At 38.8% G+C, this 236,637-nt stretch overlaps 11 protein-coding genes, 1 non-coding gene and 5 pseudogenes across 13 annotated transcripts; 10 read left to right on the top strand and 7 right to left on the bottom strand.

Moving 5' to 3' along the window:
- Positions 1-12,673: 12,673 nt before the first annotated feature.
- LOC122661569 lies at positions 12,674-36,939 on the top strand (annotated as a pseudogene).
- On the top strand, positions 31,478-36,186 carry LOC122663257 (annotated as a pseudogene).
- Positions 33,425-34,300, top strand: LOC122661574 (annotated as a pseudogene).
- Positions 36,940-56,829: 19,890 nt separating the features above from the next.
- LOC122661571 (protein NRT1/ PTR FAMILY 5.10-like) lies at positions 56,830-63,191 on the top strand. Its single transcript, XM_043857009.1, has 4 exons — positions 56,830-56,969; positions 57,063-57,280; positions 59,381-59,958; positions 62,273-63,191. Exons 1-4 carry the CDS (start codon positions 56,861-56,863, stop codon positions 63,090-63,092), a joined length of 1,725 nt encoding a protein of 574 aa, XP_043712944.1. The 5' UTR covers positions 56,830-56,860; the 3' UTR covers positions 63,093-63,191.
- Positions 63,192-71,645: 8,454 nt separating this feature from the next.
- On the top strand, positions 71,646-77,605 carry LOC122661572 (protein NRT1/ PTR FAMILY 5.10-like). Its single transcript, XM_043857010.1, has 4 exons — positions 71,646-71,764; positions 71,904-72,121; positions 75,458-76,002; positions 76,691-77,605. Exons 1-4 carry the CDS (start codon positions 71,653-71,655, stop codon positions 77,514-77,516), a joined length of 1,701 nt encoding a protein of 566 aa, XP_043712945.1. The 5' UTR covers positions 71,646-71,652; the 3' UTR covers positions 77,517-77,605.
- A 5,315-nt stretch (positions 77,606-82,920) lies between these two features.
- On the top strand, positions 82,921-87,793 carry LOC122661576 (protein NRT1/ PTR FAMILY 5.10-like). Its single transcript, XM_043857012.1, has 4 exons — positions 82,921-83,038; positions 83,189-83,406; positions 85,714-86,238; positions 86,951-87,793. Exons 1-4 carry the CDS (start codon positions 82,930-82,932, stop codon positions 87,791-87,793), a joined length of 1,695 nt encoding a protein of 564 aa, XP_043712947.1. The 5' UTR covers positions 82,921-82,929.
- Positions 87,794-100,744: 12,951 nt separating this feature from the next.
- Positions 100,745-107,593, top strand: LOC122661573 (protein NRT1/ PTR FAMILY 5.10-like). The gene is made up of 4 exons (XM_043857011.1): positions 100,745-100,874; positions 101,028-101,245; positions 105,625-106,115; positions 106,682-107,593. Exons 1-4 carry the CDS (start codon positions 100,745-100,747, stop codon positions 107,505-107,507), a joined length of 1,665 nt encoding a protein of 554 aa, XP_043712946.1. The 3' UTR covers positions 107,508-107,593.
- Positions 107,594-111,458: 3,865 nt separating this feature from the next.
- On the top strand, positions 111,459-117,711 carry LOC122663256 (protein NRT1/ PTR FAMILY 5.10-like). The gene is made up of 3 exons (XM_043858943.1): positions 111,459-111,566; positions 115,400-115,950; positions 116,904-117,711. The coding sequence occupies exons 1-3, from the start codon at positions 111,459-111,461 to the stop codon at positions 117,709-117,711; spliced, it is 1,467 nt and encodes a 488-aa protein (XP_043714878.1).
- Positions 117,712-123,097: 5,386 nt separating this feature from the next.
- On the bottom strand, positions 123,098-123,170 carry TRNAR-ACG. The gene has a single exon. It is a non-coding gene; the product is annotated as a tRNA-Arg (tRNA).
- Positions 123,171-127,885: 4,715 nt separating this feature from the next.
- On the top strand, positions 127,886-151,584 carry LOC122661575 (annotated as a pseudogene).
- Positions 151,585-153,783: 2,199 nt separating this feature from the next.
- On the top strand, positions 153,784-155,651 carry LOC122662529 (serine/threonine-protein kinase SAPK7-like). The gene is made up of 7 exons (XM_043858186.1): positions 153,784-154,130; positions 154,207-154,260; positions 154,371-154,463; positions 154,568-154,660; positions 154,780-154,884; positions 154,976-155,074; positions 155,161-155,651. The coding sequence occupies exons 1-7, from the start codon at positions 154,062-154,064 to the stop codon at positions 155,629-155,631; spliced, it is 984 nt and encodes a 327-aa protein (XP_043714121.1). The 5' UTR covers positions 153,784-154,061; the 3' UTR covers positions 155,632-155,651.
- Positions 155,652-156,857: 1,206 nt separating this feature from the next.
- LOC122662528 (probable serine/threonine-protein kinase WNK6) lies at positions 156,858-157,832 on the bottom strand. The gene has a single exon (XM_043858185.1). It carries the CDS (start codon positions 157,820-157,822, stop codon positions 156,884-156,886), a length of 939 nt encoding a protein of 312 aa, XP_043714120.1. The 5' UTR covers positions 157,823-157,832; the 3' UTR covers positions 156,858-156,883.
- Positions 157,833-161,782: 3,950 nt separating this feature from the next.
- On the bottom strand, positions 161,783-167,493 carry LOC122663255 (serine/threonine-protein kinase WNK1-like). The gene is made up of 3 exons (XM_043858942.1): positions 167,395-167,493; positions 166,545-167,283; positions 161,783-162,775 (listed from the first exon to the last, which is right to left on the bottom strand). Exons 1-3 carry the CDS (start codon positions 167,443-167,445, stop codon positions 161,805-161,807), a joined length of 1,761 nt encoding a protein of 586 aa, XP_043714877.1. The 5' UTR covers positions 167,446-167,493; the 3' UTR covers positions 161,783-161,804.
- A 2,008-nt stretch (positions 167,494-169,501) lies between these two features.
- LOC122663254 lies at positions 169,502-176,979 on the bottom strand (annotated as a pseudogene).
- Positions 176,980-185,370: 8,391 nt separating this feature from the next.
- LOC122663253 (putative pentatricopeptide repeat-containing protein At5g37570) lies at positions 185,371-187,753 on the bottom strand. Its single transcript, XM_043858941.1, has one exon. The coding sequence runs from the start codon at positions 187,751-187,753 to the stop codon at positions 185,867-185,869; it is 1,887 nt and encodes a 628-aa protein (XP_043714876.1). The 3' UTR covers positions 185,371-185,866.
- A 1,884-nt stretch (positions 187,754-189,637) lies between these two features.
- On the bottom strand, positions 189,638-205,277 carry LOC122661542 (LIM domain-containing protein WLIM1-like). Of its 2 annotated transcripts, none has more exons than XM_043856967.1 (5): positions 205,081-205,277; positions 194,896-194,992; positions 194,748-194,779; positions 194,568-194,657; positions 189,638-190,360 (listed from the first exon to the last, which is right to left on the bottom strand). In XM_043856967.1, the coding sequence occupies exons 1-5, from the start codon at positions 205,216-205,218 to the stop codon at positions 190,148-190,150; spliced, it is 570 nt and encodes a 189-aa protein (XP_043712902.1). In that variant the 5' UTR covers positions 205,219-205,277; the 3' UTR covers positions 189,638-190,147. The 2 variants fall into 2 exon arrangements, with proteins under 2 accessions (XP_043712902.1, XP_043712903.1); XM_043856968.1 differs by having other exon boundaries at positions 194,896-194,950.
- Positions 205,278-207,362: 2,085 nt separating this feature from the next.
- Positions 207,363-230,046, bottom strand: LOC122661541 (thiamine biosynthetic bifunctional enzyme TH1, chloroplastic). Its single transcript, XM_043856966.1, has 10 exons — positions 230,007-230,046; positions 229,455-229,796; positions 229,255-229,329; positions 228,616-228,691; positions 228,451-228,526; positions 224,875-225,009; positions 212,241-212,305; positions 212,001-212,128; positions 209,666-209,919; positions 207,363-208,067 (listed from the first exon to the last, which is right to left on the bottom strand). Exons 2-10 carry the CDS (start codon positions 229,650-229,652, stop codon positions 207,539-207,541), a joined length of 1,536 nt encoding a protein of 511 aa, XP_043712901.1. The 5' UTR covers positions 229,653-229,796; positions 230,007-230,046; the 3' UTR covers positions 207,363-207,538.
- Positions 230,047-236,637: the final 6,591 nt, after the last annotated feature.

Here is a 236,637-nt window from a genome sequence, read left to right as displayed (position 1 = left end):
TTCCATAAAATCAAACACACACTCTCTCTCTTTTGTATTTTATTTTTAGATTATCCTTGCACGTAACAAGCCCTCACTCTGCATGGCTCTTACTAGTCTCTTTGAGAAGAGTCTTGAGATGGTTGTAGTCGATGTACGAGTCTTGCCATTCTAGCACCATTTGCGATGCAAACTCCTTCCCGAACTTCATCTTTTGTCTTTGGCTTTTGTATCTCTCAAACAGTCATACAACTCTTCAACTGCTAGAAGTAAATGCCGATAAGTTATTTGATGAAATGCTGAAAAGGGCTGTGAGCATTCTAAAATCAAGAATGCACTTTATCAATGAGGAGAGTTGAAAGTTAAACTTGTGTAAAGAAAGCTCGAACATTGTAGATACTACAACTGGTTCTATGTTTAGTTTGGAAAAGTTGTTTTAACACTTTCCCTAAGACCCTATTTGTTTAGCGGAATACTTTGCAAGGGGGTGGGAATGTTGTGGTAAAATGCTGACATGGTATTGCAACAATCCTACCCCATGCTGATTGTTTGCAAGAGGATGGGAATATTGAGATAATGGAAGGAAGATAATCATTACCATTGTCTGCTGATATGGCATTGCAAATTCATAATTTTTCCACCCCTTGGCTTTACAAAGTCCCAAGAAATACCTGGGTGCAACTTTCCCATGGAATGCTACATTAATCCATCAACTCTTTACTTTTCCAACACATGGGATCCACCCGTCAGTAATCCCACAACTCTCCCATCCCATAAACCCCTCTAAACAAAAAAGGCCTAAGAATTTTGTGCCTATGAATTTAGAGAAGAAGAACACTAACAAGTCATGTGGTTCCTACGCCCAGACACAGAATCGGGCGAAATTACCACTCAAGCCCTAGTGGACAAAATATCATTCAATCAAATGCTCCTGCACGTGCTCTTATTGATCCTTGTATTGGTGCAAACGCTACACAACCAGACAATCTCTTGCCCATGATTTTAATATATTAAAAGTACCATATATATTTATTTATTTACAAAATTTAATTCATGGTCTTGTCCTTAAGACTGTATTTGATTGGCGCAAAAGTGATATTAAAAAAAATAATGAGATAGATATTTTCTTACATTTGCTTATCCAAAGATTTCAATAAAGGAACGTAAAATTCAATAGTATTATTATTATAGGTCCCATCTACTTTTGTCTAATTGACAAATAAATTTCTATCACAATCATAATAAGATTGAAGAAGAACAAAAGAAAATAAATGTTCACATGTATTTTGGAGGCATATGAAAATTTTATGTCTGTTTACAAAAAACCAAAAAAAAAAAAATTTTTTTATGTCTCAATCCACTTAAACAGAAGAAAAATTAAGCATTAATTTTGATGAAAATTTCGACTATAAAGACCAAATATGTATCAATCTAGGTTGACTATGAATATCAAGTTGGGTTGATATTCTCTGTGCCGCAGTGTAGCTTGTGCCCAAACACATGGGTTACGTATTCCTACCATTCAGGGGTAGGGTGGTCATTTTGCCCACCCCCATGTGTCTGGATACAACTTGCGCCTTTGGCATAGAGAACATTTGACCTATCAAGTTATACAACAATTATTAAATATTACAATAAGCTGATCTGCTAACTATATAGAGCATTTAAGGTAAATTGCCTTCATACGGCTCTACATTAAGCTGGTTTGTTTTTTACACAGTCTACCATTTGAGTCACGTGGACAAATGATGTGGTAATTCCAACCATTAGATAAAGAGAACATTATCTGAATTAACCTAGTGTAAAATTTCATTAGTCATTACATGCCGATAGTACTTAGATTACTACTATACACTCTTCCATGGTTTTGGATTTTCAAAGGTCCATTTTGCCACTTGGTCTGATTGGGCTGAAACTCATGTAAGGAGTGAATCTTTGATCTATATATCCATAAAATTTGGAATCTGATCTACCACATAATAGATTTTAAGATTGTTCAACTACGACTTCCCTTGTGAGGATCATGAAACAAACTTTTACTTTATTATTTATTAGGGCAAGAGATCCCTACCTGATCACATGGTCCCTACACCAATGCGGGACCAATGAGAACATACGTAGGGGTTCAACATGGATGAAATTTTTATTTCAAGATGGTAGGATGATATTTTCGTGTGCTCTAGTGTCTAGGTGCAGGGGCCATGTGACTAGAGAGTGTTTATTTCCCCTTACTTATTACCACGGAAAAAAAAAATTCTCTTTGTGGGAGTATACCGTTCATGCACAGATACAATGGGGCAAAATGACCACCCCACCCCTATGAAAGGCGTAGATCCCACCCCCCAAAATGCTTCTACGAATGTTCTCATTGGCCCGTGCAAACAAGGGTCACACTCCCCCACAGAGAATGCTCCCTCTATTAACATTTATCATTTATTTTTTTTGTAGGTTGATGAGCCAGTCTCACCAAATATCTTGGTTTACTTTGACTCATGCATTAGTTTCTAATCTATGAGAGTCTTCATAATGAGGCCCAACTAGTGAAAACACTTTAGTTAGTGGTTGTAAAGATTATAAAGACTCAAAATATCTAGAGATAACATTGTAAAGTCAAAACCCATAACCTTTGAAACTATAATAGCTTAATTGAGACACATTTCCTTGTGTTACAAGCAAGATCTAATGCTCCACCCATAACGTGCATGACCCACCAAACCAAATCTAAGATATTAGGTAAAGTACATCAATTAACCATATTTAAATCCCCCAATTGAATTAGATCTAATCAAATGAATTGGAAAAGATCCAAATTAAAAAACAAAAATCATAAAATTTAATAAAAATAAACTTATGTATTTATTTGAAAATTAGGCAATACATACCAAACACAGCCTTAACTTTTGAACAAGAGATATTTGATTCTATCCATTTATAAAATTCCAATCGCATTAAACTTTTTTTTTTGTTGGATAGAACGATCTCATTAAACTTGCATTGTGAAGATGTGTGGGTCATCCAAGAAAACCTCTAATTAGAAAAAGGGCTCATGTTCTCTATGCCGCAACGTAGGTTGTGTTTAGACACATAGGTCTGCCACTCAGGGGGGTAGGGTGGTCATTGCACCCACCCCCCATGTGACACAGAGAACATTTTCCTTTAGAAAATATAAACCAAAAAAAAAAATTATTTGAAAAACCAAGCAGTTGAACAATCTAATAGTGAATAATTATACCTTACTTCCAAACTATGTAGGACTGGAGTGGATTTTTGACCATTCAAACTATGTCGGCATCACAGCCCAATTTGGATGGTCAGATCTCAAAGTCAAAGGTATCTCATAGATACGGTCGTGTCAAAGACGTAAGGTATATGTAATATGCTTCAACTTAAAGTTAAGCCCCTCCCTGTCTCTGAAAACGTAAATTACGTAGCTGATGTAACGTAAATTACGTAGAATCGGTCACGTGGGACCTTTCAATGGTGGCACCACCCACTCCCAGTCCCATGTGACATATGGGAGCCGTGACTCTTGCGACCACTGACTCTGTGTATGAGGTATGAGGTATGAGGTATGAGCTGAGCTTTACATATATTCCACAGTCCCCCTCCCTCTCTCACTCCGGTATTCGGATTTTTATCCGCTGTTATAATTGCAGCGCTGCTGTACTCATCGTGTGGTACTGCAGGTGCCATGTATGTCATGTGAGATTTGCTATGCACACATGGCACCTGTAGCACCGCGCGATGAGTATAGCAGCACTGCAGTTCTAGCAACAGATAATGATCCCCTGTATTCCTCACAGAGAACTTTTGAGTTTGGCTCAAGTCCTCATACGAGGACAGTCCTTGGGACCTAAGCACCACTGAATTCAATGTGGGTAGTGGTTAAATCCCAAGGACCGTCCTCGTATGAGAATCTTATCACATTCAGAACTTTTCTCCTATTTAGAGGAGGTGGATCATGTCCTTATACAAGTTTAGTCCAAGGCCCTCTAGGGGCAGTCACATGGAATCCACTGTGGAACCCATAGGAGGAGTGGATTCCATGTGACTGGCCCTAGAGATCCTTGGTCGATACTTATATAAGAACATGATTTGGTCTTGCATTCTCCATGGGAGGGTGCAGGAGGGATTCAAATCCTCTACTATCGAGTTGCCCGGTAGGACCGTGCTGCCCAGACATGATGAGACACGCAATGATCGCCTCACACCTACTCGGGCAAGACGCTTGGATAGGGGTAAAGAGGTCATTGCATGCCTCACTGTGTCTAGGCAGCACAGTCCTACCGGGTAGCTCGACAATAGAAGATCCAAATTGGTGTAGGAGCCATGTGTGCATGGCAATCAATGAGAGACAGCTGGCATCTCAGGGTGAGATTTCCAAAATTATTTGTAGGACAGGAAGATCATTTCACATCTTTCACTGTGTGGGGCCTGTGGGCATGGCCCGTATCCCCCCACGGTGAACTTTTCTCCTATTCGACATTTCCGATACGCTGGTGCAATCATTTTAGGTTCAGTATTGACTATTGACATTGTAGACGGTAACATGTGTCGTGGTGGGGCTCACTTGAGGATGATAAGTTGCACTCATCCGTCATTTTCGAATATCGGGAAAGATCAACTTTTTTTTAGCTTTTTGTCTTTCCTATTCTATCTTTTTGGTTTTTTCCATGTCGGCCGTGTAATAGTAATAGAAAACAGCAAACAGTGATTGGAAAGACGTGGTTTTCCATCACTTTTTGAAGTTTTTTCGAAAGGAACTTTTTTACCGTCGTATACGGCAAAATCTACATGCTGCACAACAGGAGAAAGAACATTGTCCAGCCTGTTTCTCCTCTTGTCCCTTGATTTGGGAGAATAAACTTCGTCGATATTGGTTGTAAATCGGTAAAAATTTAAAAAGAGAAAAGTTATTTGTGAGGGAGCGTAGTGTGTGCAAGGTCGATGGGAACACATGCAAAAGCATCAACAAGATGGTCCCTATCATCTTTCATGGGGGTCGTGGTTTGAGATATTGGTACCGAATCATCGATACAGAATTACAGACAATATTGCATGGTTTTGAAGGTGCTCGATATCGTATCGGTGAAACAATACAAACCAGGGATAAAATAGTCAAGAAAACCCATTTTTAAGGAAACCTAGGGGTAAACTTGCCTGATACAGCTGATCCATGTTGATACCGTATCGATATCATATTAGTTTTAAAGATGAACGATACCCAATCTGATACCGTGCACTAAAGCCAAGATGGGGCCAGGTTATGTTGCCCTCTCTTTGTCTAGGTGCAGGACGCACATTCTAAATCTTTCTTCCATTTAGGGTGAATTAAAGAGAAGGAAAGTGAAATTTACTAATCAAGCAAAAGGAACTTTTGTAATCATTACCCCATGTTACTATATAACTAAGTTCAAATTATTTCATATTTAGTTTGCATCTAATCCCTTTGGTTTAAAATGTAAAATAAAAAAATGGGAGAAAGTTCTCTGTCCGGGAGTGTGGCCTACACCAGCACTCCCATGAGTCTATCTCTCTCCTTCCCATATGAAAAGACACTTCTACCCTCTTGTTTTGAGGAGGAGAGAGATAGACACATAGGAGTGCTAGCGTCGGCCACACTCCCGGACAAAAAACTACTTCCCTAAAAAAATATATTTAAAATGTATCTTTAGTAAATATGGTAATAAATTTAAGTTTATACAATTACATGGGATAATGATTAAAAAAATTCTTTTTTCTAGGTTTGAAAATTTTCACTTCTTTTCCTTTTAATTTCCCTTGCAACCAACTGTAGCCCAAAAATTTTAGCAAAAACCTTCTTCCATACCTATACTAGGTCTTAGATTTTGGTATCTGCATTTTTATCGGCCTTGGTTGATATTGATATTGACACGGATCGATTGTATAGAGTTAGATTGGACTATTTTGTCCTTCAATATCGATGCCTTGATTTTTTGAAACATTGACCCTTTATGAATAATGGTGTGGCCATCATGTATGCTACACAACAGTTATTGAAGGTATGATGGAATCCAACTCCCTAAAATGTCTATGAAAAAAATGGGTCCTTCTAAGCATTCACTATGCCTAGTAAAGTATAAATATTCACAATTTATCACTTGGTAATTCTATCTATTAGATGACTAGGGTGCGGCATGGATTACCATTTCTCAAATATTAGAGCCTTTCTTGTATTAGAAATTTCACTTTGGAAAAAGTTTTCCTCCACTCATAGAGGATGGTTCACCCACCATCTTAGGGTTCATAAACCCCTCTTAGGGTTTTTGTATGTTCCAAAATACCCTCCTGATACCCATCCCCACCCTCTTGCCCCTTGGTGAATGGGATCCCATTCACCGTGGGTGGAGGAAAACTCGGTGCTTTCACTTTTATTTTCAAAAAGTTCATTTGTTCTCAATAATTTTTAGTCCCCTTAATGGGTTTTCGTAATTTTTTAAACTTTATATTAGAGGCTGTAAAAAAGACCTTTATATTTGAGCAGGGATTTGTGGGTTGTATATAGGGCTGCAACAGGGTCGGGTTGGGCCGGGCTTTATAGAACCCTACCCCAATCCGACCCGACCCTGACTCAGGGCCAGAAAAATCCAACCCTGACCCACCCTTAGGGTCGGGCTGGGCTGACTCTAATTGGCCCTGATCATGGGAAAAGGGAAAGAAAAGTATGGGCTGGAATGGGCCGGGGAAAACATTATCAATTTTACATAAAATAACATTATAATAAAAAGTATTATATCACTTATTGTCTTCATATATAATATATTATATAAAAAAATATGGGTGACATTTAAAGTTTATAATGTATATCAGGCCGGGCTGGGCCAAGCTTAGCTTGAGGCCTCAACCTTAACCCGACCCAACCTTGACTCAGGATTAGAAATTTTCAGCCCTGACTCGCCCTCAGGACCAAATATCTCAATCCAGGCCCTATTCAGGCTCAGGGCCGGCCAGGGCAAGTTCGGGCCGACAGGGCCAAACTTGCACCCCTAGTTGTATATATCCAAAGTAATGGGTCCTCTTGGATTTGTGATATGAAAGATGTTGAAGCTTAAAAAGAAGGGTGAGTGGTTGCGGTATGTACGTGAGAATTAGTTTGCAGAACGCCCTTCTCTGTTCACCATTGATTTCACAAAGCAGAATCTAAATCGTTGAACCACTTCACCCGAAATGGGCTGTCACCGGTCATTATTTGAAAACCCAATCCCAATCCAACGGATTAATCTCACAGAGCACTCTGTTTTTTCGGAATCAAAGAGAAAGTGGGAGAGTTGAGCATGACGAACCAGGTAAATCTCTCTCTCTTCGGGATCTCTTTCTTTCTCTCTGCATCTGGTATTCGAGGATCATGCATTTGAAGGTGATGATGGATGATAAGAGCCAGTGCCAATAGCCGTATTAACAAGTCTACAAATTCCATCAAAGAATATTGCAATCCGTACCATCTAAAAGAAGATGAGATTAACAAAAAAAATTCCAATGTTCACAAAATCGGATCAGAAATCCAAACCAATGACTGAGATGAATTAATGATAAGAGCAGGATTTTTTGTTTTTGGGATTAGTTAGGAGTGCAGGATTTCATTTGTTTTGATGAAATACATGCCACAGATTTTCAGAGAGGAGCAAGAAGAGAATATTCCGTTCTCCCCATGATTCTTTGTCACTTTTTCTTTCTTGTGTCAAAAGTGATTTGGGGTTTCTGCTAGTGCACAGAGAAGCTTGCTCCTCATTAGGGTTCCAATTGAGTTCACTAACCCCGCCCCGCCAAAAAAAAATCTTTATTTGAACCAATTAGGTTAGACAAGAGAAAAGAGAGAGATTGAAATGAGAAATCGTTGCAATGCCATCGCCAATCAAAGAGAGGGAGAGCAGGGAAGGGGATTGCACGAGGGAGATCTCCATGCTATGAAGTGGTAAGGTTGTTGATAACCATAGAAACCGACTGTCACGATGACAACCAGTCTCGTTTATACATTTTTACGGGTCAGATATTGTTTGGTGAAATCGACGGTAATAAGAGAAGAACGTTCCGCAAACTAATTCTTGAGTTTGTACCGCAACCTTTTTGCCTAAAAAGAAAACCTGCCTAAGTGCGCCATGAAAGAAACCATTAACTATATTTTTACTTCGCTTCAAATTTTTCCAGCATGATTTTCTTACCACCAAAAAAAAAAAAAAAAAAAAAAAAAAAAAAAACCAAACGGAAAAGGTGGATTACGCTATCATCCTCTCTTTCTATCTCTTTTTGTCCAATGAAATAATCTCACTACCGTCATTCCATCACACTTCATTGGTGGACTCTAAAAGCTGATGTGACTTAAATTAGCACATTAGTATTATTAACTGCCAAGTTGCAGATAGTGGGAGCTTTGGATATCACTGTAGAACATCTTGATGGGAAATGATTATGGTGGGAAGTATTAAGTTTAAGAGAGGGATTCCTAGTTCTGGCATTGCAACTAGAAACACCATCTTTATCTCTATATCTGAGAACGGCATAGATTAATCTGTAAGAGGATATTATCGAAATCCGATTCAAATCGTTTAAAAACAAAATCGTGAAACTATTTAATAAATGGTTCAATTATGCTTTCAGAATTGAGACCATTTAATTAAACAATTTAAAGCAAATCGGATCATATAACACCCTTAATTATAGTCACACAAGCGATTGTCAAAGAAGATCAAATACACATTTGACATATTTGTAGGATTGCAATCTGATTTTTGAGGAGGTAAATTTGGCTACCCTCCTTCGATAATAGTCTCTTGCAAACCAATAGGGAACATGCACTCTTTAAGTTGTATATTTCACTAAAAAAGCTCCGTTTGTTTTGGTGTAAAATTTTACCTAAAATGCTTCAAAAATTTTTATATTTATGAAATAAAATATTTCACATAAATTTTTTCAGGTAAAATTTTACGTCGAAACAAACAGAATCAAAATGTATTGGCCAAATAAAATGTACTAGTTTACACACATATGCCTAATCTCTAATGTGATGGGGTCATGTGATTCCTCCCTTTTATGCTGGAAAAATGTAATATTGGACACATACAGCCAATCTAGCTTTGAAGCCATGCATGTCAGTAGTGAAGTTTCCTTGTAAGCTTGAACCCATACCAACAACCAACCTTTTAGAACATGGTTCAAGTCCTTTACAGACTAATACCATATAAGACTAACCTAATACTATATATGGGTGGGTTGTCACACTTAGTTGCCTTTGAAGAAATCAAAAGCCATTGTTAATTAAAAGTAGTTAAACAGAGTCACCTTTAATTATGTAAAGCCAAATGGAATAAAGAATCCTCGAAAAAGAAATATGAAAAAGAGAAAAGTTGTTTCTTTTCAACTATCAGATTCCATAAACCAAAACTTTCCTCTCCAATACATGACTTCTCCTTATAAAGATAGTAAGTAATCATTGCTCAAGGAGTTCTGAATAAAGTTCTTATTACATAAATTTTTGAACACTCATAATCTAATGCTACCCAAGATTTGTAATCTCAATGAAAGAGATGCTAATTGCTAAATTAATGAATAAGAGTACAACAAAGTAAGCAAGCAAGATACACAAAATCTGCTTCTATTATGAGAATCTTTGGTTGTATAATGTAGGAAGTACTAATCCTGCAACCCAACTTAGAAAATTATAGATGGGTTTCTACCTAGGGATGCAAACCGAATCGGATTCGGATCGGATACGGATTGGATGTGATCGAAATCGGATATTCTCTGGCCGTATACAAATACCTTTAAACGGATTCGGATCGGATACGGATCGGATGTGATCGAAATCGGATATTCCCTGGTCGAATACAGATACCTTTAAACAGATTCGGATGCGGATCAGATTCGAATTTTCGACCATCTGTTTACATCTCTGCCTTGTGTAACCCAGACCTTCCTCCTCCTACTGGATACAATTCACTCTCAATCCATATGTCTTAGATCATGATTATCTTTTCAACATATTCTAGAACTTGTTGAATCTTCAAAAACCCTCAAAATCATTATTTACTTAATTTTTTATTATTAAATATTTAGATTTTTTTCGAACGGATTTTAATCGGAGTATTTGAATTATTTTCCAGATATCTCTAAACGAATACAGATGTCCCTAAATGGATACAGATGCGGATTTGGATTCGGATTTCGGTTATCCATTTACATCCCTATTTCTACCATAAATGGGCTCAAAAAATTCATAAGTGTTGCAGAATAAGGTAGAGGGTGTACACTAGCCTTTGGGCCCATATCTCAGATAATCAACCCAGAAAAAGGCCATTTATCAATTGGGCTAGCTTCTTTTAGGGGTTTAAGTGATAGATGGATCCATTGGGCCAGGTTGAAAGGTCAGATTTTTGGTGGGTTCAGTCTGGCTGAGTTGAGAATTCCCCAAGTACCAAAAGATAAATGGGCTTGTTTCTCCATGGCCATACAACTGTATTGAGTTGCATTTAGTTTTTCCTCAGAGGCTTGGGCTTCTGGAACGCTTCAACTCAGGCTATTTCCTTTACTTTTGTTATTGCGAAAAGTAGACTTCTCCTCTGGAAAGAACAGAAAAAGAGAGTCTCAATCAAGCTTTACAGTATCGAGTACAGTATCGGGTATGGTATCAGATAGGTAATTTTAAGAGACATGTCGTATTATGATATACATGAAAATGTTTATAATACAAGCGAAATACAATTTTGAAGCACAAAACCCTATAAATAAGTAGTATGTAAAACATATCATGTAAACAGAAGAGAACAAACTACGACGAGAGAAGTGCGTTAAATTTTTTTTTTATGGCAAGATAGGTGCATTCAATTGATTATGTATAAAAGATTAAGTTTCTAACTAGTAATAATAAATAAAAGACATTCAATTTGGGGTTTAGGGTTTAGCTATACACCTCATTACAAAAAAAAAAAAAAAAACTAGTTTGATTCAATCACTCATGTTGCTTTTCACTAACCTAGTGATCAATTGGAAAAAAATAATACTAAAAATAAATATTTGAGCAAAAAATCCAAGTTTTGATTAAAAAAAAAAAAAAAAAAACTGTTCTTGCGTAAACTAGTTTTGATCTTTGATATAGTTTATAAGAGATGTATCATTGCACTCCGCGACTTGAAAGGTTGGCTAACCCTTTTGAGCTGGCATGTGCACTTGATCGGAAAAACAAAAAAAAAGAGATGTATCAAATGTATTGATAAGTACCAACCACACGTATCAACTCTATGCAGTTGATACTTCTTTTAGGTATCGCATTTGTGTTGTATTAAATATATAATTTAGTTTCAAAATTTCTATTCTATTTTTTTTAAAAAATTTTGGTTTTCCCTCCCACAAGATGCTCATTTGTTTTCATGTGTTTTGCTTTGGGCATTGCATTTTTTGTATGGGTGAGAGACAAGAGAGGTATATATTACTTGGTTCACATTGGGCCGATTTTTGGGCTTGGTTACATATTAATTTTTTGGACTTATGTGGGCTTGGACTTGTGCCCATGTGGCCACTGCAAACAAACCCATATGTATATGGACATGTCTTTTTACAGAGACAGATTCATTTGTAAGGGTGCAATCTCAGATTGGGATCTTTTAATCCAATCCGTTGGAAGTAAAAGTCACACCCACACCATGACGTACCTTCAAGGGATATTGACATCCTAACACTTGGATTAGAATACTTTAATCTAATCCATACGAATCAATAGACATATTCATACCATGGGGTGCTTTGAAGAGTTGCATCCACCTCTATAAATAAAGGAAGAGAGAACCTTCAAAATGTATAGAAGAGATGCATCCACCTCGTTTTATATACACTCTCTAATGTTTTATAATAGATTTACATCTTATAACATAATTTAAACTGTTTTTATTTCTTAAAGTTTGGACTTTTTTTTTAATTTAAAAACTTCATATGGATCAATTTTTTTGTTTTGGTAAGAAGAAAATTTATTTGAAATCACGAGGAAAAGTACAAGTTATAGGATCATAAAATAAAGAAAGAAATACATGTAGGGGGATTTTAATAAATAAAAAAAAAAAAAAAAAAGAAGAAGAAGAAGAGAAAAGAAAAGAGAGAACCATCAGATTATCACTTTCCATGCACACCTTAGAAATTCCTTTTGCTTGAGCCATTGTTAACGCAAATCGAATAGGAGAAGAAGCTTCCAAGACTGAAGCAATTGAAGTCCCAATTTCTGCTGAAAACCCAAAGATGAATTTCCCAAGAGAGTCCCTGCATACACTAATTATGCCAGCATGTCCCGCATATTCCATGGAGGCATGGATCCCAAATCTTAGAGGCGGGTCTCATACCCCCATGGAGGGTTCAGATATGTTTCCACCCGTCCCTCAAGTGAGTAGCATATCTGAACTCGAAGACAAGAAAAGGAAATGAATTTAGAAAGGGAACGTGGAAGTGGAAGTATCATATCAAATCCCTGCAACGTACGATTTTCTTCTTTTCTTGACCTTTCTACATTTCACTTTTAATAAATAAACTAATCAGATCAATTGGGATTGGAACACGTGTATCAATAGACCCCATCGTAATTTCAATCCGTCGTCAGTCACCAAACATGATTGATTTCAAACCCTCGAATCCATCGATATCTCATAATAAAGTCTAAGTGGTGTTGAAGTGGGACTTGTAGCCTTGTAGGGGGCGAAGAAAAGAACGTGCTTCGTGTAAGGAGGTTGATTTGGGGGAAAAATGGCGGAATCTGCAACAGCATCGACAAGCGATGCGAGTGCGCCGCTGCTAAGAGAGACGGAGACGGTGGAAGGCGTCGTTGACTACAAAGCACGTCCAGTGAACAGATTCAATACCGGCGGATGGAGATATGCCGCCTTTATTATCGGTAAGATTTGAGGTTAAACTTTTTTAAGTTTTCAGGCAAGAGTTCCAGCCAAGAAGAAGAAGAAGAGAACTGGCTGGAAAAATTAATTGAGATTTTTATTTAACTTGGAAGGACAATGCATGATGACTGCAGGAGTGGAGATCACGGAGAGATTTGCATATTTTGGGATAAGTTCAAACCTGATAACCTACCTGACGGGGCCATTACGGGAATCGACGGTGACGGCGGCGGAGAACGTGAATGCTTGGTCTGGGGCTGCGTCGATGCTCCCTCTCTTTGGAGCTTTTGTCGCCGACGCATTTCTCGGTCGATACCGCACCATCCTTTTCGCTTCTCTCCTCTATATTCTTGTGAGTACCCTCTCTCTCTTTCTCTCTATTCGAATTAATTTCTGCAATTCCTACTCTTTCGGCATTAAATGGATCGGTTGGATCGGATTTCGGACATTATGTGCGGATCTGCATCCGAATTTACGTAGTACAACTAGCAACTAGCAACTAGCAACATGAAGGCTGGGATCTTGTCCGTGCAATAGGTCCCACAATCCATGGGTCCCAAAGCAACAGCTGATGTCAGCCATTTGTGATATTTTCTTGGATAAAATTAAGGCTTATCCAACTAAGGGTGATAAATGGTTCAGTTTCGGTGTAAACTGGTCGGTGCAAAAATTTTTTTTAAGTGAATTCAAAACCAAACCGTTTAATAAACGTTTTCACATGTTGAATCTGAAATCCGTTATAAACGGCCTCGATTTATACTGTTTTATAAGCCTCTTTTTTTTTTTTTTAAAATTCAAATAGATACTTCTCATTACATGTCTTTTAATTTTTTTTTTAATTGAAATGAAAATATAAATTTAATTCTTATATTTTTTTTAAGTAATTGTTTATTTGTACCGTTATATATTTACTAACTTATTGTTATCATTAATGCTTAATTATTGCCATTACATAGTATTAATATTTGTTTCGGTTTAAACGATTTTTTAAATGGTTTATGATCAGTTTAAATGGTTTGATTCGGTTTAAACCGTTTAAATAAACAGTTTCAATTTTAAAATCAAAATCGAACCATTTATTAAACAGTTTCACGGTTTTGATATTAACTACTTGATTTGGTTTCAATAAACGATTTTGATTTGATTTTGACACCCTTATATCCAACATTCAATAGTTTCCTTTAACTAAAGGTTAATTCTTGTTGTGTCAAGATTGGTGAAAAAAGTCATAATCAATCTTCCCTTTTTTTGCCTATTTAGTATTTTGTTAGGGGTTACAAGTTTGGCCCAACGAGTCTGCCCAAGCTCACCCTGAGCCCGAGAGGGCCTCGCCTAGGATAGGGTTGAAATTTGTAGGCCCAAGGTAGGGTCAAGGTCAGGCTTGGGTTGAGGCCTCGGGCTAAGGCTGGCTCCGCTTGGCCCTATATAATACACAAAAGTATACATAACAGCATCATATACACTATCAAAATACATGGCTACCTAGGCATTCTTGAAATTACAAAAATAGGGGTTGCTAGGGTCAATCAAGGCCCAACCCGGCCTCGCCTTGTCCAATTAGTGTCAATTAGGGCTAGGCTGGGTTGGATTGAGCCTGATGCACTCGGCCTGGGCTAAGATATCCCAGCTTGACCTAGGGCTAGGCTGAGCTTGGGTTGAGCTAAGGAGACCTAGGGTTGGGTTGGGGTTTTGAAAAATCCAGCCTACCTTGCTTGATTACACCCCTACATTTTGTTTTCGATGAGGGTAAATCCTGTCACTTTACATGCTTACTCGAAAAATGTGTAGTTTTTAGTTATGAGTTAATGACATAATAATAGTTCACTTTCAAATTATTTTAAGGGGGGAGAGAACAATTGTTGAGCGGGTGGCCCTTGCACCACCGTGGGGCCAATGGAGGCACGTACCCAAGTATCCAACATGGGGGAGGGGGTGGTCATTTCGACACCCTCGTGTCTGGGCGTAGGGGTGCGCGACCAAGCAGCATTCTTTTTCCCCTATTAGAAAAACCTTTTTTACTCCTATATTAAATAATTTTTGGGAACTAGATTAGATGCAATCGAAAGAAAGTTTTACTTCTTTTTTTTTTTCCGCAAATGTTACAACTTCTCACTCCACATTTTTTATGACAACACGATGCACCCTTAACTAGTTGGGACACTCTAAATGCCACCTCTATAGATGTGTTTAGAACTTGACACCTTCTTTTGATTTTTCCTTCTCTTATCCTCAAAGTTCTTTAAGTCTGGGTAAAATAAGATTTTCAAAAAATAATTGAAAGTGACTTATCTTTATGTCATCAAAATATGTCATTGTCTTACACATTTTTTTAGTCTATATGTGAAATGATAAGATTTACCCTAATTGGAAAAAAAAAATGTGTTATATTGAAAGGAAAAAAAGGTAAAATTTACAAATTATTTGACACTTATGTCAATAACAAAATCTCTTACTAAATTATCTAAAATTATTATAATATGGATATTGAATGGAAAAGGTTCTCTGAAATTGAGCTACATTTTGTGTCTTAGGCTAATGACAGAAATTGAGCAAAATTTTGGTAAGAGATCTAAACTCAAATTAGGTTTATAAACTAAGAATTTTATTTGATATTGTAATTCTTTTGATGATTTGGCCTCAAATAAATCATAATTATCTTGTAGTTGGAGTGACAGGGGCTAGTCTTGTTAACTCTGTCGGCGGTGCTTCCTTCTCTCAATCCACTCAACTGTCAAGATAACAACAGTAGCAGTTCTTGCCTTCCTAAATTACAGATCACTATTTTCTTCTGCTCTCTGTACCTGGTGGCCTTTGCACAAGGAGGGCACAAGCCATGCGTACAAGCTTTTGGAGCAGATCAGTTTGATGTAAGAGATCCGAAGGAATGCAAATCCAGAAGTTCTTTCTTCAACTGGTGGTATTGTGCATTCAATTTTGGTAGTCTGGTTGCGCTCACAATTTTGAATTACATTCAAGACAACATGAACTGGGGTCTTGGCTTCGGAATTCCATGTGTTTCCAACTTTCCATGGTGTTGGCTCTTGTTGTCTTCCTTCTTGGGACCAAAACTTATCGCTATAGTTTCCAGGATGACAAGGGTAGTAGCCCAATAATGAGAATCACCCGTGTGTTTTTCGTAGCTGCAAAGAATTGGCGAACCACCCCTTCAGCCTCCATTGTTGAAGAGGAAGCAGGAGAAACTCATCTTTCTCATGTTGCTTCCCAATACAGGTAAGAAAAAGATTGTTAACATTAAACAACACAAACCTACTCCATAAGTTGCCTTGTGGGTACAAAGAAAGTTGGGAAATACATGTGGACACAAAGTTCATCTTTGAAAAGACACATTCAATTCATGCTCTTTATGTTGGGATATCCACGCATAAGGCAAAAACAATAGTCCTACATCGGATATGAAAGGGGATATGAATGGGTTAATAGGTACCTGGGCACCCTCTCATTAACGGTTAGCTTTTGAGGAAGAGACCCAAATTCCTAACACTTAATGTATATATATTGAGCAAGTCCTATTTATTTGATGACTCTTCAATTTATATTGTGAAACTCACTGGGTTGTTTTTGGCCTTTCAAATGATACAGGTTTCTTGACAAAGCACTGATTACTGCTTCAGACAGTCCAGATGGCCTGAATAAAGACCTGAAGGTCTGTTGCATCAGTGAAGTGGAAGAAGCTAAGGCTGTACTGAGATTATTTCCCATATGGGCTACATGTTTAGTGTATGCAATTGTATCTGCACAGGCATCGACCTTTTTCATAAAGCAGGGTGCAACAATGGACAGATCAATAGGGTCAAGCTTCCAGATACCAGCTGCATCACTGCAAAGCTTCATCAGCATATCCATTATTCTTTTCGTTCCTATATTTGACCGTGTTATCATTCCAATTTCCAGAGTTTTTACGAGGAAACCATCTGGAATTACAATGCTTCAAAGAATTGGAACAGGAATGATTCTATCTTTGATCGCCATGGTGGTAGCAGCACTAATTGAGAAGGAAAGGCTTAAAATTGCCTTGGACTCTGGGCTTATAGATATACCAGAAGCAACAGTTCCAATGAGTGTGTGGTGGCTAGTTCCTCAATATGTCCTGTTTGGAGTTTCTGATGTTTTACTATGGTTGGTCTACAAGAATTTTTCTATGATCAGGTTCCAAATGGGCTGCAAAGTGTAGGTCTCTCCCTCTATCTTAGCATCTTTGGTGTAGGGAGCTTCCTTAGCAGCTTTCTTATCTCTGTTATTGAAAAGGTGACTAGTGGGAGTGGTGGAAACAGCTGGTTTTCAAACAATCTCAATAGAGCTCATCTTGATTACTTCTATTGGCTTCTTGGTGGGCTCAGTGCAGTAGGATTTATTGTCTACTTGTACTTTGCCAGAGGTTATGTCTATAAGAGGGAAAGAACAATGTAAGGGGCCTTTTCCTTGTGTATTTGTGATTCTTAAAAATCACATTTGGGTGTGTGTTAGTAACCATCGTCTTCCTGCTGTAATCCTTTGTATACATTCTGAAAGCACACTTCATAAGATAATCAAGTGACACAGATTTCACTCAATCTTTTGGGTAATGCCATTTTTTTCTCTTCTTTTGTTTCCTTTCCATCATTTGATGTTTCTGGTGACTTCTGAAACTACCATTGTAGCAATTAATTCCTCATTGTCTCAATGTACTGGAGCTATTCATTATAGAGATTCAATTTCATTGAGATATGAACTGGTAGGAATAAAATAAAAAACTAAGAAACTTGTAAGCCCATCTGCTACTATTAGGCTATGTTTGGTAAATGGTTTTTTGTTCTTTAAGAACAAAAAAATGTCATTTTTTGTTTGGTTTGACGGTTCGTTTTTTTGTTCTTTAAGAACAAACCGAAGAGAATCTTTGCCAAAAGAACGTTCTTTACAGACCTCCAGACGGTCTGCAAAGAACAAAGAATGATCGTTGTCGCGATTCACGATCAAAACCGGTGAAAACCCGTGAGCAACCATCGAAGACAACATAAAAAACCCAAAAACGAAGAGAAGGAAAAAGGCAGATCTGGGGAAGGAAGAGGAGGAGAAGGCGAACTTGCAGGTCGATCTCCTCTATCTCTATCCCTCTCTCTACCTTTCACTCTCCTTGTCTCGTTCTATCTCTTTCTCTCTCGGTCGTTTGTTGGGATGGAGATCTGACTCTGGATTTTTCTCCTTTGTCTCAGGATTTGGAGCAACAACCCTAACAATTGAAGATAAACTGTTTCTATGTCAGAGCTGCAGCAGTGACGGGAATTGCTGCTCAGGTTGTGGACATCGTCTTCAGACAATAAATTGTTACTCAGGATGTCCGTCTGCCGCAGAGCTCTAAAAAATATGGGCTTCTTTCCTCGATGCTTCATTCCCACCAGAAGATGTCATTGGACTCGAAACTAGCTGGGAACCACAAGAGATGCTGTCTATGGATGAGAATACCATGAAGAACTGTTGGGAAGCTAGACAACAGGGGTTAATGGTTAACACAAAGCAGAATGAGCTGGAACCTAGTCTTCCGTCTGAATCTTGGATAGGTTCATCCTCAGAGGAAGTTGGGACTGTGTGGAGGAGATAAACCACCATTACACCCTGATAACTCAGAGGTGGCAAAGGTAATTTGTTATATTTACTTTGTATTATTTGTTCTCAGCTTTTGAAATTATATAATCTGCTTAAAATGCTTTTTTTCAAATTCAGTTTCACTGGAAAGAGGAAAACCTTACAGACTTGTATCAAGGGCTCTGTTGAGTTTGGTTAGGACCACAATATGAATCCTTTTCTTATAAATATGGGTCCTATTAGCCAGAAAAGGAAAAGAGAGAGAAAGGGAGAGAATCTCATCTTACATTGTTGATTTATTCATTCTCATTTTACTGGCCAAGCTTTCTACTTAATTGATTGCCTGTTTGATGGTGAATCTTCTTCTCTGGTTTGGTTAATGCAAGGTTCCTCCCTTCCTTCACCCCCTCCATCTTCTCTTTTCCCAAGTGGGAAGCAAAAGAAAGAAATCCTTTCCTTGAGAATATTAAAAACACAATTTGTCAATTTCTTTAATTAAGTCAAGACCCTTCAATACTAGGGAAGCCAAATGCTCTGCTTCACATGCAATTTGTAGGGTCCATTTATCTTAAACTAAGCACTGGTTAAGACTGAGGGGAGGAAAGGTATGGTTTTCTGGTTTCTTAGTAGTTTAACACAAAAGTAGCTAATGCGTTGACCTTAGAATAGCATGTTAGGTTCCATTTGTAATTGTTTCTACTACAGTTATTTCTGGGATTTGTTAATCTGGCAGTACAGTGATAAATAGTGACTTGAAGGGTGATGAATCTAGATGTTTTGATAATTGGAAATGTTTATGGATAGTTTATGAAGTTTATATACTTACATTTTCTGTAAACTCTTCTAATGGATGAATAGGAGACAATTTATCACAAAGCTAAATTATATTAAAGCAATCTCAAGCTCTAGTCAAGTAAGATTGCAAGAGTGAGATTCTGATCTAGATTTTAAATGGGTTTTCTGATTTGTTTTTTAACCAAGTAAGGAATATATCATAGGTTGATATGGGCTATGATTTAAATCTATATCAGGAAAGACAATGCTGCTATAAGAGGGAAGGACAGAATGAGAGAGATTGAGGGAGACAGTGATATTTCATGGTTAAGCTCTCGAAGCTTGAGCTCTGTTGTGTCTGATCTTATGTGTAGTCCTTATTGCAGGGGTTAGGTCATGTTCTGTTGTTCTTCTCATTCATGATTGTCTCTTATTTTGAGGAAGATTCACAAACAAAGATTAAAATGAGTATTCTAATGATCAATAATTTAAGGATGATGGATTGATGTGAATCTTTCTTTCTTTCTTTACTATCTTCCAAGCAGCATGTGTGAGTACTAATTTTCAGTGAAGCTGAAGCATTATAGCACAGGCTTCAATGGTTAGCTAGGCTTATTATTTATTTAATTTCTCGCTCATTCCTGAGAATTGAAAGACCAAATCTAATTTCTCGCTCATTCCTGAGATTGTTACTGCTACTTATATATGAGAGTTACAAGATCCAAATTAATTCCTCTCAACTCTGTTTTTATTTTTTTGAGAGTGTGTGATGAACTGTGAAGGTTGAAGAGGGAATTTGTGATTAGGGTTTCAAATTTCCAGTGCATGCATGCTCATTGCTCAGCCCCATTATTGAACTGTTGACTTGATAAAGTAGCAAACATCACTATCCCCCCCCCTCTTTCTCTTTCCCTTCCTTCCATTACTGAACTGTTGATTTGTAGCCCATCTTTACTCTCTCTTTCTTTCTCTCTCACTAGGGTCTAATACTTGGATTAATTTGCTTCTTCTGTAGTATGAACTGTTGTTGGGTTCTTTAGCTACTTATCTTTTGATTTAGGAGAGATAGGAGAAGGATTTGAAAGAAATCTGAGTTAGTAGATCAACTGTTAGGATAATTAAGTTTTCTGGGTTTTGACATTTAAGTTAAGAGATACATTGAGCTATAGAGCATTGCTAGTATGGTAGGAAATTGCAGAGGAACTGATTTTTTTGAAGCCCTTGTGAGAAATTTTCGATGTGGAACCAACCCATCTGAGAATTGCTTTGTAATGGTTAACATATTACATTGTAGGTACATTTTTTTTTTGGTAAGACCATTGTAGGTAATTAGTATGTCTTGATTGGTAAGACCATTGTGGAACCAATATTCTCTCTACTTCTCCCTTTTATTACAATATTACATACTATGCCCTACCCTGCCCTCTCCATTCTTGACATCCATTAACAATTCTCACTGTGAAGTGTGAATCAAAGAGAGAGAGAGAGAGAGAGAGAGAGAGAGAATGAATGATGCAATGAATGTGTATCAACAGTGAGGGATATGATGAAGAAGATCTGTTATGAGTTTCGAACCAAGGGAGGAGGAATGATGTATTTCTGTTTTAGACCTTTGCTCATTGCATTCCTCATGTAGAGATTCGTGCTACTTTAATTTTTTTTGTTATATTTCTGTTTTGGATCTCTACTTGATGGGTCTTTAGCTCAAATTGGTAGAGCACTTGGCACATGAGCATGTTTCAAGGAGATGGTGGTTCGAATCCACCAAGGCCCTTTTTATTCAGATGTTCATAGCATAGTCAGTTATGACACTAATCCATACAAGAACCCAATTTTAATGGCATCTTTGAAATTTGAAATATTTTTGTACTTACTTTGGTTATGTTAATGAGATATTTTAATTTTATGCTAAAATTGGTAAGAGAATATGATTTTACAAGTATTTTTTTGGTATAATTGACAAAGAAATGGCATTATTGTAATTAATATCAAATAGGGAAAAACAGGTTTTATCAAACATTATTTTCGTTCTAAACGGCGTTCTTGAGACCGTTACCAAATAGTCATTTTCGGTCTCAGAACACCGTTCTAGACAAAGAACGCCAAAGAACGTTTCTAGTTAAGAACGGGCATTCTTTGTTCAGACATTTATCAAACGTAGCCTTAAAATATCTCCAGCTGATGTGATTTAATTGCACTTAATCAACATTTTACACAGAAAAACATTGTTGGAGAATAAGAAGATGTCGTGATGCATGTCACACCCCCATCCCTGAACCACGGGGAATGCAACTGGAGCGTACCAATACGCTCTCTAACCACCAGAATCACTGATGCAGTACCCAAGACTAACTCATTCACAACGACAAATAATAGGTAAAAGGAAAGGATTAATATTAATAACATCAGAGTTAGCAGAAGCTAGGTGATAGCATATAAAATATTGTCTATTCAAATTTACCCTTTCATATCAATGGGTTCTAATAAGGATCTATGTATTATCACTGTATAATAAATACACTTATCAAGAAAGGAATAAAAGAATACACCTTTGAATCAGAAAATAGTTTATCAAAGTGTAACAAAAGATGGCCACCAGCCAAGAATCACTGTTCCCTCGTGGAACACATCTCACAGTAGCACTCCGGTCCATGATCCTCATACTCGAACTCCACCACTCTTCATGACCTTCATCGAGAGTCTTGAACTCCGTGCCGTCATGCTCGAATGTACCTGCATCAACTAAAAAATATGTTTCCTCGAGGAGTGAGCTCCAACTGAGCCCAATGAGTGGCTAAGCCACACAAGCATACACAATAATAATAATGAATGGGGTTGACTGCAAACCATACATGATGGACGGATACCAAGGTGTCCCATACCACCAAGGTAGACCGTACATCACATACAATTTACAATCATGCTACATGAATGAATGATGATATATAGTTTTATTGTTATCCACCTAACACACAACTAAGTCAAGTATAGTACTATAGCAACACCTTAGGTAGCATCCCGACATCGGTACCATAAGCGGATGGTATCGGCGATGACAAACCGAGTCGCGCTGGAAGCCTGCTTGTACTGGTCTCCACCAAGAGATATCGCAAACCCCGAGTCAAATCCCGTCTGGCGTTCGGCCCAAAATACGGTTGGCGCCGAACTTCCGGGTGGGTATACCGAATAACGGTCGGAACCCACGGTTTGACCGACACCTAACCCCTGTCGGTAAGGGTCATAGTCTTGGGTAAACATTTATCCTAGCCACATTCACCTATTGTATGAGTGAGTGCGCATGTGCATAGGCCGAGGCCGAGTCCATAGATACCGAAATACGGTCGGCGCTATCCTCTCGCCCCTCTAGCCCATACGTGCGTATACAAGTACGAGATGTGAATACCGAGAAGATCGGTCGGTCACCATCCCGTTTCCACCTAATGCAATGGACAACTCTAATGCAATTTCAAGTACGGCAATCTCAAGCCCGGCACCACGGCACTTGGATCCGCTTCGAAGCCCTAGATCTACATGCCATGAGTGAGTCCATATTATGGAATCCTCGGGTCCAGCACCAACCGGCACCCGAGTCCCATAACTAAATCCAACACCATTCGCACCATAGTGCGATAAAATAAATAATATCGCAAGACAAGAATGTAAAGTCCTATCAACATCTAAACATTTATATCGTCCTATATCTTACTAATAATTATATATTATAGCACACATGCATGAATGACATTCGCAAGACACGACACACAAACATTCCATAAATTAAGATGTTTGCTTAACTCACTCACCTTGATTCTCGGTCAATCGTCGATGCAGAGCTCTTCAAATCGGCGTTCGATGCCAAGTACACTGTCCCACGTACTAATACGCCCCGAGCGGTCGGTCAACCTAAAGAGAGTGTACAACGTGGGAGAGATTAGTGCCTTAGGGTTAGAAGAGTTGGGCCCCATAAGTTATCAAACAAGGCTAAAATAGGGGACCGGCACATACGACAAGGCTATATCATGTGCTGTCCATGTGCTGTCCCTCTCGGACTTTCCCAGCGGAGATCTAGGTTCTCGGGGTGGCACTTGCATGTGCTGTCCATGTGCTGTCCCTCTCGGACCTCCCACGGAGATCTTTCTCGGGGCGGCACTTGCATGTGCTGTCCATGTGCCTATCCCTCTCGGACCTCCCACCGTGAGATCTTTCTCGGGCGGCACTTGCATGTGCTGTCCATGTGCTGTCCCTCTCGGACTTCCCACGCGAGATCTAGTTTCTCGGGGGGCACTTGCATGTGCTGTCCACGTGCGATCTTCTTGTTCATGCCATTCGAGAATGGTTTTGCAGCCCCAAAGTCTTGGGCTAAAATGGGGTATTCTTAGGGGTTTTTAGGGGTCTCTTTGGCCATGAGAACAACTCCAACCAAGGTGCCATAGCACACACCCAACATGGGTTTGTAAACCCCATGATCGATTAGGTTTTCTCCATTAAAATACATATGGAAAGAAAACTCATGGGTTTGGGTATTGGGGTTTTGAAAGGGGCTTTAATCAATGTTATTTAACAACCCACAAACCACACCTCTATGGTCTTCCATGAGGGTTGGTGAAACCCATAAATGGAGGTGAATCCCCAACTTAGGGTTCATAAATGGAGAAAGGGTGAAAGGGGGTTCAAGGTAGGATTAGGTGTCTTTATAACTAAGCTTCAAAGATTAGCCATTAATGGCCTTTCCATTAGGGTAGATGAAGCACTCATGGCTCATAAGTCCAAACCCTAGGTCTATAAATTAGGAAGTGAGAGAGAGAGAGAGAGAGAGAATGCTCACCAATGTAGGAGAGTAAGCTTGGGTTCCACCTCTCTTCCTTCTTCTTCTTCTTCTTTCGTTCCTTCTTCCTTCTTCTTCTTCTTCTTTTTCTTCTTCTTCTTTCTTTCCTTCTCTCCTTTCCTCTCCACGATTTAGGTTTTCTATTGTGAGGTGAATAGTAGATTGACCCCTATTTACCTCACTTTAGTCTTAAGTCATGTTTGGTTGTCTTAGGTCTTTAGGTCCATTTTAAGTTATTGGGCCCATTATACTACTAGGCCCATAATATAATTAGAAGGAACATCAGGTCCTAAGCCCATTCTAGTATTTATACTCATGAGTTATTAGGATATTAACTTACTCCCAATCATCTATAAATGGGAACGGGTACACCAGGCGAGGGCCGGGCGGATCCTCAAAATAAGGAAATGCTAGGAATGCACCCTCGAAGACAAACTTTCCCCTATCTCTGTCGATGTACCTATCCTCGACGACTTCTCTAGAGTCACGGTCAACAATCTTGTGGGATGGCTTGAGTATCATGGTCCACAGTTCACGAGCGTACTCCGCTCCCGGTTCTACATAAAAGGTTCAAACTAGACCGGTGGTCAGACCGAGTTTTAAACCGGGTTTTGGGCACGGATTTAACATCCTCCCCACCTTACAAGAATTTTGTCCTCAAAATTAAAACGTACCTGTCATGTTGAATAGATGGGGATGCGTTGCTCGAATCTCGCTCTCGCGCTCCCAAGATGCCTCCTCGTCAGAATGGTTCGAAATTAAAACGTACCTGTCATGTTGAATAGATGGGGATGCGTTGCTCGAATCTCGCTCTCGCGCTCCCCAAGATGCCTCCTCGTTAGAATGGTTTCTCCATCGTACCTTAACATAAGAGACGACACGATTTCAAGATTATGCTCATTCCTCTCAAGAATCTTCACGAGGCTCCTCGGCGTAAGTCGAGGTCCTCGGAGAGTTCGGGTAATTCTTGGGTCAACACGTGGGCCGGATCCGCAATGTACTTCCTCAACATAAGTTTGTAAAATACATCATGAACAGACTAAAGATGGGGCGATGCCGGCTGTATGCCTTGGTCCAATCCCTTGCCAGGATTTCATATGGTCCGATGTACCTAGGGCTCGGTTTCCCCTTCTTATCGAATCGTAGCACGCCTTTCGTTGGTGATACGAAGGAACACCTTATCACCTATAGTGAACTCAAGGTCCTTTCTCTTCAAGTCGGCATAGCTTTTCGCCTTGACTGCGCCGCCTTGATTCGATCTCTAATCAAATCTACCTTTTCACATGTGGCTTGTATCAATTCGGGCCCCAAAATTCTTCGCTCACCAACCTCGTCCTAGTACGGTGGTGTCCTACACCTTCGCCATCTTGTGCTTAATGTCGATGCCATACCAATGGTAGCTTGGTAGCTGTTGTTGTAAGTAAATTCAATAAGTGAGATATGTTCATCCCAACTACCCTTCAAATCAATGGCACAAGCCACGAGCATGTCTTCCGGTGTCCGTATGGTCCTCTCGTGCCCATCGATGCGTGGGTGGAAGGCCGTGCTAAAGTTCAACAGTGTGCCCATAGCCTTACGGAAACCATCCCAAAATCGGATGTGAACGGATCACGATCGGAGATGATGCTTCTGGAACCCCATGCGGGCGAACAATATTGTCCATGTACGACTTTGCTAGCTTTTCCATTGGGTAAGTTACCTTAATCGGAATGAAGTGTGAGGTCTTGGTGAGCCAATCCACAATCACCCATATGGCATCAACACCCCTAAGCGTGCGGGGTAACCTGTGACAAAGTCCATGGTGATGTGCTCCCACTTCCACTGCAGGATGGGAAGTGGCGTAGTAATCCGTAGGGTCGATGTCTCTCGGCCTTTACCTTCGACAGTGAGGCATTTCGATACAAATGTTGCCACATCGGCTTTCATGCCTATCCACCAAAAGTGTAACTTCAAATCCTTGTACATCTTGGTCTTTTAGGGATGTCTTGAGTATGGAGAACAATGGGCTTCACTCATAATTTCTTCCCTCAACTTCTCATCATTGAGTACATACAACCTACCCACGAATCGAAGGATGCCATTTTTGGATAAAGTAAAATCGATTCCTCCTGCGTCTCTTCTAGAATGCCATCCATCACTTTTTAAAATTACGCATCGATGGGTTGGGCTACTTTGATCTTCTCTATTAATGAGAGTTGTATTGTCGGGCGGCGAATAACATAGTAGCATCACCAACTAACACTTCCAACTCCATTCTTCTAGCCTCCTCTATGAGCTGCCCATTGGTATTAAGCTGCCAAGGAAGGGTTTGTGATTTCCTACTAAGTGCATCTGCCACCACATTGGCTTTGCTTAAATGGTATTGGATAGTGCGGATAGAGGGTTAAAGCGTGCTCACCGCTCAGGGATTGCTTAGTTATTTAGCTTAAACTAAGTTGTATTGATTTGTCCTCTAATAGTATCCACCTTACACAATGGTACAAATCAATTCGGTTTAGTTAATATAAAGTCCGGTGTATATAAGGACCGTGAAAATCAAACTACGAGCTTATACTTCTAGAAATAGAGAGACGCAACTATTTCCGTATACTTCGTCCATATTTGTACTCCTAAAATTTTGGGTTGAATGACACAAGGCTGTACTACTTTGCTTACGGCTTTTCCTATGAGGACTTTCACTTCGATCCTCCAATACCTAACTCGACTTTAGAATGAATTGGAATATTGATGGAATCCCTCTGTTCCTCCCAATAACGGAGGGGACATTCGAGGACCCATTACTCCACTTATATCTATTGTTGAGCAAAGTTTTGTCGAATCCTTGATTCGAGTTCCTTTTTGTTCTTGAGCGCACTTGGCTACACTAACACCGATATAATCTTGTTCATCAACTTAAATTGCTAGATCTATCATTCTCTTCCAACTACATGATATAATCCATACCTCCTAGCATTCGTCCTAAATTATCCTTTCTAGATATCCATCGGTTCGTGGGTGTATAGACATATCGAGATTCAACTACGTGCCTATATATATATATATATATATTTTCACCGTCCCTTGAGAATCTAGACACAAATCTAGGGTTTCCCTCTTGGACAAGGTCCACTGAGCGTACCAGGCCCATACACCAAGCCAATCCCGCATTCCGGTAGATTTACCAACAAGTCCAAAAAAATGGCTCTCTGAGAGACATGTGGGGCCATAGGCTTACCAAGGGTACTTAGGACCAATACTCAAAATTTCTAGGTGGTTCCCAAAGAAAGCCCGGGCCAGTCACTGAGGCTACGAGAAAAATGAAAGATAATTTCCCCCTAATCATTAGCCTACGTAACAAGTCCTGCGGAGAGTCTCTCACCGATAGCTAGCTTTTTATGGTTAGGCTAATCCCAATTATCATTATATTTTACATCATTGTTCATGACTTTACCCTCATAAACCTTAGTATATATCCTTTTTTTATTTTTATTTTTTTGTAACTCCTAGGGTTTAATGTGTAGTTTCTCATCTTTTCTTCATTCCTTCATTTCTAAACTGGTTTATGTTCTATGGAAGTCTCCTACCTTTATTTGTATTATCAAAGCATTGTTCTATCAGCAAAATTTATATATTCTCCCTTGTTGTACTGATTCTTGTTTGTGGTTAAGGCTTTTAATATTTAACCCTAATTTAGAGTAAATCGGGTCGTGTGAATACTGAGTTAGTCCATGAGGTAGAGCATCACGCTCTGATACCAAGCTGTCACACCCCCATCCCTGAACCACGGGGAATGCAACTGGAGCGTACCAATACGCTCTCTAACCACCAGAATCACTGATGCAGTACCCAAGACTAACTCATTCACAACGACAAATAATAGGTAAAAGGAAAGGATTAATATTAATAACATCAGAGTTAGCAGAAGCTAGGTGATAGCATATAAAATATTGTCTATTCAAATTTACCCTTTCATATCAATGGGTTCTAATAAGGATCTATGTATTATCACTGTATAATAAATACACTTATCAAGAAAGGAATAAAAGAATACACCTTTGAATCAGAAAATAGTTTATCAAAGTGTAACAAAAGATGGCCACCACCAAGAATCACTTTGTTCCCTCGTGGAACACATCTCCATGATAGCACTCCGGTCCATGATCCTCATACTCAGAACTCCACCACTCTTCATGACCTTCATCGAGTCTTGAACTCCGTGCCGTCATGCTCGAATGTACTGCATCAACTAAAAATATGTTTCCTCGAGGAGTGAGCTCCAAGCTGAGCCCAATGAGTGGCTAAGCCACACAAGCATACACAATAATAATAATGAATGGGGTTATTGCAAACCATACATGATGGACGGATACCAAGGTGTCCCATACCACCAAGGTAGACCGTACATCACATACAATTACAATCATGCTACATGAATGAATGATGATATATAGTTTTATTGTTATCCACCTAACACACAACTAAGTCAAGTATAGTACTATAGCAACACCTTAGGTAGCATCCCGACATCGGTACCATAAGCGGATGGTATACCGGCGATGACAAACCAGTCGCTCTGGAAGCTTCTGTCGGTCTCCACCAAGAGATATCGCAAACCCGAGTCAAATCCGTCGGCGTTCGGCCCAAAATACGGTTGGCGCCGAACTTCCGGGTGGGTATACCCGAATACGGTCGGAACCCACGGTTTGACCGACACCTAACCCCTGTCGGTAAGGGTCATAGTCTTGGGTAAACATTTATCCTAGCCGCATTCACCTATTGTATGAGTGAGTGCGCATGTGCATAGGCCGAGGCCGAGTCCATAGATACCGAAATACGGTCGGCCGGCTATCCTCTCGCCCCTCTAGCCCATACGTGCGTATACAAGTGCGAGATGTGAATACGAAGCGATCGGTCGGTCACCATCCGTTTCCACCTAATGCAATGGACAACTCTAATGCAATTTCAAGTACGGCAATCTCAAGCCCGGCACCACGGCACTTGGATCCCGCTTCGAAGCCCTAGATCTACATGCCATGAGTGAGTCCATATTATGGAATCCTCGGTCAGCCTGCTAGGCACCGAGTCCCATAACTAAATCCAACACCATTCGCACCATAGTGCGATGTAAAATAAATAATATCGCAAGACAAGAATGTAAAGTCCTATCAACATCTAAACATTTATATCGTCCTATATCTTACTAATAATTATATATTATAGCACACATGCATGAATGACATTCGCAAGACCACGACACACAAACATTCCATAAATTAAGATGTTTGCTTAACTCACTCACCTTGATTCTCGGTCAATCGTCGATGCGGAGCTCTTCAAATCGGCGTTCGATGCCAAGTACACTTGTCCCACGTGCTAATACGCCCCGAGCCAGGTCGGTCAACCTAAAGAGAGTGTACAACGTTGGGAGAGATTAGTGCCTTAGGGTTAGAAGAGTTGGGCCCCATAAGTTATCAAACAAGGCTAAAATAGGGGACCGGCACATACACAAGAGCTATATCATGTGCTGTCCATGTGCTGTCCCTCTCGGACTTTCCCACGGCAGATCTAGGTTCTCGGGTGCACTTGCATGTGCTGTCCATGTCTGTCCTCTCGGACCTCCACGAGATCTTTCTGGGGCGCACTTGCATGTGCTGTCCATGTGCTATCCCTCTCGGACCTCCACCGGAGATCTTTCTCGGGGCGCACTTGCATGTGCTGTCCATGTGCTGTCCCTCTCGGACTTCCACCGCGATCTAGTTTCTCGGGGGTGCACTTGCATGTGCTGTCCACGTGCCGATCTTCTTTTCATGCCATTCGAGAATGGTTTTGCACCCAAAGTCTTGGGCTAAAATGGGGTATTCTTAGGGGTTTTAGGGGTCTCTTTGGCCATGAGAACAACTCCAACCAAGGTGCCATAGCACACACCCAACATGGGTTTGTAAACCCCATGATCGATTAGGTTTTTCTCCATTAAAATACATATGGAAAGAAAACTCATGGGTTTGGGTATTGGGGTTTTGAAAGGGGCTTTAATCAATGTTATTTAACAACCCACAAACCACACCTCTATGGTCTTCCATGAGGGTTGGTGAAACCCATAAATGGAGGTGAATCCCCAACTTAGGGTTCATAAATGGAGAAAGGGTGAAAGGGGGTTCAAGGTAGGATTAGGTGTCTTTATAACTAAGCTTCAAAGATTAGCCATTAATGGCCTTTCCATTAGGGTAGATGAAGCACTCATGGCTCATAAGTCCAAACCCTAGGTCTATAAATTAGGAAGTGAGAGAGAGAGAGAGAGAGAATGCTCACCAATGTAGGAGAGTAAGCTTGGGTTCCACCTCTCTTCCTTCTTCTTCTTCTTCTTTCGTTCCTTCTTCCTTCTTCTTCTTCTTCTTTTTCTTCTTCTTCTTTCTTTCCTTCTCTCCTTTCCTCTCCACGATTTAGGTTTTCTATTGTGAGGTGAATAGTAGATTGACCCCTATTTACCTCACTTTAGTCTTAAGTCATGTTTGGTTGTCTTAGGTCTTTAGGTCCATTTTAAGTTATTGGGCCCATTATACTACTAGGCCCATAATATAATTAGAAGGAACATCAGGTCCTAAGCCCATTCTAGTATTTATACTCATGAGTTATTAGGATATTAACTTACTCCCAATCATCTATAAATGGGAACGGGTACACCAGGCGAGGGCCGGGCGGATCCTCAAAATAAGGAAATGCTAGGAATGCACCCTCGAAGACAAACTTTCCCCTATCTCTCGTCGATGTACCTATCCTCGACGACTTCTCTAGAGTCACGGTCAACAATCTTGTGGGATGGCTTGAGTATCATGGTCCACAGTTCACGAGCGTACTCCGCTCCCGGTTCTACATAAAAGGTTCAAACTAGACCGGTGGTCAGACCGAGTTTTAAACCGGGTTTTGGGCACGGATTTAACAATGCAAGTCCAGCAACATCATATTTCTTTATTGGGTTTCAAGAATAGGTTTCTTCCTAATTGGGTCTAGAACGGTTAACTTGAACCTATATTAAAACCATTAATTGAACCAGATAGCAAAACAAAAATCGAGCCAGTTTTGTTTTTCAAATCTGATTTTAGACTTGATACATTGAACCAAACCAAAACTGAACCGATTTAGTGTTAACCCGAATCGAATCAAAACTGAGTAACCTGGACTGGGATGGCCCAACTACCGGGTTTGTTTGACACTTAACTGTAATGTCAGACAGACGTTGCCATGTTTGAGGGTGACTATCTCACCGGGCTCTGCCAGTGATTTAAATATCGTGTGGATTGATTTCTGTGCGGAGTTGCTACAACGTGATTTCAAACCCTCTCTCCCAGTTTGAAGACCTCATCAAGCTATGAACGAGTTTTTCTTCTCTTATCGTGAAGAAAATTCTATTTTTATTACCATCTGATGCGACTGTAAGGGAATTATTGTGGAAGGCGAAATTGAGTTGGGGTAAAAATGGCGGAATCTGCAACAGCATCGACAAGAGATGCGAATGCGCCGCTGCTAAGAGTGACGGAGACGGTGGAAGGCGTCGTCGACTACAAAGGCTGTCCAGTGAACAGATTCAACACCGGCGGATGGAGATCTGCCGCCTTTATTATCGGTAAGCTTTAAGCTTAAATTTTAAGTTTTCAGTCTTCAATGTCAATTGAAGATCTATGAAGTCTATGGTTCGTGAAATTGGGAATATGTGTAACTTGGAAGAGCGATGATTGATGAGTCCAGGAGTGGAGATGGCGGAGAGGTTTGCGTATTGTGGGATAGGTTCAAACATGATAACCTACCTGACGGGGCCATTACGGCAATCGACGGTGACGGCGGCGGAGAATGTGAACGCTTGGTCAATGCTCCCTCTCTTTGGAGCTTTGGTCGCCGACGCTTTTGTCGGCCGATACCGTACCATCCTCTTCGCTTCTCTCCTCTATATTCTTGTGATTTCTTTCTCCCTCTCTCCCGTGCGTGTAAATTTCGGCACTTCCTGCAGCAATAAATAGAGCGGTCAGATCGGATTTCAGATAGCAATGTACGAATCCGTATCCGAATCTAGATAATAGCAACACGAAGGGCTGGGATCTTGTCCTTACAATGGGTACCACATCTTGAGATCGATGGGTCCCAAAGCAACAGCGGATCTCAGCCATTTGTGATGCGGGTGGGTTTTCTTGGATAAAAAAACATACCAGAATATAATAATAATATTATTATTTCAGGTGTGGGGCCTGCGCAAGAGTTGCGGAAAGGGGTGTGTTTCGGGGGAGAGAAGAAATAATCAAGTGACGTTTCTACCCTCACATGTTCATTAAAGTGTTTATTTGGGGAAAAATAAAGACCGATGAAGATAGGGGTGTCAATGGGTCGGGTTGGGCCGGGCCTGCCTAAACCCTGACCCGACCCTAGAGGCCTTAACCCTGACCCTGTGTCTCATTAGAACATGTTTTTGTAACATAGGATCTCAACCTATGGGACGCTAATAAATATGTTGAAAAAAATGGCGTGTGTATAAACTCTCTCTACAATTGTAACGATGTCCCTTAATAGGCTGGAAGCTTATAGGAATACAACTAAATAACAATCATGTCGTGACTCTTTTTATGGTCCTGATCAAAATAGTAGATGATCTACTCTTTTTATGGGTTCCCACTTCATGATGATGACAAAGCTAGTAGTTATCTATGTACAATTCTCTTCTTTTTTTTTTTTGTCAAGAAAATACTTATATTAAGTATATAATATATATATATATATATATATATATATATATATATATATGTAATATTATATACCTATAATTAATACGAGTCGGGTCGGGCCAGGCAGCTAGGCGAGGATCTAAACCACGACCCGACCCGACCACGCCAGGGTCGGACTATAACTAAACCCAAACCCGCCCTCGGGGTCAAAAAATCGAGGTCGGGCCCGGGCCGGGCTCAGGGCGGGTTCGGGCGGGTTCGGGCCAGCCGGGCTTTATTGACACCCCTAGATGAAGATGCTATCAATTTTAATAGGGAAAATATCGTCTCCTTCCCTCTAAGTTTTCTTAATATCAATCCATATTCAAGTTTTAAAAAATGATAATTCCCTCCCCTATTTTATAAAGATTTTATTAATCGAATCTTAATGATTAAAAAACACCATTAATTGATGACATGGATATGTTCAATTTTTTTAAAATTCCAGATTACCGTTAATTTAATTTTATTCCATTTTTACCCTCTGCAATCCCAAAATCTTCTTTTGCATCGTTTTTCCCCAAAAAAAACAAAGCCCTTTTTTTAAGGGTAATATCGTTTTTGTTTTTTCTTAAAACCATTATCTATTCATATCTGTTTAATTTGATCTTGTGCTATGTTTATGCCTCCTTGAGCTGTAGATGGAGGAAAGATAAACACGAGACCAGAATCAGTCTGTGCTCAATCTTCTCGTCGAAAACCATGGCGGCTCTGCAACAATGTGCAATCGCGTTTCAAACCAAATCCCCACCTGCAACGCGAGTCTCTGGTAAGGTTCTAGCCCCTAAGACCGTCCGATTATCGTTTTCCGGCAGCATCTCATCCCTCGGAATCCCAAAACTCGTTACGAAACTGACCGGCAAAACCAGAACTCGGGGAGGAGGTGGCCGGCATAAAGATGGTGGACTCCGCGTCTGCATGCTACGCCACTGACCTTGCGGATGTCGCGAAATCAAACCGAACCTTGGAGGCAACCAGCGCAGACCTCGATAAGATTGAGAAGATCTTCAGCGAACCTCTGGTGTACAACAACTTTGTTAACCCAACGGTCGGCGAGGAAAAGAAACGGGAGATTGTCGACGATATTGTGAAGACGTCGAGTCTGAAACCACACGTGGCGAATTTCTTGAACATTCTGGTGGACATGAAGAGGATTGAGCTGACCAAGGAAATAGTGAAGGAATTTGAGATAGTGTACAACAAGATTACTGATACGGAGCTGGCGGTGGTGACTTCGGTGGTGAAGTTGGAGTTGCAGCACTTGGCGTAGATTGCAAAGGGGGTGCAGAGGCTAACGGGAGCGAAGAACGTAAGGATCAAGACCGAGCTCAATCCCTCGCTCATTGCAGGGTTCACTATCGGATATGGAAGTTCAGGATCTAAGCTCATCGACATGAGTGTGAAGAAACAGCTCGCAGATATCACTACTCAGCTTGATTTCAGCGACATCGCCATCCCTGTTTAGAAATCTTTGTAGATAAGGTTTAGGGTGCGAAATTTGGACTAAGAAGAAGTGCTTTCTGCCATGATCGTAGCTTCTGGAGATTCAGAAACTCCGTAGATTTGAGTTTTACCTTAATGTTTTTGTGCCATGTACCAAATTCCCAATTATCGAAAGCCTTATTTGGTACCGCTGTTATCCTGCTAGTGACGCCCAAATGAATTGTTCTTTCAATAGAATCAACAAATTATTTTACCCCTGTTTCTTATAAATCTCTGCTTTTGTTCGTCCTTTTTTTTTAGTTGGAATCCTGCTTTCCGGACTGCTAAACCTGTTTTCATGGTCCAGAAACTGAAGTTTGACACCCACCCCGATCGTTATTTGATGATTGCAACCAGTGGAGGCGTAAATCAACAAAGGATTGGGGTAAGATTCCTGAGTTTTCAGGAAGGTTGCATATCGTCAATGGCGGAGGAGCTTGCAGGTCTTCTTTCTCCCCCTTCTTCTATCTCTCAATTTCGCGGTTGCAAGGGAGAAGAAAGGCTTCTGCCTTTTAACTCTAATTAAAAAAAGGTAATATCGTCTTTTTTTTATAAGCAAAGGAGAAAGAGTTCTACTTTCAATCTAATTAAAAAAAGGGTAATTTCATCTTTTCATATGTTTTTTTTCAACACATTCGTCACTTAGGGTACGGTGGATAGAATCTTTATAAAGTAAGAGAGAGAATTATCATTTTTCAAAACCCCTTGGGTACTGGTTTGATATTAAGGAAACTTAGAAAAAAGAGGGATGATATTTTCCCATTTTAAAATGATTGGAGCAACTCAGTCTTAATCCTGCTAATTGAGTTCTGGCTGCTAACTGGTTCTGATGGATCGTCTCCATTTTTTTTGGTAATTTCATCACCACCACGGCACAGTTCGTAATCTCGGATTGGTATCAGCCAAGACCGATCCCAATACCGATCCGATCCACTGTACGGACAAGGGTATAAAGGTAAAAAAAACTAGTTTGTTTATCCTTTCAAATGGTACAGGTTTCTTGACAAAGCACTGATTACTGCCTCAGACAGTCGAGATGGTCTGAAGAAAAGCCTGAAGGCCTGTGGCATCAGTGAAGTGGAAGAAGCAAAGGCTGTACTGAGATTGGTTCCCATATGAGCTACATGTTTTGTTTAGTGTATGCCATTGTCTTTGTACAGTCATCGACCTTTTTCGTAAAGCAGGGTGCGACAATGGACAGATCAGTAGGGTCGGGCTTCCAGATACCGGCTGCATCACTGCAAAGCTTCATCAGCCTATCCGTTATTCTTTTCATTTCTTTCTTTGACCTTGTTATCATTCCAATTTCCAGGGCTTTTACAAAGAAACCATCTGGAATAACAATGCTCCAAAGAATTGGAACAGGAATGATTCTGTCCATGATCTCCATGGTGGTAGCAGCACTAGTTGAGAAGGAAAGGCTTAAAATTGCCATGGACTCTGGAGTTGTAGATATACCAGAAGCAACGGTTCCAATGAGTGTGTGGTGGTTAATTCCTCAATTTGTCCTGTTTGGAGTTGCTGATGTCTTCACTATGATTGGTCTGCAACAATTTTTCTATGATCAGGTGCCAAATGGGCTGCAAAGTGTAGGTCTCTCCCTCTATCTTAGCATCTTTGGTGTAGGAAGCTTCCTTAGCAACTTTTTTCTCTCTGTTATTGAGAAGGTGACTAGTGGGAATGGCAGAAACAGCTGTCTGGTTTTCAAACAATCTCAATCGAGCACATCTTGATTACTTCTATTGGCTTCTTGCTGGGCTTAGTGCAGTAGAATTGATGGTCTACTAGTACTTTGCCAGAGGTTATGTGTATAAGAGGGAAAGAACAATGTAAGGAGCCTTTTTCCTTGTGTATTTGAGATCCTTACAATCATGTTTAGACATTTGTTACTAACCCTTGTCTTAATGCTGTAATCCTTTGTATTGCTTGTATAAATCGTCGGTGAGAACCATTATGCATTCTAGAAGCATACTCCATTAGATAATCAAGCGACAAGGATTTTAACTCAATCTTTTGGGTAATGTTGATTCTTTCTCTTCTTCTTTTGTTTCCTTTTCTTTTTGATAAAATGTTCTGTCATTTTATGTTCTCAATGATTTCTGAAACAGGTACTGTGATAATTAATTCCTCTTTGTCTCAATGCACTGGATCTATTCATTATAGAGATTTAACTTCATTGAGTAACATTTAACTTTTTTTACTTCCATTAAGTTATCAAATTTCCACTGGCTACTGGTTCTGGTGAAGATGTAACCAAAACACTGACCATATACCCTGCTTTTTAAGACTCATATCATCAAGGCCTGCTTCTACTGGTAGGATTATTTTGTTCCCTTAGGGAGTCTTAACTACTCATGTTGTAGTTCTTGCAAATATATGATGGAGAGGTGTTCTTTATTGCAAGTAGATGCTCCTTGCATGAGAAGAATGTTGAGTGAATGCATCTGTCCATTTTTTTTTGTTGCTCTGTATGGTTTTACTTCCTTGCGTGTTTACATTAAGACTTGGAGGTCCGACCGAAGTGAACAATCGATTTGTGAATTGGCTTAGGCTTTGCAGACTTAATAGTTGTGGCCAAGTCCTTGACAGAGTTTCACTCAGAAAGTATATGGTGTGAAAGAAACTGTGAGATCTTCATTGGCCAGAAGAACAGTATCAATTCAAGATACAAGAAGGTGAGTAGAACATGTAAAACTGACTAGGAACGCCTAAATCTCATGGCTGCCGTGAGGAGTTTTTAGTGTTTGTCCTGGAGATATATGATAGTTCTGTACAGAGATCTGTTAGTTTTTGTGATTTTGTTTTTTGGGTTATTACTTCCAATTATTTGGTAATTTTTTTGATTATTCCTTCTGAGGGTCCAAATGAGGAATCATTGTTTGTTCTCTCATTATTGTAGATGAGTATTTGTTCTAATTGGTTATTAGTATGATTATTTGTTTTATTAGATTTTCAATATCTGTCCTTGTAATTTGAAAATCTCAAAGGGAAGACTTGCTTCTACCATCTTGTTGGGGGGGGGGGGGGTACCTACAAAGGACATTGTGCTTGTTGTTCTATCCGTGGACCAGTGTATACTTTTTTATGATTTTTGTGAGGCAAAATTACATATTTTGTTATCTTGTAAGTTTTGTAGGACGATTTGATTTGTAGGACCCTTAAATAATAGAACAAAGAGGTTTGTTGTCACTTCTTTTTAGGGGTGTAAAAAAAAAACCCGGCCAGCCTGAGCCCACCCTAACCCGCCCTGAGCCTTAACAGAGCTGGGCTGGGCCTATATTCCTGCCAGGTTCGAGCTGGGTTTAGTATTTTTCTGGCCCTGGAAGGGTTGAGCCTGGCCTGGGTTGAGGCCTCGGCCCTGGCAGGGCCAACCTGACCCTATATTATGTATATATGTATGGGCTGTGATGGGCTTTATTAAGTAAGCTTAATAGTGTATCAAAGTGGTGGATATAATAAGTGGGCTTAATAGTCTATCAAAGTGGGTTCTGATGGGCTTTGTTAATTCCACTACTCAATGGGCCATCAACATGATATTCAAGGTTAATCAGGGTCGGGCTGGGCCGAGCGGGGAAAAACCCTGCCAGGGTCGAGCTGGGCTTAGGTTTAGGTTAAGGCTCCTAGTGGATTATGGTTTAACAGGATGTTTACACGAAGCACAAACAAGAGGTCTCTTGCAAGGTCTGCAGGGAGCTTTGGAACAGAGATTTGAAGAGCTAGACGTCTGGTCAGATTACGTAGTCGCGCAATTGGTTTTTTTTATAAAATTTAGGACTTTAGATGATTAGACATTTAATTTAGACCTGCAATACTTTATTTAAGATGAAAAATATAGAATATAAATTAAGACAGATAAGATGATAAATTATATTAATGAACTCTTTGACATAAATCATATTTCATTAACAATTGATGTGCAGTTTCTTTTAATGGATTGAGTTTCTATCAATGTCTTTCTCAAGTAAACCATTCTTACAGTTCTTGTCTGGTTCTCAAGCTTCAAATACGCGTTATCCACGTCACAGTTATAATACAAGTGGATTTTTCTTTTGTTTCTCTTTATTTGTTTTCCTTTTACTTGTGGAGAAGAAAAGAAACAAGAAAGAAAGAGTCCAATACATTGTTGGGTATGGCAATAGAGTTGGGGTCAGCTACCCACATGGAAAGTAGTGGGGATAGATCCCAACTTTCCATGGGGTGTGGGACCCATGCCCCATGGAGGGTTCAGATCTGTTCCCATCGTTTCCCACCGTCCCTACCATCCCCAAAATGGGGAGCAAATCCGGACTCATGGCTATACATTTAGAATGTCCCATTAATGTTGAACATGCATGTAAACAATCTCAAGAGTATATATATCCATCTAATGGAAATTTCCCTTGCTATAGGAGAAAAGGACACCAATTTGGTATTTTCATTGACTGAAAATAGAAAAATAAGACAAAGAAAGTTAAGCCCAAGTGTGTGATTCATGCCTTAGTGCAGTTACAATTAAGCCTTTTATTTTTATTTTTTTTTAATCATTTTTTATTGAGTAGTCTACAACCTTTTCCAAGAGAAATAATAAGAAAAATAGAAACGGACTTATTATGAACTTCTTTGATTGCATCAGTCGTTCTTCCATGGCAAATTAGCTCTCAAGTATGGTTGGGTTGTATTGGACGAAGCACTACAAATTTATTCTATGCTTGTCTACATATTTCCATAGATGTTTATGGGAGATTTCTATTTTGTATATTAATTATGGGAGTGTCCAAATGACAACTCTATCGGTGTATTTAAAATTTGATACCTTCTTTTAATTGTCACTTGTTTTATTCTAAAAAATTCTTTAAATTAAGACTATAAAGAATTCTAAATATAATGTGAAAATGACATATCATTATGTCATTATCAAAATTTGTCATTGTCATGTACATATTTCGAGTACATATGTGAAATGATAATATTTATCCTTAATAGAATTGTATGTAATACTAAAAGACAAAAAGGTAAGGTTACAAATTATTTGACACCATGAGGGATGTCAATAAGAAAATCTCATTATTAAAACAAGGAATATTAATCATAGATCATAACACCAACTTGATTCTCAAAATTTTAGATATAAGAGAACTTTTGGATATAAAATACAATAGCGTACCAATTGCATCAATGAAAATGATTAATGACTAAAGTAAAAAAACATGGGAAAATTACAGATCACCCCCTGAGTTTTGAAAAAACTCAAATCACCCCCTGATCCCCAAAATGACAAATTACTTTCTTACGTTAGTTTTATGCTGTTAAGTGATGATGTCAGTTAGTTAAATAAATTTAAATCCTTAAACTACCTTTGACCAATGTTGAAGATGAAGGAATGGTAGTATTGTAAATTTTATTCTAATGTTTTAGTACAAGGGTAAAATAGTTTTTTCACACCAATAACTAACAACAGACTAACACCGTTACTGTAGAGGGGGACATTTGAGTTTTTTCCAAAAACCAGGGGGTGATCTGAGTTTCGATTGAAAATCAGGGGTGATCTGTAATTTACCCAAAAAATTTTATATTCCCCCCCCTCTTTTTCATGTTTTAGAAATAAATTGATATTCATAAAAAAAAATAAAAAAACTTGACTCTGCTTCAAGTTTTTTTTCAATAAAAAAATTGGAGAAAAAAATCTCTACTTTGTGGTGTTTCCTACGCCCTCTCACAGGGCACTGTGAGATGACACCTCTGCCCCCTTGGTAGATACCCAGGCATGCTCCCCCATTGGTCGGTCCAGATGCTTGTGTAGAAACCATGCGATCAAGTAGAAATCTCTTGCCCTTTTAATTAACAAACCAATGTAGCACAGAATTAATTCATATATTTAAGTGTCTCTTCATACACTCAAAACACTGAGGAAATTAATTAAAATGGAAAAACTTCAATTTTCCTCTTTATTATACCATTTTGTATAAAAATTGGTTACAGAACAATCTCTCTGACAGTACTCCTTTACTTGATTTTGTCTCATTTTGTTTAATTTTAATCTTTCAAAATTTGGCATGCAAATTGCACTAAAGAAAGTATAATTGGCATGTAGCATGAGAAATAATTTAAAAAATGCAAATATTGTTGAGCATGTTCATAGAGTAGAAGTTCATTTTATATTGACAATGACACCTTTTGATAATATATTGATACGTAATTTTCAAATTATTTTTGAACATCCTTTTATACCCCTATCTTAAAGAGCCTTTTTTTTTTTTGTGAAAATCTTAAAGAGCTTTTGGGAATAAGACAAAGAGTGTTTAACATTAAAACACTTTCATAAAAAATATGGCAAAACTTCCATAACGGCCCGCCTTGATAGCTTATCAAGTGATCCAAATATCTGCCACGTGATAACATTTTTTTGGACAAATAAACCCTAATGTCACATGCTCATATGTGACAAAAGAATGTTTAAAATTCAGGATCAAGGGAGAGTGAACACTAGTGCTTGGATTATCATAGACATGCATGGTACATACATGGGGGTGCATGCCAACACACCTGGTGTATTTGATTAACTTACACTATGAAATTTGACACATGACTAATACAAGGATTGTATTGGTTGACCAACAGTGAGGATTGCTAGATTGCCATTCCACATGTTTCAATATGACGACAACCTTGATAAGCTTATCAAAGATAACCGTTCAAATAACTTTTTCCATTACAAAATATATATATATATGAAAAGCTTTTTTTCTTTTTTTTGGAAAAGTAAGATCCCTTATTGAGAAGAAGCCAAAACAAAATATACAGGTACGGGAGATCCAATTCCAGAAAATACTGGAGGACCCCCCCCCCCCAAGAAACAACTGCCCAAAGGCTTACACAAGAAAAGGACAAATGAACACTTAGAATAATAGCATCCACAACCCAACTCGAACAATCACAACTAACAATACGAATTTATATGAAAAACCTATTTTGTTGTTGATAGGGACCAAAAATGTGCATTATTTAAAGGCCCATCTCTAAACACTTAGTCCAAATGGAAGATTAGTACATATTCTAAGTGGAAGTCGTGAGAATCAAGCAATAGACCTTGACCATCTACTTCTACTTTGGATCTTTGAAATTATTGGGGCTTATAGAATATACTAATGTTTGCTTTTGTCCTGTAAGAATCTTTTTGCCCTAACTATATAGCATGTCACAATGTACAATCTGATGTGAAGCCTCAAGCATTTTGTCAAGGATGTGGATCCTGTACTTCTGCGCTGCTCCTACTTCCGTGTGCTCCACACACAATAAGGTGGAAAAGACCACGTTACCTTTACTCGGGCAAGGTGCTCAGGCAAGGATAAGGCGGTCTTTGCTGCCTTGTTGTGTCTAGGGCGCACGACGCAGTATGGGCAGCTCGGCAGTAGAGGGATCCGACCCTTTTGGTCAATAGAAGCTTTTGTACGTACTTAATATTACCTAGTCATTCTAATTTAAATAGATAAATAAGAAGGGTTAGGCTGTCTTAACACTCCTTGTTTATCTAGAGGGGTAAAAGATTCTTAGCCTAACTCTCCCAATTTTTAGGTTATAAAAGCGAAAATTTTGCCCTTATCCACGGGCATGGCAGATAAACTTGTGAATAAGTACTGGGGGAGGGTTTCCCACCCGATAAGTGTGGGAAGGAATTTGCATGCTATATCCAATTAATGTTATGGAAAAGGTATTATGCAGATAGAATCTATTTTTATAAAATAGATGATAACAGAAAAATAAAAAATATGTGTGAGACCTTCACTCTTGTGATGTACAAAAAAATTCACACAGACTGTACGAATCTTTTACCCATAAGTAACCCCATCCTATAACGTGTGCAATTGTGTTAAGAAATTGATAATGTTAGAGTCTTTCGTAATAGGAATCAATATGATTTCTTTCATCTAATTAAGGAGAGCAATAACTTCTGCATTTATTGTTGTTGTTGTTGTAACAATGAAACTGAGTGAAGAACCTTCCCTGTTTTTTTTCCTTTTCGCTTAGGGCTTTTTCTTTTTCGCTTTGTTTCATCTTCCGTCGTCGTGCGTCGACCACTCTCCACCATCGTGCTTGATTAACTCTCCGTCTTGTGCGTATGTAACTCTCTGCCTTAGTGTCACGCCCCCATCCCAACAAGGGATAAAATACATTATAAGGGGTGACTAGGACGACGCTTGTCATCCTACTAAGCTGCCAGGATCACTGACACAGTGTCCCAACGCACAGTCATAACTAATATTAAAACAATATCAACAATATAATATCAGAGTGCGGAAAGAAAAATATTACATTCCAAATGATCAATAGTTTTTTTTTTTGCGGAAGCGTATAAAATCAATAGTTACAAGATGATCAAAGCCTAGATGATAAATACTGTAGTTAATCCATTTTTCATTACCATCTAATAATGATTAACAAGGGTATAACATAAATGTTTTTACATGGGCCTACGCCTAAAATAAACAAAAGGGAACAAGTCCCTAGAATTCTCACGGCCGTAGGCGCAATCGTCACAAGGACACCGTTGCCATGTTCCTCTAACACGACTTCCGGCTCCTCCGTACTGCATCATAATCTAAAAATTGTGTACACGAGGGGGTTAGCTCTCCACCGAGCCGGTGAGGGGATGGGGATGCACAAACACACAATTCACATAGTCCAATGATGCATGCATATGTTAAGTAAATTTTTCACCTAACATCACAACTAAGTCAATGGCATATGCTCTTGTGACAACTCGGGAGACATTGTGGGTCACTTAACTTATCGCCACAATGAAACCTCAATTGTCACGTGGGACCTACGCCCGATCGAAGCCTCCAAGACCACTCGGTGGCGGACCCACGATAACCAATACTACCATGATGGCCTCTCCCACCTCCACAGAATCCGGTGTCTCGATTACCCAACACCTAAACCCCTGTTGGTAAGGGTCGTAGCATAAGGATGTAAAATCCTAGCCACGACTACATGCAAGTCCTATCGTCCCAAGAGGTAATCCGGCGCATCAACTTTTCATCCGGTTTAGTGCCGGTTACGGCCACGCACGGCGCATACTGATTCAACATGACATTCAACATAATTTCTTCATAATTATATATAGTATTCGGGGTTACCAAACCCCGACAAGACCCATCAAAGTAAAGCATCTCCAATTAACATCATAACATTCATATATAAAAATATGCAATATGCGCAAGCATGCTTAATAATTTATAATGATGACATAATATACAATGCAATAATAATATCAAGCCCAAACAACCAAACCCACTCACAACGTATACGCCAAGCACCAAGATTATCAGTTGTCGCCTCGATCAAGCAATAAGCCACAAGATGAATATATTAACCTAAACAAAGAGTGAAATAAGGTTAAACGAGCGAAAGGAAAGGATCCCCAAAAGGTCTTCCATAATCACTTAAGTATAAGGTTTCAGAAACAAGTGGTTGCAGGAGTGGTTTCATGCCCAAATTCTGCAACCACATGTAAATCCTAGGAAACCAGGGGGTTCGGGACGGTTTTAGTCAAGGTCGGTTGCGGATGTGGTTTCGAAAACGAAACCGAGTGTAAATCCTAGGAAACCAGGGGTTCGGGACGAGTTTTAGTCAAGGTCGGTTGCGGATGTGGTTTGAAAACTGAAACCGAGTGTAAATCCGAGCTTCACGGGGCCTTCTCGGGAAGGTAATTTCGGGGTGGTTTCTTGCGGTCTAAAATCACATATAAATCCTAGCTAACCAGGGGCTTAGGAAGGTCTCTGCCAAGGGTGGTTGCGGTGTGGTTTCTCGGTGCGAAACCACATGTAAAACCACATACTGCGAGAATCGAAAATTGAAGGGTTTCTTGCTAGGGATTCATTTTCCAAGGGGTTTAAAGGTAGGGAGGCTTCAAGAAAGCTTCCTCCTAGGTCCATTAGGGTTCTAAGACCTCATTAGGTCCATGTAATCCCATGGATTTAAGAGGAAAAACAAAGATAATCTAATTTATGACATAATAGGGTAGAAACCTTAAATTTCTTAAATAGAAAGAGATTACTTAGGCTTAGGGCTTGTAATGGAGTAAAATAACTCCACCTTAGTCTAGGTTTAGAGGTTCCATCTATTCCTTGGGTTCCAAGAGAACCCTAGGTCGAATCTCTCCCATTTCCCAAACCTCAAAACTCAAAATAGATGAAGAGATGTGGGTTTCAATGGCTTACCTTCCCCAATGTAGAAAAGCTCCATGTAGAGGGCTCCACAAGGTGAGGTTCCAAGCCTTCAACCAAGCTTTTCCATTCCTCCTTCTCCTTTTCTCCTTCCTTCTTTTTTCTTTCCTTCTTTCTTATTTCTTCTTTCTCCTTTCTCTCCTCTTTCTCTCCTCCACGATTTAGGTTAGATGGGAGAAGAAATGAAAATGAATGCTTCTCCCCCCCCTTTGTCTTATTTATAGAAAATGGGCTTGGGTCCTTTAAGTTAAATGGGTCAAATAGCTAAATGGGTACTTTAAGTTAAATGGGTCAAATAGCTAAATGGGTGGATCCAAGATAAATGGGTCATTAGGCCAAATGGATAGTTTAAGTTAAATGGGTCAAGAGGGCTTAATGGGTTGACCCATGGTCTTATTTAGGGTAAAGGAATGGGTTAACCCATCTTTGGGTCAAATAGAGTCAAATGGGCCTTCAAGTTGAATGGGCCTCTTAACTAAATGGGTTTGCCCACAGGTTTCAAATAGAAAAGAACCCACTTGGGGATGGGTCCATCCACCATGGGATTATAAGCCCATCACACGCTCCCTTAAATAAGTGGGACCCACAAATAGAATATTCCCAACTCAACTAAAATAGCCCGGGCGGTCTAAATCTTGACCCGCACTTTGAGGGCATCAAGGAAAAGGGTAAATAAATAAAATTAAGGGCTAGAACTTACTATTTCCTTGTTATGGTTTGTCCCCCATGACCCCGAATAGTTTCCTCCACAGGTAAACCCGCACTGTGGTCAATAATTTTGTAGCTGGTTTGACCACCGGTGAAAACGACTCACCGATACGTGGCGTGATAACCACACGTCACGGGGAAGAAATAATAATTAATTATGATCCGGGGTACGGGTATAACATCCTCCCCACCTTACAAGAAATTTTGTCCCCGAAATTTGAGGCAGCTAGGGTCTCAAGTGATAAGGACTGTTGGATAACAACATCCCAAGTCACCCACATCTTGAACTAAGTCAAAGGTCGAGTCAAGATGAGGCAGTGCCTACGTGGCACAGCAAGTCAGGTTCCACAATTCTCTTTTCCTTACAGGGTCACATTACCACAGGGGTGTGGTTCACAATAACCCTAGAAAAACAGGGTTCCAACTACTAAGTTAAGTTTCAAGGAACAAAGTTCCCTAAATCTTCCAGATCGGGTGATACCATTCTAGCCTTCACTACTCTGGTCATTCTTGGGTTAGAGGATTTAACTTGTCCATGTCCCAACATAGGGTTCACATTCAAGGCTTTCACATCTGGTTGTCTCATTACCTAACCCAACTTTAGAATGATTTGGAATATTGATGGAATCTCCTATTGTTCACTCCCAAGTCGGAGGGGACGCATTTGGTGATCCATTACCCCATTCATATCATCGTTGGAGAAGGTCTTGTTACATCCTTCAATCTCGGCTTTCACAACCTTTAAACCTACAACACGATTATCCCACAGGGAAGAGTCCACATCGATCCTCTTTCGAGAACCAATAACCTTTACTAGCTTTTGTCCAAGTCAACTCTTCAAGCAGTCTCCATAATTTAACCTATCCGGTCATTAAATTCATTCTTCATTACCCTAAGGTTTGGTCAACCAAGGTCAGGGCTCCAGCTAGTTTCACAGTAAGGTCGAGGTAAGTCATACTTGTAGTACCAGAGAATCACTCTAGTCACACAAGTCCATGGTTTTAAGGGATATCTATATATATTTATCACACCAATATGTAGGCATAGATTCAATAATTACATTCAAATCCCTATGGACATATCTGTCATCTAGGTCAATCCACAGGAATAAGAAGTTCTCAGGTATGGTTCACTAAGTCTTTTTTTTTTTTTGGAAAGTCAAATCACGGTGTAGGACTTTCTCTATGAGTCTAAACAAGGTTTGGATAAACCAAGTAAAGTTCAAATAGAGTCGTCACTAGCTTGAGGTGTTATGAATGACTTCCAAATACACGTGACTTTCATGGCTCAATCACATAGACCAGCCCAACCAGCTTATTACTTTCCTTTCTTAGTACCTACCCATAAGGTTTGGGCCCTTAAATTCACAGGGTCTAAGGTTTTCATCCTCAAAGATAACTCTTCTCCTTTTATGTAAGAGAGCAGTCACAGCGGTTACCAATGCCTGCTAGTTCTTATTAGCTGGCCTAGTCGGGTACAAGTCCTAACCTCTATTAATTCAAGGTATTGACTAGACTTAGGTGGTTCCCACAAATGGGTCACACAACGGGGTGTCCGATCTAGGGTATAGGCACATAATCATCACATATAAGTGTAGTCAAAGGTCTCCAAAACAAGCTAAAAATCCTAAAAGAAATCGGGTGGACTCACGAGCGGTGTCGATACTGCAGGGTCCGTTCGTGGCTCCTCCGCGAAAATAGGGAGAGCGGACTAACGGCGGATGTGGAATGCGAATCCGTTCGTTTGTTCGATCTCAAAAGTCTCAATGGCCGAGAGGGTTTAAGTCAAACGGATTTACGGACGGATGCATGAGTGTGGATCCGTTCGTTGATCCGCACAGATTTATAATGATAAATTCAAGTTTTATGCGGAGCGGATTCACGATAAGTGGATTCGCTCGTTCGTTCATTTGCAGAAATTTAACATAACAGAGCCGCGAGTTTTAAAACTCACTTTTGGCTCCAAAGAAAGGGACATAACCGCAGGGAGAAAATCTCTACAGGGACTTCCGTTCAGGCTTCCCTTGGGTGGTTTTCTTGTAATCTTAAGCCTCAAGGTTTAACTCTCACTTGTTCAAGATATGGTTTTCTTCCCATTTCTACTTTCTCTTTTCTTAGATTTGGGATGAATCATCTCAAGTTGTGATCATGTCTTGATTTTGCTTGTAATCCCATAGCCATGTACACCAAATCCATACCAAAATTGATTGGCCGAAACTAGGGTTTTTGGGTGTAATCAAGTCCTATTTGATCGATGGCACTAAGTTGTTGGATCCTTGTTTGATTATTGCATCTTTTATAAATTTCAAGTCTTTGCAAGCATTTTAGAGATTGTTGCTAGGTTTATCATATCTAGTTGAATTTTACTTGGATTATGTCCAGGTTTTGGTTGTGGTAAAGTCCTCAATTCACAATATTTTGGGAAAACTCTCCAAGTTCAAATCTAATTCTTTTACATGCCATAAAATCTCATAGAAAATTATCACATTGTCTGATCTTCAAGCATATTCTCTTGTATACATGATTGTTGATAAAAATCCTGAGAATCTTTCATCTTTTTCTCAAATAAATAATTCTTGTCTCTTGTTGGGGTATTTTCATCCAATAACTTGCTTGTTTGATATTGGTTGGGATGTAAAGTCGCCAAAAGTATATGTTGTTCACATTGATCTCATTATTCACATCCACGCATTAGGAATCTCACATGGATTTTACATGTGCATTGATCTTATTCATTTCTCTTCACTCCAAACATCTTCCTATGGTTATCATGTCTCATTTCCCTTATATGCTCTTGTCACAATACAATTTCCACATCTTGTAGACATTTCACTTCTATACTTTTATTTGTCAAGTATAAAGCTTAAATTATCGGGGTAAGATAGGTCACAAGGGGTGAGGGGAACAACATATGAAGGGAATAAAAGCCTAACATAGGTTGGTTCATCAAGACAGGGCAAGAAAACCCTTTCTGGCTTTGGCGATTTTAGGTGTGGTTTCAGTAAGTTGCAACCACAGGTAAATCCGGGCTTTTACAGAACCAAATTTTGTTCTCAGAAATTCGTGGATTCTCAATGGGTTTCACAAAATTGAATCCGCGGGTGAAACCGCATGGCCCAAAAATTAAAATTTTAAAACCCGTGACTTAAAGGTTTATTTTCCTCCTTCGAAAAACAATCCTAATACATTTGAAGAACCAAAAGCCGTGATCGTTCTTGCTCTCTCTTCCCTCCTCGGTGGATTTTAGTGCTCCAATTTACTCCTTAACTACATCCAATCGCATTCACATAAGATCTCTCTCTCTCTCCCATCGATTTCTCTCAAGGAGAAACCCCAAACTCGATTTCAGGTTTATAAAACTTGGGGTTTTTGTTTCCTTTTTGCTCGGTAGGCTACTCACAACTTAATCTTAACCATTTTCTCACCATAAGCAACCTATACAAGGGCTTGCACACAATCTTAGCATCTAACTCAAGGATTTAGGTTGGATTTTGGAAAAACCAAAACCTACTCAAATTTTCCTCTTCTCTTTTGCCATATTTGATTTGGTCTTACTTGATAGGGCTTAGTTTACATTCTCAGAGTTGTCACAAATCATATTTACTTGTTCCTTACGATTCAATCTCCCAACCACAAAATCTGAAAATTCTTTTTGAAGCCCAAGGCATGCTCCATGATCGAACAAGTCTACTTCTTGTTTGAACTTACTACTTTGTATAAAATATCATGTCCTAGGCATAATATGACCATGAATCTTCATTATTTATCATGCCCTTCACATAATGGCCATGCCTTTCCTTTTTTTCCCCAACTTCTTAGATCACAATTGGATAAAATCAAAATTTTCTAGCCTAAGAATCCTGCTGAAATTTAATTTGCTTTGGAAGGAAAATCAAGGGCTAGGTTTTGAACTTCACAACCTTACATTGATCATCTACTTAGGCCTTAGCATTCAAGGTACAGATTTGCTATCAATCTTGGCTTTTAGCTGCAGGTTAAAACAATCAATGGCTCCAAGCACATGGCGTACATGCATTGAACAAGTTGCACCAGCTGTGCTAGATCCACTATAGTTTCAAAAGATAGAGGACCAAGAGCTTTACCAAGACTACTTTCGCTTCAAAACTATAGTGGAAGGGCGGGATGTAGTGTTGGATGATCTCAAAGCTTACATGGTGGGGCAGAGATTCGAGGCATTGGGGTTGATCAACATTCTTAACCTTCCTGAACCATACTACCTGAAATTCATTCACCATTTCTATGCAAATCTAAACACCGGGAACCCGGACACACAAAACTATTGGGTTGTTTCATATGTCAAGGGGGTTCCTATAGCCTTCATTGCAGCACAGTTGGCCGGCGTTATCAACGTGTCCATTGGAGGAGCAAGGACCTATGATTCCTTACCTACTTAAGGCTCAACCATGCAATTTCAAAGTTGTAGCTTAACAGCCTATGGTTCAAGTCCTAAGTGCCATGTTGCCTATTATCTTCTAAGTTTTTGTTTCACCACAACCAGTCTTCTCCTATGTCTGCACACAATCATTTATGTTCTTGAAGATTTTTAGTTTAGAACCTAATTGTGGAGAGTAAATCAAGAGTCCGCGAGACTGTGGTCGGTGCAGAGCATCATTGCTCTGATACCACTCTGTCACGCCCCCATCCCAACAAGGGATAAAATACATTATAAAGGGTGACTAGGACGACGCTTGTCATCCTACTAAGCTGCCAGGATCACTGACACAGTGTCCCAACGCACAGTCATAACTAATATTAAAACAATATCAACAATATAATATCAGAGTGCGGAAAGAAAAATATTACATTCCAAATGATCAATAGTTTTTTTTTTTGCGGAAGCGTATAAAATCAATAGTTACAAGATGATCAAAGCCTAGATGATAAATACTGTAGTTAATCCATTTTTCATTACCATCTAATAATGATTAACAAGGGTATAACAGTAAATGTTTTTACATGGGCCTACGCCCTAAAATAAACAAAAGGGGAACAAGTCCCTAGAATTCTCACGGCCCGTAGGCGCAATCGTCACAAGGACACCCGTTGCCATGTTCCTCTAACACGACTTCGGCTCCTCCGCACTGCATCATAATCTAAAAATTGTGTACACGAGGGGTTAGCTCTCCACTGAGCCGAGTGAGGGGATGGGGATGCACAAACACACAATTCACATAGTCCAATGATGCATGCATATGTTAAGTAAATTTTTCACCTAACATCACAACTAAGTCAATGGCATATGCTACTGTGACAACTCGGGAGACATTGTGGGTCACTTAACTTATCGCCACAATGAAACCTCAATTGTCACGTGGGACCTATGCCGATCGAAGCCTCCAAGACCACTCAGTGGCAGACCCGATAACCAATACTACCATGATGGCCTCTCCCACCTCCACAGAATCCGGTTGTCGATTACCCAACACCTAAACCCCTCGTTGGTAAGGGTCGTAGCATAAGGATGTAAAATCCTAGCCACAGCTACATGCAAGTCCTATCGTCCCAAGAGGTAATCCGGGCGCATCAACTTTTCATCTGGTTTAGTGCCCGGTTACCAGCACGGCACGGCGCATACAGTTCAACATGACATTCAACATAATTTCTTCATAATTATATATAGTATTCGGGGTTACCGCACCCCGCAAGACCGAGACCCATCAAAGTAAAGCATCTCCAATTAACATCATAACATTCATATATAAAAATATGCAATATGCGCAAGCATGCTTAATAATTTATAATGATGACATAATATACAATGCAATAATAATATCAAGCCCAAACAACCAAACCCACTCACAACGTATACGCCAAGCACCAAGATTATCAGTTGTCGCCTCGATCAAGCAATAAGCCACAAGATGAATATATTAACCTAAACAAAGAGTGAAATAAGGTTAAACGAGCGAAGGGAAAGGATCCCCAAAAGGTCTTCCATAATCACTTAAGTATAAGGTTTGAAACAAGTGGTTGCGGGAGTGGTTTCATGCCCAAATCTGCAACCACATGTAAATCCTAGGAAACCAGGGGTTCGGACGGTTTTAGTCAAGGTCGGTTGCAGATGTGGTTTTAAAACTGAAACCGAGTATAAATCCTAGGAAACCAGGGGTTCGGGACAGTTTTAGTTAAGGTCGGTTGCGGATGTGGTTTCGAAACGAAACCGAGTGTAAATCCGAGCTTCACGGGGGCCTTCTCGGGAAGGTAATTTCGGGGTGGTTTCTTGCGGTCTAAAATCACATGTAAATCCTAGCTAACCAGGGGGCTTAGGAAGGTCTCGCCAAGGGTGGTTGCGGTGTGGTTTCTCGGTGCGAAACCACATGTAAAACCACATACTGCAGAATCGAAAATTGAAGGGTTTCTTGCTAGGGATTCATTTTCCAAGGGGTTTAAAGGTAGGGAGGCTTCAAGAAAGCTTCCTCCTAGGTCCATTAGGGTTCTAAGACCTCATTAGGTCCATGTAATCCCATGGATTTAAGAGGAAAAACAAAGATAATCTAATTTATGACATAATAGGGTAGAAACCTTAAATTTCTTAAATAGAAAGAGATTACTTAGGCTTAGGGCTTGTAATGGAGTGAAATAACTTCACCTTAGTCTAGGTTTAGAGGTTCCATCGATTCCTTGGGTTCCAAGAGAACCCTAGGTCGAATCTCTCCCATTTCCCAAACCTCAAAACTCAAAATAGATGAAGAGATGTGGGTTTCAATGGCTTACCTTCCCCAATGTAGAAAAGCTCCATGTAGAGGGCTCCACAAGGTGAGGTTCCAAGCCTTCAACCAAGCTTTTCCATTCCTCCTTCTCCTTTTCTCCTTCCTTTTTTCTTCTTTCCTTCTTTCTTATTTCTTCTTTCTCCTTTCTCTCCTCTTTCTCTCCTCCACGATTTAGGTTAGATGGGAGAAGAAATGAAAATGAATGCTTCTCCCCCCCCTTTGTCTTATTTATAGAAAATGGGCTTGGGTCCTTTAAGTTAAATGGGTCAAATAGCTAAATGGGTGGATCCAAGATAAATGGGTCATTAGGCCAAATGGATAGTTTAAGTTAAATGGGTCAAGAGGGCTTAATGGGTTGACCCATGGTCTTATTTAGGGTAAAGGAATGGGTTAACCCATCTTTGGGTCAAATAGAGTCAAATGGGCCCTCAAGTTGAATGGGCCTCTTAACTAAATGGGTTTGCCCACAGGTTTCAAATAGAAAAGAACCCACTTGGGGATGGGTCCATCCACCATGGGATTATAAGCCCATCACACGCTCCCTTAAATAAGTGGGACCCACAAATAGAATATTCCCAACTCAACTAAAATAGCCGGGCGGTCTAAATCTTGACCCGCCTGAGGGCATCAAGGAAAAGGGTAAATAAATAAAATTAAGGGCTAGAACTTACTATTTCCTTGTTATGGTTTGTCCCCCATGACCCCGAATAGTTTCCTCCACAGGTAAACCCGCACTGTGGTCAATAATTTTGTAGCTGGGTTTGACCACCAGTGAGAACAGCTCACCAGCATACGTGGCAGTGATAACCACACGTCACGGGGAAGAAATAATAATTAATTATGATCCGGGGTACGGGTATAACACTTAGTGCGTTCAAACCATGCTCACCGGATCCCCCAGCGACGACGGCGCCGAAGCCAACGACGATGCCGATGACGACTCCAATGGCAAGCTCAGGTCCAAACTCAACCTGTCTCGTCAGAAGACTGCCCTGCCGACCAACGTCGAGACCTCCCTCTGCATCTATTTCGTCTGGAACGATGCAGAGCTCATTGTCTCCGGTTGCGTTCAAACCATGCCAAACTCAACTTGTTTTAGTGCGTTCAAACCATGCCAGAAGACTACCCTGCCGACCAACGCCGAGACCTCCCTCTGCATCTATTTCGTCTGGAACGATACAGAGCTCATTGTCTCTGGTTGCGTTCTTGATTTGTGCAAAAAGGAGGAGACGGTGATGGTGATGGGGCTGAACCAGTCCCACGTGGCTGTGTTCATGGTCAGGGATGAGCCGGTTTCGAAGGGGGCCATGGCCTCTAAGGGCTCCATCGTGCTGGATATGCTTTGGATTTTCGTGCCGGGCTTTGAAGGGGTTGTGTGGAAAGTGCGTCATTCACTTGCGGATGCCGCTCTCAGTTATAGAGAGCCAAACGTGGTGACGTCTCAGATATTGATGCCGGACCCGATCGGAATGGGGGTTAGCATTTTGGCCGATTGGTCTAAATCTATGGGGCATTATGAGCCTTTCCGCAACGCTACCTCCATGGATGACACCTCCCTTACCCCTTCCTCTTCCCTGAAACTCCCCACTATTTGGTTGATTGGAGTTTTTTGCCTTTTTTGGCAATCAATCCCCGTCTTTGTGATCCATATGAATGTTTCAGTTCAGGGTTTCTTTGTGGACTGCACGGAGGGGTTCCCAATGAAGGGAGGCTTTGCTTTTCTCTTTCTTTATGTGTTTATAGGTGATTGTGATGATGCAGGTTTTACCGTCTACAGCGCTACCATCGCCGTCGCTGACGAAGGTGAAGATTTTCGCCCTGGAACCGCTGCAAGGCCCATCACGAACTTGCGGCATGCAAACAGTGACATGTACTGGCTTCCTACCCTTCTGTCAGCTGTCTGTTTGTCATGGGTAACCAAGATTCCAGTTTTTTGTCTAGCATGCGTCATTAAAGATGGGGTTTATGTATATGGCACTTTAGTGCATGCGCCTTATTTTGTATGCTATGTTAATAGCAAATTATCTAGGGAAGTGGTTGTTTCCCATCCCCTAGTCCGGATGACCCGATCAATAGCATGTGTGACCAGGTTGTTTTCCAGTCCTTAGTCCCAGGTACTGTGTACGGAGTCCTTGTGCTTGTCATGCTATCTATCCAGTTTATGTTTTGTGTTTTTCTAGCATTGGGCGCGCATGAATGAATAGCCCTTTTCTTACAAAAAAAAAAACAAAAAACTTCTGCATTTACCTTTATGGAAAGAACGTGTAAAAGGAGTACTAAGTGTACGAGTCTCCTGCCACTACGGGGTCTAAAAATGAGGGTCATAATGTATGCAATCTTACCCCTTTATGGAAAGAGTGTGTGCAACTCCTTTTATCTATGGATGAAGTTTTCTTTTACATTTAAAAAAGCATTAAGGTCATTGGATTCCAGTGTTATCATTAACTTCCACTTTTAGTCACCATTGTTAAGAGAAATTGATTCCTTTTTTTCTGAATCCGGATCAGCTATCCACATGGGGATGAGTGGGGACAGATCTGACCTCTCCATAGATAGTGGCCTCATATTCTAAAGGCGGGTGTCACATTCCCATGAAAGGTACAGATCTATCCCCACCCATCCCCATGTAAATAGCAGATCCGAATTCAGACCCCTTTTTTGTATAGTCTTTCTGTGAAACACTTACGAACTATTTGATCGTTGCTAAGAAAGAAGGGATCCACAAGAGGAGTGGGATCTATGTTCTTGTGGAGCCCATGTTGGGAGGGACTTGACAAAAGTGAATTAATTGTGTCAATCAGTGAGGTCAGAAAAATAACTAGTTACATGGTAATGTAAAGAAATTTCTACAATATTATATGGAGCTTTATTATCAATTTTTTTTTTTCTCTTTACTTCCTTTGAAAACCTTAATAATATTTCTTACGAAAAACATTGCTCACCCGAAAAGGAATAATACCTTCACACCCATCTAAGATTAAATAAAGCATGTGACGTTTTTTTTTTTAATTCTTTTTTGGGTATTAAGATGTATATTTTTCACCACCCTCACAACAACCGAATAAGAATCGGAACTGAACAGATCCGGTAGAAGTATCGATTTTCAGAACTAAGGTGTGACTCGGTCCAAGCAGGATTGGGAGCACTATTGGAAGAAAGTTCTTTGAGCAAGCACGATTGAAAGCACACCAATAGGTTGTGGTAAAATAGTATATATTATAGGAGGGCAGTAAAGTCATTTCATATGAGGAAGAGAGATATAGACATTTACGTGCTAGCATATCCTATCCTAACTGTTTAGAAAACCTTTCCCCATAAAAAATAATGGAAGAGAATTCTTTGAGGAAAGGATATAGAGGAGTGCACCAATGAGGTGTGACGAAAAGGTTTGGTAGATAAAAGGGCAACAGAATCATTTCACGTGAGAAGAAGAGAGATAGAGAGAGAATCTTAACATGCCCTCCCTTGGTAGCTCGAAAAAATAAAAAGCAGTTGAAGGGTTATCCACAATGGTCTCCTACACACTATAGGGGATTGCTTTGACAAGATACAAGTAGAGACTGATAATTTGGAACTTGCTAATCTTCTCAAGGACTCATCCAGGTCACTCATATCATCTAGGATATACACCACCATTTTACTTATTTTCTGGATTGTAATGTTTATCATATTTATAGAGAGAATAATAACATTGCTGATTCTCTAACTAGGAAAGCCATGTTGCTTACGTGTCTGACAATCTGACCTATTTCCATTCCTTGGCTCCAAGAATTGTGTAACCTCTGAAATGTAGGCTATGCTTTAATCTTCTCCAATTCCCTAAATTGTGCAGTGCGGCAGTTTGTGTGGAGATTTTGACACGTGGCAGCTTAGACATCCAACGGTCTTCATTGACTTCCATTTTTATTCTCTTTTTTTTTTTTCTGTTGAGCTCGGTACCGTTGGATTTTGAGATGCCACATGTTGATAGTTCTACCCCGAACTGTCACAGTGCACAATTTTAGGGAATTGGAGTGGATTATTTTCCGATGTGCCTATTGTAAATAAATTTTTATTTATCAAGAAAAAAAAAAAAAAATAGGGGTTACCACAAATCCAAGCGTAGTATCCCATGGAGGTGAGTTTCTTTTGATGACTACCGTAAACCTTTAAAAGATAGACCAGCTTGGAGTCTAGTGTTGAATGCCCGGATGTGAACAGTAATGCTCTATCAGTCTCACCATGCAACTGGGTGGACCTCATTTCAGATATATTATTACAATTATTTTTTTGCTTAGGCCTCAAAGGCCCACAGACCCAAAAGGATCCTGTATAGCACCCTGCCCAAGCTGCACATGCAATGTCAGACACAACAAGGTGTGAAAAGACCGCCTCACCCCTGCTCGGCCAAGGCGCTTGAGCAGTGGTAAGGCTGTCTCTTCACGCCTCGGTGTGTTTAGCACTGCACATGCAGCCCGGGCAGGATGTTGTACAGGAACCGGGTCCCCCACAGACAACTAATAATTAGCCATGATACATATTTTTTTTGGGAATAAGAAAAGAATTATATTAAGTTAGAAGATTATAATCTATAATAGATATTTTTTGTCTCAAGTCTCAACAAACCAACAATACCACTTGTGGGAGTCACACAAATAATTCTGTTAGCATCACAACAAACTTCATGGAAGAGTATTATAATAATAACTCGGTTGGTAAAGGAAGCAGTGCAATGTCATGAGGTCCCCAGATCGGGCCTCCACGATCTCCTGTTACACAAGTGTATGAGGGTGGATTCGTGTAACCGGGGTTAACCCTTGGCTTGAATCGTAAAATCAGACAAGTTAGAGGGTTCCACGTTAAAAAAAAATAAAATTAATACAATACCAATTCCAATATTTTTAATGCCAGTGGAAGTTCCTTAACTGAAAATATAAAGCCGAGGGATTTGAGGGTAAGTAGAAAGTTCTGCAGCAGCTTCATCAGCTATGGATGCTCCCTTATTGAGTGACACCGTTAAAGGTGCCGTCGATTACAAAGGCAGCCCGGCGATTCGATCCGAAACCGGAAAATGGAGATCTGCTATTTTCATCATTGGTAATTAGTATTACAAACCTTGGAGGTGTTTTTAATTTGGTTTTCTTGATCAATTCTTTCAATGATTTTGAAAAAACAAAAAAATGGTTGCAGGAGTGGAGATAGCAGAGAGGTTTTCTTATTATGGGATTGCTTCCAACCTGATAACCTACCTGACCGGGCCGCTGCAGCAGTCAACGGTGACTGCCGCCGTGAACGTGAACACTTGGTCAGGTGTGGCAGCCATGCTCCCTCTCTTGGGAGCTTTTGTTGCGGATGCTTATCTTGGGCGATATCGGACTATCCTCTTCGCTTCTCTTCTCTATGTTTTGGTTAGTTTCTCTCCCTCTCTGCTCTATGTTGGTAAATTTCTTACGACATCCGGTAGCACAGCATGGCGTTTACCAGGAGCATGTCGATCATTTCATGCACAACTGTGTCTGAGCGAAGGTACATGCCGCGCTATGTGACCGGATGGCATTCCTCTTCCCAAACTAAATTCTGAACACCATGCTCTCTCGGAGGATACATTCCCATCCATGACGTCATGGATGATGTGAAAAAACAAGGAGGTTATATATTTCGCAAATTTTAATCGCACCTAAACTGAAATTTGATGTATTCCTGATTTTGGACCTTCTCCTTAATATCCAATGGTCAGAATCATAATATTACTCTTTTATGTGGGAAAATAGATACATCCATCCAGTCAGGTTTACAGTCACCATACGTGAACGTATGAGAACGATTGATAGCTGTTTGATGGAATCCACCATGTGGGATTCATATGGAGTGGATTCTGTTGTGACCAATGAATGTACTCTCGTGAACATGAGCCTCGATCAAATTTATTTGTTAGTTTATCTCAAGGGGTCAGCTTAGTTGGTAAAAGATCAATTCCTCAAATAAAAGGTCATCAATTCAAACCACCTTGGGGGTCTATTTCCATTTCCTACCCACCCTCTATTAAAGTTCTTCAATTCCAAATAAATAAATAAAATAAAATAAAATAAAATATCTATTAGTTGCCTTGCCCACCACAAAAACTTTCATCTTTTTCCCTTGTATTTTTTGTGCCACTCTTTCCCATCTCTTTCGGTCTTATGTGATGTTTTTGGGCTTAAAAGAAGCCTTTTCCTTGAGGATGGCAACGTCAAACTAAGTGGTCCCTGTTTAGAAGCTTTTGTGTCAACGACAATGAGAGGCTATTAAATTTTCTTTTGTGCGTCTGTTTTTAGTATATGCTATCTGCTTTTTTGTTGGTCTTCACATTTTTAAAGACAAAAAGAAACCAAATATCTTCTATTACATTTAAAAAAAAAAATCTCTATTGGTAATCATAATTTCAGAGATTTTTGACCTTTTCTTGGGGTTAAGTGGTCATTTCTTGTAATCCTAAATGAGGGCATATAGATCTTGCGTCGCACACTATCAAGTAACGTTCTTTTTTAATAATAATAATAATAGAAAAAAAAAAACTATTTAATCACTTGGCTTTTATGCCTAGAGGCCTTAGACACAAGAGTGCAAAAATACAATCCTACCTCCTATTAAATCAATAATTATAAATATGTTTCGATGTCAATGGTAGTTTAAGGATTTAAATTTATTTAACTAGCTGATATCACTTAACATCATAAAACTAACGATAAAGACTAATTTGTTATATTGGGGTCTAATACAAGGGGTGATTTGAGTATTTTAAAAAACAGGGGGTGATTTGAGTTTCATTTGAAAATCAAGAGGTGACAGTGTAATTTATTTTCCTACACCAAAGGTGGATGAAAAGTACACCTATCAAGGTAGGACACCATCCCAACCCCTCAATTAATTATTGATGTGGAAAAGTCTATAGAATAAAAAGTGAAATTTATAAATCGTAATTAATTTTTACTTGGCTTTTATAAGCTCTATGTCTATCTCAACTATATGGCTATCGTATATTTTTCTCTTGTATTTTTAATTTACAAATCAATAAAAATCTCAATTTACAATTTTGACTATTAGGTAACTATTCTTATATACATCAGAATAAGTTGCTTTATCGAAGTTCTAATTCAATTTCAACCATATTGTCATGTATCGATACCGGTCATGATGAATACCGATAATGATCGATCCGATGCCAATTAATTCTTAAAACCATAGCTAGAACTCCTAAAAATATCATATTGTTCTTATTATGCGTCGGGGTCCTCTACTACCGAGCTGCCCCTACTACCGTGCGCTCCAGACATTGCAAGGCGGTAAAGACCGCCTTACTCCCACTTTCGCCACCTTGTTGTGTCTGGGGTGCACACGGCAGTAGGGGCAGCTCTGCAGTAGAGGATCCCGATGCATAATACATCCATATTAGTCATGTATCAATATCGATCACGATGTATATACCGATAATGACCGATTCAATGCCAATGAAATGTACTTTCTTGTAGGGATTGGGGTTGTTAACATTATCAGCAGTGCTTCCTCCTTTCAATCCAACTAATTGTCACCACAGCAGTAACACAACCTCTTGTCATCCACCTCAGTTTCAAATCATCTTCTTTTTCTGTTCTCTATATTTGGTTGCACTAGCACAAGGTGGTCACAAACCATGTGTACAAGCTTTTGGTGGAGATCAATTTGATGGAACAAATCAAGAAGAAAATAAGTCCAAGAGCTCTTTCTTTAACTGGTGGTATTTCGGAATGTGTAGTGGTATGGTGTGTACACATGTGATCTTAAACTACATTCAAGATAATATGAGTTGGGGTCTTGGATTTGGAATTCCATGTGTTTGTATGGTAGCTGCACTTGTTGTGTTCTTGCGTGGAACTAAGACTTATCGTTACAGTAGTTTCAGAGATGATAATGATAATCCATTTGGAAGAATTGGAAGAGTGTTTGTTGCAGCTGTGAGGAATTGGAGAGCCAGTCCTCCTCCTCCCCCAGTATGTGTAGCCAGTGCTGTTGATGATGAGGAACAGGGAAAGAGTATTGTTCTCCTACATGCTGGTACTAGCCAATTCAGGTAAGATTTGAAAGCTCTTAATTTACTTATCATTTCGTTAAGAGTCCTTTTAGGAAGGGCGGGCCTTGGTGCAACGGTAAGGTTCCTCCATTGTGATCAAGTGGTCACGGGTTCGAGTCTGAAAACAATCTCTTTGTGACTTTCCGCGGACTCCGCACTGAGTATGCCTTAAGGGTTCATTTAGGCAGGACCCCACATATCTCTCGGTGGCCAAATTTTACTCCAAAATAAGCAAGGAAAGTTGTTCAATCTCTCATTCAAAGTATTTCGTAAAAGGGAAAAAGATCTCTGTCCAGGAGTGTGGCCTACGCCAACACTCCCATGAGTCTATCTCTCTCCTCTTGAAGTAGTTTTCTGTATGGGAGTGTGGCCTACACCAGCACTCCCATGAGTCTGTCTCTCTCCTCCTCAAAACAAGGGGGCAGAGATGTCTTTTCATATGATGAAGAGAGAGACAGATTCATGGGAGTGCTGGCGTAAGCCACACTCCTTATCAAAGTTTTTTTCCCTTTTAGTTATTTGCTCTTTTTATTTTAAGCTGAAATTGCACCAATGAGATGTTTGTCTGGTTTTCTATTATTTGGACTAATCCATGCACTGCCGTTTGACAAATACTGACGCATTATACTTGACTAGGCATAGTGAAGGAAAAGAAAACCCTTTCACTAAATAAAGGGTGGGAAAAAGTTCTCTGTCCGGAAGTGTGGCCTACGCCAGCACTCCCATGAATTTATCTCTCTCCTCCCCATGTGAAAAGACATTTCTGCCCCTTTGTTTTAAGGATGAGAGAGATAGACACATGGAAGTGCTGGTGTAGACCACACTCCCGTACAGAAAACTGCTTCCCTACTATATATATCTAACCTACCCCCACCAACATCAATGCACCGCATGGTCCTGTCCCTTATTTCAGAGGTTCATTGTCAAGAAACTTTTTTATCCTACAGGGCGCAATCAAATTTGGATGTATTGGAAAAAAGACAAATGAATGCAATGAAATTATAAATGAGATTTTTTATTTATGAAAATATCTTGTTACAATCAACCTCTTTTTTTTTTTTGGCAATGATCTTATTATAATCAACCTTGGTTATAATAGGATTGTAATCTTACTTTTTTTGCTCGTTGTATGTTTAATAATTATTTAATTAGTATTTAATGTAGAAGTAAAAATGGGTTTTCAAATAGAATCTATAATAAATGACTATCAAATTTTTGAAAATTCTTTTTCACCTCTGTATTAAACAACTTTTGGAATAAGAAAAAGACAAAAAAGTACAGTTTTAACTTGTTGGTTCACCTATTTGGTGACAATTGACAAAATGCAATTTTTAATTATTGGGGTGATTGGATGGAAATAATTTTTTTGTAAAATTATATGTATAAGAGTCTAGAGTTGGAACCACAACATAGAGATGATAGTAGATTAAAAAAATCCATTATAGTTTTGATCGAAAAGTAAATTAAAACTTAGCATAATTGCATATCTAATTAGTCAAAATCATACTAAAAATTTATTAATTTTTTTAATGTTTCTAATTTTACTTCAATTCTTTTCTAACCAAACGTAGCCTTAGTGATTGCTAATTAAATGGGGACCTTCAATTTAATTCTATAATTTAGTGTTTGGAAACTGTTAAGGGGAACCGGGGTTAGCCATCTAGAGGACCTCCAAATTTGATTGGGCCGTATGATAAGCTTATGGAAACCACTCCTGCTGGAAAGGTTTGCTCTTAAAGTTTAAAATATCATGGAGAAGGTTCCCTAATAGGCTAATATTACAACAAGTACCTGGGTGCAGTTTCGGGCATTGAAGGGAGGTAATTATGAGAAACCTTAAAATAGGGGTTTGTCTTGGAGATTTCGAAGGGGGTGTGGGGTTGGGACATTGGCATCGTGGGGATCTTTTCTCCAAAATATTATTTTCCTTTTGACAAATTTTTTTTTCTACACCAACAAGTTTAGAGAACATTTATAAATTGACACTAAATTTTTCCTTGTGGAAGAGTGATGCAGCAAATTTGACAGTGTGGGTGTCTACGACATAAGATCTTTATCCCTTGCAATTCCTTGTCCAGTACAGTTCCTGTGGTTCCCTAACAAGTGGGGCAATGAGCATTCCACCCCTGACCGAACACTCTGCCTGGGTGGAGTCCACCTCGCTTTTGTTAGAGGCACTAGGGGAACTGTACCGATCAGGGCATCACATGAGATATTTTTCCCTAGGATATAGTCTAGATTGGTTTCATGTTAACTCTAGATCCAAATTTAATCAAATGCCCTGTGCCTATTATTTTCTTCTCTTATGTTACAGGTTTCTTGACAAGGCATTGGTTGCTACATCTGAAGATTGCAAGAAAGGTTGGCAAGTGTGCAGTGTTAATCAAGTGGAAGAAGCAAAGGCATTACTAAGATTGGTTCCAATATGGGCTACATGTTTGGTATATGCAATTTTGTATTCACAAACCTCTACTTTCTTCACCAAGCAAGGAGCTACCATGGACAGAAAAATAGGTTCAAATTTCCAAATACCACCTGGTTCTCTTCAAACCTTCATTAGCCTTTCAGTTGTTCTTTTCATACCCATCTATGTTCATGTCCTCATTCCAATCGTGCGATCTCTTACTCGAAAACATTCTGGCATTACATTGCTTCAAAGAATAGGAATTGGAATGGTTTTCTCTATAATCTCTATGGCGGTAGCAGCAATAGTTGAGAAGAAAAGACTTCAAACTGCTATTGATTACAAGATAGTGGATATACCAAAAGCAATAGTTCCTATGAGTATTTGGTGGTTGGTTCCTCAATATATCTTTTTTGGAATTGCTGACGCCTTCACCATGGTTGGTCTACAAGAATTTTTCTATGATGAGATGCCTGATGGGTTGAGGAGTGTTGGTCTTGCCCTTTATCTCAGCATTTTTGGTGTAGGAAGCTTTTTAAGTAGCTTCCTTGTCTCTGCAATTGAGAAGGTAACTGGTGGGGATGGTAAGGATAGTTGGTTTTCAAACAATCTTAATAGAGGTCACCTTGATTACTTTTATTGGCTTCTTGCTGGTCTATGTGGTGTAGGGTTGGTTGTTTATTTGTATTTTGCCAAATCTTATGTCTACAACAGGGCAAGCAGAATTTAAGCCTATGAGCCCTTTGAAGGGACATTTATCCTAGTATAGTTGTTCTTAATTAGTAGTATCAGATGTGTACATTTAATGTTAATATCACCATTTGAGAAAGTATAGGGGAGAGAAAAAAAAAGGAAAATCCATTAAATTCTGTGAATTGCAAGGCTTGCCCCTGTTCTGGTTGAGCTTTTAACAGTCATTCATAAGTGGGCTAGGTCTAGTCCTCACACTGTCTGAACTTTTTCTTTTCACTTCCAGTACAATTTTGTGTTTGGCTGATACATCAAGAACCCTAAAAATGAGTTGAAATGGAAAATCAATTTGCAAAAATTCCATTATGTGAGAACTCAACTTTGATTATTTTTGTTGGGAATCAGTTACCCAAATCTTTAGAAGTCTTCACATTTGATGTGGGATAGTTGCTTTTCTATGGAATCCATGTTGGGGGTACGATGTCTTGTATTTCGTCACTGGGAGTAGTGGGTTGATCCTTTCTCTATAATGTAATCTGAGAAAGGTGTGAGGACAGCATTAACCCAAGTTTGTCTTTACCAGAACCTTCGTTCTAACACCACTTGTTAGGGATTTGGGTAGGGCTGTAAATAGGTAATCAAAAATCCGAATTCGATCCGCATCTGTATTCGTTTAGAGATATCCGGACAAAAATCCGAATACTTCGATAAAAATCTGAATCCGAATACTTAATTAAGATTCAACAGGTTCTAGAATATGAGAAAAAGAGAATCATGATCTAAAACTATGGATTGAGAGTGACTTGAATCCACTGGGGGGAGGAAGGTTCGGGTTACACAAGGCAGAGGTGTAAACGGATGGCCGAAAATTCGAATTCGATCTGCATCCGAATCCGTTTAGAGGTATCCGTATTCGATCAAGAAATATCCGAATCTGATTGCATCCGAGCCAAATCCGATCCGTTTATAGGCCTAGATTTGAGTAGAACTCATTTTCAAAATTTAGACGTTAAGAAGGAGGTGTCTAAATACCTATAAATCCCTTACATTCTCATTTATATCCGATGTGAGACTATTTTTTCTGCCTTTAACGTATAATAACCCTAACAATACTCTTACAAAAATTCCTCAATCTTCACTAAATAAATATAAATATGACAATGGACAATTATTGGTTGCACTTGCAAAAGCCCTGAACTGTAGATGATTTGATATATGAGGGAGGCATCTCAAATTTCTTAATGGCGACATTGGCGAGTGGTTCCCACTATAGATTTATTATAAGGGATTCTTTGAAGGGAACATTTGACTATTTCAGCTAATTCTCCCACCATGGGAGAAAACTACGTCAGGGATGAGGGAATTGGATGGAAAACAATCCTATTGGGTTTATTTTTGAATTTTGTAGATTTGATTAAAACGTATAACCTAATTACATTATTTATAGACTCACGCAACCGTAAACTTCAATCCACTTATTGTCAATGGCACTTAGCGTGTTTTCATTTAAAAAGAAGCTATGTGACGCTACTGATGTATTAAGCGTACATGACTTTATTCATAAATCTTCCTCCATTGTTGGCACGACTTGTTCCTTTGTGCCCATTTCTTCTAATAAAATTTTGGGAAGTAGTTTTTTGTCAAGAGTGTGGTCGATATTAGTACAAATTCAGATCAGCTACCTACATGGGGACGGATGGGGATTGATTTGACCCGTCCATGAGATATGGGGTCCACACTATAGAGGTGGGTCTCACTCCCCAATGGAAGGTTCAGATCTATCCCCACCCGTCCCCATGAGGGTAGCAGATCTGAATTTCGCCAGTATTCCCATGTGTCTATATTTCTCTCCTCCTCAAAACAATGGGACAAATGTGTCTTTTTATATGGGGAGGAGAGAGATAGACTCATGGGAGTACTGGCGTAGGTCACACTCTCGGATAGAGAACTTTCTCCCTAAAATTTTGGGTAAAGTGTTTTTTTGAGTCTGAGGAATATCCTATGATAAATACATTATAATATGTTAAGTAATTTTCCAACACTCCCATGTGTTTTTCTCTCATCAAAACAAGGGAATAGAGATGCAGTTTAGACGATAAAAACAATTATTTTTATCAATCAAGAATGCAAAATTGACCTGAAATGCATCTCAAAAATGCATACCAAACACAGCCTTAGTTAATCGACAGTAATTTCTAGAATTCCACTAGAAAATAGCAAGTGATCGTGAACTCTACTGGTGCCTTGTTTTGATAAAGATGGAAAATGAATTTATCTTGTACAAACTGAATGCAAACAATTGCTAGCTCGGTTGGTTGGAGGCATCGCAAGTTGAGTGCATGTCCCCCAAGATGTCAAGGGATCGACTCTCTTGAATTGCATATTGTGCCAAAAAGGAACCCCTCTCTCCCCTCCGTCCCCCCCTAATTGTAGATTGCGGGCTTGCTTTAGCTTTCTCCCTTAGCAGTCCGTTAGTCTGAGACGTTAAACGTTAGTTTCATGGAATCTAATGATCAAAATGCCAAACATTGTAACACTTTAGTCTAGTCTGTTGGTTTGAGACGTTAGACATTAGTTTCAGGGAATCTAATGACCAAATGCCCTTAAGATAAAACCCCACCAAAATTAAAAGGTAAAGTGATCAAATTACCTTCATCTTCCAAAGAAAATCGCATAAATAAAACATAAAATCATCCAATAAAACAATTTTTCTTGCAAAAAATTTTCAACCAAACGTAACCAAAGGAGGAGAAGGGAAGTAAGAATGGATGAAGGAAAATAAAGGAGGTGAAGACCTAAATCGAGTTTTACTTTTCAGAATAGGATAGTGCAAAACACAGGTCCGAACAAACTATGAAGATCTGAGCTGTTTTGCAGTAGTGGAAGAAAAAAAATGATGAAAAAACAGACACTCTGAATTCGACAGAACTAAAAACAAAAAATTAAGAAGTAAATGAAGCAAAAGAAAAGTAATTTGACTACTTACTTTTACTTAATTGAGATCTAAAGTTGCTGAGTTAAAGGAAGGAGTAGTGATTTGTTCGGACAATGATGGATAAGTTCGATAAATAGTTGAATCGATAAACCTTCTTTTTCGTGATAACTAGGAAGCAATTAGAAATGTGTCGAATCAAAGCAGTTTAACTACCTAAGACTTACGAAACTGTACTATGGTGGGAAGATCAAAGATCTGGTTTATTTTTTACAAACACAGAGCAATGCACTGTGGCAACCAGATTCAAAGAGGAGAAAAAAAAAAAAAAAACGAAGAAGAAGGATTATAATTTCCTTCATGTTTTAGCTGGAGAAATTGTAAAGCAACAATATGCAAGAAATTAAAACATGAAAAAGGATTCTCCATGTTGGATTTTCAGAAGTTCAGAGTGAACAGAGAGGGGTTATTGATTTCCTTTCAGCCAAAGTGGCTGTGTAACTAGCAAAATCTGATTACATCCAATGTGCAGTGCTCCTGCATCCTTCATTTGTGGACGCAGGTGACTAAGAAAGAGTAAAGTGATCAAACCTAAATTTTTTCCAAATTGATTTTTAGTTTCAAACCCTAAATGATTTGGGAAAGATGAGGGCAATTTGGTTATTTTACTCTTTAATTTTGGTGGATTTTTATCATAAGGGTATTTTGATCATTAGATTCCTTGGAACTAACATTTAACGTCCCAGACCAACGGACTGGACTAAAGTGTTATAATGTTTTGAAAATAAGGGGCACATGTAAATTATAAAGTTGTAAAGGTGTATTTGGACAAATGGGCATTTTGAGAGAGGTATTTGATAAAAACCCAAAAAAAAACCTTTTTCGGTCATTCATAGTATGCTTACACCCTTACCAAAAAAATATATATATATATTATGCTTACACCAAAAATGCTAAACTCAAAGTTTTAAAATTTTTAAATTAGGTATGATATCCATCTCTATCGATTCTAATTTAATTCGATCGATTTATATCAGTTTCGAGGTAGACTGATACCGATTCATGGTTCATCACGTATTAGTGGATCAATATAGATAAGGGTAAAAAAACAAATTTTCTTCATCCCGCACTGAAGGTTCACCACATTATTCTAGGGTTTATAAACTCCTAGAAAACATGATTTTATTATGTTACTCAAAATACCCTCTCACGGACATCTAAAGCCTCACAGTGAATGGAAAACCTTGAATGGAAAACCTCAATATTCCATCCAATAGTATTAATATCACATTGTACACGACATAAATAGCAATCTTATGTAATATGATACAATTGTATATTTGGGGTCAATTGTATTTTAGGTTATGATCATTTTGCCGACCTTTTATCGGGACTTGTTTGGCCGTGTATATCAATCTCAAGTCAAATAAAGCCGAGTCAATCTGCAATCTTTCCATTCTTCTTAGTGATTAGTATCTAATTATATGTTGGTTTACCAAAAAAAGACTAATTATCTATTAAACAAAAATATTTACAATTATAAGATTGGACTAATTTTTGTAACCCAAAAAAAAGTCTAATAATCAATTGAGTATGAAACAAACCAATACACAAGTACATGCGTCTCATTTTTTTAGTGCATAGAATAATGTAAATGACAAAAATCAGGGTCAATCAAGACTAGGTTGCGCTGAGCCCGATAGGATTGAACCTAGACTGAGATATCTCAATCCAACCTAAGGACGGATTGGACTTAGATTGCGCTAGGAGGACTGAAGATTAGACTAGGGTTTTAAAAAACCCAACCGAACCATCCCTATTTCACCCCTAATTGTGACAAAAATGCACAGATATTAAAGAGTGTGATGGAACGCTCCTATCATTTTCTACAAGTCAATTCTATAAACCATTAAGACAAGTTTCGTTACTTCCAACACAACCCCCCCCCCCCCCCCCCTCTCTCTCTCTCTCTCTCTTGCTTTTCTAGAACAACTTGTTGTAGAACTGCCGTCAACATTACCTCCATAGAAGATAATTGTTCTTGCAAGTCCAACACAAAGGAAAAAAGCAGAGAAGATGGAGAAGTATTTTTAAATCTAAAGGAAAAAAGAACACTGTTTGGTCTAGCATGTTTCCTACAGCTACATACATCATACATGGGAGGGGTAAATGACTGCCCCACCCCTCCTGTTGGATGCCCCTATTATTGCCATTTGGATCCTCTGTTGTCACCTGTTCGTGCAGCCGGTGTGCAGCCTAAAACAGGTAGGGATGAAATAACCGTCATACCCACTACCCGGGTGGAGTCCATGTGGGGTCCACATCCTGCCTATGTAAGGCTGCACGCTGACCACACGAATAGGAAACAACAGATCGAGTTTCCCAATCCCCAGTTTTGACCCGTGATGATGCAAAGGCCATGTAACTGGGCAGCAAACCTTTCCCCCAAATCTAAATAGAAAAAAGGATGTATACGATTTTAGAGTCTACTTCACCAGAAAATTATCTTCTTAGGTTCTCTGCCTGATATAGTTCCCTAGTGCCTCTAATAAGAGTGGGGTCGACCCCACCCGGACATAGAGCTTAAGATCGTCATTTCTACCCCCATGAGAGAAATCAAACGAACTGTACCAGACAAGGAACATGAGAGGATAAAGATCCCTACCTTACCCTCGTACTCAACCCCATCTCTTCTTTCCCCTTTCTCATTAAATATGTGGATCCTTTCCTTCTCTTTTTTTACGTTTTTTTCTCTTTCACATAAAATATGTTGCTACTCAATTCATTATTGGTTTAATGCGCCAACCCAACATAAATGGGCAGTCTATAGTGCCCATTATTGGTTTAATGCCAACGATGTCAATATTGGTAACATGCAAAACCGATAAGATATTGATATAGTATCAAAATAGCTCGGTCAAATACTCATATCCCTGATTTCTCTTTAGAAATAGGATTTTTAATTGTTTTACCCCTTGTTCATACCATATCATTGATACGACATCGACACAGTATCAAAATATCGATTACTAACCAATTACCAGCCGGTACGAAAGCGATACCTCTAACCATGGTAGTTCCTCTCGTATCGAAAACAAAACTGTCTTTATGTCCAAGCCCAGAAAAGATTCCTAATCAATCAATGGTCATGAGTCACTCAAGATCTCTCCTTTAATTTTTATTTTTTGTTTTTGTTTTTGTTTGGTGTCTCTCTCCTTTAAAATTAAGATAAAGGAAATATTGTATACCGTTAATGAAGTTTTTTGACCAATAATTATTCTTATATGTAGTGCACCAATAACTTATGTGTGAAAGTATGAATCTCTAGAGAGGGAGGATTTTCCCAAGAAGCCATTAATTTTCATCCTGCAGTGAAGGTTCACTGTACTATTCTAGGGTTCGTAAACCCCTATAAGATTTTAGTATGTTCCTCAAAGCACTCTTTCAAGTGATATGGATATGGATCAGGATCAGTCTATATTGGGCATAAATTTCAGAAATAAATAATTTTTTAGTTAATTCAATTTATCTGTATCGGTACATCATTATTCAGTGATATTGATACGTATTGGCCAATCAGTCAATTCAATACAAAACTCTCTCTCTCTCTCTCTCTCTCTCTCTCTCTCTCTCTCACTTCCCATGAAATCTTTAACAACTTGCTATAGAACTGCCGTTCAACATTACTATTCTCAACAGCTAAACTGAGAAAACGTAAGAAATAATTGCTCTTGAAGTCCAACACAAAAAATGAAAAACATAGAAGATTGAGATAAGTATTTTTAAATCTAGAAGAAAATTAAAGAACACGGTTTGGTCACCTTCCCCTACGTCTACATACAAAGGAGGGAAACATGAGTGCCCCACTTCTCTTGTTGGATACCCCTTCACGTCCTTATTATTGGTCCCATGCTGATGCAGTTCAAGTAACTAGACCGCAAACCATTCCCCAAATTTTAGTGTGTACGTCCCTCTCTTACTCAACCCCACCTCTCCTCCCCCTCTCTCATTAAATATGCGTCCTTTCTTTCTCTTCATTTTAAATATGTTGTTACTGTATTCATTTTGAAAAACCTGGTCAAAAAATCAAGTAAATTGGTTAAAGTAAAAAAACGATGATACTCAATCATAAATTGTTCGAGTAAATAAGACTCAGTATTTTTACTTGCGTCATGATAGGTTTCGTGAGTTTAGTCGATTTTTAAAAAACTATAAAGTGGATTCACTTAAAAACTAAGGCAAATAAAATAGTACATTCTTATTTTAAAATAGTACGAAACCGTCAACTCCTTGTCTTCCTTCTCTTGTTCAATGGTTTAAATTCATAATACTTTAAATGTGATTCCTTGATTTTTTTTTTTCTCGTTTTTCATATTTTTTTGATTTATCATTAATTTATACATATTTATTGCATTTAAAAAATTTTGACTTATCTTGACTGACAGGGCCAAATCATGAGATATTCCTAAAAAAAAGAATCGAATCCAAAAACCTAATTTTCCAACTATGGTCTATAAATGATTAACATTTCTCCTCATCGCAGGTAAGGGTGTCAATTGGGTACGGAACCGGGTATTCGGTTCAGATCTAGTTTGATTCCAAATAGTGGCAGTGGGATCCAAATCCGGACCAAGTCCCGGAACGGTTCTAGAATTGAATACTCTATCCGTTCTTGGACGGTTCCGGTTCAAATTTGATTACAACCCTGTTCTTGTATTCGGTTCTTATCTGGTTATTACATCCGATTACTACATCCAATTCAAATTTGGTTATGCCATTCTGTTCTCTTTCGATTTTGATATTCAAAAGACAAATCAATGTTTGCATCTCCATAAGAAACTTGTAAGAAACCACTCAATTGATACCCTTAGTTTGCGGCAGATCCTTCGTTTGCAGTTTGCTTACCCTAGAGAGGATGAAGCAGTAAAAACTAAAGAGAAAGAAGTGAGAATTGAAGGGTTATGTTAACCACGTAATCATCAATTACAGTCTTTTAAACCTAATAAAATATTAAGGTTTTATGTTAATTTTTAAGGTGGATATTCGGTCCAGATCCAAATAGATCCGTCGAATAGGTGGGATAGATCCGAATCCGATCCAAACTAAATTATAAAGATATTTTTAGGTCTAGGACTTAACCATATTAAATTCGATCCGGATCGAAACCGGATGTTTGATCCGGATCCGGATTCAGTACTTGATTGCTGGTGACTCATTGACACCCTTAAATTCCTAGGTGTCTCTTTGGAAAGATTCTAACACAATCAATGATCATGATCTCTCCTTTAAAAATTAAAATAAAGAAAAATCGTAAACCGTAATGAAGTTTGTTGACCAATCATTCCTATGCTTTACCAAAAAAAAGAAAGACCAATTATTCCTATGTGGTGCTAAGTGCGCCAATAACTTGTGTGAAAGTAAGAATCTCTAGAACGAAGAAAGAGAGGGTTTTCCTTCCTTTCTCTCCCAAGATTATTTCCTAAGTTATTTATTTATTTAATAGAAGCAATTAATTTCTCATATGGAACCCACTTAAAATAATGGGAGTCGTGTCTCATTTAAACTGGCCTTCCAAAACTCTATTTGAACGCCAGCGAAGGTGTTTTTCTGTGGGACTCGTGCCATTGTTAGCGCGGGTTTTGGTTAGAACTCTAAAAGTTCGTCAGCAATGGACGACTCTCCTCTACTAAGCGACACCGTTAAAGGTTCCGTCGACTACAAAGGCCGGCCGGCGATTAGATCGGAAACTGGAAGATGGAGATCTGCTATTTTCATCATCGGTATGTGTTCTGATTTGATTTATTTTCTCCCAATTCTACCAGCCATGGCCGTGTAGGTTTAATAATTAATTGGAAGTTAGGAAGGAAGGAAGGAAGGAAGGAAGGAAGGAAGCTTAAATTGAGATTGTGATTTTCGCAGGAGTTGAGATCGCAGAGAGGTTTTCGTATAATGGGATTAGTTCCAACCTGATAACCTACCTGACGGGACCGCTTCAGCAATCGATGGTAACAGCGGCGGTGAATGTGAACACCTGGACAGGGGTTTCTTACATGCTGCCTCTCTTTGGAGCTTTCCTTGCCGATGCTTATCTTGGCCGATATCGCACTATCCTCTTAGCTACTCTCCTCTATGTTCTGGTTCGTTTCTCTCTCTCTCTCTCACTTTCTCTTTCCTTTTTTGGCTAACTTCTTATACCATGACCGATGGGAGGATGACATTTCCGTATTCCATGATTGAAATATTGATATATTTTGCCTATCGGAGCCCTGGTTCTGTGGCAAGTTTCCTAGAGCCCGCCATATGGGCTGAAATTTTGTAGATAAAGAGATCCAAAGTCTCTTGTTTGTCAACTTTCAAGGGCAAGATAATGCTAATGGGTCGTGTAGCCCCCACCAGTGTGGAGGGTCAATGAGAGTGCGCACAAAAGCATTGGTTTGGATGAGATTTTATTTTATTTTATTGGGATTGAACAGTCTTTTCGTATGCTCCTGTGTCTGGGTATAAGAAACATGCGACTAATTAGCATTTTTTTTCCCCTTCAAATATTGTCAAACAAGAAGTTAAAAATGGTGGAAACTTTAGGGAAAAAGATTGGTAAGCTGTCCTTGTATAGTTTCTCTTATACGCTGTTCACATAATAAAGAGTGGGGGGTTCACACAAATACTCTCTTATTGTAATTATGTGGACCCTATATGGATAATATCATTTTCCAATGCCTCGTTGATTTAGCGTGGAGATTCTTTCTTACACTGCCGTTTAAGAAACCTATCCCAAAAATTTAATAGAAAAGTGTTACTTTATCAAAAGAAATGGACATCTGAAAATATAACTACATGGAAGGGTATACATTATATTCAGTTTAATGTTTTTTTAATAGATAGTTAATATTGTCCGTTAGATATTTTTTTAATATAACTATTTTGCCAACTAAAACAAATTATTAACTAATTAGACATGTGGTCATTGTCTTTGTTCTTACATAAATCCTTGTTATGAAATTTAGAAGTTACATGGCCTTATCTTATGATATGCACTAGAAAGGGACCTAATTGTAATTATGACCATGTTATTGATTATAACCAAAGTTTTTGAAAATGTGAGGGATCTTGTAATTATTCCAACTCCATCTTTGTTAGGACCTTTTCTTAATTAACTCTTTTCTCCTCACTTAAATAAAAAATAAATACACCTATAGAAATGTTATTTAGAAGATTCCCAAATTGATGTATGATGCAACTTATGAGGATTGTATTGGTGTTGCTGATAAATAAAACAGTTTATGGTTCTGATTTCTTAAAAAATGAAAGTGGTGGTGCAACTATAATAATATATTACTATCATCTACTGTTATTACACAAAAAAAACTATCTAGTGATGTGTTGCGTGGCTTGCAAATTAAGCATGTCGGGAGACCCGGTCGCCCTCTATCCACTAGCAATTTTTAAGCCAAAAGATGTTTTTCTTTTTAAAAGAAAAAATAGTTTAATGATGAAAAATATGCGCTGCCCCTTGTGCCCAGACACAAGGATGCGTGAAATGAACATCACATCTCTATGAAAAAACAGAAAATGTTAGGAGTACGACTCATTTTGCAAGCCTCAGTGTCTGGGTGTAGGGGGCAGCACACCGCATGCACCCAGGTAGTCTTCTCTTTCCCAACATTTATTGCAGGCCAAGCATATCATTTATGGGAGAAGGTAGTTCTCTAAGCAAGCAACATAGAAGAGTTCACCAATGAGATGCGTTGAAATGACATTGTACATAAGAGGAAAGCAAGGTCATTACATATGAAGAGAAGAGAAAGAGAGAGTAGCTTACCCTATTCCAGTGGCTCAGAGAACCTTTTCCGCTCATTCACATATTGTTTTTAGACAAAGGTTATCTATGATGCTAGAGTAGAAAACCGGACCAATAAGAGTGCTAGTGAGAGAGGATTTCATTTAGTAGGGGTCGGCATTTTGTTTTGAGGAGATAATTGATGTGGATCCATGATTCATTATGTGAGAGAGTATTGGTAGAAATCTCTACTGTTGTGGGGATCTTTTTGCCATTGTGTTTAACAAGAGAAAAGGTTCTCCAAATCAGGTCCCAATCTCTCTCCTCCTCTCATGAAATGATTTTACTGCCTTTTTATATAGGATATCGTCCCACCTGATTGGTGCATTCCTCTATGCTATTTGCTCAAATAACGGTTTCCCTTTTAATTTATATATAAGAAGGACTGAAATCTCATCCTTCCATTGGTCATACCTGCACAAACCACTAGGTCCCGCCCCCCACCGGCCACCCGCCCTTTTTCTTTCTTTCTAAGACTTCTCAACTCCTTTCACTCTTTTATTTTTTAGTGGCCTTCTCAATCCTTGTCACTCTTATGTCATTTTCTTGCCTAAGGAGCTATTCTCTATTGATGGTGGACATCAAGAAAAAAATAAAAGTGAGAGCAATTGAAGAATTGCCCATAAAAACGAATTTGGTGGGTCCCTAGTTGGGTTGCTTTTGCCAATAATAGTGAGAGATTAGTAAACTTTTTGATTTAATTCTAGGATCTTAAATCTTACTAACAAATTGATATTTTTTGCGTCTTCCAACAGTCTTCATTTTTTATTATATGGGAACAATCTAGACCTATCTGGGATTTAATTTAATATATTTTTCCTTCTATAAAAAAAAGAAAAAGATTAGTAAACTTTTTGTTTGTTATTGCTGTAGTTATTTTAATGGAAATTAATATTTTTGTCCTAAGTCCTCTGAAAGGTACAGCAAAAAGTCCTCCATCAAGTACTCCTAGAAAGGAATCTCTAGGTGGGAGGTTGGTTCTTCCATTGGAAGGGTTATTGTAGCTACTCGCTAATCCGGTCACTTGGATAAGTTATGCCCTATACACATCAAATTTGTGACCTATCTCAACTATAAAGTGCTCACCTAATTTTTTTTTTATTCGTTGTATTTTTTATTTTAAATTTATAAGAGGACCCATGTTGCAGTTCTAATGGTTCATAAAATTTCCACTTGATTTCATGAGTTAATGACAAGGAATAATGGGTGATAAGGATTCAGTGCAACAATAAGTTTGCTCCATTGTGACCCAGTAGTTGTAAGTTCGAGTTGAGAATCAACTCCCTATGAAGCGGGGGTAAGGCTGTGTACATATGACCCTGTAGCCTTGTGCACTGAATACGCTTTTTATGGAGTTAAAGACAACTCTTCTGAAAAGTTAGAGCATCAAGCCATAATCGGCATATACAAACTTGATGGGCTCATACTTTGGCGGCCCGGCCCGGCCCGGCCTTCATTATGGGTAATCCTAAGTCCAAATATTGGGCCTGTAGTCTGGGCTGGGCAAAACATATGGCCTTAAACCCTGGATTAGATCAGGTATAACCCAAGGATAAAAGTGCAAGGCCCATAATGTCATAATAGATGATAAAAGTCCTACACTACCCACTGAATACACATAATTTCTGTTTTGTAGGGATTGGGGTTGTTAACACTATCAGCAGTTCTTCCTTCTTTCAGTCCACCTAGTTGCCACACCAGCATTAACACAACCTCTTGTCATCCACCTCAGTCCCAAATCATCTTCTTCTTCAGCTCTCTATATTTGGTAGCACTTGCACAAGGTATGCACAAGCCATGCACACAAGCTTTTGGTGCAGATCAATTTGAAGTTACAGATCCAGAGGAATGCAAGTCCAAGAGTTCTTTCTTCAATTGGTGGTATTTTGGAATTTGTTCAGGTGCTTTATGCACTCATTCAATCTTAACCTACATTCAGGATAACTTGAATTGGGGTCTTGGATTTGGAATTCCATGTGTTTGCATGGTAGTTGCACTTACTATTTTCTTGCTTGGAACCAAGACTTATCGACATAGTTTCAACGACGATATCGATAATCAATTTGGACGAATTGCATTAGCATTTGTTGCAGTAGTAAGGAGTTGGCGAACCGCTCCTTCAATAGCCATTGATGAGGAAGAAGGGGAGACTCTTCTCCTGCATGGTACTGACCAATTCAGGTATGTGATGGAAGTTACTTTCTAATATCACTAAATGAAGGGTTTGGGGAGGGGAAGCTTGTCTTTAGTGACTTTAATGGGACCACAGGATTTGGTCCTATAATTGGACTTAGAAAGGGCATTTCGGACATTTGACAATAGGAGTGGGAGTTAATGATGACATTCACTATTCCAAGCGTCCAATCAAAGCATCAAATCACCGGAAAAAGGATTCTATCCAGCTGTGGCAGGAGCTGGAGCGTCCAATCCAGCCCCGCGAAACGACAGCAAAAACAGGGATGGGGTGGTCATTTCACAGGTGGGTCCCACCTGGGCCCCACATGTGAAATGACCACACCCCCTGTTTTTGGGGTGGTTTCCTAGCACTAGACCGTCAAGTTCCCGCCACGGCTGGACAGGAGCCAGGTCCCAAATCACTTGGGATGAAGAGATTCTATCTTCACCTAAAGGAAAACTTTCAATGTGCTTACAAGTTACAACCCATTTTCCAAAATTTAACTATTAACTGTCAAGTGTTCTTGAAATCAGATTCCCCCCCCCCCCCTTTTACTTCTTTTGTGGACTTGCAATACTAAGCAATCAGCTTGCCTAGTTGAGCTGGGAGAGATCATCAATTGATGTCCTTAGAGAAATTTCAATTAGTAATCACAAGGCCTTTATTTATTTCATTTCTCTCTTTATGTTATAGGTTTCTGGACAAGGAACCTGCAGCTAGTACTATATCAGAAGATTCCAAGGAAGGTTGGGTAGTTTCTGGTGTTAGTCAGGTGGAAGAAGCAAAGGCAATACTAAGGTTATTTCCTTTTTGGGCTACATGTATAGTCTATACAATTGTGGATGCACAATACTATACTTTCTTCACCAAACAAGGAGCCACCATGGACAGAACAATAGGGTCTTCAGGGTTCAAGATACCACCTGCCTCCCTTCAAACCTTCATTAGCATCTCCATCATTCTTTTCATGCCGATCTATGATCGTATCCTTATTCCATTCGCCCGAGTTTTTACCAATATACACTCCGGCATTACAACGCTTCAAAGGATAGGAACTGGAATAATTTTATCTTTGATCTCCATGGTTATAGCAGCACTAGTTGAGAGGGAAAGGCTTCAAGTTGCCATTGATTCCAAGATAGTGGATATACCAGAAGCAACAGTTCCTATGAGTGTTTGGTGGCTAGTTCCTCAATATATCTTGTTAGGAATTGCTGAAGCTCTTGCAATGGTTGGTCTTCAAGAGTTTTTCTATGACCAAATGCCAAATGGATTGAAAAGTGTGGGTCTTGCATTTTATCTTAGCATCTTTGGTGTAGGAAGCTTTCTAAGCAGCTTTCTTGTCTCTGGCATTGAGAAGGTAACTGGTGGGGATGGCCGAGACAGTTGGTTCTCAAACAATCTTAATAGAGCTCATCTTGATTACTTTTACTGGCTTCTTGCTGGTCTAAGTGCTATAGAACTAGCTATTTTTTTGTATTTTACCAAATCTTATGTCTACAAAAGGACAGATGTATAATTAGAGCCTTTGAGGGGGCATTGTACAGTTGATCTTAGTAAGGTATAATTGTGTACATTTATGCTACTATAATGGTAAGAAAGCATAGCAGTACGTAGCTGGTCTTTCCCCCCCCCCCCTCCCCCTCCCCCTCCCCCTCTGGAAATTTGTCTAAGGTTCTCGTAGCCGCTGGCTAGGGTACATTGGCACCTTTATGTTTATCTCTCTCCTCATCTCATTAATTACCTTGAGGCCTCCTGCCTCAAGAAATTAAATGAAAGAAAAAGATTCACAAAGATATCAATATATTTCAAATAGGATCCTATAACATTAACCCCAGTGGATAGTGGCTTAAGTCCTTCAACATTAGTCCTAGTCCAGTATCCATCCTTTCTAGTTCTCCTCCTCTCAACACAAAATAACTAAAGATGTAAACAGAGTGTCGAAAATCTGTATTTGATTCATGTTCTTATCCGCTTATGGGAATCTGTATTCGAAAAATTATTCAAAAACTATCCAAATTCAATTGGAAGCTAATCCGATATGAACATGGATAATATTGTATATATTTGATCCGTACACGATCCATTTACATCTCTAATCATAAATGAAAATACAAGGTTTAAACTAAAGGACCATTTCAGTTGAAACGGCTACTGTCCTTGTCCTTTGCTCAAGTGAAATTGTAAAGAGTCCACTCTCACTCCTTAAAGTTAAGGCTTTAATCCAGTTATCCACTCTCAACATCCATTTTTTATACAGACATGAATGAGGCCCATGATGCCATAATAGCAGTATAGTTTAAATACATAAAACTACTGTGGCCATCTGAATCACTAGTAGCCCAAATCGGTTCTCCAACGGTCCAAGATTTTATTCTTCAACTGGTGGTATTTTGGAATTTGTTCAGGTGCTTTATGCAGTCACTCCATCTTGACCTACATTCAGTATAACCTGAATTTGGGTCTTAGATTTGGATTTCTGTGACTTTGCATGGTAGTTGCACTGATCGTCTCCAGGGAGGTCAGCGCCCAGGGTACTGCCAGGGGGCATCCAACGGTTGAACTGTGTCGCACACATCTCAATGCACACCTAGAGATGTGTGCGGCACAGTCCAACGGCTGGTAGTACCCTTTTGAAAGAAATCACTTCTCCTCTCTCATCACAATGTGACCACCGACGATCAAACCAGAATCCGTTCTCTCCTCGGATTCGGCTCTTCTATGGCGCATGGGTGTGCCGAACATCTTCTGGTCTTTGTTGATGCCTTCTTGCCCCTGCGGTGAACCTCCATTCTCGTATTCGTTCATACCTTTCTGCTATTGCTTTTCCCACGATCTTGCCTATTCCTCCATTTTCGCCATTTCTCAACCTACTATCGCTACTCCCGCTATCCTCTGCATACACGCATTGCCGCCTTCTCTTCATAAAGTATAAGTGAATTTCTTCATATTCTCTTTAGTTCAGAGCATATAGTAAATTATCATTGGGAAAATATCATCCCCCTCCCCTCTAAGTATTCATAATATCAAATCCTCCCCCAAGTTTTGAATAATGATAATGCCCTCCCTTACTTTGGAAAGATTCTATCAACTGTATCCTAATCGTTAAAAAAAACGCCATTAAGTGATGACGTGGACATTTACAAATTTTCTAAAACCTTATAATACCCTTAATGTAATTTTATTCCAATTTTACCCTTTTCAATTCCAAAACCCCTTTTGCGTCCTCATCCCCCAAAAACCCCTTTGCGTTTCTTCATTTTCTTCTTCCTTGACGATCAAGCGGAGCGTAAGGGTAATGATGAAGCAGGTGAGTGGATTTTAACACTCGATGCTCTGAATATTTGTGAGAAAATTGCAACTTTTGTCTCTGAATCAGAGATTAATGCAAACTACATATAAAGAGAATTTTCATTTCCACTCTTTTAAGTTTTGCGATGGTAGGCAATTTTAGATTAGTAGATTTCAAAATTCCAAACTTCAATCTCTGTAAAAGTGGAAGGAAAACTCATTTCCAGTCCTTTTTTATGCTCAAAAGCGAAATCTAATATATACTTTCCACAAGTTTAGCTGTTATTCAAAGATCCATTACCAAAACCAGAGCATGATGGTTGCATATCATGTATAGCAATATTCTTCCTGCAATTCACTCATAAACCAACAAGAACTTAACTACTCCGGGAACGTGATATTGAATTACTCTCCAGGATTTAATTATTTCGAATGGAATAATAAAAAACTGTGTTTAATTTGCATTTCAAATTCCCGATGTTTGTGATGATAAATCATCAACTCGTCGGAAGGATCGCCGTCGTTCACGACTTCTACACTCCCCTGTTTCTTCTCTGCTCGTGGGTTTGATTTATGATTTTTAAACAAGTTTATAGCGACTAATTTGTTAGTTAATATTTTTGAGAAACTAATGGTCGATTCTCTTTTTTGCATTACTTTCAGATCTGGTTCTAAACCTATCGCCAGATCTAATTCTAGGAATTTATCTCTCAAATAATGGTCTGGTGCTAGAATCTCTAAGGTCTGGAATTCATAGGGTTTGAAATTACCTATTTAATCCATAGAGATGGTCTTACAGGTTTAGGATATTAAAAAAGAAGAAAAAAGAAAATAAGCAGAGAGTACGAAGAGGGTTTGGTTGGTTGATGGCAGCCATGGAGTTTGGAGGTTTGAATTGAGTTTTATATTAGAAAACGGAGAAGATGAGAGATGAAGGAGTAGAAGAAGTTGAGGATTTGGTGGCTGCAGTAGTTAGATGGTTTCGGTCATTGGATTCAGGAGGAAGAAGAAGAAGATAAAGAAAAAGAGAAGTATGAGGTTAACCAATTGAGGGCTTCTGCCTTTTTTTTATTTTTTATTTTTTTAATCCAATTAAAGGAAAATATCGTCTTTTGAATTGCTGTTTTAACACTGTTAGTCACTTAAGTTATGGTGTTAACCACTTAAGTTACGGTTGATAGAATCTTTGAATAATAAGGAAGAGCAGTATCATTATTCAAAGCTTGGAGGACGGATTTGATATTATGGATACTTAAAGAAGAAGGGGATGATATTATGGATACCTATTATCATTTGATGGCTGCCGATGAGTTTTGTAGTCAAATTTTGTGTGGCAATCATGTTTTGAAAGAGTGACCAAATAATTAAAGGGTTGAAAATTCTAAACCCCCAAAACAGAGTTTTAGAACCTGTTCAAATTATTGCAGATAGCACAGGACTTGGGTTAAGCTATGACATACCGGTTATACTCCGAAACAAAAAACTGGGTTCGTCATTCTACAAATTTGTATTGAAGAGAGCACAGATTCTAGTTTGATCGTCGGTGGTCGCATCGTGAGAGATAAGAGAGCGTAGGAGAGGAGAAGTGATTTCTTTTAAAAAGGTTTTGGGGTGATTTTTTGGGCTTTCAAAATTGATCGTTGAATGATTAATTGCCAGGTGAGTTGATCATGCACTTGAGACGATAAACATCCCTACTTATTTGTTTTTGAAATTATTTTATTTTGTCTCTTCATCGGCATCTTCATCGAAACTGCTTCCAAGGAATACACACACTAATGGCGGAGAAGTAACCACGCACAAAGGCGGAGAGCTGAAATACGCCCGGCGGCGGAAAAGGATCCACATCCTCTACTTCTAAAGATTGTACTTCCATCCTACTTTCAAAGATTGTACTTCCATCCTACTTCCATGAGCTCTCACGGTGCCACCTGGCCTGACATGCATCTAATGGTTAAGATTAAAAAATTCGAAATTTTTTGAAGACCTCATGACATCTCTTTGAACCACTTTAAACCCCAAAACAAACCCATCCACCGGTTCGACTCATCAACCCAAACCCATTTCACTCAAACTAAACCCAAACCTCTCATCTACCTAAGGGTTTCAGATCGTTTAGAAAATTCCCAAATCCAAAACCATCGCTCCCTTCTTCTCTACTTCCAACAGAATTGCTGACGATACACCGGCTCAGAGGGCAGAGAGGTTCGATGGTCAGAGGGGCTCCCTGTAAGTGAGATGTTCAGAGGGGTTCGATGTAAGAGAGAGAGAGAGAGAGAGAGAGAGTAAATGGGGAGTAATACCTGAATCTGTTTTGTGATTCAATCTGAGCTGTTACGTCTCAAATTCCATGATCAATTGCTCCTAAAAAACCAAAATTAGTTTTTAATTGTCAACAATAGCGTATAACTCACCAAATGTTGAACCCCATGCTTATATGCAGAATTGTAGAATGAGGGACATTAATGAGGAGATCCATTTATAAGTTGTTCTTGCCCTTTCCTTCCTGATGCCAATAGAAAAGTAAAGAGATTTACACAGAAAACAGATTTGCCACAGAAAACAGATCTGCCATTTTCCATTCCTGTTAAAACTTTAATCTACAAAATCCACTTTCTCAATGGAAATTTTCGGCACCAAAACTGATTCTCTGTATATGAAAGCAGAGGGGGAAAGAAATAAAAAGAAAAGATGAAAAGGGGATCTTCGTGGAGGCACCTTAGATCTTATATATTGTCTCACTGCTCCATTTCTTCCACAACCCCCCATTTTCCTCTCCCTCTCTAATGGTTTCTGCAACTAAGAACCTTCAACCACAAACCCACAAACTTCACTTCAAAACCCATAAAAGCTTAATTTCTTCAAACCCTTTAACTATTTCGTTCCCACGATAGAAACCCAGAGGTTTTATTTTCAATCTAAGGGGTCTTCTTCTTTTTCTTCCAACTTTTAATGAGTTGGGTCCCCTCAATTCAACCTCAAAACTCTATGTTTAAGCTTCTGGGTATACACCCAACATTTGAGCCGGTGTATCGTCGTCGGCAGTTCTTGTGGAAGTAGAGAAGAAGAAAGAAGGGAAGGTCTGTTCGATGGAGAGGTTGGGACGTTGGGTTCTCAGATGTGTTGATGGGTTTGGGTTGGGTGAGTTTGAGCCGGTGGGTCGGTTTGTTTTGGGGTCTAAAGTGATTCAAAAAATACATTTGAATTTTTTTAATCTCAACCGTTAGATGTATGTCAAGCCAAGTGACATATTGGGAACTCATAGAAATAAGATAAAAGTACAAGCTTTGGAAGTAGAGGATATGAATCCCCGGAACAACCCAATACTATTGTATCTTTCTTTCACCAATCATGATTTTGTTATCAAGGGTATTTTAAACAACTAAAAATAAGTTACATTACTTTTATCAACTTGGGTGGGTGAGCTTTTCCCATTCATAAAAATTGTCACAACTCGACAAGCGCCAACTACGAGATGGACCCCACACGATGAGGAATTTTAATGCCAAGAATCTGAGACTCATGACTCATGAGTAAGAATGATAGGATATCAATAATGAATGTTAGGTCTTGTTGTTTGATGGCTGGTAGTTGTTATTTAGTAGGAGAAGCTTCAAGGCGCTGTGGAAGCTTCAACAGCAATGGACGCTCCCTTACTGAAAGATACCGTTAATGGTGCCGTAGATTACAAAGGCCACCCAGCAATTCGATCCAAGACTGGCAGATGGAGATCTGCTGTTTTCATCATTGGTAGAGACCTTAATTAATTATAACCTCCTTAATTAGCACTATGTAGAGTAGAGTTTAATTTTGTTTTACTTACCCATTAATTATTCTTTCTTCATGGCTAGCTTTGTGTGGATTTAATTAAAGCTAGGAACCCAAATAACCCTGTTGCAGGAGTAGAGATCGCAGAGAGGTTTTCCTATAATGGAGTTAGTTCCAACCTGATCACCTACCTGACTGGGCCACTCCAACAGTCCACCGCCACGGCAGCGGTTACCGTGAACACTTGGTCAGGGGTGGCTTTCATGCTCCCTCTCGTCGGAGCTTTTGTTGCCGATACTTATCTCGGCCGATATCGAACTATCTTGTGCGCTTCTCTCGTCTTTGTGTTGGTTTGTTCCTCTCTCTCTCTCTCTCTCATATGATTGCAAGTTTTTTTTGCCAAACAGACTGTCACAAAGCTGAAAGACTATATAAATTGATGTCTTCAAAAAATATATAAATGATTAGCAGGATCTTATCATGCACAATTAAATCGGATCTTTATCCGTTACAATTTTTTGTCCGGTTCAATTCCCCTAATGCCCCTAACAAGGGGATTCAATGACATTCTACCCCTACCCGAACACTCTGCCGAAATGGGATCCACCCCCTCTTATTACAGCAGGCACTAAGGAATTGGATCAGATAGAAAATTGCAAGAGATAATTTTTCTATTTAAACCACTAAAATATACATCAATGAACAAAAAATACACAATGACCAATGGGCGGATGGAAATTTCATCCATCGATATAATTAAATGGTGATGCAATGGGTTATAGGAAGAGTTTGGAGCTAGCCAAAGGTATTGAATTTTTATTTTAGCTAAAGAAATAAAAGTATTGGATTTTTCCTTTATCACTTTTCTATATCATAAATTCATTTTTGGAAAGAAAACCCTTCTTATATGGGAGGTCAACAATCATTTCGCATAACCTTGTGTTTAGGCCTTGATTGTTTTTATCCTTAGGTTTTCTCTTCGAAACAGGAGAGGGATTTGAACAATGGAAAGTAAGGGACGTCGAGTCTGACAAACAGGATAACAAAATGACTCGAACATAGCAAGGTAAGATATAGACGGAGATTTCGATCGAATTCTACACGTCTCTTCAACTTGTTCTGTACTCCAAAATAAGTCATAGTTTTCTCCCGTGACCGACCTGCCTTGCCAGCAACAAAATGGGAATCTTCCAAGATGACCACGTGGACGCGCCTGAAACACATCCTTTTCCGTTGAACTTTGTGCTTACAGCACGTTGCCTTACGAAAGAAAGTGCATCCGACTTTTTAACTGTTGTTTTGTATATTTTTGTCCTCCTTCAATTCTGGTTATTATAGTCAATCCATTCTATCTCTTTCCCATCACTTTCTCCGATATAGGATTCTTTAGAGTAGGAATCTTCGTATCCTGACAATAATAATTGAGATGAAACATACACACTAAGGAATAAGGATGAGTGACCCGAGTTTGCTATTGGAGGATGTCCCTTTAAAATAAATTGAGTGGCCCTGAGTAAGTACGATTGCTCTTCTCACTTAGAGAGATGGATTATCCAATTTTCTTTTGATAGAAAATAATTTTTCTTTTATGAAAAAATAAAATATATTACTAGAAAGATAAGAGAGTCTGTACCATATTATTCAGGAACATAACCTATGTTGGTAGAAAACCCCCAATAAACACCATTGAAAAAGAATCATTTCAAGAATGAGAGAGGTCAATTCAAGATTAGAGGAGAGAAGAGGAATAATCGAGAGGGGAGAGCTGGCTGAGGCTATGGTCCCGAATAGGAATCATTCACCCTTTTACTTTGAGGTCTATTTTTTCTAGAAGGCCGCAAAAGGTCCTTTAATATGTAGTCTAGAGATAAATATCTATCTACGAAACATAATCCCACTTTTCTTTTGGATAAAGTTTTCCTTCACAGTGAAGGTTCAACCTAGGACTGCAACAAGGTCGAGTTGGGTCGGGGATTTTAAAACCCGTGTCCAACCCTGAGTACCCTTAGCTAGGCCCAAGCCTAGCTTGGCCCTGACTCAAGGTCAGAAAAATCCAACCCTGACCTTCCCTTAGGGTTGAGCCGGGCTGACCTTAATTGGCTTTGACCATGGGAGGGGGAGGGGAAGGGAGATGCATGGGCTGGCCAGGCTAGGAAGAAGAAGAAGAAGATGAAAGAAAGAAAGAAGAAGATGAAAGAAAGAAAGAAGAAGAAGAAAACAGGGTTAGGTTGGGCCAGGCCGGACTCAGTTCGAGGTCTCAACCCTAGCCCGACCTGGCTCTGACTCAGGGGCAAAAATTCCCACCTGACCCCCCCTCAAGGCCGGGGTATCTCAACCCAAGCCCTGTTCTGGCTCAAGGTGGGCTCGGGCTAGGGTTTTAATATGTTCCCAAAATACCCTTATGATACCCTCTCATGCCTATTGAGAAGACTGGCCCCATTCACTGTGGCTGATGGAAAATTGGGTCCTTTCATTTTATATCTGATCCCAAAAGAGAAAGAGTGAGAGGTTATGTTAGCTATGTGAAGGTCTGGGCTTTGATTGGATTTTATAACCTTCAATTTTGTGGCACATCTATACTGAATGGCAACCATATCTGGTTTCTTTCCTTGTGTGTTTCAGCTTCAATCTATAAATATATTTTTGTTTTCTGGTAGGGATTGAGCTTGTTAACACTATCAGCTGTTCTTCCTTCTTTCTCTCATCCTAGTTGCCACAGCAACACAACAACATCATGCCATCCTCCTCAATACCAAGTCATCCTTTTCTTTACCTCTCTATATTTGGTGGCAATTGCACAAGGTGGGCACAGGACATGCGTACAAGCTTTTGGTGCCGATCAATTTGATGGGAAAGATCCAGAAGAAAGCAAATCTAAGAGTTCTTTCTTTAATTGGTGGCTTTTTGGACTGTGTGGGGGTAGTATATGTTCACAGTTGATCTTAACCTACATTCAGGACAATCTGAATTGGGGTTTTGGATTCGGAATTCCATGTGTTTGCACTGTACTTGCACTTGCTGTTTTCTTGCTTGGAAGGAAGAATTATCGCTACAGTCGCTGCGACGATAACATCAATCCATTTGGAAGTTTTTTGCGAGTTTTAGTTGCAGCAGTTCGAAATTGGCGAGCTACTCCACCTACAGCCACTGTTGATGAGGAAGGAGAAGCTCCTCTTCTTCCTGCTGGTTCAAACCAATTCCGGCAAGTCTTTTAATTCCTTTAATCTAAATTTTAAGACCCAGTCCCTAGTTCGACTTTAGTGAACTAACCCAGGTATTGTCATGCGGCGTCACTATTCCTAGTGAAATATAATGCTTCACGATATTTACTACTGGGCAATACATGTGTTTGTTCATGTGATAGAGGACCCCACACACATCTTAATTAATAACCAAATTTTAGTCCATGGGAAGCAAGGAAAGTTTCTCAAATTTTGATATTCAAAATTTTACTAAAATTATCAAAATGTCATCCAATATTGGAGATGAATATAGAATACAAAATGACATCTTTTGTAATTTTAACTATTTTCTCTATTCATTTTAAGTGAAAATTGTACCAATCAGACACTTGCCTAGTACATCCTCTATCACATGGACTAACTCATGTACTGCCATGTGCCAGATAGTGAAGCATTGTACTTCACTGGGCAAAGCGATGGGGGAGGAAAACCCTAAATCATAATATAAAGTAGAAACTTCAAAATAAGTACTAGAAATATGGAATGAGGAAAAGGCTGAGTATGTTATCGGTATACTGTAAGCTAGCACCCTATGTGTCTATCTCCCGGCCTCTTCATCTCTTTGATGGGGTGCTAGCCTACAGTATGCCGCTAGCATACTCATCCCTCTCCCTATGGAATATTATCTTATTTTTATTCGTTGGAACAAAAGGCTCTCAATCTCTTTCTCCTTGTATGTTTCAGGTTCCTTAACAAGGCATTAGTTATTGTGTCAGACAATTCCATGGAAGGCTGGCAAACATGCAATGTGAGTGAGGTGGAAGAAGCAAAGGCAGTACTAAGGTTGGTTCCTATATGGGCTACATGTTTAATATATGGAACTGTGTATGCACAATACCATACATTCTTCACCAAGCAAGGAGCTACCATGGACAGAACAATAGGGAAAGGGTTCCAAATACCACCTGCATCCCTTCAATTCTTCACTACCCTCTCTGTCCTCCTTTTCATACCCATCTATGACCGTCTCCTCGTTCCAATGGCACGAAATTTTACCAAGATACCCTCAGGCATAACCATGCTTCAAAGGATAGGCATTGGAATAGTCTTATCTATGATTGCAATGGTTGTGGCAGCTCTTGTTGAGATGGAAAGGCTTGAAACAGCCATTGATTCTAAGATAGTGGATATACCAAAAGCAACAATTCCTATGAGTATTTGGTGGTTGGTTCCTCAATACATCTTGTTTGGAATTTCTAATGTTTTCACAAGGGTTGGTCTTCAAGAATTTTTCTATGAGCAGATGCCAAATAGGTTGAGGAGTGTAGGTCTTGCACTTCACCTTAGCATCTTTGGGGTTGGGAACTTACTAAGCAGCTTCCTTGTCTCTGGAATTGAGAAGGTAAGTGGTAGTGGGGATGGCAAACACAGTTGGTTTTCCAACAATCTTAATAGGGCTCATCTTGATTATTTCTATTGGCTTCTTGCTATTCTCCTTGCAGTAGGATTTGTTGTTTATTTGTATTTTGCCAAATCTTATATCTACAGTAGGTGATGTATAATTAGGGCCGTTGATTGGCAGTTATGTAGTAAAGTTGATCTTTGTAGTATCACATGTGATCATTCACCTTACTATAATGCTAAGTACATCAATATTGCATAGGCTTTTTTTTTCATTTTTTTCATCAGGTTCAGTCCTATATATACTGATTAGGTTTGAACACTCATCAATAATTGGGCCAGATCTGGGCTAGGAAAACAACTAGATTTAATATAAGGGAAAATATTCTCTACATTGGGAACGTAAGATGCGCTCATACACATGGGGCGTAGGCGAAATGATCAGCCCGCCCCTGAATGATTGAAATGATGTACCTGTCCCACCCCATATGTCTAGGCGTAGCCTGCGGCCCCGTACACTCCCAAGTAGAGAACATCACCTCTTAATATTATTAACATGGCAGTGTTACAATTCAGAAGGGTTTGTGAACTTTGTCTTTCCACTTTTATCACAATCAGCTACTTGGTAACTATGGGTGAGTTTTATGTAATGGAGGACTTCTAACCCATCTCATTCACTCAGATAAAAAGATAAGGTGAGGAGTGTTAAAAGATGAGATTAAAAAAAAAAAAACCCCTTAATTTCAAAATGCCATTCTTAATTGGTTATTATGGGCGTAGTTTTTTTTTTTTTTGAAAGGAATTTTTTTTAGGAAATTGCTATCTAGATAAGGGTCAAAGATCCATGGAGTCTCCCATTTTCAGAAGAGAGAATTGACTCTAATAAACAAGACTTTTTATTTTATCGGGAGGCTACAAAGATGTTAGCCATTCAATCCCGCGGGCCGGTCTCTATCTATTACAACCATTTAACAAAAAAAAATGTACTATGCATGTAAATATTCCATCAAAACGACGTTTGTATGGTTCTATGAAACTTTTTACTTACACTTGATTAGTAGGAAGGATATGAAAACCTTTATCATGTGGATCAACCCATACCCATGCACAAGTCTACCATGTCAATAGAACACCACTTTCTAAGTCAGCGATAAAGCTGCAAGGGAGGCATTTCCTCTGGGAATGATGAAAGAAGCAGAGATATTAGATTCAGCCCAAGCTTGAAATTGAAATTTCCAATATCAGATAGGAATTGATAATGGGATAGGACAGCCATAGTCCATCCGATGATCGAATCGGGATCACCCAACGGTTACGTGCATGTATGGGTAGTTATTAAGAGATGTTTAATTAGAAGTTGTTTATTAGGAGTGGTGTGTGATGTATGGTAGGGAGTTAGTAAAACCGTTTTTATCTTTCCTTATTATGTGTTAGTGGAAGGGATGGGTTGGTTAGTTATATTGTTATCTCTTATTTAAATTGCGGTAATGGAATGAAGAGGATATAGAAGTTTAATCCTAATTAATCTCTTCAGAGATAGAGGCCGGCTCCCTCCAAATTAGCCAAAATCTATTCCTATTTTTTCTCTTTTGCATTTTTATCTTCTTTTCCAAGATAGCAAAGCGAGGGAAGACCATGCACGTACCACCCACCCCTTCGATATGATTTACCAATGGAAGCAATCTAAAGCTATCTTCGTCAATAGAACACCACCTTCTAACAAAATAAAAGCAGCCAAAATTTGTCATATTTATTTGAAAAATTAAGCATCACAACTTTGTATGAAATTTATTTTTTTACATAGCCACACTCCCTTGTCATGTTCGAAACATGGATGACTAGTGATATCTAGAGGTATTTGTGGATCGGGATGTGCTGGAATTTTTAAAGATCCTACTCAACCCTAAGTTCTCTTAACTCAGCCCAGCCCAACCCTTGGTTGGGCAGGGATATCTCAACCCAGGCCCAATCTTGTCGGGCTCAGCCGTTGGCCGGGTTGGCCTTGATTGACCCTGTTAGCCCTTAATTTTTGACATGCACGACTCTGGCTATGCCTTTATTTTGTCATTTGTGTTCCTACATGCCCTAAAAGAAAGGGAGAAAATGAAATATCACCAACACCCATGTAAGCATATTGTCGAAGCACGTAAATTGTGTTTGTACTGCCTATTTGTGGATAGAAGAATATTTTGTTTTGCAAGATGGGTATGTTAGAAAAACAACGCCTAGAAATGGGATTTGCAGAAGAAAACGAAGCTAAAGAAAAGAACAAACACACAACACAAGGATTTTACGTGGCTCATCCCCAAGAAGGTAGGCTACATCCACGGCTGATGATAGAATGTGTTTTCACTATTTCTTTGAAGAATATTACAAACCCTCAAGTCTCACCTTAATCTCTCAACGAGATAAGAACACTTTATAAAGAAGCCCTAACCCTGAAAAGTACAAAAATGCCCCTAGAAGCCCAAAAGACCCACACAATCTGGTTCAGACCAGAACTAAACATATGTCGAAATACATATCAATTTGAAGGTCTCGACAAGTTCTACAAGTGCACTTTTAGGCCTTCCACTGGACTAAGATCAGGCTTCACCAATAACAGGGTATGTATGAAACCCTTGGTAGGCCTGACCTATGTTAGTTAATTCGCTTTTAAAACGCGAAAAAAATGCCAAGCCGTTTTTTGGTGTTTAAAACGCGATCAACCAAACTGTGCTCAAAGCAATGGGAAAAAAACGTGCACGGTTGAAAGAAAAGTTTTCAACGCAATTAAAACGCATCTGCCGTTTTTTAAACTCAAAAAATCGATTTTGTAACAAATTTTAAACTTAATTAATGGGAACCAATTGGTTCTCACCATCAATAGATTAAGCACTAATGAGGCCTAAAACCCATAAAACGTTGAACGATACTTTTCATTGAGTCTTGGACTCTATTTTGTAGTTTTAACAATTTTCATTCAAGTCCATCACTAGCAATGTGGGACTAAAAATGCTCTCTTAAAAGCACTTTTACAAAATGCAGCTCGTATTTCTCCTAAATCTCCTCTGTTTTCCCTAAAATCTCTTTACGGTTTAGTTTTCCCCTCTCTCCTAAAATCCTATCTCATCTCTCCATCTCTCTCTTCCCTATTTTTTATCTCTCCCATATCTAACTCCCTCCGCATGCCTCCCACGGCTTTCCCATCTCCCTAAAATTTCTCTCCCGTTGTCCTTCTAATCTCTCCCCGGTTTTACTATCCTACAACCTTCCACATTTTTCTCTCTCCCAAATCTCTGGTTTGTATGCCCAACTGTTACAAGAGGCGTGTCTATTATACACCATTTTCACTAATGATGAATATTGCTGCAAAATCTTCCAATAGTTTTGTTATCAAAAAAAAAAAAAAAAAAAAATCTTTCCATATGTCCATCTGTTACAAGAGGCATGTGACAGTTGGCTTAAAGATATTAATAGGCCTTAATATAAACTAATAGGACTTAATATTAAATATAAACATAAGATATTAATTGATAAGTGAAAGAATAATAAATAAAATATTTGAATAATTAGAGGTTATGTTTATTTAGAACTTTGAATGCAGACATTAATTATGTAATAATTCTTTAATTTATACGTACGTTTGGGAAACCAAAATGGCCCAGTGGTATCACCTTTTCTAGACGAAGGAATCATACTCATCTTCAAAATATTCATCCTCGTCATCACGCTTTTGGACGTGTACTATAGCCTTTCCTTGTCAATTACACGAAGGTTCTTAGAAAGCAAGAACTTCTTAAAATTATCACTCTAATTAGGCCCATCATAGACAACAGCTCTGCTCCGTATTGATTTTAATGGTTCAGAAAAGAGGTCGATCGAAAAGACCTCTAACTTTCCGTTCACAAAAAAATTATCACTTGTCGACCAACTCATTTTGTATTGAAACAAAAATACAAACAAGCAATTGCTAAGCAATAGGATTGACATACTAAAACAATGGTCAACAAATAGGTAATAACCACACGAACAAAAATATGAAAGGATAAAGAAAGGATAAAATTTATCCTCCAACTGGTTATTATAGTCCATTCATTCTATCTCTGTCCCATCACTTTCTCCTATTTAGGATTCTTTAGACTAGGGAATCTTCTTATCCTTAAAAAAATAATTGTGATGAAACATACACACTAAGGATAAGTAACCCGAGTTTGCTATTGGAGGATGTCCCTTCAAAATAAATTGAGTGGTCCTGAGTAAGTACGATTGCTCTTCCAACTTAGGGAGATAGATTATCCAACTTTCTTTTGATAGGAAATAAAATTATTTTTTTTTTATGAGAAAATAAAATATATTACTGAAAAGATAAGAGAATCTGTACAATATTGTTCGGAAACATAGCCTATGTTGACAGGAAACCCCCCATAAGCACCATCGAAAAAGAATCATTTCAAGAATGAGAGAGGTCAATTCAAGATTAGAGGAGAGAAGAGGAATAGATGGAGAGGGGAGAGCTGGGTGAGGCTATGGTTCCGAATAGGAAGCATTCACCCTTTTATTTTGAGGTCTATGTTTTCTAGAAGGCTGCAGAAGGTCCTTTAATACGCACTCCAGAGATAAATATCAACCTACGAAACATAATCCCACTCTTCTTTTGGATAAAGTTTTCCTTCACAGTGAAGAAAAACAAAACCAGACGCAAGAGACACACCCAATCCCTTTGATTATCTCTGTTTCACCTTCCGGTTGAACTTGCATCCTACTCATTCCAGAAATCATGATCACCTTCTTTGTTGCCGGACTCTTCTCCATCAGGGTCGTCTTCATCCTCTGGTTAGAACAAGTCAGGTTTAGGTGGGAATCAACACTTGTCCCTGCATACTTGGAGTTAAATCCAAAGACATTGATGGTTCTGCCCAAAGGAACCAAACCACAAGACCTCAAGTCATGAAACCTCTGAAGCTGAAGCTTCGGATCCTTCAGAACCGTAATGTTCCTAGCACCCATTGATCTTTAGAACCGGATGATCGTTTAGGGTTTGAAAAAACCTGCAACTCATCTTCTTTTTTTTCAAACCCTAAACGATTTGGAGAAGATGAGTTGTATTTTTTTTTCCTTACACGGGTATTTTTGTCACTTTACCCTTTGATTTTAACACCGTTAGTCCTAAACTAAATGGGGGCATGTGTAAACTTTTAAGAACCTTAAGGGGGCACGTAGAATTTTCCAAAATTGAGGGATGTTTTCATAATTACGTGATACCACAGGGGATGTACGTGAAAAAAACACTTAAATAAATTAATCCTTACTAACATCATCACTTAATGGAGGCAAAATTATCTGCTCCATTTTCTGTCCGATCCATTTCCCCAATCCCTCTAATAGGGGGTGGACCCCACCCGAGCAGTGTGTTTGGACAGGGAGTAGGGTGATCATTTCCACCCCCTCCCTATTAGAGGGACTTGGGAAATGAATCGTGTAGGAAAATAGAGCCGATAAACTACAGGGTAGGGGAGGTTCATGTAATTATTGAACAAAGAAGGGTGTAATCAGGGAAAAGTATAAGGAGGGGGAGTAATTTTCCCTTCTTAAAAATTATTAAACCTCTTGATATTAATTTTTTTGGTAAACATTAACCCTCTTGATATAAGAAAACATAAAAGTGTGAGTGGTGTGGATGGATTAAAAACTAGAGTGAGTGTGGGTGGCGTTGGTGGATGAAAAGAATAAAGAGTGTGGGTGGTGTGTGTATGTTATTAATCCTCTTAGAAGTATATAAATAATCGACCATCACCCACACTTTATTACAGTGAATGGATTCTTATTCATTTTTTTTGTTTTTTGGTAGAAGGATTCTTGTTCATTGTAGCTTAAAGAAAAGTTGATTTTTTTTTAATCATAGAAACATAAAAAAATAAAAAATTGAGTAAATAATCTCAAATCTCAATACTCTATCCAATGGTATCAAGATCAAATTGTACATGACATAAATTGCAATTTTGGTGAAACTACAGACCAATCCATGTAATTATATGATACATTTGTATGTTTGGTGTCAATTGTACTTTAGTTTATGATCATTTTACCGACCTTTGTTGGGATAGGACCGTCCTGTCCCCTCACATGGGGGTGTGAAATGACGATCGAACCCCCTGTCCGAGGGAGATTAAGTCATCATTTTGCATCCCATATGAGGGGACAGGACGATCATGTTCGGGCAGCGAACAAGAGAGGATAAAAATTACAATAATCTCAAGTCAAATAAAACCGAGTCAGTCTGCAACCATTCTTCTCAGTGACCTTGCTTCCAAGGATATAAGTATCAATATGAGTATATATATCGGTCTTGGTTGATATCAATACGATATGGATATGGATCAGTCCATATTGGGCATAAATTTCAGAAATAAATCACTTTTTAGCTAATTCAACCGATTGGTATGTTTCCATCGCCAAAACGGAACTAAACTCTCTCTCGCTTTCTCTCTCTCTCGCTTTCTCTCTCTCTCACACACACACACACACTTCCCTTGAAGTCTTGAACAACCTGCTATAGAACTGCCGTTCAACATTACCATTCTCAAGTCCCAACTCCTAAACTAAGAAAAGATAACTTTCACATAAAAAAAAACTAAAAAATGATAAGAAATAAGTTTTCTTGAAATAGAATAAAAAACAAGGAAGATTGAGATAAGTATTTTTAAATCTAAAATATAAAAAGAACACTGTTTGGTCTACGTAGGTACAATGGACGAAGATCGATCCGCGACCTTTTTTTGGCGTGTACCCGAGTGTGGGAGCGAAGTGGGAATTGTGGTTGATGATGTAGGGAGTAGTCACCTAGATCAGGGTCTAGGACCCACAAATGGTGTCCGTCCTTCACAGAAATGTACTAAATTAACTCCAATGACTCAATAGATGGTTTGCTCTAGATCTCTGGGTAAGTGTCAAGTTATGGGTTAGAAAGGTATTAGGCACCTAGCAACTACCTAGCCGAAGGCCGGTCTTCCTAGACCATACTCTATTGTATATTGTTGTGTTATACATATTATGCACCTAATTAAACTAATTTTTTTTGTGTTTTGATTATCTTTGTTGAAATTTATGGATCTAATTAGGCTAATTAAAATTAATGTTTTAATCCTAAGTTAGGTGATTATGTAGAGCCGAAATGACCAAAATTAAGAAAATGCCCTTAGAGGGCAAAATGTATGAACAACTCATGAAAAAGAAAACTTATGGTCGATACATGCTTATGAATGTTAAAACATGCAAAGGAAGTGACAAGAACTTTTTTGGGGGCCGAAACATGATTCGATCGAAAAATGACTAAAATACCCCTAAAGGGCAAAATAGTAAAAATGTTAGAACAAGAACTTTTAAGTCATTTCAGGCATTTGATATGTCATTAAACATCTTGAAATTACTAAACATTCCAAGTAAGTCTACTAGATGGCACATTGGGCTTGCATTTGATAAATTACCAAAATGCCCCCGAGGACATGAATGACTTTTTATGCATGGTTATGATTCATGGTGGGCATGTATGCATATGAAAACATTCTAAAACAACTTAAACAGAATTTAATGCTTAGAAATATATATATTTTTTATGTTACTGATTTTCTTGGATTTTCACAATAAATAGAAAAATGACATCTACGTCCCCAAATGGGGTAGGAAACACCTACAAAAATGATCAAACATTCATGTTAGTGAATAATGATCCCATAAAATCAATCATGATGAAATATGTAATCTATACTTTTTTTGTGAATTTTTATGCATTTATACTATTTTTTATATTTTTGAAATGCTAAAATGAAAAGAAAATAAGTAAAATTACAAAATCCCAATCCGAATTTAGCCAAACCAAAGCCCACACCCACTAATGAACACGTGCTATTTAACATGGTCAGAATGATTTTGTCCAAATCCCTACCCACAGGTTCAAATTTCATATAATTCCAAAACACTCACAGGGGCAAAAATATCACATAAAACATGATTTGGAACTCGGGAAAATTAATGGACATCAACATAGTGGGAAACATATTCCCTAAAGTTTTTATAATTTTATCACTCTTGTGTTATTTTTGAATATTTTTTAACTGAAAACAACCTCTTTTAGCTGAAGAAAATCAAAAGAAATACATAAAAATAAATAAAATATATATAAAAACTATCCTTGAAGCGTGGAAGTGTCTGGGCTCAGTTTACATATCCTTGGATGGCCAGAATTATTTCGGAAAGAGCCGAATACCGCTCCAAGTGTGGTTGCTCTGAATGGCAAGAGTGATGAACAAGAAGTATATGAGGAATTTTATATGTCTATGGAAGCATGATTTGGGGATTTATCTGACATGGATAGACAGAAGAGAGAACGAGCTTCACAAAGGTAATTTTGTTATGAATGTTTTCCGTCCGTAAACCCTCCAAATGGCGTCCTATTTATAGGAACAAACCTGTTTGATGAAAGGACTAAATGAACCCTGGGGCATTGATCGGCAGGGGGCAAGAGGGCTGGTGGGGAGGCTGACAAGTGCAAGTGGCTGGGCGCACATGGGTGGCTAGGCAGCCTTCCTTCACTTGGCTGGCACATGCATGTGGGGTTGGTTGGTGGGCCTAGTGTGGCTCCCATGGGGTTGGCCTTGGTTCAGCTAGGCTGGGTTGGATTGGGTTGGTCTGATCGGGTTAATCCAGTCTAACTTGGGTCGGTCAATATTTTTTTTAGATTTTTTATTTTATCTTTTTTTAAAAGATTCCATTTTAAGGGTTTACATTCAAACATTGATATCTCCCAATCTGTGTGGCTGATTTTGATGCACCATATATCACCGTGAAGGTATTGACACGTACTTGCCATCCGTACGGCTGATATGGTAGGATTTTTGTCAAAAATGATACGGATACCGAGAAAAGCACATAAATGGTGTTTTATGCCGATCAAGGTCCAAATGATACTGGAATTACACAAAATTTTACGTGCAATCACAATATGACCAAATAAGGTCATCTAAATTATTCAGGTTACATCGGGTGGCTCCGATAACAAGCACCATGTCAGGGGCAAAATGGTTATTTTCACAAAAGTTATCAATTTGGCTGAAACTTTATGTAAAAGCTTAATATGATCAAATGTGGTCATCCAAAGTCTTTTGGGCCAAATCGGGTGGTCCAGATACCGAGAACTACGTCAGGGGTAAAATAGTCATTTTTTACATAAAGTGTCAGATTAGAGTGAAATTTCATATGTGGGTTTAAAATGGTTAAATAAGGCTATCCTAAGGATTTTGGCTCTATTTTGGATAGTTTGGTTATAAAAAGTGGGGTAAGAGTAATTTGACAATTTTTGGGCATTTGATCACCACGCGAGCCAGTCGGGCTTTGATCATTATCACCGAATCACACTTTCAAGGTGCCAAAATTCAGCATCTACAGTTGCATTCCCCTATGTCTACGTCTACGTACAACAGAGAGAAAAATGATTGCCCCACTTTTCTTGTTGGATACCCCTTCACATCCTCATTATTGATCCCATGCTGATGCAGACCACGGAACTAGACAGCAAATCTTTTCCCAAATCCAAATAGGGAAAAGGATGTACACATATTTTAGTATGTATGTGTTATGGAGATGCCACAGAGTGATGAGTAGGACATGAGAGCTGCTGGCTGGCACGTGAGTTAGCTACAAAGGCCACGTCATCAGGAGAGGTGCAAAGGTCTCAGCGCCAGAGGATTAGGCCTGCAGCTTTAGGGGATTACATTTAACCATTAGAATATTCCCTGCTATCAGTAGTGGTCCCATGATGAGAAAAGCGACAAAGTTTGTTAAAGATATTTGTTAGGAATCGCCACATGTCTATATATGTGAGCAAAGGTTGTAATGAGAGGCAACGAATGAAAATTATATTCTCTTCTTAACTCGTCGTCTTCTTGGAGGAGACTACCCTCTAAAGTAGCTCAGCAACCTAGATGGATTCAATCTGAGAATTAAAGTTGTTTCAATTAATATTTCGAATAATATGATCTTAATATCAGATATCTTTTGAAAATTTTTCAATTTTTTGAAATTATGATTATGCCATTGGGTCTTCAATAAAAATTCTTTCTATCTCGCCCTTCATCACATGCGAGTCGATCCACGGGTAGACTAGTGCCTAGATTGCATCAAATCCTTCCGTGGTTCTCGACTCGGGCTTGCACTTCAACTCATTTTCTGACCCATTATTCTTTTCTGGCCCAAAAAAAATAATCGTTTGTATGATGACCTAAACGAGTGTGTACTTTTAATGCATCACGTCCATTTTGCTAAAATTCAGTCCTCTTTATAAACATGGAAAGAAACTAGGCCACTTTACTTGTAAATTTAGAGATACAGCTCTCGATAGCATAAAATGATCAAAAAGAACCTAAAACCTGAAAAACACAGAAAAATACCTGAGTAGCTCCGTAAAATGTGAGTAAAATGCATGCTTATGACCCTAAGATTTCACACATTAATGTGTTCATCAACAGAGATTGACAAGGCCAAATCATGAGATATTTCAAAAAAAAAAAAAGAATCGTGTAAAAAAAAGGATAAATTACTTGGACACCCCCTATACTATAGTCATTTTACTTAGACTCCCCAACGTTTTAAATAATTACTTGAACACCCTCTGTAGTTTACCATGTCTTTCAAGTAGCCCTGTCCGTTAGTTAGTCACCATTAGCTTGGGTTTAAAATTTTATAAATACCTAAACTACCCTTAAGGTGTAGTGATGTGACATATTTACCCCCTTCTTCCTCCTCCTATAACCCTAAGGCCCTACCCCTACTGAGGGTTTTTGGGATTCATGAAAGAATCAAACAAAGAGAATCCTGCTGCACCTACTGCCTCTGTTCTCTGCTGAATGTGATCTTTGATTCTCGTTTACCGGCGATATTTGTAGAGACGGAGGTTAGGGTTTGGAAAAACGAATTCCAGATTCCAGATTAAATCTAAAAGAAAAATTAGGGGTAATCGTAATGGAGAAGTCAAAATCACAAGACCTTCAAATATAATGGGAGAACGTAATTTATTTGTTCTTCACCCAAAAAAAGATGTCTTTTTTTTATTTGTTTATGCTTTTTCTTGGATTTTATGGATTCATGTGAAGATTTAAACTTGTTAAAAGTTTTTCCTGAAAGGGTAAATTCTTAAAGATTTTGATGGCTTATCGATGCCAATTCTAAAGTAATGCATGGTGACAATGCTTAAAGCCTTGCGAAAGTTCGAAGGTTGATTGAAAATTTAGTTTGAATTTTATTGCTCCAAGAAGAAAATTTGAAAGCTTGGCGGTGGCATTTTTGATGTTATGCTGCTCCTTTCTCTCATGTGCTTGGGAATCTGATCTACAAATTCCCAGCCATTGAGGAATTCTGCAAAAAAAATTAGTATTAAGTTCTGGCTTACCTTTCTAGTTCTTTACCTTTAAATTTTCATACCGCTTAAAGGAAAATCCGCTTTCGGGCTCCCTCACTCTCCATTATCTGCCTCGCATCAGTGGCAGCCCACTTGATATCAACGATGTCCCTATCCCTTTCGATTCCCCCGCATTCGTTACCCTCCACCGGTTGATCACTTCCCACTCTCCTCCACTTGGGGAATCCACAAAAGAGGTCGTTTTCGCAAGCGGAGAGCGAGTCCGAGCCAGCGAAGGAATCCGATTCGAAGTGTACTAGAGGGAGGAGAAGGTACTTTCAGGAGGAAGGACTATGTAGACGATGACGTCGATTTCATCAACTTCACCGGGGAGTGGAAGATAGACTGCAGATGCGCTGTCGAGAGCCACGTAAACCTAGGCCTAAGCCTTGGACTCCTCGAGGTTTCCCACGCAGAGTTCTGTATAGAAATCGAGGGCGACGGGCACAAGGTGAAATCAGTGGGGGTAGGGGTAGGGGTGGTGGGGTTGCAGGAGGAGAAGTAGAAGAAGAAGGAGAAGGGGGTAAAATGGACATTTCCATTCAAACTCTAACAGCAGACTAACATCGTCAAGTTTCGGGGGTGTCAAGTAATTGTTTCAGATGTTGGTAATCGTAAGCAAAATGGCTAGAGTACAGGGGGTGTCTAAGTAATTTATCCTAAAAAAAAATCTGATTTTCCGACTATGGTCCCTCCTCTTTTGTCAAAACTATACTCTCTTATGTCTGAGCCTAGAAAAGAGGGTGAAGAGGGATGCAATAGGTTGACGGAAAATCATCCTCTTCAATTTAAAGCTTGGCAGTGCAGCAGTGTTAGGTGAAGATGTCGATATGTGGCAGTTCGGACATCCAACGGTTCGAGCTCAACATAGTCAATGAGCTTAGATTGTTGGATGATCGAGCTGCCATGTGTCAACATCTCCACTTAGCACTGCAGCATTACCGAGCATTAGGAATAGAACATTAAAAAATGATTGAACATTTCTCTTCATCGTAGGTGTATTGTAAAAAGATTCTAAATAAATCAATGGTGAAGAACTCTCCTTTAAAAATTAAAATAAGGAAAAATAGTAAACCGTGAATGAAGTTTGTTGACCAAGAGAAAGAGAGGGTTTTCCTTAGGGATGTAAACAGATCGGATTCAGCTAAGATAGTGCTATATCCGCATCTGCATTCGATTAACTTTTGGACAGATTCGGATAGTGCTAAACGGATACGGACACGGATACAGATTGGATATTTTATCCATTTACATATAAATATAGCCTATCTGTATCTGTATCCGTTTAGCTTTCGGATGAATTCAAATAGTGCAAAATGCATACGAACACAAATAAGGAAACGGATTTCGACTATTCATTTACATCCCTAGTTTTCTTTTTATTCCCAAGATTATTTCCTAAGTTTTATTTATTTATTTATTTAATGGTTGCCGCAGCGCAAGCTGCACCCAGACGTGGCAGGCCCATGTGCTGCGGCACAGATGTTGCGGCACAGAGAACATTGTCCCTTATTTAATATAAACAATTAGAAACCCACTTAAATGATTGAGGGGAGACGTGACTTATTTAAACTGGCCTTCCAAAACTCTATTTGAACGCCTGCGAAGGGTGTTTTCCGTGGGACTCGTGCCATTGGGATTGGTGGTGCAGGTTTTGGACCTTAGAACTGTAAGATGGTTCATTCATCAGCAATGGACGACTCTCCTTTACTAAGAGATGCCGTTAAAGGTTCCGTCGACTACAAAGGCCGGCCGGCTATTAGATCGGAAACTGGAAAATGGAGATCTGCTATTTTCATCATCGGTATGTGTTCTGAAAGCTTTACAATTTAGGTGCTAGATAGAGGTCAATTAATTTGATTTTTTTCCTCCCAATTCTACCAGCCATGGCCGTGTAGGTTTAATAATTAATTGGAAGTTAGGAAGGAAGCTTAAATTGAAATTTTGATTTTCGCAGGAGTTGAGATCGCAGAGAGGTTTTCGTATAATGGGATTAGTTCCAACCTGATAACCTACCTGACGGGGCCGCTTCAGCAATCGATGGTAACAGCGGCGGTGAATGTGAACACCTGGACAGGGGTTTCTTACATGCTGCCTCTCTTTGGAGCTTTCCTTGCCGATGCTTATCTTGGCCGATATCGCACTATCCTCTTAGCTACTCTCCTCTATGTTCTGGTTCGTCTCTCTCTCTCTTCTCTCTCTCTCTCTCTTCCCATTTTTGGCTAAATAAAAGAGATCCAAAGTCTCTTGCTTGTCAAGTGTCAAGGACAAGACAACGCTAAAGGGTGGTGTAGGCTCCACCAGTGTGGGGGTCAATGGGAGTGTTCACAGAAGCATTGGTTTGGATGAAATTTTTTATTTCATTGGGGTTAAGTAGTCTTTTCGTGTGCTCTTTCATTTGTATCTAGGAGCCACGCGATCAATTAGCATTTTTTTTTTCCTTTAATATTGTTGTGCAAGTAGATAAAAATGGTGAAAATTTTAAAGAAAAAGAGTGGTACACTCTCTTTGTATAGATTCTCTTTAGGGGAAATTGCCCAGATCTACTACTTAAGGAAATTAATTACAAGTTTAATTGGTTTCAAATTTGTTTTACATTTACAAGTTTCAAATTTGAAAAAAAATTTATTTGAAATAGTTATTGCTTATAAATCCCAAGAAATAATAAAACGGTTCTTCCAAAAATACCCCTAACATCACTTCTCCCAACTCTCAACCATTCCATTATAAATGATTTACATTTTAAAATCAAAATTGATTCGATTACTAAACAGTTTATTGATTCCGTTGTAAAACCTTACCCCAAATCAATTTTTTCTGCTAGCAATTGCATATGTAATTTTGATAGTGTGTTAGAAGTTGTTCATCCTTGTTTTCCATTTTTTTCTATTTTATAAACTCTCACAGTGGGGACGGGTAGCTAAGGTTATGGTACATGATCTCTACAGAGCACTATAATGGAACTCATTTTACATGTTAAAACAAGGGTTGTCTCTCTCTCATGATATGATATGACATGTAATATAATTTTTAATTGAAACAACTTAAACCTTATTAAAGAGTAAAATCACCCGAAGTTCTGCAAAGTTGAAGAACCCAATCTCCAATTGCAAATTCAAACCAGAATTCTAGGGTAATGGTTTGTTAATTTATCTGTTTAATCAAGTGAAAAAACAACCTGGGGAATAAGGGGTAGGTTGTCCCACATCGGGTGTATGAGTGTGGTGTATGTTGTGTATATTCGTCATTCTACGGTCCTAAAAGTCAGTTAACCTTTTGAGATTGGTGTGTGATTTGTGTGATTATATTTTCATCGAAAAAAAAAAAAGGGGGGGTGGGATGCGGCCTCCCTCTCTGCCACCATACAAAACAAAAGTGAACGTATATAGATCAATCCCATTTTGGCCTATCTCTCCTGTAGTACTGCCATTATCATCAACATTATCCATCCTTTGTTTTTTTTTTTTGTATAAAAATAAATAAGCTCTTAAGTTGACGACTGATAATTGTACATATATCAAGCTATAAACATCAACAAGCAGCAATTATTCAGGTAGGAAAAAGACAAATTTCTGAAGACAAACCCCACTACTTACTTAGCCACTCACTCATAAGCAATAATCGAACGGTTGATAGAAGTAATGTTAGGGATATTTTTGTAAGATCAGTTTTATTTTTTCTTGGAACTCATAAGCAGTAACTACCTTTGGGGGATTAAGTACATCTTTTTAAATTTGAAATTTGTGACTGTAAAATAAATTTGAAACCAACTAAACTTGTAAATAATTTTCTTAATTAGTAGATCTTGGCAATTTCCCTCCCCCCCTTTTTTTTACCCTTCGCACATAATAAACAGTAGAGTTCACACAAATACTCTTTTATTGTAATCATGTAGACCCTATATGGATAATACCATTTTCGAACACCTCATTGATGTAGCATGGAGATTCCTTCTTAAACTGCGGTTTAAGAAACCTATCCCAAAAATTTAATAGAAAAAATGTAACTTTATCAAAAGAAATGGACATCTGAAAATATAAGTACATGGAAGGGTATACATTGAATTCAGTTTTTTTTAATAGATGGCTAATATTGAGTGTTATATACTTTGATATTTTTTAAATATGCCTATTTTTCCACCCAAAACAAATTATTAACTAAATAGACATGTGGTCATTGTCTTTGTTCTTCCATAGATCCTTGTTATGAAATTTAAAAGTTAAATGGCCTTATCTTATGATATGCACTAGAAAAAGGACCTAATGTAATTATAAACATGTTATTGATTATAACAAAAGTTTTTGAAAATGTGAAGGATCTTACTTGTAATTAATCCAACTGTTATGACCCCTGTCTTAATTAACTCTTTGCTCCTCACTTAAATAGAAAATAAATATACATAGGAAACCCTTGTCGGGGTGGGGTCCACCCTCCTCTTATTAGAGGCACTAGGAAACCATACCAGGTAAAGAACTGTAGGAGATAATTTCCAAATCAGGTCCCTATCTCTCTCCGCCTCTCATAAATTGATCTTGCGGCCTTTTTAAATAGAAAACCGTCCCACTTGATTGGTACTTTCCTGTATGCCACTTGCTCAAAGAATGGTTTCCATTTTAATATATGTAAGGACAGAAATCTCATCCTCCCATTGGTCATACTAGCACAAACCACTAGGTCCCGCCCCCCACCCTCCACCCCTCCTTTTTCTTTCTGTCTATGAGTCTCAACTCCTTTCACTCCTCCCTTTTCTTTCTGTCTATGCTTATCAAAAACAAAAACTCCTTATCACTCTTGTTTTTAGTGGCCTTCTCAATCCCTTTCACTCTGATGTCATTCTCTTGGCTAAGAAGCTATTATTCTCCATTGATGGTGGACGTGGACGTCAAGAAGAAAATAAAAGTGAAAGCAATTGAAGGATTGCCCATAAAAATGAATTAAGTGGGTCCCTCTAGTTAGGTTCCTTTTGCCAATAACAGTAAGAGATAAGTAAGCTTTTTTGATTTGATTGCAGTATCTTAAATCTTACTAACAAATTGGTATTTTTTAGGTTCTTCCAACAGTCTTCATTTTTTATTATATGGTCTACAATGTAGACCTATCTGGGTTTTTATTTAAGGGTTAATCTCTTTGTAATCAACTCTGTTACAAGATATCATTGTAACCGGACTTATTTACCCATCCACACCTTTTACTAATTTTTTATGATAAGGTATTTTTTCTGTAATTTCCCCCTTCTCCCCTCTTCTCGTCTGTCTCCGGTTTCTCCTTCCCCTCCGGCTCTCCCTCTTCCCTTTTCTCTCTTCTCACCGGCTTTAGCTCCGGCTCCCCTCTCCGTACAGTTCCCTGTTCCCAACCCCAACCTGGCTGTCACCCACCGACCAAATCCTGAAGCTGGCCTGGTGGTATTGCTATCGAAGCAATAGAATGTACATCTGAAAGATTCCATCAATTTTGTTGCACGGTAGACAACGATTCCATGAACAGAGGAATTGGGTTGCTTGTGAGAATTTACAGGTAAAAAAAAAAGTTTGTTCTTCCATTGGAAGGGTTATTGTAGGCTTGTAGCTACTAGCTAAACCGGTCACCTATAAGGATAAAATCCCTCTGCTCTACTTAATCTTGGGGTGCCTTTGTAGTTAGGGCCTGGGTGCTCGACACATGGAAGATGCTTCATCCATTTTTTTTTGTCTTTCTTTCTGCTCGATCATCTTTCATGTGTCGAACTCGCATGCCCGAGCTGCAAAGGCACTACAAGATTAAACACTACAAGGGATTTTTATCAGATAAGTTATGTCCTATACGCATCAAATTTGTGACCTATCTCAACTTCATAGTGGTCACCTAATTTTTTTTTCCTGTTGTATTTTTTATTTTAAATTTATAAGAGGGCTCATGTTGCAGTTTTAATTGTTTATAAACATATAATAAGGTCATAAAATTTCCACTTGATTTCATGAGTCAATGACAAAGAATAATGGGTGATATGGAGTTGGCGCAACAATAAGGTTGTTCCATTGTGATCTAGTAGCTGCAGTTACATTGTGGGAAGTTAAGGGCCAAACATACTGATGTAGTACTCCTTCTTATTGTAACATTTTCATTACAATTTTAATATACACGTAGCTGATATTTACCGAAAAAAATAGTAGTTGCAGGTTTGAGTTGAGAATCAACTCTCTATGAAGTCGGGGTAAGACTGTGTACATATGACCCTCCCCAAACTCCGCAGTGATGGGAGCCTTGTGCATTGAATACGCCTTTTATGGAGTTGTGGACATCGTACTCTTTTGAAAAGTTAGAGCATTAGGCCCTAATTGGCATATACAAGCTTGATGGGCTCGTACTTGGGCGGCCCGACCTGGACTTCATTTTGGGTAATCCTAAGTCCAAATATTGGGCCTGTAGTCTGGGCTCGGGGAAACATATGGCCTTGAACCTTGGAATAGATCAGGTATAGCCCAAGGATTACTAGACATGAATGAGGCCTATAATGTCATAATAGATGATAAAAGTGCTACACTATCCACTGAACACACATAATTTCTATTTTGTAGGGATTGGGGTTGTTAACACTATCAGCAGTTCTTCCTTCTTTCAGTCCACCCATCTTCTTCTTCAGCTCTCTATATTTGGTAGCACTTGCACAAGGTACGCACAAGCCATGCACACAAGCTTTTGGTGCAGATCAATTTGAAGTTACAGATCCAGAGGAATGCAAGTCCAAGAGTTCTTTCTTCAACTGGTGGTGTTTTGGAATTTGTTCAGGTGTTTTATGCACTCACTCCATCTTAACCTACATTCAGGATAACCTGAATTGGGGTCTTGGATTTGGAATTCCATGTGTTTGCATGGTAGTTGCACTTACTATTTTCTTGCTTGGAACCAAGACTTATCGACATAGTTATAACGACGATAACGATAATCAATTTGGAAGAATTGCATTAGCATTTGTTGCAGCAGTAAGGAGTTGGCGAGCCACTCCTTCAACAGCCACTGATGAGGAAGAAGGAGAGACTCTTTTCCTGCATGGTACTGACCAATTCAGGTATGTGATGGAAGTAAGTTACTTTTCTAATATCACTAAATGAAGGGTTTGGGGAGGGGAAGCTTCTCTTAGTGACTTTAATGGGGTGCTTCTAATGCTTTAAGACTAAAAAGTTCATGGACCGAGTTTCCTTTCACCCTCGGTGAGGAGAGAACCTCTCAATCCACAGGATTTGGTCCTCTAATCAAATTGAAAAAGGGCATTTTGGACCTTTGGCAATAGGACTGGGAGTTAATGATGACATTTGCTATTCCAAGCATCCAATCAAAGCATCAAATCACCTGGGATGAAGAGATTCTATCTTCATCTAAAGGAAAACTTTCAATGTGCTTACAACCCATTTTCCAAAATTTAACTATGAACTGTCAAATGTTCTTGAAATCAGAGTCCCCCTTTTACTTCTTTTGTGGATTTGCAATATACTAAGCAATTAGTTTGCCTAGTTGAGCTGGGAGAGATCATCAATTGATGTCCTTTTAAGAATATCTCTTAGCTTTCCTTTACCATAGAGCAATTTCAATTAGTAATCACAAGGCCTTTATTCCTTTTCTCTCTTTATGTTACAGGTTTCTGGACGAGGCACCTGCTACTAGTACTATATCAGATGATTTCAAGGAAGGTTGGCTAGTTTCCAGTGTTAGTCAAGTGGAAGAAGCAAAGGCAATACTAAGGTTGTTTCCTTTTTGGGCTACATGTATAGTATATACAATTGTGGATGCACAATACTATACTTTCTTCACCAAACAAGGAGCCACCATGGATAGAACAATAGGGTCTTCGGGGTTCAAGATACCACCTGCCTCCCTTCAAACCTTCATTAGCATCTCCATCATTCTTTTCATTCCGATCTATGATCGTATCCTTATTCCATTCGCCCGAGTTTTTACCGATATACACTCCGGCATTACAACTCTTCAAAGGATAGGAACTGGAATAATTTTGTCTCTGATAGCCATGGTAGTAGCAGCACTAGTTGAGAGGGAAAGGCTTCAAATTGCCATTGATTCCAAGATAGTGGATATACCAAAAGTAATAGTTCCTATGAGTGTTTGGTGGTTAGTTCCTCAATACATCCTGTTAGGAATTGCTGAAGCACTCACCATGGTTGGTCTTCAAGAGTTTTTCTATGATCAAATGCCAAAGGGTTTGAAAAGTGTGGGTCTTGCATTTTACCTTAGCATCTTTGGTGTAGGAAGCTTTCTATGCAGCTTTCTTGTCTCTGGCATTGAGAAGGTAACTGGTGGGGATGGCCGAGACAGTTGGTTCTCAAACAATCTTAATAGAGCTCATCTTGATTACTTTTACTGGCTTCTTGCTGGTCTAAGTGCTATAGAACTAGCAATTTTTTTGTATTTTACCAAATCTTATGTCTACAAAAGGGCAGATGTATAATCAGAGCCTTTGAGGGGGCATTGTACAGTTGATCTTAGTATTATAACTGTGTACATTTGCGCTACTATAATGGTAAGAAAGCGTAGACCCCTTTGAGTTGTGGTTGGGTAGAGGTCTTCCTTTATTCCCTTACTTAAAAGGCTTCTTGATTTCTTATTTAAGGGATCAAATGAAGCCAAAAGATTTACATTTGGCTCCTTCGGAATTATTTCCAAGTGAAGGATGTGAATCTTTCTTGGAGTAGTCATTGCTTCGAAATTGGGCATCCCCCTCTGAAATTTGTCTGAGGTTCTTGTATCCGATGGGCAGGGTACATTGGCACTTCTGTTACTATCTCTCTCTTCATCACATGAACTACCTTGAGGCCTAGAGCCTCTTAACGGCCCTTCGGAATCAACCCACAAACCAAGCGACGGAATACAAGGCATGTACCCCAACATGTATTGGTTGTCCAGGTTCAACTAGCATAGGAGGAGTGTTTCGCGATTACTCTGGTAGATTTTTAATGGGATTCTCTTTTTACATTGGTTTGGTTTTTTGCTCCGGTTATTAAATCTCTCATGGTTAGGCATGCTTTGATGATCACCATCCAAAGGGATCTTATTCTCTCTTCCAGAAAGCAACGCTTTGGCTACCTCCACCCAATAGCGATGGCAGTGGTGAAAATTGCGGTCTTCTTATTCTCTGGGTTCTCTCTCCTCCTATTCCAATCTTTTTACTCCTCTCAGTCTCTATTGACCAATATAGCCGTTCTCACAAGAGATCGTGTTATATTGGGTTTCCTCTTTTATCCTTCACTCTATTTAGGACTCTTTCTATAGTAATCCCATGTGACAATGGGAAACTACTAACTTTATCACATGTGAGCTCTTCTACCTTAGCTACACCTCTTGTATTATAAATACAATATTGTAATCTCTTGAAAGACAAGTAATGAAATACAATTTCACAAACAATATGGTATTAGAGCAATATAGCTCCAACGAGCAGATCCTATTTTTTTTTTTTCCGACGGGAGACCCCAACACTTCGTCCTCTGCCCTTGCCGTTGATTCACCTTCTCCTCTTCTCTCTAAATTGGCCACTGAGTTCTCTATCAAGAACTTAGGTCCTTTGCATTATTTTTTGGGTATTGAGGCATCCCCACAATGCCATGGTTTACTGCTTTCCCAGACACATTATACTCATGATTTGCTTCAGCGGGCGGGTATGTCTGATTGCAAACCCATATTGACCCCTATGGCTACCTCCTCTAAGGCCTTTGATTCAGGGGGTGTGGCATTTTCAGATCCTACTCGCTATAGGTCAGTCGTTGGTACTCTACAGTATGTGACACTCACTGCCCCGATGTGGCATTTGCTGTTAATCGGGCATGCCAATTTATGCACGCCCCTACTGAAGATCATTGGAGCCTGGTTAAATGCATACTACGGTACCTGAAGGGCACTTTTACTCATGGTCTTTTCTTTGATCGTTCCTCTTCTTACATATTACAGGCTTATTCCGATGCCGACTGGGTTGGGTAAATCATATGGCCTTGAACCCTAGATTAGGTTTTTTTTTGTAATGGAACCCTGGATTAGATCAGCTATAGCCCAAGGATTACTAGACATGAATGAGGCCTATGATGTCATTATAGTTTATAAAAGTGTTGCACTACCCATTGAATGCACACATAATTTCTATTTTGTAGGGATTGGGTTTGTTAACACTAGATCAACGGTTCTTCTTTCTTTCAGTCCACCTAGTTGCCACACCAGCATTAACACAACCTCTTGTCATCCACCTCTAGGGGTGCAAGTTTGGCCTTGTTGACCCGAGCCCGCACTGGCCCGCCTTTAGCCCGAACAGGGTCTAGGCTGAGATATTTGGCCCTGAGGGTGGGTCAGGGCTGGAAATTTCTAGCCCTGAGTCAGGATCGGGTCGGGATAGGGTTGAGGCCTAGGGCTAAGCCTAGCCCGGCCTGGCCCGACCCTGTTTTAAGTTATACTATAAAATATATATTATAAACTTTAAACGTCACCCACATTTTGTTATATAATATATTATATATGAAGGTAATAAGTGATATAATACATTTTATTATGTGTTATTTTACGTAAAATTGATAATTTTCTCTCCGGCCCATTCCAGCCCAAGCATTTCCTTCCCCCTCTCTATGATCAAGGCCAATTAGGGTCAGCCCGGCCCGACCCTGAGGGCGGGTCAAGGTTGGATTTTTAAGGCCCTGAGTCTGGGTCAGATCGGGTAGGGCTTGGGCCCAGCTAATAGAACTCAGGGTCGGGCTAGCGTTCTATAAAGCCCGGCCCAACCCGACCTTGTTGCAGCCCTATCCACCTCAGTTCCAAATCATCATCTTCTTCTTCTTCTTCTGCTCTCTATATTTGGTAGCACTTGCACAAGGTATGCACAAGCCATGCAAACATGCTTTTGGTGCAGATCAATTTGAAGTTATAGATCCAGAGGAATGCAAGTCCAAGAGTTTATTCTTCAACTGGTGGTATTTTGGAATTTGTTCAGGTGCTTTATGCACTCACTCCATCTTAACCTACATTCAGTATAACCTGAATTGGGGTCTTGGATCTGGAATTCCATGTGTTTGCATGGTAGTTGCACTTGGATTTGGCTCTCCTCCAGCCGTGGCGGGAGCTGGAGGGTCCAGCCCAGCAAAAACATCCGAAAACGAGTTTGAACAGCAATCTGGTGTCCTTGGTACACTAATTAAACAACGCGTGGCAGAGCATTAACCGGTGACCTCTTCCTCACAAAACGCCCCACTTCTTCTCTTTCTTGTTTTTTTTTTTTTTTTAATTTCTAAAAAATCTCCCAAATTCTACAGCTAAATTCCTGCTGGCCAACACCTAGGGATTGGAAACTTTGTTCTCAGTATTGGACTTGGAAAACCGACGCAAAATTTCAGTGATCTTCAATAGCGTTAGTGATCATAGGGAGGGTTGCCTTCTGCAAATCTAAAGTGGGAGAAGAAGACTGTGGACATTTTTACAAAAGAAAAAAAAAAAAAAAAAAAGAGACTGAAGATGAGGAGAATGGCGTGGTAGGTTAAATAAAATAAAATAAAAAGGGAAAGGACCCCAGGGGGTCAGCTCAGTTGGTAAAAGACCAACTCCTTAAATAAGAGGTCATGAGTTCAAAGTTCAAACTACCTTGGGGCCTATCCCATCCCCTATCCTCCTCCCCCCCCACCCCCCCCCCCCACACACACACACACCTACACCTAAGAGGGTGAAGAAGTGGGGCGTTTTGTGAGGAAGAGGTCACCGGTTAATGCTCTGCCACGCATTGTTTAATCAGTGTATCAGGGCTGTCATTGTGCAAGTACATGATCGGACTCCCCAAAAACATGGGGTTGGTCATTTCATAGGGGGCCCCTTGGGTCCCACCTGTGAAATGATCAAAACCACCATTGTTTTGCTGGATTGGACCCCCCCCCTCCCACCACGCCACGGCTGGAGGAGAGCCAAATTGGTTGCACTTACTATTTTCTTGCTTGGAACCAAGACTTGTCGCCATAGTTTCAACGACGATATGATAATGATAATCAATTTGGAAATCCAACGGTCAACTTGTCGGAAGGATCGCCGTCGTTCACGACTTCTACACTCCCCTGTTTCTTCTCTGCTCGTGGGTTTGATTTATGATTTTAAACAAGTTTATAGCGACTAATTTGTTAGTTAATATTTTTGAGAAACTAATGGTCGATTCTCTTTTTTGCATTACTTTCAGATCTGGTTCAAAACCCATCACCAGATCTAATTCCAAGAATTTATCTCTCAAACAATGGTCTAGTGTTGGAATCTCTAAGGCCTAGAATCCATAGGGTTTGGAATTACCTATTTAATCCATAGAGATGGTCTTACAGGTTTAGGGTATTAAAGAAGAAGAAAAAGAAAAGAAGCAGAGAGGAAGAAGAGGGTTTGGTTGGTGGCAGCCATGGAGTTTGGAGGTTTGAGTTGGGTTTTTACATTAGAAAACGGAGAAGATGAGAGTGAAGGAGTAGGAGACGAAGGAGTAGAAGAAATTGAGGATTTGGTGGCTGTGGTAGTTAGATGGGTTCGGTCATTGGTTGCAGGAGGAACCAGAAAAAGAAGAAAAAGAAAAACACAAGTATGAGATTAGCCAATTAAAGGTTTTTGCCTTTTTATTTAACTCCAATTGAAGGAAAATATCGTCTTTTGAAATACTGTTTTAACACCGTTAGCTACTTAGGGTACGATTGATAGAATCTTTCAAAAGTAAAGGAGGATATTATCATTATTCAAAACTTGGGGGAGGAGTTTGATATTAGGGATACTTAAAGGGGAGGGGATGATATTATGGATATCATTATCATTTGATGCGTCCGGATGAGGTTTGTAGTCGAGCTTTGTGTGGCAATCATGTTTTGAAAGAGTGACCAAATAATTGAAGGGTTGAAAATTCTAAATCCCCAAAACAGAGTTTTAGAACCTGTTCAAATTATTGCAAATCTGGACTCTGAAGCACAGGACTTGGGTTAAGCTATGACATACCGGTTATCCTCCGAGGAATCCAAAAACTGGGTTCATCATTCTACAAATTTGTATCGAGGAGAGCACGGATTCTAGTTTGATCGTCGGTGGTCGCATGTGACAGAGAAGAGAGCGAAGGATAGGAGAAGTGATTTCTTCCAAAAGGTTTTTGGGGTGATTTTTTGGGTTTTCAAGATTATTGATCGTTGAATGATCAATTGCCAGGTGTCAATCTCCCAGAGATGCACTAGTGGATCATGCACTTGAGATGATAAAAATCCCTACTTATTGGCTTTTGAAATTACTTTTTGTCCCTTTCTTTCACCAATCATGATTTTGTTATCAAGGATATTTTAGACAACTAAAAAATAAGTTACATTACTTTTATCGAGTTGGATAGGTGACAACTAGCTTTTCCCATACATCCCTTCTATTTTTTATGAAAATGTAATCACACAAACCACACATCAATCCCAAAAGGTTAATCAATTTTTAGGACCGTGGAATGACAGATATACACAATACACACCACACTCACACACCCAATGTGCCATCATTTGACGGTCCTAAAAATCGATTAACCTTTTGAGATTGGTGTGTATGGTTTGTGTGATTACACTTTCATCAAAAAACTAGCTTTTCCCACTCATAAAAATAGTCACGTGTTATTTTTTATAATGTAAAAATAGTCACGAGTCACGAGACTCACAACTCACAAGCCGCCAACTACTGGATGGACCCCACACATGAGATAATTTTAACGTCATGCATGACTCATGAGTAAAGAATGATAGGATAAGGTTTATGTCATATATGGTAGTTGTTTTTTAGTAGAAGAAGCTGAAAGGCCCTTCTGTGGAAGCTTCAACAGCAATGGATGCTCCCTTACTGAGAGATACAGTTAATGGTGCCGTAGATTACAAAGGCCACCCAGCAATTCGATCCAAGACTGGCAGATGGAGATCTGCTGTTTTCATCATCGGTAGAGACCTTAATTATAAGCTTAATTAGCACTATGTATGTAGAGAGTTTAATTAATTTTGTTTTACTTACCCATTAATTATTCTTTCTTCATGGCTAGCTTTGTGTGGTTTTAATTAAAGCTAGAGGAATCCAAAAAATCCCTTTTGCAGGAGTAGAGATCGCAGAGAAGTTTTCCTATAATGGAGTTAGTTCTAACCTGATCACTTACCTAACTGGGCCGCTCCAACAGTCGACCGCGAGGGCAGCGGTGACCGTGAACACTTGGTCAGGGGTGGCTTTCATGCTCCCTCTCGTCGGAGCTTTTGTTGCCGATGTTTATCTCGGCCGATATCGAACCATCTTCTTCGCTTCTCTCGTCTATGTCTTGGTTCGTTCCTCTCTCTCCCTCTCTCCCTCTCTCCCTCTCTCCCTCTCTCATATGGTTGCAAGTGTTTTTTTTGCCAAACATATTTTGACAAAATTGAGAGACTTTATGGATTGATGTCTTAAAAAAACATATAAATAGTGGGGTGTTGTTTTCTGTGCGGCAGTGCAGACTACGCCCAAGCATATGGGGGCGGGTGCAATGACCAACGTACCCCCTTGAGTGGCAGGCCCATGTGTCTGGACGCAATCCGGCACAGAAAACATTCTCCCATAAATAATTAGCAAGATCTTATCATCTTCATTTAAATCGGATGTTTATCCTCTGCAATTCTATGTCTGGTCCAGATACCCTAGTGCCCCTAACATTGGGGGGCACAATGACCATTCCATCCTTACCGAACACTCTACCTAGGTGGGATCCACCTGCCTCTTAGTGCCTGCAGCACTAGGGAATTGGACCGGACAGGAAATTGCAGAAGATAATTTTTCTATTTAAATCACTAAAATATATATCAATGAATAAAAAATACACAATGACCAATGGGAGGATGGAAATTTCATCCATCGATATAATTAAATGGTGATGCATTGGGTTATATATAGGAAGAGTTTGGAGCTAGCCAATGGTATTGGAAATTTTTTTTTTCAGCAAAAGAAATAAAAGTATTGGATATTTCCTTTTTCACTTTTCTATCATAAATTCTTTGTGGGAAAAGAAACACTATTTAGTTCCTACGTTTTCCTACGCCAAAGGTTCATTCAAAATGATTATTGTATCTTTAAGAATTTCTATCTTTTCATGAAGGTTGAACAGCCATATTTTACTTAATAACCTTGTACCTAGGCCCAAGAGTCAGAACGTGGCATGCGACAATTTTCAATTGTTCTTTTGTATATTTTTGTCATCATAAGGAAATGATGAGGTAAGGATAATACCCTAGGTGGACTTGCATGCGCCTAATTGATTTAAGTCCAACTAAAAAATATGAAAGGATAAGGAAAGGATAAAATTTATCCTCCTTCAATTCTGGTTATTAAAGTCCATCCATTCTATCTCTTTCCCATCACTTTCTCCTATATAGGATTCTTTAGATCGAGTAGGAATCTTCTTATCCTTAAATTGAGTGGTCCTGAGAAAGTATGATATCTCTTCCCACCTAGAGAAGAGGAATAGAGAGAGGGGAGAGCTGGCTGAGGCTGTGGTCCCGAATAGGAATCATTCAACCTTTTCCTTTCAGGTCTATTTTTTCTAGAAGGCCGCAGAAGGTCCTTTAATACGCATTCTAGAGATAAATATCTACCTACGAAACATAATCCCACTTTTTTTTTTTTTTTGTATAAAGTTTTCCTTCATAGTGAAGGTTTAGCTTAGGACTACAACAGAGTTGAGTTGGGCTGGGATTTCTAAAATCCATGTCCAACCCTGAGTACCCTTAGCTAGGCCTAAGCCTGGCCTGGCCTAGCCCTGATGCAAGATCAGAAAAATCTAACCCTGACCTGCCCTTAGGGTTGAGCTAGGCTAACCCTGATTAGCTCCTGACCATGGGAGGGGGGAGGAAGGGAGATGCATGGGCTGGCCAAGCTAGGAAGAAGAAGAAGAAGAAGAAGATGAAAGAAAGAAGAAGAAGAAAATAGGGTTAGGTTGGGCTGGGCCGGACTCAGTCCGAGGTCTCAAACCTAACCCGACCTGACTCCGACTCAAGGGCAAAAGTTCCCAACCCTGACCCACCCTCAGGGCTACGGTATCTCAACCCAGGCCCTGTTTTGGCTCAGGGTAGGCTCGGGCCAACTTGCACCCCTAGTTCAACCACTATTCTAGGGTTTTAATATATTCCCAAAATACCCTTATAATACCCTCTCATGCCTATTGAGAAGACTCTGGTGAATGGATTCTCATTCACTGGGGCTGATGGAAAATTCGGTCCTTTCACTTTATATCTGATCCCCAAAAAAAAAAAAGAGAGTGAGAGGTTATGTTAACTTTCCTTGTGTGTTTCAGCTTCAATCTATAAATATATTTTTGTTTTCTGGTAGGGATTGAGCTTGTTAACACTATCAGCTGTTATTCCTTCTTTCACTCATCCTAGTTGCTATAGCAACAGCAACACAGCAACATCATGTCATCCTCCTCAATACCAAGTCATTCTTTTCTTTTGCTCTCTATATTTGGTGGCAATTGCACAAGGTGGGCATAGGACATGCGTACAAGCTTTTGGTGCAGATCAATTTGATGGGCAAGATCCAGAAGAAAGCAAATCTAAGAGTTCTTTCTTTAATTGGTGGCTTTTTGGACTGTGTGGGGGTAGTATATGTTCACAATTGATCTTAACCTACATTCAGGACAATTTGAATTGGGGTCTTGGATTCGGAATTCCATGTGTTTGCACTGTACTTGCACTTGCTGTTTTCTTGCTTGGAAGGAAGAATTATCGCTACAGTCGCTGCGACGATAACATCAATCCATTTGGAAGTTTTTTGCGAGTTTTAGTTGCAGCAGTTCGAAATCGGCGAGCTACTCCACCTACAGCCACTGTTGATGAGGAAGGAGAAGCTCCTCTTCTTCCAACTGGTTCAAATCAATTCCGGTATGTCTTTTACATCTACTAATTATAACTTCAATTTAATTCCATAATCTAAATTTTAAGACCCAGACCTTAGGTCGACTTAGTAAATTAACCCATGTATAATGCTTCACGGTTTGCCACTTGACAATACATGCGATAGAGGACCCCACATACATCTTAGTAACCAAATTTAAGTTCACGGGAAAAAGGGAAAGTTTCTCAAATTTTGATATTTAAAATTTTACTAAAATTATCAAAATGTCATCCAATATTGGAGATGAATATAGAATACAAAATGACATCTTTTGTAATTTTAATTGCTTCCTCTACTCATTTTAAGCCGAAATTGTACCAATCAGATGCTTGTCTTGTCCTCTATCACATGGACTAACCCATATACTGTCATGTGGTAAATAGTGAAAGCATTATACTTCATTGGGCAAAGCGATCGATGGGGGAGGAAAACCCTAAATCATAATATAAAGTAGAAACTTCAAAATAAGTACTTGAAATATGGAATGAGGAAAAGGTTGGGTATGTTATCAATATACTGTAAGCTAGCACCCTATGTGTCTATCTCCCGGTCTCTTCATCCCTTTGATAGGGTGCTGGCCTACAGTTTGCTGTTAGCATACCCATCCCTCTCCCTATGAGGCATTTCAACTATCTTCTTTCCTGAGTGGAAGAATATGTTAGGGTTTTGGGTTTAAGCCTAAAGTTGCTTAAAGCAATATACTCTACATATCAAGTTTGGAATAAATAGGTTGCTGTCTCCAACTAGTATTTATGGAAAAGACTAGGGTTTTAAGTTAGATGCGTTCTTTCCAGTGGGATCCACCACAGCCTGATTCCTTATTCAAGTAGACTTATATTAGAACATATATTAGGATTATAGAATATACCTAACAGAACAAAGGAAATCAGATTGAATCTGTTAAAAAGGCTCTCAGTCTCTTTCTGCTTATATGTTTCAGGTTCCTTAACAAGGCATTGGTTATTGAGGCAGACAATTCCATGGAAGGTTGGGTAACATGCAATGTGAGTGAGGTAGAAGAAGCAAAGGCAGTACTAAGGTTGGTTCCTATATGGGCTACATGTATAATATATGGAACTGTGTATGCACAATACCATACATTCTTCACCAAGCAAGGAGCTACCATGGACAGAAAAATAGGGAAAGGGTTCCAAATACCACCTGCATCCCTTCAATTCTTCACTAGCTTCTCTGTCCTCCTTTTCATACCCATCTATGATCGTCTCCTAGTTCCAATGGCGCGAAATTTTACCAAGATACCCTCAGGCATAACCATGCTTCAAAGGATAGGCATTGGAATAGTCTTATCTATGATTGCAATGGTTGTGGCAGCTCTTGTTGAGATGGAAAGGCTTGAAACAGCCATTGATTCTAAGATAGTGGATATACCAAAAGCAACAATTCCTATGAGTGTTTGGTGGTTGGTTCCTCAATACATCTTGTTTGGAATTTCTAATGTTTTCACTAGGGTTGGTCTTCAAGAATTTTTCTATGAGCAGATGCCAAATAGGTTGAGGAGTGTGGGTCTTGCACTTTACCTTAGCATCTTTGGGGTTGGGAACTTACTAAGCAGCTTCCTTATCTCTGGAATTGAGAAGGTAACCGGTGGGGATGGCCAACAAAGTTGGTTTTCAAACAATCTTAATAGGGCTCATCTTGATTATTTCTATTGGCTTCTTGCTATTCTCCTTGCAGTAGGATTTGTTGTTTATTTGTATTTTGCCAAATCTTTTATCTACAGTAGGTGATGTATAATCAGGGTCGTTGATTGGCAGTTATGTAGTAAAGTTGATCTTTGTAGTATCACATGTAATGATGTGCCCGTCCCACCCCATATGTCTGGGTGCAGTCTACAGCCCCGTACGCTCGCAGGTAGAGAACATCGTCTCTTAATATTATTAACACGGCAGTGTTACAATTCACATAGGTTTGTAAACTTTGTCTTTCCACTTTTATCACAATCTGCTACTTGGTAACTATGGGTGAGTTTTATGTAATGGAGGACTTCTAACCCATCTCACTCACCCAGCTAAAAAGATAAGGTGAGGAGTGTTAAATGAGATTAAAAAAAAAGAAAAAACCTTAACTTCAAAATGCTATTCTTAACTGGTTATTGATGGCGTAGGCCCGGGGGGGGGGGGGGTATCAGCGATCACCAATTCTTTGGTTGATGAGAAAAGAGGAGGTGAAAGGGGCTCTTTTGGGAATTGTTATCTAGATAAGGGTCTAAGACTCATGAAGTCTCTCACTCTCTCACTTTCGGGAGAGAGAATTGACTCTAATAGATAAGACTTTTTATTTTACCCGGCGGCTACCAAGGTGTTAGGCATTCAATCCCGCCCAGCTATAAGCCGGTCTCTATCTATTCTAACCATTCTTAAAAGAAAATGTACTGTGCATGTAAATATTCTATCAAAATGACATTCTTATGGTCCTATGAAACTTTTAAGTAACACTTTTTTTTTATTTTTTATGAAAGTGTAATCACACAAACCACACACCAATCCCAAAAGATAACCGAATGACGGATATATAGTAACAATTGATTAGCAGGAAGCATATGAAGACCTTTATCATGTGGATCAACCCATACCCATGCACAAGTCTACCACATCAATAAAACACTACTTTCTAATTCACCGATAAAGTTGCAGGGGGGAAGGCATTTCCTCTGGGAAGGATGAAAGAAGCATAGATATTAGATTCAGCCCAAACTTTAAATTGAACTTACAAATATCGGATAGGAATTGATAACAGGATAGGACAGCCATAGCCCATCCAATGATCGAATCGGGATCACCCACCCCTTCGATATGATTTACCAATGTCAGCAAGCTAAAGCTACCTTCGTCAATATAACACCACCTTCTAACAAAATAAAAGCAACCAAAATTTGTCATAATTATTTGAAAAATTAAGCATCACAATTTTTGTATGAAATTTATTTTTTTGCATAGCCACACTCTCTTGTCATGTTCGAAACATAGGTGACTAGTGATATCTACGGGTATTAGTGGGCCGCGATGTGCTGGATTGTTTAGACCCTAACTCAATCCTAAGTTCTCTTAACTCAGCCCAGGTCTAACCTAGCCCAGCCCAATCCTTGGTTGGGCAGGGATATCTCAACCCAGGCCCAGCCTTGTCGGGCTCAGCCGTTGGCTGGGTTGGCCCTGATTGACCCTATCAGCCCTTAATTTTTGAAATGCACGTCTGGCTACGCCTTTATTTTGTCATTCGTGTCCCTACATGTCCTAAAAAAAGGGAGAAAATGAAATATCACCAAAACCAATCATTCTTAAAAAAAATATATATTATTAACTCTATTATAAGAAATCAAGAAAACATAGAAGTGTGACTAGTGTAATTGTATTAAAAAAATAGAGTGTGGGTGGTAGTGGATTTATTTAATACATTTCAAGAGAATAATATACACACGCTACCCACACTCGATCTATTTTTTTTAATCCATCAACACCACTTACACTTCTATGTATTTTTTATGGGATACAGTTTTCTGCCCGGGAGTGTGGCCTATGCCAGCACTCCCATGTGTCTATCTCTCTCCTCCTTAAAATAAGGGGGCAGAGGTGTCTTTTCATATAGGGACGAGAGAGATAGACTCATGGGAGTGCTGGTGTAGGTCACACTCCCGGATAGAGATCTTTTTCCCATTTTTTATTTATTATAAGAGTGTAAGCAATATTTTTTTTTAGAAGGACTGGTGTTGGAGGATTGAAAAATAAAGAGTGTGAGTACTTTGTATATTTGTATAAATTTATTTATATACATTATAAAGGGTAAATTCCATTTCTCAAGATTCATTTAGGCCGTGTTTGGTATGCATTCTTGAAATGTATTTTAGATCAATTTCGTATTCTTGGATAATAAAAACAACTATTTTTATCATCCGAGAATGCATAATCGACTTGGAATGCATTCCAAGAATGCATACCAAACACAACCTTAGTATTTTTAATGTGATTTGAATGTAGGGATGTAAACAGATCGGATTCGGCTCGGATAGTGCTATATCCGCATCAGCATCCAAATATCTTTCGGACGAATTCGGATAGTGCTAAACGGATATGGATCGGATATTTTATCCTTTTACATGTAAATATTACTTTTCGGATAGCTATAGCCTATCCGTATCCGTATCCATTTAGCTTTCGGACGGATTCGAATAGTGGTAAACAGATACGGACACGGACTCGGATACGGAAACAAATTTCGACTATTCATTTACATCCCTATTTAAATGATTAGGAAGTTCCCTAGTAGTATTATTAATGTATTAGAATAAATGTGAGTGGAAGTGAATGAAATTCCACAGTATTCTTGGGGAAACAAGTTACAGAAATGTCATTCCCAAGCTTATTTCCCTAGATGTTCAGCTAGTGGGTGCTATTGTGAGAGTGTTGGGGCACTATCTAAAGTAGGAGTTGGAGCTCCTAATCTGTAGTAGCAATTGAATTGAGTTGAGTAATGAGTAATACACGAAGCCCAAAGTTGGGCATTATCCTTTGGTTGTAAGCACACTGTCTCAAAGCACCTAAATTGTGTTTGTAATGTCTTTTTGTGGATAGAAGAATATTTTGTTTTGCAGGATAGGTACGTATGAAACCCTTGGCAGGCCTGAACTCTTTTGATTGAAGGCAATGGTACTAGTAAACTCTAACTTTATATATTGCCCTTCCTTGTTAACATAAGTTCCATTCATCCTACGGCACAACTCAAAGAAGTCGGTCTGGACACCTAAGAGCCGAGAAGGGTCAAACTTGACACCCTCTAGATCAATCTTCCGTTTCTTTAATTCATTGAGCTCATCATTCTTCTTCGTCAATTCAGCCTTGGTATTCTCCAGGAGTCTTTGCAATTTGATCACCTCTTGCGACTTTGGTAATGGTACGTTTGAGAAACCAAATGGCCTAGTGGTATAACCTTTTCTAGAACGAAGGATTCATACTCATCTTCAATGTATTCACCCTCGTCATCGCGCTTTTGGATGTGTACTATAGCCTTTCCTTGGCAATTTACACGAAGGTTCTTTGAAAGCAAAATCCTCTTGAACTCATCATCCTTAGGCCCATCGTAGACGACAGCTCTGCTCCGTGTTGATTTTAATGGTTCGGAAAAGAGGTCGATCGAAAAGACCTCTAACTTTCCGTTCACAAAAAAATTATCATTCGTCGACCAACTCATTTTGTATTGAAACAAAAATACAAACAAGAAATCGCTAAGCAATGGGATTGAAATACTCAAAACAATGGTTAAACACTAGGAATGAAAAGATGTCATTTGATATGAAGTGTGGGGGAAAGCCTTCTTATTTATAATAGCCAAAGAGGAATAAAACTAATTACAATTCGTTTTTTTTTTTTTGGTAAAAACTACAATTCGTTCAAACCCAAGAATATATATTGGGTAGATAATTTGTCACTTAATTGGTTGATACATCAATTATTTATTTATGATAAGCACATAGTACCAACCATTAAATGTGAGCGTTACACAAGATTTTTGCCCACCTAGAAAAAACGTTGACTTGCTTGATAATACTGCAAGATTAGATAGGGTGGGAAGATAACAGTCAGAACTCGAACCTCCTGGTGAGCATGGGTATGAAGCTCACCACAACTCACCAACTACGCAAGGCAATTGTTGTGTAACGATCACATTTAGATGGCACTATTGCTTAGTATAAAAGAATAATTTAATAAATAATAATATATTTTAATCATCCATAAGCCCCTCCGGTAATTTCCAGTAAATATACTATAATTGATGCAATAGTCATAAGTAGTAGTTGCCTACATATATATAGCACTTTATACTAGAGTTAGTTTCAATTGTATTTTCATAACTTATATTAACTGCATTAAAAAAAAAAAAAAAAATTTGGTGCTCAAATTTTGCAATTGTTATCCTTTTCTATTACAGCACAGTGTTGTAACGCATCGTGCGACAGTTGCAGAGACCATATGCACTATATGAGGCACGCTGTATCACATGGCCTCTGCAGCACCGCACGATACGTTACAGCACCGTACTGAAACAGAAGAGTATAACGATTCCAAAGTTTGTAGATGAATTATCCATGTCACCTTCAATCAGTATATTTAACTAAAGGTGCCACCCTTAGCCTAGATAATGTTTGAAGTCATGCTTTTCTTGGGGTGACTGATGGGTTAGGGCATGGATTTACTAATCGGGTAAGTCAACGTTTTTCCTAGGTTGGCTTGCCACCTAGATAATAATGAGTTTAATTTTTTAAAATAAAATATATAGTTAAACTAAATAATAAATTTGAATATTACTACTTGGATGTGTTATCCAAGTGGCTGATGGGCATGCTCCGAGGAGTTATCAAGAGGAGGTAAACGCTCTTCTCTAAGTGGATATGCTTGGAGATATTATCCAGACAAGCCGGTGGTGCATTATAGAATTAAAAATAACTCATTCCTTCCTCTCCAGAGCGCCCAGCAGATAAAGGCAGCTAAACCGCACACTAGTGAATCATCCCCCGGAAAGAAACTCAGCATAATTTTCTTGATAGCACCAGCATCCGAGGGATGGAAAAAGGAGGGGAGCACATCATTCCTCCAAGTCCTAATATCCAGATCAATAAGTTCATCAACTGTGACTAGGGTACACCCTTCCGGCTTAGGGAATTGGAGTTTGAAACCAGTGATGGATGAGACCCAGTTGTCCTCCCAGATGTTCACCGAATTGTCATCTCCAATCTTCCAAATCAAACCGGCCTGCAAGGCTTTCCTCCCTTCAAGCAAACTCCTCCACGCCCATGAAGGTTGATTATCCATAGTGGTTTCAAGAAAAGAGCAATGGGGAAAGTAAAAACTTTTATTAAATGTGGCCCATAGTGAATTTGGTTGGTTCCATAGCTTCCATGCTACCTTTGCAAGTAAGGCTGAATTATGCATGGATGAATCTCTAAAAACTTCTTTTTACAATTCATTATTTTTGTTCGAGTTACAACATGAACATATCAAATCAATTTCAATACTCTTGGATTTTTTTCCCAAAAATAATAAACTTGCTTGACTTGGGAAGATAGACTTAAAGTGTTTTTTTTCGAATATTTAGAACTTTAACAATCAAAATAAACACCAAGTTCGACTCCACTGGGGATCGAACCCAGAATCTCTGGTTCCGTAGACCAGCACCTTATCCATTGGGCCATGGAGTCTTGTGATTTATGTAAGATTTCATTATGATTTAAACTCGAAAACAAACCAATCTAAACAGGTACTAACCTGATATTAAAAAATCAAAATAAACTGAAATCATATTGGACCGAAATCGAAACCAATCGAAAATCGAAATTTTTTAATGGTTTAGTTTTGATCCGACTCATTTTCAAACCGAAATCGATTCAACCCAACCAAAATCGGACAAAACCAACCGTTTGACACCCCTATTTAATAGTGCCACATGTGATCAGTTGAATTATTAGAATATTAAGAAAATGTCAGCAATGAAGGGGAAGCACTTCGTAGTGGCGCCCCCCTCCCCCTGTTTCCATATAAGTGGCCCTCAATGGGTTCTTTGTAGGCTATATACTGAAATCATGGATGGGTCCATGTAATGGAGAAAAGCAACCAAAATAGAATAAATTTAATTTGAAAATATCATCCAAATAGCATTTTATTTTTGGGTAGAAATCCAAATAGCATTCTATGAAACTTTTTATAAATATTTGAAAGTGTCATCTAAAATTTCTTTTTTGATAGAAATCCAAATAGCATTAGTATTCTTATAGTTCTATGAAACTTTTTAGTAATACTTGACTAGTGGGTTCCACCAAGAACACCCAAAAAACAAAAAGAACAAAAAGAAAGAAAGAAAGAAAAAACAACACTTGAGATGCGGGAAGAATACCAAGTTGCCCATCATCAGCTTAAAAATAAAATTGCACATCATCTCACATATCACTGTTCGAGCTGATACGTTATAGATGTCTTTACCTTTTTTGTCAAATTCCACAAGGGATTCTTTATTCTCTTGAAACTGCACTTGTAAGAAACCCTCTCCTTAAAATAAAAGCAAGTATATTTTATCGTATTTATTTGGAGAACAAAGCATCAAAGTCTCTGTATGAAATTTATTTTTTAGCATAGCCATCGTCCCTTGTCACAGTTCAAAAAATGGGTGACTAGTGATATTTAGGTGTGTCAATGGATTGGAATGGTTGGGTTTTTTAAAACCCCAGCCCAATCCTAAGTTCTCCCACCCTAATTGACCCTGATTGGGTTAGGTTGGGTTGGATTGGCCTGAATTGACCCTATTAGCCCTTGATTTTTGCTATTCCCGACCCCAACTACCCCTTTATTTTGTTAATTGTGTCCTTATATCCTCTAAAAAAACCAGAGAAATGAAACATCACCAACACCAATCATTCTTAAAAGGGACAATTGAACACCGTCTCCTGTACTTTGCCCTAATTACATCCTCTCTCCTATGTTTTCAACAATTATACTCGTACCCCCTCTAGCGGTATTAGATTGGGGATCTTTGTCCCCTCTAGTTCCCAGCCTGGCCCAGTTCCCCTAGTGCCTCTAATGGGGGGAGGGGCAATGATCACCCTACCCCTACTCGAACACTTTGCCTGGGTGGGATCCTTTATTATAGGCACTGGGAAACTGGGCTGGACCAGGAACTGGAGGTGATAATTTTTTATTAGAATGGTGTCAGTAATAATTTGAAAAAGACTATTTTACCTTTAACCGTTTCCCAGCAACCCCACCCCCACCCCCAACCCCTTTCCTGTAACTTCGCTCCCACCCGTGCTGATGACACAAGAAATCAGACTAACAAGAATCAAGAAACAAATTTTTTGTGCTTCCCAACATGGTTCTAAGTATCGGTATTGTATCGCTCATATCGGGCGATACATATCGGTTTTTCTAGTCACCGATACTAATACCGTGCCAATATCGTATCGGTAGCATGGTACCTACAAGGGGTAAAATGGTTAGAAAACTGGTTTTTAAAGAAATTTTAGGGGTAATTTTGTCCGTTATAGCCGATACTGTATCGATATCGTATCAGTTTTGCGTGTTTCCGATACCCGTTCCGATATCGTGCACTTAAACCATGCTTCCAACAGCTTCGAGTGAATGCTTCACTGCCTGATGAAGAAGATGGCGAAGAGAAGGATTTACATTAGAAGCATCACATTCTTCTTCCTCTTCTGTCTCCTCTCTTTTTCTGATTCATATTCAGATCCTCTACTACCGAGCTGCCCGGTAGGACCGTGCTGCCTAGACACAGGGCTGCGCATAATTACCGCCTTATTCTCACTCAGGCAAGACGTTTGGGCAGGGGTAAGGTGGACATTGCACGCAGCCCCATGTCAGGACAGCATGGTCCTGCCGAGCAGCTTGGAGTCCAGCTCACATTCCTATTTGCTATCTCTGTTTTTTTGTTTTCCCTTCTCAACTTCTCTTTCTATTTATGTTGTATGTCACAGTCACTGCTACTCTGTTTTTTCTTCTTTTGAGTAAATGATAACTCATAAACATTGAAAACTGTGAAGATTTTTTTGAAGCATGGTTCTAAGTATCGGTATCATATTGGGTGATATATATCGGTTTCGTATGTAGGCAATCCTGATATTGTGTCGATATTGTATAAGTGATACGGTACAGGCAAGGGGTAAAATGGTCAAAAAATTCATTTTTTAAAAAAAAAATTCAAGGGTTATTTTATCTGATACGGCTGATCCATTCCGACACTATATCTGTATTATATCGATTTTATGAGTGATCGATACCCGATCAGATACCGTGCACTGGACCCATGACCGACATTCAATTTTATCCACCCGATTCAAAAAATCTGCAATTCACTGTTTACAAACAATACAGATTAGAAAAAGAAAATCCCAATTTATGTTGGAAGGGTTTTTATTGGATTATCCTTCGGAGCAAATTATTGTCTGGTAGCAGATGTTTGGAGATGACACTGTCATCTGCCGCAGCCGGAGACGAAGGATGCCGGTAATTAGGACTGAGATGAAAAAGATACATTCCTGCATGAATGTAGGAAGAGCTTGGAGTTGGAGATGGGGCGGGATTGCAGAGAGGTGGGGGGTGAGGGGTGAGGGGTGAGGGGTGAGGGGCGGGTGGGGTTGCACGAGGAAGAAGAAGAAGGGTATTTTGGGTATTAAATAAATTATCACTTACTAATGTCATCACTTAACGGAGACACACTATCGGACTGGGATTGTTTGTAACCCATTTTTAACTGTAGAGGAGGTTCGTGTAATTGTTGAACACAAGAGAAGGATGTAATTAGGGAAAAGTACAGGGAGGGGTTGTTATTTTCCCTTCTTAAAAAATATTAACCCTCATGATATCAAGGAAGCATAAAAGTGTGAGTGATGTAGATAGATTATTAAAAAATAGTGTGAGTGGTGTTGGTGGATGAAAAGAATAAAGAGGGTGGGTGGTGTGTATATATATGTACATTATAAATAGTTTACTAAAAACATATATATATATATACATTATACATAGGGATTGGGCCGGGCCGGATTAAAATATATATAAATAATCCACCCCTATTTTTTTAAGTCCATCCACAGCACTCACCTTTACCCAGACAAAAAAAAAAAAAAAAAACACCACTCACACTTCTATGTATTTGATTTATCATAAGAGGGTTAACAAAACTTTTTAAGACTGATTGGTGTCGGTGGATCAAAAATAAAGAGTGTGGGTCGCTTGTGTATATGTTTATAACTTATTTGGAGAAAAGTTCTTTATGGGGGATACAGGGGCCACTCCTAGACATAGTGGGGGCGGATTCCTCTACTGCCTTGCGTGATCGGGGTAAGGCGGTCTTTTGCATCTTGTTGTGTGTGGGGGCACGGAAGTAGGGGCAGCTCGAAATTAGAGGATCCAGGTCTGAGAGAGAGGGGGGCCAAATGATTTCTCCACCCCATTGAAAGACAGAAATCCCACCCCCCAAGATGCCAGCGTATGCACTCTTATTGGCTGCCACACACGCATGGCTCCTGTGCTCTCCCAACGAGACGCTCCTCCAATTTATTTACATACATTATACATAGGGTCGAGTTGGGCCGGATTCAGCGCAAGCCCGGCCCAACCCTAAGTAGTGAATCTTTTAAGATCTCAAATAAGGATGTAAATGGTTAGTCGAAAAACCGTATCTAATTTGTATTCATATCCGTTTAGGGAGATCTATATTCAAAAAATTGGTATGCAAACACTTCCCGAACCCATTCGAAAGCTATATTATCCATTCAATTATAATAAAAAAAATGATCAAATTATAATTTTGTAAATAGTATTTTATAATATAAAATACCCTTATGAGGTCATGATATATTACATGTAATTAAACAAAAAAAAAAAAAAAGAATCATAAGGATATCTGTATAATTTCATATAGGATCCTGTAACATCAACCCCAATGGACAGTGGCTTGAGTCTTTCAAACATTAGTCCTAGTCTAGTATCCATCCTCTGTAGTTCTTCTCTGCTCAACACAAATAACTAAGGATGTAATTAAATCGAAAGTCGAAAATCCATATCAGATTCATGTTCCTATTGGCTTAAGGGAATCTGTATTCGAAAAATTAACCAAAAACTATTTAAATTTAATTGGAAACTAATCGGATATGTACACGGATTATACTATATCTGATCCGTATTCGATCCATTTACATCTCTAATCATATAAAATGGAAATCCAAGGTTTAAACTAAAAGACCATTTTAACCTCAAAATTTATTTACAAGCCGACAAAATGTATGGATAAAATTTTTTGGTTTTCTTCAAAAGCCCCCCTCAAATTTAAAAGGCCAGCAAATATCTTTGCAGAGAAATACATCAGAGGTGTGTGTGTGTGTGTGGTTGTGGTTTTAGGAGGTTCTGAAAGAATCCAGCAAGCAACGGAGACATGGCCGCATCATGTGCAACTTCTGCGGGTGGTGATCAAGGCTGTGAAGCTCCGTTGCTATCAATAACAGATGATACCGTCCATGGTGTCGTCGACTACAAAGGCCGTCCCGTTAGCAGATCCAACGGCGGCGGATGGAGATCCAACGGCGGCGGATGGAGATCCGCCTCCTTTATCATCGGTAAGGATTTTTTCTTCTCTTTTTTTTTTTTTTTTGAGATTTTGTTTAGTTAGCTTTGGTTTCCTTTTGAGTTTTGAGATATTAATTCATAATTAATGGTTGAGGGGGGGTTGCAGGAGTGGAAATTACAGAGAGGGTTGCGTATTATGGGATCCAATCGAACCTCATAAGCTACCTGACGGGGCCGCTGCAGCAATCCATGGCCATGGCTGCCGAGAACGTGAATGTGTGGGCGGGAGCTGCGTCTATGCTTCCTCTGTTGGGAGCTTTTGTCGCAGATGCTTGGCTTGGACGCTATCGCACCATCCTCTTCTCCTCTCTCCTCTATATTCTGGTTCGTCTCTCTTTCTCTGTGCTCACACACACACACATTAATGTGGGGTCCAATCACGACATGTGGTTGGATGAGGGGTATTTTCGTCACAAAAAATAACAATGAGAATATACCGTGTTGACGAAGCATGTGGCGAGGCTGTCCCGCCGTCGGGAATTGGACTATTGGAGCACGGAAATGATTTACTATTGGTCCTTTTTTTTTTGGGAGAATATTGTCTAGTGCCGCAGTGCAATATGCGCTCAGCCACATGGATAGCCAGGGAGGCAGGGTGATCATTGCGCCCACCTTTATGCGTTGCGGCATAGAGAACAATGCCCCTTTTTTTTTATTGAAAACACCAGCGTCAGTTTACAACCGTTGGACATACCTAGAATTGGGATTGATGGTCTGGATTTCGTCATTTATTTATTTTCTAGATTCTTATTCATTTAAAACCACTGGGACGTCACTACTACTCAACTCACTAGCGGTGACAAGCCAACGGACGAAGATTCTTTCGTTCGGCCATTGGGGTTATTTGGATCCCAAAAAAATCCATTCAGGTTATCGGGGTCTCGGTACTTTGAAATTGGAAGCGAATGTAGACATGTTTCTATTCCAAAAATAATTTTTTGTATTTCTATTAGGGGAAAGGTTTTGTACACGGTGGTGTAAACCATGTACAGGAGAAAATCTCTCACAAAAAGTTGGAAAAAACATAAATACCCATCCATTAATTATTGCCTTGAAACTCCCACCCTCTCACATACACGGTTTACACGACTGTGTACGAAAACTTTCTCCTTTCTATTATTAGGCAAAACTTCTTGATAAAAAAATGAGCACAGTAATTTGTGTTTTTGGAATTTCGATACATTTTCAAAAAAAACCTTTGAATACCCAAAAATTTGATGGATGTAGTGACAATGGTAGCATCGCTGGTGGTGGTGATTAAGGAGGAAGAGGTGGTATGGAGTCTTGCAGAATGAGAGTCGTGGATATACGAACACCCCCACGGTCCCACCCCCTTATTTCTCTAGTTTAGTTCCTTTGCACGTACATATGAGAGGCAACCACATGTCCCAGTTTTTGCAATTTACAAGGTTAGGAGTGGTATTTATGGAAACAAAGGGACATGCAGATGCCTCTCAAATGTACATTCACCTGCAAGTACGTGCAGATGATACATTCTCAATTTCTCTGTTTTATTTCTGGAATAGAGAAGTTCCAAATTTGAGGTACTTTTTTGTCCTGGTTCATTCCAAGGAACAAAAAATTTCTACTTTTTTTGTTCTCAAGAACGAAAAAACAAAGAAATAGAGAAACAATGTGCCTGCTTGATAACCTTACTGCTGTTTCTGTTCTGGTTATGTGCTGAGAAATAGCAGAACATATTTTTTATTTTCTGTGCTGAGAAACCGTTTTTGACCCGCTTGATGAACCTATTCTGGAAAACGTTTTTCTTTCTTCACTTTTTCCTCTTCTTCTTCTCTTGGTTATGGGTCTGCAATTGCAACCTGCTTTTAAATCTTTTATCAATGAATCATACCTTCTGTGTGTGTTTGCTTGGCGAGTCGCTGACTTGGCCAACTTGTATTTCTTCCCTTCTCCTCTTGGTACGATTCCCTTCCTCCTTTCAATTTCTTCCCTTTTTTATTTTTTCCTTACCCATGTATCCCTGTTTTGTTCTGTTCAGTCCCAGCTTGATCTGGTTCCACAAGAGAGACAGATCCTTCTCAATTATTCATCTTTCCATCCCAAACTCTAGGGTCTGAATTGATTCTCTTGTGCGACCTTAGCCCTTGTTTCTTACACCTTAAATCCAACCCTGCTGTCATACATCAAACTGAAATCAAATCTGATCTCTGTTCTACCACCAGGCATGATTTCAGTGGCTTGATCTTTTGGGTGAATAAGTACTCTATACTTAAGATGGTAGTCCATTCGAATACTTACCCTGAAATTTCCTTTCGACTGGGCTTTCAGTGAGGGAGGTCTTCTCGTTTCTAGTAATGGCGAAAGCATATCGAACCGGTGATTTTGTTGAAGTTTGTAGCAACGATGAAGGTTTCTTGGGTTCCTACTTCACCGCGATGGTTCTCAAGTGGGAAACCCTAATAACCACGGCTTTTAGTTCACTCCAATGGATGAACACAAAAACCGTGGTTCTTAGGGTTTCTGTGAACCAAATCACGCAGAGAGAGCGAGCGACAAAAAGAGAGAGAGAGAGAGAGGAAGAGATAGAGTGAGAGAAAGAAAGAGAGAATACGAGGTCGATCTTACATTCTTACTTCCAAGATGAGTTGTAGGTTGTACAAGGTTTCAATGGCTAGAGGCGTGAGAGGTGAGAGAGAGGATAGAGACGTTGAGAGGTGAGAGAGAGGTTTGAGGCGTGAGCAGTTTATCGGGCACAACTTTTAATTTTCAGCATAGAACGACTGTTCTGTCAAAAGTCTTCCAGGGAGCATAAATTTTGATTTATGTTTCCAAAAACACTTCGTTATCAAGCGATTTTTGGGTGTTTTCCAGTTTTTCGGAACAGAAAAACACCGAAAACTATTTCTCGTAAGGTTATCAAGCGGGCTCAATAGTGTTATCATGGAGGCTTGTAAGAACTAGTCCAATAAAAAATTTTGCAAAACTAGAAATAGGATATGTAAATGGACCATATGCAAAAACTAAAACTCTGGGCTTAATAGTCAGGCCCAAGCTTACCCGAAGTCTGGGAATAACTTCCCAAAGTACTATGGGTGTCAACTAGTCGGGCTCGGTCGGGCTTGGTCAGGTGCAGAACCGGGCTATGGGTCTGTTTAAATATAAACGGACTTTAAACGGTGCAACCCATTAAAACTATACATTTTAATTTTACAAAGAGGTGTACCATCTTGCCACATCTTTTCTGTCTTTTCCCATTAAAATCGAATATTCCAACTGTTTGAACATGTCCAATTCATTAGAAATAAGCTAAAATAGTGCAACTCGTCTGGCCCATGTCCCATGATATAAATTTAAGTTAAAACAATATCATAAAATATACCCAATACATCAGACCCAACCCAACAAAAAGTTAATGTCATAAAAATATACCCAATACATCAGGACCAGTCCAACAAAAAGTTAATGTCAGAAATAAAATTTGGGCCAATAATTCAAACAGGGCCCAAGCCCATAACAAAATTTACAAGTTAAAGGGTCGGGCTATGTTGGGCCTAGAATCAGTTGGTCCGATTGGGTGCCTGATGCGCTAGGACCCTACACCAAGACCGCCTGATTAGTGAACGTGTCAAGCTTTAGTCGGGCGGGCTCGATCGGGTCTGCCGGGCCTGGAATTGACACCCCTTGTGTGAGATTTTTTCCATGTCTTACTTTGATCTAGTTTAGCTGTGTTAGTAGTGATCTTCTTGGTTTTCCCAATAGTCTTCTGGGTCTTACATTTGATTAACGAATCGAAATCGTCTACTTCCGCCTGCCTGGTACAATCGTGTGCGCCCCACACACAAGCAAGTGAAAAATACTGCCTTACCCCTGCCCGAGCGGGGTTAAGGCGGTATTTTCCGCCTTACTTGTGTGGGACACACGGCAGTACCGGGCAGGAGGAAGTAGAGGATCAGAACTCTTGATTAACTTACATATGTCTATTATGGCAGGGGCTGGGTTTGTTAACTCTATCAGCTGTGCTTCCTTCACATGGTGCATCCAACTGTCACAACACTGATAACAACCCTTCCTGCCGTCCTCCTCAATCCCAAATCATCTTGTTCTTCTCTTCACTCTATTTGGTGGCGCTTGGGCAAGGTGGACACAAACCATCTGTACAGGCTTTTGGAGCTGATCAATTCGATGTGAGAGATCCACAAGAGTGCAAGTCCAGGAGTTCTTTCTTCAATTGGTGGTATTTTGGAATGTGTGTGGGTGTAATGTTCACAATTTCAACTTTAAGCTACATTCAGGACAACCTGAGCTGGGGTCTTGGATTTGGAATCCCCTGCATTACTATGGCTGTTGGACTCATTGTTTTCTTGCTTGGAACAAAGAATTATCGATACAGTTTCAATGAGTCTAAGAACAACCCATTTATGCGAATTGTGCAAGTGTTTGTTGCAGCTGCAAGGAATTGGCGAATCGCTTATTCAAACACTTCTATTGACAGGGAAGTAGGAGAAACATTTCCTCGGTCAGGTGCTAACCAATTCAAGTAAGAATTCTCATAGTTGTTTCTCTAATGAAAATATTTCAATTTGATTTGGTTTTAGACTAAAAACTGTCAGATTTGAATTCATTTTTAGGATAAAGTGATTTTTTATCTTTCTCCAAGAGAGATTTTTAACAAAACAAAAAGAACCCCTTTGAGGACTCAAGTTTGTGCCAAACATGATTGTGATCACAATTGTTTAAGAGAACAAAAAACACCTACTGATCATTCGAAAGATTGATAATTTGAGCTTGTGGCTTACTTCCATATTTGGGAGAATACATCCATCCATTGTTGTCTATAATGCTGATAACAGTACAACTTTAAATGGTATCCTTCACAAGGCATTTATTTTTGGTTTTCCAATTTTTGCTTTCTTAAAAGCAAACCACAGGGTGGTTATGGATTCGAACCTTGAAGTCAATGAATATGCAAGAGGGAGATGTTTTTTTAAAACACATTTCGAAACTTAAGAACACATAAATACAACAATCACACTAAACAGTGATACTAAGACTGTTTTTGGTATGCATTCTTGGAATAAATTCTGGGTCTAGAACGCATACCAAAACTCGATTTTTCTTTATTTTCTCGCTTCAAAATGAGTTCAAGACCCATAATCTATTCAAAGAATGCATACCAAACACAACCTAAGATTTGAATCTTAAGGACACAAAAATACAACAAGCACTCTAAAGAGTGATACTAATTAGAGGTTGTTCTGTCCATAATTGAGAGAATTAATCCATCCATTGTAATCCTAACATGCTGAGAACAGTTCTAAGCTACTTGACCATTCTACAACTACAAGGCATTAATTTTTTGTTTTCCATTTGCTGTAGATTTCTGGACAAGGCATTAGCAAATGCATCAGATGGAGCTGGTTCAAAGAAGGAATGGGAAGTGTGCAGTGTGGATCAGGTGGAAGATGGAAAAACAGTCTTGAGGTTGGTTCCTATATGGACAACATGCTTAGTGTATGCAATAGTATTTACTCAACCTCCTACTTTCTTCACCAAGCAAGGTGCCACCATGGATAGATCAATAGGTAGTTCAGGGTTCGAGATACCGGCTGCATCACTCCAGACCATTATTAGCTTCTCAATTGTCACTTTTATTCCTATTTACGATCGAATCATCGTTCCCATAGCCAGATTCTTTACCAAGAGACACTCAGGTATAACAATGCTTCAAAGAATAGGAACTGGAATGATTTTCTCTATGGTAGCTGTGGTGTTAGCAGCATTAGTTGAGAAACAGAGGCTTCAAATTGCAATAGATTCTGGGCTTGTTGATGAACCAAAAGCTACAGTTCCAATGAGTGTTTGGTGGTTGATTCCTCAATATGTTTTGCTTGGAGTTGCAGATGTTTTCACCATGGTTGGTCTGCAAGAATTTTTTTATGATCAAGTTCCAGATGGGCTTAGGAGTTTAGGCCTCTCTCTTTACCTTAGCATATTTGGTATAGGAAGTTTCCTTAGTAGCTTCCTTATCTCTGCAATTGAGAAGGCAACTGGTGGTGATGGCCAAGATAGTTGGTTTTCAAACAATCTCAATCGGGCTCATCTTGATTACTTCTATTGGCTTCTTGCAGGTCTTAGTGCTGTACAATTGGCTTTGTATTTGTATTTTGCCAAATCTTATCTCTATAAAATGGGAAGTAAAATTTAAAAAAAAAAGGGGGGGGGGTGTATTTAGGGGACTTTATATTAACACTATAACAGGTGTACATTACATTATTTATCAAAATTAGTCAGGAATCTGATTTTTCTGATATATTTCTTCATACCAACCGTTTATTAATTCATTATTTCGTTAGTTCATTAGTGTCCTTTGTATCTCATCCTCCTTTACTTATCTTATTTGCCCGTATTTAACTACATTTCTTACCCCAAAAAAAATAGGGAAAATTACATGATTAGCTACTTTTGGGTTTTCATTTACAAAACTGTCCACCCAATGTTTGAGTTAACAAAAATAGACAAAAACAAGTGTAGTTTTACAAAACTAGACAAAACAGTGACTCAAATGTACTTCCTCGACAGTTTTCTTCTGAAAAAATATCTTTTTTTTCCCTCTATTACTTGGGGTAGTAGAGAATGACGGTGGTTGGGACAAGGGTAGGGTTGTAGAGAACGGAGGATGCTTGGGCGAGAAGGCAATGACAAGGGTAAAAATGTCTAAAAAAGTAAGTGTGGGAGGGAGAGAAATTATTTTGTCTAGTTTTGTAAATCTTAACTTGTTTTTGTCTGTTTTTATTAACTCAAACATAGGGTGGACAGTTTTGTAAATAAAAACCCAAAAGTAGCTAATCATGTAATTTTTCCAAAAATATACTACTCCATTACTGTTAGGAAAAATTACAAACCCCTCCCCTGTATAATGGCCTAATTACACCTTCCTTCCCTGTATTTTCCTCAATTACATAATGTTTCCCTCTACTTTGCTAAAAATTACTATTACACCCCTATTGTTAACGTCCATCTGTTAAGTACTGACATGGTTTAGTAGGTTTAGTAAGATTTTTCATCATCCCTAAACTAACCCTGGGTCCATGTTACATGACCCTTCAGATAAAAAACCCATCATTTCATCTTCCTCCTCCTAACCTCTAATCACCGGTAATGAAACCAACTCTGATTTTCCGGCCATTCTCTGCAACATTTTGTAATATCCCCATCCCTTTCGTTTGATTCGTTCTTTGCGCTTGCTGCTTAGCCACCAAATGTTGTCATTTGATTTTGCCGTCAAATATGAGATTTCGATCATCCATTCAACTTACGGTCACCATTGCAACTCATGCTTTTTTATTAACATTTCATTTATCTGGGTTTTGAAGAAAAAATAAGAAACAGAGAGCTGAGCACAGCCATGGCCGATGTCACCAATGTCCGCACAATTTCCTCCCCATATCCTTCTTCTCCGCCTGGGTTTCCTGTTCTTCTTCCTAACCTTCCTCTATTTTTTCTACTCCGCTTTTCTTTGCACCACAACCGATATCACTTCCCTTTCTCCTTCCATTTCTGAAACCCCATCACCGATAGCGTTTGATATGTGCATTGCAAATACTTTTTTTAAAAATAGAGAAGAACAATTAGTTACCTACAAGAGTGGACAACATGCAAGCCAAATAGATTTCTTTCTAACTAGAAGGTTTGACAGACTTCTATGTAAGGATTGTAAGTTTATACCTGGAGAGAGCTTAACTGCTCAACATAGACTGGTGGTCTTAAATATGTACCTTGGTACAAAGCAATGTAAGAAGGTGAAACAGGCTTTCACTTGACTAGCGGGAAGGGTACCAAGTTGCCCATGCAAGTCTACCACATGTCAATAGTATACCATGTAATAATAAAATAAAGGGAAAATTGTTTGTACAACGTTAGTTTAAATGAAAGTGCACATCATCTCACATATCATTGTTCATTTGAGGGGTAATATGTCATAAATGTCTTTACCCTTTTTGTCAAATTCCAAAGGGAAATCTTTATTCACCCAAAACTGCACTCGAGCAATGTAGGGAACCCTCTCTCTGAAATAAAAACAACTAAAGTTTGTTGTATTTATTTGGAGATCTAAGCATCAAATTCTTTGTATGAAATTTATTTTTTAGCATAGCAACGCTACCTTGCCACGTTCAAAAAATGGGTGACTAGTGACATTAAGGTGTGTCAATGGGCTGGAATGGATGGGTTTTTTAAAACCCCAGCCCAATCCTAATTGACCCCGATTGGGTTGGCCCTGATTGAGCCTATTAGCCCTTAATTTTTGCTATTCCCGACCTGACTACCCCGTTCTTTTGTTAATTGTGTACTCATATCCTCTTATTAAAAAAACCAGGGAGAAAACGAAACATCGCCATCACCAATCATTCTTGAAAGGAAATTGCGCCCCATCCCTTGTACTTTGTCCTAATTACATCACCTCCGATGTATTTCTGGCGGTATTAGAGTGGTGTTAGTTTTAATTTGGAAAAGACTAATTTACCCGTAACCATATTCATGCAACCCTGCCCCCACTCCTACCCCCAATTGGTATTATCCTCTCCAATTTTCTATAGCTTGGTAGTGCGGCAGTGCTAGTGTGGATGTTCGACACATGGCAGCTCGGACATCCAATGGTCTGAGCTCAACATAGTCAATGTACTCGGACCATTGGATGTCTGAGCTGCCACATGTCGGACATCCACACTAGCACTGCCGCACTACCCTGCTGTTGACCCAACCCCCAACCCCTTTTTGGTAACTCCGCCCCACTCCTCCTGGATGACGCAAGACATCAGACTTTCAAGAGGCATGAAACAAATTTTTGTGCTTCCACAGGTTCGAGTGAAAGCTTGACCGAAAAAGAACAGATGGAGGAGGGAAGGATTTACACTTCAAGCATCACATTCTTCTTCCTCTTCTGTCTCCTCTCTTTTTCTGGTTCTGTTGAAGCTTACAAGAATTACACTTGTTGGTGATTCTTTGGGTTGGTACTTTGGTTTGACAATCTTCAGTAGCCCAACGTAGGACTACCAGAAATGGGTTGCGGGTCAGAACTTCAGCTTGGCAGAATTTCTCAGTACGTAAGTCCACTTTAAGCAAAACAATACAATTACTTTTTATATAGAACTATCCCATAGATCTGTTCCTATTTGCTATCTCTATTTTTCTTTTTTCTTTTTTCTTTTTTTTGGCCCCTTCTCAAGTTCTCTTTCTATTTATGTTGTATCTCACATCCACTGCTTACTCTGTTTTTTCTTCTTTTGAAGAAATGATAACTCAGTAACAGTGAAAACTGTGAAGATTTCTTTTGATGGAGATTCAATTTTGTCCACCCGATTCAAGAAATCTCCAATTAACTGTTTACAATTATACAGATTAGAAAACGAAAATCCCAATTTATATTCGAAGGGTTTTTATTGGATTATCCTTCGGAGCAAATGATTGTCTGGTAGTAGATGTTTGGAGATGACATTGGCATTTGCCGCAACCGGCAATGAAGGACAGCGGTAATTAGGACCGACACGATAGCGGATAGATGAGAGATGTAGGATGTAACATTCTTGCATTACGGCCGGATTGTAGATGTAAGAGATTAGATGTATTTTATCGTGAAACCCTTCCGATCCGCATCCGTTATTGTTCTTTTGATAAGGGGATGTATATTTATAATTATATTTCCAACGTTACAATCAGGTATATTGTTACAAAGGATAAGATCCCTTTACATATCTCTTCCTATCTTGTAGGAGAGAGTTTTGTATTTGACTCTATCAACGGTGAGTTCAAAGTTTAAACTTGAATTTTTAAATTTGAATTTGAATGATCCGTTACACTTCCTCTCAAGCAAACGGTGTGTTTGTCTCGTAGTACTTTTAACACTGGTCCTGGTAACCCCTTGGTGAGTATGTTAGCCACTTGATCTTGGCTTGGCACAAATCGAACACATAGACGATTGGATGCCACTTGTTCTCTAACGAAGTGGTAGTCTATCTCGATGTGTTACGTGCGTGCATGGAACAAGGGATTTGCTGCAAGATATGTTGCTCCTATGTTGTCACAATAAAGCATTGGTGATGGCGTTTGCAGACCAAGATCAAGTAGTAATTAGCGTAGTCAAATTAATTCTGTTGATGCATTAGCGACTCCCTTGTATTCAGATTCGGTGGATGATCTTGCTATCATATGCTGCTTTTTAGAGTTCCATGAGACCAGGTTGCTACCAAGATAGGTGCAATATCCACTCGTGGATCACCAATCATACGGGCAGTTAGCCCAATCTGCATCCATATAAGGAATTTTGAGTGGGTTTGGTGGTGTGGGTATAGGGAAAACACGCTTCATCAAAGGAGATAAAGGGATGAATATTTATAAGGGAAAATTACACTGCCACCCCCTGAGGTTTGCATTAAATACAGAGGCCCTGTGTTTCTAAATTATACAATTGCATCCCCTAAGTTTCCACTCCGTTAGTTAGGTGTTATGGTGTTGGTTAAGTTTTTCCTTAAATGACTAATATACCCCTTTCAGGGTGTGAGTTTACCATTTTGCCCATAGGGCATCCCTATTACTTAATGAAGGTGTTTTTCCATATTTAACCCATTTGTTTGAAATACTATATTTTTCTTTTTCAATTTTATACTCAAAATAAACTTAATGGGACCCATCCCATCACCTGCCCTTCTTCTCCTTCTTCTTCTTCCTCCTCTGCAACCCTACTTGCCCCAGCACTTGCTGCAACACAACCCCACCCGCCTCCCTCTGCAGATGACGTCTTTATCTGAGAAAAATTACCGCCAATTCAGTAACAACAGAAGAGATAATTGAATTGATAAGATAAGAAGAAAAAGGGGAACGAAATTAAAAAAAATAAAATTTTGGAGTAACAATCAAGAAAACCAGAGAGACTAGATGAGAGGAAATCTATAGGGAAAGGGAGAGAGAAAAAGACATTTCGTTTACTAATTCGCACCCTGGAGCTTAATAGCTCTCCTCTCTCTTCCATTCTTCTTTTTCCTTTTATCTTCCACCATTTTTTAATTCTGTTGACCGTGTTACGAGTACCTAGTGCTTAGTTAACAAACCAAGTGCTTATGTGTGATTTCTTTGATGCGGGATGGAAAAGAAGTTGAATAGATCAAGTGCCGCTACCCCCTTCTGCAACCCAACCCCTAAGCAACACTTGCAGAGCAAGGAAGAGAGAGAGTAAAAGTTGAGAGCTAAAAAGAGGAGACACGCGAAACGAAAAAGAGGAATTTATGAAGGTGATTGCTTCAGTAATCATTCCGTTTAAGGGGGAGTGGAAGGCAACAATCATTCAAACCACCAACACCCCTTCACACCTTTCTCTTCCTTCCCTCCTTTCTTTGCACTTTTTAATCATTCCTGTCCTCCTTCTAGTTTTCCCACCCAGAGACCAATGGCAGAAGAGTAAAGTCAATATGAGAGACTCTCTCTCTGATTTCTTCTTAGTTTTAGTTTCATAGCAGAGACGGGAGGATGGGATGTGGTGGGGTTGGGTTGCAGAAGGGGGTAGCGGCGGGTGGGATTGGGTTGCAGCAGGTGCTGGGGTCAGTGTGACTGCAGAGGAAGAGGATGCAGAAGAAGAAGAAGGAGGAGAAAGGACGGTGATGGGGTGGGTCCCATTAAGTTTATTTGAAGGGTTAAATTGAAGGAAAAAAAATTAGTGTTTCAAACAAATGGGGTAAATATGGAAAAACACCTTCATTAAGTGATGTCTTATGGGTAAAATGGTAAGCTCACATCATGAAAGGGGTATATTACTCATTTGAGGGGCAAAACTTAACCAACATCGTAACACCTAACTAACGGAGTGAAATCTCAGGGGGTGTGGTTGTATAATTTAGAAATACAGGAAATCACTTTGTATTTAATACAAACCTTAGAGAGTGGCAATGTAATTTTCCCTATTTATAAGTATATTTCCAACGTTACAATCAGGTATATTGTTACAAAGGATAAGATCCCTCTACATATCTCTTCCTATCTTGTAGGAGAGAGTTTTGTATTTGACTCTATCAACAGTGAGTTCAAAGTTTGAATTTGAATGATCCGTTACGGTAGAGGGGTGGAGGGCGGGTATTAAATAAATGGTAAATTACATGTCATCCCTTGATTTTCAAATGAAACTCAAATCACCCCTGGTTTTCCTCAATAATTTATTTATAAGATTTTTTATAAATGTCCCCTAAAAATGCCTATTTGTCCAAATGTTTCCTAAAACTTTTCTAATTGCAAACTCCTCCTCACTTTCAAAAACACTGTAACATTTTAGTCCAGTTTGTTAATTTGGGACGTTAGACATTAGTTTTAGAGAATCCAATGACCAAAATGCCATTCTGATAAAAACCCACCAAAATTAAAGAATAAAATGATCAAATTGTCCTCATCTTTCCCAAATCATTTAGGATTGAAACTGGAATTTTTTTCCCCTAAATTGGTTAGGGTTTGAACCCATTTAGAAAGCAAGAGATCAGATAGTCCAAAATGTATATAATTTCAAATAGGATCCTATAACATCAACCCCAGTGAATAGTGGCCCGAGTCTTTCAAAAATTAGTCCTAGTCCAGTATCCATCCTTCTCTAGCTCTTCTCCTCTCATCACAAATAACTAAGGATGTAATTAAACAGATAGTCGAAAATCCATTTATAATTCCCTATTCCTTGTCGCAGGACTCTTGGTGGGGCACGCTTGCTAGAGATGGTCGCTTTAAAACCAAATTAGCGACCTCTTTTATTTCTACCACTTCTTTAAGAGATTTTTCATCTATCGCATGGTGGAAATTTTTTTGGAAACTCAAAATTCTTCCTAAATTTAAACTTTTCTTCTGGCGTGTATTACATGCAAGGATTCCGGTTAAGGATTTTATTTCGAAATTGACTCAGATCGATCCCACTTGTGCTCTCTGTGGTACTTGTAATGAGACCCTCTGGCATATCTTCCTCTCTTGTAACTGGGTTAAGCACATCTGGGTAGCTGGTCCTTTGGGTTTGAGGACTGAATTCATTTCATTTCCTTCTCTCAGACATTTCTGCATCTCTACTTTGCTGGACCGATAGCTTGACAAGCCCTCTTTAGTTTGGTTTTTTTATGTTTTTATTATTAATTACATGTTATGTTATTTGGCAGGCTAGAAACAATTTTCTGTTTAATTCAGTACAGCCTAACCCTGGTCAGATTCTGTGTCGAATAAACCAGTGGTTATTGGAACTAAGGATTACCCCATCCCTCTCTTCGAATTCTAATGACTCTTTTTCTTCTCAATTGGATTTGTCGGATTATACTAACCATGCTTCTTAATTTGTCCAGTTTTGATTTACCCATGTTAGATTTTCCTGTTTTGTTGTGCAGGGTTTGACTGCAAAGTTTTAGGTAAGCCGGGCTGGGTCTTTGGTTTTTTGGTTGATGGAAAACTTCTGTTCCTGACTGCCGGACGAAGTAAAAACTACCATTTTTTGGAACCTGAGCTAAATGGTATCCTCACTGCTCTAGATTTTGCTGCCTTGAGAGGTTTGAAGCTGAAAGAAGTTTGGTGCTCTAATGAAATGCTACCAGGACTTCTTCTAACTCCATCCCTTTCCCCCTGGCCCTTTGAAGTCCTAGACTATTTTTTGAAGATATCTGCTAAAACTACTGACGTGTCTTTTAAGTCAATCTCTAATCCACCCCTTGTTAATTGGTTTAGTCTTTACTAGTTTCTGCCCCCCATACCCCATGCTGTATAGACTCATGTAAATCAGACTTTTCTTTCTAATATAAATCTTTTCCTTTTACCATTAAAAAAAAAAAGGGAAATTTACACATACCACCCCTGAGGTTTGACGAAAGGATATTTTCACCCCCCAGTTTTGGAAAATTCTGCATACCCCCCTGAGGTTTGCAAACGGTAACAAATAAGCCCATTCCGTCAGTTCATGACTAACACTGTTAAAAATTAGACTTGAACTGACAGAATTGCCCTTCTAAGAAGAACCCCAAAAAAAAAAAAAAAAAAACCAAAACTTGCAACTTATCTTCGCCAAAATCGATTGGGGAAGATGAGTTGCAACCATCCCAGCGAATCATCACCATCTTCACCTTCACTCTCTGCTCCACCCTCAAACCCTAACCCTAAACTTTGATTTGTTCACCATCACTCCTGAAAATGGGCATCTGACCATATCCAATTCTGTTAAGAGCAGCAACTAGTGTGTCGTAATTGCCATCAAAAGCATTAGAATACACATTTTGCCCATCTGTGATAGAGTGAGATGTGCCATCAAAAGCACAACTAATGGATCACTTAATTGCTAATAGACCCTTCTAAATTCATACTCTGTTATTCAACAATGGATTATATGTATTGATTCTTGGGATGTGTATTGAATTCATTCTGAAATTTGGGAAGCATTGAAGAACCAGTTCATTTTCGGTATTTCATATGGTTTAAACACTGGAGAATGACTACAACCTCTGGTTTAGGTATGAATACTCAAGAATGTTCTCCATTTGATCATCTAACATGGTAAATAGATTTTTTTTTTTTTAAAAAGAGAAATTTATTATAAAACATACCTGATATTAATACCGCCTTTAACTATGTATTTGGAAATATTCTGACGAACCCACAAATCTGCAACATTCGGTGAAGAACTTAAGATGGACAAGAACTCATTCGGAATGCCGACCATAACCTCAATCTGAGTTCCCTTGAGAGCAGAAAGAGCATCTGGGTCTGCATCAAATAGTTTTACTTTGTGTATCTTGTTTTCCTTGAGTAGATCGACGACAATAGACAGAGCTAGCCTGTGAGTAGAGACAGTCCCCCAGTTTACACCAATGGCGGACTCCACTAACACCACCATTAGCGATGACGTCAAAAGTAGAACAAGAATCAGAGGAGCTTCGCAAAAGTTGGTTTCCGCCATTTCCAGGAGTGATGGTGAACAAATTAGAGCTTAGGGTTAGGATTTGAGGGTGGAGCAGAGAGTGATGGTGAAGATGGTGATGATTCGGTTCAGGCAAAGAGGTTGAAGAAGAGTGATTGAGTGGCAACGAATCAATGGGATGGTTGCAACTCATCTTCCCCAATCGATTTTGGCGAAGATGAGTTCGATTTTGGGGAAGATGAGTTGCAGGTTTTGTTTTGTTATTTTTTTTTTTGGGGTTCTTCTTAGAAGGGTAATTCCGTCAGTTTAAGTCTAATTTTTAACAGTGGTAGTCATGAATTGACGGAATGGGCTTATTTGTTACTGTTTGCAAACCTCAGGGAGGTACACAGAATTTTCCAAAACTGAGAGGTGAAAATATCCTTTCATCAAACCTCAGGATTGGTATGTGTAAATTTCTCCAAAAAAGAAAAAAACCTTTTTGACCCAAAAAAATTGTTGACAAGCCGACAGATTGAATGGATAAAATTATCTTTGCAAGAAATACATCAGAAGTGTGTGTGTGTGGGATCCGGATCCTCTACGGCTTGGCTATAGCAGCCATCTGTCTTGTCCAGTAACAGGAGCATGACATGTGTAAAGTGCAAAATCCAACGGTAGATTTTAATTTTTTTGAAATCCAAGAGTTAAGTGGTTTAATTGTATAAAACCAAACCCATCTAGACCAAAACCGTTTTTACCAAACCGAACCGATCTAAACTAAACAAAACTAAAACGAAACACTATTCATTCATCTTCCCATTTTCAAAATCAAAACCCTAACCCTGTCTGTTCCCTCTCCCGTTCCGAACGAGATCCCCAAAATCGAAACTGCGGACGAAGAAAACGACAACAACATCATCGACGGCGAAGACCTCGAAGCAGCAGCCGAAGACGATCTCAAGCCTCCTCCCTTCAAATTCCATCGCATATGGCCCGAACCGACGAAATTCGATTCCTCCAAGACCTCCTCGAATGCTCCGCAGATGGATTTGTCTTTCCTCAAGACCTCCCTCTCTTCTACTATCGCTTCCCACAGTCCATGCCTCAACCCTACACCAGATCCCAGCTTTCTGAGAAGCTTTGTCATCTTCGTAAGAAATTTCGCATTATCTCTACTCGAATTTCAGGTGGGCTTGATCCTTCGCTTCTTCCTCCGCACGATCGTGCGCTCTTCGATCTTTCCAATCAGTTATGGCATCCTTCATATGCCTCTTCATCTCCCTTTCAGTCTAATAAGCGGAAGCCCTCTAAGGTTAGTGTTAGGGTGAGTTTCTCTCCTACCCTTCTGCTTGTCTTCCTCCCCTCCTCCTCCACCACCAGTTCAACCTAGCATCAACGACGCTGATATTACTGAGGAAGATACTGAATTGAATTTAGAGAACAATCTCGGCAGTGGACATGAAGAGGAGCCGTATTTGCCAGTCGATGAAGATGGTGGTGGGCTTGGACGGTTCGCGGCGAAAACCATTATGGATGGCTTTGATAGATCCCTCAAGGAGGTGAGAATGATACTCGTTCGCCAGGAGCTTCTTTATCCGGACCAGACGTCTACGTCTTTGTCTACTCCAGCGGAATCGTCGAAATAGGGGAGGGCAATAGATTTTGAGAAGAGGTGGTGGCGGAGCTAGATGTAATGTCTCGCCGCTTGAGGCTGGTTCTTGAGAATGCTATCGATCAACGATGAGAGCACTCGATCGATGTATAAATCGAATGTATAAACATTATTTTTCTCTCCTATTTATTTATTGTCTTCTTTTATATAACCTTCAATCCTTTGGCTTTCATTTTGTTTGGTTTTTTCTTGTGTGTTTGATCTTCTAGGTGATTTTTGTTTATTCAATCATAAAAGGATTCATTTTTGTGCATTCAATGTCCAATTACAGTATAAGCTTTGCTTGATTTGCAAGTCGTATTTGAAAACTGTCCAGATCAAATCAAGATCAATTGCAAAACCAGATGTTTAGATCTTGGGCTGAGGTTTTTGACCAAAAGGATTGGAGATGATTAATCAACAAATTAGCCTTATGCCGGATTTGAGATAAATGCCTTCGGAAAGCATCCACAAACTCTATTGGACTCATCAATGGCCATGTCTTTCTAACCCCCAAATAATTCCAAGTTCAGAGGATCAGTCTTTGAAATGGGATCACAATTAACAATTGTTTTTCATCGTCTACAAGAATGACAGAGCATTTATGGGTGCCCCAGAGCATCTCCAGAAAGATGACCTTGAAAAACGTACATGTGAGAGCCAACCACCTGTTAGAACACAAGGAAAGTAGACTCGGTTAATTTGAAGTCATCATTTACATTAAGCTACTCATAAGAGTAAGAAGCTTTTCACTAGTTAGAACACAAGGAAAGTAGACTCGGTTAATTTTCTTAACCACCTGGTACTTCCTTTTCAGTTTATCATCGAAAAGGGAGTAGTGGTTATATACGCACAATATACAGCCAAAATGTGACATTTTTACATACAGAAGTGTGACCTGGGTGCAACATCATAATCCATTTCAAAATATTAGATTGAATTACTGATATCCACTCAGTTTAGTACTATCCTAGTGTCGAATATTCTGAAGTGCCTACTTCCCCATATGTCTCTTTTATCAAGGTAATAAGATTATATGCAGCACTGCACCCATGGTGGATTTCTAAGAGCCATCTCGACTTCCTTCCCATCGTCTCTCTCAGTTATTAATTCCAAGCAATCTAGCTATTTCGCTTCCTCTTCAGTACACCAAAAGAGGGGAAGCCATCAAAAAATGTCTCCTATCATGGATCAAGACAGAATTATAAGGTAATGCAGTCAGGGAAGTAGTTTATTAACCAACATAATCCAAAGCTGAAACTGAAATTTGAATGAATTTTTGCAAAATAAAATAAAATTTACAACAAAGCTGTGAGGACAAGCTTAGAGATCCCCTGACAAGTCTCCACTGACAATAATGAATAACCAAAGACCGGACTCGGTTCATAAATTATGTTCTCCCATCATCAAATAATGGATATGTATCTAATCCGCAAAAACTCATATCACAAGCTGGGATCTAGCGTAGGGTTGAGGCATGGACTGTGAGAAGCGATCGTAGAAGAGAGGGAGGTCTCGAGGAAAGACAAATCCATCTGCAGAGCATTCGAGGAGGCCTTGGAGGAATCGAATTTCGTCGGATTCGGGCCATATGCGATGGAATTTGAGGGGAGGAGGCTTGAGATCGTCTTCGGCTGCTGCTTCAAGGTCTTTGTCGTCGATGATGTTGTTGTCGTTTTCTTCGTCAGCGGTTTCGATTTTGGGGATCTGGTTCGGAGCGGGAGAGGGAACAGACAGGGTTAAGGTTTTGATTTTGAAAATGGGAAGATAAATGAATAGTGTTTCGTTTTAGTTTTGTTTAGTTTAAATCAGTTCGGTTTGGTAAAAACGGTTTTGATCTGGATTTGGTTTTATACAATTAAACCACTTAACTCTTGGATTTCAAAAAGATTTAAAATCTGCCGTTGGATTTTGCATTTTACACATGTCATGCTCCTGTTACTGGGCAGGACAGATGGCTGCTATAGCCAAGCCGTAGAGGATCCGGATCCGTGTGTGTGTGGTTGTGGTTTTAGGACATTATGAAAGAATCCAGCAAGCAACGGAGACATGGCCGCATCATGTGCAACTTCTGCGAGTGGTGATCAAGGCTGTGAAGCTCCGTTGCTATCAATAACAGATGATACCGTCCATGGTGTCGTCGACTACAAAGGCCGTCCCGTTAGCAGATCCAACGGCGGCGGTTGGAGATCCGCCGGCTTTATCATCGGTAAGGTTTTTGTTTTTAATTAGCTTTGGTTTCCTTTTGAGTTTTGAGGGGTTAATTAATTCATAATTAATGGTTGGGGCCGGGGTTTTGCAGGAGTGGAAATTACAGAGAGGGTTGCGTATTATGGGATCGAATCGAAGCTCATAAGCTACCTGACGGGACCGCTGCAGCAATCCATGGCCATGGCTGCTGAGAACGTGAATGCGTTGTCGGGAGCTGCGTCTATGCTTCCTCTGTTGGGAGCTTTTGTCGCAGATGCTTGGCTTGGACGCTATCGCACCATCCTCTTCTCCTCTCTCCTCTATATTCTGCTTGGTCTCTCTCTCTCTCTCACAGATTAATGTCGAATCTTATCCAAAAAAACAGAGATTAATGTGTAGTCCAATTGAGTCACGACATGTGGTCAGCCGTATTTTCGTCACAAAACATACTGTGTTGACGAAGCCCGTTTATTGGCGAAGCTGTCCCGCCTTCGGACACAGCCCACCCGTTCTTGAGTTTAGATTCTCTGCACGTACATGTGAGAGGCGAAAGCAACACATATTCCATTTTGAGAATGGATCATCCGCGCGTAACAATCAATTCGTCTCCTCTACTTCCGGCTGCATGGTACTGCCATGCGCCCCCACACACGTGTGGCAGAAAGTACTGTTTTACCCCCGCTCAGGCAGGGGTAAGGCAGTACATTTCGCCTTGCTTGTGTGTGGGGTGCACACGACAGTAGGGGCAGGCGTAAGTAGAGGATTCGGATCCCATACCAATAGGACGCACGTACATGTGAGAGCCAACCACCTGTTCTATTTTTGCCATTTACATGGGGAGGAGGGGTTTCTATGGAAACAAAATTAGCACCTCAGGGAAGAATTTTTTTTGAGGCATTGTCAACTACTTCTCTCGTCTCTGCGGGTCGTCCGGTCCATTATGGGCTTCTCTCGTGTTATTGGGAACTTCTACAAAGGTATTAATTGGCTTCGGATGCCAAGTCCCTAGACTAATGATCGTGGATGAATAGGAGGTATCACAGATAAAGCGAAATTCGCCTTTTCTAACAATGCTTTGCCTCTCGGGGAAGGATGGTTATTAGGGAATCGAGCCCTACTGACTAAAGTTACAACGGGTAGAAAACTAGAATTTCTTGTGATTGGCTCTCACATGTACGTCCACTTGTTGGTACATACAAAGGAACCGAACTCTCCCATTTTTACCATTTACAAGGTTAGAAGTGGTATTTATGGAAACAACGGGATATGCATATGACCTCTCAAATGTACATTCACCTTGCACGTACGACATTCTCTATTTCTTTGTTTAATTTTTGGAATTGAGAAGTTTCAAATTGGAGCTAATTTTTCATCCTGGTTCATTCGAAGGAACAAAAAATTAAAACGGTGTTAACAAACAAATTTCTACTTCTATTTTTTTTTTGTTCCCTAGAACAAAAAAACAAAGAAATAGAGAAACATCAGTGTTATCATGCAGGCTCGTAAGAACTAGCCCAATAAAATTAAATAGGATATGTAAATGGACCATATGCAAAAACTAAAACTTTGGGCTTAATAGTCAGGCCCAGACTCACCCAAAGGCTGGGAATAACTTCCCAAAGTACTAAGTGTCATTAGGGGTGTCAACCGGTCGAGCTCGGTCAGGCCTAGCTGGGCCTCACGGTGCTTAAAGCCTGCACCGTGACTGCCTGTTTAAGTATTTGGGTCAGGCCTAGTTGGGTTCGGTTGGCTTTGGGCTGTAACCAGGCATTAAACAGTGCAGAACCGGGCTATGGGCCTGTTTAAATATAAACGGGCTTTAAATGATGCAGCCCATTAAAACTAAATATTTTAATTTTACAAAGAGGTATACCATCTTCCCCCCTCTTTCTTTCTTTACCCATTAAAATTGAATATTCCAATCATTTCAACATGGCCGATTCAAAAATTTTTTTTTGGTTAAGATGGCCGATTCATTAGAAATAGACTAAAATAGTGCAACTCGTATTGATCCATGTCCCATGATATAAATTTAAGTTAAAACAATATCATGAAAAAATACCCAATATATCAGGCCCAGCCCAACAAAAAATTAATGTCGTAAAAGTAGACTCAATACATCAGGCCCAGTCTAACAGAAAGTTATTGTTATAAACAGATTTGGGCCAATAAATCAAACAGGGCCCAAGCCCATAACAAAGTTTACAATTTAAAGGGTTGGGCTAGATCGGGCTGTAACCGGTCAGGCTAGGTCGGGCCTAGAATTGGTCAATCTGGTCGGGCACCCAACAAGCTAAGACCCTACACCGGGACCACCTGGTTAGTCAAACAGGCTCGGTTGGGTCTGCCGGGCTGGGCCTGGAATTGAACCCCCTAAGTGTCTATGTGTTAGATTTTTTTCATGTCATATTTTGATAGGCCCAGTTTAGCTGTGTTAGTAGTGATCTTCTCGGTTTTCCCAATAGTCTTCTGGGTTTTACATTTGATTTAACTTACATTATGGCTCTATTATGGCAGGGGCTAGGATTGTTAACTCTATCAGCTGTGCTTCCTTCACATGGTGCATCTGACTGTCACAACACTGATGACAACGCCTCCTGCCGTCCTCCTCAATTCCAAATCATCTTGTTCTTCACTTCACTCTATGTAGTAGCGCTTGGGCACGGTGGGCACAAACCAACTGTACAGGCTTTTGGAGCTGATCAGTTCGATGTGAGAGATCCACAAGAGTGCAAGTCCAGGAGTTCTTTCTTCAATTGGTGGTATTTTGGAATGCGTGTGTGTCTAATGTTCACAATTTCGACATTGAACTACATTCAGGACAACCTGAGCTGGGGTCTTGGATTTGGAATCCCCTGCATTACTATGGTTGTCGGACTCCTTGTTTTCTTGCTTGGAACCAAGAATTATCGATACAGTTTCAATGAAGCTAAGAACAATCCATTTATGCGAATTGTGCAATCGTTTGTTGCAGCTGCAAGGAATTGGCGAATCGCTTATTCACCCACTTCTATTTACAAGGAATTAGGAGAAACATTTCCTCGGCCAGGTGCTAACCAATTCAAGTAAGATTTCTCATAGTTGTTTCTCTAATGAAAATATTTCAATTTGATTTGGTTTTAGATTAAAAACTGTCAGATTTGAATTGATTTTTGGGATAAAGTGATTTTTTTTCCTTTCTCCAAGAGAGATTTTTAACAAAACAAAAAGAGCCCCTTTGAGGACTCAAGTTTGTGCCAAACATGATTGTGATCGCAATTGTTTAAGAGAACAAAAAACACCTAATGATCATTCTAAAGATTGATAATTGGAGCTTGTGGCTTACTTCCATATTTGGGAGAATACAAGTTTAAATGGTATCCTTCACAAGGCACTTATTTTTGGTTTTCCAATTTTTGCTTTCTAAAAGCAAACCATGGGGTGATTATGCGTTTGAACCTTGAAGTTAATGAATATGCAAGAAGGAAATGTTTATTAAAACACATTTTTGAAACTTAAGAATACATAAATACAACAATCACACTAAACAGTGATCCTAAGACTGTTTTTGGTATGCATTCTCGGAATAAATTCTGGGTCTAGAATGCATTCTAAAACTCGATTCTTCTCTGTTTTCTCACTTCAGAATGTGTTCAAGACCCATAATCTATTCCAAGAATGCATACCAACCACAACCTAAGATTTGAATCTTAAGAACACAAAAATACAACCATCACTCTGAAGAGTGATACTAATTAGAGGTTGTTCTGTCCATAATTGAGAGAATTAATCCATCCACTGTAATCCTAACATGCTGAGAACAGTTCTAAGCTACTTGACCATTCTACAACTACAAGGCATTAATTTTTTGTTTTCCATTTGCTGTAGATTTCTGGACAAGGCATTAGCAAATGCATCAGATGGAGCTGGTTCAAAGAAGGAATGGGAAGTGTGCAGTGTGGATCAGGTGGGAGATGCAAAAACAATCTTGAGGTTGGTTCCTATATGGACAACATGCTTAGTGTATGCAATAGTATTTACTCAACCTCCTACTTTCTTCACCAAGCAAGGTGCCACCATGGATAGATCAATAGGTAGTTCAGGGTTCGAGATACCGGCTGCGTCACTCCAGACCATTATTAGCTTCTCAATTGTCACTTTTATTCCTATTTACGATCGAATCATCGTTCCCATAGCCAGATTCTTTACCAAGAGACACTCAGGTATAACAATGCTTCAAAGAATAGGAACTGGAATGATTTTCTCTATGGTAGCTGTGGTGTTAGCAGCATTAGTTGAGAAACAGAGGCTTCAAATTGCAATAGATTCTGGGCTTGTTGATGAACCAAAAGCTACAGTTCCAATGAGTGTTTGGTGGTTGATTCCTCAATATGTTTTGCTTGGAGTTGCAGATGTTTTCACCATGGTTGGTCTGCAAGAATTTTTTTATGATCAAGTTCCAGATGGGCTTAGGAGTTTAGGCCTCTCTCTTTACCTTAGCATATTTGGTATAGGAAGTTTCCTTAGTAGCTTCCTTATCTCTGCAATTGAGAAGGCAACTGGTGGTGATGGCCAAGATAGTTGGTTTTCAACAATCTCAATCGAGCTCATCTTGATTACTTCTATTGGCTTCTTGCAAGTCTTAGTGCTGTACAATTGGCTTTGTATTTGTATTTTGCCAAATCTTATCTCTATAAAATGGGAAGTAAAGTTTGAGGGGAGGGGGTATTTAGGGGACTTTATATTAGCACTATAACAAGTGTACATTACATTATTTTAAAATTAGTCAGAAATCTGATTTTTTCTGATATTTCTTCATAACAACTGTTTATTATTTCATTATTTCATTAGTTTCCTCTTTCCTTTCCTAGAGATACCAGGGCTTGATTAGCTCTCTATATCTCATCCTCCTTTACCTATTTGCCCGTATTTAACTACTACATTAATATTAATATGGTGGGCAAGTCTTGATTGTGGGTTCAAAACTTGAAAACAGTTTCTCCTATGAGGCAAGGGTAAAGCTGCGTACATTTTCCGTTCCCAGACCCTGCAGTAGGGAAAGCCTCGTGCAGGGACGCTCTTGTATTCATTTTTTTTTTTTGGTAATTTATGCTTGTGTATTTGGGTGACCTATAATTTTGACTCTTATTTTTATTTTTTAACTATATTTAGTACTTGTTTTTTCTATTAAATTTGGATTGGATTCAAAATTTATAGGTGAATAGAGAATGAACTAGGGTCTACTTGTAACAAATTTTTTGGCCAAGTAGATTGCCATAGGACCTGGCTCCTGTCCAGCCGTGGCGGGAGCTAGACGGTCCAGCCCCGCTAAACGACAGCAAAAATAGGGGTGGGGTGGTCATTTCACAGGTGGGCCCCACTCGTGAAATGACCACCACCCCTATTTTTGTTGTTGTTTAGCGGGGCAGGACAGAATCCTTTTCCATTGCCATATAGCAGATATTAAGTGGGTTGTTTTGTTATGCTTGGTAACATGCAATTTGGATCCTCTACTGTCGAGCTGCCCGGTAGGATCCTACTGTCAAGACACAACAAGGCAAGGAATGACCACCTTACCCCTGCCTGAGCGCCTAGCCCGAGTGGGGGTAAGGCGGTCATTTACCGCCTTGCTGTGTCTTGGGCCTCTTGGCAGTATGGTCCTGCCGGGCAGCTCGGCAGTAGAGGATCTGAATTATGGTAACATGTTCCCATTGATACCACCTACCTAACAGTTACGTAGTCTTAGTCTCCCATTTCAAGTTTCACTTTGCTACCTTGAGTTGTGGTGTTTAAGGGAACATGTTAGCATCAAAAGCCAAAAGTATCATGCAGGGTTTATATCACGCCATGGAACAAGGGTTCCAACAGATAGAGGTTTGGACTTTGGACAGATAGTGTTGATCTATGCACACGGTTAATGCAGGGGAACCAGAAAAACTGGTCATTTGAACTTTTTGATATTTTCTTAAATCTAATTACTGCTATGATATTCACCCAAAAAAAAAAAAAAAAAAACTACTACTATGATTCAAGCTAAAGTTTTTGTTATATGCAAAGATGATAAGTTAATCTTTGTTGCCATTAGGGCTGCTAAGTGTGCAATGCTCGATAAATTATCAGGGGCTCTTCATTATGATGTAGATATATTTTTGTTTAGGACTAAGTTTTCCTCTTCCTTCCACCCATAGAGGACAATTCATCCACCATCCTAGGGTTTTAGTATATTCCCAAAATGCTCTCCTGATATCCTTTCCCACCCTACGGTGAATGGGATCTCATTCACTTCCTTTTGTTTATTTGATATTTTTTCTTTTTAATTAAAAAAAAATCCTCTTAAAAATATTAAAAAAATAAAACCCAAACCTAAAGATACTCTGCTCCTTGAATTTAATGGTACACGTGGCAGAAATAGACTACACTCTACTGTGTCTAGGTTCCGTCCTTCCTAGTATTAGAATCTTCGACCATGTTTGAGGTTTCTCCCGCGAAAATAACCAACTTAGCAACGACATTTTAAAAGGTCAACGCCGCTAAACATTTTTTTAAAAACAGGGAAAAAAAAATGCCGGTGAGCTGCCGGCTTCTCTTCTCATGACGGCTGGAAACTCACTACGTGAGTGGCGCTTTCCTTCACTGAACACAACGTGACTGTCACGTCTGTGACTCAACAAATAGTATAACCAAAACACACTTTAGAAAATCCCAAACTTTCGGTTTGGATTTAATTCCTCAATTCCATCTCTGCAAATCTCCCTCAGTCATTCATTTTGGATTCATGGAATTGATGTGAAAAGAGTAGCTGAATGAGTTGCAGAATCGACTGCCTTTCGTAGATTGTAAAGAAAGCAGAGTAAGGTTAAAACAGGGGAAGAAACCAAAACAGAGAATGGAAAAGTACGAGTTTGTTAGAGATATTGGTAGTGGACCTCTCAGTTTTGTGAAGCTTATGAGAAACAAAAAGACCAACGATCTTGTTGCCGTAAAATTCATCGAACGTGGAAGCAAGGTTCGTCAATTTTACTTTTTTGGAGGCATTGATGAATGGATAGAGCTCTGTTCCAATTGTTTGTGTTTGTTATGTGATTGCAGATCGAAGACAATGTAACTAAAGAGATCATTAACCACAGATCTCTTCGACACCCACACATAATCCAATTTAAGGAGGCAAGTTTTCATTCATTATTTTTATAGTGTTCCTCTTCTCTTTTCAGAGGCATTGGGTATTGATGATATCTTCAATGTGGTTCTTTGCAGGTCGTGTTGACTCCAACTCATCTAGTTATCATAATGGAGTATGTTTCAGGTGGAGAACTGTTCGAGCGAATCTGCAATGCCGGAAGATTCACAGAAAATGAGGTTCATCCTTTTTGTCTACTCTCTTTTGCTTCTTTTGAATTTTTTTGTAACTTCAATTTTTTTTTGAAATTTTCAGGCGAGATACTTCTTTCAGCAGCTCATTTCAGGTGTAAGCTACTGTCATTCAATGGTACAATAAGCCATAAAAACGCCATTTTTAATCTTCACAACCTCACAGGTATTTAAAATGCCACATTTAATCTCCTTCTCCTCTAATATTAGATTTGTTTTTGATCTTAGCAAATCTGCCATAGAGATTTAAAGCTGGAGAATATGCTAGTTGATAGATTACCGGTGCCCCGACTGAAAATCTGTGGTTTTCGGTTCTCAATGGTCTGTAACTCATAATCCAAAAATTGCTAAATATTAAATTTAAAGAAAATTTTCCTATTGAAGATTCAGTTTTATTTTCTTTGTTGTTCTGGATCATTACGCAGTGTTCTTTGCTGCATTCAAGGCCCAAATCACTGGTGGTTGCACCAGAATATGTCGCACCGGAAGTCATAACTGAAGAAGAATACAATGGAATGGTAATTTCATAACTTAGTTTGGGTACTTCACCCTTTCACTTTACTCATACTACTATACAAAAGAAAAAACAAAAACAAAAAAACAAACCTATTTAATCTCACTTCTTGTGTTCTTTTAGTTTGCAGATGTGTGGTCATGTGGAGTCGCTCTCTATGTTATGCTAGTGGGAGGATACCCATTCGAGGATCCAGCAGACCCAGACAATTTAAGGAAAACTATTGCTGTAAGTATTCCTTCTTTATCTTCTTTCTTAATTATTCATGACTTCCAGTTTGTAATTCATTTACAATCTTTTTAATTTTTTGTTTCTGCAGCGAATTACGACTGTCCAATACAAATTTCCCTCCTACATTTATTTATCGCAAGATTGCAAGCAACTCCTTTCTCGCATATTTGTTGCAGATCCATCCAAGGTATGTCTAGGTCCCTAGACATAGGCTACATGAGCTATACCAGTAAAGCATTGTTTTGAAAGGTTGCTGGTGTGGTAAACTTGCAGCGGATTACCATGAAAGAAATCAAGAATCACCCATGGTTCTTAAAGAACTTGCCAAGGGGTATAACAGAATCTGCTCAAGCCATCTACTATAAAAAAGACAGCCCAAGATTTTCCCTTCAAAGTGTCGAGGAAATAATGAAAATTGTGGAAGAATCAAAAACAATTCCTCCAGATTATGGGTGTATTAGTGTTTCGAGCATGGAGGAAGACAGAATGGACAGCAGAGTAGAAGATGAGTATAACAAGCACAAGAGGTGGAGGAAGACGAGTCTGATAAAATCACCATTGAGGTTCATCAGTGGAGAATTAAGGACACCTCCTCTAGTTTCAAGGTCTGTAAGTATTTCGAGCATTGATGAGGAATACAAAATGGACTGCAAAGTAGAAGAAGAGTCTGACAAGCATACGAGGTGGAACAATCTGCTAAAATCACCAAGGAAGTTCATCAGTGGAGAACTGCAATTCAATTAAGTAATTACTCTTCTTTCTTCATTATATTCATAGGTATTAGTCCATTAAGATGTCTCATGTATTATAGAGAAAATTTGAAATTATTTAACTTAGTTGAATCTTATAGGAGTAGCTGTAGCTAGTATACTTTGTTACTATGAAATCAAAAGTGTAGTAGAGGGTTTGTTAAAATTGAGAGTTAGATTCCATTTCTTTCTAACTCCTTTTCCCTTGATTTTAAGTTACTACATGCGGAATTAATGATTTCCTTCAATATCAACAGATAATCGAAGTTGGACAGTACTGCAGTAGTGTGATGGTACTTGTAACATAACCACAAAAGAGGTTGCAACAAGAGATGGATACTAATCAATCAAGAGGGTCTTCATATTTTAGCAGGATTTCATAGCTTGGATGGGACATTGCAACCAGCTGAAGAGGCAGGCACCAAAGAGGGATTGGTAGATGAACTTCAAAAGTAGATCAAGATCGAGATGGATGCAAAACAAATTGCTGCTACTTGGTTGAAGCTTATGATCAAGTCTGGCCATGGTAGCTCAGTTAGGACTTGCTGGAAGTTCAAGACCTTATATATAACAGACTAGATGCAATCCCATGTTTGTGCTTAAAAATAAAAATAACAAGTCCAAAGTCTTGAAGTGTGTTCTGATGTGTGTACGGAATCTGAATTTCCTCAAGCTATTTTTTCCTTTTACTAAGGGAGAGTATGTTACAGTCTACCAGTCTTTGGGTCAATCTTTGAGTCCTAGTTGAGAACGCTTCTGTAATATGTATCTACACTCTTGATCTCTGTCAAAAGTAAAGTTGTAATAGACCAAAAAAACCAATTGTGGATGGATAGTATGGATTACACAGAATCTGGTTTTGGGTTTCATCTCAATTGGATAACTCAATGAATGTTTCTCCTCATATTGTACCCATTAAACCGCTTTATGTTGCACATGGCAGAGTGCAATTCGAGCAAAGTCTACCAGATAAATAGTCAATTATGTGATCAACACCATCATAAAATTTTAGCAGAAACTAAAGTACCACATGACAGAATTTTAAGGCCATCCATATAAGAAGCCTTACTTAAGCAGTCAATTGAAATCGGTCTCTCTTTTTGTTCTTTGCAAATAGGATTCAGGTGAATTTTTCCTTAGTGGCTACTAAGAGAGCAATGTACAATGTACTTCAATCCATGTTTATTTGACATGGTTGTCAAAAAATGAAAGAAAGAAACAAATATATGAAGGAATTGTCACAAAATTCAAATTGCTTGAATACAAATAAAGTTTTTCATTTCTGGGTTTGAAGAGAAACAACTAACAGGGAAATCACACATACCATCCGGAGTTTGCAGAAAAGGGTCCTTCAAGAGCACCTTAGCAGACAACCTTTCCTCTGCTGGAACAAGACACTTCTCAATGAACCTCTTCACTTCAGGATCCTTCACCTTAGATAACCCAACAGGCCTTATTCCACCCATTACCTTCTTGTAAATCTGAGCTGGGTTCTTACATTCACTGTAAGGCAATTCAAAAGTCACCATCTCTAGCATACACATCCCAAAGGAGTATATATCCACCAACTCATTGTAATCTTCTTCATAAAGCTCTGGTGCCATAAACGCCGGAGTTCCGATATAGGTCCGAGCCCTTGTCTCTTGTAGAACCGTTGCCAATCCGAGATCGCCTATCCGAACTTCACCGTGGTTGCCATTGATGAAGATGTTATCACATTTGATGTCCCTATGTATGACAGGGGGACTGTGACTGTGAAGATAATCGAGACCCATTAAGATCTGCCTCGCCCAACCCTTCACAACCTTCATGTCTACCTTCTTATGCTTCTTGCTGTACTGTCTCAAGGTCCCTGAGCTAAAAATTTCGGTGATGATGTTGATGGTTTTGTTTAGATCATCGACCCATGAACTGTAAAACTTGATTATGTTGTTGTGCTTCAGAGACTTGAGAAGGTGAACTTCGGAGTCAAGCCTTTCAATATCTTGTGGCTTCTGCGACAGGCAATCGAGCTCGATTTGACTCCACGCTACTTCGATTCCATCAATTTCGTCGAATCCCCTGTAGACAGTCTTGAAAGCTCCTCTGCCGAGAACGTCGCCGTAGCGAATGTAGCGACCAGTTGGGTCTGTCTCTACGGCGTCAGGGTCGGGAGGTTCTAGATCATCGCTTTCCGGAGAACCCATATTGTTGAATACTGCGGAAGAACTGCAGGCAAAAGGTGAGAGACGAAACTGACTGCACTGGGACGAGGGTTTGAATTGAAGGCATAAGAAAACCTGCGAATTGGGACCCTGAAAAGGGGAATGGAAGGGTTTAACGCTTGGAACTGTTGAAGAAACCTACTAAATCACTTCTATTCTGACTGGTGGAGGTAATGTTGAAATCAAAATCAAAGTTGAACAAAGAACTCTTAAAATAGAGTCGTAGTCTTCTGACCCTGTCAAATTCGACGACTCAAATAGTGTTTTCTCTGTGCCGTGTGTTTCTTTGTGAAAATGTGAAGATCTTGGGACTCCTTGGGGAGCAACGGTTTTTAAGTTCTAACTTCCCAACTCAAATTCTCAATCCCAATTTTAACCCTAAAGTGTCCCAGGATCAGCCCAGACCAATGAGACCTTAGGCTTTGACGGGTCAAATTTGAGTTAAACCAGACCAGGCTAGGCTGGCTTAAGTTCAACCAACATCATTCAAGGGGAAGGATAAGCCTTTTTCGTTGACCTATTTAACCTAGAAGGGCCAAAAATATATGAAAAAAAAAAACACCCAGTAAGGCAGCATCGTACGCAAAGGGATGCAAAATGACCACCCCACCCTCTATGAAAGATCAAAATCCCGTCCTTATTGATGCTTTCGCGCATGTTCCCATTGGCTCCCACACTGACAGCACGATATATATATATATATATAATGCGTTGGCATTCTTTGTATGGGGTGTGGTACCTACAAAATAAGAACACATGTGTTGACATCTTGGGGGAGGGATTTATGCCTTTTATGGGGGGTGGGACTCCAAACCTCCTCACAATCAACTTGATTTAACGCTCCTAAAGAGCACAAGCGTTGGAAGCATGGTTTCAAGAATCAAATTGGATCAGTTGATTCAGATTGCATATTTTGCCAAAATCTTATTCTATGGAATCTTGATCGAGAGACATCCTTATTGCCATATGGTTGATTGTGAGGAGGTTGGGAGCCTGATTTTGATTTAACCAAAATCTTATTCTATGGAATTTGACGAGCTATATTGCTTATCTGTTTTCATCGTTCGGGTGTATAAAGAATAATAAAATAAAAGCACAAAAGATCACTGCCTGGTCACATAACCCCTGCACTAACACAGGGCCAACGAACATAAAAACATATGCATATAAATAGATGAGATTTTTTTATTTCAAGAAGGCAAGGTAATAATTTTACATGCTCTTGTGTCTAGTCACAGGGGCTACACGACCCACAACGTTCTTTTTCATAAATTACACCTGAGATATCCAATGTCTATGAAAATGACACTTGAAGTACTTCATATTTCAACAGTGACATTTAAGGTACCTTGCCAATTATTTTTGTTAAAAAATTAACCATATTTTCAATTTTACCCCTACACCTCATCTCCTACCTCCTCCTTACCATTCACCCTCAAGTCCATTTGCACCCAGTAGCACACCGTCCCCACCATCACCCCTCCCTCTCCCACTCACTCTCCCCTCCCCTGCAACCCCGCCCCACCTTCTCGCCTGTTGCAATCCCCATTCTTTTGGGTACCTTAGCAGACAATCCATGTGCAGTCCAGTTAAAAAAGTGTTGTTTGCTCTGTTTATGATGGAGTAATTAGAGAGTTTTATTTCACCCATTGTGAAGGAAACACCCTCGCATCTAAGTACATGTTTTTTCATTACTCCCCTTATATGTTGGAGGTCGAAAATACCCCTCATTGTTCCCCCCCTATGCCCATGCAACACTAATGATGGCCATCTGAGAGGGAATTCCTCTACCCTGGTTTGAAGAAAACTTGGTCTAATGTAATATTGCAGACATTAAAATCTTGTTGTCCCTGTCTCACATATCTTTCGGCTTATGATCATAGTTAAATCCGAAAGAAGCCTTTTCATGAGGTTGTCAACAAGATTAATTGATAATATACATAACAATCAAGTATGTGCAAAGTTAATAAAGCAAAAAAATAAATCAAACCAACCATAAAAGAACACATCGAATTTTAATGTGGAAAACCCTTCCAAGGTGATGAGGAATAATCACGGGATCTAGTCCAGAAAAATTTTCCACCATCATTCAGAATGAGAACACAAATCTTTTCTAGATAGTGCTAGAGGCTAACAGACATCAAGAACAATCATCCTTATTGGGTAACAAAATAACTCTACCAAAATAGTGAATCCACAAGAATATTGTACTCTAACCTCAATACCAAATAGAGAATGCATCACGCCGCAACAAGGGTACTAGGAACGCAAGAGCAACTACTCTTGAACATGCATGTCCTGAGAAAAACAAAGAAGCAATATATATCCAACAATGAACAAGTAACTTTTCATTTCAGAAATTTTGACTTGAATAAATATAATCCATTACTCATATCAACGATTCCATTATAGGATAAAAAAATTAAGGATCTTTTCAACTACAAAAAGAGTAATGGACTATACCAAAAACAAAAAGGGGGAAATTACCTAGATCCACTAGATAAGAAGAAGTATTACAAAACAAGTAGGTTTGACTTTGTTTTACACTTACTTTTCTTGTAAACCTACTTGTTTTGTAATGTTTTTTCTTATCTAGTAGATCTAGGAAATTGTCCCCAAAAAAATAGCAAATGAAACTATATTTTGGAAAATTGGAAGGTAGTTTAGGATGACTGTAGTGTTGGCAAAGGTAGATGCAAAGTCTATTTAGGAGATGAGAAGAAGATTTTCTGAAGCATACTTACATTGTTACAGTGCTATCTAGTATCATTGTAACAACCATGCACCATCTCTGTCATTTAATACATTTACAACAAAAACAACTAGATTGGTTCTTCCCCTCAGCTGAAATTGGAAGTCAAATAACATTAGGAACCTGTACAACCTCTTTTGTTTCCCTTCCTGATAAAATGCTTGCCAAAGCTCTCCCAGATGAATTAATGCATAATAGATATTCGAAACTTCATAAGGCCTTCTGCAACTAATGTTTCAACCATAAAAAATAAGTAAACTCAATAGCATAACTAGTTGACAATATCATGGGAGAAGAAACAAAAAGTTGACATAAAACTGAAATAGAGATATGAGTCATAGAATTGAAAATAACTTCTACGTGGAAGGAGGAGGTAACAACGTTTGATAACTCTAGTCTTGGGAATCCTGGCTCTAAACTCATCAAATACAATCCATGGCTGATGTGAGGATTTTGCACAGCTTGAGTAGCTTCTAGCTTAGACCAACTTCCGGTGATTGCAGTCATTAAAACATCAATAGGATCCAAATCATCCATCTCTAGAAGTCAAGTTGGGACTTGGAATGGGGTGATGTGTCTATGCATGAGTCCTTGAGAGAGTAGAGCGTGGGTATAGAAAATCTAACTTCCCCCCCCCCCTCTCTCTGTTCTCAGTTATTTTTAATAAACAAAATAAAACAAGTCACAGCTGCCTATAATGCCACAATCAATATTCTATTTAAAATAAAAAATGAAGAAGAGGTTATTAAACCTATGCAATTATGATAGAAATATCTTAGTGAAGAAGAGGCCTGTACCCTCACAGTGAGTTGCCTGACATGTCCATCAGATTTAGAGGAAAGGGACCATGAATAAAGATTACAGAGAAACTACATAGGTAGGATTCCATTAGATCAAGGAGGCTCACCACTAGTATGATAAATTAAGGAAGATTAGGAGACAAAAATATATGAAGGATTTAACCTCTGCCTCACATACATAATACAGCAAATTAAGGAGAAGTTCATGTAAACAAGACAGTAGTGTACTTACTGTTAAGAAAACAACGCCCAGAATGGCGATTTGCAGAAGAAAAAACGAAAAATAGAGAAGAACAATCAACACACAACACCAGAAATAAATTCACATGCTGTATTTCAATCTATGTTAATTTGACATGGTTGCTAAAAAATGAAAGAAAGAATTAAATATTTGAAGGAATTGTCACAAAATTCACATTGCTTGAATACAAAGAAAGTTTTTCACATCTGGGTTTGAAGAGAAACAACTAACAGGGTAATCACACAGACCAGCCAGAGTTTGTAGAAAAGGGTCCTTCAAGAGCTCCTTGGCAGACAACCTTTCCTCTGCTGGAACAAGACACTTCTCAATGAACCTCTTCACTTCAGGATCCATCACCTTAGATAACCCATCTGGCCTTATTCCACCCATTACCTTCTTGTAAATCTGAGCTGGGTTCTTACATTCACTGTAAGGCAATTCAAAAGTCACCATCTCTAGCACACACATCCCAAAGGAATATATATCCACCAACTCATTGTAATCTTCTTCATAAAGCTCTGGTGCCATAAACGCCGGCGTTCCGATATAGGTCCGAGCCCTTGTCTCTTGTAGAACCGTTGCCAACCCGAGATCGCCGATCCGAACTTCACCGTGGTTGCCATTGATGAAGATGTTATCACATTTGATGTCCCTATGTATGACAGGGGGACTGTGACTGTGAAGATAATCGAGACCCATTAAGATCTGCCTCGCCCAACCCTTCACGGCCTTCATATCCACCTTCTTATGCTTCTTGCTGTACTGTCTCAAATTCCCTGAGCTAAAAATTTCGGTGATGATGTTGATGGTCTTGCTTCGATCATCGACCCATGAACTGTAGAACTTGATTATGTTGTTATGCTTCAGAGACTTGAGAAGGTGAACTTCGGAGTCAAGCCTTTCAATATCTTGTGGCTTCTGCGACAGGCAATCGAGCTCGATTTGACTCCACGCTACTTCGATTCCATCAATTTCGTCGAATCCCCTGTAGACAGTCTTGAAAGCTCCTCTGCCGAGAACGTCGCCGTAGCGAATGTAGCGACCAGTTGGGTCTGTCTCTACGGCGTCAGGGTCAGGACAGTCGGGAGGCTCTAGATCATCGCCTTCCAAAGAACCCATATGGTTGGATACTCCGGAAAAAGCTGCAAGCAAAAAAATTAGGGTTTGAAAGCTTCAGAAAATTTGCGAATTGGGACCTGAAAATAGGATTCGAGGGATTTAACTAACACCTGGAAGTGCTTTTGAGTTCTGAGTGGTAGAGGTAATAGGATAAATATTGAAATCAAAACCACAATCAAAATCCGAAATGAACACGGACTCAAGGAGCGTGTCACCGACTCACCGTGCTCTCCACTGCTCCGTCTTTAAAATTCACTTTCTAAACAAAGGGTGCTTCGCGGTACTAACGGTATCCAAATCCTAATATCTCCAGAACTCGCGATTCGTATAATCGTATCTTTCTGGATTGGTTTTTAACTGAAAAAAATCTTCTCTCTTTGAAAAGGCAAAAAATTAAAAACAAAAAAATGATAAGATTGGTTAGGCATAACCTGCGCTTGGCATGCAATGGATCTAACCTCTAACTTTTTGTTTTTGTTTTTGTTTTTGTTTTTGTTTTTGTTTATTTATAGAAATTATCCTACTAGGGGTGATCATAGTTAGTAAATACGGGAACAACAAAAAAACGGGGTCTTACGATACAGGTTTTAAACAGTAAAAATTTATAAACGGACGATCAAATAAAATGATAAAAAAAAATTCAGAGCAGTAAAAATTAGAAAACAAATGGTATGGATTTCAAAAAACATACAGAACAAAAAAAGACTAATTTTAAGGTATTTTTATTTGAAATACATACTTCTACTTTCGGTGTTCATGCATTGACCTTGAGTTGAAGATGATATCATGAAAAATATAACCCTTCGAGTCATCTTTACATGGATGAAAGAATTAGACCAATCAAAGTTCGGAAGAGAGAGATATGGTCAGTTAAGTAAGCCATTATTCAACAAGTCTAAGGTTTTAAAAAACGTCAAAAAACGGGAACATGTTTTAAACCCGTTTAAAACAGGAATGCTTGTCGTTTGGCATTTTTTTCGTACGGTAAAACATGTTTAAAACGATAAAAAAAAATGAAAACATGTTTAAAACGGAGTTTGAAATACGTTTATGCTAATAGAGGGGGTGACCCACATGGGGGCTTGGGCCCGTACAGACCCACGAAGGACCAACACTTATTTCAGAAAATATCAGACTTGTTGCAGGTTGATAGGAGATGAGGGTTCTCCAACTTAAGACCACCATACCTTAGGTACCACTACGACTAGTGCTCCCAACCACTAGGCCAAGACCGTGGTCTCTAACCTCTAACTGAACATCAACTCAAAATGTCAATTTCTCAAACCCATTTGTTTGGATTTTAGCTTTGAAAATACATCTAGAGGATTCAGACTCTCTATGGAGAGTGTGCACTGCGCCAAGGGGCAAAATGACCACCTTACCCCTATTAAAGACAAAAATGCTCGCTCTATTAATGCCTCTGCATGCTCCCATTGGCCTTTGAGCAGACACATGGTGGATCTTTATCTCCTCAGGTTCCCTACCCAGTACAGGTTGTCCGGTTCCTCTCATAGGGGGTAGAAATGATGACCTTACCTCCTACCCAAGTGGATCCACCCCCCTTTTATTAGAGGCACCAGTAACTTGTACCGGGCAGAGAACATGAGAGGATAATTTTCCCACACACGGCTACACTCACTCCATGGTCCCCAATTTATTTATAAGGAAAAGGAGAGGATTCCCCACATGGCACACTAACAGGTGTATCATGTATGTGTTTTGGTTTTTTAGGTAGAAAAATGTATCATCTATGTGGGTTAACGTTTTCAAAGTAGATGAAAAAAATTAAGACAATTCATGTGAAAGAAAAACTACATACGTACTACAATGTGGCAATCTTTTTCCCATAAGAATATGAACAATATAACAAAACCCGATGTAAAAATCGGAGCTTCGAGCAATCTCATGTGCCCTCTTAAGAGCAAAGGACATGGGCTTTTCTGACTTGATTATATACTCATGATCCGACTCCAAATCAGCTGTTATGCCATTAATGGAATCAATGGAGCACATTTTTTTTTTTTTTTTGGTAATAGGGAAGGAAACCATTGTGTAGATTAGCTTGCCAACTATGTCAAGTCTCCGTTCGAGATTGAGTTTTGTATAGACTCCATTTCTCAGCCCCTGCAATGTCTTATCTCCGAAGATGTCCCAGGCCAATTTTACCATAGGATGTAAATTTCCCTTTATTAATTAAATTTCTTTCCTTTTCCAAAAAAAAAAAAAAACCCCGACCTAAGCAACCATGTCGAATGTAAGAGTGAACACATTTTACTAATCCCATTTAAATTAAACCACCAAGAAGTATTAAAAAGGTATGCAAGAATCAAGCAATCTCAGTTTACATGCAATATAACCTAAAGACCTATAGGGCAAATAAAAATCTCATTATACAAGCAACATTTTGAAAAACCATTGGGTCAAACAAAAATATCACTATACAAGCAGTCTCTGTAACCTACTTAAAACTCTGACCATATTTGATAATCTCCCTTATGCTTTTTATTTGTAACTTTCATTTTAATTTTCAAATCTCAAGGGTTAAAATGAAATGAAAAATAACAATGTTTTGGCCAAAACCCTAATTTTGAAAATTGGGCCCCGCAAGACTAAAACATAATCTTACATAAAAATAAGGGATGATGTTTTCTGTCTGGGAGCGTGGCTGACTCTAGCTAACCATGGGTCTATCTCTCTCCTCCCCATTAGGGGGCAAATATGTCATTTTATGAGGAGGAGAGAGATAGACACATGGGAGTGCTAGCATAGGGCTTGCTCCCGAATAAAAATTATTTTCCTTAAAAATAATAAGCAAATCAACTAATTTTCAAATATAGGGTATTATATGATTAAAAATTCACTTAATCCAAAGTTTGTACTAATTTCAAGATTATTTGACCCAGCTTTTACCCACTCAACCATGTCAAGGGTATTTTGATCATATTTTTGTCACATTTTGAGAAATGATTCTAATTATTTGACCCAGCTTAGACCCACTCAACCTTGTCAAGGCTATTTTGATTATTTTTTGTCAAATTTTGAGAAATTATTCTAACCGGAACTAAAGCATGTAGGAGACCACTAAAACCATTTAAATAAAATAAGGTGTATCAACATGTAAAAGACCATGTTCATCATTGCCATGCACGCACTCTTCAAGATTATAAAAGGAAGTCTCTACACCCCCAATAACCAAACCTCTATACACATGAAGATATATACCTGAAAATACAACTTTTCATTGAGTTGAGACTTGTGTATATGCAAAGCATGCCCTGTCTTGTTGTATAATTTGATCCAGTAGTTCCTTTTGTACTATAGAATTAGTCATGTGTACTAGGATTGCAACAGAGTCGGGTTGGGCTGGATTTTCTTTTGATTTCAAGTTGACATCTATTATGTTGGACAATCAAAAAAAACAAAATTATATTGAAACTTGAAAGACATGATAAGCAAGCCAAAATAGGTTGTTATTTATCCTTAAAATAGCATAAGCAATAACATGTAACTCAGAACAAGAGAACTGGAAGATAATCCAATCTTCTTATACTACTCAACCTAGAGTCTTTGTCCAAACCACTCCATTCTCGTTTATCCAATGACAAATTTCAATTAGGCCTGGTCCAAAACCCATCAGCTTAAAGGCAAGATGGTTTGGATTCCAAGTTGATGTATTATAATGGCATGCCATAATCACTTGATTTACTTTCTTCTTGGCATGTATATCAACTGCATATATTTTTACTTTCTGAAGAACATGGCAATAATATACTTGGAATGGGAATGGCACACTATGACACAAGGCTGGTGGTTCAGAGAGATTTCCATATATGAGTTTCACAGATCCAATTGTGGCATTCTCATAAGATCCTTCCACACTCTCAGTACTCCATACATTCACATGGTGCCCTAACTTTTCGACAACAAAATCAATCAGATCCTCGGCTGAAGTCACACAAGTGCATTGTTTGCATTGAATGGGTCTCTTCTCACATAACTCAACTGTTTCTTGGATATACTCATGCATGTTTGATTCATCGACAACTACACCAAAAAGCTTCTTCAATTCCTTTATCCGAGCAAAGGAAAATGGGAATTTTGATGCCAAAGATCGCGGCAAGAACGATTTATATGACATTGGGTCTCTTAAATCAGGGACAGGCATGAAACCTCCCTCTCTCACCATTGACTCTCGAAAATATGGCAATCCACCTTGATTGGCAACCGATAAGGGTGTTTCATTAGGAAGGTCTTCATATTTCAGTTTTTCATCATTCCATTGAGCTATTGGTGGTAAGATTGTGTCATCTATTATCTTCTTCACCAGTGAATTTGTAGAACAAGCAATATTAGCCTGCTCACAGAACAAAAATAGATTGGAAGACAATTCATTTTCCTCAATAAGCTTCATAAACACTGCCACCTGATGGATACTTAATGGAGAAGCCTTTGCAGCTAACCAATGTGGAGGTTGTGTAAGACTAATATGCTCTTCCCAGTATTGTGAAAAGTAATTTTCAGCTTGACAACCCTAAAATTTGATAAGCGAAAACAACAACTAAAATGAGAAAGATAAAACAGGAGCAAGCAACAACCACATTGAAATGAATGGATAATGGAAAAGCATAATTTTTTTTCTTACACTAAAATATGGTAATATCAGAAGTCCAAGCAACAAAATGGGATGCGTCATGGTGGAACTGAAACAGAGAACAAAATGAGTTGGGATTTGCCTTCTGGGAAAGGATCAGTTGCCTAGAGAGAGGGTTTGGATTTATATAGAAGGAAATTATTTTATACCAACAAATAAGAAAAAGAGTGTTTATGTCATGTCGGATGGACATTCATGTCAATCTGACTGCATTTAATGTCGGTCGTGCACATGCACATGCATGAAAACTTTTTGCTAAATTTTAAATACCAATTTTTTTTTCTTGGAATGAATCTGTATTTTATCTTTAAAGTTTGAACTGTTGATTTGGTTAGTTGATAGCAACATATGAAGTCCAAACAAAAAATAAATAAATAAGAAGAAGAACCAGCTCCAAGGGGTAATTTTGGTATTCAAAAGCTTGAAGAAAACAATGGAGGTAATGTAATGTGGGTAGCAAACAATGCAATTGTATAATAGAGTATAGTTTGGTTGGTTGCTTGTCAAATTTTTTGGGTAATGACCTCATCTTCCCCAAGGTATCTCAACTCTGTATCCAACTCTATCTACCACAAGATTCATATTTATTGTACAGAAAAGTTGCTTAGGAAGATATGAATAACAACCAAATTATTAAATTCACTTTCTACAGTAACACCCTCCTCAAAACTAATTTCAAATGAAAACAAGAAAAGATGATTAAGAAAGTATGTTCAACAAAAGAGACCCAAATTCTCCCCTTTTCAAATGTTATAGATCACTTGATTCCTCTAGCATTCCTAACTTCCCAAAAATTTGAATGGTAGAAATTTTCTTAAACCAAACACATCAATCAAAAAGTTGATGTCTTGAATTTTTACTTAATCGGGAATATAAATTTTTTGTAAGGAACCTAAGCCATACGTTTTTTATGCCAGAATAAACTCACGCGTGCTTGGCTCTAGGAACAACTCAAATTGCCGCTCTAGGAATCAATTTTGAGACTCTCATGTCAAAATGCATGGCTATGGAAGGAAAACTTTGAGAGGAGGAGAAATTCAGATTTTTTTTTTGGTAATAGAAATTCAGAAATTTGACTATAGCAAGAAATGGTAAGAACAATTTAGAATAGAAAAAATAACATAATTCTCATGGAAGGAAATTTTGGCAATAGATAAATTATGATATGTCTAATGTGGCAACAGGCCAAATATTTTGTTATGGAAGCTTTATGGCAAAACTTTTTTTGTCTGGTAGGTTCTAGAAGATATCTCTAGGCTGACACCAAGTTTGGCCTGCATGAAAGGGTGCAACATGGTAATTTTGACTTTACGGATATTTAGAAAATGGTCTATGTTTAACCACATATCAAATTTTGGACTCAAATTCAAGCATGTACCCTCCCTTTTCTTTTTTTTTTTGAAACAAAAATCAATAAAAATTGATTAGAAAGCCACACCCATTTTGAAAAGCTTCCATCAAGAATAAAGATAAAGTACAAAGGATGAAAGGAAGGAAGGGGGGGGGGGGGGAGTACACCACCATACATGGGAAAGAAACAGAGAGTAGGATTTAGAGGCAAGTCTATGGGCCTCACAATTAGAACGCCTAGGAATATAACAAAGGGAAAAAGCAGAAAACTTCCATGCTAATACCCTATCATGTATTGACATATTCACTTGTATTTTCAGCTATCTATTTCTATCTAAAAAACTGCATTTCTTCATTAGATAAGACTTTATTTTTTTAACTTTGCTAATTCTATTTTAACGAAAAACTTGACATGTGAACAAGGAACCTTAGGCTTTACTTGTCCACAAAATTTCATCTCTATCAATGTGCCACGAGATAGATATTTGTGGTGTCCTAATGATACTGATGGACAGATAAAACTTCTCCCAAGTTTTATAGACATGCATGAATAAAAAAGATTCTTTTTTCCCTTCTCATCTTCTTTTCTACCCCCAATACTTCAACTAAATGCTAATGCCAACTAAAATGATTATACCCTCAATATCTATTCCACCGTGTTCTCGCAACAAGTTTTTGTCATACTACAATTGTAATGCACCTCAGTGGTCTAACTCATCACGCTTACAATTGAACATTCAAAACTTTAGCTTTCCAAAAACTAGGAACTATATCTTCGAGTATACTCCTTAACAAGCTTCGCAAATGGTGAGGACTTGTTCTCTAACAATTTAGCTGGGGAATCATATTCTAGTACAAGACCTGCATAAGACAACAAAACATGTCAATCTAATTAGGCAAGTACAAGAGAAAGATGAGAAGACATATTACCAAACTCAATTGAACCTATTTCGTTGTGGTTCACTAATTACTAACTACTAACCGTTATCAAGGAGGAGGACCATATCGATATCAAGAATTGATGTTATCCTATGTGCGATTGTGATAAGAGTAGACCCTGAAAAGTGTTGCCGAAGCGTTTGCTGAATTAGATGGTCAGTTGCAGTATCCACTGATGCAGTTGCTTCATCGAGTACTAACACTTTGCTCCTCTTCAATAATACCCGTCCTAAACAAACTAGCTGCCTTTGACCCATGCTTCAATTCTCTCCATTTTCAGTCACTGTGACAACCATCATGTGAAAATAAGTTAAGCTACTCAGGATCTTATTTTCATTAAGTTTTCTTCTTCTACTTTTGTTAGAAAATGAGTTGGGGAGCTAAGAGAATAGGTTGTGAGCTAAAAGTTAGATATATAATACAATAATAATTTTGGAAGGATTGTGCACTTGTGCATGGATAATTTGATGTTGAAAAACTTTGGTGTAAAGTGAATATGAGAAGACACCAACCTGCAGAATCAAGCTTCCCTTCCTTCTTTCTAACTTCATCACCAAGTTGGCATCTATCTAAAGCCTAAGACGAGAAAATGTCCATGCCAAAACTTACCACCTTGCTTGATTATTTAAGATGGCATAGAGATGAGTTAAGAAAAAGATGAAATGAATAAGCACGGGGTGCTAAGTGGAAATGGAAAATATACAACAAAATTGAGTTTTTGGGATAGAAAATATTCATCCCTAAAGATTAAAATTATCTCTAGAACTTTTCCCAATGGTAAATGAAACCATTCCAACATTGTTGCTTTGAGAGCCATCGCAAAGATTTGCCACGGTTTTTATGAGCAATAGGTGAAACAATGCACTTCCCAGATCCTACGTAAGAGAATCTATTAGGTAAATATTGGCCCAAAGATTATCCAATGTATCCAATGGAATGTTCTCATTATTTTAGTAAAAAATATTTCAAAATTTGAAGAAAAAAAAAAAGAAGACCACAAGAACGGAGTTCATAGACATACATGTCTTAATAAATCAATTGTGTTGTATGCAAATTTTAAGTAAGCGGAAGATTTATCCATCATATTTTTGCTTTAGTGATTAAAGATTATTCATCAAATGAAAATAAGGCCCACCTCCCAGATTTGTTCACCAGTGTACTCTTCAAGTGGGTCAAGATTGCTTCTTATAGTCCCCCCAAACATTGTTGGGTCTTGCGGGATGATACTCAATCTTGACCGTAAATCATGAAGGCCAATCTTGGAGATGTTGACACCATCTATCCAAATCTGACCGGCTACAGGTTCAAGCATGCGGAAAAGAGCTTGTACGAGAGTCGATTTACCACTTGCTGTCCGCCCATCGATGCCAATCTTCATCCCTCCAGGGAAAGTGCATGTGAGACTTTGCAAGATAAGAGGAAGGTGTGGGGCATACCAAACCTACATACATATTAAATAAAAAAATTAGAAAGCTTTGTAGCATACCATTAGAGCAGAAGGAACCAACATTATGTTTGAGAGGGTGTATATAAAACGAAGAAATAAGGAGATAAAGACTTGAGGTATCTTGATTGGGGATTACCTGCATATCAATAATATCAACTTTCCCTCTTGATGGCCATTCATGATTCGGCCTATTTTCTCTTATCAACAATCTACGGATGCAAGCATACTGTAGTATTCTCTCAATAGATATGATTATATTCTCAAGTATACTGAGATCCCATATGACCCCATGCATACTGAAACTAAGCCCATATGTGACTGCTAAACCCATAGCACCTTCAAGAGAGAAAAATAAATAAAATAAAATCAAAATCATGCTTTCATATTAGTAATTAATCATGATTTCCCTAAATGATGATTTTGTAAGACCTAAAGTCAACTTTTTACCAGGACTAAGTACTCCCTTTGGTACTAAGATCAAGAAAACCAAAGAAACGGCATATGTGATGGATGCCAACATATCCATGCGAAAGCATAACCATTCCACTGCACCAGAGAAATGAAATTTGGGACGAGAATAACCATCCACTAGCTTGAGGTTTTTGTCCAAAAACCTCTCTTCTTGATTGAAGCACCTGATCGTAGTTAAACCTAAACTAGATTCCGCAAAATATTGTATAATGGGAGCATGACATACTCCGGTCAATCGTGATAGTTCTCGTGTTGTAGATATATAGTATTTCTAAAAGACAATGTTCATAAAAAAAAAAAAAATTAGGCACAATATAAAAAAAGTGTAATGAATGTATAGTCAATGAGAAAACAATATAGATTTTTTCCATCACGATTTTTTAATGTGACATGCTTACATTTAGATAGTTGATACTGACACCATCATCTTGGATGAAACTATAGAAAATATTCTATTCTATTTTATTAACTTCAACTATTATCTTTTGAAATTTCTATTTTTATTAGATGTTGATTACCATATGCGCTAACTATTTTCCAAAACTTCTTAATTACTCTAAAATCGAAGATAAAAATTTGCTGAACATGGATATAATTGTATCAAAATTGTGTCTACATTCTCTTTTTTTTTTTTCCCTAAATAAATTTGTAATCGGATTATGATATTGCAAATTCATTTAATGTCTGCATGTTTCCATGTCCTATTTTTTTCCAAACCTAAAATTTATAATGATGTGTTGGACAATATAACATTATCCACTATCGTCAAAAATCACATGAATGTGCAATTTAATGCAAAGAATGTAATGTAATGCAATATAAGTTTTCCACTTAGGCTAAATGCATTGTTTCTCTTGTTCAGCATAAAGTGAAGCCAAGGAAATATGGTAAGAAAAAATGGAAATGAATGAAGGAAAAAGATTTTTCTATTAAGAATTATCAACTAATTAATAATGTGGTAGCAATTCCTAAGTGGTCCAACTAGTAATCTTCTCTTTACTATCCAAATATTTTGAGCTCTGTTTAGATGAGAATTCAATTTTCGAAACTTTGAATAACTTCATCATCCATTGAACATACAGGATAAAAGTACAAATATGATGAGTTACGTTATACAATGGAGATTGAGCCTAAATTTGACATACGAATAATTCAACGGTTTGTTTGACTAAAACAACCTTGGAATTGTTGGATCAGTAAGATAAGGCTCTTAGTCAACTCTTGCAATAGACATCTTTCTTTAATTATTAATATTCATTTATTGAGAACTATTGATTTACCATTCATTGACTTAAAATTATTTATCAATTAATCTTTAAAATTAAATACTAATTTATTTTCAAACTTATTAACTGATTTATTGTTTAGTTAGTGTAAAATTAAAAATTATTTTAATTTATTATTTGTAACTATTAATTCTTAAGTTTGTTTTAGTGGAAGAACCGACAAAGTTACCCATAAAGCTAATAGGACATATTATATTTTTATTAATACATATCTAAAAATTTTTATAAAAATGAAGTCATGTCACTTTGGTAGCCCTTCGTCGTGTTTGGTTCTTTCATCTAAATTTTTTTTTTCAATAATTTACATGAAAATGTATTATTTAGGAATTGTATTTCTAGCATATATTCTTTATAAATTCTAGAAAAATAAAAATCACCTCCACACCCAAGCATATATGCATCCACCACTTAATCAATATTGGTGTGAACAAATCAATATTCAAAATTCATTGACCAAACAAAGCTTGAATGGTCAACAAAAAAAAAAAAGAAAAAAAAAACAAAGCTAGAATGAATTTGGATTATAGCATGTTAACCATGCGGGAATGACTTAGTTTGATTTGAAATTTTTATTATGAGAAGTTGAAGTGGCAATAGAATTACCAGGTACCAGATGCATGTCATAATCATTGGAATAAAAATGATTAACATTTTCCATGCAACCTGTGACATTACTGCAATAGTTCCCAAGAAACTTATGATTGAGATGAGAAGTTCTTCAAATTGACGTGGAATAGAGGTACTTGATCTATGGATACCTGTATACAAAAGTAGAGTTTATTTAAAATTTAAAATTATGTTAAATTTATGGTGATCAAACAATATTATTGAAATCCAGAGAGTAAATAAGCATATTTGCTAACCCGATTTAAAATCCTTCCACTTGGAGTAGAATCAAAAAATGATAGCGGAGCTCGAAAAATGCACAAATGCATTTTGTTGAAGAGTAGAGTGGGTGTCTTGTATCCAACAATTACAATGAGCAATGACCTTATAAGTACACAAAAAGAGCTTCCAATGATCAAAGAAACATAAACAAAGATGAGAGTAGGTCCTCTAACATCGGGTGTCATATCCTCTGAAACGGGAGTACCCAACACCATCCAAAAACTACTGACTATTAGGAGAATCTGAAAAAGAATTTGTGCCAATAATATCAACGGTACAAAAGCCCCTTTAAATGCAGCAGTAACATAATTCCAGTAGATTAAAATACTAACTCCACCTTTTTCTCTCTTTTCTTCTTGAATAAGTTGCCCTGCTGGACCAACCGGTTTTTCTGTTTTACAATTTTTGTGTTCACTTTCTTCATCATCTTGAATAGACTTCTCACTATATAGCATATTACTATCTTCCTCATTCTTAATTGAATTATCTAAAGGAACCCCATGTTCGACATAACTAAGTTCTGCTAAAGCTTTCTTATATGCACCTATTAACTCCGTAAAATCAGTTCCTGAATTAAGAATTTCTTCATACTTCCCTGCTTGAGTGATCCTTCCATCTCTCATAACCTACCAAATAACAAAAGGTTAGTAAACACTCTCAAACTAAATTGAAGAACTTTAATTTGAAAAAATATATATAAAATGTTCTCACCAAGATAAGATCAGCAGAAGCTAAAAACTCTACTTGATGTGTAACATAAATTACTGTTTTTGAACCCAAAATTCCTAGCAAACAATCCTGACACAAAAATTTATATTTTGCATTAGGAAATCAAAGAGAATATCCAGTTACCTAAAAGAGCAACACACACACACACACACACATATATATATAGGGTAAGAGATCTCTAAGGTTGCATAGTCTCTACACAAGCATCTAGGCCAATGGGTGAGCACGCCAGGGTATCTACCCAGGGGGTAGAGGCATCATCTCACGATACCCTGTGAGAAGGCGGAAGAAACACCACCAAGCAGAGACCTTTTTCCCATTTATATAATTTATTTTTTCATAACTGTAAGTAACATCAAACCATGGATTTTATGCAAGAACATGCATCGCTTAACATCATGTGTCTATATGTCTTTGTAATTTATACATCCATGCTAATTTTAATTCAAAGTAAAATCTGGTGAGCAAAATTGTGATGTAAAGCCAATTTCATCAAGAAAAACTTTGTAAGTAGAGCTCCAAGAATAGCTACCTTAAATAGATGAGTTCCTGTGTGAGCATCCACAGCACTAAAAGGATCATCAAACAAATAAATATCAGCATCATGGTACAACGCACGTGCAATTTAGATTCTTTGTTTCTGCCCACCACACAGGTTGATCCCCCTCTCCCCTATAATAGTCTGGTCCCCAAAGGCAAACAATTCTAGGTCCTTCTTCAATGAACATGCTTCAAGGATCATCTCATACTTTTTCTTGTCCATTTTTTTGCCAAACAATATATTGTCTACTATCTTGCTACTCTGTATCTAAGGTGATTGTGCAACATAAGCCTTCGTTCCATTCAACTTAATGGCTCTAGATACCTTTGGCACTTCTCCCAATATGCATGAAAGTAGGCTTGACTTGCCTGACCCGACAGAACCACAAATAGCAACTCTCATACCATGGTAAACTTGAAAATTAATATTTTTTAATGTGAGATTAGGGGAATGAAAGTCCCAAGAGAAATTTCCATTGACTATCTCAACTGCAACCTCGGCATCATCTCTTGGAAGCTTCTGTACTATATTCGGATGAAGATCATCGAGGCTGAGGAATGAAGCTATCCTGTCAAGCGAAACTTTAGTCTGAACTACCATGGAGATTGTGTCTGGCAGATTATAAATGGACCCTTTCAATATCTCAAATGTTGCAAGTGCAGATATAATCTTCCCCGACTCGAGGGGAATCCCCATAAGTATACAAAAACCAAAAGTAACCATAGATACAAACAAGGGAGCAGACAAGTAAACAAAGGAAGTCATAGCTGATGTGTAAAGTAACTTTTTTAACCATCTTATTTCAATATTCCTAAGCTCAATTATCTTAGCCAAGAACTTCATCTCCCACCCTTGGAGCTTGAGTATCCTCATACTTCTCAAACCTCAGATGTCACTTTCATCCTACAGTCCTTTGAAGCCATCAATTCTCCCTGAAATTTCTCTTGTAATTTTCCCAGTGGAACATTTGCTAACATCAAAATCATTGTGGCAAAAAAAGCTACAAGTGAAGCAAGCCCAACGCTCTTATACAAGATCAACAATGCTAGAACAACCTGAGTAGGCACCCTCCATGTATCGTGCAAGTACCAACTGAAAATGCCAATCCTCTCAACATCAACACTCATCAAATTGATGTTCTCCCCACTAGTGTGGCCCTGCTTTGCTTGGCTTGAAAGCCTGAGACTCTTCTTATATATTGTTGCAAACAAGGCAGAACGGATCCTCATTGCCATCTTTCGCAATTGAAAAGACAAGTGTCTCTCTGAGAGGCACTTTATGAACTTTGAAAAAAGAAAAATAAACACTAGGGCATAGCCTTTATATTTTAGTTGGTGTGGGCTATAAAGATACTGGACAAAGGCTTCAATAAGGTATGGTCCAACATAAGAAGCCAATATGCATACAATGGAGAATAAAGCCGTCCATAGAATTTCTTTCCATGTTGAGAGAATCAATGCCTTCACCAACTTGACTGTACTTACTTGGCCACCATTACCGCTTCCATTACCATCAGATTCAAGCTTATTTCTAAAATGAGGGAAGACCACATTGGCACTATCACAATTGGCAAGTTGAGGAATATCTTCAAGGTCCAATGTTTTTTTATACCCGAGTGCTAGCAAAGGACCCATCCAAGAGAAAGTAAAAGTCCTAAGATAATTGGCATTTGCATAAGGAGTTACACTCTCTCCACCAACATTTGATCCTTGTCCTTTGTCACCATTGTTTTGACTGGTATTAGTTTTCAAAAGAGGCTCCGAAAGATGGATATCTTCGTCTTCCCGCCCTTTGTCGAAAAACCCAGCATAACAGGATAACAATCCAACAATAATGGATATAACATCGGAGACCCATAGTAGGATTGGTAAGGATGAATGTTTCCAATTCAAACCAAGATGTATAATAAGATAAGAACACGACATCAAGAAGTAGAAGGCCCACCAAATCCTTAATATAATGGGGAACTTACGCTCACTGAGCAACAATCTTTAAATCTGACCAACCATCTCTATACCCCGAAAAGTAGTTTATCACACATAAGAGAAGATTACAGAAAGATAAACCCATGCAAGATTTAAGGGCTGACCAATAGTATAAAAAGTATGTACTCTTCAATATTTGTTGTGAATTTTCAAGGGTAGGCCTCATGCATGTCCTACAAACCCAAAAAATGGAAAAAACTAATAACAAAATTAGGTGTGCAGAAGCGGAAAATCCATGTAGAAAAATGGTTGCAGAATACTGCGAAAAGAATATCCATATATTCATATCATTCTTTGACTCTTCAAAACCATCCATATTTGCGAATTTTCCTTTCTTCTGTTGTAATCTGGTGTCCAGTATAAATCCTATTCACTTTACCACATTTTGATTTGATGTAGGCCCATTTGCAAAAATGTTGTAGAAATTCTAACATTTAAATACCAATCATTTTCTCCTTATGTGTTCCAATAAAAACTTAGACCAACATTGGAGTCTTGATTATCCTCAGACGAATTAAATCTGTTAATGAATAGAATTAGTAAACAGAATAAAAATCGATTGAAAATATATAAAGAGCAAGAAAAACTGGTAAAATTTTATAGGAAAATCAAGAATGGATGAAGTTGCAAGTCTATATGATTTAATCCATGTTCAATTAGGAACATCAATAGAGAAAATAGAAAGTTAGTAGTATGAAATGAAATAAATCAATAGATATTTTAGAATTACCATATTAGAGAAAAATGCAGGGGAAAACAAATAATTTCATATCATAACACCAAGTGATGCATTGTAGTAAATTTCTATAGCAAAATACAAAGGAATATTAAACTGAACTTCCAAAATAGCAGAACCATATATGAAGTTCTAAATAATATATGTAACCATAGAAATAACATCAACAACATAATTAACTTGCAAATTGAACTGTCTAATGTTGATATACATTAGAAACTTTCTATACGAAACGTTGCCAAACCATTGTTGGCAACTTGAAAATCATGGAATATGGGTAAGAAATCCTAATGACACAACATTGCAACTAACCACACTCAACCTAATTTAATCTATAAATCAATAATTGGATTGTCATACATTAAGTTAGGTGATTCATTCCAACCGATCTCATCTGATGAATACAATTTTATTTTATATGGTAACCACATTTTTTAGACAATAATTACACAATACTGTAACTAAACACATTCAACCAAGATTTTATCTACAAATCAATCGTTGGTTGAGTGTTAGTTTTAAATGAAGTTTGAAAACAAATTAAGATTCAAAATAGGTTTAAATACGAAATAAGTTTCATTGACATTTGCCTCTTTATTTACTTATCTTTTCAGTTCTTTTAGGAGACAATTATGTCTCTTCATGTTAATTCTTAAGTTGCTACGTAACCTCCCCTTGAAGCTTCTTGAGAAAAGAAAGCTCTATTCTGTTATTGGATTATTAAAACAATACTCTTAATTTCTCATCTTAAAAACTTCTCTTTATTCCTCATTCTCAATGTATATTCTTACCAATATAAATAGGAGGGGAAGGGCTTATCCTTTTTAAGGAGAATTAACGAATCAAGTCTCTAATGAATTGATCAAGTTTCTTTTGACTAATGAAGTTCCTCTTAAGATGAGATTAAGTCTCTCTTGGATTAAACAAAACTCTTTTGAATTAATCAAGTCTCTCTTGAGATTAATCAAGTCCCACTTGAGAAGTATCCCCTTTTTGTTATCCATATGCATGTTTCATGAATCCCCCTTGTTTTCAATGTTTTGAGTTTTTAAAGTGATATTATTGTGTGTTCTTCTTTGCTAGTTTGAGCACAGTTCTGTAGTACTCGAAGGGATCTAGTAGTCGGGTACACGATTACTGGGGAGTCAATGGACTGTTTTTATCTTGGAGGCCGATTTGCAATATTCTTGGTTGCACCATAGGGGATATCTACGGTCTTAAGGACAATGTCAAGTGACACGACTCAGTTTGCCAATTTTTTAACATAATTTTTTTTTCTACAGGTTTCTAAAAGAGGCAATACAAGTAATAGTTTGAAAGCTCATATAGCAAAAATAATTTTCTACTCATTTATATTTGATCTCTCAATATTCTGACATATAATTTCAACATTGAGTCATTCACCAAATTAAGTGACTCGTTTCAGTCCACTTCATATGATCAATATGAATTCATTTACCAATACAATAACAACATTCTTGAGGTGCTAGTTATGCTTCACTACTCTTAAATTATGAGACAAACTATGCAAGACGAATATTAAAACTCTATTGCATGTGTGCTGGTTAACCCTCGTAACTACAGACACCTCATTTTGTCACCCCTAGAGGTTGCTCTGAAGATGATGAGTATCCCTTAAGGCTGAGTAACCTGATATCTATGGATTTAAAAATTTCTCATACTTTTTGACATTTTTTTAAAATCGTCTATGTAAAATGATCAAAACGCCTCTAGAGGGGGAAAATAATGAAAATATGGTTATGTATCTTGGATATTTGCCGGCCGGTATATTCGAATGACTAATTTTATTTGTCCTATTCACATTTGGTGCGAAAATGAATTCAACTGCCCCTCTATTAGGAGAAGATTCTATTTTAGTTGACTGTGACATACAGTAGAGGCAATTCCTATTGTCCAATACAATCCTCTATTGTCACGCCAAATTAAAATATGCAGAATATGAAGAAAAGTGATTTATGAATCATTCGATTTGGACATACGGACCTACACTGGAGGCAATTCTGGTATAGAAGGTCGTTCACATGTCCTATAAAACACTTAATTGAAAAAACTAACTGGCTGTCTGAATCATATTTATGTGAGGTTAGCATTTTTGTCTAGTCTAGGTGGCTTTGTGTTTTGCCAAGAGCTCAAGAGCGATGAAATAGAATAAAGCACAAGAAACTGTTCTTTAATGGGACCGATTTATTAGTAGTGTCAAGCCTCTGATGCTTAACACTAATTTTTAACTTTTAATTGGACATCTTTTCTCGTTAGTCTGATTTTCATAAATGGAATGGAAAATATGGAAGGATGGAAACTACTTCATTTGGCACCCAATCGAGGATAATAATTTATTTTTTTTTTTGGAATTGGAGAGCTTTAATAGGGAGGTGGGGGAGGGGAATAGGGGATGGGGATAGGCCTAAGGTGGTTTGAACTCATGACCTCTTATTTGAGGAGTTGGGTTTTTGCCAACTGAGCTGACCCCTTGGGGTAAAGGCAATAGTTTTCGTGCAAGGTCATGCAGATGCGCACGGCCTGTATTGAGTACAATTGGACATCAAATTAAAGATCAAAGACCCAGAAAATTATCTTCTATAATTCCTTATCCGGTCCAATTCCTTAGTGCCTGTAATAAGAAGGGGGGTGGAATGATCATTGTATCTCCTATAAAACAAGTTTGATGGAAGAATCTCCCGTGCACAACGACAAATAGTAGAAAAATATAACACAATTTTTACTCATAGAAGACGAAGGATGATAAAAAAGAGCAAGAGTTCCCTGAGAGAGAGAGAGAATTGCACCTTCAGGAAGAAGCTTCTGTTTCTGGATGGTGAACATTTAATTCTTTTTACTCCTGAACCTCTTCAACGAACTTGGACAATGGCTTCTGCTGGTAGCCTAACTCAACATGGGAAGCGCCTAAATGGGTTATTGGTGGGCAGAGGGAGCATTTCTAGTTTTTATTTTTATTTTTATTGGTAAATAAGGGAGCATTTCTAGTTACGAAGGGGATGGCGTGTATGAGTTGACCTGATTTACCCCCTAAAAAAATGTGTATTAGTTGACCTGATAACTCTCAATTCCCAGAGAAATAGGAAAACGTGGGATCAGTATCCTCTGGGAACGCAGGTCCTTCGGATTTATTTTTAATTAAGGCCAGATTTGGTATGATTTTTATTTTAAGATCAGATTGATTTTATGAAATAGTAAACAAATGGACTTTCAGTCAAGAAGTTGAAATTGTTTTGATTGTATCAATATGAAATATTTCAAGAACGAAAAAATTCATTTCGTAGTTCAATTTCTAAGAATAAATTTTATGTATTTCTTTAGAAAGAGTGGTGGTGGCAGGGGCGGAGCTGGGAAGAGGCTGGTGGTGGCAGCGGAATAGTGGTAGTGGTGGTGATGACGGTGGCATGGAAGTAGTGTCGGCGATTGTGGTGGTGCTAGTGGCAATGGTAGTGGGTGGTGGTGCCGGCATGGAAGTGGTGGTGGCAACAGTGGCATTGGTGGTGGCAGCGTGGAAGTGGTGATGGCATGGTGGTAGTGAAATTATTAAGAGAAAAAAAAGGGTGCTGTTTTATTTTTACCATGAAATTAGTACTTTTTTTTGGCATGAAATTACTACTTTACTCATCACTATTTGCCCATTGAGGAGCAAAGTAAAATCAAACTAAATAGAAATTCTGAAACAGTTGAATAAGGTACAAAAATCAAATCAAATAATTTCCGAAATAAAAATCACCCCATGAAATTGAAATAGAAATGATACCAAATCAGGCCTAAATTCAAGGGGAAGTGTTTCTGAAGGAGAGTGTGGCGTCGTGGCCCCTTTGCACACTAGGGTCAATAGGAAGACACATAAGCATTAAAATGGTGTCATGACGCCATGCTCCTCCACAGAAACCAGTTTCCTAAAATTCAAATATATGATGACGAGTGCAGGGAATGTTCACGTAGGTGAGTGCACGTGAACAACTCCCAGCTGTTCAAATAGAACCTATTTTATGGAAATGTTCCATCTGTTGTTCACGTACGCTCACGTAGAGAAGGGATCATTCACGGACATGGACTGGACTTGAAGAGAAAATAGAGCATTTTTACTGACTTGGCACTTAACCCATGAAAACGTCCAATCCATAGAAAACACCTAGTCAGTTAAGTGGCATCCTACATTGATGACACCCGTCTTTTATATGTCAACAGTTTAAAATCTATTTTGACAAGTCATCAGGGTGAAAGATGGTTATGTTTGATGGTTGGGGATGAGAGCTCGACACGTGGAAGATGCTAAAATCAGCGATCGCCGAGCTTGATTGACCCAGTGTTTTTTTTTTTTTTTATTTTAATCTTCTAGAGCTTGGCACTGCTGAATTTAATATCATCCACATGTCGAGCTCTCAGCCCTAAACTGCACCATACTACACTTTTAGAGAATTGAAGAGGATTTTTTTCCCAATTGGGGATTGCTGGGACCTTTACTGGAATTTACTTTAATTTAACATCTTCCACGTGTCGAGCTCTCAACCCCAAACTACACCACACTGCACTTTTAAGGAATTGAAAAGGATTTTTTTTTTTTGTTTTTCCTCTCGCTAAGCTTGTGGGTCTCACAAGTAATTTTGATGCACGTATTTATACATGATTTATAATTACATAACAAATATAGTGGTAAAGAGATAAAATATAACTTTGGAATAAGTATAGAAGAAAGATAGAATTGAAGAGCCTGGAGTAGCTAGCAGAACCCAGTCTCCTCCCTCTCCTCATCTCTCCTCTCTGACTACAATCTCCTTCTCTGTTGTCATGGATTAAGAAATCATGTAGCATCAGTACCAGAGCTCCTTTATCTAATGGCCACCCAAAATTGGTCATAAAACCTTGTATTCAGTGTAACTCAAATTTGCAGAGGCGAATAACACAGAGTATAATAACACTAGCAGATGCATGTGTTCAATGCATTACAATCACCACATACAAAAATATAGAAGTGGATTTATCTAAAATAATATTGGGAAGTTTGGGGCTGGGATGAGGAATTTCCCTACAGATTTTGTACTGTAGGCTCCTATCTCTTTACCTAACTAGTTTTTTATGCCTTGGAGACAATATCTTAGGCAGTCAAGGATTGTTCAATCTCATAGTCACTTGGCATTATCACTTAAAAACCTCTTAAGGCCTTTCGCAGCAGTACAAACTAGTGCAAATCTGGTTTATGTGCCGCAGCAAATGATTAGTGGCGGTTTCACGCATCTCCCGTGTTGATATTTTTTGAGACAGATTTCGGCAGTGGTAATAAAACCGCCACTAAAAGGTTAAATTGAATGATATAATTTGAAGCGAGTTTCTTTCCGCTACTGTAAAAGACGAGGTAAAAACCACCTCTAAAACATTTAGACTATGTAGCATTAGTAGTGGTATTTTAGCCTCTAAAACATAAAGACTAGGTAGCATTAGCGACGATAAAAATACCACAGCTAAAATTATACCTTTTTTGAAAAATTGACTACTTGTTTTTCCCTATAAGCACCATCCACGTGTCTCATTAGACCATGTTTTTGTAACATAGGATCTCAACCTATGGGACAGCTAATAAATATGTTGAAAAAAATGGCGTGTGTATAAACTCTCTCTCTACAATTGTAACGACGATGTCCCCTTAATAGGCCGGAAGCTTATAGGGGCTACAACTAAATAACAATCATGTCGGTGACTCTTTTTATGGTCCTCGATCAAAATAGTAGATGATCTACTCTTTTTATGGGTTCCCACTTCATGATGATGACAAAGCTAGTAATTATCTATGTACAATTCTCTTCTGTTTTTTTTTTTGTCATGAAAATACTTATATTAAGTATATAATATATATATATATATATATATATATATATATATATATATGTAATATTATATACCTATAATTAATACAGGGTCGGGTCGGGTCGGGCCGGGCCGGGCTAGGCCCAGGATCTAAACCACGACCGACCCGACCCGCAGGTCGAGACTATAACTAAACCCAAACCCGCCCTCGGGGTCAAAAAATCAGGTCGGGCCGGGCCGGGCTCGGGACGGGTTTGGGCCAGCCGGGCTTTATTGACACCCCTAAAAATGATATTGGGAAGTTTGGCGCTGGGATGAGGAATTTCCCTACAGATTTTGTACTGTAGGCTCCTATCTCTTTACCTAACTAGTTTTTTTATGCCTTGGATACGATATCTTAGGCAGTCCAGGACTGTTCAATCTCATAGTCACTTGGCATTATCACTCATGCATTGTCACTTAAAAACCTCTTAAGGCCTTTCGCAGCAGTACAAACTAGTGCAAATCTGGTTTATGTGCCGCAGCAAATGATTAGTGGCGGTTTCACGCATCTCCCGTGTTGATATTTTTTGAGACAGATTTCGGCAGTGGTAATAAAACCGCCACTAAAAGGTTAAATTGAATGATATAATTTGAAGCGAGTTTCTTTCCGCTACTGTAAGAGATGAGGTAAAAACCACCACTAAAACATTTAGACTATGTAGCATTAGTAGTGGTATTTTAGCCTCTAAAACATAAAGACTAGGTAGCATTAGCGACGATAAAAATACCGCTGCTAAAAGTATACCTTTTTTGAAAAATTGACTACTTTTTTTTCCCTATAAGCAAACCAACCAAACAAGACTCTACAACATGATACAGAAACCAATTTGAATTCACATTTGTTCAAATCCTATACATTACTGCAATGTTAGGTTAGTTGTAAGACCAGTGGGTTCGATCCCCAAATCAACTCCAACTATTGATACATTTTACAATTTCAAAAGTGCACTGATGAGAGTCTAAAGCATACAATTTCACAAAAAAAACAGAGCTCTCTAGTTGGGGCTTCCATGGCATGCAACAGAGCTGAATTCCATACACACAGACACAGGCAAGATAGAAGTGTACAAGTCAGTGGCAAATTCATAATACTGAAAAGCTCAGTTACATGTTGGCCACCCAGTCCTAGATCTTTTAATGGAAACAGCATGGACATCACCAGCACCTCATACATGGGTGATGAGGACCAGGTTGAAGTAGGAGTGGCCATTGATCTTGTTTCTCTCTTCAGGTCCAACCTTGTCAGGCAGTGGTTCATACTTACCAGAAAATAGCAATCAAAAGCAGCAACAAATCATGCCATGATACTTCCTGCAACTTCGCTTAGTTACTTAACCCAAGCTAGAAGTCATTGTAACAGAATAAATCAAACAAAGATCAGAACCTGATGTTACTTAGGAGACTACAATCTAGTTATATATTTTGCCACACACAAGAACAATCAAAAGTATCTACCCATCAGAAAGTCACATCAAATCTATCTACTCATCAGAAAGTCCCAATTCTGAAAGTTTCAGTAATTACCCAAAAAAGTGATCTGGATTATAGAAATCCCCATGCGGCCAAGTTTGAATATGTGCTCAATAGTGTTGGGGGCAATACTAGAAAAAAATCCAAACTCAATATCACCACTTCAAGACAGAGGCCTAAGTGGTGTATGATCCATGGACCGAAAAAAGAGAAGAAAGAAATACTTCTGTGATAAACACCACCTCGCCTCTGAACAGAAGAACAAGGGAACTCCTTTGCATTAATGGTGCCATCAGCTCTTTCAGTGCTGAAGTCTTCCAGAGAAGCTACAAAAGATAAACAATTGAAAACCAAATAATGCATAATCAGATGAACTTGCATTTTATATGCTTGCCATGGACAACCTGCTCACCATGGCAACACATTTAACCATGAAAGTTAAGCACATCATGAACCGTGTAGAAATAGAGGTACGAAAAGACGCGTAAGTCCCATAATCTCCATATTTTGAGTCTAGAAGTTCAGAAATTAAAGGAATACCTCATGTCACGAACCACCAAATCAACTATCCAGATGATTCACTCAGCCAGCCACCTTTAGCCAATCTCTAAGAGAAAGTGACACTGAGCTACTGTCTTAAGAAGGTGATGATCTTTGCGAAGCCTGTATGGAAAAAGTTTTCAGGATTTTTAAGGAATAATCCAAAGGTGTCTGTACTGTTCTTCAGAATTTTCCATGACACAACCTCAAATACTAAATCCAACTGACACCAGGAATCTTTCTGATCCCCTTCTCCCGCATCATGTTCCTCACATTAGAAACATCCAACCACCTATCTGCAGCTGCATAAATGTTTGACAATAGCACATAACTACCTGCACTGTGAGGTTCAAGCTTGAAAAGCCGGCTTGCCACCGCCTCCCCAAGCTCAATATCAGAATGTAGCCTACATGCACCAAGCAATGCACCCCAGGCACCAGCATGTGGTTCCACAGGCATTGATTTTATGAGGTCATAAGCTGCTTCTAAATTCCCAGATCTTCCAAGAAGATCAACCATACAGGCATAGTGATCTGGAGAAGGAGTTATGGAGTAGTCATTTTTCATGGAATTAAAGTAAAAGCAACCCTCTTCAACAAGGCCTGCATGGCTGCAACCATTAAGGACAACTGTGAAAGCTACATCATCAGGAATCAAGCCTTCATCAAGCATTCGAGCAAAGAGCCTGACAACCTGCTCCCCAAGCCCATGAATTGACAGGCCCTGAATCATAGAACAATACGAGAAAAGATCTCGTTTTGGCATCTCCTCAAACAAATAGGATGCCCTTTCCAAATTCCCACACTTGGCATTCATGTCTATGAGAGCTGCAGTAACATGAGCTTGACGAAGATCCATCAAGTTCTGGACCACATAAGAATCAATCCATTTGGCTAGTTCCAAACTACCAACTTGGGAACATGCAGACATTAAGCTCACCATAACAAATTCATCCGGTCTAACATTTTTTGAATGCATCTCAAAGAAGATCTTCACAGCCTCATTTGGTTTACCATTCTGCACATAGCCCGATATCAAAGCAGACCACGATACAATATCTCTAACTGGAGATTGATCAAATAGAAATCGTGCAGAAGCCATATCACCTGCCTTGGCATACCCACATATCAATGATGTGAAGGAAACCGCATTCTTCTCTGGCATTTGATCAAACAGATTCTTAGCACTCGTCAAGTCACCAAACTTCACATACCCACCAATCATCGCATTCCAGGATGCAAGATTCCGACATGGTATTTGGTTAAAAAGCTTTCCAGCTGCAGCTAAATCCCCCAAAATCATGTAACTAACAATCATAGCCGTCCAAGAAAACTCATTCCTGCAAGACATCCCATCAAAAATCTTTCGAGCACATTCAATCTCACGACACTTCCCATACAAATCAATCAAACTCGTACTAACAAAAATGTTCGTGTCTATTCCATATCTCACTATCGAGCCGTGAATTGCCCTACCTTCCCTAATCGCAGACACACTCGAGCACGCCTTGATCAAAGAAGGAAACGTGAATTCATCGGGAGTAACTTTAGACGATTTCATGCGATTAAAAATAGAAATGGTCTCATTAACAGAGGAACGATCACGATATCCTTTAATGACAGAGTTCCAAAGATAGACATTTGGCTCACAAACGCGATCAAAAACACTTGAAGCGTATCCTATGTTGGAGAATGAGTTGCAACGACAAACGAACTGGGAAATTACAAAGTTATCTTGTTCTATACCCTTTTGAATAATCTGTGCGTGAACTTGTTCGAGGTTTCGGATTGTTCTACAAGCTTTCAAGAGGGTTGAGATGAAGAGAGATGGACCGACTGTTCCGCATTTCGATAGTGCATGAGAACAATGATTGGTAAAGCTCATAGGCTCATTTATTTGATTGTGTTCTCCTCGTCTCAGCTGCAACTCTGCAAGTGCTGCCTTCAGCGATTTCTGTTCAACCAGGGAGAGAGGAGAGAGAGGTGTAACTAGTGTCAGTGTGTAACACGCCGGATCCGGCTCGTTTCCTGTGAGTGCCCAATGAGCATCCAACGGCTGAGCTGACTCTGATGGATGTGCGTGTGCGGGTCTGGCACGCATCCAGCCATCCCAACCGTTGGATGTCTCATTGGACACTCATTAGGAGGATGCCTCATTGGAGAGGAGCCCAATGTGTAACGCGCCCCTTGTGCAGTCATGAGGCTATGGACTGGTTTGATAGGGTTGGTCGAAGTTGGTGCTGGCTCAGGTTTTCCTAGGGATGTGATTGTGCAAAGGTGTCAATTGGTCCGATTTTGTTTCAGTATAAATTTTGACAATGTGTGAATCTAAACTGATAAGAATTAGTCAAAATCAAAATCGTTTTGCATTCGATTTGATTTCTATTCAGTTTTCATTATCCGGTTTACATGCAGTTTGTAGTTCAATTTTAAAATGGATTTTTACAATTATCACTCCAAAACTTTGATATCTACTATTTCAAAATTTCAAAATCGTTACCTTCCTCGCATAATAATACTATTTCAACCGTTACATTTCCTAACGAAAGGGTTAATCGTGATCCTTGCACGATTTTTAAGCCAAAATGTCATTTGGGGTGGTAATTGTAAAAAAACCCCACCCCATCACTGTCCCTCCTCCTCCTCCTCCTTTCTTCTCCTTATTCTTCTTCCTCCTCTGCAACCCCAAACCTTGTTTTCTCCACCTGAGGGGGAGGGGGGTTTGTTTCTACCCCTTTGCTTTAAGGATTTGAATGAATCGAGATTCAATATCACCAGAGAAAACAGAGTCCCAAATATTTGATGAAATCACTATGAAATGAAATAGCCTTCTGCCTAGTATCGCACATGGTATTAAAAATATGCAGAGCCGTTATTGAAGGAGGGATCTTCTGCTAAGTGATCTGAGACGTTTCAATTCGATCATTTCCTTGGGGGGGGGGGGGGGGGGGGGGGGGGGGGGGGGGGGGGGGGGGGGGGGGGGGGGGGGGGGGGGGGGGGGGGGGGGGGGGGGGGGGGGGGTTTACATCTAATCTAAGAGCATGAACAAATAAGTTTAGAATACCAAACTGGTGCTTGGGATCAGCCATTTCAATATATATATTGTTGATTCTTTTATTGTATATTCTAACATCACAAAAAACTGCCTTCAGAAACACAATTCAATCCAATTTTACTGGAAAGAGGAGAGGAGTGTGGGACCCACTAAAGGCGGCTCCCTCACTCTATATTGTCTCACCAGTCCTATACAGTGATTGGAGAGGAGCCACACCCTGCTTAGACCATTACCTCTAAATGTGATTCTCCCTAGGGTGGACTGGTTAAGTGGTTATATGCTCGTTACCTGACAAACCACATCTTTTGGTCCCTCTCCCTTCTCGCTCCAGCTTCTTATTAGTAGGATCTAAGAAGCATTTTAGAGTCAAAAGAAGACCAAGTGTCTCCCTCACCATTTCATTGCCATAGGCGAGAAGACTGAAGACCCCATTTGGCTTGATTATTTTAGAAAGAATGATCAAAAAGAAAAAATGAATTCCTTTAGAATGACAAAATTCAATTGGACTCAGTTTTCTTTCACCCACGATGAAGAAGGAATCCCTTCTCCATTATCATCAATCTCGTCCAATTTTAAGAAAGAGTATTCTCGACCCTGTACAATAAGGAGTATGAGTTAATGATGGCTCAAGACTCCGATCATGGATCATTCGCCACTAATGAAGCTCGAATCAACTTAAAACTATAAAAAAAAAGTAGACAGTAATGCAGAAAAACTATAATGCAGTTTTATTGGGCGACCCAACCCCATGCACCAATGAGTGTTCTTCCCTGTTCTTGGATCTTGGTATATAGTTAATAGAACCCCAATTTAAACTTTTTATATGTTCTGAATATCCAGCAAAATACTTAAAAACATACTCCAACAGTCTAGTCTACATCCTTCACATATATGCCTTCTTCCTGACTTTTGAAAACAGAAATGACTTTAAGAAGACAATGAGCCAAAGTGGTGACTGATTCAGTCCATATCAACAAGCTACAAACACCAATTATGTACTCTAGATACCACAGAGAAAATCAAACATCAAATAGCCAGCTTTGTTTTCAAAAGAAAAGGCACCAAATTCTGCTTGCAATACAGCAACTAACCATAGAACAACTTGACTTCTCTATCTTAAAACAAAAACATCCATTTCAAACTTAAAGCACTCCCTCCAAAGATTTTGGTTTAGATTATGGCAAAAAGTAAGAGAATATATTCCTCTTCTGTAATATTATTCAAACCTCACACTCAAAAGAATTAGAAAATGACTGAAACTCCTGTGTTTGACTGTTGACCTCCAAAAAATAGAAAACTAGGCCAATACCTCTGTTATATACTTCCATAGTTTCCACTCATGCTTAGAAAGAACCTTGTAGATATAGATCCTACAGTTTCACATACAAAGGCTATGATGGGCAAGACATGGAAAACCCTTGAGAGATCAAAAGACAAATTTCATGCATCAAGAACAGCATCGTCAGCGACACCTTTAGCATCTTCATGCTTGTCAAGTTGGCTGAAATTCCCCTTCTCTTTGAAGAGCTGAGAATGATGATGCTTACAATAGAGCCTGTGCTCATGGGCAACATAGTTAGATGTGCTGATCACACAGCCCCCATGGGTACACTTGAAACACGCTTTATGGTATGAGGTACCATCTACTGCTACCTGGAGGGCAAAAGAGAAAAAACACAATGGAGTCAGAAAATGTGTCCTACTAAGAAGTACGGTCATTTGGTTTGACAAGTGATCAAAAGATTAAATTTAGGAATATCTAGAGGTCGACTCCATTGCTATTCCAACAATTCGTACAGCACATGGTGAGCATACATCAGTTGATTCTCTAATGCCCCTTCAGTATATGCATAACTGAAACTCCACTGTCCATTCAGGATTCATATTTTCAGATGACCCAGTATATATTATAATTTAATAGGATAGGAATTCCCTCCATACTACATGAACATGTACATTTGTGACCTTTATGTCCATCTGTATGCTTATCATAAAGTTCATGTGTAAACTTAACATAAAACTGATCTTCAAGGTAAAAAAGATGTAAGGGGAAAAGAATGCTACCTGGTATGGTCACGTGGCCCGCGTGGTTCCTGCGCCTAGACACAGAAGGGCGCAGAAGTACCACGCTGCCCTCCCATGAAATAAAAAGTGCCATCATCTCTTGCCCCCGCACCGTGTGCATTCTCATTGTCCCGCGCACTGATGTAGGCACTAGAGGCCCAGACAGCGATCTCTTTCCTATTTTTTAAATCCTCCCAAAAGAAAAAGGATTTCTTCTTCTACATGGATATATTATTTATTCTTCCTAATAATTATGGATACTTCAATTACTAGAGAGATTACTGTACCCTGCTTTCTTACTCGTTAAGGCAAAGGAGGGTGGGAAGCACCAGCTTATTTATTTATTTTGGGCAAGATCAGCAATTTATGATGGTCACCATTTTCTATGCAGGATGTCGGTAACATACTCCCCATTGGAATCCATTCTATAAGGGCAGACTTCTTCCTTCTATGGTAAGCAGGTGGGCAGCATGGCCTACAGGCTACAAATCACATTCCACATTCACTATTCTTTGAAGGGAAATCTCTACGGGATCCCAGGGTCAGCCATCTATAGGACCTCCAAATTGGATTGGGACATGGAATAAAAAGTACCTTAAAAAAAAGACAAATGAAATAGGGGATATTCATGTGATGCAAAGAAATTTTGGGTGTTCAGCTAGATGGCTGACTGTGGTCCTAGCACAGGGTTGAAGGAGTATCTGAATAAAATGCGAAACTCCAGATACTATTTGAAGTTTTGAACATTCTATATATTATGATGAATTCAGGAAAAAATTTCTAGCAGTGACCTTAGACTTTGAAGGAATTCCCATTGTGAGCTCTGTTGCCAAACAACTTTAACTGCAATGCATTCCCATGTTTAAACTAGTATCTCAACATTAGTTCAAAGAACTGTATTTCCCTTAACCTAAAACAACCCAACACAGCCTGCCTCAGTGCAGCTTGTGTTTTTTCCCAATTAAAAAAGCATGACCTCACAGAAAATCTCTTTATAAACATATAGACATGAAGAGATTGACCATAACTGTTGAGTTGAAAATGTTAACCCTGAAAAGATGACATATGTCAGGTCATTTTGGGTTTACTTTTTGAGTTGGTCGCATCAAACTAAATCTGACCTAGACCCTGAAATCCCCAACCTGAACCTGGAACTATCCAGTTGTGTTTGTTTCATGTTTTGTCACCCCTAAATACTATGATTCAGGTACGGGTTACCATGCAAACAAAGGATGTAGCCACCACAGGGTGGAGCATTCTTCATGAAAGACCTTTTATGCTTGAGACTCATGAGGGTGCAATGGCTACATATGAGTTATGAGTACAATATTTTTTTTACAACGGAGGTGCAACTAAAGTTTATAGGTATAATTCATTCCACGATAGAAAGAAAATGACAATTTGTCTCCTATTCTAAACAGATCTCAAACCATTATCTCAACAACAACTGAGAGTCAACAACAACAACATACCATGATCCTTGCTTTCCAATCAGCCCTATTGGAAGTCATACATGATACGAGGCCTAAGCTATGCATGTCTTTCCTCACCACTTCTACTATGGTTAATCTAGGCCTGCCCCTGGCTATTTTAGTCCCTTCAATTTGAATCAAATCACACTTCCGTACTTGAGCATCCCAAGGACTCCGTTGAACATGGCCATGCCACCTCAAATGACTCCCTCATAGATTATCATGAATCGGGGCTACTCCCAACTTAGCTCTAATATGTCATTCCTTACTTTATCCTTCCTAGTTTTGCCATACATCCATCTCAACATCCTCACCTCCGCTGCACCTAGTTTATCTATATGACTCTTCTTAACTGCCCAACATTCCGCATCATGCATCATAGCCGGTCATATGACAGTCCTATAAAATTTTCCTTTAAAACTTTGAGGGAATATACCGACCACACAGCACTCCGAATGCACCTCTCCACTTCATCCATCCTATTTTAATCCTCTGGGCAACATCATCCTCTATATCACCTTCTTTATGTACGATTGAGCAAATATCTAAAATAGTCACTTTGTGGATCTCTTTCTCAGCATTATTCACCATCTCATTAATCATCCTAGTGTGACTAAAGTTACACACCATATATTCCGTTTTTGTTGTACTTATCTTAAGACCTTTTAATTCCAAGGTTGATCTCCATAACTCCAACTTGGTGTTAATCCCTGCCTTTGTCTCATCCACTAGAACAATATCATCAGCAAAAAGCATACACCAAAGAACTTCATCTTGTATGCCTCTGGTTAAATCATCCAAGATAAAAACAAACAAATAAGGGCTTAAGGCTGATCCTTGGTGTAACCCAATTGTCATTGGGAATTCACTATCTTGACCCCCCCCCCCCACAATTCTTATGCTAGTCACTACACCATCATACATATCTTCAATAATGTCCACATATTTACATGACACCCTTCTCTTCTCCAATATTTGCCAGATTAATTCCCTAGGGACTTTGTCGTAGGCTTTTTCTTGGTCAATAAAGAGCATATGGAGATCCTTCCTGCTCTCTCTATATCGTTCCATGAGTCTCTTAAGTAGGAAAATACCTTCCATCGTGGATCTTCCTAGCATAAAACCAAATTGGTTCTCCAAAATAATAGTTTCATTTCTCAGGTGGGTTTCAAAAACCCTTTCCCATAACTTCATCGTATGACTCGTTAGCTTTATGCCTCTATAGTTATTGCATCTCTGAATATCAACTTTATTTTTGTAAACCAAGACCACAATGCTTCTCCTCTATTCATCTGGTATTTTCTTTGGGCTCATAATCTTGTTAAACATCTTGGTTAGCCAAGATAAACCACAAATTCCTATGCTCTTCCACACCTCTATTGGGACCCCGTCTAGGCCTGGAGCCTTGCCTACTTTCATCTTTCTTAAAGCTTCTTTTACCTCAGACACCCTAATTCTAAGTATATATCTGCACGTAAATTAGGGTGGACCCCAATTTTACGTATATATCTACACATAAAAGTCTTCATTAAGTAGGTTGTAGAAATATGCCTTCCATCTCTCCTTAATGTCTTCATCCCTAACTAGTATTCTACCATCATCACTTTTAATACATTTAACAATGTCAAAATCTCTACTCTTCCTTTCTCTGAATTTAACTATCTTATAGATATCTTTTTCTCTTTCCTTTGTGTTCTGATTATTATAAAGGTCGTCATATTTCTTCACCTTGCTTTCCCCACAATCTTTTAAGCTTCATTTCTGGCAAATATATACCTTTTAGATCCTTTACCTCTTTAGTCCTTTGTCATGCCGTAAAACTAGTTTCTTAACATTAATGGCTGCTTGGACCTCATCATCCCATCACCAATTCTCCCTAGGGGCACGATGTATACCTTTTGATTCCCTAGAACCTCTTTATCAAACCATTATCTCAATGAACCCAAATGTTAGAAACTTAAAAGAGAAGAAATGATTCAGATATAAAATAATAATAATAATAATAATAGTTACAGCTTCTTTTTAACATGTTCAAAATTCTTTCCCCCCTCCCCTCTCCTTCTGTTAACTAAATCACAGGTCTATCAACTTCAGACACCTTAAAGAAATAATTAGCAAAGTTTATAGCGTCGGTGACCAAAAAAGACAGAAGATACAGATGGTTATGGATCAACCTTTTACATGCAAGTAAATGGGAAGACAAATCCAGAATGGAAAAACTTCTATGCAGCTCAAAGACTGAAACAGTTTTGGTTCATCAAAAAGGAAACAATTTCTAGCATGTGAAGTTCATTTTAACAGAAAGGACAAAAGATAAAGTCTACCTTCTCAAGTGGGTAAACGGTTTTCTTGCAAGCAACACACTTATCTTGGGTTCCAGCAAACATACTTGAGACTTTGCTGTTGACATGGCCCTGTGTAATTTAATCAAAAATAAATTTAGTAGCAGTTTAATATTAGTTTTCAAGTATAAAATTATTATCAAACTTCATGAAGTGGAGCACCTTATCAGAAACTCTAGCTTCTTTTGGAGCACCTATAAGAATGAAAATAAATAAATATGTAAATAAAACAGAGATCAAGATTAAAGCAAATTAGATTCTGGAAGAAGTGGGTATGGAAGAAAGCAAATAATTAATGGAGAGAGTAAACCTTCAAAACTTTTGTCCAAACTTCCAGTCATCTTGAAGAGTTGGTCAAAGTGAGGCTTGCAATACAGAACACCTTCAAAGGAGGAGTAGTTACTAAGCTGCCAAAAGAGAAAACAGGGAGAGAAAAACAACAAAAGTAAGCAAAACATGAGAGAAATAGATGAAACAAATTCAAACCCTCCCCCCCCCCCCCCCCAAAAAAAAAAAAAAAAAGCACCCCAAAGGAGGAGTAGTTACTAAGCTACCAAAACAGAAAACAGGGAGAGAAAAACAACAAAAGTTAGCAAAAAATGAGAGAAAAAGATGAAATAAATTCAACCCCTCCCCCCCCCCCCCCCAAAGCACCCCACCTTCTCACCCTTCCAGAGACAAAATAAAAAATATTCCATAGAAAGGGAAGAAAGCTCCCGAGTCCTCATGATAATAAAGCAAGATTACCATTAACTAATAGTATCAATAAGAAAAGAAACTGTAAAGGAACTCCTGATAAATGATTATATGATCTAATGTAAAACAACAAAGAGGGGTGAGGAGGTAAGGAAGAATCGTTGGGGATATTTCCAGGTCATGAAATTGACCATGAAGATAAGTACAATTATTGAAATTACTCAAGTATTCTACCAGTTCCCCATAGTTATGACATTCTTTTTGAAGGCAGTGGTTTCTAGTTCAGTCTTTTACGTTTGGTCAAAGCATTGCCTTCAAAGCAAGCATTGAGAAAGCCTTCATCAAATCCTTCAAACATAAGTTGTTAAAGTATGGTCCAATAGGAGTTGTGGACCCCTACTGGACCATCTCATATTGTTAGCTGTAGATGGTAGTGTGTTACTCATGATAGGGGGACTGTCCCCATCGTGAGAGTGTCCTATTGTGATTAGATTTGTGTAGTAGTTCTGATTAGGATGGTTTCCTTTCTAGTATGTTCCTTATTAGCTTCCTATTTCAATTGTAACTCTGTTAAACTCAATATAAGTAAAGTACACTGACCCGCGATAGGTTTTACTCTGAATCTATTGCTGGTTCAGACTCTTCTTTCTCTCCATTGTCTTCTCTTGTTCTTCTATTCCTCTTGCTTTTGGTTGACTGGTTATTAGTTCTTTACCAAGTTACATGATATCAGAGAATTAATCAGTCATCCATCGATTCCTGGTTTGAAAGTCTAAGGAGTTGTTTCTCGTTTAAGGACTAAGGTATGCAGCAACCTATGCTGCCTTATCTGAAGAATGGGCCTTAGTTTATGGCGAAATAATAACAACTAGGGTGCCTGTGTTTCTGTTGATTGATTACCCTGAGAAGCCTTGTTGATTGAAGGCAGTATTCTTCCTCCTCAAGCTTGCAGCACAGGTGGAAATTTTTTTCCTGGAGTTTTGATTACTTGCTACCATGCACTGGATTGGTCTAACCATTTGATGGTTGATTCAGCTTGCTAAAACATTTACACGACAACAAGATCATCTACTCAAGCTTGTGGCATTGTTAGTTGATAGTTCTCCCGGGCGGAATTTTATTTTTATGGTGATTTTCAGATCTGAGAATTCTGAAACTAGTTTCTACCTGGCCTGCTGATTGTGGTTCCTCAATCACATTTTAAAGACCATCAGACCAGTTGATGTTTAGTATTGAAGATTCTCCAAACACTCCTTGCAGTAATCCTGTATTACCTTTCCTTTTCGGTTAAGTCGATATCTGATAGACTTTAGACCTATTTAAGATTATAGGTCACTGTTATCATGTTATTTGTGTCTCGTGATTGGGTTCTGGAGGTTCACTACTTACCATAGCTGCTGATTGTTGGTTTGACTCAATTCTTGAAGTGCATCTTGCTCTTGGTTTTGATTAACCTGCTGCCTATTGATTCATGTATGATGGCTGATCCCAAGCACCAGTTAGATATTGTGAATATTCAAATCACCACTATTAAAATAAATGGAGTTGGCAATTATCTTCTACGGTCTCAGGCCATTAAAATATACATTAATGCCAAAAGTAAACTGAAGTATCTTCTGTCAGACCCCCCTTCCACTGATTATAAGAAGCCTTCTGAAATCAAAGCATATGAGGACTGAATGTAGGAGAATGATATTGTCCTAATATGGTTATGGAACAGCATGGATCAGCCAATTTCTGCCAATGTCAGTTTCACCTCACTGCAAAAGGAGTGTGGGATGACTTGAAGAGAACCTTCTCTTATGAGAAGACTATTCCCCGTATCTCTGATTCATATGATAAGCTGTTTTCTTTCAAGCAGGGAGACAAGTCATTGAATGAATATTTTAGTTCCTTTATGGGTATACATGAGGAACTCAACATCTATCAGCCTCTCACCACCAATTTGGAACAGTTACAGCTTCAGTGGAAGGAGTTCGTTGTGGCAAAGTTTATGGCTGGATTGAATCCGGATTATCAATCAGTTAAGAGTCAACTACTTGCTGGTGAAAAAGTTCCCTCTCTCAATGAGTCCTTTGCTCGTTTATAGCATATTAGTACTACTTCACAGACAGATACCACTCCTCCTAAGGAGAACTCTGCTGGCTTTGGCCGAGGTTCTACTTTCTCTAGGAGGGGACGTGGTTCATGGGTTAGTTGTGGACGTGATGGCCGAAGTACTGGTGGCCAACAGAGTGATCGATCTTTCAGACTGTGTACTTTGGCAAGCCCAATCACACTATTGAAACATATTGGGCTAAACATAGTCAACCAGAGTGGATTCCACCTTCAGTTAATTTTGTTGTACTAGAAGGTAGTACTGCACAGGTGTCTTTTGGTGACAACAACACTGTATCCTCATTTGGAGGTTCCTCATCAGGGTTTGTGTCTTGAGATAATTATAATTACCTATTGAAGCTTATACAAAATCTTCAAACATCCACTGATGCCACGTCATCCATTGCCTCTCTGGCCCATATAGGTACTTCAGCCTTTCTTACATCCACCTCTTCCACTCCATGGATCATTGATTCCGGTGCATCCATTCATATGACTGGTAAGTCTGAATTTTTTTTTCTTCATTATCCAAGATATCTAACTCTTCTCCTGTCATTCTGGCTGATGGATCCTCTACTAGTGTGATCGGTCATGGTACAGTTTCCCCAACTGAATCTATGACCTTATCTTTTGTTCTTCATGTTCCACACTTATCGTTAAATTTGCTATCTGTTAGTCAATTGACCAAATCTCTTAACTACTTGTCACCTTTTTCCTTCCCACTGTGTTTTTCAGGACCTTCAGACAAAGAGAACAATTGGTGGTGGGCTTGAGCAGGCTGGGCTCCATAGCACTAATTCCTTTACTGTTACAACTACTGCTGGTGTTTCTGCTCTCCAATGGCATTTTCAATTAGGGCATTTACACATGGTTCCAAGCCGCAAATCTGAGGGCCGTGTGATGTTAAAAATAGGTTAGAATTTTCATACTTTGTTACTTTTGTGGATGATTACTCTCGGTTAACGTAGGTATACTTGTTGAAGGATTGCTCCAAATTTTGTCTATCTTTAAAGATTTTATAATTAAATAAAGACCCAATTTGATATTTCCATGAAGGTTTTTCGTTCTGATAATGCATTGGAGAATACTCAATGTGAAATTTCAACTTTTTGTTATGAATATGGTATAGTTGTTCATATATCCCACAACAAAATGAGGTTGCAGAACGAAAAAAACAGACACTCGTTAGGGATTATTCAATCTCTAATGATCCACATGAATGTCCCCAAGCACTTTTAGTGATGCCATTCTCACTGCATGTTTTTCAATTAATCAGATGCCTTCGTTGGTTTTAGATAATCATTCACCTTTTTCAATGCTCATATTTCACAACCTCAGATAGATAAATTGTCTCCCAGGCTGTAAAGTGCATTTTTTTGGGATATTCTTGTACCCAGAAAGGGTATCTGTGTTATGACCTGATAAGTGCACGGATAATCTAGAATAAAATAAGAAAAGAAAAGAAAAATAATAAGGAGAGAAAGAAGGAGCGAAAGAAAATAGGAGATGAGTTTGGCTTAATTAGGAGGAAGCCGATCCTCTTGACTTTACGCAAGAAGTCATGCATCGTTTCCCAATAGAGAATTTTTAGGGATTCAATTCATATCCATTCACTTCATATGTTACCTATTAAATAGACTTAATAACAAGTAGTTATATATCCTACAACTCCACAAAACCACCCACGTACAACACAACCCCAATTATCTTTTAACTCCCTCCCATTAATTGTACATAAATAACTAATAATAACTAAAATTTTAATTATTAAAAATATCCTAATTACTAAAATAAAGGCACGTAACATTCTATCCCTCTTTGAATTGTCCTTGTCCTCAAGGACAATGAAATTGAGGAAGCGTCCGCTAGGATCCCATATCGTAATAGGAAAAATCCAAATGAATGAATCAGGATTGGTTATCTCATGGCACGTTGATCTCATTGAAGGGAATGTTATCACCTTGAAGGAAGTGATACATGAATTGCATTGCTTGAGATTCTTCATCATCATCATCATCATCTTCTTCTTCTTCTTCTTCTTCTTTACTTTCTCCTTCTTCATCGTCTTCTTCTTTGTTGGCTGCTCTGGGTGCACTGTTATGGTGGTTTCAATTGGTAACATGGAGTCAAATTTTTTGGACATCTTTTTCATGATTTCATCAAGCAAAGTCAAATTTCTTGCTTGAATATCTCGGATCTTAATGAAAATTTGCTCCATAGTGTGGGTAATTTGTTGGCTCTGATACCAAATGATAAGTGCACGGATAGTCTAAAATAAAATAAGAAAAGAAAAGAGAAATAATAGGGAGAGAAAATTGGGGATGAGTTTGGCTTAATTAGGAGGAAGCCAATCCTCTTGACTTTACGGAGGAAGTCATGTCTCGTTTCTCAATAGAGAATTTTTAGGGATTTCATATCCATTTACTTTATATGCTACCTATTAAATAGGCTTAATAACAAGTAGTTATAAATCCTACAACTCCTCCACAGAACCACCCACGTACAACACAATCCTAATTATCTTTTAACTCCCTCCCATTAATTATACATAAATAACTAATAATAACTAAAATCTTAATTATTAAAAATATCCTAATTACTAAAATAAAGGCACGTAACATGACCCAACTACTCAAAGGTACTTTGTTACTGCTGGCGCTACTTTTTTTTTATAGTACCCCATTTTTTGTTCCTTCAGTAGTTCACACCCTCAGATAAATAAGTTGTCTCCGAGGTTGTAAAGTGCATTTTTTTGGGATATTCTCGTACCCAGAAAGGGTATTTGTGTTATAACCCGAATACTCAAAGGTACTTTATTACTATTGGCGCTACTTTTTTTTTACAGTACACCATTTTTTGTTCCTTCAGTACCTACTTCTCCTCGTCTGACTGATAATAATTGTGCCCCCCCTTGCCTGTGCTTGTGTCATTTAATGATGTTTCGTTGCAAGGTATCAGTGGTGTAAGAGAATAGTGCCATCCATTACTGCTCCACCCATCACTACGTTTGCTTCTTCAGCTGAAGTGCCCACTGCTACATCTGTTCCTTCCACTATAGATCCGCTTGACTTACCTGTGGGTCTTCGTAAAGGTATCCGCTCTTGCACCTAAAAATCCTTGGTTGCTAATCCAATTTGCCATTTCTCACTTCCATCCTCTTACATAATCTTGCATTGTTCATATCTACTAACTCTATTCCCAGACTTATCAAGAAGCCTTATCTCATCCTGGGTGAAAAGTAGCAATGGAAACAATAATAAATGCCTTACTCTCTCGACAGACATGGACCCTACCTCTTGGTAAGGATCTTGTACGTTGTCCCTGGATATACACCATTAAGTATAATCTGGATGGTTCAGTTGAAAGGTTGAAGGGTTATTTGGTTGCTAAGGGCTTCACTCAGATGTATGGTGTGGACTACTTTGAGGAGTTCTCACCTGTTGCTCGTCTCAATTCGGTCCGAGTTCTTATCAAGGTTTAAAGTATCGGTATCGGGTATCATATCAGAAGAGTGATTTTAAGAGACATATCGTATCGTATCGGAGATACGTATCGTACACTACAAATACCCATGGAAATGCTTAAGATACACATGGAAATACACGTTTGGAGTAAAAAAACAATATAAATAAGCAATATATAACATGTATCATGCATAAACACTAAAATGGAGAACAACGTATAACCAGACAAGTGCACTAAATTGAAATTGTGTGTAAACCCCAACGGGGTTGCTCAGTTGGCTCAGTTGGCAAAGACCATCACCTCACAAGTAAGAGGTCATGAGATCAACTCTCTTTGGGGCCTAACTATCAAAAAAAGAAATTTAAAATTTTTATAAAGGATGAGGTTTCTTACATGTAGTAATAGTCTCTTGCCATGAAGGGTTTGATGCATCAACTAACTTAGTTTTACCTAAATCTATGGATAGCAAAAATAGGATTAAAAACCATGATTTAAACACAAAGATCAAGGATTTTCAGAAAACCTACCTTTTTTTGTGAAATCTCCTTCTATCTCTGATCTCAGCTTGTTGGATGATGCAAAGGATGATGTTGTAGCACTCCATGATTCATTTTTTAGAGTAGATTAGAAGTCCAAACTCCAAAAGTGTGAAAAAACTTGGTTAAATGGAAGATTTTAGACTCTTGGTTGAGTCTTCCTTCTTTTTTACTCCAGAATGTGTGTTGTATCAGGTCTGTGATTCAAAATGGCTTTTTTTGGGTTTGTATCCACGGTATTGATGGTATCGATATGTATCGAGCCGTATCAACCGATACATATCGATACGTATCGATACATATCGATACGTATCGATACATACCAAAACATAGTAAAGTACCCACCCACAGAAACCTTTCACCGAACGTATCGATGGTATCGGTCGATACAATTCGATACCATCCGAGAGTCCATTTGAAAAAAAAAAGATGTATCAGTACCGACTGATACCGCTACGAATCGGCCAATACGATACAATACAAACCGATACTTAAACCCTGGTTCTTATCTCCCTAACTGTGAAGTTGGACTGGCCACTCTATCAACTGGATATCAAGAATGCATTCTTAGATGGCAATTTACAGAAGGAGGTTCATATGGAGCAAACTCTCAGGTATGTTGCTCAGAATGAAAATTCACACGAAGTATGTAAGCTACACAAGGCTATTACGGGTTGAAATAGTCACTTAGGGCATGATTTGATAAAGTCAGCTCGATTGTTACTAACTGTGGGTTTTCACAGTGCTACTCTGATCACTCAATTTTTGTTCGTTGTCGAGGTTCTAAGGTGGTGGTGTTATTGGTTTATGGTATTGACATATTGTATCTGGTATTGCAAAGGTTAAATCTTTTCTACATAACCACTTTCAGATGAAAGATTTGGGTTCGCTCAGCTGCTTTCTTGGTATTGAAGTTCTCTGAAGCAAGAAAGGGATTAGTCTGTCCTAATGGAAATCTCTGTTGGATCATTTGTCAGAAAGTGGTATTCTTGGATGCAAACCAATGGATACTCCTAAGGAACCTCATCAGAAGCTTCGTACAGATGTTGATGAAGTGTTCGATGATCGGTACCGCTACAGGAGACTAGTTGGAAAGCTTATTTATCTAATTGTTACTTGTCCTGTCCTTTACTTTGTTGTGGGTATGATTAGCCAATTCATGCAGTCGCCAAAAAAAATCACTAGGAGGGGGCTTGTCGTATCTTAAGAATACCTAAAGGGAGCTCCAGGGAAGTGGTTCATTTACCGGCCCCACATCAAAATGTTGATTTGGTAGGGTTTTCTAATGCTAATTGGGCCGGTACTGATGGTGATATGAGGTCTACCACTGGCTATTGCACTTTCATTGTTGGTAACCTTGTCTCATGGCATAATAAGAAGCAAACAACTATGACACATTCTAGTGCTGAGGTTGAGTATTGAGCTATGGTTCATTTTGCAGCCGAGTTGATGTTGTTAAAGTTTCTTCTTCAAGAGTTGGGGTTTCCAATTGCTCAACCTATGAAGATGATTAGGGATAGTCAAGCTGTCATTTACATTGCCATCAACCTTGTATTTCATGAAAGGACCAAACATATTGAGGTTGATTGCCATTTCGTATGGGATGCTGTTTTAAAGAAGCTGATTGTTACTCCATTTGATTCATCCGCTGATCAGTTGGCTGATTTATTTACCAAGTCCCTACTCAGCCTTGCTTTCCAGAAGTGTTGTTTCAAGCTGGCCATGGGAGATTTGTATGCTCCAGCTTGAGGAGGGAGTGTTAAAGTATGGTCTTATAGGAGTCGCGGACCCCTATTGGACCACCTCATATCGTTAGCGGTAGATGGTAGTGTGTTACTCACAAAGAGGGGGGGAGTGTCCCCATCGTGAGTGTCCTATTGTGATTAGATTTGTTTAGTATTTCTGATTAGGATGGTTCCCATTACAGTATGTTCCTTATTTAGTTTCCTATTTCAATTGTAACTCTGTTAGATTCTTTATAAATAAAATTAAACTGACCAGCGATAGTTTTCACTCTGAATCTATCGCTGGGTCAGACTCTTCTGTCTCTCCATCTTCTTCTCTTCTCTGTCTTCTCTTGTTCTTCTATCCCTCTTGCTTTTGGTTGACTGGTTATTAGTTCTTCACCAAGTTACATACGTGCAAGTTGTTAGGGAAATACCCATAGTATATTAACACTATATAATGGCCAAGTATGGACTTTGTGCATTTCAGAGTTTATGCCAGATAGCTACTATATATACAGGAAAAAATTTCAGTTGTTAAACCTGCAGCAATGGAAGCACAATAAGATGAGTTCTAATTATACTATGAGAAAGTGCAGTTTGCAAGATCCTCTGATGCAGAAATAAACCACTACTCATTATGTCATATGCCTCCACAGAATATTTATGTATTGTCAAGGTTTTCCATGATGGCACCATGTTTGTCAATTGAATATCTGAACATGTACTGTGTTGATGTTTGGGCTGGGATTCTTTGTGCATTTCATCATTTCATGTTTTAGGTTCGGCAATTATGGTTTCACTTTCCAGAATTCACTTCAAATGAGCAAATAGCAATGAATCAGTTGCCTCCTTTCTTCTAAGATGAATCAATCGTCTCAAGAAATCATCCAGAAAAATAGACTGGAACAAAAATCCTTTACATTCATACTGCTTGGTATTAAAACATTGAACAGTCTTCTTCTTTTAGCACAGTGAGATTTAGATTTATTTTGTGTAATTCATGAGGTCCAAAAACACTAAATATAGTCTATTACCAAGAACAGAAAAAAAAAAAAAAAAAACCAATTGTTTGGCTCATAAACAAATTCCAACACAAATTCCAAAAAAGTGCCCTGTAAGGCCCTTGCTTAGTCAATATATCCAATACATGAGGACATTTATCCTTTGAATTTATTATACACATGGTTTTTGATCATTAAGTGAGCTAGTAGTGTTGAAGAGCTTGAGTTATTGAGGACTACCATGAGGATCAACAATTTTCTAGCATTACCTTACAAGAGTCCTTATATGCCATGCAAATTCCTCGACATAATGAACATCAAGGCAATCTCTAGGGGTGAGCCCAATAAAATAAATACATAAATAGAAAGTAGCTATAGAATAATTTGCTAAACACGATTTGTGAACCCAAAGCACCATCAAGAATCAACTCCAGCTTACCCAAATCACTCAATTACGGAGACTCAAATGCCTTATAAGCATAAAAAATAGCATCCAAACAGCACCCAATTGTACTCTTCAGAATTAGAAGAACAAGTCATCATGGTAGGAGCGAAGGAAGACAATTTTGAGATTTCAACACTAGAATTGACTACATAATTTAAACAGTAGAAGGAACTCCTCTAGAAGCCCTCCTCAAAAAACACCCCTTTTAGAAAAACATAGAAGGATCATCGGCATCATCATCATCATCCATCGCAGAACGAAACCCAGTTTTCTATGAAGAAAGAAAAGATAAAAGAGGGAAGGGGATATTCAAAGGACATATAAAGGACTCATTGAAAATAAAATCAAGCACCAATCACGACCAGAACAGATTTCATAGACCAAACAAAGAAAGCAAAGCATATCAGGAGAAAGAACCAGAGATCATAAGCATCATCAAAGAAGAGAATACAAGAAAAACCACAAAGATGATGAAATTAAAGACACAAGAATATGATTGAGAGCAAAATTTCCAAAAAAAAATCAAACCTTGAGGGTACCCTTGCAGTGATGGCATCGGAAACAAGCCTTGTGATAAACCTTGTTGTCAGCCGTGTGCTGATCCACCAAGTAAACCGTCTTCTCACAAGCCTTACATTTCTGAGTCGTCCCTGCGAAAGTTGCCATTTCAAGTCTCACACTTTTCTTCTCTCAATCAAACTAAAAGACCCACCAAGATGATCTCCAGTTGAGCTTTTCAGACAAACAAAGAACAAGTACACGAAGACTGAACTGTTATGGAATTGGAATTTAAAAACACCAAAAAGATGAAGATTTCTCTTTATCTCTGCCAGCTCAGAGTTTCAGACACTCAGAAGTAACGGCTGTCTGATAGAAATGTGCGCTTTTTTAACGGCTACAGTAATAAATTAGATCTATGATAGAACCAGTGATGAGTGAAGATTAACTGGGTGTTGTAAAAGATTATTCTATATTGCAGAGCACTGCATCACAACTCACAAATCCACAACTTTATAAAAAAAGATTGGGAAGAAGATTTTGTATCTTAGCAAATAAAGGTTAGGAAAATATTGCAAACGCCGCCGAAAGAGAAGAAGAGGGGAGTCCACTTTTCAGTTGGACACTTGTGAGCAACCGGTCGTTTTCTGCGTCACCATTGACTTGACGATTCCAATAATGCACCCCTCCCTATGCTTTCGCCTGATAAACTTAAGTTCGTGAATCGTGACCTCAAGAAAGAGATTTTAGTATGTCATTCACTTAGAAGTAGATCACTATGCCTTGTGTCTTTTGCCATAAGATCCGGCTCCTCTACAGGGAGCCCAGCGCCCAGGGGGCATTCAAGGGTTGTGCAATGCTGCACGCATCCCGGTGCATATCTAATCAGTCATCGAGATGTGTGTGGGTGATCAGTAAATTATGATAGTCGGATGGTAAGGAAATAATGTGGATTTAGACATACGTCAAAATTTCACATCTAGATTCAATGCATCCTTTCAAAAGTATCATTACCCTATCAGGTTTCTACCTGGTATAGGTATCCAGTTCCTCTCATAAGGGGTGGAAATGACAACCTAACCCCCTACTTGAACACACTGCCCAGGTGTGGTTAAGTCGTCATTTCCACCTCCCTATGAGAGGAATCGGACAATCGGACGGGACAGGGAACCTGACAAAAAAAATAATTTGAGCATACCTCATATTTGTGTCTAATGTATCCAATTGTAGTCTTTAATAGTCTTTATTTATTTATTTATTTTTGGATAAAATAACGCTAACCAGTCATGTATCCCCTGCATCAGTGCAGTAGCCAATGAAAGTGCGAACAGATGCATTGATTGGATGTGATTTTTGATTCCCTTGGAGCTGAATGGTCTTTTTGTACATTAAGGCATCTTTGTGTTTGGGCATAAGAACCACACAACCGGGTAGCATTCTTTCCCAACCCCCATGTTCGATGCCTAGACGCGTGCTACCATTGACCCCGTGCTGACACAAGGACCATGTGACAAAGCAGCGTTTTTTCTCTCTTTATGTTTGGCAAACTTAGAGTGTGTTTGGTATGTATTCTATTTTGGAATGCAGTATGATACAAAAAAATAGAGAAGAATTTGGATTTCAGAATGCATTATAGACCCGTAATCTATTCTAGAATATATACCAAACACAACCTGCGAGTGGACTAAATTTTTTTTTTAATTTCTTTATTTTTTTTATAGTTAGGCCCATGAGTAGTTGAGCTCATGCATGCCCTCTTAATTGTGAGGTGTTTGTCTTCACCAACTCAGCTAGCTTTTAGGGTTAACCTATAAAACTTGCCAAGTGAACAAAAGACCTAGGATTCATGTATACACAAAAGTTCAGCCTCATCTGAAACTACATGATAGTGATTGAAAGGCATGCCATTCTACTTCTGGGTGAGAATTTGTCAATACCTCGCTCCCAAACTCATATACCTTTAACATCATTTATTGAAAAAAAAAGACTTTTTATAGAATGAATAAGATTTTAAACCGCTGTTAATGAAAACAGTTGCTTATTGTCATCCATCAGCAAAAAATGAACTAAAAAACTTAAAAGGTATATGAATTCTTCTCACCATGATGTTCGGACCTTTATCTGCTCCTTTTCTTGGGCAGGTCCGTTTCCCCAGCTTCCTCTAATAGAGGGAGGCGGAAATGACCACCCTACTACTGCCCAAACACACTGCCTGGGTGGGATCCTCCCCCCTCTATTAGAGGAACTTGGGGAACTGGAACGAGCAGGAAATGGAGCACAGATAAATATACATGTTTATAGTGCTTTTAAAGAATAATTAGACAGCTAACATTTACAATCAAATTATTGAAGCTCCTTAAGTCATATCCAGTGTTCTGATGTCCGCTTTCTCAGTTATTGTAACAATGCTCTTCAATATAATATTATCAGCTCACCTATTTTTCTCCGAATTGAAACATTTTTATCAGACCCATTTGCTGATTTACTTTCACCTTGATATAGCACTCATTAGCAATGAATGCAGCTTTCTGGTCTCACTGGCAATACACTCGCGATCAAACAAAGCTGAAACAACCGCAACACCTCTGAGATTAGGGACACCATCAACCTCCAAAACACTACGTGCGTTTCCAAAACCAATACCTCCAATGGCGACAACAGGTAATTTGGAGGATAAACACACAGTTTTTAAACCATTCAAGCCAATAGTGAGATTGTCTGGTTTTGTGGTTGTTGGAAAGACACCTCCACAGCCAATATAATCAGCTCCATCAGACCATGCTTGTTCGGCTTGCTCTGGGGTCTTGCATGAGACACCGATGATCTTTTCAGGGCCTAGAAGTCTGCGAGCAACACGTGCCGGCATGTCCGACTGTCCAACATGCACACCATCAGCATCAATGGCAAGGGCAACATCCACTCGGTCATTGATCAGCAGAGGTATTCCATAGGAATGGGATATTTTTTTACATGTCTTGGCTGCATCAATGAAGTCCTGCGTTTCAGCCTCCTTTTCTCTACAAAATTTTATGCAGTATTAAGCTACCAATCCAGTATGTTGAACTTACAGAGGAATCAATTGACTTTCCAACCCCAACCCCAGGAAAAAGAAAAAAAAAAAAAAAAAAAAAAACCCTACACAGGTTCACTATATGTTATTGTGTTGAACAATTTCTACATTAGAATACTCGGGTGAACAGAATATTGTTATTATAAGATTATATTGCCTCAATTTGGTAGAGTTCACTAATAAGAGATGCATTTTTAGTTTGTAAGAAAAGAATATCTTTGATTTATGAAGATTCTTTTTCTGATGTACAATATCATACAAATGGCAGAAGAGAAAAAGAAGAGGAATAAAAAATAAACTTATATTAGAATAATTTGAAACCTGAATTTTGTTTATACAGTTTCATCTAAACAAATGTGTTATACGAATGAAAATATCAGTGCAAAAAATATATAATAGGAAATCAACAACCACTGTGAAATATGCATATAATTAGGTTATTATGCTCCCATCGTTTTATCACTGCGGTTATATGGAACTATGTACTCAACCTGCACACTAAGAAAAAACATCTTCAACATTATATAATCCTATTGGTAAGGGAAGTGGTAAGGACATGACCATTTAGTGCATGTCTATAGCATTTCCTGTTATAAATAGCAAATCATTATTCACTAAAAATAGTAAATTAGTATAAAACCTCAAATATCCTTTAATCATTGAAAAAAATACTGAAAATATTACCTCATTAAGATAAATACAATTGTATTCCATGTCTTACATCATTGAAAAAATTACTAAAAAATATTACCCCATTAAGCTCTCTCTCTGCATATAATCCCAACACAAGTCATGTTATTCACATGTAGAGTTCTAAATCCCAAACTTAAATTTTTGAGGACCTAAAAAATGTCTGGGCACATAACTACTAACAGGCTGTTTTAAATATGAAAGATACAATGTATAATAATTTCTAATTCACTACTTCCTCCTATCTACAAAAACTGCCCTCTTTTTGTTTTATCAGTTCCTCCATAATGATTGTTCATCATAAAAACATTTTTTCTTTCTTTCTTTCTTCTTTTTGGTTGAAAATCCAATCTAAAAGTCAAGATATGGAACTTTTTCACGTTCCTACAATATCTCTTGCCATAGTGTAATCATTAACCTTCCAGAAATCTATATTACATGTTGAAGTACTTCAGAAGGACTTTCAATAAGTGAGATGTTAAAGCATGACATGAACAGCAGTCACCTCAAAAGGTGCTTTCTTATCCTTTATGTTTTCTCCCCCCTCCTTTCCCCCTTCTTCAAAGAGGCCAGTCTTGGTGGCAAAGAGGGATTATATATACTAATTTTATGTTTCAAGTGATACTGTGAATTGCAATTAAATTTCCTTAAAAGTTAAGCTTTTCAGTCCTAAGTTTAAGTTGGAGTTTTAAGTCTAAGTAGGAAAAGAACATGCATAGGCTCAAATTAGATTCAGGTACGGCTCAGGTTGAATTGAATTCCAGGTGAAGCAGATTTAAGAACTGATTGGTCAACTCTTTTGAATAGGCTCTAGTCAGTCTTGAGACCACCTGGATTGCACTCCCAATTACTAACCTCAGCTGGATGATAGTAGCACCTCCTTCAATGGCAGCTTTAACAGCATCAGAAATGGACCGGCCCCACTTATTATTCATCCCTGAATCCGTAACAGCATATAAGAAGAGGTCATTTGGATTGAACCCCTGTCTCCTATAGGAATTGCCATCGCTACTTAACTTGAATAGGTGATCAAATGGACCTTGAGGCCCATTTCCAATGAGAAGCTCTTTGCTATAATCAAGGGCAGTCCAAACAAAATGTTTGGCAATCTGCAAAATAAGCAGAATTCAAGATGCCTGCATTGACTATTTGACAAAGTAATCAAATGACGAAAATTATTCACATAAGCAAACAGTATATGATTGCACACAAAATAACAAATGAAGTCCCTTAAAATACTAGGCAGAAAGATTATTACACCTTTGGTAGCTAGTAACAAACTGAATACGCAGGTTTTACCAACAAAGAAGCATTAAAGCTCCTTACAGAAGGATGAAAGAACCAAATGGGCAATCATTCATAAAAAAGATGGCCTTCACAGATCAAGAGTGAAAATCTGATTAAGGAAAGTTCTCTTCATGTCCATTATCTTAGGGATGATTCGGTATAATGTCTCTGTTGTTGTGTGTTGATATGCATTGTTGTGGCCCTTAGTTAACAGCTAGGGCTTTTGGGATAAGCAGTTGTAACATGGTATCGGAATCAGAAGGTCGGCGTCCAATCCCTAGTAAGTGCGAGGGGTTTGTGTTATGTGTTGTTGTGCCCCTAAGTGCTGTGCCCCCTTAGTACCACATGATGGTGTCATGTGCAGAGCCGTGTGTGGGCCAGCATGTGCTGGGGGAGGGGTGTTTTGTGTTGATATACATTGTTGTGCCCCTTACTTAACAGCTCAAGCTTTTAGGATAAGCGGTTGTAACAGTCTCTAGATGATTTGATTCTTTAGAATGACTATGATTAGAACTGCATTTGCCAAAAATTTGATTCTATGATTTTTAGCTCTTTTGGAGTGGTTTCTAGGAGTGAATTTTTTTGCTTTTCATACTAAGAATCATTTCCTCCTTTCTTTTCTTTTCTTTTTTTTTTTTTTTTTTTGGGGGGTGGGGGTGTGGTTGGAATCAATTATAGTAAGGGTTTATTACTGTCAGGGTCACCTCTACAAATCAAAAGAAGTGCTTCCCAAAAGAATCAATCTAGCAAAATCAGAAGTGATGCTGTACATGGCCATCTTTGAAGGCATTGTGTCTTTTCTTCTCATGATTTGACCTATAAAAAGCAGTTTCTCTATCATTTTTCATGCTTAGTTGACCAAGAAATCCATACTTATCTGTCTTCTTCAATCTTCATAAGTGCAAGGGAAATTCTTATATATACATCAGACATTTCTTTCCAAACAGCAGTCAAACCAACTCAACTAAGCCTTCTCCCAACTAAATGGGATTGCATATGGGGATCCTGTTTCACCATTCAACTCAGTTTAAAGCCATGTTTGTTGTCAACCTAAAGCTATTCATATCTATTCTTACCATCTTTCCAAGTCATATTCAGTCTAGCCCTCACATCTCCAATCTGCATCGTGTTCCTCCTCACCCATAGACTGAATGGCTTCCGCTGCAAATGTTGGTACCACTAAAACAAATCTCCTTCAACTCATCTCCTATTGGAGCCACTCTGTTGAGCATGGTTTTAAAGTTTGGTACCAGATTGTTCATATTGGCCGATCCAGAGAAGTATCTGATAAGAACAATCCAGATGGTCCTGACCAATCTGGAAGATCCAGAAGGATCCGGAATGGTTGGAATTGGTGTCAGGCCAGGAATATCCATCCTCCATTACTGATCTTTAAATCCTTGCTGTTGAGTCATGAGTTAATCAGTGCAACTCAACTAACCCTGATCCCATTTTGAGCCAATAACATGAAATCAGTTCTGTAATTCTGTTCTATTTAAAGCCATGGCAGCTCTTTCCTCATGTACTTAGGACCTTTTTTACCACTTCACCAAGGTCATCTATGGCTTTGCCCTTTTATGTTTACCACTCCAATTTCCACCATGTGATTCCTTCTTACAGTGCATTCATCTAAACCATCTCAATGACCTATTGGGGCAGCTCTTAAGTTCCTTCAATGTTTTTGTTTCTAATTACATCCTTCCCAGTCTAGCAAATCATCTTACTAAATTCATAAAATATAACACTCATTTTATGCATTACCCAGCATTCAGGCATTTCTAAACAGGATTCTACTAATCCTAGATGAAATGGGAAGGCCAACAGAGGAAAAATAAAGTCGCAATTTTGCAAGCACTTGTGTATTACAACTTATCTGGAAGTCAGAATGCACATAAAGAAACACCTTGACAGCCTGTAGCATTGAAAAGCCTTTCGCTACCTCAGCTGCTATACATGATGCCAAGGCACAACCAGTTCCATGAGTATTACGAGTTTTTACACGTGATGCAGACATCTCATGAAAATTCTCTCCTGTGTAAACAGTACAATAAATCTAGTTGAGGTTGCAAAAACTCTCATTTTCAAAACTTGAAAGCAAGCAAAATACTTTTGCATAAGAATTTCACTAATACAATAAGCATACCATCAAAGAAAATATCAACAGCATCTGAAGAATCTGGGAGGTCACCACCCTTGACAAGTACAGTTCTGTAGAGGAAGAAATTTGTTAGTTTAAGAAAAATATATCTTCATCATATATATATATATATGCTATAACAGTAAAAAATATTTCAAAATAATAGCTATAGTTACAAAGCATATGGCACAACCATAACAGCAACAGTCTGAGCCCAAGACCCTAAAAGGATGAACTACACAATGGGGTAAAGGGCATAAGTAAAGAGAATCCAACTCCTCCCCCAAAAAAAAAAAAAAGGATACTTTGTCTACTAAGAGTTAGCAGATCTCATTCTCCAAGAGAAAGAAAACTTCTTTTGAGAACACAAAGATCTGGCTTAACTAATGAATAAAAGATACTGCCACAGCCCTACTGATTATCTTTTTTTGATAATAGGAAATAAAATTAAGGATTAAGAAATACAAAGTTTGTTATTCACAAAAAGTGCCTATGTGTACAGGCAAAGTTAGAGAAAAAGGAACATAACTCCAAAACTGCTGCAGATTGAGTTACATATATAGGAGCATGCTTTAAACATATTAGAGATACTCAAAAGATGTCCTACTAAGCTTTTTGGCAACTGATTGTCTTTGTAGCCAGAGAATCACCGGCTCAAACCATTAGCAAGAGATACTTCCACAACCATATTTAACCAACAAAATATCTTAATTATGCTTTACACCTGAGATTCAACAGTTCTAAGTGTTGCCAAATATAGATTCAAATATAATCCAAAAGAATGACGTTACCAACCACTTAACAATTTGGCACTACAGCTTAAGCAAATAAGAGAAGCCATGGAGCCATGGAGTATATAGTTCACGTAGAAGTTTCAGAACTGAAAACATGTCTCAGGAAGCTACTAACACATAGAGGTAATGGATCCAAAGCAACAAATCAAATCACTCATTTCAAGACTCATCACGCGCAATAAAAGTCCTTGTCAATTAGCAGGATTCAGAATTTCCAGACTGGTCATTAAGCACTTCCACACACTTAAACTAGGTCAAAACTACAGTCAGAATGTAACTAAATTCAAATTACAAGCACTAATTCCTAACAGGTCAATCAATATAAGCTTTGATCAATTCCAATTTCCACTTAAGTTCTCCAAGTAAAACATTAGAATCAAATAGTGAGAGGAAAATGGTGGGTCAAATGAAAGGAGAAAACATCTGCAGAAAAAGAGTACCAACTACTTCAAATTAGAACCTACCTTCTTCCTATTAACTAGTACCAACTACTTCAAATTAGAATATGCCTTCTTCTTATTGGATGAGTTGACAAATTCTTCACTCCTATCCTGAATCTCAGCTCTTCTGAAAAGATCTCACCGATCTTTTTTCCCCAGCATAACTAATCCAAACTTCTTCCCTTCTTCTCTTCTTGTAGAGAGACTTGAACTTAGGGGAAAGGCTTGAATGATCTCTTCACCCCAAGCCCCACTTTATTTATAAGAATAGTTGAAACATAAAATAATGTACACAAGCAATGTGGGACTAAACCCATATACAAAACATAAACATAAATAAAGGAAAAAAGGTCCAGAATACCCCCCACGGTATTCTGGCCCATATCTAACATTCCCCTCAAGTTGGAGCATATATATCATGCATGCCCAACTTGACTAAGATAGGATGAAACAGCTTGCTATTCAGCCCCTTAGTGAACACATCCGCCAGTTGATCAGTAGACTTCACAAAGGGAACACAAATGAGGCCAGCTTCAAGCTTTTCCTTGATGAAATGTCTGTCAACCTCCACGTGTTTAGTGCGATCATGCTGGACAGGGTTATGAGCAATGCTAATGGCATGCTTTATTGTCATCATCGGAAGATGGACAGCAACACCAATATCCTGTAATAATCCTCTAAGCCATAGAAGTTCACAAATGCCTTGGGCCATCGCACGAAACTCGGCTTCAGCACTGGACTTTGCCACAACATTCTACTTTTTGCTACGCCATGTGACAAGGTTCCCACCCACAAAGGAACAATAGCCAGAGATAGATTTTCTGTCAGGAGAACCAGCCCAATCGGCATCAGTATAAGCTTCAACCTTGAGGTGATCATTGGGAGATAAGAGAATTCCCTTTCCTGGAGCAGACTTCAAATACCTCAAAATACGACGGACTGCATCCATATGAGAGGAATAGGGATCATGCATGAATTGGCTCACCATACTTACAGCAACTGCTATGTCAGGTCTGGTGTGAGAACGATAGATTAGTTTGCCCACTAACCGCTGATAACCACCCTTGTCAACAGGTTCACCCTCTTTCTCCCTAAGTTTTGTAGTAGCATCCATAGGAGTATCTAAAGGATGACAACCTAGCAGCCCTGTCTCAGTCAATAGATCAAGAACATATTTTCTTTGAGAAAGAAAGATGCCCTTTGAAGAGCGAGCAACTTTTATCCCTAGAAAATATTTTAGAGAGCCTAGATCTTTGACCTCAAACTCACGGCCAAGGAGAAGCTTCAAATCCCTGATAGCAGCATCATCATTACCAGTCACCAAGATATCATCCACATAGACTATGAGTAGAGTAACCTTGTCACCAACTCATCTGATGAACAAAGTGTGATCAGCATTGCTCTGCTTATACCCTGTTGAAATCATAGCCTTATGAAATCTGTCGAACCAGGCCCTAGGTGAATGCTTCAACCCATATAGAGCGCGTTTCAACTTACAGACTTTGCCACTAGTCCTATCATCAGAGAAGCCTGGTGGAATGTCCATATATACCTCCTCCTCAAGCTCCCCATGGAGGAAGGCATTCTTTACATTTAATTGCTGAAGATCCCACCCAAGATTTGCAGCACAAGATAATAACACCCTGATAGTGTTGAGCTTTGCCACTAGTGCAAAGGTCTCCTGGTAGTCAACTCCATAAGTCTGAGTGAACCCCTTTGCAACCAGACGTGCCTTATACCGATCCACTGAACCATCAACCTTCTGTTTTACCACGAAGACCCATTTACATCCCACTGGTTTTTTCCCTGGAGGAAGAGCCACAAGATCCCACGTGTTATTTTTGTGTAGTGCTCTCATTTCTTCCAACATTGCAGCCTTTCACTTTCCATCTGTATATGCTTCTTGCCAATTTCTAGGAATAGAAACAAAAGAAAGAGAGGATTAAAGCACGGAAAGAAGGAGAAAGAGAACTATACGAAACAAAACGAGATATGGGATGTAAAGTGCAAGTCCTAGTATCTTTGCGATGAGCAATAGGTAGGTCGGAAAGAGAGGGATTACCAGGAGATGAAGGATCCGGGTCTAGAGCCGGCAATTGGATGGGTACTAGTGCTACAGTGGGTTGCAGCTGCCCTCTGTTAGATCTGCCCCTTATATAGGTGATTATGTTGGAGTCGTTGATTCTCTTCTGAAATTCACCAATAGTCCTCTGGATTGGAGTCAGCTCCCCCTGGATAGGAACATTAACAACACTATTTTCTATGGTCTCCCCCTGTAAAGGATTCCCTTCAGGTGAGGGAGGAACAGCCAGAGGAAGTTGGACATCCAAAGTAGGCTAGGCAGCAGCCGTGGGTGGTGGTAAGGTAGGCTGGGCAGCAGCCTGAGGAACCTCTGGTAGAGGGATCTCAAAAGGCACATCTTTACTAGAACTCTCCCCCTGAAGAGGTGGCGAAGAATAGTAAGAAAGGGACTCATGGAAAATAACATCCATACTAACCATGGTACGGCAGGAAGGGGGATGGTAACACTTGTATCCTTTCTGGGTCGGAGAATAACCCAAGAAAATACAACGAAGTCCCCGAGGTTCAAGTTTGGTAGGAGATCTAGTATCCCTAGCATAACAAACACAACCAAACACCTTAGGGGGCACAATAAAGGAGGAATTTCCCATTAAAACATCAGAGGGGCTACGAGAGGTAAGAACCCTAGAAGGCAACCTATTGATGAGATAGGCTGCAGTGAGTACCGCATCCCCCCAATATTGAGATGGGACATTCCTCGCAAACATCAAAGCCCTGGCCATCTCTAACAAGTGGCGATTTTTTCTTTCTACCACACCATTCTGGGCAGGGGTATCAACACAACTAGTTTGATGCAGGATGCCATGGTCAGCCAAATATTTTTGAAAATGTGACTCAGTATACTCTGTTCCATTATCACTTCTCAATACTTGGAGAGTAGCCCGGAACTAAGTTTGAATCATTTTATGAAAATGTTGAAAACATGAAAAAACTTGATTTTTGGTGTGCAAAAGTTATACCCATGTATTCCTAGAATGACAATCAATGAAAGAAACAAACCATCGATGGCCAGAAATAGAAGGTTTACGACTGGGGCCCCAAACATCAGAATGCACCAAATTAAAACAAGAACTCCTTTTATTAGAACTGGATAATTTTAACGTGTCTGTTTGGCCAGAACACAAGCCTGACAAAAAAAGTCATCCTTAATACGAACGGTGACCAAACTAGGAAATAAATGAGCTAAGATTCCTAAAGGGGGGTGACCTAACCTAGAGTACCACTGGTAGAATTCAGAAGAGACCATAGAGTTCTGGTGTAGCGGTGAATTTAACGGTGGTGGAGAGAAGCGACCGTCATCAAGCAGATACAGTCCACCGTGCACTTTACCCAATCCAATCGTCTTCCCAAACTCCAGATCCTGAAACACACAATGAAAAGGAAAAAAAATGACTTTGCAGTTAAGATCACGAGTAATACTACTAATGGAAAGACGGTTAGTAGTAAAATTAGGAATGTGCAAAACAGAAGTCAAGGGAAGAGAGGAAGTGCAGTGGATGATTCCTTTTCCAGAAATGGAAGAAAGAGAACCATCAACCACTTTGACCTTGTCCTTCCCAGAAGTAGGAGAGTATCTATGAAACAAGCTAGAGGAACCGGTCATATGATTTGTAGCTCCAGAATCTATGATCCAAGGATGGGAAGCTACAGAAGCACAATGACCTCCAAATGGAATATCTGACCGGGCAAAGTGTGAACCTGAATGAGCAGATGAATTGGCAGTAGCTGATGTAGTAGAGGCAGTAGCAGCGGAAGACCTTAGCATACGTAGGAGTGCCTGTAGATCATCCTGGGATAGACCAGGGTCAGTAGCAGGGGCTGCAGTAACAGTCTCAGTCTGATGGGCCTTGGTTTTTGTCTTATTCATGTTCTTGGCAGCCCTTTTAGCTTCAAAATCAGCTGGTTTCCCATGAAGTTTCCAGCACTTCTCTTTGGTGTGATAGGGTTTGTGACAGTGCTCACAAACAACAGTCCCTGTAGCAGTATTACCAAGAGAAGCAGTGCCACTAGGAGCAGGAGTGGCAGGGGCAGCAGCCTTGAGAGCTGATCTGTCTGCAATAGGAGGGTGCAACATAGCAGCCCTCCGGTTCTCCTCAGAAGACACCAATGCATAAGATTGTTCAAGTGTGGGAAAAGGCTTATGGCCCAGCACCTGAACACGGATCTGATCATACTCCACATTCAAACCAGCCAAAAAGTCATATACTCAGATCTTGTCCATGTGCTTCTTATAGGAAGCAATATCAGCCACTGTAGTAGGGTGAAAGTCTGAGAAATGGTCCAACTATTGCCACAGACTGCGGAGAGTAGCATAGTAATTTGACACCGAAAGTTCTCCCTGAGTTGTGTGAAGGACCTTCTTCCAGAGTTAATATACTTGGGCATCATTGCCAAGCTGCCCATATGTTTCCTTGCATGCAGCCCAAATCTGGGAGGCAATGTCTAGAAGAAGAAAGTTATTCTGTAAATCTGAAGTCATAGAGCCTATCAGATAAGACATCAGAACACCATTATTGGCAAGCGACTTTTCCTTAGCAGGCCCTTGTTCAGTAGGCATAACACTAGTGCCATGAATATGACTGGTGAGACCTCGGCCTGCAATAGCAAAAGAGGCAGATCTGGACCATAGAAGATAATTCAAGCCATCAAGTTTAATAGGATTTGGTGGGAAGCTATGGTACTCTGTCTTGTGACCATCATTAAGTGACTGGTCTGAAGTAGCTGAAGAATTGATCGAATCACCCATACTTGCAGCAAATAAGTCCAATATTAACTTCAAAATAAAGGCTGAATCACCTCTCCAAAAATCAGAACCAGCAGCACAAGAAGACCCCTATATCGATAGTGTCAGGGTTTTGAAAAAAACCCTGAATTGTGGAAATCGATAAAGGGACAAGTGAGGGACAGAACTACAGATAAAGGGCTGGAACTGAAGTTGAATAACACTTCATAATAGAGAAAATAATCTGCAAAAATTCAGGTCCAAGAGGCAGCAGTAACCCTAAGATCGATAGGTGTCAAGGTTTTGAAAAAAACCTGTGATGGTGGAGGACCGATCTCAGGGATGTCTTCAAAAACTGAACTGATGTAGCCCAAAGTGCAGTCGAGTGATGCCTTGGAAGTGGAGAAGCAGCCTCCAAAAAATCAGAAATAAGAGAGGGCACAAACTCCTAGATCGACAATTATCAGGGTTTTGAAAAAAACCCTGTTTAGTGAATATCGATTGAGGAGGTCTTGCAATGCTGTGAGATAAGAACTGGAGCCAAAAAAAAGAAATCCTGCTGCAGGTGTGGTCTTCAAAAGAGGGAAACAATTCCCAAAAAAACCTGAAGTTCCAGCTATCGCAGACAGGAATTGGCTGGTTCCTATCGGGCAGAATTATCAAACATGGCTGAGGTAATAAGGGCAGCAGCTGGATCGCATGATCACCTCATCAGTGCTGCCCTATATGGGGATGGAGAACAAGGAAGAAGAGAGAAAAAGAGAGAGGGAAAGAAGATCGAGAGAGAGAGGAAGGAAAAAAACAGTCCCTAGTTCGAAATCAGCTTTGATACCATGTAGAGAGACTTGAACTTAGGGAAAGGCTTGAATAATCTCTTCACCCCAAGCCCCACTTTATTTGTAAGAATAGTTGAAACATAAAATATTGTACACAAGCAATGTGGGACTAAACCCATATACAAAACATAAACATAAATAAAGGGAAAAAGGTTCAGAATACCCCCCCACGGTATTCTGGCCCATATCTAACACTTCTTCCAGACAGCAACCTTATTCACAGGTGCTTTTTGATGGCTTCTCAACAGGCAACCTGACATAGACAAGAGGATCCAACTCTTCACATGCCGTTAAAGAAGAATCGTTCTTACCATTGACGCAACCAAAATTTAATGATTTGAACATTAAGTTGACAAGACAACAATGCAACTTTACATTGGCAAAGCTGGGATATAACCAAGGGCTTTTCTTTTAGACCTGCCACAGCATTTCACTCGTTCACCGAATGCTTCCGGATTTCCTCCGCTTCACCAGATGTACCCATATCAATCAAAGACAAGGGAGAACGTCAGCTGAGAAGGCCTCAGAAGGTGGACGATCCAATATCTCAATCAAACACACCCTAAATTGAGCAGCAGCTGCAGACTTAGATAGGCCCGTAGCACAAGGAACATGAGCCGCTGCCACCACTGAGTTCCTCCCTAACCCCCCAAGCTCATTGACGGCTGTCAACATAAACCACACTGATCCTTGTTTAATAATTAACACTTCTTTTCTATTTCTCAAAGCTCCACCCGCATGAGAGAAATATTAACTATTAGCTAAGTACTCCCCCAACAATATGAACATCACAAACAAAAAACTATTTTAAAGGATTGGAAATAACTTATCGAATTTAGTTTATGACTTGAATTTACTTACCATTTCACATCATACTCACTTGTTTAACCTTCAGATTATTATGTGGCTTCATGATGCAGTTGCTCTAGCTTGGTTAGACAAACATGAACCACTTTGGAAGCCCAAACCAAGGATTGGTCCTAAACCAGTTTTCTGATCTGGCAAGGGTTGGTAGACTACATAGGATGCAATATTTAGTTTATTTTATTCTCTTTATTAAGTTGGGTAGATACTAAGGGGATTTTTGCTTGGGATTATTTAGTTTCTATTTCAGTTAGTTTCATCTCTAGTTGGTTATTTTAGTTAGGTTTTATTTCTACGCAAGACAGTCTTCTTTATATTCATTGTAATACGTAGGAGAACACAGATTTGCAAGATTCGAATGAAATTTTGAGTTTGGTAGCAGTCATACCTGCGTGAGTGCTTCTTCTTCTTCTTATATTTTCTCTTTGAGTTACCGGTTTCACCGTATAATACCCTGCCCTAATGGTACTGGCAGTCCAGTTAGTTAGCCTTCGATCTCCCTCCTTCCTCTTCCGTTCTCTCTCATGTTTGGGTAGAAGAAACCCCTTCCCTTAGCGACCAAAAACCCCTAATCCCTGGTTCCAGAACTCCCTTCCATCGTGTGATTAAATCTCAGTTGCAGATATGAACATAACGTGATGCAGGGCCATCGGCAGCCCCAACCAGGCCCAAGTCAGACCCAGTCAAAGCACCCCACGAAGTACCATCTTAGGCCCAGGCCTCCTTGGCCCCCTGACTAAGCCTGCAGCCCAGGAGAACCAGACCAAGCCCAGATCTTGCGTGGTTCGGCCAGGCCTAGCCTGCATGGGAAATTTTTGTAAGGGCCCATGTGGGCCCAACTTTGTTTAGTCCTTGTCTTTTTAAATTCCTAGGCAGCATTAAGTGTTTTTAGTCAGTTGTCTTTTAGCTAGGTGTCTTTTCATGTTCCTAGGCAGTTTTAATGTTTTCTTTAATTATTCTTATTTATAGTTCCTAATTCTTGGGAACATTTTTCTATTTCTTGGTTTTAGTTTGTCTAGGTTTTATTTATGCATTGGTTTTTGTTTTCCAGGTGTGGGAATTCCAACAGTCCATTTATTATTGGGTGCATGTAGCCAAGAGTTCAGTTGAACCTTTTCCTTCCCTATAAATGTAAATCGTGGAGGCTGTCTAGCCACACCAGAATTTTTAACAACAAAAAAAATCTTTCTTTGAAAGACTATATCCTGTGGATCTCAGGTGGACTATGGAGACAGTGAATTACATCCAAGGTGGATCTCCTTGGTGGTGGCATTGGTAGATCTCCAAGAGCCAGGGCACTAGTAGATCTCTAGTTGCCACATACCTATCCTCATCAGCTTCATCATCTCTTCTTACCTTTTTTTCTTAAGTTAATCTCTTCAGTCCATCAACATCAATCTAAATTTCCAAGTAAGTCAGCCTATGAATTATCCATCTCACATCTCAACTTCTCTTTCATCCTCTCTCCCTTTGGCAGCCTATATTCCATAAACTCCCCTCATTCGTGGTCCTTTTCTGTACTCTCCATTGAAGATTCGATATTGGCAGCAGCCTTATAGGTACTGCACCAAATTCGTATTAGAGCTATGTTTGATCAGGAGAATAACCCTCGATCAATGGAAGAAATTTCTGCCACCATGAAGCAAGTCCTTGATTCCATGCAAGCCTTATCAACCCAAATGCTAGCAGTGGAACAACGGCAATTCCAACAGCAGATGGACAATATGCGTAAAAAAATCATTTGGAGACTCGGTTGTCTAACTTGGAGCAAATTTATGGCACAACACTGAGTATGATGCCACTATCTTATGTACAGCCGCAACAAGACACCCATAGTCCTCATGTATGGTCTAAAGACTTGACCCAAGAAGTCCTTATCAAAGAAAATCCAGATGGAGTCGAGAATGATGAAACCATTGTTGCGAAATTCAGTCATGTTAGTGAACCTGAGGCCGGACAAGTCAGCCCGAACTTGCCCCAATCATCATTGAAGACCATGTGATTGGTCTCCCTCTTGAAGTGGTTGATCCTACCAGTCAAATTTGTGTTGATGGTATTCTTGAGACATTGCCTGTCAATAAAATCCTACAACTTCCAGAGGCTGAACCTGAAGGTGACAATTTAATCCCATCGAAAGTTTGTGACACTTGTGGAAGTGTGGCATGGGACGAATTGATTTTTCTTTGTGGCAAGTGCAACCAGGGAATAGAACACATTTATTGCATGTGCCAGAATTCTGTTGACACTCTGTGGGACGATTGGATGTGTGAACGATGCAAGCTCGAGTTAAAAAAGAACCAAATGTTAGTCCTTCCTGAACTTCATGATTTAAGAAGGCGAGAGTTGCTGTAGGGCCATCGGCAGCCCCTACCAGGCCCAGGCCAGACCCAGTCAAGCACCCCACGAAGTACCATCTTAGGCCCAAGCCCAGACCTCCTTGGCCCCCTGACTAAGCCTGCATCCCAGAGAACCAGACCAAGCCCAGACCTTGCGTGGTTTGGCTAGGCCTAGTCTACATGGGATATTTTTGCAAGGGCCAATGCGGGCCCAACTTTATTTAGTCCTTGTCTTTTTAAATTCCTAGGACGCATTAAGTGTTTTTAGTTAATTGTCTTTTAGTTAGGTGTCTTTTCTATGTTCCAAGGCAGTTTCAATGTTTTCTTTAATTTTTTTATTTTTTTTATTTTTTTTTTTTTATAGGTAATATCAATTTATTGAAAAAGAAGGAAACAATTACAACTCAAAGGTAGCTAATCTAAGCCTGAAGGGAAAGGCCCCCAAGACTAAGAAAGCTCCTAGGACCACAAGGCCAGTATGGCTCACAAAGACCAAACCAAAAGCACCGAAAATTTAAGGAACAACCATTGGGATTAGATCTCTAGGGGCATGCGCCTTTCAATCCAGATTGGATGAACACCCCCATTTTCTTTAATTATTCTTGTTTACAGTTCCTGAGTCTTGGGAACATTTTTCTATTTCTTGGTTTTAGTTTCTAGGTCTATGTTTTATTTTCTATGTGATTGGTTTTTGTTTTCTAGGTGTGGGAATTCCAACAGTCCATTTATTATTGGGTGCCTTCAGTTGAACCTTTTCCTCCCCTATAAATGTAAATCGTGGAGGCTGCCTAGCCACACCAGAATTTTAACCAAAAAAAAAAAAAATCTTTCTTTGAAAGACTATATCCTGTGTATCTCAGGTGGGCTGTGGAGACAGTGAATTACATCTAAGGTGGATCTCCTCGGTGGTGGCATTGGTGGATCTCCAAGAGCCAGGGAACTAGTGGATCTCTAGTTGCCACATACCTATCCTCATCATCTCCATCATCTCTTCTTACCTTTTTATTAAAGTTAATCTCTTCAGCCCATCAACATCAATCAAAATTTCCAAGTCAGCCTACAAATTATCCATCTCACACTCAACTTCTCTTTCATCCTCTCTCCCTTTGGCAGCCTATTTTCCATAAACTCCCCCCATTCGTGGTCCTTTTCTGTACTCTCCATTGAACCAGATTCGATCTTGGCAGCAGCCTTATAAGTACTGCACCATAACGTCACCACAGGACTCAGTTACTTCGGACTCTTGTTTTGTTTGCTGTTTGAGGAGACTACTTGTTGCTCTTAGTAAGACTGTGAGTTGTGATCCTCCATCTCAAATTTCAGGTCGATCCGAGCTTATTTGGTGAGTTCTTTCACTCGAAGTGCTGCTGAGTTTTCCGCCTGGTTCTGTTAACCAAAGGTTGAAGACAACCTCACGGTTCTAATTCCATTTACATGTTTGTTTCCAGGTTTGCCCCTCCCTTTCTCTATTAACCCCCAATTTGTCCTTATTTTATCTCCTCTGCCTAGATTACCCCTCTCACTAGTAGGTTGCATTCCATTCACTTGACTTCCATTAATTACAAGTCTGCCACTCTTTTGTAATCTTCAATTTATTTACAGAATTACCACCCTCTTGTAAACATTAATTTATTTACTGTTTTGCCACTTAACTTGGGACTTGAGTGTTTCCTTGTTTGGATGGGCCCACAAGCAATCCAATAAGGGTTAACCCAACCCGGATTGCACCACTTCAACATCACTCCAAAATGCATATATCAGCATTTTTAAGCATCTAATTATTTGGTCCTTGAGATGTGGTTCAGTTGATACGCATGGACTCAATTGACTCATAAGTGGCACAACTGTCGAACAGACAAATGAAACTTCTGAAGAAACATATACATGTCATGTCAGACTACTAGAATTCTTCACTTATATCCTCAAGAATTCAGATTTTACAGGCAAACATCTAATTGGATCATCTCTAGCAAAAAAAAAAAAATCATAAGAAATAACGGAAGTATCTGATATGAACAAATAAAATTATAGCCCTTGAATCCATGTCCTACAAGAAGCTGTATCCATGTTGAATGTCTGTTATCTCTCCAGTGAACAGTCGTGAATTTTGTACTGTGGGTATATATCAGATCCCACAGACAATAGAAAGGACAACAAGAATGATAAGAAGAAAGATAAAATTGGATTAGGCATGCACTGACAGTTCCATACCAATAACTTTCTAGACGACTTGGGGACTCAAGAGATCCTGGTTCAAGAGAAAATTACATTCTTCCTTTGGCTCTGTTTGTTTCCAGGTGAAAACCACGTAATATTTTTTCGACAATATGCAAAGATTTTACTGAATACCTGGAGACAAACAGACCCTTAACAAAAGAATCTAAAATCTGGAACAGAAACCCATGTAGAGAAGATAAAATATAACAGTGGCCCCAAAACCTTCTCAGACAAGTTAATAAATTCTTTTCATAGGAAAAAGAAACAGAATTTACATTCATCTAAATCATTCAGAAAGCATGAAGCTACAGGAGAACCAAGACTAAGAAAACATTACAGAAGAACTGACCGTGGACCCAATCTATGTATGAATGTTGCAGCAGCACGCATGTCAGCAACTGTTTCCACCTGTAAGCCACCAAGTAAAGCAGATGCCTCTTTCACATTTGGAGTCACTATATCAGCCATGGGAAAAAGCTCCTCCCTGCAAAGAGGATTCAGAAAATTAGATGCGTTAGATCCCCATAGAGTAATACGAGATAGGGGGGGGGGGGGGGGAGAGGATACAGAAAACTAGAGGCATTTGCTCCCTATAAAAAAATATGAGATAGGGGAGGGGAGAAAGTCCTTGTCTTCCCAATGCATTTGTTCCCTATAAAAATCTGAGAATTGGGGGGGGGGGGGGGAGGGAGTTCCTTGCCTTCCCTGCACAAAATAACATACAAAACGCAATATCATGGTTTTAATCCAAATCTAATAATCTAGCCAGTATAACAAGCACCATGCTCCCCTCCTTTAGTTTGTACCTAGTAGAGTACCAAAGTCAGGACAGTCCAAAGACAAAAGTTTTACTAAGACAAGTAAATATAATTATATATGCAAAACAAATTGCCTTGGAATTCTCAAATGCTTCCAGGTTGTTCAAGTAATACAAGTACAGCAGCTATAAGAAGATCGAGTTATAGGATTCAGATGTTAAAGAATATTTGGTATTATAATAATACATAGGGGCAAAAAGAACCGTTTAAAAATTAAATATTTGTTGCAACCAGCTGCACCCAGTAGTTTCAGTTTGGACCCAGACAAATCTGACGTCTCAAACCATATCCATGGTCTGGAGTCTGGACTTCACAAGGAGCATAATCGTTCCAAAGCATGAATTTGCCGGAAATTTCTCTCAAGAAAATAGTGAAGAGGGGCTCACTAACGTATCTCATTTTGTTTTGGTAGGGATTACATCTCATTTCAAGTAGGGAAGTTCCAGAATGAAAATTAGTTACTCCAAACGTTAATTATTGAGAAATCGATTAGTTTCATGTCTATGTTCCAGTCTAGTTTTGCTGTTCTATAGCTCATAACCCAATCCAGCATGACAGGACCAAGCATATTGAGATTAACAGACACTTGATCAAGGAGAAACTTGAACAAGGCTCAATCTGCATCCCATTTGTCACTTCAGAGAACCAGTTAGCTGATATATTCACAAAGGGATTGACTTCTAAGTTATTCCATCCTATTGTATCCAAGTTAGGCATTAGGGATATCTATGCACCAACTTGAGGGGGAGTGTTAAGGATAGGTGTTGACTAAACGACTAAACTGTCTAGGTTCATTGTATGTTAGGATAAGCTTGTGACTCAATCTTACCTAACATATCATCTTTGTAATTGCTATCCTCTATAAATAAGCAATGGCCTCTGGCATTCAAGAGGAGCCAATCTATTCTCTCAACTATGGGCCTAATTTATAAGCCCATGAAGTTGGGATAAAGTTAGTGCACTGGATTAGTAGTTCAGTGTTTATTACTTCTACCAAAGAAGGATCCATAATTTCTATTCAAGCAGTTTATGTACCTGCGGACGATTTGACCAACCCTGCTCCAACTACAACATTTGCACATTTAGACGCTACTACCGTACTATCAAGAGGATTAGCTGTCAAAGGTATCTATCATAGTTGTCAAGTGCTCACTTGCTGAACGCTTGGTCACGGGTTTAAGTCCTGGAAACAGCCTCTTTGGAAACAAGGGTAAGGCTGCGTACATTTGACCCTCCCCAGACCCTGCTAAATGCAGGAGCCTTGTGCACTGGGTACGGTCTTTTTAGTGTATTAGAATGACTAGGAGTCTTTTTTCAAGTCAAATTAGGAATTTTAGAAGGTATATATATATGTAATACATACCCCATCAATTAGAGATGATTTGAGTAAAAAATATGAGTTTTTTTTGTAAGAGTTTTGGTGTTCTTAAGTAGTGCATACGGGATTGGTATCCTAAACCCAAGGTTTAAAGTATCGGTATCGGGTATTGTATCGGTCGGGTGATTTTAAGGGACATATCGTATCGTATCGTATTGTTTCGGAGATACGTATCGAACAATGCAGATACGCATAGAAATGATCAAAATACACATGGAAATACACTTTTGGAACAAAAAACAATATAAATAAGCAATATATAATAAGTGTCATGCATAAACCTAAAATGGTGAACAATGTATAACCAAACAAGTGCATTAAATTGAAATTGTTATAAAAGATGAGGTTTCGTACATGTAATCGTCTATAGCCATGAAGAGTATTGGATGATGCAAAGGATGATGTTGTAGCACTCTTTGATTCGTTTTTTTAGTTTAAAAGTGTGAAAAACCAAGATTAAATGCAAGATTTTAGACTCTTGGTTGAGAGTTTTCCTTCATTTTTTCGTTAGATTAAGAGTTGTATCGAGTCTGTGAGTGAAAATGGCTTTTTTTATGGAATGTATCGATGGTATCGGTACGTATCGGTAATGTATCGGTATGTATCGAGTTGTATCGGCCAATACGTATCGATACATATCAATACGTATTAAACCAGCCACAAAACCCTTTACTGGACGTATCGATGGTATCGATACGTATCAGTCATATCGTATCGTATCGGCCCGTATCGGCCTATACAATTCGAGACAGTTCATTTAAAAAAAAAAGGAGACGTATCGGTATCGACCGATACCAATACGTATCGGTCGATACTTTAAACCATGCCTAAACCTGATTTCTTCTCTTCTCTTTTCTTCTCTCTTCTTCCTCCCAAGAAGATTGATCTCATCTCTCTTCCCTCCCCTTCCATCGATCTAATTTCTTCCCTTAACAACGTAGTTGCTTCCTTTATCTTAGATCTAATCACAGATTTGATTATTGTGTCTGCTTGCATCTGAGGTCCATAATCTAGATTTTCAGATTTTATCACCTTACCTTGAAGCTAGATCTCATTTCTGGTCCACTGCTGGTATACTTTTAACAGAAAATAGCGAAAGGCAAAATAAAATTTATTGAATCATTGCCCTTTTGTGCTGAGCTTATGCATTCTCATATTGCAAGTTAGTTCTCATCAGAATGTAAATATCTGAGTTTCAAAAAATTTTCACAGGCTTTTGATAACTAATACGATAGAATGAATACAAGAAATATACTTCAAATAAGATAATGCCAATCATATCTTGCATGGGAAGTGGAGGTTGCAACTTTGTTAATGGCTCTTCTGTAATGACATTGTTTCAAAAGGCCAACTTCAGGAGTTCTTCTTTAGAAGTGGGATCTTAAAAAATTTTAATAAGTCAAAGAATGATTCTTTTAGTTAACTAGAAGAAATATGTTTTTGTGTCTGTCCAGACACAAGTTGAACATGTTTTCCCAGCTGCACACTAAAATACTTAAATTCAGCAGGCAAGCTCATACACAACCTAACTTGGAAATAAAAAGCAGAGGGGAACAAATAAACAAATAACACAGCCAATGGCACTGCAAGAGCATCGCATCCTGAGGGGAATCAAATCAGAATATAAATGTACGAGAAAGTCACTCAAAAACAGTGATTTGGTTACAGAGCACATAGGATGATAATCAACTGCTTGTGCATAAATTCCAGAGAGAAAAGGCTACAATACCGAATTGCTTTAAGGACAGAAGGACCAGCAAGCAAATTCCCACTTGTTGAAACCATGACAGGATCAATTACTAAAGCTGCCTTCAAAAGATTGACTGTATCAATTTAAAAGACACTGATTGGAAAGAAAACTGAGTAACTACCCTTCCATGATAAAAGTGTGCACCTTGAACTGGGAACTCCTTAAGTCTATGGCATAGAACTTTGACCACTCCAATAGAAGGAAGCATGCCTGTTTTCACCTGAGCATTTCCAAGTAGAAGCATTGCACTCAGCCAAGAAAACAAACACTAATGAGTTTCAGCACAGCAAGAAAAGTAACCAAACATCAGGTTTTTGATCCAGTTTGCATGTTTGAAAGATTAAAGGCACAAAACTTGCTCGTGTTACCCTGCTTTAACCCCACATATTCATGTAAACAATGGAAACTTCCTAAATGGCTTCAATTATCAACTTCATGCAGCCAATTGCTGAAGGCAAAAGCCCAAATAATGTCCTCCAAACTCAGATGCCTTTTTTCATGGATTTTAATTACGGTGTAATGGAAGTGATGGCATGATATTATGTTAAATGAAAAACAAATGTGAATGAGGAAAAGATGATAGCCCAAAAAAAATTTATACTACACTACTTTTAGGATTTATTAATAGAAGAAAACAAAAAATAGTTTGGGGCTAATCAATCTAGCATGTTTGAATTGGAGGCATAATTTTATTTCGAAAATAATGCATTCTTCATGAATAAAACTATAGAGGAGCGAGATTTAAAATTCTAGAATTTGCCATTACTACAGCTTAAAACTCACCACATCAACTTCCATATCAGAGAGAACCGATCTTAACTGTTCGTCAACAAAGCTCTCTGGCACAGAATGGACTCCCTAACCATAATCATCAAAGCATAACCCATCAAACTAACAATAATTCAGATAGACCTAGAGAAATAATCATCTCACATTATGTACTAAATCACTTATTCCAAGAGAAAGCAGGATTAAAATACAACCTGAATCCCAACCGTATTCTGTGCAGTAACCGCAGTAATAACAGTGGAGCAATACACTCCAAGCGATCCACAGGCCTTAAGATCAGCTTGAATTCCAGCACCAGCTCCAGAATCGGAGCCGGCGACAGTCAACACATGTGGAACCTTTTGTTTGGAAGACCCACTAACCCTTTTAGCCCCCTCGTCTGGCGTCGCCATTAAAGTTGGAATTCTGCATCTTCTAGAAGTTCTGGATGGCAATGCAACATAACCTCTGCGAGTCTGCGTGCAAGAACAGCTAGAAACTCTTGTGAATTGAAACCCTTCTGGAACGGTTGAAATTTTATCTCTTGGTAAGCCCTTCTGAGGGAGGGTACAAAAAAAAGTAATCAAGCACACGAGAAAGAGGATGAATTTTGCTTTACACTCATGAATGGAGTTGAAACTTGAAACTATATTAGGATAAAATGAAAAGAATCTTCAGGACATCAATGAATCATGAGACAAAAATCTTTTCATGGGAAAGAGATTTTAAAGTGTTCCAACATGAGAATCAGAGAAGTGAATCCCAACCTGAAAGGAAAGTGAGTGGCGAAGAGTTCCTGCGTGACCCATGAAAGAAATGACGTCAAGCGACTAAGCGAGAGACAGAACGACGACGAATTATCAAAACAGTTTTGGTAATTTTAGGGGAATCTGTCGATTAAGACAGGGATGCCCCCTCACTCCGTATTTCTTTCTTGTTGATCAATCCGTATCTCTTCTTTATAAGAATGGAGGGGTTTTTCAAACTTCTACAAAAGTACCATGATTTTGATCTATTTAGGGGAATCAAAATTGTCAGATTAGCCTCTAAAATTTCTCACATTTTCACTCATGATATTTTCATCTTTTGCAGAGCAACATCTGAAAACTTACTATTAAAGCCATTCTTGGTTTGTTTTATGATCTTTCAGGCTAATTGATTAACTTCTCAAAAAGTGGGATATATTTCAGTAAAAATGTGACTATTGCTGATAGAACTAAACTCTCAAATATCCTGGGGATCTCTGAAATGTCCCATGATTCTATCTATCTGGGCACTAACTTGTTTCTTTGTAGATCTAAAACAAAGACTTTGACTCCAGTAGTCAATAGAATTAGAAATCGGCTTAACTGTTGGAAAGCTAATCTTGTATCTTTTGCAGGAAGAAGGGTGCTTATTAAATCGATTTTAGCTTCTGTTCCTTCATATCTGATGAGTTGCTTTTCTTTCCCTGTTTTTGTTTGCAAAAATATCAATTCTATCTGTCTGAATTTCTGGACTGGGGGTTCTTCGGGTAAAAGGAAAACCTCTCTTATCTCTTGGAAGACCATGTATAGACCCTTAACTTTTGGGGGTCTGGGGTTCAGGAAAGCCAAAGTCCACAATCAAGCCCTCCTACTCAAACTAGGCTGGAATCTTCTCACTGATGGTGACTCCTTATGGGCCAAAATTCTTAAAGTAAAATACTTTCCTACTTCCTCTCTGTTCGACCCCAAAACTCTCCTATGTCATGGCTCTTGGTCGTGGAAGACTATTTGTAGTACTATTCCATTGTTGAGATCCTTTACCCTTAGGAAAATTAGAAATGGCCAAAATACTTTTTTTCTGGACTGACCTCTGGATACCCTCTATTCCTGGTTTCAAAATCTTACCCAATGGTTCTCCAAAGCTTTATCCTGAAAAAGTCACCCATTTTATCAATTATTCTTTTTGTTGGGATGAGGAACTCTTAAAAATCTCTAAACCATCACTTCTTCCCAACATGATCAATATCACCCCCTCTAATGATCCCGACTCCTAATGGTGTACCTTAGCCAATGATAGTAAATTTTGTACGAAACATGCGGGTAATTTTTGCTATACCTCTTCATGTCTTAATTTCACTCCTTCATTTGGTGGAAGTTTTTTTGGAAACTAAATTTATATACTAAATTTAAAATATTTTCCTGGCGTGTATTACATGCTGGGCTTCCGGTTAAGGATACAATTTCGAAATGGAGTCAGATCGATTCTACTTGTACTTTCTGTGGCACTTGTGTCGAGACCCACTAGCACATTTTCCTCACCTGTGATTGGGTTAAATATATTTGGGCAGCCGGTCCTCTGGGTCTCAGAACAGAGTTTATCAGTCATCCCTCCCTGGAACAATTCTGCATTTCTACTTTGATGGGTTAACAAGCTTGATAAGCCTTCCCTCACTTGGTTTTTTTCAGTTTTTATTATAACTTGTTATTTTATTTGGGAAACCAGGAACAATATTATTTTTAGATTTATTAAACCTAATCCTCTATTGGTTATGAGGAAGGTGGACCTTTGGACGAAGGATTTACATATATCTCCCCCCTCCCTCCCGCCCTTGGATGTAACAAATGATGAGTTTGAGCTGACTTTTCCTGCTTTACCTACTCTACATTTTTCTGTGTTGATATGTGTAGGACACGACTCTAGGAGCATAGGACCATTAGGGTGGGCCTCATGCATTTTGCTAAAGGGTAAATTTATTTTTATCATAGCAGGGACCTTATATTTGACTCATTTTTTGGAACCAGAACTTTTTGGAATACTCACAGGATTAGATCATGCTACGAAACTAGGGTTGAAGATGAAAGAAGTTTGGTGCTCTCACAAGAATCTGCCTGATCTTCTTCCATCTCCATCCCAATCCCCGTGGCCTTTGGAAATCATAAATCTCTTTTTGCAGGTGGTAGACATTTCTAAAAAAGTGTCCTTTTCTTTTTATCATAATCACTACTTAACAAAACTGTTGCGTTTTTGGGCCAACAAGGCATTAAACACCAAGTCCAATTTTGTGTATAATCTTGATGTAAATTTTCCCTATAAGAAATATATAGTTTTTTATTTCCCCATAAAAAAAAAAGGAAAAATGCCATGTTACCAAAAAAAAAAGAAGCAAATGCCATGATAAGAGCTTGTGCGCCGGTACCGTCTCGACTTGGATCGGACTCTCCTGTGAGCCCAGCATCCAAGGAGTGTCCAGTGAGACTAAAACATTCAACGGCGCTGGGCTATAGAGGGATGTGTGCCTACGTGACACGCATCCAAGGGTGCCTAGCAGCTCAGTGCCGTTGAAAGCTCATCTGACAGTGAGTGGGCACTGGGTTCGCAGGAGAGGAGTTGAATATTCTAGACTTTGGGGTTCACTATCAAGTATCAACTCTCAAGTGGCACCCACGCTTCTTCGAATGTGGAGCTTATTATTGGGGACATGGTTAGTGCACCGTATCAGATCGAGTACGGGTCACCTGTAAAACTGATACAATACCGGTATAATATCGGCATGAATAGGCTATATCAGACAAATATAGAAGTGGACTCGTTTTAACCTGGTGCTTTCCATCTTGACGGAGTTATTGGAATAAAGCACGCCCCCAACACTGGATGGTTTTTCTTGCTGAGAGTTGTAGGAGAGCGAGAGAGAGAGAGTAACTCAGGCTAGGTTAGGTTGGGTGGGTGAATGTCATTGGGTGGGTGAATGTCATTACTCAAATCTGGACTATAGGATTTAAGAATGTCACATGTCGACAATCTAAGGGGGAAATGAACAGAAATGGAGCAGATAAAAATCCCCCATGCTTCTACGAATGAGGAGCTTACTATTGGGGACATGGTTTTAGTGCATGGGTCACCTGTAAATCTGATACAACACCAATATGATATCGGCACGAATAGGCTATACTGGAAAATTTTACCCTATATTTTCCTTAAAAAATGGTTTTTTACTATTTTACCCTTTGTCCATATTGTTTCACCGATACGATTGGTAACTAGCAAAACCAATATGTATCATCTGACATGGGTGATATGATACCGATCCCTCAAACCATGATTGGAGAAGATCAAAACCATAAACCATAAGGTCCGGACCACCATACTATTAAATAAATCCAACCGTCCATGTGTTGTTACTTATTAGCACTTCCTCAATTCCTTTTCAAAAGTTTCTAAATTTTCTTTTGGAAAAAAGAATGCTACCTTGTCGTGTGGTTCCTACCATATACATAAGATCTTATGAAATTAACATTCAACACCCCCCTAAAATAAAAAAGAGTAAAGTACTCTAACCTCCCCGGACCTTTCTGACAATTCAGCGAACCTCCCCTGCATTTCTGACAATTACTCAAATGTCCCCTACTTTTCAAACTTGTTTTCACTTAGCCCCAGTGCATTAACGGTGTTAGTAAAAAACTTGTTGTGACCAAAATGCTCTTACTTATAAATGACCAACATCAACGGACCCTTTCCCTTTCTTCTTCTTGTTCTACTTCCTCCTCCAGCAAACCCACCTGCTCCCACCCCTTGCAACCCCATCCACGCAAACCGCAACCCCCAACCACATTTAATCAGAAAGGGTCATCTCCATATGTTTTCCTGAGAACGTTTATAGAGGTGTTAGGGTCATCTCCATACGTTGCAAACCTCTCTCTCTGTGATTGGGCTCCTCTCCTGGTGCAAGCCACCCTTACGAGGTTGCTTGAAGACGAATCAGGAGAGTGAGTTACACAAGTTCAAACACAAATATAAGACGTGCAGAAATATTCTACTGTGTGCAACCTTAGTATAATGAGGATAACTCTTAACACAACTCGGTTTAAGGTGTTTCAGTTGGAGATGAAAGCTAATAGATAGGGCTACAAGTGTTATAAAGAAGTCTTCTTTAGAAAACAAATGTAAGATGCTCGAAATATCTCATGAAATTAGTGCACAAATTCTGAAAAAATAAAATTAACACAAAAAGAAAGAAATGGATATAAATAGATGTGGAGTTGTAATGCAACTCTTCTAGGATGCAAGTTAAGTAGAAAATTCCAATTCTTCTGGGATGGAATGAAACTTCTTCAATGTTTCAATGTTGAACTCTTCTAGGTTCAAGGGGAAGAACACATCTTAATTCAAGAGAAGCCAAAGACACTTTCATTCAAAATTATCAAAATTCATTATCAATTACATGAGAATTGGCCACTATTTATAGGTCTTATGAAGCATATAAAAAGACAATCATATCCTTACAATCCAAGGGCTGAAATCATAACTTGCAAAACAAGAAAAAAGATTTTTCTAGAAAGATGCTTCTAGCTTTGTAGTCTTCAAGGAAGACTATTGGGAGTGGCCTTCTTTGTAATCTTCAAGGAAGACTCTTGTGAGAAGTAGTTGAAGGAGCTTGGACCAAGAGAATCTTTTGGAAAATGACTGCTACATCATCAAACACTAAGGATGTGAAGAGTTTCACATATCAAACCCTAAGATCTCCTACGATATCTTGACCATCCATTTACAATGAGATTCTATGGCTGAGATTAAACCTTTATATGGCATAATAAAGACTAAGAAATCTTAGTCATGGGCTTGCTTTGCATTATGGGCCAAGCCTAAGTGTTAGGCCTTGGGCTAAACCTGAGCTTTTGAGCTTGGATATCTTCTTACAATTATTCGGTGGTCCAAGTGGCCGTGGTCCAGACCTGCATCATTCTCCTCTTCTTCAAAAGAATTCATCCTCAAATTCTTGTTCCACCCACAAAGTACTTGAGTTCCACCAGGATAAAATGAAAATTTAGGATTTTCATCAAACATGAGGTGACTTGTAAAATGGAGAAAGGCTGCAATAAAAGTAGCTTCATTGTTGGGAATGGTGACATGCCATTTCATCCTTTGATGGGTTAGCCATGAGTTGTAAAATGCAATAATGTTGATGCTCACCATTGAGTCTCTAATGGCTTGGACTAGCGGAAGGTGAGATGAGGGTAAAAGCATATCTAAGAACCGATCCACATACATACCATATGTGTCAAGACCATGATGGGAGTAGTCTTTGCTCCATGCACTATCAAAGTTTACAATGTCATTGTCATTCCATGTCTTGCCAAAGAAGAATTCAACCGGGAATGGAGGTAGGAGAACATGCCTTGCAAGAACGAGTGATGATGGTGGGGTGATGTCATCAAGGTGAAGAATAAGGTCCTCTCTAAGTGGATTTTGAGGAATATCATCACTAACCTCTTGACTTACCTCACCTTCCAAATAAAAATTTTGTTCAAGCAAGTTGAAGTCACCATATTTATGGGATTCTTCTTCCGGCTATTCATCGAACATCGGTGGTTTACTCAAATCAATGACTGATTCAAGTTCCTCGATACAACCATATGTGTCGATGTGTACATCTAGGTAGTCTTGGTGATAATATTTACAATCGACTCATCTTCCGTTGAAAAAGATGAATCACATACCTCCTTTACCATCTCTAGTGGTCGTGGATGGTGTGACACTATTTGCAATCTCTTGATCTTACAAAGTATTGGGCGTGGACGGCGTGATGTTGCTTGCAAGCTCTCAATCTTACAAAGTAACTTCCCAACTAGCTGTGCATCAAGAGACAAGACGGTTAATTGTGTGTTGACTGCATCGTTGTCCTTTAAGAAGGTCGTACGACTACCTCTATAATTGGGTGCCATCACAAGGTCTCTTCTCCTCCAAAGCTCTGGTACAAAATGATGCAAGCCACCCTTACGAGATTGTTTGAAGACGGATCGGGAGAGTGAGTTACACAAGTTCAAATACAAATATAAGACGTGCAAAAATATTCTGCTCTACGCAACCTTAGTAAAATGAGGATAACTCTTAACTCACAACTCGGTTTGAAGTGATTTCAGTTAGAGATGAAAGCTAATAGATAGGGCTACAAGTGTTTTAAAGAAGTATTCTTCAGAAAACGAATGTAAGATGCTCGAAATATCTCATGAAATTAGTGCACAAATTCTGAAAAAATAAAATTAGGACAAAAAGAAAGAAATGGATATAGATAGATGTGGAGTTGTAATGCAACTCTTCTAAGTTGATTGCAGCTCCAAAAAGGTCTTGCAACTCTTCTAGGATAACATTCCAACTCTTCTAGGATGGAATGAAACTTCTTCAATGTTTCTATGCTGAACTCTTCTCGGTTCAAGGGGAAGAACACATCTTGGTTCAAGAGAAGCCAAAGGCACTTTCATTCAAAATTATCAAAATTCACTATCAATTAAATGAGAATTGGCCACTATTTATAGGCCTTACAAAGCACATAAAAAAATAATCATACCCTTACAATCCAAGGGTTGAAATCATAACTTGCAAAACAAGAAAAAATATTTTTCTAGAAAGATGCTTCTAGCTTTGTAGTCTTCAAGG

Source organism: Telopea speciosissima, chromosome 5 (assembly GCF_018873765.1).
Source record: "Telopea speciosissima isolate NSW1024214 ecotype Mountain lineage chromosome 5, Tspe_v1, whole genome shotgun sequence".
Classification (NCBI taxonomy): Eukaryota; Viridiplantae; Streptophyta; class Magnoliopsida; order Proteales; family Proteaceae; genus Telopea; species Telopea speciosissima.
Note: the sequence above shows the minus strand (reverse complement) of the source record. Positions and strands in the feature narration are given on the sequence as shown.

Bases quoted from the DNA above. Each gene is read 5' to 3' on its own strand.
- LOC122662528 (XM_043858185.1), bottom strand. From the start codon at position 157,822: ATGGGTTCTCCGGAAAGCGATGATCTAGAACCTCCCGACCCTGACGCC.
- LOC122661573 (XM_043857011.1), top strand. From the start codon at position 100,745: ATGGTTCATTCATCAGCAATGGACGACTCTCCTTTACTAAGAGATGCC. The intron at 101,246-105,624 runs GTTCGTCTCTCT...TCTATTTTGTAG, and splicing joins CTACTCTCCTCTATGTTCTG to GGATTGGGGTTGTTAACACT. The intron at 106,116-106,681 runs GTATGTGATGGA...TTTATGTTACAG, and splicing joins CATGGTACTGACCAATTCAG to GTTTCTGGACGAGGCACCTG.
- LOC122661571 (XM_043857009.1), top strand. From the start codon at position 56,861: ATGGATGCTCCCTTATTGAGTGACACCGTTAAAGGTGCCGTCGATTAC. The intron at 56,970-57,062 runs GTAATTAGTATT...AAATGGTTGCAG, and splicing joins ATCTGCTATTTTCATCATTG to GAGTGGAGATAGCAGAGAGG. The intron at 59,959-62,272 runs GTAAGATTTGAA...CTTATGTTACAG, and splicing joins GCTGGTACTAGCCAATTCAG to GTTTCTTGACAAGGCATTGG.
- LOC122661541 (XM_043856966.1), bottom strand. From the start codon at position 229,652: ATGGCGACGCCAGACGAGGGGGCTAAAAGGGTTAGTGGGTCTTCCAAA. The intron at 225,010-228,450 runs GTATTGTAGCCT...TCCTCTTTGCAG, and splicing joins TCTGTCCTTAAAGCAATTCG to GGAGGAGCTTTTTCCCATGG. The intron at 208,068-209,665 runs GTTAGTAATTGG...AAAATTTTGTAG, and splicing joins GCTACTATCATCCAGCTGAG to AGAAAAGGAGGCTGAAACGC.
- LOC122663256 (XM_043858943.1), top strand. From the start codon at position 111,459: ATGGAGTTTGGAGGTTTGAGTTGGGTTTTTACATTAGAAAACGGAGAA. The intron at 111,567-115,399 runs GTAGTTAGATGG...GTTTTCTGGTAG, and splicing joins TTGAGGATTTGGTGGCTGTG to GGATTGAGCTTGTTAACACT. The intron at 115,951-116,903 runs GTATGTCTTTTA...TATATGTTTCAG, and splicing joins ACTGGTTCAAATCAATTCCG to GTTCCTTAACAAGGCATTGG.
- LOC122661576 (XM_043857012.1), top strand. From the start codon at position 82,930: ATGGACGCTCCCTTACTGAAAGATACCGTTAATGGTGCCGTAGATTAC. The intron at 83,039-83,188 runs GTAGAGACCTTA...ACCCTGTTGCAG, and splicing joins ATCTGCTGTTTTCATCATTG to GAGTAGAGATCGCAGAGAGG. The intron at 86,239-86,950 runs GCTGGTTCAAAC...TTGGAACAAAAG, and splicing joins GAGAAGCTCCTCTTCTTCCT to GCTCTCAATCTCTTTCTCCT.
- LOC122663253 (XM_043858941.1), bottom strand. From the start codon at position 187,753: ATGCGTGCCAGACCCGCACACGCACATCCATCAGAGTCAGCTCAGCCG.
- LOC122663255 (XM_043858942.1), bottom strand. From the start codon at position 167,445: ATGACGCATCCCATTTTGTTGCTTGGACTTCTGATATTACCATATTTT. The intron at 167,284-167,394 runs GTAAGAAAAAAA...ATCAAATTTTAG, and splicing joins TGATATTACCATATTTTAGT to GGTTGTCAAGCTGAAAATTA. The intron at 162,776-166,544 runs GTGTGCCATTCC...TTTTGCTTGCAG, and splicing joins ACCACCAGCCTTGTGTCATA to CTTTTTCCGGAGTATCCAAC.
- LOC122662529 (XM_043858186.1), top strand. From the start codon at position 154,062: ATGGAGTATGTTTCAGGTGGAGAACTGTTCGAGCGAATCTGCAATGCC. The intron at 154,131-154,206 runs GTTCATCCTTTT...TGAAATTTTCAG, and splicing joins GAAGATTCACAGAAAATGAG to GCGAGATACTTCTTTCAGCA. The intron at 154,464-154,567 runs GTCTGTAACTCA...ATCATTACGCAG, and splicing joins GTGGTTTTCGGTTCTCAATG to TGTTCTTTGCTGCATTCAAG.
- LOC122661542 (XM_043856967.1), bottom strand. From the start codon at position 205,218: ATGGCAACTTTCGCAGGGACGACTCAGAAATGTAAGGCTTGTGAGAAG. The intron at 194,658-194,747 runs GTGCTCCACTTC...TAAATTACACAG, and splicing joins AAGCTAGAGTTTCTGATAAG to GGCCATGTCAACAGCAAAGT. The intron at 190,361-194,567 runs GTAGACTTTATC...TTTGCCCTCCAG, and splicing joins CCGTTTACCCACTTGAGAAG to GTAGCAGTAGATGGTACCTC.
- LOC122661572 (XM_043857010.1), top strand. From the start codon at position 71,653: ATGGACGACTCTCCTCTACTAAGCGACACCGTTAAAGGTTCCGTCGAC. The intron at 72,122-75,457 runs GTTCGTTTCTCT...TCTGTTTTGTAG, and splicing joins CTACTCTCCTCTATGTTCTG to GGATTGGGGTTGTTAACACT. The intron at 76,003-76,690 runs GTATGTGATGGA...TTTATGTTATAG, and splicing joins CATGGTACTGACCAATTCAG to GTTTCTGGACAAGGAACCTG.